The sequence below is a fragment of the Engystomops pustulosus genome, chromosome 5 (genome assembly GCF_040894005.1).
Source record: "Engystomops pustulosus chromosome 5, aEngPut4.maternal, whole genome shotgun sequence".
NCBI classification, from domain to species: Eukaryota; Metazoa; Chordata; class Amphibia; order Anura; family Leptodactylidae; genus Engystomops; species Engystomops pustulosus.
In genome coordinates this window covers 147606353-147870157 of record NC_092415.1, presented here as the reverse complement: position 1 = coordinate 147870157, position 263805 = coordinate 147606353, and the positions used below count along the sequence as shown (strand labels likewise).

The window sequence follows — 263805 nt, the reverse complement described above, 5'->3', positions numbered from 1 at the left end:
CCCCCCATGGACCCATATAATACCCCCTAATGCAGCTCAGCAACATATAATATCCCACTTCTATGGGACTGTCTAAGAGAACCTTCCTCTCCATTATACCAAGTGTGTAGTCTTTTATATCACTGAAATCACATTGTGAAGGAAACAGTTGGGGTATTTTTCTCACAATACATATAATGCAGAGTATCAGTGTTTATATACATTACCATACATTAGAGCAGTGTTCATCAACCAAAGGGTCATGTGTCATTTAGTCCTGGGCTGCAGAAGGAAAATATTGCATACAAAGGAGGGGCGAGTATGTGATGGTTGAGAGCCACTTGGTTGTAGGTGTTACAACACAATAAATTAAATTATGGAATTCCTAGATATTCTTATTTGAGGTTTCATCTGGTTAGTGGTATTAGTAGCTACAAGGTGCAGAACATCTATCTCCTTACACTGCAACAAAGAGAAGAGCACACGTAGGGTACAGTCACACGTGGTGCTGCAGATAACAGAAGAAACTGTTGCAATTGTACTACACATTGTACTTGAAGTTCTGATTTTCATAGGGGACACAATACACCAGGGGTGGCGAACCTATGGCACAGGTGCCAGAGGCGGCACTCTGAGCCCTATCTGTGGGCACCCAGGCCATCACCCCAGAATAAAGTTCACCAGACCGCCTGCAGAATCTTCCTACAATGATGGGTGAATTTGCCCTCCTCCTTTCAACTGCGTTGGTGTCCTTGGGAGGCTGAACGATTGAAAGTTGTCAATGAACAAGGAGAAATATATTACTGCTTAAATTGCTGTGCTGGCACTTTGCAATAAATAAGTAGCTTTTGGTTGAAGTTGGGGCACTGAGGCTCTAAAAGGTTCGCCATCACTGCAATACACTATCACTTTACTTGTATATCCACTATCACATAGCAGGGGTCCAATTTCCTAGCTCCGATCCCAGCGCTTTCTCTTTGTGAGATCCAGAGACTAACCCAAATCTGTTTATTTGGCTTTGAAAGGTGATGATGTCCAATATGTGGAATGGATAGCAAGCACTTGCTACACTCGATGTTGGGGTATGGAATCCTGTTGCCCTTCTAGAAGGAAATCTTGTTAGATCTTATGAGGTAGATCTTTGGGAATGTTCTGTAAGCCAAGCCTGGGCATTTTAAAGGAAACCTACCATTTGATTTGATGCATTATGAAGCAAACATACCTTATTATATACATTATTGCTGAAGCTACAGTAATGCCGGATCATATCTTGGTTAATCCCTGTGCTGAGTGGTTTTGCTGATTATAACTATAAAATTATGATAATGAAGCTGTCTCGCTTCTGTGGCTGGCTCAGCGCATTTCCTAGCGCATTAGTTAATCACTGCTTCACAGGATGATGTAATCCCCGGGTTGTGCCTGAAGGCAGAATAATCAGTTGCTGCACCGTCCCCAAGCTGCTGTGCATGAGTGATCCAGCTCAGGTTGATTAGACATGTCTTGACTAAGCTCCATGTGTAATGACAAGCTCTGTGTGTAATACGTTTATGTAGGCAGCCAGCCTCACCCAGTTTTGCTTGTTTCAGCAAAACCATTATGTTTGGTCCATAATGCATCAAATCAAATGGAAGGTTTCCTTTAAGGTTAAAGGACTCACATGACAGAGGGTTTTTGGCAAAAATGCTTTGGGGGTATTGATATCTGTATTTGTTTTTCAATAACAAAAGTTTAATTAAAAAAAGTCATGAATCCAAAAATAAATTGTAAAAAAATTAATTTATCATTAAACCAATTTGTCTTTTATTAACAAAATTACTTGAGAATACATTTCTTCATTACCAATACTACATGAAGAAACATGTTTACAGCTGGGAACAATAGTTTTTTTTCATCAGAAAATGATTAGAAATGCAAAAATATAAGTTTCTTAAAATCTTTTCTAAAGCTTTCTTTCTATCTAATCCTACTAATTACTACTTGTCTCTAAAGCTGAATATTTTCCTCTAATTTTATGCCACACATCACAGACTATCACTCTTACCCATGTTGGTCCACAGAGACAGAGACCGCAAATGGCAGCTCTCATTAGGAAAAATCCACAATATTCACAGGGATATATTTATTATGGTGCCACTAGTTTCGCTGAAAGAACCAGTGACTTACAAATCAGAACAGTCTGGAAATTTAGACCTCAGTCTTGACTAGCTGCCTAGATCTACATTCACGCTTATGCCAAGGGAATGTGTCCTTAAGCTTAGCTCAAAAATGATCTTTTAGTGCAGATGAAATTTAATGGAACCTGCCTTATATTATATACACATATAATATTATTGGGGGAGATTAATAAGAAGTGTCTGAGAGCAGAACTGTTCTACTTGCCCATGGCAACCAATCAGAGCTCAGCTTTCATTTTCCAAAAAATGTTTTTAAAATAAAAGCTGAGCTCTGCTGGGTAACTAGAACAGTTTTACCTCAGAAACTTCTGACAAATCTAGCTGCATTATAGACTATTACGGTATGTTCCATATTATGTATAATGCAAACCTAGGTCTAAAACACACGACTGTGCTTACTGTATGTGGTCAGGGGCTTAACTACAGGGGTAGCAGCCATAGCAGCAGCTATGGGGCCCACAGTGTCAGAGGGTCCAGCATCTGGGGTAACGAGTGTGTACTGGATGTGTATATGCTGTATGTCTGTTTATGCTGTATGTTTGTATATGGTATTGCAGTCTGTATATGTTATTATTTGTTGTATGTATGTGTGCATATGTGATGTAATTATGCTGTATGTCTGTATATGGTATTGTATGTCTGTATATGTTATTATTTGCTGCATGTCTGTGTATATGATGCATACGTGAGCGAAAAAGAAATTGCAAAAAGTTCCTGCTCACCTTCCGACTCCACTGATTCCCAGCGCGAGATGCATCAAGAAAGCCCCACGGACCGCAGGCACGTATTCCAAGAAGAAAGAAACGATGTCCGCGCTTCAGGGATAACCAGGTAAAAATCAATTCTTTATTTTCATATTCTTTATAAAATCCATATTAGGCAAACTTGTACACGTGTGGTGGCCCAGGTGGAAAAACCAACGCGTTTCGCCCTCTCTCAGGGCTTAGTCATGGTCTCAATAGTTCAAAAAACATAATGGCAATTTAAAGATCCCGCTGCGGTGATGGCGTGTGACGTCACGGTCACGTGCATACGTGTATATAGTACTGTATGTATGTGTGTATATGATTTATATATGGTATGTATATATTGCATAGGGGCCCCTGAAATTATTTTGAAGGGGATACATGGTAACACAATCCCTGGAGATATTGTTTTTTACTTGATATGTTCATGAAATGGTTAATGTGTTTCTGTCAGAGTTGAATTTTGCTGCTCTTTTTTGTGTGATGTTTATTGTAATTCTCCTCATGAAATTAATGCCACCTGATTGTGACTGGTAATCAGCTGGGTCAATGGAATTCCTGTCTCCAGGTGAAATATAGTAGGCAGTCAGCTGATTGGCAGCTGGCCGCCCTTACTTATGAATATAAGGAGCTGTCACCTGGGTTTCTGGGCCAGTTCTTCAAGACCTTCAGAGAGCAGCGGCCTGCCCAACCCGCCCTTAATTGATTCACTTAATCTTGTCGCGATTGTTTGTTAGTGGGGGTTTGGTCTCCCAGCTCATGCTGGGGAGACTCCGTTTAATATATATTTATTATATGAATGAATGTTTTAATGTTTTAAAGTAACAGTTTTTAATTATTTAATATTCACTAATATTATTATTATTATTTTAGTGTTGGAAATTATTTATTAATATTTATTCTTGGTTACCCAATAATAAAACATCATGGCCATTTTTCTCCATTAAAAAACATTGTCTTGTGTCTTTTATTTATGCTATTTTTATATAAAGTTAATGAAATATGGGATTTGTGTTACCATGTGCGTGATTGTAATTCACATTCATGACTGTACATATAATATAATAATTATATATTTTTAAGTGGGAAGGGGGACCCCGTTCAGAAGTCTGTTATGGGGCCCTGACTCTCCTAGTTACACCCCTGTATGTGGTATCTGGATTTCAGAGGCCAAATCTTGTGCCAGAGATAGTACTCCAAGCATCATAGCTATATACCTTATATACTCGAGTATAAGCCTAGTTTTTCAGCACAAAAAAAATGTGCTGAAAAGCCAAACTCGGCTTATACTCGAGTAAAAAATATATAGGTTTTACCAGGTTTTTGTGGTAAAATTAGGGGCCTCGGCTTATACTTGGGTCGGCTTATACTCGAGTATATACGGTACTGTAGTTCCTGAGGTACTGAAAGCATGATTACAGTACAGCACAGTACTGCGGTGGGGAAGCCTTGTTTCATATATCGCTATGATGCTTTGTGTCCCATTCCCAGCATGGTGTTTGCTCTGTGATATCCAGCCATCACATTCATGGACTGTTTGTGAGATTTAGCTACTATATACACTCACCGGCCACTTTATTAGGTACACCATGCTAGTAACGGGTTGGACCCCCTTTTGCCTTCAGAACTGCCTCAATTCTTCGTGGCATAGATTCAACAAGGTGCTGGAAGCATTCCTCAGAGATTTTGGTCCATATTGACATGATGGTATCACACAGTTGCCGCAGATTTGTCGGCTGCACATCCATGATGCAAATCTCCCGTTCCACCACATCCCAAAGATGCTCTATTGGATTGAGATCTGGTGACTGTGGAGGTCATTTGAGTACAGTGAACTCATTGTCATGTTCACGAAACCAGTCTGAGATGATTCCAACTTTATGACATGGCGCATTATCCTGCTGAAAGTAGCCATCAGATGTTGGGTACATTGTGGTCATAAAGGGATGGACATGGTCAGCAACAATACTCAGGTAGGCTTTGGCGTTGCAACGATGCTCAATTGGTACCAAGAGGCCCAAAGAGTGCCAAGAAAATATTCCCCACACCATGACACCACCACCACCAGCCTGAACCGTTGATACAAGGCAGGATGGATCCATGCTTTCATGTTGTTGACGCCAAATTCTGACCCTACCATCCGAATGTCGCAGCAGAAATCGAGACTCATCAGACCAGGCAACGTTTTTCCAATCTTCTACTGTCCAATTTCGATGAGCTTGTGCAAATTGTAGCCTCGGTTTCCGGTTCTTAGCTGAAAGGAGTGGCACCCGGTGTGGTCTTCTGCTGCTGTAGCCCATCTGCCTCAAAGTTCGACGTACTGTGCGTTCAGAGATGCTCTTCTGCCTACCTTGGTTGTAACGGTTGGCGATTTGAGTCACTGTTGCCTTTCTATCAGCTCGAACCAGTCTGCCCATTCTTCTCTGACCTCTGGCATCAACAAGGCATTTCCGCTCACATAACTGCCGCTCACTGGATGTTTTTTCTTTTTGGACCATTCTCTGTAAAACCTAGAGATGGTTGTGCGTTAAAATCCCAGTAGATCAGCAGTTTCTGAAATACTCAGACCAGCCCTTCTCTCACCAACAACCATGCCACGTTCAAAGGCACTCAAATCACCTTTCTTCCCCATACTGATGCTCGGTTTGAACTGCAGGACATTGTCTTGACCATGTCTACATGCCTAAATGCACTGACTTGCCGCCATGTGATTGGCTGATTAGAAATAAGGGGTTAACGAGCAGTTGGACAGGTATACCTAATAAAGTGGCCGGTGAGTGTACAGGCAGTCCCCTACTTAAGGACACCCGACTTACAGACAACTCATAGTTACAGACAGACCCGTCTGACCTCTGGTGAAGCTCTCTGGATGCTTTACTATAGTCCCAGACTGCAATGATCAGCTGTACGGTGTCTGTAATGAAGCTTTATTGATAATCCTTGGTCCCATTACAGCAAAAAATGTTTACACTCCAATTGTCACTGGGGCCAAAATTTACAATTATAAAATATACAGTTTCGACTTACATACAAATTCAACTTAAGAACAAACCTCCGGACCCTATCTTGTACGTAACCCGGGGACTGCCTGTAGCCGGAATCCAGCGCTGCCATTGTCCGGCACTGTCACCAATCAGTGCTGTGCCCCTGTTTACAGAGGCAGAGAAGCCCTATTATTAGATTCAATGTTGTATCAGGCGAGGGGAAGTAGCTGGACGTGATTGAATCAACAGGGGCATGGCACTGACGGGCAACAGAAACACTGGAGGAGATAAGTATACGTTTTTTATTGTTTTTTTAAAGCATTGACACATTTAACCCCTTCCAGACGCGCGCCATACTATTACGGGTGCAGGTGCATGGAGAGGGCTCCAGGGCTGAGCCATCTTCATAGCCATATTGCAGCAAAGACTTACTGGTAACACCAGTACCAGTAACATCGGTGCTAGCAATGATCGCGGGTGTTATCCCGTTCATCACAGCCAGCAAAGCTGCCGGCGTCTTCCAAAAGATGGCGGCGCATGGGCGCCTCCATCCTGGTGACGATCGTTTCTCAATGTCATCGGTGAGCAGCTATCGGTCACCATGACAGCCTCGGGTCTTCCAAAGATTCAAGACTGTCTTGTTTTAACCCATTCATACATTGTGCGATTTGCACTTTTTAATGAATGAGGAGTAAAATCCCCATGTACTGCCATACTGTATTATGGCAGTATATGGTAGGATCGATAAGACAACCATAGGGTTAAAGTACCCTAGGGGGTCTGAAAAATAGTAAAAATAAAACAAGCTTAAAAAAAAATTATGATAAAAAAACCTAAAAATTAAAATCACCCACCTTTCCCTAGACCTGATATACATATAAAAAGTAAAAATCAAAAACACATTAGGTATCCCTGCGTCCGAAAATGCCTGATCTATCAAAATATAATAACGTTTTTTCACTGCGTTTAACCCATAACGGAAAATTGCAAAAATTACACTTTTTTTGATTTTGAAAAATATTAAAAATTCAATAAAAAGTGATCAAAAGGTCATATGGTCCAAAAAATGGTAGCAATGAAAATGTCATCAAAAGTCGCACAAAATGACACATACAGCTCTGTACACTGGAGTATGAAAAAGTTATTAGCACCAGAAGATTGCCAAAATAATTTTTGTACAGGAGTTTTTTTTGTACATGTATGAAAACATTATAAAACCTCTACAAATTTGTTATCCCAGTGATCGCACAGACCCAAAGAATATATAGACATGTCATTTGGGGCACACAGTGAAAGTCGTAAAATCCAAGCCCCCAAGAAAACGGTGCAAATGCGTTTTTCACCATTTTCACCGCATTCAGAATTTTTTTCCTTCTTCCCAGTACACACCATTGAATATTAAATACCATCACTATGAAATACAATATGATACGCAGAAAACAGCTCTTTACCTGTAAAAACTAAAAAGTTATAGATCTTTGAAGGTGGGGAGTGAAAAATGGAAATTAAAAAACAAAAACGGTCCAGGTCCTTAAGGTGTTAAGCCTGGTTAAGAAAATAAGTTTACCATACCTTTTTATTAAATTCTCAGTCTACCACTTCCCCGTGTGGTAGATGAACTATCCTAGCAGCTATCCTAGTAGATCCTAGCAGCGTTAATAGAAATAGATGTTTATTAGAAGCATTGCTCCTTTAGGTGACTATTATTTTTATGCCAATAAATCTCAGGGGTTCACCAAAGCCTCTCTGGGCTGCCAGGACTCTGGCAACGACACCCGAGCCCTTCTCCCCTGCCTTCCTGCTCTTTCCACAATTCACTGTCAGCCAAACAATAGCTTGACTGGCAGCTATTCCTCCGGACTCTTTCATACACATACACATTCAGTTTGGCTGTATTATTGGTATGTATTTAATATGGAGTGAGTAGAATAATCTGCTTCTTGTGGTGACTTACCTGCAGGGTAAACAAAAGGACTGAGCGCTGAAATTTTTATTTCTTTCCCCAGCATCATTAATTGGGGAAAATTACACATAAGATAATTTAGTGAGACATAATGAGACAATAGTATTTTACTATACAACCCCAGGAGCCCTCTACTAAAAACTAAAAAAAGACCTCTACTAAAAACAATATATAATAGTATGGGGCATTAAACAGATTTTTAATCTGGGTCCTTCAGCTCCAATTGATGTCTATGGCAACCCCCATGCAATGAAAAGCCATTCAAGGTATATAAAGTAACATATTAGTATATTGATTAGAAGCCTTCAAAGCTTAAAGATGTATTGATGGCTTATAATTCAATATATTGAATAAGTCCCTGACTGCATTACACTGACATTAGATGTTGTATATTGCTTATACGTCTGCAGTATCCTGAGTTAATGAATCTGTCTGTTCAATTCATTATTTATCTGCAGTATTGACATTCTATATGTCACTGTCAGCCAAGTTGATTTACAATTAGCTTTAAAATAACATGTGAAGTCATCCAAAGACATTCACATCTAAACATAATGTTAAAACTGTGTAATAAACTCAATAGGACCTTGAGTAATATGTAGTTTATAAAAGTATCCAGCTCTATTACAGTTTTACCATGAAACCAGTGTGACCACACTACTCTGAGAAATTATCAGCTAAAAAATATAATAGTTTTAGATAGTTCTATGACAGCTAAGGGAGCCTGAAAGTAAAATGAAATAACCCCCCATTAAAAATCATAAGAATGAAATATAAGAGGCAAACTACTATGGAAAAAATAAACAGTAACAACCATAAACATATGTTATGGTATTGCAGCTTCCCAAAATGTCCAATTTATCAAAATGTAATAATGGTTATTTACAGTGTTTACCCCCGTAATGGAAAATAGAGCTCAAATGTCCTAAACACAGCTTTTTTGCAATTTTGCAACATATGATAAATGTTATAAAAAGTTATCAAAAGGTTGCACAGTCCTCAAAATAGTTCTACTCCTTCATTGGAGTCAAGCTGTGTTTAATTAAACTGATTGGACTTGAGTAGGAAAGGCACACAACTGTCTATATAAGACCTTATATCTCACAGTGCATATCAGAGCACATGAGAATCATGAAGTCTAAGGAACTGTCCAAGGAGCTGAGACAAAATTGTGGCAGGCACAGATATGGCCAAGGTTACAAAAGAATTTCTGAAGAACTCAATGTTCCTATGAGCATGGTGGCCTCGAAAATCTTTAAATGGAGGAAGTTTGGGATGACCACAACTCTTCCTCGATCTGGACGTCCAGCCAAACTATCATGGAAGAAGAGCCTTGGTGAGAAATGTAAAGAAGAACCCCAAGATTACTGTGGCTGAGCTCCAGAGATGCAGTAGGGAGATGAGAGAAAGTCCTATAAAAACATATATCAAATTTTTTTAGTACATGACAGACAATTCACAACATTGGTTAAAAGCATTAAAACTCATAATATACAGACCAAAACATTGTACAGTGACCTGGTATTGGTACACCGTAACCACCCACTGTCAATCACTAAGTAGTGATATTAAACCTCCCGGATGATTCTCAGCCTGGTCATAGCAATAAGTGAAAAAAAGTGCCAAAAATGCTAAATGCATAAGAGAAAGTCCACAGATCTATGTGTACACAAGGCTGAAAATTTCCCACTCATATAGTAATTCTGGGTCTAGAAGGTACTAATCCAATGGTAAACGTGAAAAAATGTCAAAGAAAGCGAATAAGAAGGGAATGACAAGTTACCACAGAAGAACCAGCATACAGTGGGAGGAGGTTGATCAAGACAGAGGCGCTTTCTTTGACATTTTGTCACGTCTACCATTGGATTAGTACCCTCTAGACCCAGAATTACTATATGTTCACCATCCAACCCGAGGGAACTGGAGAGGACCTGCAAGGAAGAATGGCAGAGGATCCCCAAATCTAAGTGTGAAAAACTTGTTGCATCATTCCTAAGAAGACTCATGGCTGTGCTGGTTCAATAGGAGCTTCTACTCAATACTGAGCAAAGGGTCTGAATATTTATGACCATGTGATATTTCAGCTTGTCTTGTTTGTTTGTCTTGGAGAAAATAGTTTTTTTCTGTTAAGATGCATCACAGAATGTACATTAATGAGCAAAAAAAGAACTTAAACCCCTTTGAGTTGTAGCAGTTTTTCCTTTAAAAATCTATAACTTTTTCATTTTTTTTCAGTGATAATTGGTATTCAAGACTCGCTCTTAATCTTAAAATTGCTGCTGACGGTAGTCCAGGAGTGTCTATCCACTTCCCCCAGATTTTTTAAAACTTCAGAATGCCATTCCGCTTAGAATAGGTACTATATTCCTGTCTTACTGTATGTAGAATATCAGCTGCCTCTGTACCACATCGAGAACATTCGAAATTAGGTCTAATACCTATCTGTAACATTAATTGGGGAGATTTATATGCCCTGTACAACAAAAGTAATTGAGACATTCTTCAAGCTTCACTGGGTGAAAGGAGAGGTATCAGCTCTAGCGCCTCCTTCCATTGTTCGTCTTCTATGGGGCCTACCTCGCTGTCCCATTTGGCACAACATTTCAGTTGTGTATTCTTTGTGGAATCACTAAGCAGTGCTGTATATGAGTAGGAAATCAATCCTTTTGTTGTGTCTGCCCGTAATATCCTATTCAGCGCCCCTCTAGCCCCCACTTCCATGGATTCTTCCCTTGCCTGTGTCTCAAAGGTGTGACGGATTTGCAAATATTGGTAAAACCAGGCATGTGGTAGCTGGAATTCTTCCTGCAATTGATTAAACGCTTTACACCTACCCTCCGAGCATAGGTGCTGCAATGTTCTCACCCCTTTCAACTCCCATGGGGTAAACCCTTCCAATCGGAATATTTCCGGTAAGGCTGGATTTCGCCACAAGGGAGTATCAATAGTGAATTTGGAGATTCCCATAATACTTTTAACCTTCTGCCATACTTTGAACATGAGGGATAGTGTAGGTTTATTACTCACTTCTCCCCCAGCCAATGATGTCTCCAGAGGCTTCATGTTTTGCCCATGAACAAACCAATCCGCATGCTGATCATTCTATCCTCCCTTCTGTGTCCTCTCCCCATCCCTGAAAGTGCTGGGTTTGTGCTGCTTTTAATTCTTATTGACCTTATTTATTATTCTTTGCTGTGTATGGCAAAGCTGTAAAAAAAATTCCAAATGTGGTGAAATTGGCGAAAAAACATATTTGCATCAACTTCTTCTGGGCTCAGATTTTACGCCTTTTACTGTGTGCTCCAAATGACACATCTGTTTTATTCTTTGGTTTGGTATGATCACAGTAATACTATCTTTATATAGGTTTTATTGTGTTTTAATACATTTTCAAGAATTAAAGAATGTGTAAAAAAAAATTGTCACATCTAATGATGCTAATAACTTTTTCATACTTCAGTGTACAAAGCTGTGCAAAACTTTACTTTTGCAAGATGAGCTGACATTTTCATTGCTACCATTTTGAGTACTGTGCGACCACGTTTTATTACATTTTTACGTGAACGAAAATGGTGTAAAAGGGGCATTTCGGACATTTGGGCGCTATTTTTCGTTATGTGGTTCACTGCCAGGAATAACCATTTTTATATTTTGATAAATCGGGCATTTTGCGACGCGGCGATACCTATCATGTTTATGATTTTTACTGTTTATTTAGTTTTATATCAGTTCTAGGGAAAGGGGGGTGGCTATTGAGCCCTTAGCCTGCCTGGTGAGAACGTCTCCTAATATCCATGGCTTTCGCTATGGGGGGGATTAGATGAACATATCGCATTATATGAGGATGACATGTTACTGTTTGTGAGGGATGTTGCGGGGTCACTAGCCCCAATAATGAGGTTGTTGTCTGATTTTGGTCGCTACTCTGGCTTAACCATTAATTGGCACAAATCGGTGGCGCTACCTTTATACCCTGCGGAATAATGTGGATCTGCACCAAATTCTGTAGAATTTAAGTATCTGGGCATCTGGATCTCTCCTAGGGTACAGGATTGTTTAGAAAAAGCAACTATAAAAGTAGACTCCTGGTTTAGACTTCTTATGTCAGTTATTGGCAGTACTAATCTGCATAAAATGATTCTGATGCCCCAATTTCTCTACATCATCCACAATTCCCGAGTGTGTGCAGCTTTACTAGCATTCAAAGGCTGTTCAGAAACTTAATATGGGGTAAAAAATCTGCTAGAATTTGGCTGGTGACTTTACAGAGGGTGACAGATCGGGGTGGGGTTGGGGGGGATTGTTTGAGCTGCCGATACTACCTAGCCCCTGGCTATACTATCTAAATGCTCAGTTATAGCATCTGAAATGATGGAGCCAAGACAATAGCTGTTTTTTTTTCTGAAAAACTGCTTCTGTCCCTCATTGGGGGTTGACCGCCACTTTACATTCTAGAGCTTGGGGCGCAGGGAAGGCCACCCGACTGCATTTCCACGGTAGTGCTACTTTGCAAAGTATGGCAAAAGATCTAAATATACTGAATGTAGAGGGTTTTACTAGTTTTAAGCCACTGTGGCGGAATCCAAGACTGGGAGAGGTGATGACATTGGAGGGATTTCAGAGATGGGAGGCCAAAGGCATTAATACCCTAGCCCAATTGTACACAGGAGGGCTAATCAAGACCTTTGGGGCGGGAAGGCGGGGATGGTGGGCAAAATGTGAGGTTTAAGAGTAAAATCTGAAAATGCTGAATCATACATTTTGATTTAAAAAAAAAAGAACTGGGCTCCCTAAAAGTGCAGACATAGCTTGAAAAATCGAGATACACAATGAGGGCAGCTGTGTTCATCCTTTCTAAAGGAATCGGAAAGTGTTTTCTTTTTCAAGTCCTCTGATTTTACCCCTTTACCTCATTCCCCATGATTAACTTTTTTTTTTACATTTAGAGACTGGACATTTTTTTCAGTCCTGACGTTTTGCATAGATAAAAACTAGAGATGAGCGAACATACTCGTCCGAGCTTGATGCTCGTTCGAGCACTTCGCCCGCTCGAGAAAATGGCAGCTCCCGCCGTTTTGCTTTTTGGCGGCCAGAAACAGAGCCAATCACAAGCCAGGAGACTCTGCACTCCACCCAGCATGACGTGGTACCCTTACACGTCGATAGCAGTGGTTGGCTGGCCAGATCAGGTGACCCTGGGATAGACTAGCCGCTGCCCGCGCTGCTCGGATCATTCTGTATCAGGATGCCGCTAGGGAGAGAGCTGCTGCTGGTCAGGGAAAGCGTTAGGCTGTTCTATTAGAATAGTGTTAGGCAGGAGTGATTCAACAAGAACCCAACAGTCCTTCTTAGAGCTACAATAACGTTATACTTTTTTTTTTTTGTTGGCTTGTGGCTGGGCTTGCTGGCACTAGTAGTGCAGCTAGTACCATATTGTGAGGAATTTGCAGGGGGACTTGCTACCGTTGTGTTTAGCTCTTAGTGACACACATATCCACCTCAAACACCAAAGTGGGAAAATTTATTAGGGGTTTGATTTCAATTAGGCACAGTCTGCCATTTACTTTTTATTTTACGTTTATTTTTTCATAACTCAGCGTCATCTCATCAGTGTGCTTTCATACTTGGCTAGAAAATAGCCAAAGGAGAATCCAAACAGCTTACTTACGCCTACAATAGCGTTATATATATTTTATTTCTGGTTGATCTGCTGGTGGCTGTCCTTGCTGCAGTGCATCTACTAGCCAATTGTGAGGAATTTGGAGTGAGACTTGCGACCGCTGTGTTTAGCGCTTAGTGACGCACATATCCATCGCAAAGAGCAAAGTGGGAAAATTTATTAGGGGTTGGATTTCAATTAGGCACAGTCTGGCAGTTTCTTTTTATTTTACGTTTATTTTTTCATAACTCAGCGTCATCTCATCAGTGTGCTTTCATACTTGGCTAGAAAATAGCCAAAGGAGAATCCAAACGGCTTACTTACGCCTACAATAGCGTTATATATATTTTATTTCTGGTTGATCTGCTGGTGGCTGTCCTTGCTGCAGTGCATCTACTAGCCAATTGTGAGGAATTTGGAGTGAGACTTGCGACCGCTGTGTTTAGCGCTTAGTGACGCACATATCCATCGCAAAGACCGAAGTGGGAAAATTTATTAGGGGTTGGATTTCAATTAGGCACAGTCTGGCAGTTTCTTTTTATTTTACGTTTATTTTTTCATAACTCAGCGTCATCTCATCAGTGTGCTTTCATACTTGGCTAGAAAATAGCCAAAGGAGAATCCAAACGGCTTACTTACGCCTACAATAGCGTTATATATATTTTATTTCTGGTTGATCTGCTGGTGGCTGTCCTTGCTGCAGTGCATCTACTAGCCAATTGTGAGGAATTTGGAGTGAGACTTGCGACCGCTGTGCTTAGCGCTTAGTGACGCACATATCCATCGCAAAGACCGAAGTGGGAAAATTTATTAGGGGTTGGATTTCAATTAGGCACAGTCTGCCATTTCCTTTTTATTTTACGTTTATTTTTTCATAACTCAGCGTCATCTCATCTGGCATAGCAGTGTGCTTTCATACTTGGCTAGAAAATAGCCATAGCAATAGGATAGCATCGTTTGGTTTTAAAAACTAAAAAACACAAAAAAAAACGAAAAAACACAAAAAAACACAAAAAAAGTTAAAAAAAAATTAAAGTTATAACTTTCATTTTCAAAATGTTTAACCCGAGGGCTAGGGGTAGAGGACGAGGGCGGGGACGTGGGCGTCCAACTACTGCAGGGGTCAGAGGCCGTGGTCCTGGGCGGGGTGAGACACCACCTGCTTATGAGGGAGCAGGGGAATGCCGCAGAGCTACACTCCCTAGGTTCATGTCTGAAGTTACTGGGACTCGTGGTAGAGCACTGTTGAGGCCAGAACAGTGCGAACAGGTGATGTCGTGGATTGCCGACAATGCTTCGAGCAATTTGTCCACCAGTCAGTCTTCCACGCAGTCCACCCATGTCACCGAAATCGGCACTCCTCCAGCTCCTGCACCTCAGCCTCCTCCCCCCCAGTCTGCCCCCTCCCATGAAAATTTGGCATTTGAACCGGCATACTCTGAGGAACTTTTTTCTGGACCCTTCCCACAGTCACAAACCACTTGTCCGGTTGCTGCTGAGCAATTTTCCGATGCCCAGGTTTTCCACCAGTCGCAGTCTGTGGGTGATGATGACCTTCTTGACGTAGTGGAAGAAATGTGTAAAGAGGTGTCCGACGATGAGGAGACACGGTTGTCAGACAGTGGTGAAGTTGTTGTCAGGGCAGGAAGTCCGAGGGGGGAGCAGACTGAGGGATCGGAGGATGATGAGGTGACAGACCCAAGCTGGGTTGAGAGGCCGGGTGAACACAGCGCTTCTGAGACTGAGGAGAGTCCTCAACCAGAACAGGTTGGAAGAGGCAGTGGTGGGGCCAGAAGGAGAGGCAGGGCCAGAGCAGGTGCATCAGCGCCAAATGTGTCACGTAGTGAAGCTCCTGTGGCGATGGCTCCCGCGGCGAGGGCTAGATTTTCAGAAGTCTGGAGGTTCTTTAAGGAAACACCGGATGACCGACGGACTGTGGTGTGCAACCTTTGCCAAACCAGGATCAGCAGGGGTTCCACCACTACTAGCTTAACTACCACCAGTATGCGCAGGCATATGAATGCTAAACACCCCACTCAGTGGCACCAAGCCCGTTCACCTCCGGCCGTGCACACCACTGCTCCTTCCCCTGTGTCAGCTGATAGTCAGCCCCCTGCCCAGGACCCTGGCACAAAAACCCCATCGTCGCCTCCACGATCCTCCACAGCATCCACCAGCGTTCAGCTCTCCATACCCCAGACGCTGGAGCGGAAACGGAAATATAGTGCAACCCACCCGCACGCCCAAGCCCTTAATGTCCACATCTCCAGATTGCTTTGCCTGGAGATGCTGCCCTATAGGCTAGTAGAGACCGAGGCCTTTCGCAACCTCATGGCGGCGGCCTCCCCTCGGTATTCGGTCCCCAGCCGCCACTACTTTTCCCGATGTGCCGTCCCAGCCCTGCACCAGCACGTGTCAGACAACATCATCCGTGCCCTGACCAACGCCGTTTCTGACAAGGTCCACCTGACCACGGACACATGGACGAGTGCTGCCGGGCAGGGCCACTATATATCGCTGACAGCACATTGGGTTAACTTGGTGGAGGCTGGGACCGAGTCTGACCCTGCGGCTGGTCATATACTGCCGACGCCGAGGATTGCGGGGCCTACCTCGGTCCAGGTCTACTATGCCTCCTCCTCCTCCCACCCCTCCTCCACCTCCTCCTCCGAACTACCATCCGTGGGCATGGCGCCATCAGTCGCTAGCTCTAGGCACAGCAGCAGTGCCGTCGCTAAGCGACAGCAGGCGGTGCTCAAACTGCTGAGCCTAGGCGATAAAAGGCACACCGCCCAAGAGCTATTACAGGGCATCACGGCGCAGACTGATCTGTGGCTGGCACCGCTGAACCTGAAGCCAGGCATGGTTGTGTGTGACAACGGCCGTAACCTGGTGGCGGCTCTGCAACTCGGCAGACTGACACATGTGCCATGCCTGGCCCATGTGTTAAATCTGATAGTTCAGCGTTTCCTCAAGACATACCCCAATCTGTCTGATTTGCTCACGAAGGTGCGCCGCATCTGTGCGCATTTCAGGAAGTCCAGCACAGATGCTGCCACTCTCAGGGCAGCGCAGCGCCGCCTCCAACTGCCCGCTCACCGACTGTTGTGCGACGTGCCCACGAGGTGGAATTCAACATTAACCATGTTATCCAGAGTTTACCAGCAGCGCAGAGCGATTGTAGACTGCCAGATGTCAACTTCCACCAGAACTGGTAGTCAGGTCAGTCAGCTTCCTCAAGTCTACAATGAGGAGTGGACGTGGATGTCTGATATCTGTCAGGTGCTGAGTAACTTCGAGGAGTCAACACAGATGGTCAGTGGCGATGCCGCCATCATCAGCCTCACCATCCCGCTGCTTGGCCTGTTGAAAAACTCTCTGATCAGCATGAAGTCGGAAGCTTTGCGCTCGTCACAAGAGACGGGGGAAGAAGATTCCCTTGTTGATAGCCAAAGCACCCTTAGGTCTGTTTCTCAGCGCATATCGGAGGAGGTGGAGGTGGAGGAGGATGAGGAGGAAGAGGAGGAGAATGTTGGCGAGGGGACCAAGAGGGGACCATTGTTGAGTCCTTCACTGTTCAGCGTGTATGGGCAGAAGAAGAGGAGTTGGAGGAGTTGGAGGAGGAGGAAATGGACAGTCAGGCCAGTGAGGGGAGTGAATTCTTACGCGTTGGTACTCTGGTGCATATGGCAGATTTCATGCTAGGCTGCCTATCCTGTGACCCTCGTGTTCAAAGAATTTATTCCAGCACCGATTACTGGGTATTCACTCTCCTGGACCCACGGTACAAGCAAAATCTTTCCACTCTCATCCCTGGAGAGGAAAGGAGTGTGAGAATGCATGAATACCAGCAGGCCCTGGTGCACAAGCTGAAACACTATTTCCCTTCTGACAGCGCTAGCGGCAGAGTGCGTAGTTCTGCGGGACAAGTAGCGAGGGAGAGTAGGCGAGCAGGCAGCTTGTCCAGCACTGGCAAGGGTACGCTTTACAAGGCTTTTGCCAGCTTTATGTCACCCCAGCAAGACACTGTCACCTGTCCCCAGTCTCGGCAGAGTAGGGCTGATCTTTACAGAAAGATGGTGAGGGAGTACGTAGCTGACCATACCATCGTCCTAAATGATCACACAGCTCCCTACAACTACTGGGTTTCAAAGCTGGACATGTGGCACGAACTGGCGCTGTACGCCTTGGAGGTTCTTGCCTGCCCTGCCGCTAGCGTGTTGTCCGAGCGGGTTTTCAGTGCAGCTGGTGGCATCATCACCGATAAGCGTACACGCCTGTCGACTGACAGCGCTGACAGGCTGACGCTTATTAAGATGAATAAAGCCTGGATTTCTCATAATTTCCAATCTCCACCAGGTGAAGGAAGCTCAACCTGAATAATTTATCCACTCCTCCTCCTCCTCCTCATTTTCCTCCTTCTCCTCCTCTTTGTACACTAAAGCAGAGGAAACTGGCTATTTTTTGACAGGGCCCACTGGCTCTAGCTATAGTACTTTATGCATTTAATTTTTCTGGAGGGCCACCTACCCGGTCCTCTGTTTTAAACAATTTTTGGGAGTGCCACATACAGGCACTCAATCTATTCAATTTTTCTGGAGGGCCACCTACCTGCTCCTCTGGTTTGAAAACTTTTTTGGACTGCCACATACAGGCACTCAATCTATTTCATTTTTCTGGAGGGCCACCTACCTGCTCCTCTGGTTTGAAAACTTTTTTGGACTGCCACATACAGGCACTATCCAAATTAAATTGTCTCCATAGCAGCCTCCACACGTTGTCTCCATTGCTACCTCCAAAAATCGTCCATATAGCTGCCTCCATACATCGTCCCCTTATCAAACGAGGTGTGTCAGGCAGAAATTTGGGTTGTTTTCATGGATTCCACATCAAAGTTGTTAACTTTGTCGCCACCCTGCTGTGTTATCCACAAAATATACTGGCAAAATTTTACCATTTAGGGATATTATTTCAGCGCTTCTTGCGCATCTGTTTACATTCCCCTCACCCGCCATATCCCAAACTTATAAGAACGCTACTACACTTAACTTGGTGCACGCTGGGACCGAGTCTGACCCTGGGGCTGGTCATATACTGCCGACGCCGAGGATTGCGGGGCCTACCTCGGTCCAGGTCTTTCAGGCCTACTATGCCTCCTCCTCCTCCCACCCCTCCTCCACCTCCTCCTCCGAACTACCATCCGTGGCCTTGGCGCCATCAGTCGGTAGCTCTAGGCACAGCAGCAGTGCCGTCGCTAAGCGACAGCAAGTGGTGCTCAAACTGCTCAGCCTAGGCGATAAAAGGCACACCGCCCAAGAGCTATTACAGGGCATTCCACATCAAACTTGTTAACTTTGTCGCCACCCTGCTGTGTAATCCACAAAATATACTGGCAAACTTTTATCATTTACCGATATTATTTCAGCGCTTCTTGCGCATCTGTTTACATTCCCCTCACTCGCCATATCCCAAACTTATAAGAACGCTACTACACTTGATCTTATACAAAAGGTTCTTAGAAGTGCTGTTTGGGGAGTAGCCTAGAGACAGGGGCTTGGATTGGCAAAAGCTCGCCTGGAAGCGGAGCGCCAGCTCCATCCCAAGATCCAACTAACATAGTTTTAAGCACCTTTAATCTACTACTAGTTCACTGCCTCCATAATAATAATAATAATAATCTTTATTTATATAGCGCCATCATATTCCGTAGCGCTTTACAAATCATAGGAAACAAATACAAATGTAATGTAACAGAGCACAACATTTGTATGGAACAACAGGAGTGAGGTCCCTGCTCGCCAGAGCTTACGGTTTATGAAGATGATGGGGTAACACGAGGTAAAAGAATTTTTAATGGTCAAGCCATTCTTCTTAGGGAATAGAACAAAATATAATAAATGGAATTGCTGTCGCTTGAACCACTCAGCCGTCATCTTATATACCAGGTCCAGGGTGAATGGGACTGCAGAGAAGTCTGGTGCCTGTTGGTTGCTGGATAACAGATGGGAGGACGACACAGGACGGGTTAGTAGAAGAGTTAAAACTTCATGCAGTTAATGAGTGTTATAGGCTTGCCTAAAGAAATGGGTTTTAAGAGCACGTTTGAAACTTTGGAGGTTAGGTATTAGTCTGATAGTCCGGGGCAGAGCATTCCATAGAATTGGTGCAGCTCTAGAGAAGTCTTGGAGACGCGAGTGGGAGGTCCGCACTAGGGTAGAGGTTGATCTAAGATCACTGGCGGATCTAAGAGCACGGGTTGGGCGATAGACTGAGATAAGAGAGGAGAGGTAGGGGGGTGCAGCATTATACAGAGCTTTATGGATGAGGGTTATTATTTTAAACTGTATTCGAAAGGAGACTGGCAGCCAGTGCAGCGACTGGCATGAATTGTAGGCATACATGGTCCCCTTATCAAACGAGCTGTGTCAGGCAGAATTTTGGGTTGTTTTCATGGCTTCCACAACAAACTTGTTAACTTTGTCGCCACCCTGCTGTGTAATCCACAAAATATACTGGCAAACTTTTATCATTTACCAATATTATTTCAGCGCTTCTTGCGCATCTGTTTACATTCCCCTCACCCGCCATATCCTAAACTTATAAGAACGCTACTACACTTGATCTTATACAAAAGGTTCTTAGAAGTGCTGTTTGGGGAGTAGCCTAGAGACAGGGGCTTGGATTGGCGAAAGCTCGCCTGGCAGCGGAGCGCCAGCTCCATGCCAAGATCCAACTAACATAGTTTTAACTGCAGCACCTTTAATCTACTACTAGTTCACTGCCATACATGGTCCCCTTATCAAACGAGCTGTGTCAGGCAGAATTTTGGGTTGTTTTCATGGCTTCCATGTTAACTTTGTCGCCACCCTGCTGTGTAATCCACAAAATATACTGGCAAACTTTTATCATGTACCGATATTATTTGAGCGCTTCTTGCTCACCTCCTTTGGTTCCTCTCTGCCACCCATTGGTTTGAAGCCTGAGTCCATTTAGGGTATGTCGCCATGCCACTCTCTAGCCTGCCGCTGCTGCCGCTGCCTCTGCATGCCGTCCCCTATAGTGTCAGGGTCAATTATTGGATGTTTTAGATGCTATCTAGCTTCATTCTGTCACTCTGTCATGGCCATGCCGTTGCCCATAATTTTGGCATAATGGTGCGATTAAGCAGCCTCAGAAGCATCCATGCATGCTGCCCCTGCTGTTTCCTGTCCATTTCCGTGGTGTTTCCATCCTTTTCTGAGGTTCCCGGGTGTTTGGCCAAGCTTCCCTGTGCAGAGCCTTGGTCCCCTTGAAAAATGCTCGAGTCTCCCATTGACTTCAATGGGGCTCGTTATTCGAGACGAGCACTCGAGCATCGGGAAAAGTTCGTCTCGAATAACGAGTACCCGAGCATTTTAGTGCTCGCTCATCTCTAATAAAAACCTTTTTAATTTATTTAAATATATGAATGGTCCATACAAAAAATATGGTGGTAAGTTGTTTCAGATTAGATCAAATCAAAAGACGAGGGGGCACTGTCTCCGTTTGGAGAAATCAAGGTTTAATCACCGGAGGCGACAGGGCTTTTTTACTGTGAGAACTGTCAATCTGTGGAATAGCCTGCCTAAGGCGCTGGTCACAGCAGGGACAGCAGAGAGCTTTAAGAAGGGTCTAGATGCCTTTTTACAGCTAAATAACATTGAATGTTATGCTATATAGGATTGTTTCCCCTAAATCCCTTCCTCATCCAATCCCTTCCCTTCCTTGGTTGAACTTGATGGACAAGTGTCTTTTTTCAACTGTAGAAACTATGAAACTATGAAACAGTTTCTTTCTTGCAGTAAGCAGAAGTATGCTATACATAACTATGGCTTCCTTTGTGGCAAATATACTTCTAAGACTGAATGTGAACTGAAGTCAATAAACCCTTCTTGTTAGGGTCCTCTACTTCCTTAATGCACACAGAGCATACATCCTGCCCGCTATGCATAGTGTGAACTGATACTACTATACTATACTACTACTATGCACATGCAGCCAAGTGAAACTAGTACTGTAAAAGTTAGATAGTTCTTACCTACTGCATGTGCCATAAACTAGTGGATCAAAAGTTATTGTCTTGGCAAGCAGATTTATGCAGGTAGACAAAAAGCATGCTTTAGTCATAAATATGAATACGTGCATAATTGTGAGTAGTCATCTGGTCACAAGTATTGTAACACACATAAAGCATGCAAAATCAGGTACATTTGAGACAGGGAAGCTTAGTCATTGAGGGCAATACTGGGACCTGCACTGCTTAAAGGGGTGGTCCGTGCTTTTAAAAAAATGTATATAAAGCTTAGCGAGGCTAGAAAAACAATAAACATATTATACTCACATCTTCCTTCACTCCTGTTCACCCATGGTGCCGTCCGGCACTGTAGGCCTCTGTTTGTAAGTAGAGGCCAGGGGTCCGTTCCAGACTACTGCTGTGCACCTGCTGTTGGCTGTCATGTAAGTTGGTATGGCTTATCCTTTAGTAACTCTGCTGCAGCTAACCTGCAGTGATTTAGTCACGTGTGTTCCTGGCCTTATGCGTGTTGTAGTCGGGACACCCTTTAAGTTCTAATTGTAGGTTTTGGATTTAGAGCACTGGATAAACATGAAATTTTGACACATATAGTAATATATCAAGAAAGAAATCAGCACAAAATGTGACATCTGCAAAAAACTACTTAAAACTGTCTATCCAGTAAAGTTGTCACTGAGTCTCAGCAAACCAGCGGTGACGGGAGGAGTCACGCCACCAGAACATACGTATGATTAGTTCTTTTGTTCTTTTACAGAAGCTGAGGCCAATGAATTCCCGGACAACCCCTTTACATTTCCAAGTGGCTGTACTGCTTGATAGTTGGTTCTCCAGCATTACTTCAGTGTTTATGCTTTTTAGTACATTGTTCTGTGTTAGTCGGGACACAATGCACTGGTATTACAAATATTATGTCTCTGTCTGCTCCATAGAAACATAAAGCTCTGTGTTATCATGCAAATAATAATGACCTTCAAACAATATTGCGTGCCATAAACTTTCAATGACTTATCACAAGACCAACAGGTTCCTGACTTATGCAGTGGCAGATTTAAGACAAACGCTTTCTTTGATAAGGCCAAGTTTATTTTAGCAACAGAAATACTTTTACAGTAGATACATACCTTCCAAGTGTTCCTGTTTTGGAGAAAAGTCCCCTGTTCTACCAAGTCCCCATGTCCCTCATTGTTGCCTAAAGAAATGGATCTTTATTTGCAGCATTTCCAATTGCCTTCATCTCCATTTCTGTGCAGAATGCACAGAATCACAAGAGTTCTGGAAGATGATTCTTATCTTTAAACTGACACCAAAAGCATGGTTATAGGTACTATAGAACAGAAAAAGGGGTGTCTTATTTGCCACTCCCCCAGCAGCCTAAAACATTTGACTTTCGGGGCTTATTTTCATGTGACTTTACAGGAAATTTTATAGGTAAACAGACAAGATTTGAGTTTAACGTAAAATTTGGTGACAGTGGGGGTCATTTACTAAGGGGCCGATTCGCGTTTTCCCGATGTGTTACCCGAATATTTCCGATTTGCGACGATTTGCCCTGAATTGCCCCGGGATTTTGGCGCACGCGATCAGATTGTGGCGCATCGGCGCTGGCATGTATGCGACGGAAATCGGGGGCGTGGCCAAACGAAACCCGACGGATTCGGAAAAACATTTAAACGCATTTTAAAAAAAAAATCTGTTGCGGAGCTTGCACTTACCTTCAGCCTGGCACAGTGTATTCCAGTGCGTGTCGGGGAACTTCAGTGCAGCAGCGCCACCTGGTGGACGTCAGAGGAACTGCCTTAATAAATCCTGGCCGGACCCGAATCCAGCGCAGAGAACGCGCCGCTGGATCTCGAATGGACCGGGTAAGTAAATCTGCCCCAGTGTGTCCGTTTAAATGACCCTCATTTTTATGATTCTATTTGTATTATTACACTTACTATAATGATCCAGAGACTGTTGTTCTTGTCCCTATCTTCAGCCGCAGGATTGGAGCACAAGTGGTATTAAGAACAGCGATCAGCTACTGTCCTTGTGGTCTCCACATGTACAATTTATAGGATCGCCCATATTGTCATTACTTTTGTATTGGCCTGTAATGGGCCAATGCAAATGTATGTAATGGGACATGCTAGCATCTGCTTATGAGACTTCCAGTGGTGCCTTGTGCCCTACAGTACTTCAGGTCAGTCAGGGGGTCAGGGCCGGATCAAGGTTGGTGGGGGCCCCTGGGCGCAAAATATGGTGGGGGCCCTCATCGGATGTAGTCCAGACAAGGAACAGCAATCGCTACATACCACTCCCCAGCAACCGTTGTATCCAGCTCCCCCAGCAACCGCTGTATCCAGCTCCCCCAGCAATCACTATATACAGCTCCCCAGCAATCACTATATACAGCTCCCCCAGTAATCACTATATACAGCTCCCCCAGCAATCACTATATACAGCTCCCCCAGCAATCACTATATACAGCTCCCCAGCAATCACTATATACAGCTCCCCCAGTAATCACTATATACAGCTCCCCCAGCAATCACTATATACAGCTCCCCAGAAATCACTGTATACAGCTCCCCAGTAATCACTATATACAGCTCCCCCAGCAATCACTATATACAGCTCCCCAGCAATCACTATATACAGCTCCCCCAGCAATCACAATATACAGCTCCCCCAGCAATCACTGTATACAGCTCCCCCAGCAATCACTGTATACAGCTCCCCCAGCAATCACTGTATACAGCTCCCCCAGCAATCACTATATGCAGCTCCCCCAGCAATCACTATATACAGCTCCCCCAGCAATCACTATATACAGCTCCCCCAGCAATCACTATATGCAGCTCCCCCAGCAATCACTATACACAGCTCCCCCAGCAATCACTATATACAGCTCCTCCAGCAACCACTGTATACAGCTCCCCCAGCAACCACTGTATACAGCTCCCCCAGCAATCACTATATACAGCTCCCCCAGCAATCACTATACAGTCCCCCAGCAATAACTATATACAGCTCCCCCAGCAATCACTATATACGGCTGCCCCAGCAATCACTATATACAGCTCCCCCAGCAATCACTATATACAGCTCCCCCAGCAATCACTGTATACAGCTCCCCCAGCAATCACTATATACAGCTCCCCCAGCAATCACTATATACAGCTCCCCCAGCAATCACTATATACAGCTCCCCCAGCAACCACTATATACAGCTCCCCCAGCAATCACTGTATACAGCTCCCCCAGCAATCACTATATACAGCTCCCCCAGCAACCACTGTATACAGCTCCCCCAGCAATCACTATATACAGCTCCCCCAGCAACCACTATATACAGCTCCCAGCAACCACTATATACAGCCCCCCAGCAATCACTATATACAGCTCCCCCAGCAATCACTATATACAGCTCCCCCAGCAATCACTATATGCAGCTCCCCCAGCAATCACTATATACAGCTCCCCCAGCAACCACTATATACAGCTCCCCCAGCAACCACTATATACAGCTCCCAGCAACCACTATATACAGCTCCCCCAGCAATCACTATATACAGCCCCCCAGCAATCAGTATATACAGCTCCCCCAGTAATCACTATATACAGCTCCCCCAGCAATCACTATATACAGCTCCCCCAGTAATCACTGTATACAGCTCCCCCAGCAATCACTATATACAGCTCCCCCAGAAATCACTGTATACAGCTCTCCCAGCAATCACTATATACAGCTCCCCCAGTAATCACTATATACAGCTCCCCCAGTAATCACTATATACAGCTCCCCCAGCAATCACTGTATACAGCTCTCCCAGCAATCACTATATACAGCTCCCCCAGCAATCACTATATACAGCTCCCCCAGTAATCACTATATACAGCTCCCCCAGTAATCACTATATACAGCTCCCCCAGCAATCACTATATACAGCTCCCCCAGCAATCACTGTATACAGCTCCCCCAGCAATCACTGTATACAGCTCCCCCAGCAATCACTATATACAGCTCCCCCAGCAATCAATATATACAGCTCCCCCAGTAATCACTGTATACAGCTCTCCCAGCAATCACTATATACAGCTCCCCCAGTAATCACTGTATATAGCTCCCCCAGCAATCACTATATACAGCTCCCCAGCAATCACTATATACAGCTCCCCAGCAATCACTGTATACAGCTCCCCCAGCAATCACTATATACAGCTCCCACAGCAACCACTATATACAGCTCCCAGCAACCACTATATACAGCCCCCCAGCAATCACTATATACAGCTCCCCCAGCAATCACTATATACAGCTCCCCCAGCAATCACTATATGCAGCTCCCCCAGCAATCACTATATACAGCTCCCCCAGCAACCACTATATACAGCTCCCCCAGCAACCACTATATACAGCTCCCAGCAACCACTATATACAGCTCCCCCAGCAATCACTATATACAGCCCCCCAGCAATCACTATATACAGCTCCCCCAGTAATCACTATATACAGCTCCCCCAGCAATCACTATATACAGCTCCCCCAGTAATCACTGTATACAGCTCCCCCAGCAATCACTATATACAGCTCCCCCAGAAATCACTGTATACAGCTCTCCCAGCAATCACTATATACAGCCCCCCCAGTAATCACTATATACAGCTCCCCCAGTAATCACTATATACAGCTCCCCCAGTAATCACTATATACAGCTCCCCAGCAATCACTGTATACAGCTCCCCCAGTAATCACTATATACAGCTCCCCCAGCAATCACTATATACAGCTCCCCCAGCAATCACTATATACAGCTCCCCCAGCAATCACTGTATACAGCTCCCCCAGCAATCACTGTATACAGCTCCCCCAGCAATCACTATATACAGCTCCCCCAGCAATCACTATATACAGCTCCCCCAGTAATCACTGTATACAGCTCTCCCAGCAATCACTATATACAGCTCCCCCAGTAATCACTGTATACAGCTCCCCCAGCAATCACTATATACAGCTCCCCAGCAATCACTATATACAGCTCCCCAGCAATCACTGTATACAGCTCCCCCAGCAATCACTATATACAGCTCCCCCAGCAATCACTATATACAGCTCCCCCAGCAATCACTGTATACAGCTCCCCCAGCAATCACTATATACAGCTCCCCCAGCAATCACTGTATACAGCTCCCCCAGCAATCATTATATACAGCTCCCCCAGCAATCACTATATACAGCTCCCCCAGCAATCACTATATACAGCTCCCCCAGCAATCACTGTATACAGCTCCCCCAGCAATCACTGTATACAGCTCCCCCCAGCAATCACTATATACAGCTCCCCCAGCAATCACTGTATACAGTTCCCCCAGCAATCACTGTATACAGCTCCCCCCAGCAATCACTATATACAGCTCCCCCAGCAATCACTATACACAGCTCCCCCAGCAATCACTATATACAGCTCCCCAGCAATCATTATATACAGCTCCCCCAGCAATCACTATTTACAGCTCCCCCAGTAATCACTGTATACAGCCCCCAGTAATCACTATATACAGCTCCCCCAGCAATCACTATATACAGCTCCCCCAGCAACCACTATATACAGCTCCCCCAGCAATCACTATATACAGCTCCACCAGCAACCACTATATACAGCTCCCCCAGCAACCACTATATACAGCTCCCAGCAATCACTATATACAGCTCCCCCAGCAACCACTATATACAGCTCCCCCAGCAATCACTGTATACAGCTCCCCCAGCAATCACTATATACAGCTCCCCCAGCAATCACTGTATACAGCTCCCCCAGTAATCACTATATACAGCTCTCCCAGCAATCACTATATACAGCTCCCCCAGCAATCACTGTATACAGCTCCCCCAGCAATCACTATATACAGCTCCCCCAGCAATCACTATATACAGCTCCCCAGCAATCACTATATACAGCTCCCCCAGCAATCACTGTATACAGCTCCCCCAGCAATCACTGTATACAGCTCCCCCAGCAATCACTGTATACAGCTCCCCCAGCAATCACTGTATACAGCTCCCCCCAGCAATCACTATATACAGCTCCCCCAGCAATCACTGTATACAGTTCCCCCAGCAATCACTGTATACAGCTCCCCCCAGCAATCACTATATACAGCTCCCCCAGCAATCACTATACACAGCTCCCCCAGCAATCACTATATACAGCTCCCCAGCAATCATTATATACAGCTCCCCCAGCAATCACTATTTACAGCTCCCCCAGTAATCACTGTATACAGCCCCCAGTAATCACTATATACAGCTCCCCCAGCAATCACTATATACAGCTCCCCCAGCAATCACTATATACAGCTCCCCCAGCAACCACTATATACAGCTCCCCCAGCAATCACTATATACAGCTCCACCAGCAACCACTATATACAGCTCCCCCAGCAACCACTATATACAGCTCCCAGCAATCACTATATACAGCTCCCCCAGCAACCACTATATACAGCTCCCAGCAATCACTATATACAGCTCCCCCAGCAATCACTATATACAGCTCCCCCAGCAATCACTGTATACAGCTCCCCCAGTAATCACTATATACAGCTCTCCCAGCAATCACTATATACAGCTCCCCCAGCAATCACTGTATACAGCTCCCCCAGCAATCACTATATACAGCTCCCCCAGCAATCACTATATACAGCTCCCCAGCAATCACTATATACAGCTCCCCCAGCAATCACTATTTACAGCTCCCCCAGTAATCACTGTATACAGCCCCCAGTAATCACTATATACAGCTCCCCCAGCAATCACTATATACAGCTCCCCCAGCAATCACTATATACAGCTCCCCCAGCAACCACTATATACAGCTCCCCCAGCAATCACTATATACAGCTCCACCAGCAACCACTATATACAGCTCCCCCAGCAACCACTATATACAGCTCCCAGCAATCACTATATACAGCTCCCCCAGCAACCACTATATACAGCTCCCAGCAATCACTATATACAGCTCCCCCAGCAATCACTATATACAGCTCCCCCAGCAATCACTGTATACAGCTCCCCCAGTAATCACTATATACAGCTCTCCCAGCAATCACTATATACAGCTCCCCCAGCAATCACTGTATACAGCTCCCCCAGCAATCACTGTATACAGCTCCCCCAGCAATCACTATATGCAGCTCCCCCAGCAATCACTGTATACAGCTCCACCAGCAATCACTATATATAGCTCCCCCAGCAATCACTATATACAGCTCCCCCAGCAATCACTATATACAGCTCCCCAATAATCACTGTATACAGCTCCCCCAGCAATCACTATATACAGCTCCTCCAGCAATCACTATATACAGCTCCCCCAGCAATCACTATATACAGCTCCCCAGCAATCACTATATACAGCTCCCCCAGCAATCACTATTTACAGCTCCCCCAGTAATCACTGTATACAGCCCCCAGTAATCACTATATACAGCTCCCCCAGCAATCACTATATACAGCTCCCCCAGCAATCACTATATACAGCTCCCCCAGCAACCACTATATACAGCTCCCCCAGCAATCACTATATACAGCTCCACCAGCAACCACTATATACAGCTCCCCCAGCAACCACTATATACAGCTCCCAGCAATCACTATATACAGCTCCCCCAGCAACCACTATATACAGCTCCCAGCAATCACTATATACAGCTCCCCCAGCAATCACTATATACAGCTCCCCCAGCAATCACTGTATACAGCTCCCCCAGTAATCACTATATACAGCTCTCCCAGCAATCACTATATACAGCTCCCCCAGCAATCACTGTATACAGCTCCCCCAGCAATCACTGTATACAGCTCCCCCAGCAATCACTATATGCAGCTCCCCCAGCAATCACTGTATACAGCTCCACCAGCAATCACTATATATAGCTCCACCAGCAATCACTATATACAGCTCCCCCAGCAATCACTATATACAGCTCCCCAATAATCACTGTATACAGCTCCCCCAGCAATCACTATATACAGCTCCCCCAGTAATCACTATATACAGCTCCTCCAGCAATCACTATATACAGCTCCCCCAGCAATCACTATATACAGCTCCCCCAGCAATCACTATATACAGCTCCCCCAGCAATCACTATATACAGCTCCCCCAGCAATCACTGTATACAGCTCCCCCAGCAATCACTGTATACAGCTCCCCCAGCAATCACTGTATACAGCTCCACCAGCAATCACTATATACAGCTCCCCCAGCAATCACTGTATATAGCTCCCCAGCAATCACTATATACAGCCCCCCAGCAATCACTATATACAGCTCCCCCAGCAATCACTATATACAGCTCCCCCAGCAATCACTATATACAGCTCCCCAATAATCACTGTATACAGCTCCCCCAGCAATCACTGTATACAGCTCCCCCTATATACTGTCCCCCTATAATAACTATATACAGTCCCCCTAAAATAACTATACACCCCTATAATAACTATATACTGTCCCCCTATAACTATATACAGTCCCCTATAATAACTATAGACCCCTATAACTATATACAGCCCCCTATAGTAACTATATACCCCTATAACTATATACTGTCCCCCTATAACAATATACAGTCTCCCTATAATAACTATACACTCCTATAACTGTATACAGTCATCCTATAATAACTATATACCCCCCTTAAACTATATACAACCCCTATAACTAAATACAGACCCCCCTATAATAACGAACTACATACAATCCCCCATAACAACTATATACAACACCCTCCCCACATAATAAATATATACAGACAATCCCCCTATAATTAACTATATACAGTCACAATAAAATTGTTCTCACCTTCCAGCGTTCCCCCGATGCGCGCCGTCATCATCTTCCTTCTCGCTGTCGGATGTAAACAAAGATGGCGGCGCCCTGCTACAGGCAGCGCGGCGCGGCGCCGTGACGTCACACGCTGAGACGTCACGCACTGCGCCGCTATCGGCAGGGGGCCGCCATCTTTGTTTATATGCGATCGTCTATGGCAGAGCAGGGAACTTATTGTTCCCTCGCTCTGCCATAGATGAAAGTGAGGAACATCGCGCGAATCGGCCGGGGAGCCCGAAGCCAACTACACTGTTGGCGATTCGGGCGGTCGTGTGACCGCCCGAATCGCCCACATTTGGTGGCGGCCCCTTTAAAGGGCTAAGTGGTGGGGGCCCCGGGGATCGCGCCCCGGGAGCCCCGCCTATGATCCGGCCCTGCAGGGGGTAGAGACAGAAGTTTAGCAGGGTAAGGCCTCACACACTTTGGGCTGTGTACTAACCATTGCTTTAACAGCTAGAACCCATCCCCATTTACTTCTATGGGCTCATAGCCTTGGCACATGCTGGAATAAACTAGTACGCTTTTTTCACACTGAATGTCGGAGTGGTGCCACTTTCTTTTTCTTGGTATTTATATACAAGAGTACTACTACAATTTTTTACGAATATATATATATATATATATATATATATATATATATATATATATACATTAAAGGCAATTTACAGATACAAATTGAGGAACTGTGTATTGGGGCCACTGTATCTGTGTATGAACAGATTTTGGTTCTGTTGCTGTATTTCTGTCCTAAGTTTGGAAGTTTGGTTCTGGTGATGTTAAGTCAATTTCCTAGAATATGCCCTTTACTTGATCACCACACATTAGCTTCTGTAAATGAACCTAAAGATACCTGTTTATGCCTATATCAGCTAAGGCTGACTATGTCCCAGAACACCACTAGTTGGTCTCCATAACCAATATTTCTCACTATGACATTCACTAAACCGTACAAAATATATTTCATTGATTTTTAGATCATTGATCTTTTTGAAGTATTATGCCCATATTTTGACTTATACTCCTTTTACTCTTTATATTTGGGATATTAAAATTCTATAGAACTGAGTAAAAACCCAGGTTAAATATTGCCTTTAAATTAGGTCTTAAAGTAATCAATTTTTAATCCATGTTAATGAGTAAATTGTATCAGTAACATTTTTAAACCCTTTGCTTCCTCAATAAATCACTTTCATGTACAGGTGCTTTTTCACCTTAATTTTATATCATATCCCTTGTATACAATAAACAAGGCATGCTGAGACAAAGGGCAAAGGTACGATGTTGTCACCTGAACTTAGAACATTCAGAGTGAACGTGATAAATGTCAAATCATTGAAGAAATATTCAGTATTGTAGATTTCCATATAACTTCCACTGTAGCGGTACATGAGTGCACATAGAGGATGTACAGGGGCAGCCCAAAATTAAAGTGACAATGCCATTGAGGGATTATCTGCAAAATACAAACACATTTTAGTAACTTGTTCAGTAACTGAATGCAAGAATTTGGTGAGAGACTTAAAGGGAGCCTTTCATGAGGATTTAGACCTACAAGATGTCATCCAGGACAGTGACAATAATAACCCTCTTTATGCTGAGAGATTCAGAATTTATATTATGGGAGATTCACATTTAAAGGAAACCTACCACTTCTGAAGGTAGGTATGAGATACAAACACCGGGCACCAGCTCAGGGTGAGCTGGTGCCGGTGCTTAGTCTCGTTAGTGTTAAAACCGCGGTATCGCGGTTTTAACACTTTTGAAACTTTCTAGCAGAAACTGCTTCGGCGCTGCGCGCGACCGTGCGCGCGCAATGCCTGCGGCGTTTCCAATGTAGGCGCGCGCACGATCGTGTGCACGAAGCGCCGAAGCAGTTTCTGCTAGAAAGTTTCAAAAGTGTTAAAACCGCGATACCGCGGTTTTAACACTAACGAGACTAAGCACCGGCACCAGCTCACCCTGAGCTGGTGCCCGGTGTTTGTATCTCATACCTACCTTCAGAAGTGGTAGGTTTCCTTTAAGACATTTGGTTAATATGGAAATGTGTACACCTATGGATGTGGATAATTCTCTCATGTCCCTATAACTTGTAAGACCTTACTGAATGCCCCCATGATCAAGTGTTATGCTTCTTTCATCTATGTCTCTTCATCCTACCAGACCATCCAACAGGTTCAAGGTCTAAGTTGAGTTGCAAATAGGCAAAGCAGAAAGCTGTAAGATACTGCAGTATACATTATGGGGACATAGGTACTAAGAATACTAGAGAGTTTCTACATTTGTTACTGACCCTGATCATGAGGATTAAGATTACAATAGGCCCTGGGCTGCATGAATATTACAGCCCCTACAAGTCTGTAATTCACTTCCTACATATGGTACTAGAATCATACATCCCTTTTTCCTGCTTTCAATCTGCTGTTTTAAAGATCCCAAAATGGCTCTTGAGTACATTTTATTGGGAACAGGAACAGATGTACGAGGATTTCATGGGTGAAGGTCCTTCTGAGTTTTAAATTTGGTGGGTACTTTGAGTGTCCATGAGCCTCCTAAAAGGCTTGGGCCCCTGCCTCCGCCCAAACCGCATATATTATAATCCATTATTGGTCATAGAGACATTACCATGCATAACCCCCAGTGTACTTTTGTCTAGTCAAAATACTTATTTACTGCTTATATACCGCAGCTTGACCATCCGTTTATTTCTTTGTTGAATCCGAATAAGTACATTGAATATTCCCATTAGAAAGAGGGCAGCATAATGCTTCTAAAATTCTTTGTTACAATCAAAGGAAATTCCAGAAAGGTTGAGAAAATATTACTAAATATATAAGCGTTCAAAGAGTTTCTTAGAATGACTTTGCTCCATCAATCACAGTAAAAGCCATTGGGGCACATTTACTTACCCGGTCCAGTCGCGATCCAGCGGCGCGTTCTCTGCACTGGATTCGGGTCCGGCCGGGATTTAATAAGGTAGTTCCTCCGCCGTCCACCAGGTGGCGCTGCTGCGCTGAAAAGCATTTTAACGCGCCGGAATTCACCGAGGCCGTCTGAGTGAAGGTAAGCGGGTCCCGAGCGACACATTTTCGGTTCTTAAATGCGGCGGTTTTTCCGAATACGTCGGGTTTTCGTTCGGCCACGCCCCCCGATTTCCGTCGCGCGCATGCCGGCGCCGATGCGCCACAATCCGATCGCGTGCGCCAAAATCCCGGGGCAATTCAGGTACAATCGGCGCAAATCGGAAATATTCGGGTAACACGTCGGGAAAACGCGAATCGGGCCCTTAGTAAATGACCCCCATTATGTTTAAATGTGAAACATCAGAAACAATAAGGAATTGCTCTAGGAATGGCGAGCTGGTCCCAATGTCTCCAAAGAGGTCATTACTAAATAAATACATTATATTGCAAAAAATAGATATGCTAACATAATACAATGGTGCTAACCGGCCAGGCACCACACACTTTTACCTTCCTTTCATTGGTCATCTTAAGACCAGACACCAGCAAATGAATAGCATGTTATGGAGTGGGTATACTTGACGTCCTGATGGTGACCCTTTTTCTTACCTAGAGAATATTTCACTTGTTGATTCAGATCTCTAATTAGATCAGACTATTCAGTGACTGTCTGTAAGAGTTAAAAGTTATTAGACACTTTATCACCTTCTTTTATCTTTGAGATGTCAGTGGATACAGGACTGAAAGCTGATTTAGACAATCTGATGGAATAAAAAAGCAAGGCAGAGGGTGACACAGAAACACATTGAGGCACATTTACTTACCCGGTCCACAGAAGATCCCGAAAGTGCATTGTCCGACGACAATGCACTGTGCCGCGATTCACTTATATTGTGCGCCCGACTTGCTGAATATGTCACTTCCCCGATCAGGTGCGCCGGAGTTCACCATCTTCCTTCTGGTGCATGTAGGTGCAAGGTAAATGTAAGTGCAAGTAAATGTAAGCTAAAGTCTGCGGTTTGTCCGAATCCGTTGGATTGTCTGACGGACGCCCCCCCCCCCCCATTTGTGTCGCATGAAATCCGATCGCGTGCGACACAATATATTTTTAAATGCGGCGCAAATCCGAAATCATCGGAATATCCGAGGTTTGTATGGTCCGCGGACCCTTAGTAAAAGTATATTACAAAGTTTCCTTTTATAATCTGCACTATTGATTTATGCAAGTTTGTTAAAAGTTGAGTTACGCTTTAATATATTCATTTTGGGTGTAATCTGGACCATAAGAGGCAGAAAAGTGACTGTTTACAAGGAAAACTGTACCTATAAAACTGAATACAAATATTCCTAAATAAATGGAAGTTTTGAAAATGTTAAGATGTGGAAACAGAGAATACTATAAATGTCATCATTCACCGCTGATACTGTATGTATTTATTTTTGTATTATAAAGAATTTGCACTTGCTGGCTTCATTTGTACACTTCTGCATATGTGTTTCATATCTATATATTTAGAATTGTAGCCATATGTTTCCCTTTAATTATTCACATAACTATGATTCATTCCTAACTTGAAAATACATTTGTATGGCTAATGTCAGCCAAATGTGATTGGAGGTAAATATAATAGGAAAAAACTTACAATGACGTCTTTTACCATTTCAACACAACTCATGCTATGAACACTGTGACCTGTGACAAAGTGCCTATTGTAAAGAACATTAAGTGCGTGTACACAGTATACTGTAAGATAGCATGTGCTTCTCAATAAATCTGTGATCTAATTAATGTTCCCTTACTCCCTCTCTATATTTTAGTGTGGTCTTCTTGGTTGCAAAGCATATGTTGTTCAGTCCATTCCAGGGGAAACCAGCTATGCAAGGAGGTACTTGTCACAGGTGCTCCCCTGCTCCGGGTGCACACGCGTCGGCTGTAAGATTTAAAGGGCCAGAGTGCCAATAATTGATGCTGGCCAGTCTCCTGTCCTGATAAATTGGCAGCCCCTTCCTGTGTTCTCTGTGCCTTTTGCGTTTGAGAAAGCTTTCCTATTGTTACCCTGTGCGTTTATAGTACTTTCCCGTTGTGACCTCATTTCCGTTCCTGACCTCGCTCCTGTGACACCTGTCCTGACCTCCTGCCTGACCTCAACTCCATCTATACCTTACAATTCTGTACCTCACCTTGTCGACCACCGTTAGCAAAGTTGCGCCTGTGGAGTGACCTGGTGGTACTGTGCCACAGCAAGTCCAACCTGCTTTGTGGTGGGCCCTGGTGAAAACCGGGTGCTGCTTAGCGTCGGCTTACATCATTGCTTGCGGTGGTTCAGTGGGTCCACTACCCCTGATCCTGACAGTATTAAGGGCCAAACTGACACATGCTCACCACTGCATCTCCATCGCTAAACAGGATATTATTGATAAGTGGGATAAGTGGGAAATCAACATCCTCCCTCCATTCAATAGTGTTTTCTCTGAACCTGATCAATTCAGGGGAACCTCCAGTGTCTTGAAATGGTAAAGCAGCTGGTAAATATTTGACTGAGAAGGAATGCCTACTTATGTAACCAATGAGATGCATTGTTATTATTAAAATGTAAAAAGAGTGCTGGTTAGATAATGAGCTCACCATCTCACAAGGGGAGTTTACAAAACACATAGGAGGTCATTTACTAAGGGCCCGAATCGCGTTTTTACGGCGGGTTACCCTAATTTTTCCGTTTTGCGCCGATTTTCCCTGAATTGCCCCGGGTTTTTGGCGCACGCAATTGGATTGTGGCGCATCGGCGCTGGCATGCATGTGACGGAAATCGGGGGGCTTGGCCGAACAAAAACCCGACGGATTCGGAAAAACCGCAGCATTTAAAAAAAAAAAGTGTTGCTGGACACGCGCTTACCTTCACCCGGCAATGGATGGTGAACTCTGACGAACCTCGGTGGACTTCAGCGCAGCAGCGACACCTGGTGGACGTATAAGGAACTACCTTAGTGAATCCGAATCCAAAGCAGAGAACGCGCTGCTGGATCTTGAATGGACCGGGTAAGTAAATCTGCCCCATTGTGGCTGGAAAGTTCCAAGTCGGTCAGTCCAGGAGTCTATTATAGAGTGAGCTTCATGGAAGCACAAGTGTCTGTGGCACACTGCCCTGACACACTTGGCCTGTGTGGACCAGGCCACAAAGAAGACATGTTACTGCTGTTGTGGCCGTTGCCGAGTTCCAAATAAACGTACTGTAAATTGAATGATTTACATTCTCTGCCTCCGAATGATTCCTGTGTAAGGCTATTACCACCAAGTGCACCCCATTCACCAGCACCTGGGATCCAGACATCTACCTTGGGTTGCCTCAGGGAGAAACGTTATTCATCTGCAGCCTCTCCCTTTATTTCTTGTACTTCCACCTGCCAGAGACCTGCAAGGCTGTGGACATAGCCACTGTTCCCAGGTACCCAAGCGCAAAGCCACGCTCAGCCAGCCACTCAGGTACTCAGGGCTCAGGCTGCCCCAAAGCCAAAAAAAGGCTAGACCCGAGTGTTGTATGTTGCATATGCAATGAAACAATTTTTCAGTGGGAGATCTTCTCGAGAATATACCAGAAAGGTCTCCAGGGTATGCGCTATGTATGCATAGACATATGCTGACAGCGGCAACCATCCTTTTTGCTTCCGTCTGAACAGTATATGTGCATCCTGTGGGAAACACAGGATTGAAAGATATAGCAAGCTGCATCTTTCCATCCTCCTCCCTCCTGCTGAGCTATGCATATACTCCGGACCACATCTGCCATGAGGCAGGATGAAGTCCCTGCCTCAGGCAGCAGATTGCTGACCCTGTTTGGGGGCGGCAAATCGCTGGTAGTACGGACTTGCTAAATACCTGGAAGATCAATTACATCAGTGCAACGATTAGGACGATGAGAAGTGGAGAAGAAGACGATGAGCTACGGGGAGTGCTGGGGCTGGAGGTGAGTACAAGGTTTTTTTGTTTTTTTTGCGTTGCATCCATCCCTGGTCTCCATTGAGCATACACGTGTGCATACAGTGGGATTTATCCAAGCCCTCCATTGTAAGGACATATAAGGAATCCACCCAACCTATTCTTATAATGGAAAGCTAAAATCTGGTGGGAATCTAGATATTCAGTACAGAACACAACTTCTTGAAAAAAAAGGGACATAAAAGCATCTTTAAATAAAGGCAACAATTTGGATACATTGGTACATTGGATAAAGCAGGTTACTGAAATGTTCCTTCACTGTAAAGCAGAGTTGCTGGGGTATTGCGGGATAGAGTCTTAATGCACAGAGTCTTAAGCTTCCAGCTCTGTCCTTTGTATTGGATCTGATGGTGATAGTTTTGATCATTTTGAGGTTTAGATCATTTTGAGGTATGTATGTTCACAAAAGAAAACCGGATAAATGAGCACCAGTATATACTATTTTCAACCTAAGTACACTGATATGTAATGTGTGGCTGCTGAAATTGGTGCTTATCTTCATTTGTTGATATGTCGTGTAATTAAAGTTTTAAACATATGCAAATTAGGCTGAGGGGCTACTGTGTATGTCAAAAAAACCCATTGTTGCTCTTTCTGCCTTTTGGAGGTGTTTACTTCCTCCTCCTACCCGCCCTTCCCTTTTGTCACCAGTTTTTGGGCAGGAGAAGGGAAGGGAAGATGAGGGAATAAGCACCTGCAAGAGGTGGGCATAGTTAGAGGCAGATGGAGCAGGAAGAAGCTACTGTGAGTTGTTATGCAGCCCATGAGCCTAATTTGCATATTTTAAAACTCTACACAACATACTGATGATTTAAAGTTAAACATAGTAATTACTGGTGGTAGATTTCCTTTAAACAGACATATAGGTAGTTCTTTTATTAGTTCAAACATGTATTTTATCATAAAATTTGGGAAACTAGCTATTTTACTGAACAGTTAACATTACAGCAGTTAGGGCAGCCTTCTAGGTGTTTTCTACATGTATTTCCTATAATATGACAAAGGTAGAGTCTAATCATGTTGCAAGTGATATTGCATTTTACTTATTTGTACATAATTATGATGCAATGGTTTTTCATTATACGGATGTGCGTTGCTAGGAAGTAACACTGCATCCTGTGTCACCACCTTACTGTATCATAACGTCATTTAGAACTGCACATGAAATTAGATAAGAAAAAAACTATAATTTCGGTCACGAATATTGATGTGTTTAGAAACTAAGAAAAGCACTTGATATAACCTGATATATATGGACCATTTTTAGTCAAAAACATATTTGAGGAGGTAGAAAACTTGGTAAAGAAAGGATGGTGTGAATTCATGATAGCCACCTATAGGGGACATTTTAAAAATCTTTTTAAGTTAAAATGGTTACGTTTCCTGTTTTAGGATAGGTCATATGCTGCAAAAAATGGAGCCAAAGATACAGTTCCCACCCAAGAACTCTAGCTTGGCTCCCATTCCAATGAATGTAGTTCTGGCTCTATTATCAGCGCTGGAGGCAGACAAGTCAGATTATTTCCATGGGTCCTGAGTGTAGGACTCCCATAGATATGATATTGATGACCTATCTATGGGTCAGGTTTTTGATTGCTTTGACCTGGCAATGAGCAAAACCCAATAGGTACAATTGATAGCCATTGTTCAGCTTCAATTGTAAATAGAAACCAAGCTGCAGATATCACCAGGTTTTACCTGTATATGCCGCATGAGGGTATTTGCAATGCAGATTACCTCAATGGGACAAACCATCTAACTCCATGGCTGTCCTCTTAAAGTTCCTGTTTGTAAGAAACAAAAATAACCCCCAAAAGGCTGATGCCAATTGGCCCATATTGGAGGACATTTTACGTTTATGTCTTTCATTCCTCACCTTCAAAAATCTAGAACTTTTTTATTTTTCCATGTTCCGAACTGTTTTTTGAGCAACAAACTGTACTTTCTAATGATATTTTATGCCGTGTACTGGGAAGTTGGAAGAAAATTCAGAATGCCGTGAAATTGACAACAAACTGCATTTGTACCATATGGTACCGAAGGCAATAGAACTATTTAACCATATGGTGGCGAGAGCAAAGGACGTCACACCCTGTTAGGATCAGTGGATCCTCTGGACCACCGCGGGAGATGTAACTAGCCAACACCCGGAACCGGAGCCTAGCGGCACCTGGTTTTCACCAGAGCCCGCCGCAAAGCGGGTTGGACTTGCTGCGGCAGGATACCACTAGGTCGTTTCCAGGTGTGACTAGCCCACGGTGGCAGCCGAGGTCGAGGTACCTTAGCGGATGACAACTCGTAGTCGGGTCCAGGCACAGGGTCAGGGCAGGCGGCAGAGATGCAACGTCAGGTCCAAGTCCGGGGTCAGCAACGGGAGGTCCAGGCAGGTGGGAACGGGAACACAGGCACACGGAACACAGCAACACGGAGGAACTCAGGTAACACAGGACTCAGGAGCGGGAACACACAGGAATACACAGGAACGCAGGGATACACAGGAACGCAGGAATACACAGGAACGCAGGAATACTCGCTTGGAAGCTTTCTCTAAGGCTATGAGGCACAAAGATCCGGCAAGGAACACAGGAAGAGGCAGATTCTTAAAGGTGAGGAGTTCAGCCAGTGCACCAATTAGCGGTGCGCTGGCCCTTTAAATTTTCGGCCGGAGCCGCGCGCGCGCCCTAGGAGGCGGGGACGCGCGCGCACGGCAGTCCGAGGGAGAGCAGGAGCCGGGAGAGGTAAGAGACACCGGGCAGCAGCGGGGGCACGTGAAGGAGCACGGATGCGCCCGCGATCCGTGACAGGGATCGCGGGAGCACCCGTGACAGTACCCCCCCCCTTCCGCCTCCCTCTCTTCTTGGGCCTGAGGAAACGTTGGAGCAGGCTCTTGTCCAGGATGTTATCCTCTGGTTCCCAGGATCTCTCCTCAGGACCAAATTCTTTCCAGTCTACCAGAAACAACCGTCTACCTCTCACAGTCTTAGTATCCAGGATCTCTTTCACCTCGAAGACATCGGTGGAATCAGCTTGTGGTACCGGAGGAGGAGTAATTTGTCGGTTGAAGCGGTTGAAGATGACTGGCTTAAGGAGAGAAACATGGAAAGAATTAGGAATGCGCATGCTGGGAGGCAGACGCAACTTGTAAGCCACCGGATTGATGCGGCCGAGAATTTCGAATGGGCCCAAGAACCGAGGTCCCAATTTATAGCTCGGGATCTTCAGCCGAACATACTTGGCGGACAGCCAAACCTTGTCACCAGGAGCTAAAACAGGGAATGGTCGGCGTCTTTTGTCTGCTTGACGCTTGGTCTGGGCTGTAGCTCGGAGCAATGAGGTGTGGACTTGCTCCCAGATGGCTTTCAGATCACGTACCAGGTCCTCCACAGCAGGAACATCTGCAGACGTAGGTAACGGAAGAGGAGGCCGAGGATGCAGTCCATAGTTAATAAAAAAGGGAGCAGAACCGGCAGAAGTGGAGTCCAGGGAATTGTAAGAGAACTCCGCCCATGGTAGAAGAGATGCCCAGTCGTCCTGACGGGCAGAGACAAAATGGCGGAGATAGCAACCTAAAGTCTGATTCACCCTCTCCACTTGGCCGTTAGTCTGTGGGTGATAGGCAGAAGAGAAGTCCAAGTTCACCTGCAACTGGTTGCACAAAGATCTCCAGAATTTGGACACAAACTGAACTCCTCGATCCGAGACGATGTGCTGAGGGAGACCATGAAGCCGGAAAATATGCTGGAAGAAGAGGCTGGCGAGACGTGGAGCAGAAGGCAAACCTGGTAGAGGGACAAAGTGAGACATCTTCGAAAAGCGGTCAGTCACCACCCAGATAACGGTGTTGCCAGAAGATGGCGGTAAATCCGTAACAAAGTCCATAGCCACATGAGACCATGGGCTGGTAGGCACGGGTAACGGCAACAGAAGACCAGCAGGCTTAAGTCGTGAAGGCTTGTTGCGGGCACAAGAGGCACAGGAACCCACAAAATCCCGGACGTCCTTGACCAAATCAGGCCACCAGTAGAATCGGGAAATTAAGGCCACAGAGCGCTGCACCCCAGGGTGCCCAGCCACACGAGAAGAATGTCCCCAGGTCAGAATCCTCTTTCGGAGACCAGGTCGCACATAAGTCTTGCCGGGAGGCAGCTGCCGGAGGTCCACCGGCGCGGCAAGCACAAGTCTCTCTGGAGGAACAACATGCCTCGGAGCAGAGTCCTCCCCCATAACATCAGAAGCACGGGACAAGGCGTCAGCCTTGATGTTTTTCTCTGCAGGGCGAAAATGGATTCGGAAGTCAAAGCGAGAAAAGAAGAGGGACCACCGGGCTTGACGTGGATTCAAACGCTGAGCCGTCTGAAGGTACTGAAGGTTTTTGTGGTCCGTGAAAATGCTGACTGGAAATCGGGCTCCCTCCAGCAGATGACGCCACTCTTCCAAAGCCAGCTTGATGGCTAGAAGCTCCCGATCTCCAATGGAATAATTTCTCTCCGCGGAGGAGAAGGTTTTGGAGAAGAAACCACAAGTGAGTGTTCGTCCCCTGGGACCCTTCTGGGTAAGGACTGCCCCAGCACCCACGGAGGAGGCATCAACCTCCACCAGGAACGGCTTTTCAGTATCCGGTCGGGTAAGGACTGAAGCGGAGGAAAAAGCAGTTTTTAATTTCGTGAAGGCTTCTTCTGCTGCTGGTGGCCAGACACGGGGATTAGCACCCTTTTTCGTAAGCGCCACCATCGGCGCGACCAAAGATGAGAAGTGTGGGATGAATTGCCTATAATAATTAGCAAAGCCCAGAAATCTTTGTATAGCTCGCAGTCCCACTGGGCGTGGCCACTGAAGGACCGCAGATAACTTGGCAGGATCCATCTGCAAACCCCTATCAGAAATTATGTAGCCGAGGAATGGAAGGCTCCTCTGATGAAAGTGGCACTTCTCCAGCTTGGCATAGAGGTGGTTTGTCCTGAGGCGGCTGAGAACCTCCCGTACATGAGACTCCAGATTGGCAGAATACACAAGGATGTCGTTCAGGTACACCACGACACAACTGTACAATAAGTCCCGAAAAATATCATTTACAAACTCCTGGAAAACGGCTGGCGCATTACAAAGTCCGAAGGGCATAACTAGATATTCAAAATGCCCATCACGGGTGTTAAAGGCGGTCTTCCACTCGTCACCCTTCCTGATGCGGATGAGGTTGTAGGCCCCTCGAAGATCCAATTTGGAAAAAATTCTTGCACCCCGCAGACGATCAAATAGCTCCGTGATAAGCGGCAGAGGATAGCGGTTCTTAACGGTGACCTTGTTAAGACCGCGATAGTCTATACAGGGGCGGAGAGAGCCATCCTTTTTAGTGACAAAAAAGAAACCAGCGCCAGCTGGCGAGGAGGATTTGCGGATGAAACCTCTTTGGAGATTTTCCTTAACATATTCCGACATAGCGGCAGTCTCAGGAACAGAGAGCGGATACACCCGACCCCGTGGCGGAGAAGATCCAGGCAGCAGATCAATGGGGCAATCATAGGGACGATGTGGAGGAAGGATCTCGGCTTGTTTTTTAGAAAACACGTCTGCAAAGTCCCGGTACGGAGCTGGAAGTCCCTCCAGAGGCTTGGGAGACAAGGTAGCAGTCCTGACAGGAAGCGGATGTGGAACCGTCATGCAGCGTGAGGGGCAATCCGGACCCCAACGGAGAATCTCCCCAGAAGACCAGTCCAGAACAGGGGCATGATGCTGCAACCAGGGGAGACCCAGCAGGAGAGTGGAAGTGCACTGTGGCAGCACAAAAAAGGAGAGTCTCTCTTTATGCAATGCACCAACTTGAAGGAGCAGGGGTTCAGTACGAAACCAGATAGGCACGGAGAGAATCTGGCCACTGACTGAGGCAATGGACAAGGGCTTCTCAAGACGAACCACCGGGAAGTGATGCAGGGCGACCAGTGCAGCATCTACAAAGTTCGCTGTGGAGCCCGAATCCAGGAAAGCGGAAACCTGGACCGGAGTACCGGTGCCAATGCTGAGGAGTACAGGGAGAATCAAGCGTGGAGAAGCTTTATTCACACCTAGGGACGCTTCTCCGGAGAAGCCTAGGTGCTGGCGTTTCCCGGGCGCTGGGGACGTACAGGGCTAGTCCCGACGAAGTGCTGTGGGCTGGCACAATACGCTCTTGTAGAGTGAGCCGGGTTCGGTCAACCTGCATGGGTTCCTCAACAGGAGATTCAGGCGGGACCTGGAGCGGCCTTTGGAAGACTGGCGCCAGGCGAGGAATGCGTCTAACACGGCCTTGGGGATACTCGGAGCGCAGTTCCTCAGCTCGCTCCTTAAACCGAACATCAATTCGAGTGGCCAAGATGATGAGGTCACTCAGAGTAGATGGAAGATCCCGAGCTGCCAGTGCGTCCTTGACCTGCGCAGAGAGCCCTTTCTTAAATGTAGCGATGAGGGCTGCATCGTTCCAAGCAAGTTCAGAAGCCAGGGTGCGGAATTGAACTGCGTACTCTCCCACCGATGAGTTGCCCTGACGCAAGTTCAACAATGCAGACTCCGCAGAAGAGGCTCGTGCTGGTTCCTCGAAGACTGACCGGAACTCTGACAGAAACGCAGTGAGGCTAGACACAACCGGGTCATCTCTGTCCCAAAGCGGAGTAGCCCAGGCCAGGGCTTTCCCGGAAAGCAGGCTGAGGACAAATGCCACCTTGGACCGCTCTGTGGCAAATTGCGACGGCATGAGTTCTATGTGCAAGGAGCACTGGGTTATGAAGCCCCTGCACATCTTTGGATCTCCATCATACTTGCCGGGCAAAGAGAGGCGTAGCCTGGGTTCAGCAGCAGGAAGATAAGCCGGGGTAGCAGGGGTCGCAGCGGCCGCTTCAGGAGACTGTTGCTGATGTTGGGTAGCAAGTAGTTGTTGTAGCATGGCGGTGACTTGCTCTAGCTGATTCCGCTGTGCTGCAATCTGCCGGGACTGGTGGATCACGATGGTGGCGAGATCAGGCTGACTGGGAGAAGGAGCCTCGGCGGGATCCATGGCCGGATCTTACTGTTAGGATCAGTGGATCCTCTGGACCACCGCGGGAGATGTAACTAGCCAACACCCGGAACCGGAGCCTAGCGGCACCTGGTTTTCACCAGAGCCCGCCGCAAAGCGGGTTGGACTTGCTGCGGCAGGATACCACTAGGTCGTTCCCAGGTGTGACTAGCCCACGGTGGCAGCCGAGGTCGAGGTACCTTAGCGGATGACAACTCGTAGTCGGGTCCAGGCACAGGGTCAGGGCAGGCGGCAGAGATGCAACGTCAGGTCCAAGTCCGGGGTCAGCAACGGGAGGTCCAGGCAGGTGGGAACGGGAACACAGGCACACGGAACACAGCAACACGGAGGAACTCAGGTAACACAGGACTCAGGAGCAGGAACACACAGGAATACACAGGAACGCAGGGATACACAGGAACGCAGGAATACACAGGAACGCAGGAATACTCGCTTGGAAGCTTTCTCTAAGGCTATGAGGCACAAAGATCCGGCAAGGAACACAGGAAGAGGCAGATTCTTAAAGGTGAGGTGTTCAGCCAGTGCACCAATTAGCGGTGCGCTGGCCCTTTAAATTTTCGGCCGGAGCCGCGCGCGCCCTAGGAGGCGGGGACGCGCGTGCACGGCAGTCCGAGGGAGAGCAGGAGCCGGGAGAGGTAAGAGACACCGGGCAGCAGCGGGGGCACGTGAAGGAGCACGGATGCGCCCGCGATCCGTGACAGGGATCGCGGGAGCACCCGTGACACACCCTCATTCCAACTCCCCCCAAACCCTCTCCCCACTCCCCAAAATTAAAGTAGTAACTGAAATGTTATTTGTGTTGTTTATTATGTGAAACGCTGGTGATGCCTTGCCTGGAATAATGTACAAAACAATTTCCCAACTGGATTAATATTCTTATAGTCCCTAATTTTACATTGGCCTTCTGCATTCTGACCCCCTTTTCTTTCCTTACACAGGAATACTGACACTCCTTGTCTGCTTTAAAGGAAACCTACCATTTGGGATAGGACTTATAAGCTGGACATGCCGTGCACCAGCTCAGGGTGAGCTGGTGCCGGCGCTTATCTCCGTTATGTTTTTCAACAGTTTTAAAGTGTTTTAACAGTTTATTAATGTTTATATCCTTACTGGCTTTCCCGCACTGGGGTCCGCGCTCGGCGCACCATGCGCGCGACCGTGCGTGCATCTGAATAGGAAGTGGTAGCGCGCATGGTGCGTCGAGCGCGGACCCCGGTGCGGGAAAGCTAGTAAGGATATAAACATTAATAAACTGTTAAAACACTTTAAAACTATTTAAAAACATAACGGAGATAAGTGCCGGCACCAGCTCACCCTGAGCTGGTGCACGGCATGTCCAGCTTATAAGCCCTATCCCAAGTGGTAGGTTTCCTTTAAATTAAAGGGGTATTCCAGGAATCAGTATAATTCATAAACAAATGGGTCCTTAAAATAAAATCTAATATGTAATTAGTTGTTATTTAAAATGTTGCTCCCCTTAGCAGAAAATGGCGTAAACTATAATGAAGAATTAAAATGCTACTGGCCCTTTAATCAGTCTGTTGATTTCCTCCACGCAGAGCAGACAAAAAAAGAAGATGGCCGCTAGTCACATGTCCACATCAAATGTCCTGCGCACTATGTTTGGCTGTAGTTGGTTGGTTGCACTGCATATGGTTGCACCGGGATATGGGTCGCAGAGGCACCCGTGACATACAGTGATGGCAGTTACACATCATTACTATGGTAACAGAGCAGGACAGTCTGTTACATCATCACTGGAAGCAGAGCATAAAACGGAGGAGGGGTTACTAAGAACTAAAGGATTATGGGACTTGTAGTTTCCAGTGGCGGCCATCTTAGTGATAACTCTGCCTATTTTACAGACTTCACAAAATTTTGTGAATCATAAAATCATACTATTTGAGCTTCATTTTGTGACTAATGACTTGAGTTTTGTTATATTCATTCATTTACAGCATTACCGTATTTTTCGGACTATAAGACCATAAGACGCACCTAGGTTGTAGAGGTGGAAAAATAAGAAAAAATGTTTTTTCCCCAAATGGTGTGCTATAATATTTAATAAAGTAACAGTAAAGTAGCGGCGCCGTACGGGGTGGTGCAGCCATGTTTCTCTTTGGAGAGGGGTAGGGGGCGAGCAGCGCTCATCCCCTCCCAGGCATCGTGTGCCCGCTGTGCTATGGTACGGCGCGCACACATTTATGTGAATGTAGCCTAAGGGGACTGTGTAGGGAATACTTTTATTAGGGGTCATTGTGTGACATTTGGTGAAGTTTTAATAGTGTACTGTGTTCGGGGAGAATTAATAGGGAAACTTTATTAAGAGACATTTTATGGGACACTGTTACCTGGTGCTGAAGGATGACTCCCATGCCGACACTACAAGTGTTCTGTCAGATTCAGCTCTATACAGAACACTTGGTGGTCGGGGGAGTGTTGTTCCTTTGACCCAACACTGGCTAGGGCTTGGCTAGTAACAAGCTCAGCCAACCCGTGTTGTGGGCAGAATTAGTGATGGGAATTATGTCTCTTTAGATAGGATTATGCTGACAGGGGGTCTCAAGAGTTACCAGGGCTGTATGAGTATATGTGACAATAGTCACAAGAGCTTACAATCTATGAGGAGGAGCGGACAGGAGGTGACAATGCTTGTACAATGGTCACAAGAGCTTACAATCTATGAGGAGGAGGGGACAGGAGGTGACAATGCTTGTACAGTGGCCACAGGAGCTTACAATCTATAAGGAGGAGGACACAGGGTTACAGCGCTTGTACAAAGGCCACAAGAACTTACAATCTATGAGGAGGAGGGGGGGGGGCACTGGCGGTGACAATGCTTGGACAAAGGCCACAAGAACTGACAATCTATGAGGAGGAGGAGGACACAGGGTGAGAGTGCTTGTACAATGGCCACAAGAGCTTACAATCTATGAAGAGGAGCGGGGCACAGGAGGTGACAGAGCTTGTACAATGGCCACAAGAGCTTACAATCTATGAGGAGAAGGACACAGGAGGTGACAGCGCTTGTACAATGGCCACAAGCACTTACAATCTATGAGGAGGAGGAGGACACAAGAGGTGACATAGACTGTAAGCTCCTGTGACCTTGTACAAGCACTGTTTGGGAATTGTTCAGTTTCACACACCTGTGAGCACAGCACAGCAGGCACAGGAGCAGAGACTCCAGCACTGGTCACAGGTCCTGTCCCCTCTTTAGTGTTATCTGATGCCCCTGCAGCAGGAGAAGCTGGGACTCTGGGAGAAGACACTGACCTGTCCGGCATCAGTCACAGTGAGAGCTGAGGGGGCGTGGCTTCTGCTTCCCTTCCTCAGATAACCTGGAAGTGGCACTGTGTGGAGTCGAGCTCAGCACTGCCCCTGCGCTTACTGCCATGTGCCGTCCTCCATTCCCTCCTGCAGTGGAGAGCTGAGATGCCGGCACATTCGGACTATAAGGCGCACCGCAGTTTTTTTCCCATATTCTGGGTAAGAAAATTGTGTCTTTTAGTCCAAAACATACGGTATGTGTTTTTGTATTAAACGTTCTTATTTCCGTAATACCCTTTAATTCCCTTTAAAGAAACAGTCCTATATGTCTTTAGTTACAGCATTTTTAATATTGACGCGTGAGTTCACCTCAAAGGGGGACCTCTGAGGCTCTAATGCCCAGGGGCCTACTTAAAGGACACCTGTCATCAGGTCTGTGTCACTTGTCCTGTCACTACTACCTGTTGGAGCAGCTCACAAGGTTCCCATCCCAGCCTTTATCTAGTTATTTCATACATTAATCATTGTAAAATCATCTATTCTTTATCATATAAATGAGGCTGGTCACATGGTCAGAGGCAGTGATGTCACCCCTGTTCCCCCTCCCCTCTCCTCCCACTGCTCATGTCTGTGTGTAATGTATAGTAAAGCATTGCTAGTGTGCTGACATGCTGCATCCTCCTAATACACATGTGGCATCAGCTCCACATGAATCTGACATGTTCTGCTGTAACATGGCTGCCTGGAGCTGCTGTATCTCTCCTAAACACACACATACACACACAAGCTGCAGGGGGCGTGGCCACCAGCACCAGGAAGCACATCATTATACAGCCTCACACCATTATACAGGCTGTCAGTCAAGCACTGGGGGTGTGGCTGTACCTCCCACTCATGAATAGAGTGGACAGCTTGAATATGCTAATGCTTCATTGGACATTTCACAGGTCATTTGCATACAGCTTTAGGACCTCATTGCTTAGGTTTACAGGCATGTAGAGGGACAATGAAGGGATAGAGGCAATGCTCTCTAATGGCAGTTTATGAAAATATATTTAGTTTAGGGGGTTATTTTGCATGACGGGTTCTCTTTAAACCTGGAGCCAACCCTGCCCAATGTTGTTTTTGGTGTGAATGCAGCCTGTAGCCGTTTTGGTTGCTCAATCTAGCTGTGGATGAGAGGAGAGATTAGATAGAGGAGCAGATGGTACATTAAATTCATATAGTGACAAGTTTCCTTTTAGCCTATTTCATTTGAAGTAAAAAAATTCTTAAAGGAAACCTACCAGTTAGAATGGCAGGGGTAAGCAGTAAGTACCGAGCACCAGCTCAGGGTGAGCTGGTGCTGGTGCTTAGTTTCGTTAGTGTTAATAACCGCTGTATCGCGGTTTTAACACTGTTTAAACTTTAGAGCAGAAGGGGCTTCGGCGCTGCGCGCACTGTGCGCGCGCAACGTCTCCGGCATTTCCTATGTAGGCGCTCGCACGATCGTGCCGAAGGCAGCGCCGAAGCCTCTTCTGCTCTAAAGTTTAAAAAGTGTTAAAACCGCGATACCGCGGTTTATAACACTAACGAAAGTAAGTACCGGCACCAGCTCACCCTGAGCTGGTGCTCGGTACTTACTGCTTACCCCTGCCATTCTAACTGGTAGGTTTCCTTTAAGTGATCTAATCTGCCTGTTACTTGTTATTTTTCTATACAATCAATAAAAAGAAAGACCCACAAAAAATTCTTAAGTGATAAATCATAAATATAAACAAGTTACACCAAATTACTTTAAGTCTCATGATACCTGTTATATGGTAATTGAGTCTATAAATCAATTACAAGTCCGTAGCTTTTTATTTTTTTGCAAAACAGGAACCACCAAATCATTTCCTGTATACCGTGTATGAGAAAGACTTTCTGGTTTCCCACAAAATCTTTTAGCTTATTACAGTTAAACTATTGAGCATCATCTCCTTTTTTTGAGCTTTGTGGTTATCCGGAGTAGTAATCAGCTATTACATACCAGTGCTTAGCAGTAAGTATATCCAGGTATGTTTGACATTTCTTATTATTTCCCATGAAATAAAAGCCAAAATGGTGCTATAATTATTAAAGACATTATTTTGTTTTTATAGGCATCCATGATTTGTAAAGTGCTGCAGAATATTTGAGGGTCATTAGTACTTTATGTGTATGGAAATAATATAACCTTGAATAACCATAAAGAAAATCTACCATCAAAATGAAGCATGATTATATTCTTTATCTATGGCCTTCTTCCAACTTATAAAATTATGCTAATGAGCCTGAAGAACTCTGGGGAATGTTTCCATAGCCTCTCAGTGCTGCAGATTCACAGGCTGTTACAATTATCAGAACATGTCTCCACCATGTCTCCACCAACCACCTGCTCTCTCCCGTTTTCTTCTGCCTGTGCAATCTAACAGCAGCAGGAAGTGCAGGGAGAGGGGAGACCTGATCTACTCAATGTAACAGCCTGTGAAGCTACAGCACTGATGGACTCATTAGCATAATTAGAAAAGTTGATTTTAGAAGGAAGGAGACCATCGATGACAAATATAAGAAGATTACCACAGTCACGGTGCCTGGATCTATGATTAAGTGTCCCTGGTTTATCATGATGGATTTTGAAGGTAGATTTCCTTTAACCGGTTCGCGACCGCCCGCCGTGTATTCATGGCGGCGGTCGCGTCGCGCTGCATGGAGAGGGCTCACGGGCTGAGCCCTCTCCATAGCCGGTAAGTCTTTGCTGCATATTGCAGCAGAGGCTTACCGGTAACACCCGCGATCGGTGCTAGCACCGATCGCGGGTGTTTTCACAGCGTGGGCTGCCGGCAAAGCTGCCGGCAGCCTCAAACAGATAGCGGCGCATGGGCGCCGCCATCTTACCTGGGATCGCCGCTCCCCGTGACGTCATCGGGGGGCGGCGATCCGCCTCCATAGTAGCCTCGGGTCTTCTGATAGCACATTGTAATGAATGAGGAAGAAAATCCCCATATACTGCCATACTGTAGTATGGCAGTATATGATAAGATCGATCAGACAACCTAGGGTTAAAGTACCCTAGGGAGTCTGAAAAATAGTATAAATAAAAATAAAAAAAAGTTAAAAAAAAAATTATAATAAAAAAACCTAAAATTTCAAATCACCCCTCTTTCCCTAGAACTGACATAAATATAAATAAACAGTAAAAATCATAAACACATCAGGTATCGACACGTCCGAAAATGCCCGATCTATCAAAATATGATAACGGTTTTTCAATCCGTTTAGCCCCGTAACGGAAAATAGCGCCCAAAGTCGAAAATGGCACTTTTTTGCCATTTTGAAAAATCTAAAAAAATCTATAAAAAGTGATCAAAAGGTCGTTTAGTCCTAAAAATGATATCAATGAACATATTATCAAATTTTGCAAAAAATGACACCACCCACAGCTCCGTACACCAAAGTATAAAAAAGTTATTAGCGCCAGAAGTTGGCAAAATCAAAAAAATTTTTTTTGTACAGGAGGTTTTAATTTTTGTAAATGTATGAAAACATTATAAAACCTATACAAATTTGGTATCACCTTAATCGTACCGACCCAAAGAATAAAGTAGACATGTCATTTGGGGCGCTCAATGAAAGACGTAATATCCAAGCCCACAAGTATATGGCGCAAATGCCTTTTTTCACCATTTTCATTGCATTTGGAATTTTTTTCCCGCTTCCGAGTACATGGCATGGAATATTTAATACCATCATTATGAAGTGCAATTTGTTACGCAGAAAACAAGCCGTCACACAGCTCTTTACGTGTAAAAATAAAAAAGTTATAGATTTTTGAAGGTGGGGAGTGAAAAATGGACATGAAAAAACTAAAACAGGGCCTGGTCCTTAACCGGTTAAGTACCAAAAACAGAAACATGTGTCAGGTAGCTAAGAAATAATGAATCCTTTATTTATAAATACAAACATAGGAAAATCAAATGGCCATTTGATTTTCCTATGTTTGTATTTATAAATAAAGGATTCATTATTTCTTAGCTACCTGACACATGTTTCTGTTTTTGGTTCTTATGTGCTATCTTTTCATGTGTGTAGCACCATTTGATATGGTTACCTCATTGGGATTTGATTCCGTTCTGGACAGATTTCCTTTAAGTAACAACTATCGAGAATGGCACCCATTTGTGTAAGTTGTGCTACTGTAAACACTCAGTATTTGATTGTTTTGACCCAATATGGGACACCAGAAGGGTACAGCAGCAGCCAAGAAACCAATGTCTATTACAGTTATAAGCAACAATTGGAGATGGGTCTCAACTTACACAACATTATTTGGTGTTTGGGAGCGGGAAGTATCATTTAGCTGCGATATCTCACAGGTGGCATAGAGGCATGGGGTTTAGACACATAAGCACAGGGCAGAGAGGACATAATCTTCCTATCTGGAAGTCTGTTCTATGCAGAGATTTAGGATTGACTCCTGCATCTTTTTGTATATGGAAAAAAAATACCGTAATTGGGAAGAAATCCTAGGGCCTTAAAAATCAGGGAGCAAAGTAATTTAAAGAAAAACTACCAATTAAGGTAAATCCGATGGTCGGTTCCCCTTTATACTTTTACATACCCTATCCTAATCTAACCTTTATCTTACTAATATGCAAAAGTTTGGAAGGGGCTACTGGGGCGTAATGCATGCACAGAGCTCAGCACAAGCATCAGCGTGAATACAGATTGTGCACAATCAAAAATGTATTAGGTGCTCGCTGAGGATCATCATCATCATAGTATATAAGGCTGGAAAAAGACGCAAGTCCATCTAGTCCAACCTTTAAGAATTAAATAAATGTTTTATCCCCATAACCCGTGATATTTTTGCTCTCCAGAAAGGCATCCAGGCCTCTCTTGAACATGTACATAGAGTCCGCCATAACAACCTCCTGCGGCAAGCAGGCAAGGACAGGCAAGCAAGGATGTGCAAGCAGGCAGGACAGCAGATGCTACTGGGGCATGGAGTAGCCTTTGGTCCCACAGCCCCCGCAGATTCTGCAGCCTGTGCCAAAAATTTGCATATTAGTAAGATAAAGTTTAGATCTCTTAAGGCTATATAAAAGGATTAAAGAAATATAGTTTTGGGGTTAGGACATTAATGGGAACCAACCATTGGATCTACCCTGAGAGGTAGAGAGTGATGAAGCCACCCTCCTGGTTGAGTGTATCACTACGTCTAAGGCATAGGGTTGCTGCTCACTACATCCACCGGAATTCTCAACAATTACCAAGTTACAACAGTTTATTCAGAGGACGACATAGACAGATGTATTCACACCTGTAATGCTGAAGAGGTATAGGTGGTTTTTTGTCAGTAAAACATTTGCAACACATTTCTGGACTGGATCGATCCATCCCTCGCATTCTATTGCAGAAACACAATTGTCACTGAGCAGTTGCAGTTCAATGAAATGACAAGGACTTTTGTAGGTAAAAACACAAGTGAAAATGTTGAATAATTGGAGCTTTCTGCTTGGCTTTTCCACCAACTTCCACCGGCTTTTTAATATCTCACAATATCTCTTTTAATATGTTTAGATATCAATATCTCAGTGACAGTATTTATCATATTACAATATGAAGCACTCTCTAATAAAGTATTATAACTGTAGTAATAACTATTTATAAGCAGATGCATTTCCCGTGTAAGATCTACAAGGCCACAGCACAGGAAACTCTATATTCTCTCCTGCAGTAGTTCTATTTATGCCTTTGTATTTTAGAACAGTCCACAGTGCAAGGATGGGGCTATTCCAGGCATTAATCAAAAGAACTTGATATTGTCCCTTCACAATTAAAAGTGAGGGGTAAATAGAGGCTGTATTCTGTCTAAAGGGAACCTGTCACCAAATTTTTCACAAATACAGCTAGTGGCAGGTTCCTTTAGAGACCTTGTAACTTTCTGACACCCTTCTAGGTAAATTTGTTTCCCTTAGATCCCCTTAAAATCAGTGTTTTAAACTTGCCTGGTATCTAGGGACCCAAAGAGAGAGTTGAGGCGGCGTGGCCTAATATCATTTGACCAGGGTGACATCATCACAGGTCCTTTAGCCTCTTAACATTAGCAAACTGTACCCCATCCACTTATTTGACCACATAAAAAATCACAGCATGCTTGCATAGACTTCTACTCCACTCCATGCAGGCTGCTGTGATATCATGAGATATATACTTGGTGTACTGTTTGCTAATGTTAAGAGGCTAAAGGACATGTGATGATGTCACCCTGATCACATGACATTACATGACATGCTTCAAGCAGAGATAGGATGCCCATCTCAATGCTACAGACATCCTTGAATACCCAGTAAAATTATGAAGTTGAATATATGGGAATCTGAGGGGAACAATATTTAGCTACAAGAAGGGTCTCAGTTAGTTACTAGGGCCCTATAGGAAATTACCACTAGCTGTATTTGTGATAAATGTGGTGACAGCTTCCCTTTAAGGTTCTAACAGAGCAGTAGCAGCCATAATAATGGTGTATAAATTGGAGTTGGATCATAGATGTTAAACATATGTCTTAGATGCTAGATGCCAGTATGGGTATGTAAAGAGGTAGGACAGTAAATACAGTTCCCATATAAAGAACAGCTATGAATTACTACATCTTTATTAAAGAAAAAGGGAGGATAAAATAACATTCATTTATATTAAATAGGTTATATTTAAGGATGTTTTCTTAAAGGAAACCTACCACTTGAAGTGGCAGGTATAAGGGGGAACTACCGAGCACCAGCTCAGGGTGAGCTGGTGCCGGAGCTTAGTTTTGTTAGTGTTTTAAACCGCAGTATCGCGGTTTAAACTTGCCCGGCTCTCCTTCACTTCCTATGTAGCCGAGGGCACGGTCGCGCGCATGGTGCCCCGAGCGCGTACCTCCCTGCGCCGAAGCAGCTTCCGCCATAAAGTTTAAAAAGTGTTTTAAACCGCGATATTGCGGCTTAAAACACTAACAAAACTAAGCTCCGACACCAGCTCACCCTGAGCTGGTGCTCGGTAGTTCCCCCTTATACCTGCCACTTCAAGTGGTAGGTTTCCTTTAAAGACATATTGCATGGACATCCCTGTACCTTGCTTTGACCTGCAGTATCCTAGTGAAAATGGATCACCTTATAAAATGGTAAAGACCCTTTAAATTAGTTGCAATCTAAAGCTTGTCTTGAAATCTACTGCAAATAATAACATACTATACATTTTCACAGTTGGTGTCCCCATAAATATTTCACTTCCTCAAATTTTCAAAATGCAGATGTTCTGAGACTATTTTTTATGTACATCTAAAAGTACTATAATCCTATAGTGTAGACTGGAAAGATGTGGAATGACATGACCATATAATACAGACAAATCCATCATGACCAAAAACGCAACCAAATATTAGGTCACAGAATTGCTATATGCAGCTGTGTTTTAACTTTATTTTGAAGGTATGCACAGATATACAGAGCCTTGAGTCCAGTTGTTTTTGTATTTTTTTTATATTGCATACGGCTTTGTAGATTGCTGAAAATGGAGAAGGAAAGCACAAAGATAAGATCTTGGAGGGAACCAGTTCCCCATGCACGTTTATAAGTAGCTCCTTTTGTAACAAGAACGCCAAAGGAAAATAAATAATTAAATAAATAAATAATAAATTAAAAATGCAAATGTGAAAACAAGACCACAACGACAACCTGTGCCTGTGGAATAGGAAGGTGAAGTCAGGTAAATAGGAGAAGTTCTTGCATCTGCTCATTCAAGTCCAAAGGTGCTCGTCTCCTCCACTGCTATCAACAACTTTTCATGTAACATGGAGTAGGATGGGTATGGTGGAAGGTCCAGGCGGTTGAAGCATGTGTGCGCCCTGTAGATAGAGAATGAAGGGGTTATGGAGGATAACATTGTGCTAAAGTAGCTAAATATTTTTCCAAATTGGAAAGTTGATATTGTTTTCTACATGTTTTATTTCTAAAGTGGGAGGCATAACACAGCTGAGGTTATGTAAAATCAATCAAACAGGGACTATTAGTCATGAGAGCCATTAGCCAGAATGCAGAGAGGTAAGTATTACAATATTTTTCCCTACATTCACTGCTATTCCCTAGAAGGAAAGGGTGGTCTAAAGTTTGGCTACAGACAATACTTAGGCTAGAAACACATGGACCTCTTGTGGCACAGCAATATTATATATGCAACCATGGTTTGATTTTCTGTTGCCTTTCTGTGTTATCTTTCACTAGGTTTAGGTGCAATGTAGTAGAACAATACTAGGTAAGTCACCATATAGTCCTAGACCTATATATCCATTCTACTAGTAGTAGAAATGGTAAGTTCACATCTGTAGCTCCCATACAGGGTACATTGGTTAAATGAAGCAAGGCATGATAGACTACCAACACAGTTACTATAATGATGTCCTTTTGGCTTCCATTATAGGGTAATTGAATCTTCTGGGTTGGGCCCAAGTGTAGGTTCAAGCTCTACACCTCCTATAAGTTTTACTTGGAACCCTCTCAGAGAAAACATTTGTCTACCACTGGAAAGCATCTGGGCAGGACAGAGACTACTTTAAATTGGTTCTCTCCACGAATGATCAAGGCACAGGACATCACAATCCCAGGATGCATCAGCTAGGCTCTGCAATGGAGCAAACTACTGCACTCTCAGTCCAAGGAGAACATTTTTCTTTTTCTTTCTATAAACCCATAGCAGCCTTGGCAAAAAAGAGTCCATAAAATGACAAGATTTTTAAAAAAAATAACTTTATTTAAATAAATTTAATCAAATCATAATCAAGTCAATTACCTTGGAAGAGATGTTATCTTTCCCCATTTTTCTATACAAAAGCGCCTGAGTCCATTGCTACCTCGCAGGGCTGCGAACCCCTCATACGGCACACTAGATGTCCCAGTAACGAACTGTAAAAGCCGTAACCGCTGCTCGTTGTTAAATCTTTCCACAGCTGCCCAAAACCATCGGATGACAATGTGGCCATCGTGATATCCTAGAAAACCCAATATGACAGATTGTAATAGCAGACAGAGAAACATATGTTTACTAACTGGAAAATTCACCTGTGGACAGATGGTTTTGTAAATAAAAAAAACCACCAGCATTGTCTCAGTTCCGTTTGCTACCAGTCCTGTATATGATCTAGAAAAAACTACCCGTGACTGTGAATTAATTATATCTGTAAGTTACTTTTATGAAAGGAAAATGCCATCTGGTGTAACTGAATATAAAACTATTGTAAACCATTTTGGGATGTGGCCTAGTGTCATTGCTTTCATTATAAAGACACAATGAAGATGTGAGAAGAGCCCTAGATGAATTTTGCTGTGGATCCAATTTACATGTTATAAAGTAGATTATGCAGAACGTGTCATTATACTGTAAATAGGCACTAAACATGGTGATGCAGACTGGATGACAGTGCACAGAAGTAGTAGCACCCTTGTGCAAAACCACAGAACCTCTGTGTCTGGGAAACTTTTAAAATTTGCAAAAAATATGAGTGTCAAAAATATAGAAAATAGTGTACGTTACCTCCTCTGTATTCTGTATTATTGCGCCAATCATTCAGGTCAATTTCTGCTGTACCCGCAATGACAAGCTCTAGTTCTCTAGCATCAAATACAGAGACAAGTCTGGAATCTACAACCTGAAATATAAGCAAAAACATTGCCATAACCATAAAATCATTTTTATTGTTTTGTCCTTTCTTCTGATACTATGGTTACATTGGTTCTCATTATGCCAACCTTGGCTATAAAAGTAAGCAGCCCAGTAATATACTTTATTCAGTTACTTAAACATTGTGACTATTTCAGCAAATTTTAATGTGACTTTTTAAATGGTTTTTGTATCGGTTAGTGCCAATTTAACTTTCACTACAGCTGTATGTGGCTTATGTTAAAAGCCCAAGGCATACAGCTGTCTGGCTTTTTAGTCATACTGTTGAGCATGTTTATACTGAAAATCAGTAAAAGCTACCTGTTCTCTGTTGTTTTTTTGAATGAGAGCAAAGCTGCAGTACCCTGGCACAACTGCTACACAGTATAAAGCGCTGTCTGCTTCCACAATGTAGCTCTGGAGATGGTGTCTGCTGAGAATAGCAGGACAGTGGTGCTGCTAGATGTCAACTCTCAAAATCTATCATTGTTTACCTATCATTAGGACAGGTTGTCATTTTCTACATTCCCCTTCAGTAATTAGTTACCTTTACAATTGTCTATGACAGAACAGTGTTGAAAAACTAAAATGATGAAGTGCATCTGTGAACTGGACCTTAGATTTATAGTTCCACCAAAAATATGATGAAACACTTGCTATAATCATGCTAGAAAATAATTTGAAGTGAAAAAGGAAACTGGGTCAATTTGAAATGCAGTGATTCAATTGTTTTTGGGTAATTTTTCAGAACGGCACATCCAGTTCACAGCCAATTGATAACAATCTATTGTGTAACATTGTAAAGTCTTGGGAACATATCAGTTATATTGTTGAAGGACTGAAAAAATGGATGCTCCTAGTCAATGGAAATTGCTTCTGGAATTTATAAATTTCAAGGCGACATTTAGCAATATTGGGGCACATTTACTGAGGTGTTTGCGCCAGTTTTCTGTCAGGGTTTGCACATTCTTTCTAGTGTATTTAAGAAGTGTTTGCACCACATTTGTGTCGCACACAACCGTTTAGTGTTGCGGCATCACTAGTCATCATGCGTGCGCAGAGGGCTTCAGTTGCATAAAGAACGTGCGCCAGAAATCCTGAATCTGATGCCCTCTGCACACTATACAGGCAAACTACACATAGGGCAGTGTGCACTAGTCTTAGTAAATGTGCCCCATTGTGTTAAAAGAACCACATGTAAGCTCTTATAAGCAGGGTCTTCATTCCTATTGTTGTACCCGACCATTTTAATTATCTCTAATCTATCATAGATTGTAAGCTCTTGCGAGCATTTGACCTCATTCCTGTTGTCTGAAGGAATAAAAGTACTTTTCTTGGACATTCTGCAGCATTAAAAAGATAGAAAAATACCTCCTGTAGACTTACAGACAGAGAAACAAGGTGCTCTTTGTGGGATTAAGGGGTTTAATGTAGAGACTGGTTTCCTTTAAACTTTGGGAAATTCTTTATTACATGTTCTGTTACAATTTTCTCAGGCTATGTTCATATTACCATGGAGATCCACCAGAGGATCAGAAAGACAATATATACAGGCAGTCCCCTACTTAAGAACACCCGACTTAGTTACAAACGGACCTCTGATAATTGATAATTTAATGTTCTTTAGCCCTAGGCTACAATAAACAGCTGTAACAATTATTAAAGATGTCTGCAATGAAGATTTATTGTTAATCGTGGGTCTGATGACAATCCAACACTTGTAAAATCCAATTGTCACAGAGACCAAAAAAATTTGGCTGGGGTTACAATTATAAAGTATACGGTTTCGACTTACATACAAATTCAACTTAAGAACAAACCTACAGAACCTATCTTGTATGTAACCCGGGGACTGTCTGTATTTCTTTTACAAAGAATAAAAACTAAAATCTTTCTGTTTGTATATTTAACAAACTAGATATAGGTTTCTTATGGTTTGCATTCATTGAATTCAATGAAAATATATTGTAAGAATCTTCATATCTTGAGGAACAGAGGCAAATTGAAGACACATATAGCCCGTTTCTGTTGTTTTACAAAAACAAATATTTGTAGCTCCATCTTGTGGTGCAAATATAGATTGTTGGTCTATTTGTGAAAAAATTATATAAAAATACATGTTCTAACTTGAATATAAAATAATGACTTGAGCTAGAAATTGGATGGCTTTGGTTACAGTTGGCCGGATCACAACATTGAAGCATACTTGCTTGTAGAGATGGTGCATTATTGAGCAATCTGGAATAGAGTTACATTCTTAAGGGGATATATACAAGGACTTGTATGCCAGTTTTCTGGTGTACAAGCCCTTTTATAATTGCGATTAACTGTGCAAACCCAGTAATTGCAATTGTTTCCTTCTTTACACCATCTCCACTCCAAGTGGGTGTGCGTGAAGGGGACAAGACCAGTGTTGTGAGCCGTGCAAACTTTCATAAGTCAAAGTTCGCAGCCTGCTTAGTAATTCTACGCCAGCCAGGGATTGGCCTAGAATTGTACCCCAAGGCAACTGCCCCACAAAATACAGGAGGCTGCAGCTGTTCACCATTGGACCAGGGTTATCATTGTGGAGCCCTATTCTTCACTCACCTCATAGAAGCCCCGTACAAGGGCTTCAGTCTGTTGGACCACTCCACGCTCCACACGCCACTTCACCATTTTCTCTATATATTCTTTCTTATTTTTCTCTGTCACCTGAACATTTGCACCACCGGATTTCAATTCTCTTTCTGTGACCTGTTACATGTAGAAAAATTTGTCGTATTATACACAATTAAATGGCAAGTATTTTAGCTTCAATGTTTTAATTCATCTCTGTAATATATTTTTTAACAATTTTTGCGCCATGCTGGTGAACACAAAAATACATTTATTAACCTAATCAACCAATTACAGGGCAAATGTTCCTAAGGCCACTTTCACACGGTCCCTATTTGTTCAGTATTTTGTATCAGTATTTGTAAGCCAAAGGCAGAAGTGGGTTCAAAGCATGGAAGAAATAAATATTTTTCAATTATACTTTTCTCTGTGTAGGTTCCACGTCTTATTTCAGATACTGTTGTGAAATACTAATCAAATACTGATAGTATGCAAGTGGTCTAAAATAGGTTAAGATCTCCTGTTCTAAGGTATGATTATGTGGAAACACAGAATAATTATAAACCTGTCATACTGGCCAATTTATTTGTAGGTCTTTCTATACAGGCTTTGGGTGAAGATTACGTTTGCATTTATTATCTAGATTTAAATATGAAGCTCACTGATGGGAATTGTGTCACTCTAATATGAACTATGGGTTGTTGTTATAAACATAGATGTAGGGGGATACTTATCAGGACCTCTGCGCACCGCCAGTGGCGCAGAGGCCCTGAAATAATCACAAATGCTAGCTTATTGCTAGCTTTTGCGATTATTTGCCCCGATCCGAAGGGGGGGGCATGAAGGGGGGAGGGGCGGGGCCGGCCGAGCGCAGGAGCGCCAGCATATGATAAATATCCCCCGTAGCTTCAATCTGCTGGGCTCTAATGAAAAATGTGTACCAGGCCTTTCAATTATAATGAATGCCTTGAGGGACAGATTACTTATGGACACCTTGGACTCACACCCTCTGCCCCCTTTAAGTTACGCCCCTGGCTCTGAAATTTAACCTTAAATTTTGCTACCGTGATTGAGGCTGCAGAAATGTGAATTTTTTCTTTGGGAACCCTAATATCCTAAAACTTCTACACGTCATAAGTTAATCATTAAGAATTTTCCATACTTTAACTTGAAAAATGCAATGTAAGATCAATGATTTGCTTCTTCAAAACCTGTTTTATTGGCTTCTCAAAGAGACTGTTAAAACAGAATAAAAATATTTCCAGTAAAGTGTTAAAAGGCAGCAAGAATACCAAGGAACTTTTGGCCCTTAAAACCATGTGTGGAAAAGCAGGCAGATGTTTCTGCAGGAACCCTGCCAATGCATATGGCAGGTAGGTGTTGCAAAAGTGTTCCTCTCCATGTCAGGAGCTGTCTGGTGAGCCTGTGCAACTCATCCAGGGGCTCTAACATGGTAAACATGGTTAACTGTACTATCCAATTGTATGCTCTGTGATTACTATGAAGGAAGGAGTGTGCTGGTTGGACAAGTGCTTACCACCTCATAAGGGGGAGTTTATAAAACCCCTTGTGAGTGGGAACACATGGTCATAGGGGCATATTCATCATCGTCAGTGGCGTAGAAGCCCTAAAATAATCGCAAATTCTAGCTTATTGCACTTTTAGCCCAATCCATGACCTTCACGTGTGATAAGTCGGCGGCTGCCTGGGGTAGAAATACACCCTGCCAGGGCTATGATATGCTGGAGCACGAGCGCCAGCATATGATAAATATCCTCCATATAGTTTATAGTCAGTCCTGAAGCAGAAGTCAGAAGTGTGCTGCAGAGCCAGTGTTCCAGATCAGGAAGCAGAGGTTTCTCAGGCCTGCTGCCTGACACCTTAGCCAGTTCCAATAGACTAGGCCTGAGGACAGAGATCCACCATCAGGACTCAGTCCCATCTTTACCAGCCCAGCCTGAAACCATTATGCAGGCTGTGAACGGCCACCTTCCTGAGGACCTGCACTCCGACCAGCAACCTCGTTCCAGCTGAAGTTCTGCTGATGTTTAACGCCGTTACCTGCTGTTTGCTGTTCCAATAAAGAACTGTAAGTTATTCTGCCCCATCGTGCCTCTGACTGATCCCTGGATTAGGCTGTTCACCATCATGGGCTACCCATCCTTCATCATCAAGGATCCCTATCTATACATCAGGGTTGCCCCAGGGAGAAACCTACTCTGTTAGCCTTTCCCTCCATTTTCTTGCACACTTCGCCTGCTGGAGACCTGCCAGGCTCTGGACAAGGCCTCCATTCCCGTATACAAAGCACTGTGACCATCATGTCCCTAAGGCTGCAACAGTCACTCCGGTATTCCGGGCCCCAGCTTCAAGCAGGCCAATAGAAAAGGCTAGGCGCCGGTGGGGCATGTTGCATTTCTCCAAAAGAATGTGAAGCTGGGAGAATTTGTAAAATGGAAGGTATAATGATGTCAAGGCATCTTATATGAAATATATTTGCAAACAGTATTGTAGTAGGTTTTATCCACATTAATATAAGAAAATTATGTCAGTAGTTTCAAACTTGGTTAGGTAATTGTCTCTCCCATTGGAAATTTTATTTTTAATCACATGGGAGTATAACTATCAGAATCCTGATGACCCATATCTATGAGACATTGAGGGTAATTTACTAAAGGATTGTGTTGCACGTGATCTGATTTTGGCACAGCGGCGCCGGCTTTCATGCGACACAAATCGGGGGGCGGGCCATCGGACGATCTGACAGATTCGCACTAAGCGTGGGAATTAACTGTTAAATTGTGTTGCACTTATATGCACCGGGAAGAAGAAGGTGAACTCTGGCGGACCTGTGCGGGAGCGACACATGCAGGATATCGGCGCACAATCTAAGTGAATTGCCGGACAATGCATGATCGTTGGACATTCCGGATCGGGGATCGCGACATGGACGGGTAAGTAAATGTGCCCCATTTTTTTTTACATATATAGTAAATAAACCACATATATCTTTTGTGAAAATACCCCAATAAATGGGTTTCCCGACTCCCAGAAGGAGTACAAACACAGAGACCACCTCCAACTATGGATGCAATACCACCTGGATCTATAATGTAGCTGTGTGCATGATGCCTTAGAAGAATATGATAGAATAAGATAGAAGAAGTCCCCGACTTAAGAACATACAAATTACAAATGGGCACCACTGGACCTTTCTGCCCACTGTGATTGCTGGTGTAGCTCCCTGGATGATGGTTATTTACTGTGCTTTACTGTGCTGTATTGTGGGGTGTGACTCAATAAAGTCACACCCGGCATAGATTTTATGCTGGGGCCGAAATATCATTGCTGTCCGTAGAGATTTGTAACTAGGGTCCCCTTCTCCTTAAAAAAACATATTTGTGCACTTACACATGTTAACACAATTACACACATTTATATACACACACACATACATACATTTATACACTCACAAACACACATTTAAGCACACTATATACATTTATACATACACAGTACACAGTATTTATACATCTTATACATATATAGTATAAACACATTTTATGCACACATACACACATATAGGGGCAGATTTATCAAGCTGTCTGAAAGTCAGAATATTTCTAGTTGCCCATGGCAACCAATCACAGCTCCCCTTTAAAATATTCATGAGCACTGAAAAATGAAATGAAAGCTGAGCTGTGATTGGTTGCCATGGGCAACTGGAAATATTCTGACTTTCAGACAGCTTGATAAATCTGCCCCATAGTATATACACAAACACTCAAACAAATAGTACATATACATCATATTATTACTACACATATAGTATATACACATCATAAGGGATATTTATCATACGCTGGAGATAGCCCTGATAGTCTCTGGCCTCTTAATGTATCAGTCAGAGGTCTGCATAGCACTTACCTCTAGAAAAATTCTCATGAAAATTTGCCAGCTGCAGAGAGTGCGAAGGTGCACATATACTAATATATATATATATATATATATATATATATATATATATATATATATATATACACATACATACACATACATACAGTACTATATACAGATATATAGCATATATACAAATATGCACATAGAGGCAATTGAATAAGTTGAATTCATATGTAAGTCAGAACTGTATATGGGACCTGTAATGGGAACAAGGATTATAAATAAAATTTCATTACAGACACCTTACAGCAGAGCATTGCAGCCTGGAACTAAAGTAATAGCATCCAGAGAGCATCACCAGAGGTCACAGTAGGCAGAGGGGTCGGGCTGTAACTAGGCGTTGTTTGTAAGTCGGGTGCCCTTAAGTAGTGGACCGTCTGTACGCGCATACACACATATAGATAATATACATACCACATATACACACACCACATACATCATATCTACATATACAGCATATAAAAACCATATACACACGTATATAGATTATATACACATGACATATAAACACACATAGAGCATATACACATCTATAGATTTATATACTCATACAGACATATGTATATATTCACTAACAGACAGTCTTATTATCCCCGAGCCCAGTAGCTTCTGATCACATGGTGGAACTAGAAGGCAAGAAGGAGAGAGATTCCCAGTCCCACCCCCTGACCCTTCCTCAATATTTCTTAGCTGTGTTCTGTGGAAGATGTGCACTGTTATATTTAGATAAGGAGGAGGTGAGCGCTGCTCAACCCCGGCCCTCTCCATAGGAACATTTGGCGCACGGCCCCGTAACACAGGAAAAGATAGGACATGTCCTATCTTTTCCCGGGCTATGGAGCGGTATGGTGCCGCATGTGGGCTGGACCGTACCGCTCCCGTAATGTGTCGTGAGCCCATGGAGGTGTATGGGGGACGTATATCGGCCGTATATATGTCGTCTGTATATATGTCCCCCATACATGTGTGTGAATGTAGTCTAGCAATGTACAATGTGTAACATAATATGCATAGAATGGTACACACCCTCCATTCTTCAGTGTGGCAGGTCAGGAGGCTGCTACACTATAGTTAGCCCATGGGCCTAAAATGAATTAAGAGAGCTTCACTGGGAAGTGAAAAATGTAAGAGTTAATTAGAGTCATTAAATGCAATGAATACACTTAATAAGTTATGTTTCATACAAATTCAACTAAAGAACAAATCTACAGAACTTATCTTGCTTGGAAAGCAGAGACGGATTGTAATTTGGCTTTAAATAATCATAGCTGTAGATGTCAGTAAACAAGTGAAAAATTAATGTGATGTGCTTAGAAAGCATTTAGAAGAAAGCACTTAAAGTAAATACATTATTAAATTTTCTGAATATGTTATAAATAAAGTACATTGCATACTACGACACTTGGCGTATGCAATATTAACTTTGAATGTTCCCCTCATAAAAAAGCAACAAGATAAAAAGAATTTAAATTCATTGTTTATTTTGGTTTATTGAGCAAAAAGCTGTTAAACCTGAATGATATAAGTGTAAGGCTACATTCACACAACAGCACGGGGGAAGTATGTACGGCCGTCATATACATGTCGTATACAACATGTCCTATCTTTCCCAATGTTACGGACCGTGCGCAATGGATCACTATGGAGTGTGCATGTAGCCTCAGGTGGTATGACCCCTCCCCCCTCCATTTAAAACAGCGGCGCATGGCCACAAACACAGGAAAAGATCTTTTCCCGGTGTATGGCGGATCTTTGCCACACATGAGGCACTGTACCGCCGACGGGCCGCCATTGCCGTCTATGGGGTCGTGTATGTGGCTACAAATTTGTGGCCGCATATACATCTCCACAGATGGGCGTGTGAATGCACCCTTACTGTAAGGCTATAAGCGGTACACACGTTGAGGAATGGCAGCAGGATTTACCCAAGGATTAATCCTGCAACATTCTGCATGCATCATAAACCAGCTAAAGTCGGATGGTTCCTGATGAGGATCTTGCCGCAGTTCTGCCGAGACTGGTGGGAGGCGGTGAACCTTTGCATTGGAAAGTGTGATTTCTGCACAACGATCCACAGCAATAAGTGCAGGGCACTTATTTGGAGCAGATGAAAGGGGTTTCTGCTGCAGATTTTTACCGCAGAGTGTTTATGGGATTCCCTTCACATGTCAATTTCCCACTAGTCTTCTACTAACCTGACCAAACACTTCTTCATTTACTGTGAAGGTCAGATCCAAAATGTCTGTGATGTCGTTGTCCTTCATCCACTGTAAACTTTGGTGGAATTCTTCATCCAAGTATTCAAGATCACTAAGATCACATGGGCTAGAAAGATATTGGTACAAGTAATGAATGGACTCTAGTTCTCTTTTAATAAAATGAAATACACAGAATTTTACAGAAATGACAAAGAGATTGTCTGTACTTACAGTCTTAATAGAGCTTTGTAGAATGGTCGTGTGAAAAAGGCATCTAGAAGATACTGGTGGATGAGGGCAAGGCCAAGGATGCGACCACTGAACCTAAACCTGGACAAAAGAAAACCTATATGTAAACTACACAAGTACTACTCGCCTTAGGACACATACAAACAGTTAAGTATCTTACAGTTCTTCTTCAACACACAAGGATAAGTTTAATGATTCATTGTCTCGTTGCGAGACCTATGCAGCTGGACCCTCTCCAATGGGAGGATCTGGAATTCCCACAGTAGATCTTCTGGTAGCCAAGACCTTTACAGACCACTACATCTTTCATCCACAAATAGGAAATTAAGCTGTATTAAGCTGTTCATACACAGCTCTATAATCTGTTTGGCTTCGTTAGGGGTCATATTGGGAAATTTTACTCAAGTTACTACACAATATTTCAATCATATACAAATCAAATATTTTTGCACAATTTATTTCCAACTTTTTTTTACTGTTTTATAGTGCATTTGCCACTTCCCTTAATAAATGGATGTACAGTAGGAAAGGCGAATTGGGTGCACTGTCCGTGTTCAGAGATATGTGCTCTGGAGCGTGGGCGTGCGTGCTGACGGCTCCCTGATGGGGATGGGCATGTGTCCTGACAATGGAGACCGATTTGCTATTTTGATATTTTTTATGCGTCTCATTCTTTGAATCGATCCGCAGATAAATACTTGCGATAATGTAATTCCTGCTGTATATATGCCCCGGTATGAGTGACTGATGTAATTGTTGAGGATCTATCCCATGTGAATTTAGGCATGCCCCGGAAATGGGGAAGCGTGGGATTGGGTTAGGGAGCCATGCCTCCTTGGTGATGCACACACCCCAGAAGTGGGGCAAGTAGGGACGGCTTGATCCGTTGGCGGAATCAGATGCTGGTAGGAGGAGTCAGCAGTAGTAGTTAGATAAATAGTTTTATGCCCCCTGAGGTAGCGGAGGTGAAAAGCGCATTGGGGAAATTGACCACGACTGGGATCTAGGAGCTTTGAATGGGTATGTGCAATAAGCAGATTTTTTGGAAACTGGGAGCAACTAAAATATGGACACTGTTCCTCTCTTACCATCTTTATGATATAATGATATTGTTATCCCTAGAAATACCCATACATTAAGTTTACATGCACTGTGCACTTATATATTCAGAGGTATGCTTCCTGGATGTATCCTTAGTCTGATGGCAATACAGTCACTTGGAGTTCTATTCTTCACCTGTCTTTTATATAATGTTTGTGATCTGTTTTTAATGGAATTATCTAAATAAAAAATTGAACTCAGGCAGACCTGAGCGGGGAGCGACACATGCAGGATATCGGGCGCATGCTCGTAGTGAATCGCGGCACAATCCATGATTGTCATACTTTCCGGATCAGGGATCGCTACGTGGACAGGTAAGTAAATGTGCCCAATGTGTTTTTGAATAATTGGTAGCAGTGCTGCCCAACAAATTTTGTGCAAAATGCTTTAAGGGGTTTTCCTGTTTACCAAACTAAACACAGACCACTTAATTGGACAGGGCTTCGATTATTGTGCTGCGACACCAAAGAGCAGCATACGTGTGTGACCTCACAGGATCATAGACAGATCATTGATTTTTATCCACTGGAAGAAAACAATGAAGCTTTTGAATGACAGCAAGCAGAGATCTAGATAACCATGAAGTGTTTTTACAGAAAGTATATTGAAAAATTGTCTACCTTTTCATATTACAATAAGATTTATTTGATGAACCTAGCCTTTCCCTTCTCCTAAGAGTCTCTGTCTTATGACAATATAGAGAAACATTCATCAACTACATTACACACAAAAAAATGTATATGGAACATTTTATTGTGGCAGGAATAGATAAAATAACTTAAAATTTGTAGCATGTGCGAAGCTTATAAGAACAGATGTGCTGCCAATGGGAATGTCAGAGTGTAGGGCAGCGCACTGTATAAAGCAAACTACCTAAAAACGCTACAATAACATGTGGGGGAACAGCAGCCAACATTTCTGGAAAGTCTTAAAAGGAACATAAAGTGCTAATTATGTGCTTTTGTGAATTAATGAGACAGTCTGGATTTCCATATGTTACAAAAAGAAAGATTTATGACTTTCAGGTCAGCGTGTTAACTGTCAAGCAATTCTCCCGACCCCCAGCATATAAACTGTGTACTGTAGACCCTGCCATGCCAGGTAATGATGACATATGAGCTTTGGGGCAATTAAATCTCTGATGTTTGCTTTGACAAATGATCACAAATGGACACACTGACTTAATTATTGGACATAAGAATGTCAGGTGAACAGAGCGATACTGGGAACACAAGGTCTATGGAGAGTGGTGTCTCTGGGAACACTGGCAGGATTGTGTTGCCCTCACAGCGGCTTCTTAGTTTGCATGGCTGGAAATGTAAGTCATGCATCTTTAAAGGAAAAACTAGGGTGTAGGAATGTTTTCAATCACAAAATGACATACAAATGTCACATTGTGTGCTTATAGATACACACGTACTTGCTGGTAGTATACTAAAGGGAAACTCCACTTATATGGAGTGTGTGGAGTGTGTTAACTTCATTATGAAGGTAATGTCAGCAACAACGAGTGCAGTATAAAGATACATACCCACCTGTGTGAACGGACGGCTTTTTACATTAGCCGCATGGGATATGGCAGTCCATCATTTAGGGATACCAGTTCTCCCTTTTGGATATTTTTATAAGATTTTTCTAACTGTTGATTACTATAATGTAATCTATAACTAAGAGTGGAGGAATCGACTGACGATACTGGTTACCCCACAGTTGTGTATTGCTTGGATGAGCATACTTTCTATGGAATTTGGTGTCATTTTTATTCGCTGTGTGTGGCAATTGCAATTGATAATAAATAGTAAGTTTTAAACTGCATTATACTATAGTTCAAATGATGCAGCGACCCATTGAGGTCTATCTTGTATATTTTGCTCTAATAGCATTATGAAGCTAACACCCACGGCTGACACCAGAATGTCGTGGGTGTAAACCCGTCACGTGCTGCCACCCAACACAATGCTGCAATTAAATGACACATGAGCACCGCCATCTTGGATCTGGCCATCGCACCAACTGACGTCATTGGTAGGTGTCGGCCAGTTGCTATCACAGCCAAGACTCTAATGCAGGGGGGCTGCATATAATCCATAGGGGAGGCTTGCATATAATTCAAGGGGGTGAGGAAGCCACAAGCCGCATATAATTAATCCATGGGGGAAATGGGGTTGCATATAACTCATTGGGGTGAGGAACTCCATGTAATCCATGGGGGTGAGGGTCTGCATAAATTTAATCAATGGGGAGTAAGGAGGCTGCAATTAATAAATAGCAGGGAGGTAAGCTTCATACTATCCATAATGGGGAGGGTGCTGCATATGATTTATGTGGAGAAGGGGGACTGCATATAATCCATTGAGGTGAGGATTGCATATAATCCATGGGAGAGCTTGGTCTGTATATAATTTATCCATGGGGGTGAGGAGGCTGTATATAATGAATCTATGTGGGTGAGGGGGCTGCATATAAGGAATCTATGAGGGGTGATTGGGGGTGCATATAATTAATCCATGCCGCTATGTGAGTTTACTGCAAAGGGGCCCACTGAGGCTGTGTCGTCCAAGGGTCTACTGAAACCTGGTGCCAGCCCTGGTCCCCATATTTTCCCCCGGAAAATATAGGTGAGGTGACATTTGGAGCCATAAAAACAGAATGACTCAAAACATTTTTCTTAAGTTCACTGCATTTAGAATTGTTTTCCCGCTCTCCAGTTCTTCACATGAAAACTTAAATACTGCCAGTAGGAAGTACAATTGGTTACGTTGCAAACAAGCCATTATAAGGCTCTGTGCACTGAAAAATTAAAAAAAACATTTTTAAAGAAGGGAAGGAAGAAACAGAATCGCAATAAATTGCATTGGCAGGGAAGGGTTAAAGTTTGTAGTGCAAAACTGTACAGTCAGGGGCATTTTAGAGATTTTCTATAAGAAGTGAACAATGCAAAAAGGAATGCTTGAAAAAAAGGCCATTAATAAAGTTTCATGGTGTTTAACCTCTTCATATCAACTAACTGTAGAGCCAAATAAAATGGCAATATGAATACAAATAGGGTCTTTTGTTCTAATATATAGATCCAACTTTTAGTGATTTTAGTGTTCATAAATTTTCATAGATAATAAATTATGGCTTGCCTAAATGGAATGGCCATATTCTCAGACCAGATGTAGGAAACGTTATGAAACATGGCTGATGAATTATGCATGCATTCTTACATATGGTTCTTAATATGTATATTAATAGTTTAATAAAAGTTTCTGTTTTTATCATCCTCTGTCCCTGGTCTGATGCACCCGGTAATATTCAGAATCTCAAGTATGTAGTCCCTGGAAATTTGTGGCCCCAGAACTACATCCTTGCATTTCCATTTTGTGGCAAGCTTCAGCCACATAATCACTTTGGAGTCACATAGAAGCAACACTAAAACAGTTAGATACAATGGGTCCCTATTAAACATGTACTGCAGACTCTGCCTAAGGGATCTAAGGATCTCCGCAGGCAAGAATGTTCTGTACATAAGACTGGCTGATATTGGCTAGATGTACCCCTACATTTCCTCAGGGTGCCCCCTAGTGGAAAACTGTTCTGCCTTTGGGACAGACAGCTGGATACTGTCTGTATTGCCGGATATATGTTTCTGTTCATTAAGTGATTCCCTTAGTTAATAAATGTTGGTTCATCATATTATTCTGCACATCAGGAATTGCATTAGGGCATTTTAAAATGTCTGCCCTGAGCACTGATGCATGGAAATCACATGAAAATTCTGGAAATTTTAGATATATGTGTTTTAGTGAGTTACAAAACTTATTTTCTTAGCTCTATGCTGAAAAATGCATATGAGCCTTTATTTTGGGCTGATGTAAAGGGAAGAGAAAGGGGTACAGGCCCTGGACTCACCCACAACCCCAATTCCCTACCCAATAGCCTCGCAAATCCTAGTGGCACTACTGGTCAACAATCCCTACTCTTCTGTGCTCAGAACAGAAGTAAGATGAACAGAGAGATATATTAATATACAGACACAGGAGAATCATGGAACAGGGTTGAAGGTTCAGGGTAGATTCAGGCTCATATATGGATTTAGGGTTTCAGACTAGATTCAGACTCCGGTACGGGTACGGGGTTCTGGATCGAGTTGGGGTTCAAGGTTTTGGATCAGTTAGGATACAGGCTCAGTTACAGTTTGGGGTCCGGGGTTCCTGATCAGGCAGGATTAAGGGTTCCTGATCAGGCTGGGGTTCAATGTTTTGGATCAGGCAGGATCCAGACTCAGGTACAGGTTTCAGGTGTGACAGTCATACTACAATAGTACTACAAATCACAGGAGAAAGTATAACCAACTTTGAATAAAGTGAGGATTAGAAATTTAAGTCAGTTCTGGACACCACCCTCACAGCAGATTGGTCAGGTCTCCATCACTCAACCCACAACTGCAAACCCCCAGCTCAGAAACCACCCAGTTTTCCACAAAGCACACACCTAGCCAAGGGAATCAGAGGGTTCTGACTGCATTCTGAAATAGGTAACCTTTCACACAAAGTTAGGTAAACTTTCTAGAAAATCTTTGATAGCTTATAATCTTTCAGGACCCTTTATTAATAGACTGAAGAAGCACAGATTGATTTGCATGAGCAGAGGAATAACTGGGAGTCAACCACAAGGTTTTATCATAAATAATACTATTTGTAGGATAGTGAAGGGGAAGGGATAAGCTTTTATCACATGCCTTTAGTTATCCCTTGACAATACATTAATATTTATTTACTCTATATATTTATTGCTAAAGAGCTGATAGGTGCCCGAGCCTACTAATGCACTGGCTTTTACTATTCTGCAGCCTTCCAAAGTACCGTATCCAACAATCCCCCAACCCCCAGCCCACCCCAAGCTTAATCTTCTATTCAGCAAGCAGAGCTGACATCATAACAGAGTGAACTATAAACTATGTGAGCCATTTGAGCAATATAACGGTGCAGGTGCCTAAATAGTAACAGATGCTGCTGGATTTCAGCTGCCAGACTTTAGGCACAGTGGCCCACATTTATTAAAGTGTTGTTGCCAGTATTCTGTGTGACTTTGCAATGAAAAGAACGTGCAAAGTGCTTACACATGTATTTATAAAGTGTTTGCACCAGCTTTGTGTCGCGGCTGCACAGTATCTACCACTCCACAAAATTCTGCACCTAAAGGGGCATTCTGGTGTCGATTCGGACAGTGTGCGACATTTATTGCAGCGACTCAACAGAATTGTGTTGCAGAATTATGTTAAAGGTGGACCAAAAAGAGTTGGGTGCATTGCAGAGTGCACCAGATTAATGAAGACTGTGCGCCAATATTCAATAATCTGCTACACTCTGCACTTTAGTAAGGCAAATCGCCAGTGGGGTAATTTGAAGCTGATGGGCCCTGGTGCGAAGTCTGTGCCAGGCCCCTGACTATAATGTATGGTTTATAGTACAAGTCTTCTCATATGGGAAAGTGACACCGTATGGGTCCCCTAAGCCTCTTGGGCCCGGTTACGACCGCATCCTCTGCACCCCCTCAAGTGATGCCCCTGCAAATCGCACAGTATAGTTTGCACTACTTTTGATAAATGGGGCCCGGTGTGGGTATTGAGTACTGCACCTGCTTTTCATAGTGTGCACACAGATGGGTGCACTCATATTCATAAGCGTATGGAATGTTATCGACAACAACACACACACATCTTCTAGAGGTAAATCATGTATCAAAAGTTTATTCCTTACCCTTCACTACACTGCTTAAAATTTTATATAATTTTAAGTTTGGAGGTGGGCTCTCTTTAAGAATAAACTCACCATTCAAGATGGTTTTCCACAAATGCAGACATCGGGCTGATCTGCACTGTGTATGTGTCGTTTGCTGAATACTCAAATAGCCCATAATAGGGATTGAAGAGCTCTTGGGAAAGGAGGAAGAAGAATTCTCTGGATGGTCCACTATAATCCAACCTGGAATAAAAGAAACATAATTATTTTGTATTAACTACCTAACGATTTTCAGTACCTAATTTAAAATGTTTGCAGTTTTAATAGAAAACAAACGTTTCTGTTAAAAGGTGTAAATTGCCCACTGCCCCAAACAACCATTTAATAGTGGAGGGCATGAGGTGGGTCCCCTGCAAACACAGGATTTGAGGCCACTTGGCCTAGATTTGGGAGAACACCATTGAACGTTTTCCAGGAGACTCCAACCATTCAATTTTAACAGAGAAGATGCAGCCAGTCACACCCCACAATAAAAATCTCATACAATCTCCAGATTAATATTTTCAATAAGTATATAAATACAATGAAATAAAATATCTCATGAAATCTCCAGATATTTCCAATAAGTATTGTATATAAATAAGGTAGGGTATTGCTTATTTTTGTAGGCTCTTAATTCTGTGCTTTTCTAAGCACTGTCTCTTGTATTTTAAACTTACCCTTCTTCCCCAACAAATGTGATATATAGTTTGTTTCTTTGCAGTTCTTTGCGTGAGTATGCCATAACTTGATTAAATGTGCCTTCCAAAAGATGATCACGGCGTATAATAAGTCTAAAAAAGTGGAAGAAAGTAACCAGTCAATCACTTTACTCAACAATCTGCGAATTGCAGGGAACAACAATGACCATCCTGAATACAATACAAACAACTTACAAAAGCTCATGAATATTAGATGAAAAATAATACTAATAACACAGGGGAGTACTAGAAGATTAGAAATGAAAACTCTCTTCTCAGACCCGGAGGAACATACATTTCCTGGAATCCATCTGACAATGTGTAAAAAATGTTGTTATGCAGCAAATTACTCTTGCACACATTCACCTATGTGAAATATATATATTCTCCTATTGCACTTATTTCTATCTGCTGATTAGACAGCTTCATAGATCTAGAGAAATAAGAGAAAAGTCAGACTTTTCACTGCAACTTTTGCTGTCGTTTGGTACACCTTGGTCTGCACTCTGCAGTGCGCCTTATGTATCTTTATTTTCCAGATGTACCTTTACCTTATGTATAATTTTTTTCTCAGGTGCAAATCCGCACCTGGCCTATGGCAGATGCAGAGTAAGGATTGTGCCCACTATTGACCTACTGCTGTACAGCTACTTGCAACACAAGGGCATTATACTGTGTATGGCAGGATATCACTTTTTTTTTCTTTAGACCAGGGGTTGGGAACCTCTTTTGATGCCCGCATCTGGCTCGCAGACAGGGCTCCTGTATGTCAATAGGATGGAAGCGTGCGCCGCGCTCCAATGGGCTGCTCGCAGTGCACGCTGGTATTGGTAGTTTACGGCTGGTCTGGTCCCCATTGGCAGCAGTGATGAGTGGCACAGTGCTCAGAGTACATTTCTCATCACTTCCTCCATAGTCCTACCTCCTGCTTCACTGACTAAGCAGCTGCCTGCAGGACACTTCAGAACCCCCTGGCTGCTCTGCAGTAGCATATAACTGCAGATATAAAGGTGATTATTATGGCAAGCATGAATCCTGGACCCACCGTTCATCTCAGGATGTGTCATTATACATAGAGTTGTGAAATCACCTCAGCAGCAGATTATAATTTCTACAATGTTTCCCCCCCCCCCCCAAAGCCCCCTGAAACATATATGATCTCCCCAAAAGTAAGGTCTAAATTCCGGGGGAGCCCTGGGTGAGGCTAATTTATAGAAAAATAACGGTAAGGCTACATTCACCCTTTAATAAAGTTAAATTGCTTGTTACCCTGGGTGTACCGGCTTGTTTGTACCACCTTAAGTGGGTGTGCTTTAGTTCCCTATGGGACTGAGCACCCTCTTTTTTGTTCTCTTTATTTAAGACCAACAGTTTTAAAGGGCCACAGACAGAAAAATTGCTCCAGTAGTCACTTACTACAGCAAGGAGTGTTCCTCCCTGCTGTACAAAGCCACCACTGGACTGAAAAAATGGTAATTTCCTGTAAAATAAAAAATAGATAATTTACATTCGAGCTTGCAATGCATGACATCTCATCCAACACTCAGGCTTCTTCCTTCTTCTACGCATGCCTGAGAACTGGCACTTTCTCATCATCAGGTGGGAAGTATGCCAGCTTCCAGTCATGCACATTAAAAAGAAGAAGCCAGAATGCTGGACGAGATGTCATGAATTGCAAGCTCCAACGTAGATTATCTATTTTTTATTTTACAGCAAATTACCATTGTTTCGGTCCAGTTGTGGCTTAGCACACAAAGTACACTCTTTGCTGTACTAATGACTGCTGTAGCTATTGTTCTGTCAGTGGCCCTTTAAACATATTGTACGGCTCGAGTTATATTTTAAAATATGTGGCACTTATGACTCTGTCAGCCAAAAAGGTTCCAGACCTCTGCTATAGACCCTGTTTTAACATGTAAATTGTTATTAGTTCACATGCTTTAAATGTTTAATATTTTGCACGTAAACCTTCTGGGCATTGAACGTTTGGGCTGCTTCTTTTTTAATTTATACATTTTTGCATTCACAGTTTATCGAAACTTATTGGTTACTTCTAAATTTAGCTGGTGCCAATCATTTGTTTTGTGGCCCAATTACGTGTGTTTATGTACAGTAATTTGTAATTTCCATGCATTTTACATTTAACATGCAATTCCCTTATTGCTGGAAGTGTAAGCATTGGTGAAAACGTTAACACGGCTGCTAACACTTTCAGCAATGAAGAAAAATGATTGCAAAACAGCCAAACACATGGTAAAATGTAAAAATGTATTGCAAACGCCACCCTCATATATTGTCATCTCCCTGGGGTGTGGGTAGAGATCTTAAAAATGCAGGCCACAGCCTCAAATGCATATGTCCAAAATTTACAGTAGTGTCCACAACTGTAAATAACCCCCCCTCACATGCCATGTAGATTTGAGACAAAAAGACTAAAAAATCCCCATAATTTACACCTGTCAGGACAGGAAAAACTAGACATGTATCAAAAGAAAAAAGTCCAAAAGTCTCGATTATACCAACAACAAAAAAAAAAACAAACAACAGAGATACGCGTCCCCCACAGATTCCCAAAATTGCAGCGCAATCCACGGTCTACACTTCATTATTTGGCACTTCCAGCTCAGGCACGTAGCTAACGCATACTCCAGATGTTTCTTTTGAAAATGAGACTGGCTAGTAAACTACAATGGCCTTTCTATAAAATTACAGAGTACATCATAGTATCACCTTTACCCTGTAGCACCTGGATTCGCTTTAATTTGGCATGAAGACAACAAATAGTTTTCTTAAAATCTCAAGACTAAATGATTTATAGAAATCTGTGCACTTGATTCTGGAGACATTTTGTCCATGTGATGTCCAAGACCCACCAATATATGTACAAAGCTCATTATGAATTCCTAACCGCAAACCTGTTTCACCATTTGGGTGGGAAGCTAATTTACCAAAGAGCCGGAGCTGAGGCTACACGATGCAGCTACTCCACGCCCCAGTAGCCTCCCTGATCCTCCTATCCGCATATCTAAAGCGCGCAGCAACGGGGAGCTGCGTTTCCTCGTCCCCGAAGCTGGCGTTATGTGCATGGTCTTGGGTCCAAAGCCAGAGCTACTGTGCATGCACAGAACGGCGGCTTCGCAGGCGAAGGCGTAGAGCTCCTCGTAGCAGTGTGCTGAAGATATCAGGGTAGGAGGATCAAGGAGGCTACTAGGGCGTGGAGTAGCTGCGGATTAGCCGTAAAAAGCGCTATCCTTACATACATTAGATGCACCTACCACTACATCTAAATTAACAGGTAGATCCGTGGTGGTAGGTTTCTTTTAAGAACAAACCTAAAGAACCTATCTTGTACATAACCAGGGACAACCTGTATGTATATAAGACTGCCCAGGGCTGTATGAATTTTATAGCCCCTTCGAGTATGGAATTCACTTCCTAGATATGCTACTAGAATAAAGCTTCTTGAGAATTGGGGGTCCCTTCTGGTTGCTTTTAATCTGCAGTTACGGTACATTTCTATATATAGTATGTACACTGACTATATATAATCATTTTGCTTCTAAAGCATTCAGAAAATAACTTCCACTATTACTTTATGTCAGTCAGGCTTTATGTCAATCAGTCAGGCATTTTATGTCAGTCTTATGTAGGTCTGCACTTAAGGTTCAAGAAGGAAACACTAAGCATAGAATAGGAACCCTCACCCAAAAAAACATCTAAACTCTTCCAGCAATCTATTTCTCAGTCTTTGCCCTTTCTTTTGATCCTATCCTTTTTTTAAATCATTAATGACAAATACATAAGTACATATTTCAATGACGCTAAGATAATGAAACGCGCGTTGGGGGCTAATAACGCCAGGTAATATGTTCCACAGGGCTATCTTCTTGCAATAGATTGACTACTAATTGATGTAATATTGCTATATACTGTTACTTGACCATCCAGCTTATTTTTGTTTACACTTGCAAGTCAATGTTTACATGCATTTTGCACTTTATGGACAGATTAAGGCATAACGCTTATGATGACATTGCTGTTTACTGAATTACCTGTTCCCTGTGGACTAAACTCCTGTGCTGTTTCACTTTTATATCTCTCCTGCGATGCTGTTTTACTTGTATTTTAACTTGTGAATTCAATAAAGGATATTCTTTTATTACGGCTATAGTGTATGTCATTCCCTCTGTTTAGGTGGATAGGTTCATAGTTGTATATTTGTGAGGGTATTTCACAACTTTGTTTCTCTGGCATACTCACCATATATGAGATAGTCTTGTCTGACTGCGTTACCCACATTTTTTGTTTCAGTTTTTGTCATGTGATTAGACTCTAAGATAATGTAGATTCTCACGTTCAATTAGAATGATCAGAAGCAGCAAAAGAGAAGATATCCATGTAAACCTATTCAGCCTCACAATCTGCAAGACAACTTGTTGTACAGGAGCTTCTTTTCTGCCCTGTCTGTTGTAGAACACAAATACAGAAATCTCCACCACTGACTAAGCCCTACCTCTTCAGCTATTCACCAGTAGTCATCTGAATGTGACTTGGGAATCTAGGTTTTATTGATAACTAAAGTAGTAGCTTTTTTATGATGGGAACTGAAAAGTTATGTTAGGTCCCATTCACACAACCGTATGGTGGCCACTGCCTTCCATAGTTGTAGATTGCTGCCGCTCACAGCTTTCAATGGAGTGGGGTGGGGTGAAGGGTGCTAACTTCCCCTCCCTTCCCCACCTTGCCCTGTTATAACTGGGTTATGGCCTGGGAGAGGACATGGTGTGTGCATAAGACCTTAGAGGGACAAACCAACTGTAACAGTGTACTGAGTGTTTCTATGTTCTTACATAGAATATAGGTGATCAATTGGGTGAGGTGACCATACTAAGAGAAAAATAATTAGAATAAGGACAGTGAAATGGTATGGAGAACAACATAATAACTTACAACCTCACTGGCTAAAAATGGTTATAAATATATAAATTAAAAAATGAACAAAGGTCTCTTTTGTGTAACTATACACTTGTGTACATTTTCCGCTAGGTGAGAAGCCGCTGAAATCCACTTTACCCAAACACAGTCTCCAATAATAATGAACGGCAGGGCAAGCACACAAAGGCCCTGTTGTGTCAAGTATGGTCTTTGTACAGAACATGAATCTTTACAAACTGCTTCACAAAAACAAGGTCGAAATATTTATAACTTGTAAGGTCTCCCGAGGATCAGTTCAGTCAAATGGCTCGGACTTAGTCATAAAAATTATTGTGCCATGGGGACTCATTCGTGGAGTTTTCCAGAATTTCTCAGAGAATTACTGTAGTGAGAGCCTTTTGACGAAAACTCTGTGAATATTATTTTAACCTCAATTGTCTGATGTAAAGGCTTCAGAGTTGCTGGAGGCTGACACAAGAGAACAAATGCGCCTCTTAAAACTAGACCAGGTCACAGGTAATCAGCAGGATATCATTTGACCAAGGTTATGAGGTTTGTACCTGGTAAATGTCAATTTTATGAAGAACAACACGTGTAATGGGACTCACCATATGAGGAAATAAGGAGGCTTTTGTACATTTAAATGAAGTAGTAATAACTGTCTAAACTTTACCTTTTCTGTGCAGTGACAGTGTGCAGCCAGAGGCCAGATGTACATCCTTGCTATGATGCCAGTTCAGCTCCTTACTGCACCTGAACTGGCATTGCCTCTTTTTTAAATGTCTTGCCACTTTTGTAGTACATCTGAGATGCCAGTACAGTGGAATTTCCTAGGACTTGACCACATTTTTGAGACTGCACTTTTAGCAGAAAGGTGATGTGTAACTTTATTTTCCAAAATTTACCGTTTTAATCTGGCAATGAAATGGTGTACTTTGGCAAAAATTGCAAGTTCAGATTTTGCATCATTCACTCTTTGCTACATTTAGGGAAGCACCACCTTGATTAATGTGGGTTTCTTTTTTGTGGGTCCATTTGTAGTTTTAGGGACTATTATTTTTTGTGTCTCTTTACTTCTACTTTTTTTCTTTTTTTTTTAGTTTTCTTTAATTTTTAACAGTTTAAACTTTTTTAGACATTTTCCATCATTCCAATATTGACTTACATCATTTATTATACTCGCCATATTATAACTTCATTTGGTTTGGGGCTGCCCTACTTTGAATGCAGAATAGCAACATAGGTAAGTAATGTACTTACCCGAGATGCTGCAGTCAGGGTTGGTGTAAGGAGGATGCAGCTCTTCCTCTTGGTGACTCATCTTCTGCTTCCTGCCCTCACTGCTAACTACTCAGCAGTCGGAAGGAAGTGAGAGAAGGAAGTCTGCAGCCATGCTGAGGCTGTGCTCTCACTAAATGAAGCTTTGGTCATTTAGACACAGCACATATAGGTCCTGCACACAATGTTTTTTTGTGTAACATATGCAAAATCTTTACACTCCCCCATGAGGAGAAGGACTGGTTGTGTGTATATTTTGTCATGTAAATAAGACCCCTGATGAGAATGTTTTTGAAACTCATAGGTTAGATTTGTTAAATCAAAAAAGTCCAGTGCATGAATATGTTCATGATCTCTTTTACACTATGTATACGAAATAACCCCAACTCCCACCCTTAGTATATCATGCTATCTCCATACACAGCAGGTGTCAGCTGATTTACAAAGCAGACACCCACTGATAATATGGTGCTAACCATGTTAGCAAAGCTGGGCACGGCACTTAAATGCGTGCTGCCATATTGGCTGGGATTGTTGCATTTCACTGCTAATCTGTAAAGGTCCGTTACAGATCCTGCAGAATGAGAGGCTATGGAGTCTCATAGAGACTCCTGGCTGTTATGGGAGTATATCGCTGTCCCTCATGACGCCACAGGGGAGGGTGACGATCCAAGCCAAGATGTGCTGCTGGCATTTAAATACCTTGAGCAGCCTTGTTTGCAGCATCTAAACAGTTAACATCCGCAATCCGCAGTCATTATTGATATTTGTTTAGTGATTTTATATTGTGTGGTCAATATGAAGTTTTATTATTTGATAAGACAGAAAACCTTCTAGAGCTATTTCTAATAAGGTTGGTATTGGGGCCAATGCTCTTTGTAAATCGACAATTTTTGCCTCCCTGAAGACCAAATCAGCAGACTTTGGCACTCTGATCAGTAACTATGTAATACAGGATTGTGCCAGAGTACCTCTGCTATGGCTTATAGAGTAAAGTACCACGCAGTGATCGCCGTTCAAAAAGCAAGGGGAAAGAGGGACACAGGCACAAACTCCTATGACTACATGATTACACAGGCTCCTGCCACAAAATAATAATGAAAGCGATCACAGTGCAGTATCCTGACTGCCTGAGTGTAGAAAGGAAGAAATATTATAAAGGGTTATCACATTGTAATATCATCAGGCAGTGATAGTACTTTATCCAACATAAATTGATGCTGAGATATCATGGGATTTATAGCAGTGAATACAGAACAGAAATCTAAATAAAATCAAAATTGTGTCTGTGCTGGAGGGCATTGAGTACGTCTTTTATGTAACTAGGGTCAGGTGTTTTTGCTGAAATTTTAAAGATTATAACAAAAAAACACATACTTAATTTTCCCTGGGCCTTGTCCATATCCTTTTGCTTCCAGTTTTCTGTAAAAGTTTCTTAACTTTGCTTCAAAATCTCTTCTGTATGGTGATGGAGCCCTTGCACTAGCACGTTGGAGACCTTTTAAAAATCATATAAAATTATCAGTATATATTGAGCTTAATCATTTTTAAGAATACATGAGCTAATGTTTGGTTATGATAACTACTACTATTACAAAAAGTCCTTTCCTTACAAGAGTAGTGGATAATAATATGCCATTTTTGGGAACAGGCAGGGGACCAGGGTTCTAGGTGGGCAATGGCCAGCCAAACAGTTATAGTTATAACATGATATGATATGAAAACATATAATATAAACTGCACATATAATTATAGTATAAATACTGGACATAACAGAATCACTCAAATGTTTCTTGTTCCATGTCGGTTTCTTAAAGGTTGTGTTAGATTTGTATTCTGGGGAGTGTAGTTTTATACCAGTCACTGTAGACTATATGTTTTATATGACCATATTTATACATAAACTAGAGCTACAAATCGGTCCATATAGGTATATTTCACTCTAGTCAGACACTAACATCATACCTGGGGAATTCTGTGGCGAGGAGCCTGGGGAACAGCGTGGGGAAAAGCTGTATCCAGGGTGGAAGGCTGCTTGGAGTGGGATGTATGACATAATGTCTTCTTCAAAAAGGCTGCAAAACAACAATAAAAATCTAAACCTATTGTAATAGGAAATACAAACGTACAAAGAAATGATTACAACTTCATGGGACAGTTAACCTACATCAGACAAACAGAAAACATTTTCATTTTCTTGGTCACTAAAGTCACATTCCCAAAATCTTTGAAAATTCCTAATCTTTTCAATCACTGGAGAGAATTGAGTGTTTCCAATGCCAAATAAAGACTCATAGCCATAAAATGCAGCAGATAGTGATATCAGTGTTTGAATAGGCGCCTATTTAAACATCTCCACCTCCGTTCTTGTCAAATGACTGTTCACATCAAAGCTTGTAAGACCTAGATAACACTTCAGAACAACTAATAGATTCATGGGGAACAGTACATTTCCTGATTAAGTACATTTCTCAAATAAACTCAAATAAATCACTGTAACTTTCATCTTCATATCCTAATTAAATAGAAATGATGTCATGCACACCTGTACAGCATTACGTAAGGCAATACATATCAAGATCCTGAGAAGATCGTATGAGGTACTGACTGAAAGAACTTCATGGGGCTTATTTACTAAGGGTCTGTGGACTGCACTATCATCGGATATTTCGACAAATTCAGTTTTGCGCCGCATTTAGCAGGGGTTTTTGGCACACGCGATAGGATTTTGGCAAATCGGCGCCAGCTTTCATGCAACAAAAATCGGGGGGGATGGAGACCGTAGAACGATCCGTCGGATTCAGACTGAGCGCGGGATTTAACATTTGAATTGTGTCGCAAGACATGCACTCATATGCACCAGGAAGAAGAAGGTGAACTCCGTCGGAACTGAGCGGGGAAGCGAAACATGCAGGAAACTGGGCTTGATCTTAGTGAATCGCCCTCCCTGGAGTCCATGATCGTCGGACGACACACAGCGGGGATCAAGACCGGACCGGGTAAGTAAATTTCCCCCCAAATCTCTAAAAGCTTTTTATTATACTAATGTATTTTTAGAGCTAATAGCTTAATATGTAACTTATAGCTGAAGACCAGCAAGACTGAGAAGCTGCTTTTATGCTTCCATTGTCTCTGCCGCTAGAATCAATGACAGAGGAGGCCAAAAGGGGGTGCTGTGTGCAAAGGCAGCAGCACTGTAGAAGCAACACGGCACTGCTGCCCTATGAAGAATTGCAGTATGAGCAGTGGATGCTACTCCTGAACAGGGAAGAGGAAAGTGTTTCCAGTGAGATCAGATGTGAGCTCTGTGGCTGGCATGTACTGTACGGTATGTAAAATGTGCACACTGATAGAGTCTCTGCGGCTGACACAAAGATGTATCATTATAAAGACACCGTAGATGCCAGTATTATGCTTGATCTAGGGCAGTGGTGGCAAAACTTATGGAACAGGTGCCAGAGGTGGCACTCGGAGCCCTCTCTTTGGGCACCCAGGCCATCACCCAGCACAAAGGTCACCATTCAGGACTCAAGACCTGAATCAAGGAGGTGTGGACAGAGTTTGATTATCATTGTAGCCCCTTCTCCGGACCTGTGATTCATCCTGTTAAGGGGACTTTAGAGGGAAACTACAATAATAATCCAATTACTCCTTCTTTATCCTGTATTGGTGTCCTCAGGGCGCCAATACGTTTGAAACCTGTTACTTTAAATTGGCATCTGGCCATTTGTGAAAATATATGGCTTTTGCTTGTAGTTTCAGCACTCGGTCCTTAAAAGGTTCGCCATCACTAATCTAGGGCAACATTGAAACATCAGAATTCCAATTTAGCTCTGCAACATTGCTTATAACGATTATAAATGGGGTTTAATTGTAACCCCCAAACTCACTGGGGGTAATATATTATTAGGCCGACCATTTCCAACAGTTCTATGTTACCATCAGATTTATTAAAGTGGTTTTTGGCCCTTGATAAATCTGTTGGCAGTGCTCTTATTCTATGGGGGTGGCTTGCGATAGGCACATAAAAAAGTCTCAAAAAACAATTTGAAAAGTCACAGCACATACACCAGTGGGGCGACTGGAGTCAATTTGCACCAAAACTTGCACCAAAACGGAAAGTTGCAAAACATGAACTCAGTCCTAATGTAAAAACTTGGCTATGCAAGACTAATGAATTTAGTGCACTTTAGTGCAAGCAGGGTCTATGTCAAAGTGACTTTACATTTTTCTAAGTTTATGTGGCACAATGGAAAGTCACAAAACAGCAATTGCACCAAAACTGCGCCAAAATAACGCCAAACATAGACAAAAAAGAAAATGATACATCCCCCCCATTGTGATTTCAATATTGGGTAAATTCAAAAATGATTGGATGGTTGGTGGAAGCCACATGCAAGTTGTTAGTATTCATAGACTGCAGTGAAATTACTGTGTGGCTTGTGATTCCCATGCAACATGCTTATGAGATGGATGTGTATTACAGTTCTACAGTTCTATAGGAGATTTTATAGGAGACTTAAATTTGTGTTAAACATCTTGAATATGGGAAATTTGGCAGGCATTGGTATACTAGAGTGCTTAACTGTAGCCAGTCAGTCAATCATAGTCACATCAAATCAAATTTCATTCACATTTACAATAAATATCATGGCTTTTCTATACCTTAAAAGAATAACTAGGTCAGCATCACAAGACAATTTCTCAAGGCCATGTGTACCCTCTGTTCTAATGTAGTGAATCTTCTCCCTGTAACATGAAAACATAAATCTTATCTAAATAAATATACACAATACTCAATATATAGTATAATACTGTAAAAATACAAGCACATATAGTAAAAGAGGTTAGAAAAAGACATCAGGCCATAAAGTCCAACCTATACATTATATTGCAATGACCCAGGCAAAAAACCTGCAAGGCTGATGCCATTTGACCCAAAGCAGGGAAAAATTCCTTCCCGACCCTAATATGGCGGTCAGAATAACTCCCTGGATCAACAAAAACTACTAACAAAAAGTTTTATCCCCATACAATGTTATATTATTCCTCTCCAGAAAGGCATCCAGGCCCCTCTTGAACAGGTACAAAGAGTATACAAAGTCGTCTTTTTTTCTAAACTGAATAATCCCAAATGTGTTTGAGCATACAAATATGGGGGATGGGGGAACATTGGACTCACATCTACAGATCCTGCGCCGATGGCTCTTCTTGTGTTCAGGAAGTTCAGCCGGGACAGTATCCCCGCTTCACTGAGTGTAAATAGGAGAGTATATCTGGCGGGCACAGTCCCAATGTTATCGCTGACAGTTAAATCTGCAACTTCAGATAGTGTGCTAGGGCAAATGTGATCACGGTAGGACCTTCCGACGGTGCTCTGTCAGTGTGTGAGAGAGAGAGTCCATATACGATAATAGAAGAAGATGATGGCACTCACCGGTTCCAAAAGTAGAAATAGCGTCCTTTATTGGTGGATAAGCATGCAGGGGGGTATACAGGCAGACTTCGTCAACGAGGCCGTTTCGCACGCTACGGCGCTTTCTCAAGCCGATGAGAAAGCACCGCTATTTCTACTTTTGGAACCGGTGAGTGCCGTCAACAGCTTCACTGAGCATGCACCATATCTTTGACGCAGTGAAGCTGTAGTGTAATACCTTCTCTTGCACAGGGATCGAGAGAACAAGGGACGATGTGAGTATAGAGTTTTTTTTCAGAGTGCTAATGCAACACGCCTGCCAATGCATGGGATAGTAGGTAGGTGTTGCGAAAGTGTCAGTCTCCATGTCAGTAGCTACCTGGTGAGACTGTGCAACTCACTAAGAGGTCTCTGGAGAGGTGCTTGCAACCTCACAAGAGGAGGTTATAAAACCCCTTTGGGTTGGAGCACATGGTCAGAAGACAGGGTCAGTCTATGAAGTCAGCCCAGGAAGAAGCAGTGTCTGAGGCAAGATACCCTGACACCAGGACAGAACTGAGGTCCACATCAGGACTGTTCCTACACAACCAGCCCCGCCTGAAGATACTTTACTAGACTGTGTGCACATCTTCCTGAGGACCTGCTCCAATCAGCTACCTCTAACCAGCTGAAGTGTTGATGTTGATAAAGCTGTTGCCTGTTTGCTTTATATAGAACTGTAAGTTATTCTTCACTAACGTGCCTCTAAGTCAGTGGTTCTCAACCTGTGGGTCGCGACCCCGGCGGGGGTCGAACGACCAAAACACAGGGGTCGCCTAAAATCATGGGAGCCACGATTTGATTGCATTTTTTGGCACAAATACAATATTCTTGTACATGGTTTGGGGTCACCGCAACATGGGAAACTGTATTGCGGGGTCGCAGCATTAGAAAGGTTGAGAACCACTGCTCTAAGTGATCCCTGGATCAGGCTGTGTACCATTAAGGGCGCTCCATCCTCCATTACCAGGCATTCCTCCTATACATTGGGGTTGCCCCAGGGAGAAACCTACTCTGTCAGCCCCTCCATTTTCATGCACACAACACCTGCTGGAGACCAGGCTGTGGACGTGACCTCCACTCCTGATATTAAGCCCAATGATCATCGCTGGCCACAAGGCAGCATTGCCACCCACTGTGGTAGTCAGGACCTCGGCTTCCTGTAGCCACTCGAAAATGGTCAGGCCCCGATGGGGGATGTTGCACTTAAAAATCATACAGGGCAATATGGGACACTAAACCACCAGTCCACCGTGTCACCATGACATGTTCCCTTTAAGGACACCCAAATAACTCATAACTCCTAGTAACAGGCAAACCTCTGGATGCTGACAACTTACTGAACTTTGGCCCCAAAATGCAGCTGTTCCAACTTACACACAAATTCAACTTAAGAACAAACCTAGAGAAGTTGTCTAGTGTAAAACCTGGGGCCTGCTTGTACTTATAAAACCTTCAGTACATAAAAATAGTTAATCTTGTGTGGTACATATCAGGACACATACCTGAGTGCATGATTTCTTGCTAAACTTGGCTGACGTTCTTGAAGCATCTCAAAAATATTTGGCTGTCTCAGAAATGCAACAATCTTGTCATTATATGCTGAAAATAAAAAATACATTTTTATAATTGGTGCCTACATCTATTATTGTACGATATGTTTACTTGTCTGATAAATTACTTACAAAGGCTAAAGCTTGTCTTCAACCTTTTTGAGGGTAGCTTTATATGAGACAAGGTAGGGACTATACAGTAACCTTGACCATGTGATAACATGGCAAGCTTATGGTAATGAAAAATCTGTTATTTCTTGTTGGATAAGAAAAAAAATAACTAGTGCTGTAGTTTTGCCCACATTACAATGTGCAAACCGTCTAAACAACACTTCATAGCTCATTTCTGTGGACCTTTGTGTAAATTGGATGTGAATTAAGATGGATGACTTCTGCACAACCTGTCTCTCTTTTGGACTGGGATTGTTTCCTCTCTGCATCTATAAGCTAAAACAATAAATTGGTAATGCGTGACAGATCGTTCTCTCCTAATAGGCATATCTGCTTACCTAAAGGTACGGATTCCTGTTGATGTTGACTCCTTATTGCAGAAACCAAGCTGTTACCCGGTCTTGCTAAAAGCGATGCCCCTCTGTTTCTGGAAACCTCTGATGCCTAGCAGAATGCATACGTTCAAGTCTTAGAATGCAAGTTTTTCTTTTGAAAAAGTTACTGCATTTATCAAAACTTTGTGTGTGTGTATGTAGCTGTATCAGTGCTGTGCTAGTGTGGATGTAGCAGGATTGTGTATGTAACAGGACTGTGTGTGTGTGTGTGTCTGAAACAGTTTTGTGTGTGACAACCAGGAAAATTTTTAGCTGGTGTCAAATATATTTTCCTATTTTTTTTATGTGTATTGTGGGGTCTGTCTTATCGTGCAAAAACACTACATATTTGGCTATTATGATACTTTATTACTGTCTTATGTAGAATTCTAAAAATACCTCTCCAGCGCTGTAACTCCTAAGCCTCTGAAGATGCTGCCTGTGAGTCAAATGATTTGGAAGTCGCCCATTTTGAAGAGGGATTCTTGGATCGATAAATGTTGTTGCTCGACTGTTGTGATCTACAAAGAATGACTAGAAAACAGAACAGAAAACAGGGCTGAATGGTAAAGGAACAAGGGGAATGTTAGGAAACAGTGTGGGAAGGACAAACAAGAGAGACATTGATGGAGAAAGAAAGATCTGAGTATTGAAAGAGAAAGGGGTGGTGATGGCTAGGTGGGGGGTATAGTAATAACAGCAAAAGCAAAAGATAAGACTTATTAGCGGCTTATCCCAGTTAGAGAGACTTCCATGATTTTACACATAATTGGTAACGATGGATATTACAAGACATTCCTTTTAGTTTGGGAAAAGGTGTCAAATATTTTGAAATTTGTATTGCTGATAAAGAGCTCCAATTCTTTTAGCTCTCTTTCATAAAGAAAATGAAGAATCCAAGTAAGCATCACTCTAATAAAATGTGATTGAGACATTTTTAAGCCATATAGCAATACAGCCCTATAGCAAAGAGTGCTCTCTGGTGGCGGAAGAAAGAATGATATAATTTAACCCAATCAATTTAATGACCTGAAAAGAATCTTAAAGGCAATCTGTCATCAAAATCCATCACGATAAATCAGGGACACATTCTCATAAATCCAAACACTGTGACTGTGGTAATCTTCTTATATTTGTTATCCATGACCTCCTTTCTTCCAAAAGCAACTTTATGCTAATGCTACTGAAGGGTTCCCTGGGGTGTTACCAGAGCCCCTCCATGCTGCAGCACATACCACGGATTGTCACAGTGCGTGTAACTATGAGTAAATGTCCCTTATTTATCCATGCTTGACTTTGATGGTAGATTTACTTTAAAGGGGTTGGTCACTTTACCTCATGTTTTTTGTAATGTGTGTATATGTGTGGGGGGGGGGCAGGATATTAAGTAATTTATCATTATACATCTAGGTCATGCACCTCCACCTATCTAATCCTATCTCCAACATCACTAATGAACATCTGGCAGGTTAGCCACAAATGGAAGAGCGCATGTTCATCGTTATTCTGTAACCATGGCGAAGCAAACATCTGTGTAATGATAGGATATTGTCATTGTCATTTAATTTTTACATTTTATATACTGGAGTTATTAGATTTATATATTGTATTGTTGTTAGTTATGTCATACCTTTCCTTGTTGGTCAGTTTTAATTTCCCAGCCACGAGGTAACTCCAGCCTAGTGTCAGCAAACATGTTAATGAAGTTCACCAAGTCTCTGTTGTGCTGATAGCGTTCAAAATTCCTGGCATCCCTGCGGATTTTCAGTATCATGTGCTTCAAGCAGGTGCTGTTCGTGAAGACTCTGTAGGCACTCTGATATAGGAGAAACATACAGTACAGTGTAATCATGAAATATTTAGAGCATATCAGAAGCAAGTAAAAAACATATTGAAATGATCTATGTTATGTGGATGAAATGTACTGAATTACACAGCCAGCTAGATGAAGGTATCCTAGGTATCCTTTTTTTTAACTGCAGGTCATCAATATTATAGTGTTAGGGGTCTTATCTCTAGCAACCCCATTATTGTGTGAGACAGTCACAGTACTGAGCGCTACCTCCACTTGTCTCATCCATCAGACTGTTTGTGTAAGTTGGCTTTGTCCCAGTGAATGGTAGTAAACATATTAACCATATAAGAGATTTATTAACCATATCTTATTTTCGGAAAAGCAAAATGAAAATTATTGCTGAAATGTGACATGGACAAAATCTTAATGTATGAGAGAAAAGAGCAAACACTTTAATGATGGAAAATGTTAAACAATTTTATAAAATTCAGGTGCACTAATGAAAAGTGGCATGTTGAAATTTTCAATCTGTTCACTATGAATATGCAATATTTCTGAAAAACTGGGAAACCTTTTATTTCATAGTGAAACCTTACTGAAAGCAATGGAATAGTAATCAGTTGCAATGGATATGTTGATGTACATCAGAATAAAAATTCAGAAATTGTTTGGACAATCTAAGAAAATAATTACCATTATTTATCATTACAAAATGAAATTAAACCATTCAATAACTGTTGTATTCCGATCCAAATTGGAGCACCGGCTGTTGCAGTACTGCCTGCGATCCAACTCCCCTCTCTTCAGTCTGCAGCAGCAGTGAGAAGAAAGCGCAGGGGGCAGAGCATAGCACGTTAGCCCACATTTACTAAGAACAGTGCCGTGCCGTACAGTTTGCCTGTGAATAGTGCAGGATGTGCCAGATTCAGGATTTCTTGTGCCCGTTCCTATGAATCTGCTGCTCCCTGCACTGCCCAGACAGAGTGCACCACTTTTTTTGGTGCACCTTTAACATGGGGTTTGCAACACATTTCTGTCAGACTTTGCATGATAAATATGGCGCACGGTCCAACAGAACACCGGAACACCCATTTCAGTGTAGAAATTTGTGTCGCATGAAGAAAAGCGAAGCCGTGACACAAAACGGTTGCATGAAACACAAATGTGACGCAGGTACTTCTAAAATACCCTTGCAAGCAGTTTGCAATGGAAAAGAACGTGCAAAGTCTGACAGAAAACTGGCGCACGTCCCGTAAATGAGCCGCCATGTGTTCCTCTCGGCATTTGGCATTAATACCAAACGGGGTCCACACCAACAGCAGCGAAATGGAGGAATTCACAGGATTACTATGCAATGCATCCTCCTAAGATTTCCCCAAGGAGGAAGGTTAGGTTAAACAGAACAAGGAAAAATGAAGACGACTCACAGTTGAAGGCTGGGTAAGTTATAAACTTTCTCTTCACCACAGTCATAGACACAGCATAGCCTCAGCTGCTTAGTAATGGGGTTTGCTTTCAGTGTCCCCTTATGAACTGTTTTGAGCTGCAGCCACAAAACTTAAAGTCCAACTGTAAAAAACTTTTGCCTAAATCTGCACTAAAAATAGTGCTGTAGCCCATGTCTTTTTTCCTTTATAAGTAACAGAAGAAGGACAAAATGGGGAATGGAGGGTGAATGGAGCATTACGCAGCATTATTAAGGGTGAAATCTAAGACAAATTTAAAACTAAGATGTGTATGAGTATTGTGATTTTCTATGGCAGCAGAGCTTTGTTTTGTGATTTTCTGTGATGTTGTGTCACTTCTGACATGCTTTGCCATGCTAACAGAAACATTTATGGCACATAATGTCATTGTAAAGTGCCAAGTGAAAAGGTAAGGAAGTACATTCATTTATCAAACCATTCAATTGTTAACAGTAGAACTGGTCTTGTCCATCATACACACACTGAGATATGCAAACTGCTATGCAAAAGTAAACTATAGTTTGATATTTTAATCACATACTCACATAGTTTGCATGCAGCACAGTAAAAAACTCTGGATTGGTTATAAACTTGACAGCTGGAGACTGTAATAACAGGGTTATTTTCTGAGAGTTTATGGGGGTTGACGTTGCGTCTCTTCTCAACTCTGAAAAATAAAAGTTGTAGAAAACTGCTATTAGAGTTACAATTATGTCAGAATATGTTGTACCTAAACTGAATGAGAAGTTCAGAAAATAAGAGCTGGACTCTGAAAAGTGCAATTTATCCTGTAGAAAACAAGCCCTCATACTGCTCTGTAAAGGAACAAAAGTAAAAAAAAGTTTGGTTTTTGGAAGGTTGAGATAAAAGAAACAGCTGGGTTAAGGAAGAGGTTGAAAGAAGCAATTGACAGCTAATCTTCTGATTATTGCAAATTCTTACAGATATGTTACTGTCTAAAAAATCAAACTCAAGTTTCTTTTTGATAACTGCTGATCAAAATCAAATTTTTTATATTACTGGGTGAAATTTAAGTGAGCACTGTTACGTCACATCATTCACGCAGTAAAACATCCCCCAGTCTGTCAGTATCCATCCATTGCGGCCTCTTGCTTCCTCCTCCTGCACTATATCCTGCAAGAAGTTCGACACATGTGCAACGACCCTGCCAATGTGTAGGCAAGAGGGTAGTTGCGAATAAGGCCCTCTACCTGTCAGGATCCATCTAGTGAGTCTGATAAACTCACCTAAGGGATAATGATGGGAGATCTCAGGTAATAGCAGCTGTAGATATTGCCTGGAAAGGCAATAGTTAAATGGGTGTAAGGTATTGACCAATGAGTTGGCTGTATTGTAAACTGGAGTGTGATTGGAGAGGTGCTACCACGTGACCAGGAGAATAAAACACCTGGGCAGGGAGAAGCACATGGTCTGATTCCAGTCCTAGCTGGTTTTAGCAACACCTGGCTTTAGTACACCTTCAGTGCTGACAAAGAACCTAATCCCAGGACCAGAGTCAGGAGACTCTGAGCTGCAGCTTACACAGTTTGGACACAGCTCCATCCAAATTCTCCCAGCCTGCATCTACTACCAGGCTGGTGCACTATTCCTCATGACCCTTTCCACAACCACTCCTTTACCAGAATCTGCTGTTAACCATTTAGGCCCGTTACTTGCAACCTGTTGTTCAATAAAGAACCGTGAGTTAATTTGCACAATGCTGCCTCTGTCTAATCCCTGGATACGGCTGTCTATCATCATGGGCTCCCCATTCATTACCCAGGGACCTATCTTACAGACACTGATGGGTTGTCCCACGGAGAACCAGTACATCAGCCTCTCCCTCCATAATTCTTGCACACACCACCTGCTGGAGACCTGCCAGGCTGTAGGACAGCCCTCCGGTCCCCATACAAAGCACCGTGACATCAGTGCGCCCTAGGCCGCAACCGCCAACCACTCTGGCATTCTGGGCCCCGGCTGCATCCAGGTCCCAAGAAAAGGTTAGGCCCTGGTGGGGGATGTTGCACATGCACACTGCAAACCATCAGCAACACTATCTATGAGACGCTACATGGGAATTAAATTACCCCAATGGTGGTGCTGCGCCTGTATTCACTAAAAGGCTCCAGTCTTTCAGTAGCTACAAACTCCACCAGTTTGATTCTGTAGACCAGATCTATTTTGGCGGATCTTATTGCTATAGTCTCCACAGTTTTCGCACTCTGCCTGCCCCCCTTCCTGCCCCAACATGCCCATAGTGCCGTGCAGGTTGGAGAAAGCCAGAAACTGACGGGGAGGGAAAAATGTAAAAGATTTTTTTCATTAACCCCTTAAGGACCAGGCCCTTTTTCGTTTTTGCTACTTTATTTTAAACTCCCCACCTTCAAAAATCTATAACTTTTTAATTTTTCCATGGAGAGAGCTGTGTGATGGCTTGTTTACTGTGTAACAAATTGCACTTCATAGTGATGGTATTCAATATTCTATGCCATATACTGGGATGCGGGAAAAAAATTCTGAATGCAGTGAAAATTATGAAAAAACACATTTGCGCCATTTCTTGTGGGATTGGATTTTACGTCTTTCACTGTGCGCCCCAAATGACATGTCTACTTCATTCATTGGGTCAATACGATCACATGGATATCAAATTTGTATAGGTTTTATAATGGTTTCATACATTTACAAAAATTAAAACCTCCTGTATGAAAAAAATTCTTCTTTTGCCTTCTTCTTGCGCTAATTTTTTCATACTTTGGTGTACAGAGCTGTGGGTGGTGTCATCTTTTGCGACTTTTGATGATGATTTGTGAATTTGAGCGCTATTTTAAGTTATGGGGTTAAACGCAGTGAAAAAACGTTATTATATTTTGATAGACCGGGCATTTTCGGACGTGGCAATACCTAATGTGTTTATGATTTTTACTATTTATTTATATTTATATGACTTCTAGGGAAAGGGAGGTGATTTGAAGCAGGCACCTGGTGAGTATGAAGAGGGCTCAGCTCGTGTGCCCTTTTCATACTCCCCCATGCGCAATAAAATGTACAGGTACATCTTATTGTGCTATGGGGTTAATGTAGACTCTGCAACCCATCTTGACAGAAATGTTGATATTTTTTGCTAATTTATTAACCCCTTAATGCATTAGGACAATCCTGTATGTCCTTATACCATTAAGGATGCATGAAGAAGGCTTACGGTCTCAAACTTCCTCCATTTAAGGATTATGGAGGCCATTGTGCCTTTAGGAACCTTGAGTGCTGCAGAAAGTCTTTTGTAACCTTGGTCAGTTCTGTCTCTGAGCTCCTTGGGCAGTTCCTTAGACCTCATGATTCTCATGTGCTCTGACATGCATTGTGAGCTTTTACTAAGCCTTTACTAATCAAGTCCAATCAGTTTAAACAGCTGGACTCCAATGAAGGAGAAAAACTTCTCAAGGAGGATCAGAAGGAAATGGACAGCATATGAGCCAATTATAAGTGTCACGGCAAAGGGTCTGAATACTTATGACCATGTGTTTATCTTGTTAAATGAATTAGTAAAAATATCTACATTTCAGTTTTTTCTGTCAAGATGGGTACAGAATATACAAAAAAAACAACTTTTTTGATCTTACCAATTAACTGTAATAAAACAAAGAGTGAAAATTTTAAAGGATTTTAACCGGTTCGCGACCGCCCGCCGTGTATTCACGGCGGCGGTCGGGTCGCGCTGCATGGAGAGGGCTCACGGGCCGAGCCCTCTCCATAGCCGGTAAGTCTTTGCTGCATATTGCAGCAAAGGCTTACCGGTAACACCCGCGATCGGTGCTGGGGGGGGTTTGCGCTATTCTGGGCAACGATCGCAATATGGGTAAGCTCGCCATAACAATCCATGCGCATTGATTTTTAGGTTACCAAATTTATTTTCTTTTATGCTTCCCATTATGATTAACTCCATACCTGCATTTGGCCACTGATGCCCTTACATATCACTTATCTAGGTGTATTGATCGGTTGCCTGTGATGCAACTCTTGCTTGTGTCCCCCTCATAGTGGGTTCACTTTTAAACCATTTTGTTGTTATTTGACCCAATAAAATTTACATTTTTTACTACTGATTACGTTGTTCTGCTGTTTATGTTGGTTTTTTCACCCCTCCTCTTTGAGGGTTGAAAGATAGGTACTGATTCATGTTTTCCAACAAGCCCCATGAGTACAATTTTTACAGGGAAGGTTAATTATACTATTACAGATATTTTGCACTTGCAATTATTATTATTTTTCCCTTCCCTACAGTGTGGGGCAGATTTATCAAGCAGTCTGAAAGTCAGAATATTTCCAATTGCCCATGGCAACCAATCACAGCTCCCCTTTAAAATATTCATGAGCATTGGTGAAATGAAAGCTGAGCTGTGATTGGTTGCCATGGGCAACTGGAAATATTCTGACTTTCAGACTGCTTGATAAATCTGCCCCTGTGTGTTCAATTTTAGTTAATATGGCAGTATATGATAGGATCGATCAGACAAGCTAGGGTTAAAGTACCCTAGGGAGTCGGAGAAATAGTATAAATAAAAATAAAAAAAAGTAAAAAAAAAAATTATAATAAAAAAACCTAAAATTTCAAATCACCCCCCTTTCCCTAGAACTGACATAAATTTAAATAAACAGTAAAAATCATAAACACATCAGGTATCGATGCGTCCGAAAAATATCATATCAAAATATGATTACGGTTTTTGAATGTGTTTAACCCCGTAACGGAAAATAGCGCCCAAAGTCGAAAATGGCACTTTTTTGCCATTTTGAAAAATATAAAAAAAATCTATAAAAAGTGATCAAAAGGTCGTACAGTCCTAAAAATGATATCATTGAAAATATTATCAAATTTCGCAAAAAATGACATTACCCACAGCTCCGTACACCAAAGTATAAAAAAGTTATTAGCGCCAGAAGTTGGCAAAATCAAAAAAAAAATTTTTGTACAGGAGGTTTTAATTTTTGTAAATGTATGAAAACATTATAAAACCTATACAAATTTGGTATCCCCTTAATCGTACCGACCCAAAGAATAAAGTAGACGTGTCATTTGGGGTGCTCAGTGAAAGACGTAATATCCAAGCCCACAATAAATGGAGCAAATGCGTTTTTTCACCATTTTCATTGCATTTGGAATTTTTTTCCCGCTTCCGAGTACATGGCATGGAATATTTAATACCATCACTATGAAGTGCAATTTATTATGCAGAAAACAAGCTGTCACACAGCTCTTTACGTGTAAAAATAAAAAAGTTATAGATTTTTGAAGGTGGGGAGTGAAAAATGGACATGAAAAAACAGGAAAGGGCCCTTAACCGGTTAATACATTCCATACCCACTTTAATATAAGTTGTCCAAAACTATTTAGACATGAATGTCTCTACCTGAATTTGGCTGTGACAGGTCAGTCTCTGAATCACCAACCCCTGGGAGTCTATCACTTCGACCAACAGCTTCCTCTTCTGGCCTTTCTGTTGCAATCGTCCTCTGGATATTTTGATACCTTAATTTTTGATTGCATGAAAAATTTTACAATTAGTGAATACTGTATGTGTCAAGATTGCATATAATAGAATGTTATTACACAGAGTGATACATATTTGCTTTCCATATATTTTTATACCAACCTGCGGTTTAATTGCTCCATCTGTTGGATGGACCCAGACCTACTGATTCCATCTGGTGTTGCAGCCGTTGTAGGTCTCTGCCATGTTGTAGTGCGGTTCACATGATCCACGTAAAACACCCTGCCGTGGCTATCAATTCGAGCCTCCCAATCTAAATAATATAGAAACAGATAAGGTATTACATTATATAGTGTTCTAGCAATAATTATTTGTAAACTGGTGGTCATAGGTTAAGGTACCCCTTTAAGGTAACAAACTTTGTCTATTTCACAGGGTCAAATCTCTTACAGCATAGACAAGAAACCATCTACTGGGATTCAAAGCAGCAGATGGGAATAAATATTTCAAATAAGTTAGCAAAAATGTTAAGGAACTTATCATGGTATACCATGATCAAGCCTATGCTTTACTTACTACCTCTTATCGATCAAGTTTTATTTAATAATCAGTATAATGCTGCATACTGCACTATTCTATCTGGTCAAAGAAACCTAAACTTGACAAACCCATTATTATGGGTCATGAGGTACCATAGTGGTACAGTTAATGAATGCTGTACATAAAGGTCCAAAAAATTCTCTGACAAGCATATCACTCAGGTAAACCAGTACACTGTACTGAAGAGATTTAAACACATCTTGTTGTCAAGTGTTTGCATATTTCCCAGAATCCCCCAGTGTAACATCAATGGCTTATGCTGTGCTGATTTAAAAAAATGCCTATGTTAGCATTCAGAATTATTTCAGTTTCTATTAGTTTAATTCACATTACATGGCACCCTGCCAGCAGCGTTTGGTGAGTCCCAGGGAAGGGCAGCTGCACCCTGTGTGTGCTTGTGTCAGTCTACTCCAAACTCATGCAGCTCCTTCACCCTCACCAATTCCTGTCACATTCATTGAGCAGGCAGGGAACAGAGGAGGGGGATGGTGAGCAGGAGAGGAAGGAAGCATGAGGAGACACAGGCACACACAGACTGCAGCCGCCATCCCCCGGGACTCACCAAATGCACAGCATAGGCCAGTGATGGCAAACCTTTTGGAGACAGAGTGCCCAAACTACAGGCAAAATCCACTTTTTTGCCGTGAAGTGCAAACATGGCTTTTTAAGCTGTAACTTCTTGCTACCTGTTCTTCCACATCTTTCAATCGTATCAGCCCCCTGAGGCCACCAATACAGTTGAAAGAAGGAGGACAAATTCATACACATTATAGATTCTCTCTAGGCCCTCTCTGTAGAGGATGAATGGTGGTTCCAGCAGGAATACCTCCAAAGATATTGCAGTTCTGTCAACACCTTCTCACTTTTCCTGCATTTCCTAACAGCCAATTAAATGTGACTTTAAAATAGCACTGAGAGCAGAAACTCTTAAGTTGCCTGGGACTGCAGGAACATTTGGTGGATTTGGTCATACTTGGTGAACCTTGCCCTGGGCAATGGTCTGAGTGCCCACAGAATTGGCTCAGAGTGCCACTTCTGGCACCCGTGCCATAGGTTCGCCATCACTGGCATAGGCTATTGCAACCTCACACCAGCTAAAAATCACATTCCTGGTGACAGGTTCGCTTTAACTCTCCACACGCAGTGGCCTTAGCTGGCAGAGCCTTCTTAAGGAGAACTCCCAAACCTAATCTCAAGCCCCACACTCAGCTAACCCAGTCCCCTATACTCTACTGATTGACATTGCAAATGTGCTGTCTGCAGTTGGGGATCTGTTCTTCTGGAATAGATACATACTGGTTTGGCTTTTATCCTGCATCATGTCAGTAGACTTTCTGCTTCAAGTCATGCTTCATGTTAAGGGGCCAACTAACAAGGTAGTCAAGAGGCAATGTTTTCCTTTAACCCCCTTGGAAATGTGTGCATACTAATGTACATAAAGGAATCACTGAAATCAATGTGAACAGAGAAAAACTATTGAGATTTCTTTACTTGGAGGAAGAGGCTCGTCAATTGTAGGATAATGATGATGGTCGGCTCTCAGGGAGGGGAGCTGACTCACAGGTGGGGTGCTGTGTGGTAAAGGACAGTCACCTAGAAAAAAAAAGCAAGGAGAAGTGTGGTACAGAGATACAGTAAGTCATTTTCTATAAAACATTCTATTTTAATATTAAAATGACATGTATGTAAAATGGTAGAAGTATATTCCCTTCCCCTGGCCAGTCTTATACTGATCTCATACATTTAGGGTAATTGATTAGAAAAATCCTGTAACACATGTTTAATGAAGATGGGTTCTAGAAGGTCTGCACATCTGCAACATGTAGCCACCACCAGCATAGCTAATGGTGGAGCACAACATCAAGGTACTGTAATACTGCATAAAGAATTGGCACCAATATCCCATTACATTACAAAAGTCAAGACCGATAGATGAATTCAAGTAAACTGGAGTCATGGTTTTGTAGTTTAACACTACATCCTCAATCCCATTGTGTGAATATATTTTAACAGAGTTATACAATCTTCAAATATGTTTTGTAAATAGTTTACATATAGCAAGATAAATCATGTACTAATATAATGTCTGTACATTAGGTGTCTCTGTAAACAGTCACATGACATGCTGCATCGGATTGTCTCCAGGGTGGGCCGGTGAATTCCCTGGCCCCGACTCCTGGAACTAGGGCAGGGCCTCTGTTTGTACCCATGGAAGGCCCCTGCCAGTGGCTGCAATAGTACTAGATGTGGACGGAAACCGACTGCTCGATTACTATCACTGCAGCTGACTCTCTGCTAGTGCGGCGCGTCATGACGTTGTCACACTTCCCTTCCTGTCCGGCGGTACCAGTGACAGCAGCAACAGGACGAGGTAAGTACATGATTTAATTTTTTTGCTTTCTGCTAAAGAGAGGCTGGGCCATTTGTTAAAATGTAATGGGGAGCAGGTTCAATATCAATAATGAGTGGGCCCTATTTAAAGTAAGCGGGATATGTGAAAACTTCATGGAGGGGCAGTGTGTATAATTAGGGGGATCAGTATGAATAATGAGTGGGAGGCAGTGTGTATAATGAGGGGGTGGCAGTGTGTATAATGAGGGGGTGGCAGTGTGTATAATGAGGGGGTGGCAGTGTGTATAATTAGAGGGATCCGTGTGAATCATTAGGAGGGGTCAGTGTGTATATTTAGGAGGGTCAGTATGTATATCTCGGAGGGTCATTGTGAATAATTAGGGGGGTCAGTGTAATAATTAGGGGGATCAATGTGTATAATTAGGGCGTGGTCAGTGTGTATAATGACGGGGTGGCAGTGTGTATAATGAGAGGAGGTCATTGTGTATAATGATGGGGTGGCAGTGTGTACATGAATCCCTCATGTCAAAAAAATTACACATTTCAAAATAAAAAAAACATTAGGACATGTGAGAGTCCTGCACAATAAGTGTTCCAATATGGTTTAGACCAGGAGGACAATATGGAATGTCTACATATATAAATTATGGGCAGGGCTAAAAAACATCATTTTAGTCAGTAAATGATATACATAAGCAAGTCTATTTGTAACCCTGTTGAAAATATATAATTACCTGATCCACAAGAATATGTAAAAGTGAGGGAATGAAGGTCCACTTGGCATCGCCTGTCTGCACAGGCTTCCTCAGGGGCGAGCCTGAGGAAGGGCTACAAATAGACTTGCTTTTGTATATCATTTACTGACTAGACCAGTGATGGCAAACCTTTCAGAGATCGAGTGCCCAAAATGAGACCCAAAAACCATTCGCTTTTCCCAAAGTGCCAACATGGCAATTTAGGCAGTAACAAACTTATTGCTACCAGAATCTTTGACCTCCAATCCAACACCTTTTCACTCTTCGGACAGGACAAAGCAGCACAAGATGGGTCACTTTAAAATAGTAGGGCACTACTTGGACTGCCTGAGACTGCAGGAAGAACTGTGAATCTGTAGAAGAGCCCGACTCAGGCGCTGGTCAAACTCTGTGCCTGGGAGACAGCCCGTGTGCCCACAGAGATGCCTCCGAGTGCCATCTCTGGCACCAGTGCCATAGGTTCGCCACCACTGGACTAGACTGTTGTTTTTAGCACTGCCCATAATTTATATATTCAGAAATTCCATATTGTCCTGGTCTATACCATATTGGAACACTTATTGTGCAGAACTCTCACATGTTCTAATTCTCTTATTTTCAAATGTATTATTTCTTTGAAATGAGGGATTCATTGTATTGCTTTGTGCGCAAGATTTGGTGATTTTAATTGTTTTTAACACATGCTTTGCTTGATTTAATAAAACATATTTCATAGATCTTCTGTTTTTGAACATCCTTCTTGCATTTAGTTTTTAAAGGGTAGAAGTGTGTATAATGGGGGAGGGGGTGTATAATAAGTGGTGAACATGTATCAAACTTTTGGCTCGCATTTTTCTTTTATTTTTGATATTTTCATGGTGCTTGTGCTAATTTACAATTTTTTTTGTAAAGGCCCTGATAAATATGCCCCAATGTTTTAGTGGTTCAGTATTCTTTATTCAGGGACTGTATCATAGTAATATACTTGGGGGTAACAATGTAATTTTTGATATGCTAGAAGAACAGAATAGTTTGGTTAAAGGAAACCTACCACTTCGGATAGGGCTTAAATGCAGCACATGCCGTGCTGAGCTGGTGCCGGCACTCATCTTCGTTATGTTTTTAAACTGTTTTAAAGCGTTTTAACACTTTATTAATGTTTATATCCGAACTAGCTTCCCCGCACCATGGTCTGCGCTCGGCGCACCATGTGCGTGACTGACTGTTCATGGATCTGAATAGGAAGTTGTAGCGCGCATGGTGCGCCGTGCGCGGACCACGGTGCGGGGAAGCTAGTTCGGATATAAACATTAATAAAGTGTTAAAACGCTTTAAAACAGTTTAAAAACATAACAAAGATAAGTGCCGGCACCAGTTCACCTTGAGCTGGTGAACGGCATGTGCTGCTTATAAGCCCTATGCCAAGTGGTAGGTTTCCTTTAAGTAGATTCTTTAGCAGCACAGTGTGGGAAAAATCTGTTATCCAGGTGACATTATATTGTAAGTAACTATGGTATTTTTAGGGGCTCAGTGAGGGGGGATGTGCTGCAAGAACACATCTGCCAGAAAATTCTGCAGAAAGATATTATGACAATTCTGGGTGCCAAGGAGAAGACATGTTACCTGTGAAGTACTAGATCCTACTTCTTCCTGTGCTAGATGAGTTTTTTTATTCACTGACTAACCTTCTATGTAGTCTGAGACAGCTCTTAGCTCATGTACTGCTATATCCATAGGGTCAGAGAGCCAGCTGTGGGTACGCCAGTATGTAGGGTTATTGTCATCAATTCACATCAAACACTCACATTCCTAACCCCAGCCCAGTCTGTAGCAGAAATCCCTGGAAACCAGTGGTAATTCTTATACCATGCCTAACATTAATGCCCTGAGATAACGTCACCACTGCAGCCCCTGAACACACACCAAGAGCAGTGAACTAGTGGAGAGGAAAGTAGAAAAAGGTTAGCTTAAACTTTGTTTCATTGCCCCGGCTAGTGCTTAGAAATAATCAATGGTAGGCCCTGGGTACCCCAGTCCGACCCTGTTTGTCTCCATTAATATATATTTGTGTGACAACACATACTCTCACATGGAGTTGTTACATACAAGTGGGTCAATACAATTCTTTCCTCCCCTATCATGCTCTTTCATTACTACTTACTACATTACTACTACTACGTTTTAATTTTGGTCTAAAGAGAGAGCAGCCACTAGACACATAAGAACAGAATGAGCAAATGTTTAGATTTTAAAAGATTTCATTAATTTTATCCATCAAATTATACATCGATCTGTTTATTGAGATTTACATGCTGCCTGCTGCTGATTTTTATTTTCAACATCCCTTTAAAATGCTTGATACCATTATTCTACTGTGTTTAATAAAACTTATTGACCCATAGAATGTTTGATACAAGGTTTGTATAGAAAATTCCGATATGCCACCCTTATTTTGGAAGGCGCACCTGCTTGATGTACATCACAAATATTTTGTGAACCATTTGGAAATGACAGAAAGTTAGCTTTGTTTTATGCTGCTGCCTTGTAATCATAACTTTTAATGGTGTTGTCTGTGGGGGCTGTAAAAATAATAAGCTTAGACTGTAGCAGGCGTGTGGCTGTGGTCATGGCAGCACCGCCGGTCTCTGTACACAAACAAAAACTGGCAGTAACAGACAGCGCAGTAGTTGAATAAGAGAGAGAGGCATGGATAAGAAGTTTATAATTTTTACAGCACATTTAACCGTATGTGTTTTTTTTGGGGGTCCTGGAAAACCCCTTTAAGGCTTTCATGCTGAAATCTAAAGTTGTTTTTTTGTTTTATGTGAAATAAAAATGATTTAATACAAAATTGTATTGCTGTTTGTGTCTTGTAATTTGTGTAAAAATGTCTTATTTAAGTAAGGCCCCATACATGCGACGGGTTCGGACCGCAAACTACAGGCAGTGTGCCATTGTTTGTGGTCTCATCTGAGGGCGAGTGACATTCACCCTGACACAGTCCATAGGAAATGACCAGCAGCGTAAATCCAGACAGAAATAGGACCTGCTCTATAATTTGCGCTGCGACTGGTTAGCACGTTTCCGCTTAAGCTATAACATACATTTTTTTCATGAAAGTGCTATTGTAAAAGCAGAGGAATATAACAGAATATGTATCAACACAAACAGAATGGCATTTTCTGGAGCAAAAGGGGTGATGTCTGGCTGTATGGCACATACTGTAGGCATTAACTTAGACAACCTTTTTAATACAGTTTAGCCAGCTTGTAAATGTGTCCCCCAATTTTTTGAAATCATGTACAGTGCCAAGTAAATCAAAATGTTGAAAACAAACCGTTAACACCAGCAGAGATGCAACTTAAAGCAACTAGGACCAGATGCTAAATAAGCACCCCTTTGTATTAGTAATACAGTATGGTATTAATGAGATGAGCTTAGCATTTTAAAGAGGGAGGTGACGTCAGGCATGGGAGAGGGAGGTGGAGAGGGAATGCAGAATTAGCAGCCCGGAGCGCCGGACATATTGTCACCTCACTCCGTGCTGCTAATTATAACTTTCTTTTCTTGGTGATCCCGGTGTGTCAAGACTAGCAGAGGACAGAACTAGGATCAAGATGAAGAGGAGCAAGGGTGAGTATTTCTATTTTTTTTGTTTTTCTCCGTGGTTGATTTGCTTTAAAAATGATCTGTCAACTCTTTGTTCTACTTGTCATATACAACACAAACCAATTCTATGATACGTATCACATCTTTTCTATTGATTGTCATTCTCTATTGTACTATGATCTACCACTACGAATTAGTTCTTCTTGCTACAAACAGATATATATATATAGTGACAATAAAGTTTACAGTAAAACATACATAAAATACAATGCGGAATGAAGCATCTATTGAAAAAGCTTCAATCTAACCTTCTCTCCTACTGCTCGGCCCTGCAACTGGAGAATCTGGGGCACCAGGTGTCCTTTCTGAAATAATACTTTGGCTAGAGATATCATCAGACCATTGGATTGACCCATCACCATGGTCCCTGTCTGGCTCTGGGCTTTGATTAGAATCAGGCATGGATTCAAATGCGCTGTTTTCCTCCTCCTCATCATCTTGAGAGGAGAAGACAGTACTTTCTGACATTCTGGCACTGTCCACAGAAGAGAAACGAGTGTGGCTTGAAAAACGATTGTGGCTATCATAACAGGAAGGGCTATAGCAAGAGGTACTGTAGCATGAAGTGCTATAACAAGAAGTGCTATAGCATGAGGTGTCGCATGTGTCACAGTCATGATCCCCATGAACCCTGGGACTAGAGTCACTCTCACTTTCAGTCCTAGGGTGCTCTCCGTCCACACAGAGATGGTTACAAACAAGTGGGTGATCACTGGAGCTATCATGGGCCAACGTACTTCTACTGTTTTCTAGTTCATCGGCTTCAGATGCTACATTTTCGAGAGAAGGATCAGCCGCCATGGTTTCACTTTCACTCACAATGTCCTTCTCAGACATTTCCTTGACTGTTGATTCTTCATCAATGTCTGCACTGTTCGGCTCATCCTCCTCTTCTCCATCTCCATCCATCTGAGCTGATGGCAAACTGTGCAGTAAGTTGTGAATCCTTATGTAGTGTGTGCGAGGTGTTTCAGGCTCTCCACAAGCAGATGCTATAACTGTTTCCAACTCAGACACCGGCAGAGAGCACGGCCTAGTTTTTCTCTTTACAGCGTTTCTAAGTTTTGGTTCATTATTCTCCTGTTGACTCAATTCTTCTGGCTCGTCAATAATTTTGTCTTGCTCCTTATCTGCTTCTGCTGGCAAGCTTGCCTCCTCAGTACTTATAACATCTGTGCCAAGTTCTTCAAAGGTAGGATCTAAAATAGTCTCTACTTTGGTATCAGCTTCAGAGGGAACAGTCTCTTGCTCAGAATCTGGAACTGTTAGTGGTAATGGGACTTCAGATGGACTACTTTCTAGGTCTTCCAGTGCACTGGCTAATAGAGAATCATGACCTGTACTTACTACTGTTGTCTTATGTAAACTGTTTTGACTTATTGATCTACTGTCTATTGCTGGTTGTTTATCATGGCTGGCTCTAGAAATGCATCCGTTTGGTAACTCTGATGTTGGAATTTCAGTGGCCACTGAAGTTCTCCTCTGGGGCTCATTGGAGAGAACTTCAACTGGGTGGTGCAAAGGACTTTCATGATGCACTGGTTCAGGGTCTGTAGAGGCAGAGATGTCCTCGTCATCTGAAAAAAATTAATTACACATTTAGTAAACATTTTTGTATCGCCTACTTTTCGGCAAACAAATAAGAAATTCACAGTAGACTTTAGATTTTGAGAGAATTTTTACTGAATAGTTTTTATACCCAAACAGTTTAGATGTATGATTTTCTTTGGGTGAACCTTATTTGTCTGATGGAAGTTGAAGCTGTTTTGTTTGCATCCTTTGTGCCATTTGAATAACAAAGGATAGATTAAAAGCCATTTTCTAACAAGTGTAAATATAATTAATAATAATAATAATTATTTATTTATATAGCGCATACAGATTACGCAGTGCTGCACAAAGCATTTCACATTGGTCACTGGAATCATATGGAAGGCTTCCGTTTGCATCAGTCAAGGACAGATTTGTCAAAAGATCTGATCTGGCAAGAATACTGATCAACCACTCAATGATAAGCTTGGAAAAACTTTAATGACCAAACATTTTAGCGTTGCAAACATAGTAGGCATGCTACCTTTGTAATTTTTGAGTAGGGTGTTAGTTAATAATTTAAAAAATGAAAAAAATGAAAATATCCATTTCATTGCAATGTATTGTGCTTAAAAAAAAAAGAGCATTTTCTAATATTTTCCAGTTATTTTTATGCATAGGATGTATGGTCTCAGGCAAATTGAGTAGCTATGATTGTGGTTATGGTAGCTATGTGGTGTGGAAAGTGGGATTTTTTTCCTTTTTACTGTATTTGGATATTCAAATTTTTTTGTTATGTGTGTGTGTTTTCTTGGGGGACATGAAGCTGAGAAGTTTTAGACTGTGACTAAGGCATCTATAACAGCTCCAGAGACAGAGAAAAGAACCCATTTAGGAGCAGAGGTCTCCACTGGAGGTATATTGGGTCTTCCGACATCTCTTGTGGCTTGGTGCGCATGTCCCCGCTTCCTAGGGCGCCTGCATGTGCCAGCTCTGTAAAATTTAAAGGGCCAGTGTGCCACTAATTGGCGCTGGTCAGCTGCTGACCTATTAAATAGCCGGCCTCTTCCTGTGACCTGTGCCAGATCTTTGTGCCTCGTGTCTTAGAGAAAGCTTGTTTCCTTATGTCCTGCACTTGCATTGTGATCTCCTGTTGTGACCCTAGTTCCGTTCCTGACTCCGCTTCTCTGCTGCCAGCCCTGACCTTCTGCTCTGCCATTGACTTTGATCCCATGCTGAGTGTCCTGACCTCCTGCCTGTCCCTTACCACAATTCTGCCTTACGATTCTGTACCTTGCCTTCGCCACCTCTGCGAGCAAAGTCGCTCCTGTGGAGCGACCTGGCGGTATCCCACTGCAGCAAATCCAACCCGCTTTGCGGCTGGCTCAGGTGCCATTTAGACTCCGCTCCCAGGTGTTGGCTTACGTCATCGCTCGTGGTGGTATAGTGGGTCCACTACCCCTGAATCCTGACAGACAGTGGCACTTAAATGATGAACAAGTTGGAGCTGATTGGGTTGGTGAAAGGTCCTCTTTTTGCATACATGCAGGATAAAGCCCCCAGTTAATATGCTGAGCATATCCAGGGAGCTCTGTTATTCCAAAAGATGCCAAGTGTTCATGTGGCCTCCGTTGGGCAAGCAATAATAATTTAAATGTTCCATACAATATTATACTAATGATAGAAAAAGGGGATTTATGACAATATGTGCCCCACAAATGTTGAATATTTCTTGGAAAGGGTTTTCATTGTTTGCGCACATACAACTTTTTGGTCAGCTGAGGACAAGTTCATCTCAGTTATTTCATTAGTTTTGTGACGTTTCTGCAACAAGGTCAAAACATCACAGAAGGCAGCGAAATCCTTGAGTGTTGTCTTATTTTTTGAACCTCATCTCAGTTATCAGAATCAGCCTTCAACCACTCTTGGTTTGGGTTCTTAATAAGTGATTCACTATATCTTCATGAACTACATGTGGCAAATTGTTACACAGGTAAAAATGCTTTTGCAGAACTGTGATGACTTCATAAAATGATAAATATTTAATAAATAAATAAAATACAAACATATGGAAATCTGGATAATGGTGCCACGTACAGATACAACTTATCTCACAATTAGAAATTGGAGACTTTGGGGAGTATTTATCAGGGCTGCAGTAGTGTAGAAGCCCTGAAATAATCGCAAATGCTAGCGATTAGCTAACACTTGCGATTTTTCCCCCTTTCCACCACTTCCACAACGGTGTAGACGGCGCAGGGCATTTCTGTTCCTGCACCTGCACACTTGCTGCAGGCGGCAAATTTTCATATGTGAAAATTATTAGCCGGCTGTATTTATTTCTACACCAGGTAAGGCCTGGCATAGAAATAAATGCTGTGCGGTATCCTGCTGGATACATCAAGATCTTGTCGGCTGCGCCAGTGCAACGGTGGGGCTACCTTCCGCCGGCGTGCAAGCGCCGGTAAATGATAAATGACCCCGATTGCGAGTGTGTAGCATAACCTGTTGTCGTTAAGTAGTTTTCCTAAAGGGAAAGTCAAGTCTTAATGAGGTGATACATGACAGATTATCCTTTTTATTATATCATGCTCCCTCCAATGTAACTTGTGTTCCAATCACTGCACAGATTTCATTTTTTGAGAACAAAACAAGAGATGAAAGTTAAATTATGATTGGTTGCTATAAGCAGCATAGCTTTTTTTTAGACAATTCGATGTGTTTCCCCAATAATGCCCTGTGAAGTTTGAAGATTTCTGGTTTAAAAGACATCTACTATCAGGATGAAGGATTGTTCAAGCACACATTCATGCTGGTGTGTGCCACCGCCGTCAGGTTCTGCTCTTCTTTTAGCTTTTTAGGACCTTGTTTTTACAAAAAAAATATTTTATATATATTTGTACATGTCCTCTATGATATGTAAAGCGCTGCAGAATTTGATGCCGCTATTATGCAAATGAGCCTGGGCTCCATAGGTGCCAATGGAGTCTAGAGCCCCTCAGACTCAATAATTTTTAAAACCTTTATTTCTTAAAAACAAGGGCATAAGAAGAGCAGATTATGCCAGAGGGGAAACAAACCAGTATGTCAGTGTGCTTGGTTTACAATCCTTCATCCTGGTGGTAGATGTCCTTTAACCCCTTCCCGACGCGCGCCGTACTAGTACGGCGCGCGCCGGGTCCCGGTGCATGGAGAGGGCTCGCGGGCCGAGCCCTCTCCATAGCCGGTAAGTCTTTGCTGCATATTGCAGCAAAGGCTTACCGGTAACACCCGCGATCGGTGCTAGCACCGATCGCGGGTGCTTTCACCGCGATCACCTCCGGCAATGCTGCCGGAGGCTTCAAAAAGATGGCGCCGCATGGGCGCCGCCATCTTGGCGCGGATCTTCGCTCCCCGATGACGTCACGGGGAGCGGTGATCCGTTGCCATGACAGCATCGGGCCTCACGAAGGCCCGAAGCTGTCTCGTTTTAACCTATTCATTACAATGTGCTATCAACACATTGTAATGAATGAGGAGTAAAATCCCCATATACTGCCATATTGCAGTATGGCAGTATATGGTAGGATCGATCAGACAACCTAGGGTTAAAGTACCCTAGGGAGTCTGAAAAATAGTTAAAGTAAAAGTAAAAAAAAGTTTAAAAAAAAAAAATTATATTAAAAAAACCTAAAAATTCAAATCACCCCCCTTTCCCTAGAACTGATATTAATATTAATAAACAGTAAAAATCATAAACACATTAGGTATCACCGCGTCCGAAAATGTCCGATCTATCAAAATATAATAACGGTTTTTCACTGCGTTTAACCCCGTAACGGAAAATAGCGTCCAAAGTCAAAAATGACATTTTTTTGCCATTTTGGAAAATATAAAAAAATTTATAAAAAGTGATCAAAAGGTAGCACAGTCCTAACAATGATAGCAATGAAAACGCCATCAAAAGTCGCAAAAAATGACACCACCCACAGCTTCGTACACAAAAGTATGAAAAAGTTATTAGCGCCAGAAGATGACAAAATAAAAAAAAAAATTTTTGTACAGGAGGTTTTAATTTTTTTAAATGTATGAAAACATTATAAAACCTGTACAAATGTGGTATCCCTGTGATCGTAGCAACCCAAAGAATAAAGTAGACCTGTCATTTGGGGCACACAGTGAAAGCTGTAAAATCCAAGCCCACAAGAAAACGTCGCAAATGTATTTTTTCACCATTTTCACTGCATTTGGAATTTTTTTCCCGCTTCCCAGTACGCGCCATGGAACATTAAATACCGTCACTACGAAGTGCAATTTGTTACGCAGAAAATAAGCCATAACAGAGCTCTTTATGTGGAAAAATAAAAAAGTTATAGATTTTTGAAGGTGGGGTGTGAAAAATGGAAGTGAAAAAACTAAAAAAGGCCAAGTCGTTAAGGGGTTAAGCACTGTGACCCTCAGTGATCAGCAGAACAAGGGACTGAAATTGAGCACTGGTCACTTCTATGGGGCTGTCAGATGACCATCTAATGCAGACCCATAACTTTCAGTTTCCTGTTATTCCAGTCACTGGTGGCCCCAGCTTTTGAATTCCCAGCGACCTCCAACAAATCTTATGGAACTCCTTTAAAAATTTGCCTGCAAGTCCAGTATATAAAACTAATTTGAAAATGTGTGCCCATGGAAGGAAAAATACTTTACCGGGGTGAATAGATGATGTTATTTCAAATCGGAACTGCAGTTGTCCACTGACATGATCTGTAGGCAGTCGACGGGCAAGGGTATAGCTGACAACGCGATCCCTAGACATAAAATATGACAGTAGTGTCATACAATCTGACTTTAAGGTATTATATAGATACACAAGGAAACATAACCCAATAAGTGTGACTCAATTATAAATTATACTACCAGTCAAGGTCTTAATCAAGGAGGTTTGACAAAGAGCTAGTAGCGCGAAACAGCCTGTTACCTTTTGGAATTCGGCATCCTCACATGTTTGCTTGTCCTTACGCTAAATAAAGTTTGTGGATTGTATCAGCGAGTGCCGTCCTATCCTTGGATTTGAACTATAAGGTCTTAATCAAGTACAGCAATGCATCACCAAAGTATCGCTAGTCACTAGCTCAGAATAGGAAATCCTCTCCATCAATATCCTAGTATGAACATTTAATGGGCAGCAATTCTATAATAACAAAATAACTGAATTGTCAAAAAATAGTCTGTACATAGAGAAAATGAAATGATTTCACCAGCTATATATATCTATTAAATTAATGTATGTTTGATTTGTATTTAGTTACCACACCTGCCTTTCTCATGACAGATGAAATGAAGTACCTACCCAATGGCATGTCGCTCCAAAAGCCTCTGAACTGGCATAGACAGCTTCCCCAAAAATCGTTTGATGATTGGACGACTCTTTGCAAACTTATCCTTTACTTCAATTTCTAGCACATCAGTTGGAAGGGAAACGAAGCTGAACAGCTGTGACAAAATTATATATACAGATCTTAAAGACAATAATAGTTCTTACCTCTATACATTTTGTAACATTATTTGGTTAGATCGCAGAATTAAGCATGCACGACATGTGATGCCACTGCACATCATAAGCAGTTATTTTTCATTTACAATAGTTTCTTGCCTCTGAATCGCACATTTGTTTTAGTGGCTTATTAGGCTTGAAATGGATTGTATTGCCATGTAAATGACAACAGTGCCCATAATTGATCTCCATTCTCAATGCCTCTATCTACAGCTGTTGTCTTGGTCTTCTATTGTAAGATGTAAGGTAAAAATGCAGCCATTGATTACATTATTTTGGTGTATAGTGTTATCATACAACAAAAGCCATTGAAATTGAGGAAAAGTTAGGATTGGCTGCAGCTGTGGTTATACTTGATTGCATCAATCATGCTGAAATTACTCATGGTCCTAAAGAGGACCTATCACACCCGAAAACCCCCCCACCAAATTAGCTCCCCCCTCATCCTGTCCCCAGCCCCTTTATATTTATTGAATTTTTATTAAAATTGTGTTTGCATACTTCGTTTTAAACGATCTGACCTCTTATCAAATAAGAGGTCGGATCGTCGTACAAGTCCACCTAGCAGTCGGCCGTATTCATTAGGGGGGCGGCCGACACACCCCCTCCACGCCCCTGTCAGTCAGGGACCTGTAAGAATCGCCTGCAGCAGCGCATGTCGTCTCTATGTGCAGACAGCGTACCGCTATGTGCTGACAGCGGCCGCAGAGGGGCTTATTCACATTCAACCAGCACTGTGAATAAGCCCTTCTGTGGCCGCTGTCAGCACAGCTCTGCATCACATAGAGCCGGCAGCGATTGCGCAATACATGCGCTGCTGCCGGCGATTCTTACGGGTCCCTGACTGACAGGGGCGTGGAGGGGGTGTGTCGTCCGGCCCCCTTATGAATGAGGTCGCATATTTTAAAACGAAGTATACAAACACAATTTTAATAAAAATGCAATAAATATAAAGGGGCTGGGGACAGGATGAGGGGGGAGCTAATTTGGTGAGGGGGTTTTTGGGTGTGACAGGTCCTCTTTAAAGGAAATCTACCACTTAGAGCACATTGTAAACTAAGGACACTCATATTTAGCTAATTGCGCAGTGATGCAGGGACTTCCCTCCTTTAACCATAAAACTATGTCAAATGTGCAGAAATCGGTTTTCTAATTCATGCAAGTTAGTGCCGGGCGCTGCTGTGCACTTCACCCAGGGCACCCAGTGCTTTTCTTCTCATAATTTATTTATGCCTCCTGCTACTTGCCAGTGACATCACCCAGCTCTCGGGTAACTCTCATCTCCCTCCCAGAGGAGCAGACAACTGCCCTTTAAAGGAAACCTACCACCACGGATCTTCCTATTAAGGTAGATCAGGTTGCAGCTTCCTCTAATGTAGAGTAGTATAGCCCTTTTCAGGGCTAATTCATTTGTGGGCCAGAAATTCTATACATTTTAATTCCCCTAATAACCAAATTTTGTAAAGAGGCCACTGGGGCGTGGAGTAGCATTTTCAGCAAGCAGCTACGAGCTGCACGCACTCTATTGCTAAGCTGGTTCTGCGCATACGCAGAGAGCAGGCCACTAGCTGCGTGGTCTCGGTTCCAAAGACGTGGCTACTGCTCATGCGCAGATCCCAGCCACGCAGACGAGTGCACACAGCTACCGTGAGCTGCACGCTGAAGATGTATTGGTAGGCGGAACGCAAGAGGCTACTGGGGCGTGGAGTAGCCCGCCATGTAGCCTCAGCTCCAGCTACTCCACGCCCCAGTAGCCTCTTTAGAAAATTTGCATACTAGAGAAATTAAAATGCAAATTCGTTCTGGGCCACAAACGAATTAACCCTAAAAAGGGCTATACTACTCTGCATTAGAGAAACCTGCCATAATAAGTAGATACGTGGTGGTAGGTTTCCTTTAAGAGAGCTAGGGCCACCCAGCTATTGGAAACAATCACGCATGTGAGATCGGCTCTCCTTCCCTTCCACAACAGGCATCTGTTTAGCACTGTGGGAGTAAGTGCAGTGAGGAAGCCGACCGCGCATTTGTGAGCATTCGGGAGAGCCGGGTGACGTCACTGGCTCTTCGGAACTGCTGAATCTGAGTAAGGAGGCGTGATATACAAGTAGCAGGAGGGATGAATAAATTATAAGAAGAAAAGAGCTGGGTGCCCTGTGTGACATGCACAGTAGCACCGGAGCTAATTTGCATGTTTTGAAAAGATGATTTCTGCAGAACTGACATTGTTTTATGGCTTTAGAAAAGAAGTCCCTGCATCACTGTGTACTCAGCTACATGTGTGGGTGCTTGGTTTACAATGCGCTTTTTAAAGTGGTAGATTTCCTTTAAATTCACGGGATTACAATGAAGAGCGGGGGGGGGGGGGGGTCATTATATAATTCACAGGAGGTGCAGACTCATTTTAATATCATAATGCAGAGTAACCCCCTACAGTAAATGAGTTATGACCTTCGGTTTGGGGGGATAGATGTGACTGACAGGTTCCCTTTAAATGGTATAAGCATTACTCTGTCACAGACTTATTCCTTACTGATGTTTTACTATGGGGGATCTGTTGCAGGTTGCTTATTTGAAAGGAACATTGACACTAAATTCTTAATGGATGCAGTGTGATTGGCTAATAGTATTTCTGTGGTTGGTAATGTCCAGTCATGCCAGATTCAGGAAATAGCAGTAGTGCTGGCACTGACAAAGCACGGGGTGCACATACTGCCTTAAATATAAATGTTGTCTATTGCAATTAACATCTCAACTGGAAACAATATGAAATATTTAATAGCTGCTCTTTTAATTATCCTCTAAAAGCATGTAGCCCAGGATGCCAGGGGACAGAAAATAGTCAGACTCACCAATTAATGTGCACTCACTGGAAGACATTGTAAGAGAATGATTACTTAAAATTTCATAGAAACAATGCAAACTGACATTTGTGTTTGGTAAATCCCCAAATTACTGCTCAACTGTTGCTATCTGTAATGCGTCTGTTTACTGCGGACCCAAGGCATCATGGTTTTTGTCCACTTACCTGTTGGCAACTGAGGGTACAGTTGTACAGCACACAGACATACCATTAATAGTGACAATGTGGTGGACTTCTATTACAAAATAAACTTAGTGAAACCTAACGCTACAGTCATCACTGCAGAACTGGTCACTGAATGAGAAAATCTGCCAACTAACAAGTTACATGGCACTAAAATACTTACACATTTTCCTCTAGGCAGAAGGACCTTTAACCACCTGACTATCTCCAACTCCAGGAATCTGTGACCCTCACCATTCCCAAGCAATCCATTATAACAAATTATATAACCAATGTCTAATTAACATATTGAGTGCCGAACCTAATGGAAATGATTTTTTGGGAACAGGATGCCTAGAAATTAACTACATATAATAATGGATGCCAAAGTCTGGGTTGGTGGAGTTTAAGTGTTTCGGAAAGCCTCCTTACTTTGTTCAGTGGGGATAATGTATTTTTAATATATTTCACTTAAACTATATGTGAACTATGTGAACATCTTCTGGAGCTGGGTTAAGAGTGTTTGCTTCCGCTATTTGTACATAGGGTGTCTGATCTCTAATACAATATACAGCAGTACTATCCACTGCCCACAGCACCTAAATAATTAACATATGCAATCAGCATCAGAACCGATTGTGAGTGTTAGTGGCGGGGTATTCGCTGTTCAAACACATATTTAGAGAATATTGGTGTGAGCAATCGGCACGATTTTGCATAAATATAAAGTGTAGCATGCTGCCATCTAGTGCACAGAGGCAGTGTCTACCTCTATAGCCATGTATGTACTTTGTGTGTCTTTTATGGGGAAGGTGGTGGGCATGTGTCTCGGAGAGACGAATGAGCTCAGAACATAATTACCCATGTACAAACTACCTGAAATAAATAAGAAGGCCTACTTAAAGGGGTTATCCAGGTACCTCAGTGATGAAATATGCCCTGTATGTAGAGGTCACCACTGAGTCCACCAACAGCATGTAATCCAACAGTAGTCAGACACTGGTCAGATAGGTTTAATAAAGCAGAATAGTGCTTGTATTGGAAAAGCCCTTTAATTAAAAACCAAAATGATTGAGCAGTAAGTAATCTTGGTGACAATAAACGCTAGTAACAAATATTTTGTCAATCATTTGGGGTAAGAATTCTTGGACCACCGCTGTTCTTCTCTTTTGTTATACCTATAATGACATGTGAGAAGATAACTTGTGCTAGGTTTCTCATGCATAAACCCTAGAGACATACCTCTCTTTTCCAGACAGGATTGACGGTATTGCATATGATCTTTGATCTTTTCTCCTGCCCATGGTGAGGGAGTGCAGGGAAGATGCTGTGTTTTCCTGGCTGGATGGAGATTTTTATATACGGGTCTGGATTGAAGAACATCCCTTTTTTTAAACCCAGAGCTTGGAAGTCTTACCATGCAATACAAGTGAAAGTAATGTAAAAGTCACTAAACATATAAGAAACATAGCACGGATATTAACATTACTGTTCTGCACATGGTTTGGTTTTACATAGTAACCTTTAACATGCATCAAAGTGGTGTATTCTTCTTAGGTGTGTTGGCTATGCTGGGTTTTCTCTACAGCCTGACCTGCACTGCAAGAGCATAGAGGGAACGGGAAGGAGAAACTCACTACACACAGCCTTCTGTAGAAGGTTTCATGAGAAATATAATCTCAGCATGTAGACAAACCAATGTAGCAAATAAACTGTGTGCTGGGATCATAGGAACTGATAAATAAGTTTTAAATATGATGCTATGATAATTGGATGTGATTACCACTCTTTTATTTAAAGTGGTGACTCATAAAACCCCTTTAAAATAGACATGGGCTCTGTTGTTTTTAACTAGACCACAGAGATGGAGTCATATTTACTTTTCTTAAGTACTGCTTGCATTATCTATACAAACTTCTACCTAAATGTTTTACACATGGGGACTTGTTTAAATTCCTAATAGTAACAGCAAATCTGTGATATGGATATATTGATTGGACTTTCTCTTCCCTGTTACCTTGTTCAAATTTCTTGGGATATTGATTGAAACCTTTCTTATGCAAGGAACTTTCTCTCAGTGGAAAAAACAGGCTGAATATGACTCAGAACCCAATGACGCAGACTGGCGTAAATGAACTGAACACTACAAGGTAGATACTGAAACTGCATTTTTATGTACATAGTCAACATTTGTCTGTTTTAACTGTAAGTAATGAATAGGATTTATCTGGTTTATTCTTATTAGAATTATAGACACAAACTTGACAAATAAAATTTTACTATTTAAAAAATGTCTGTATTCATCGCAAATAACTTTAGGTTGTATCCACATAGAAATGCAATACTGCAATAGTGATAACAGTGTCTTCACTGTATTCATTTAGCCAATATGAGTCTTCCATAGGGGAATAAATTAAGGGGGTGAAAAGAGTGTGGCCGCTACCAGGTGCAGGAGGTTTAGGGTGCCCATTAGGTGTTACTTTCCTATTTGAAAAGACTAGTACTATAAACCATTATAGTTGGGGGCCTGGCATAGATTTAGCACTAGGGCCCATCAGCTTCAAGTTACACAACTTATCTTTCATATTGGAGGAAATATTATGGAGGAAATAAACTGAAATACAGGTCTCTGCCCTTTTCTCCAACCTGTGAATGCTGGGAGCCCGGAGCCCCTCCGGTTCATTTGCATAATTCCCACTACCCTAACCCGTGCGCAGGCGTCTGCCAAGTATCCCTGCCAGTCCCAACCAATCTGCTGTATCTTCCGCTGCAAAGGCAGGCATGCCTCTTATAATGCCCTATTACCTGGGGGCTCCTTAGGTACCCCAATATGAAGGAACCTAACATCCTCCTTGATTTTAGGGAAACGATGCTAGCCATCTTCACCTTGTATCCTGTTAGTGAAGAGCAGCAGATAACCATCTTGATTGGCCAGTTGCAGGGAGCAGCTCTTCGTGAGGTCAAATCCTGGCCTCCAGAAGAATGTCGGACTGTACTTCTAATACACTGTATGTGAACTAAAACAGTGGTTCTTTGGGAGGAGACAACAGCCCCAAGAGTCCCTCAGAGACTTTTTCCTCTCTTTGCAAGAAGCTTTGGAGGCTATTACACATGTAGAGCCCAGAGAGGCAGTGAATCAGGACCAAACCCTGAGAGAGCAATTCCTTCATGGTGTTTCTAACCACCACAAATGTCAGCTGAAAATGTTAGCTCTTCATCATTCTAACGCTTCCTTCCTAGAATTTAAAGAGATGGCCATTAATGTACTAGAGGAACGACTTCCATCAGAAACACAAGAGGAATCAGCACCCCTGACTGACAAAGAATCTGCCTCAACAGTCTGTTCAGCACAACAGGCCTCCCAATCTCTGATGTCTAAGGAAGTTGCCACCCTAGCGGATCAAGTGTCCTGCTTGACTTACACATTATATCAACTCCTAGAACGTCTTCAACAGTTAGAGGTGTTATCCTGGCAACAGGAACCAGAACTTCCAGCCCACATACCATCTCTACCACCACCTGTGGAACGAGATCAAGAGTGTCATACACCCCCAAGATCTTCAGATTCCGTCTATAGTAGCCCTAGAAGGTCCAGATGTGGATACTGTTACTGGTTCAGGCATCAGGAACATACTTGTCAGCAGCTGAGATGCCAGAAATTGAGAACTGAAGAACCCTCCTCAAATAAAGAATCACCAAATCCCAGAAACTCCACCTGGATGCTCAGGTTTGTAGGTGCTTGCCCCATGGTTCAGGTCACCATCAATGGGGTGACCCTACAAGCTTTAGTTGACACTGGCTCTCAGGTGACCACTATATAAAGCTCGACCTTCGATAGATGCAGAAGAAGAGTCTCGCTATTACAGCCTCCAAAAGCTTACTTACTTATCATTGCTACTAATCGGTTAACTGTACCCATACGCGCTACTGGGAGCCCACCATAACCATTGGAGATACTGAATTATCCAGACTTCTCCCTGTAACTTCTCCCTGGTGTTGGGTACCAATGTCCTCTGCCACTGCTGCCCAGAATTGCTCAAGACTCTCCAGGACTCCTTACCATCCCTGCCCAGTGACTTCAGGAAGGCGATTCAAGAGAGAATGCAAGTCCTAGCAGCGCAGCAGTTTTTTGGCCCTGACGAAAAAATCTGCAGGGTCTGGATCAAAGATCCCCAGACAGTTTACCTGCAACCTGGAACAGAGACATTGGTATGGTGCCAAACCTGTATGGGTGTCCAAAGTCAAGACTTCCAGGCCTTGATTGATCCCTTACGATGGAGATATACCTATTTTGGTGGCCAGAAGCCTGGTGACCGTATCCCGGGGACAAGTCCCTACCCGGCTACTAAACGTGGGAGACTCCCCAGTGGATATAAGATGATATCAAGCTGTGGTCACTCTCTTCAGCATCCACCCCGAAGACTTGGTGGAAACCTCCGTGTCTGCCTCCCAACAGTTGGAGATCAACCGAAGTGCTGAAGGCGAGCCTGCCGAGCAATCCTGGTGGCTGTAGCTCAATATTGGAGATGACGATATCACTTTTGTGGACCAAGTGCAAGGTGTACTCGTCATGTACCACCACCAGGCCTTCAGCAAACACCCGCTGGATTTTGGACAGACTACCCTGATCCAGCAAACCATCTCTACTGGCTCTCATCCTCAAGGAGAGGTATAGGTCAATTCCTCCAGCCTGCTATCAAGAGGTGAACAAGCTGGTAAAAGAGATGAAGATAGCCAATGTCATCCGGGAAAGCCACAGCCCATTGGCTGCCCCTTTGGTCCTTGTGAAAAAGAAAGATGGAACCCTTTGCTTCCGTGTTGACTATAGAAGGATCAACAATTTCACCCACAAAGACGCTTATCCACTGCATTGAATCGAAGAATCCCTTGCGGCCTTAGGTTCAGATGCCTTCTCCACTCTTGATCTGACCAGTGGCTACTGGGAAGTGGCCATGGTGCCTAAAGATAGGGAGAAGATGGCCTTCACTACCCCAATGGGACTATTTAAGTTCAACAACATGCCCTTTGGCTTGTGCAATGTCCCAGGCACGTTTCAGGGGTTAATGGAGAGATGTTTGGGACACAGAAACTCCTAAACCATCCTACTATACTTGGATGACATCATCATTTACTCCACCTGTGAAAGAGAAGTTGAAAGATTATCTGGTGGCCTCCTTCTTCACCGTCTTCACTGACAACAACCCTTTGGCACATCTGAACACTGCCCGTCTTGGGGTACTGAAGCAGCGGTGGGCCTCCAAGCTGGCCAATTTCAATTTCACAATCAAGTATCTGGTTGGAAAAATGAATGACAATGCCGATGCTTTCTCCCATCTCCCTGACTATGATTATGCCACCTAGGTAATGTGTTCTTGGACAAATTTCAGGCCTTGGTGCAAGGAGTGGTAAACAGGACATGACAACACACCATTTCTCATGGTTTAAGGGCAATAGCTACCAACAGTAGTGTACTCATGTATGTATTTAGTCCGACACAAACCCCAGTTCCAATAGCCAAGACCGTGGGCAGCTTGTCCTTAACACACTATATTTGCTGCCCATAGCCTTAGCCCAAAGTGAATTGTATTTTTACCCCATACAAGTCTGTAGTGTGCATGGACCATCCGAAGGCTGTGTACTACGTCCGGCCCCAGCCCTTAAATCCTTCAGGGCTATAGCCGAGCCTTAGACGGCTTCTTCAATTACTAAGAGGGTATGCAACACCCCTGCAGATGCAAAGGGTTAAGTAGGTGTTGTGAAAGGGTCACTCTCCATGTAAGAAGCTGTAACATTGGAAACTTAGTAATTGAAGCTTGAAGCCACTGCCTGGTAAGGCAAGAGTTAACAATGTGAAATGTTAACAACCAATAATATCCTCTGTAAAGCAAGCTGGAAACTGATTGGAGAGTGCTACCACCTGACCAAGGAAGTATATAAACCCCTGGTGGGCGGGACCTCAGGAGGAGAGTGAGAAACTCCATCTTGGAGCAGATGTCAGCTCCAGTGAGCAGCACATGTCAGTGCTGCAACAGCCAGTGTCCTAATACCAGGAACCACCGGTGCCTCAGGCCCCTGCCTAGCACCCAGGACAAGTCAGGAGACTTAAGACCCAGAGCTGAGATCCACCACCCCGACTCAGCTCCATCTCTACCAGCCCAGCCTGAAGCTACCACCAGACTACGTGCAACCTCTCTGTGTACTAGCTCTCCATGACTCTTCCAGCTTTCTAAATCTGCTGCTATCGTTTGGCTGTTGAATAAAGAACTGTAAATTTAATTGCAAGACATTGCCTCCGTCTAATCCCTGGATAAGGCTGCTTACCATCACAGGACTCCCATCCATCACCCAGGGATTCATACTACATACACCTCAGGGGTTGCTCCAGGGAGGAACCATTGCATCAGCCTCTCCCTCAAATTTCTTGCAAACACCACCTTCTGGAGACCTGGCAGGCTGTAGTTCAGCCCTCCGGTCCCCATACCAAGCAGCTTGACCACACCATGCCAAAGGCTGCACTCGCCGGCCACATCATGGAGCAGGGACTATAGCATACTCATGATGCGTACTCTCACTCTTCTCCTTATCAGCTGAGGAGTATAGCAGTAAAATACACGCTACAGTGTAATATACTAGTAGCCCCAAAGTATGCACCTAGCCTTGATCAAGACATTTGATACATTTATAAGGACGAGGGACAGTAATCAAGACAGATTCATACGTAACCCACATCTAACGCCACATTTTGAATTGACTGATGAAAACAGTGCAGCATCCACACTGGCACCTCGAAGCAGAAGATTAACACTACTATGGGCTCTGGGCTGTATGAAAATTGTAGAACCACTCCAGTCTCATTTGTTTACAGATTTGATATTCCCTACATACATACTGATAATATCCTAAATGAAGTAAGGTCATTCATGTATAATTCGTTAGGGGACTATGCACTATGCTCAATGGGGCAAAGGTATGAGCATTATCTAAAATGAAAATTGTGTGTGTTGCCAACAGCAACCAATTAAAGTGCAACTTTCATGACTGTATTGTGATAATAAGACTGTGCCATGACTGCTTGATTTGGGCGTAATAGTCAGTTTTTGTTATTGCCGGTTGTAAAAATTTCACATTACAAATTTAGCAATTTATAGATTAAAATCTGTGACTCAGGATGTACCCAACAAGTTTTTTCTCTAGTTCTACCTTCCCCTAGCAATAGTATTTACACTTTCTACTGTCAGGGGTTTGGTGCTTAAAGCAAGTATCATTGCTCAGGAACATTATGAGCTACAGGATTCCAGCTGAGTAAATGGTGCCATTAAAGAGGCAAGGAGAGGGCTCACCCGCTCAGTCATCTCCATATATGGTGGTTGTTTGCTGCATTATGCAACAAAAACCTGACATTTACACCCACAAATAACTGTGGCAATAATCATGGGTTAACAATTTAAAGGAAATCTACCATTAGGAATCTAATATCAGGAGTAGACCTGATGGTAGATTCCTCTTGCCTGCCTATGTCCTAATCAGAAAACATAGCCTAACTTGTTAAAAACCATTATTTTAGAAATATGTAAATTAACTGCGGGGGCTACTAGGGTGTGGAGAAGCCTTAGCTTCCAGTGTCCGGCCAGGCAAGTACACGACCCAGTAGCCTCTGCAGTTAATTTACATATTACTAAAATAGTTTTTAACAAGTTAGGTTAGGTTCCCGGATTAGCAAATTACAGATTAGGGCAGAGCCAGGTAGGAGGAATCTAACATAAGATCTACTTCTGATAATAGATTACTCATGGTTGATTTCCATCAAATACTGGCATAAATTGGGGGTAGAAATACATTGTTATGATAACTGGGAATCTCTATGAGAGTCCCAGGCCTATCATACATCGCTCTTAATCAGACCCTGTTGGAGGCAGTAGCATTTAAGCATATTTTATGAGCAACACGTCCTTCCATGCTGCTGGTTGCTCATAGACAGGGCAGGGCTCTGTGTCTGTATTTAGCAGAGCTGTTGTGTGTGAATGGATTTATGTACCAGACATGTGTTAAAAAAAGGCCAAAACATTTTCATATGTTATATGTCCCAAAATGCTCATTGTATAAAAAAATAAAAGTAATTATTCCATGCAGTAACCCCCATAAAGGAAAATAAAGAAAAATAATGTCCAAATGTCAGAAACACCAGTTTTTCACCATTCCGACACACATAAGAATTGAAATAAAAAATTATCAGATGGTTGTACAGTCCCCAAAATACTACCATTGAAAATGTCAGCCCATTGTGCAAAAGATGACACCTTGATGCCCCATGTCTTATGAGGATATTCACACACATTTACTGAAATGAGATTGCAACTGTATAAAGTAATTGCCAGACAAAGTTGCAGCTAAGCCAAAGGAACTAACCCCATCATGTATGGTACTGCTTTCAATAACCATGCAATATTATATTCCCTATTCTATAGTCTATTATTCAGTGATAATTGGATTTTTCTATATATCCTGTTATAAATTCAAGTGGCTCTGCACTGATTACACTAAGCAAATGGTCTTGGGATGTAAATAGAGGAACTAATTGAATCTGGAATTTATATATATACATTGGGGAAAAAAGTGCAAGAGTTCTGTAATCGACATCATAGTCAGACCTCAACTATAAGAGACAAAATGAAAAACAAGTATTTGGTCAATAACAAAAGTTAGTCTCAATAATCTGCTATTTATCCTTTGTTGGCAATGAAAGAGGTCAAATATTTTCTGTAAGGTATTCTATGGGGTCGAGATCTGGAGACTGGCGACCCCACTCCAGGACCTTGAAGTGCTTCTTACACAGTCTTTCCTTTGTTTCCCTAGCGGTATGCTTGGGATCATTCTCATGCTGAAAAACCAACCATGTTTCGGCTTCAATGCTCTTCCTGGTGGAAGAAGGTTCTTACTTAAAATCGCACAATACATGGCCCCATTCATTCTTTCATGTACATGGATTCACTCTCCTCCAAATATGACGAGTTTTGTTTTTACCAACAGTTCTACTTTGGTTTCATCTGATCATATGACGTTCTCCCAATGCTCTTCTGCAACATCCAAATGCTCTCTAGCAAACTTCAGTTGGGTTGAAATATGTACGTCTGGCACTGCAAGATCTGAGTCCCTGGTGGTGTAGTGTGTTGCAGACTGTAGCCTTTGTTACATTGGTCCCAGCTTTTTGCAGGTCATTCACTAGGTGCCCCCATGTGGAGTTTTGCTCATCGTTCTTGTTATCATTTTGACCCCATGGGTGAGATCTTGCATGGAGCCCTATTCAAGGGAGATTATCAGTGGTCCTGTGTCTTCCATTTTCAATTATTGCTCAGGTCTGTGAGTGCCAGATATTTCCCACCATAAGTTTCAAATCAATTCTTCACAAATCAAAGTGATTTTCTGGATTTGTTTACACATTTTATCTCTCACAGTTAAGGTCTACCTATGATGTCAATTACAGACCTCTCTCATCTTTTTAAGTGCCAGAACTTGCACAATTGGTGGCTGATTAAATTCATTCCCACACCACTATGTTCAACCACTTTGTTGAATTTTTTTCAATAAATGACCCACTTGAAAAAAAATTCATGATTATCTTCATTTTATCGGAAGTTTAACACTGCTACATCTGGGGTAGGGCTTTATAAAAGTAAAAGAATGAGTAAGTCCAGAATTAAGAGATAAATGACAGGTTATACTGATTAATTCCCCACAAATAATCTTACTCAGCCCCTCCCTTCTCTAGAATATACTGCTCACAGATTAAACAACATTTCTACATTACAGGTTTTCTCTAAATATGGGTAGGCTAATGTTTGCATTGTTTTCGGTCTTTGCCAAAAAATCTTCACCATTTGTCTACTACAGCCTGCACATTTTCACCACCATGACTAGCTGCTTTGTTCACAGAGAAATCTATCAGAGTATGCTATTGGCCTTCACTCTGGTCTCCAGCACTCATAAATGCCCTTTAAAGGCATAACTAAATTTTTGACCAAATTGCTAAATCAATTCTAGAGATGATGATAGTAAACTACGTAATATACTTTATTACAAAATGTTCAGATGCACTTCTTTTTCCCTTGCCTTTCTTCCTTAACCGGGCACTGTGTACTACAAAGTGTACACGTATTACCACGTGTTCTATTCATTATTGAAATAAAAAGTTTCAGTTATGCTAAAGTTATATTCTTATCAATTTTATATGCTCCGTTATTTATTTCAGATGGCTGTATATGTCTATAGTCATAAGTGTCATTATAGACACAGTAACCCAGATTTATCAATAGTGATGCAAACTGCACTAGATGACGAAAATAACTGATGCACTCAGTTTAAGCGTGTTTGGCGCATACAAGGTGCACCAGATTACAGACAGTCCCCGGGTTACATACAAGATAGGGTCTGTAGGTTTGTTCTTAAGTTGAATTTGTATGTAAGTCAGAACTGTATATTTTATCATTGTAGCTCCAGCCCAAACCTTTTTGGTCTCTGTGAAAATTGGATTTTAAAAATGTTGGGTTGTCATAAGAACCAGGATTAACACTAAAGTTTCATTACAGACACCTGTGATAACTGTTATGGCTGATCATTGTAGCCTAGGACTAAAGGACAATAAATTACCAATATCCAGAGGTCCGTTTGTAACCAGGGGTCGTATGTAAGTCGAGTGTTCTTAAGTAGGGGACCACCTGTATTGAAGATCGTGCGCTGGCATGAAGTGTTCATTTCAGAACAAATTTCTGCACATAAAGGGGCAATCTGGTGCCAATTTGGGCTGCGTTCCGCATTTACTACCGCAACTCGTCCATTAAAATAAATATACCAAAAAAAAAACAAAGTATTCAGTTTAAGCACAATCGGTGTGTGCAGGGTGCGCCAGATTATTAAAGACCTCGCACCAGTCATCAATAGTATGGTACACTGCAGTTTTCATAACTATTCATAAATCTGTCCCAATATATTGTATATGTGTTGTTTTAGCCTTGCAGGTCTAGAAGGAAGGAACCTGATACCTTGCGATCAACTGGAATTGTAAGTAATAGTAGTAATAGTATGAGCCTGATCGTGCAAGAGGAAGATGTATGCTGTGACAAAATACCAAGAACTTATTAATAGATTTGCACAATAACATACTATTATAACCATAGCACTTAATAAATTGACAATTTGCACAATATATTTAATATTTACCTGATAAAGTAAAACTGATGAGTCTGCGGCTGCCTTGCCCATGTGATGCATCTTCAGTGTTAATGCTTTTAAAAATCTATAAAAAAAAGATGTGGCAGATTGGTGTCAATAACATATTAGTTTCCATTAGTGCTATTCTTCTAGACTAAATCAATATGGGTCAATAGCACTGTACCATACCCTGCCATTAGTAGACGCAAAGCATGAGTGTTCTAATGCTTCTACATTCTACAGAGACAGAGTTTCTTTTTTATTTCTTATACATCTACTTCTAGACTAAGCAATATGTTAAATGCAATCATATATCCATAGACATGGTCCTCTAAGGTGTGCTCATTATATGACCAATTTCTCCTACTTTGTTATCAGTAGTATTATTTCTTGAAAATATTTGATTCAGGATAACAAGGGCTATCTCTGATCATAGAACTCTAGATCAAATATGTACTAAACAGCAATGACAATAAATGCTGATTGAATAGTATTAGAGAACCTAAACCAAAAAATATGTTTATATCTGGGCCAATCATTGTGGGTTCAGGCCCCTATAACCCCAACATGGACTTCAGCTCACCCAAAAGCCCATTACCCTGTCATTTAACAACAGTGATTGCTGTTTTGATCGCAGCATTTGAGGAGTTTGGGTTCGGCCCAAAAATCAATGGATCCACTCATCATTAATACTGATACATCCATGAAACATCTTAAGAAATACTACTGAGAACAACACCAACACACATGCATGTTGTCTATTAATAAGGGGGAGATGCTACTACAGTATGGAGCTTATTCAACTACACAACATAAGGATTGTGTATTCGGCTAGGCTACCTTACACATCATGCTGGTTGACATGAGAATTATTAAACACATTTATAAAGTACATGTTACCTATAGAGTAATGGATACCATAAAGTGGTTATACAGCTTTAGGTTACATGCACATGTATGTGTGCAATATCCAGGCTGAAAACTACAGTCCGTGTGCACCCTGCCCATGTCCATTCAACTGTCCGGCTCAGTCAAGCTGCAGTGAGACAATGGGGAATGAGACCCAGCAGCAATTTGTCCATCTAGTAAACAGTCCAACACACTTTTGTGTTCATGAGACCTTAATGTGCTTAAATAATAACAATAACATATATATTCTACTATTAACTGTATAGCCAGCATCTGATTGGATGCCATAGTTTAGTGAAAATTTCTATCTTTTGGCAACAGAGATAAATACATTTTCTCCAAAGCCACTGAAAATATGACCACCATAGAGGGTTATAAATGAAGAGGTGTTTGGCCCTTGTATTTGCCTTATTTACAACAGCAAAAATCGTTAAAATTTAAAACATACCGTTTAACTGATATGAGCTAAAAATAGATCCAAAACAAATGTGTCAAAAAAATATAACACCCATAACCACACAACAGGGATATTCTTTGCCTTATTTACAACAGCAAAAATCATTAAAAGTGAAAACATAATGTTTAACTGATAGGTACTAAAAATAAAAAATAATATAACACCCATAACCAAACAATAGGGATAGTGTTTCCCTTAAAACAATATGCAGATATAGTGAAAATTGAGATTTATACTGACAACATTCACATGAATGTCTGGCCTCTTGATTTGTGTTGACTGCTATGTTTGCATTTCATGCATTAGCGTGCCTTGAAGGGCTTACGCAGTGCCAGTATGCATGTCACATAAACAGATGTAAAACAAGGTCGTGCTGGGCATGATTCGGTAGCCATAGAATGCTATTTTTGTCTTTCTGTAGTTAATCTCTCTCTTGGCTGAAATCTTGCTAAGAGTATTCCCTAACAGCCGCAGTGCTGAATAGGAACATTTTTCTGCAGTACTATATAGTCAACTCCTGAAGCAGAACCAGGATTTAGCATTTTGTATACATATTAGACGCTTAAAGCCGCCTATGGACATGGATATGATGAAATGGACAAGTAAAAGGTGGTTACATAGATTTATACAACTGACCGGAAAATCCCAAGATAATCTACAGTGTTCTGATATAAAGAGACTCATGCATGGCATGGAAGGCCAAATGCTAAGAAAACAATTCTCCAATCAGTACACATTGTGGATAGATTCTGATAAGAGCAATAGTATGTATAGGTCATATCAGCCTTTCTCTATGTGCTCAGAGACAACATAGGAAGAAGACCTTGCCTGGACAGCTGTGATAGACAGTAGGAAATTTATACGATGAGAGGGGTAGCAAATTGTGCCTGTTCTCTGACATGAGCCTGGGGGACCCCTGCAACTAATGACAGATTAATTATTTCTTATATATTGCAAGGTATGGCCCTGAAATACATTTCAGGGTCACAGAGCAAAAACCATGCTAGTCTTCTGAATAGCAGAGCTTTGTACCCTGGACACATGAAGTACAGTGTATAACAATGTGCCATGAAATCAATACAGTAACTAGAAAAACCATTACTGGTTCTATGTTCTCTTATTCCATATGTCTCTTATAACCTGTTGTCTGTTAAAGAGAACCTGACAACTGAAATTGACCCAATAAACCACTACCAGTATATTGTCAAGCAGCTGAACACTTTCCAGAATGTGTTTCTTTCATGATCCAGTGTGGTGACATCGTTCAGAAAATCTACTTTTCGGGAGATGTAAATTGGTTCTATAAAGTCACAGAGGCGGGGTTGTAGTACCGAAGTCAAGCTCTCACTGTAATTGATGATCCTACATCCAGAGACATTACTAACCAGATATCCTGAAGTCAGAAGCATGGTATCAGTCACAGAGGAGGAGGCATTCAGTGTTCTACTACTTGACTTCAGTGCTAACCTCTCCGCCTTCTTTATACAACCAATTTACATCTCAATTCAAAGTTTATTTTCTGGATGAGGTCATCACACTGGGCCATGAAAGAAACAATAACTAGAAGGTTTTTCGCTGCCTGACAGTATACTAGTAGTGGTTTATTAGGCCAATTGCTGATGACAGGTTCCCTTTAACGTTGTATTCGGATCATCTGAGTAACATCATGGAAATGAGTGCTGAGTGGGTGAGTACTTTATTACTATGTCTGCTCACAGGTTATGGCACTATGCATGTTTACACAGTTGGCTGAATCCTCAGGATTGGATGTCAGCACAAATGGAGCAGAAGCAAATGTTGGTATATCTGCGATGGAGAGCAAGTGCCCTGTAAATATGATTGTAAAGCTCAAAATCTTTCCTAATTATTCTGACAGCTGCCTAGAATATCTAAAGCCCTCTGTGCCAGGATGACAATTTGTATACACGGTGCTCATCCAAGATTCACAGTGAATGTATCAATATGATTTCCACAAAAGGGATTATTTCAAATCACTCATATCTATATAAACACCAGCAGAACTCTTTAGCTGACTGCCAGAAACAAATTTCAAGGCATGAAAACATCTACTGTGCGCTGGCAAGTATGACATAAACTTTGTTATGCAATGAAAATAAAGGTCGCAAATATAGAGAGGCAGAATTACTGTCCATTGTTGTCATGTAAAAAAAGTTTTCATCCAAAAGAGTGCCGGACCTGACTGCTGGTTGTATCTGGTATTACAGGGAAGATCTATAGAAGTGAACAGCACTGTGTCAAAGTACCTCAGTTATCCTGTCATGCAAAGGCTTGACTGGGCATTTACATGCAGTTTCATTAATCTGCCATATACATACATTTCTTCAATTAGATGTTATTTAAAAAATTTACCTGTGAGAAGATAATTTCTCATAAAAAGTCATATTTAGTAGTCAAATGGTTCCTTTAGAAACAAGACTGTGTCCTTGGATACGGCCACCATCCTGTGGTAATGATCGCTGAAGCCAGGTGGTCAGGCAGGACTCAATAGTGCATGTCCGACCATCGCTGCCAAAGTATGAGGTAGTCATATCCGAGGAAGACATCTCGTATCTAAGGGGCAACATGGCTACATTTATGAGAAATTATCTTCACACAAGAACATTTTTTTAATAACATCCAATTGAAGAAATGTTTATATATGGCAAATCAATTATATAAATGTAAATGTCCAGATGGGAATACAGAGGTAGTAGCCATAGCAGCTGCTACGGGGCCTGCAGGGTCAGGTGTCCCTGGAAACTGACCTGACACACTAAAAACACTGCATATTTTCCACAGGACACACCTGAGCCAGCAGCTACGTTGAAAAATTCTAAGAATAGCAGAACACCAGAACTAGGAATCTATTATCTCTACTGCTGTCTCCTTTCCTTATATGGTCAACATCTGGTATAAGAAAATTATTAGTGACATCATCTGAGGTACTTTAGCAAATTAATAATAGCAAACTGTACCCCATGCATGTATCTAACCACATGAAGTCAAAGCAGCTTCCATAGACTTCTACTCCTCTCCATCCTCCATGGAAACTGCTGTGATTTCATGTAATCTGCCAGGATTCAGGGGTAGTGGACCCAGTGTAGCACCGCAAGCAATGACATAAGCCAACACCTGGGAGCGGTATCTAAGTGGCACACGGTTTTCACCAGAGCCCGCCGCAAAGGATAAATGCACAGGGCACAGAGCACAGCTTTTTCAATGACATTAGAGCATAAAGATCTGGCGGGGCATAAGGGAAGAGCCTGGCTATTTATTGAGCTGCCAGGGAGCCAATTAGCGGCAAGCGGGCCCTTTAAATCTCGCAGAGCCAGCACGGGTGTGCACTAGGAGGCGGAAATGCACGCTGGACCACGGGAGTCGCTGCTGGATCGTAGAGAGGTGAGTGAGACCACAGACATGGAGGGGCACACAGAGGAGCACGGATGCACCTGCGACCCGAGACATGGCTCACAGGGACACCCATGACATAATCACATGCACGGTGTACAGTTTGCTATTCTTAAAAGGCTAAAGAACCATCAATTATGTCACTAGTCAAATGTCATGAATGTAAAACAAGGCACTGTGTAAAAAAATTTACACAATATTTCCCATCCGTACATAAAGCTTCATATGTCTGTAGTAGAAAATAAGCATACGGTCTTTAAGTACAAGGAGGCAGGATTTGAAGAGACACAGAGCTGTCAGTAAGAATAATGGGGCAGGGTTCACTGGCAGAGGAGAGAGGAGAAGAGTCACAGATACCAGACATGAGTCAGAAAAGCTAATTTGCATATCTTAAAAAATAGTCTGTCGTTAAGGTACAGTGTCTCACTGGCAACTAATTTAAGGTGATATGGGAGAACTTGTAACTCTTTATCAGCAGGCATTGTTAGTCAGTGTGGTCAAAATCTAGTGACAGGTCCTCTTTAAGACAAAAACAAATGGAAGTACAAAATACAAAACTACAGTGATCAGGAGACAAGCGAAAGGATAAGATTGCATGAGAGTGAGTATATACATATATGTGGATGAGTCTATAAACGTATGATGTGTGTATTCTGTATGTGCATGTATATGTGATGTGTATATTCTCTATATGTGTGTTTATATATGATGTGTACATGCTGTATATGTATATAGTGTACAGTGTATATAAACTGTACATGTGTGTATATATGCTGAATGTCTGTATTGTACTGTATGTGTGTGTATATGTAATGTGTATATGCTGTATGCTGCACGGATGCATCTGGTTTGTGCCAATCACTGCATTGGCTGCCTGTCTCCTCCCGTATTCACTTTAAAATAATAACCCTCATCCACAAAGCATAATGGTGTACATATCTATTTCTCTTCTCTCATCTCATTCCTTCCCATGCTCTTCGATCTGCCAGTGACATTAGATTAATCTCTACCTTAATTCAAACCTCTCATGCACTTCTCCAGGACTTCTCCCGAGTTGCTCCAATTCTCTGGAATGCCCTTCCCTGGAGTACTACCCATCTCTTTTGGCAAGCCTATCACACTCGCTAACTGCATGAAATGTCAATTCTCCCTTTACTAATCCATCCTATATCCTATCTCCCATGTGTTATCCGGCAAACAGCAGATATTTACCAAGCTCCAGGCTTCTCTGTAGTCTTTTTCACCTTGGACCCTGTAAATAAGATGGCGGCTGATGGCTGGTTCAAGCAGCAGGATTTTTATTTATTAAATTATTTATTAAATTATTTTATATTGTTCCCTTTATATTTTATATTGTTCCCCATTATACAAGCTCTTGTGTCAACACCCTCATCCTCATAGTCTGTAAGCTCTTGTGAGCAGGGCCCTCACTCCCATTGTTTGATATGAATGTTTGCCAAATTGGGGTGTGCAGCTAATGCGGCCAATCCTGTCTACTAGCCATGGCGGACACTACAGGCCAATCGCAACCATAACTAGTAGGTAGGGTCATCAATTTGCTGGATTGGATGCACAGCCATAATATGTCTGCGTCTTGCAGGTCGCACTCGAACCCAGCACCCAATCTTAAAGAGAAACTTACTTATCTCTAATAGTAGCCTAACTGAACCCCTTAGGTAACTATGTAATAAATATCAAATTTCTAATATATACGTTTTAATACTATTATGCAGGTTATAAGCAGATTCCATTTTCTGGAGCATCTTCACGCATGTTGGCTATTTTTTGCAAGATTACTTGTACTACTTTTGTTTGTATTGAAATGATGGATCTTTTATAAATTTTCTTATAAATTGAAATTTTCTCATGTGTATTTGGTATGCAGGATATGTGATCTTTGATTTTTATTTTGGGGGGTCATTTAGGGTATGGCAATGCCAAACATATGTTTATTTATTTTTTTAACATACAAAATATAATCATTTTTATATTAAAAACTATTTTACTAATGTGTGTAGGGTGTATTATGATCTTTTGATTGCTTCTATAATGCACTGGTATACTCAGTATACCAATGTCTTATAAACTGTCAGTTCTAACTGACATCCTATTAGGACATGCCTCTGGCACTTCCTACCTGGCATTAATTGAAAGAAGACCTGGGGGCCTTCCTACGGTCCATGGCTGCTATGACAACCATGGGCAACCCTCAACCATGTCCCTTCCTTCTCCATACCATATAAACAGCACTGTCAGGATTGAGAGCAGCAACTTATTATGCCACAACCACAGTTTACACTGAGCATGACCATTAGAGCAGCAGCCTGGTAGACTGCCAATGCCCGTCCCCTGCAGTGTTTAGGCTTCTGTTAATGCATGAATATTGGACGTAATTATAAATCTGAATGAGGCAGCTTAAATAAAGAGAATATAGATACACAGGTGGACACAGCAGATTTACTCAAAATAAGGCAACTGGAGTAGTGTTTGGTTAAAGAGGCAGGACCCCAGGCCAAGACCATCACTAGGGTCAGCAGATAGCAGGGCCTGGGTGCTGGCATTCAGTGACAGGGCAAAGGCGGATTTGTTGATGTACCATACAGTCAGAGAAATCAATTGCATCTGAGTCTTTAATACACAGATGCAATTGACTGGCCTCTCCATGCTCTAAGGATGCAGGATGCAGGCTGGCATGATGCATGTCTCCGCACTGAAAACACTGTGGGGGATATTTATCAGGACCGCACCGCCAGTGGCGCAGAGGCCCTGAAATAATCGCAAATGCTAGCTTATTGCTAGCTTTTGCGATTATTTTTCACAATCCGCCACCTTCACGGCCGGACTGGAGTGGGCCGGTGCGGGGCGTTACTGTCCCCGCGCCTGCGCACTCGCTGCTGCCGGCGACTTTTCATACGTGAAAAGTCGCCGGTTGCGTTTTTTTCTACGCCAGGCCCTGCCAGCGTAGCACGAGCGCCAGCGTATGATAAATATCCCCCTGTGTGTCTGTGGGCAAAAGAACTGGTTGAAGAGAAGTTTGGGTGCACTGGACCTGAGGTGGGTATAACTTTTTTTTACTGGCCACATTCATTATATAAATTAGCAAGGAAAGCTATATGTGGGGAAACTGTATATGGAGAAGCTGTATATAATTAGCTAGGCTTAGTCCACTGGGAAGGTTGTATGTAATTAATCCTTGGGGGGACTGTATACAAGGAATCCAGTAGGGGATGTATATAATGAATCCTTGGGTAGCTGTTGTATAAAATTGATCCATGTGGGGACTGTATATAATGAATCCATGGGGGGGGGTGTACATAATGAATCCATGGGTAGGGGCTGTATATAATTAATATATGATTAGGCTCTATAAAACCTAACCATTAGGGGATTGTATATATTATAACCAAGAAGGGGCTGTATATAATGCCACAATGTTAGTTCACTGCCAATGGGCCCACTGAGGCTCTGTAGCCCAGCATCCTAAGGAAACCTGCAACCGGCCCTGATAGAACCCTTGCATGACAGCCTGCAAGTGCGTCTCTTCTATATTCTGTCACGTGATGCAGGAGCACATAATATAGCTTACAAATGCATTTTACAAAATCAACTCATTTTCTCAAACAGTACATATCATGTCTTGCAATATAACAGTAACATAAATATTACATATATCAGTTACACAATAGGCAACATAATAAAAGCAACAGGCTAAAAAATAATGGTTAGTACAGTTTTTAGGTGGATTTCAGCCATCAGGTTTCAACCCTCTTAAAGAGATGGCATCAGGGTAGTTATTGCAGAACAATAAGATTGGTCTCTGGGCAATGATGAAGGCCAGTAGCTCCTTTGATGCCACAGTCAATCCTGTCAGCAGCATCCTGTCAGGTTTTTTGAGAAGGGGGGGTCTTCCAGTTTCTAGACCATCAGTGATATGATACGTGATATGCTGACGATTTACTACAGAGGCTGAAAACTTCACAAAAGGTCCCTCACTAGCGATCAACCGTACACTCAGCATACTAGGTGCAGATTTATCAGAGTCAAGGAGGGGCATGAGGGACCCATGCCTGGTGGCAGAATGGGCTGCCATCAGATGCTCCTGCGCACCACCTATAGCCACAACCTTAATCGGCGCCAGGCAAACCACCAGTAATTGCAATTATTTCCGCCCTTCATGCCTTCTCTATGCCAAGGGGGTGTTGCCAGTGGTGGAGTGGACACTCTTCATAATCTGCGCACTTTCACGACAGTTTAGCTGGGCCCGGTATAGAATTGTACACTGAAGAACATCAGGCTGCATGCGCTTTATTATACACCGGCGCTCATGTAAATCCATCATTATCTCTATGTTTATGTGGTATTATAAATTGATGAGAAAAGCGTGGAGCCTAACAGCAAGGAGCTTTACTGAAGAGTAAATTTGTTATCATTGCCCTATTTTCACTGCCCGGTTTGCCCTAGTAGATCTGTAAAACATTATTTTTCCAGTATCAATTTTGTTCTTGTACCACTAAATGATAACATTTATTTCTTATTGCCAAGTTTTGATTCCAAAATTATAATCAGAATAATGTAATATGTGATTACTGTGATTACTGGTATGTGAGAATCGCATCGTGCATAACTCTGAAGATTAAAACGTGTGTTGGGATTAGTAATTTTCTTTTAGGAAAGGACCAGGAAGAAGAGGGATTAATGTTTTGAGCATGATTATTATAGAGATTTTATGGGATTAGTAATATCAGACAGGTGGCTTTCGATTTGCATATGTTCTGTTCTAGGAACATTTCGAGCATACTCCATAGACTCAAATGGGCAGCTAAACATTTTATACTTTTTCACAAAATAACAAGTGACCAGCTCTCTCCAGGACAGTTTACGTATATAATTGATTACATTATTTATCCTGCTTCACGGACTGAATTCACTCCAGGGGACAGGAGTTCCTGCTTCCCCGATATGCAGGCACTGCATTGGCACTGCTATTTAGCGGGGAAGCTTCGTATATCAATATGGTGCTGGAGTCCCATCCCCAGTAGTGGGTTCAGTCTGTGAAGCAGGACACTGCACAATCCATGGTTCACAGACTGAACTTGGTGGCTGTGAAGCTGCCCTCACTCTGTAGGTCTCCAATTCCACCTGTTCTAGTCTTACACAATGTACTAAAGCAATATTCTCCCATTCATAGGGGGATATTTATGATAAAATCCCCACCCCTCAGGCACCGCCAGATACATCAAGAGGCATAGATCTTGCCCCACACCAACCCACCCCCTCGCTGATCGCTTCCCCTTCACTCCCCTCCACACCGACCCCCCCCCCCCCCGGGTGTGAAGATGGGATAAAGAGGATAATAATCGCAACAGCTGGCGGTTTGCTAGCAATTTCGATTATTTCAGGGCTTTTATGCCAGTTTTCTGATAAATCTGATAGATCTTCCCCACAGTCTCTATGGATCCTCAGAGTCTCTATACTCTCAGTGTTCATCACCATAGGACGGCTGTGGGAGATGCAGTAATTCCTGTCCATTTCATATGTAAAAACAATTTGTTGCTTTGGGCTATCACTACAGCAGAGATGGTTGTATCCAAGGACAACTGACTTGTTTCTATGGGGCCACGGGACTACATATAGGGGGAATTATATTCACACAGGTTAATTTTTTTATAATATCCAATTGAAGAAATGTATGTTTATGGCAGATGGATTAAATTAATTGTGAATGCCCAGATGGAAATAGACCTTTAAGGATGAATCTCATTGTTTAGAATTGCGTGGCTGTAGAGAAATAAATAGATAGATATAGATACATGTACTATGTACTAAGCAAAAATAAACAATTCTCTGATTTACTCTAATTAGCTACTAGAAGAGGTTTTACCTTGTTACCCCATGTTTTCTGGTAACCACAGGAAACCACTGGGTGAAAATGGGGGACTGGGTGCGGAGAGGGGTAAACATGAGGGGCTGACTGTGAGAAGAGGGGGAAATATAGATCTGGCTGTGTGAAGGGGGAAACATGGAGGGGTTGGCTGTGTGAGGGGGCAAAATTTAAGGGGTCTGGCTGTGTGAAGGGGCTGACTGGTTGTGTGGACTGACATGGGTGGAAATGGCTGTGTGAGGATGGGAGCTGACAACTAGGAGAGACCGGCTGTGTGAGGAAAAGGGTATCAATGAAAACTCCATAGTTAACACCTCTACATACACCAAAGTAGAAAAAATGATGTGCGTCAGACTATGGTGGGATAGCATTTTTTTTGTTTTAGAAGAATTTCATCTTATTTTCAAGGTATTAAAACAAAACTAAATAATAAAAGAACCAAAGAATAAAAGAGAAGTGTAATAAGGACTGTATAGTAAATAAATTAAAAACAAATCTTGTATGAAAATGAAGCAACAGCTAAATTGACAATTTCATTTTAATCTTAGGATCCAAATACATACTTGTGTCACAAGGATCAATAATACTGCTATTTATAACATGGACTTGGGGACTTCAACATGGGATTTTGTCTACAAAGCCTTTGTGAAACATGGTCATTTGACATACATAGCTGCATGCTTTGATTTTTGGACAACACACATCAGTGCTAAAGGGAACTGTAATATGATCAGATGGCCAATTTACAAATCACTCTATGGGAGAGATTTATCACTGTTTCTATGTCAATTTTCTGGCGTAGAAACAGTGAAATAATTAAAAATTCTTGCGCAGTGCAAGAATTTGCCATTGCAATAGTGACTATGCCACCTTTGAGTGACTAAGCCCTTTGATGTATCGGGCATGACAATGGGTGGCGTGACCGCTATTGGCGGCGCTGGAGGAAATGTCCCCCTATGAGTAAATGTTGTTCATCTTTATAAAAGTCATCTTTCTACACACAACATCTAGACTACGGTCTGCAATTACAAACAGTGAAATCAGATAACCTCAATAATATTAAAAATAGCTGATGATGAATAATAGGAACAATGAAATGACACATTCCTTATACGAGAAGTGGAAAGTGACTCCGGGGTAACACCTCTGCATAATGGAACCATGGTGATATTATGCCTGCACTCAACATATGATACCATACAAAAGCTCCAGCTGAGACAGCATTCCCCTAGGTGCAGCATTCACAAGGTCTGACCTAAGGATTGGTTGCTGCAGATGAAGTAATGCCAATTACAGTAAGTGTTTCTGACTGGAATCCTCCAGAGTCAATAAAAGGACGAAACATGGGAGAGAAAGTCTAAATGCTGCAGCTATCCCAGACTGTGCAAAGCCTTCCTGTTCATTTCTGCAGACATTATTGGCCATCAAAATGTTTCTGACATGTATTACGGTAAAGTAAACCTTCTTCTGGTAGACTGTACATTTCCTAGAGAAAAATCTTTGCTATTCACATTTTCACCTACATTTACAGAGCTGTGACACATAGAGGAATGCCAAACATTGTATATGATACTCCGCAGAAATGTTTTACAAAGAAGTGTTCCATGAACAAAGTAATCACAGTATTCTTGCATATTTCTAAACTGAATGAGGGACCGAAAACCCCGTAGTCATATTTGGGGTCCACCTTCCATCAACATAAAGGAAATTTCCTTCAAATTTGGTTGTATTCTACTGGTGTCCAGAATTTGGTTGGAGCATGGGCCAACTGGAGGTACTCTGGTGGTCCAGTCTAACTACTGCAGTCAACTACTAAATTATGGAAAAAACTCCATATTTAAAGGGCATGCCCAACTAAAAGTAAAAGCTGATTCTATACTGCATCGTATTAAATGGTTTAAAATAAACTTACTGGACTCCACTCCATTTAGTCACAGATCACAGCTGAGCCCAATTAACTTAGCTGACCTCGACCAGGTATATGAACTTTTTTTTTTAGATGTGATTGTATTTATTCATGAATTAAAACAACCTTTATATGACATATATATATATATATATATATATATATATATATATATATATATATATATATATATGTATATTAACATTACACTCCACCCATCTTGTCTCAGACACCTGGCTAAATGGAAGTCTACATTCCAAACTTTGTCCACCAGTGGAGTATCCATGATGTATAGAAATGATGACAAATCACTTACAATGTATTGCAACCCATGTATTATTCTAAGGTGATAACTTACTGGAGCAGATGGGTTTTTCACAGTGATGCTGGGAGTTGTAGCACGTAGAGCTCCACTCACACCATGGTAGTACTTAAAACAGATTTTTGTTTCCGCTGGAAAAAAAGAAGCAGTTGAGATTTAATTATATAATCATTATAAATTAAATTTAATATACAATTATTAACAGAAGACTTGTCGCCAAGTACACAATGCTAAATAACAGACCTCCTTTTATTGCCATAGGCTTCCTCATTAGAGATGAGCGAGTTGATCGAAATTAGGGTTCAACGGGTTCCTCCAAATTTTGTAACAAAATTTGGTTTGGTACAAGGACTTCAAGCCCAACTTTGAGCCAAACACAAACCTTATTGAAGTCAATGGGGACCTGGATTTTAATACTTAAAAATGAGTAAAATGGGGCTAGTAAGGGCTAGAGGGCTGAAAAATGGAGGGAATAACATAAAAAAATAAGCAAAAAATATAATTAAAAGAAATTTGTAACTGTGGTTAAAGGCACTCTGGGTGTTCAGATCCATTTAGTCATTCTCATAGTGGTAAAAGTAGCAATGGGAAAACCTCAAACTCTTCCTCTCACTGTGGTTATATAGCACTGGGTATTGATTATATTCAGTCTACAATTAATAAAATCTCAATGGAATGTGATCACTATTCAAGAGTCAAATCTGTTTTCCTAATGATGGAGAAACATGCAAGCTGTGCCATTGATTTACTGAAGAGATCTAGCCCTGAACTCATTTCTCTAGCTCAGTGGTTGTTGCAGACCTGAAAAAACAAAAAGCAGGCAAATGGCTGTTTTTCTTCTGAACGCATGTGATTTTATATTCACCAACAAAGAAGAGTATATTGGCTTCAGTATATTGGCTCTTTGGCTTCAGTTGGTGTTGGATCAATTTTTCTTTCACAAACAGACTTGCGAAAGCTGTCAGACTGATAAGGGCAAACCTGCTATCAGGAACCTAACTACCGGACCTGAGAGACCCTACAAGTTGACAGGGACAACTTACTTCGTCTGACAGCTGCTAGATGGTGGAGTGGACAATAACAGGAAATCTGAAACCAGTGTTCACACTAGGACACAGTAATGCACCAATACAATTAGACTAATCAGAGACATAGAAAGCAGGGAAAGATACACGGCACTGAAAAACAAAATCAGGTCAAATCCAAAATGGCAGCAAAGGTATAGAATTGAATCACTAGAGAGAGGGCAATTAATGTAGCAGAAGTCGGATACACAGAATTGCAAAGCAATAACTATCAGCAATAGGAAAAGGTATAAGGAGACTAGTAGAACCAGCAAGGTGTTATAGGACTGGGCAGATGTATAAAGAAGTTCCTAGAGACACACCCCGAAAAGCTGCCCGGATCGGCTATCTATCACTCTAGTAACTCTCTCTGGACAAGGCTGGGCTGAGTATGGCTCAATCAATCACACCACAGCAGCAACCTAATCAACTAAGCACCTAAGAAACAGTTCAGATGCACAAAACACAAAGGAAAATGAATGACATCTAAGAGGACTTTGGCATAAATGTTCTTCTGTTCTTTTCTTCTACATCTTTGGCATAAATGTTACACTGTTCCTAAAAATAGGATCCCTGTCTATACAATTGGTAGGCAATTGCTGTTGTTTCACAAGTCCCTGCCTGCTGACTGACCCTATGAGGAGTATCAAGCTCTCCCTAGCTCTATCAGATGTGTGTAATGGTGTCTGGACATGTGCCCTTCAGAATACTTCAGAATTACATGTCCAGCCCAGCCAATCACAGGCATGCATACAAAATACATGCCTGTAGTTGCTAATGGCCTGGAATCTGCTTGATTGGCTGCTTCAGCAGTCAATCAAGCAGCTCTGCACTTTTCCTCAAACACAGACCCAGATCCCAAACAGTGATGTGTGTTCAGGTTCTGGGTCCGTGGGTGCCAAACATGTGAAATTAGGTACAGACCAGAACTCCGAAGTTCAGGTCCGCTCATCAATTTTCCTGATCAGTTTGGTGCAGAGCTGATTCTAAAAAAAAAACAGTTATATTGGAATAAACAAGTTAAAACAGCACAAAGAAAGCGGTCATGTCATTTGTGATACAAGTACAGGGATCAGATATAACAGAGGAGAACGCAGTATTCAGAACACAAAAAACCCCATGAATACATTCCCACATCCTTACATAGACCTGAGCCTTAACAAATACAAACATGGTAGTAACCTAAACAGAGAGAATAGTCTGTGTAGCATCATATACTTTTAGAAGGAATACCCGTCACAGAAACATCCTTAAAGAGGGAGACCCTACTCGTTTTATTATCACAATCCCCGCTGGGGTAAAGGTGATTTCCAACGATGTGGCAAATCAATGGATGATCCGTAGTCCTTCCATTGCGGTTCTAAACCTAAGGACCTGCTAAATCGCAAAACACATCCCAAATCAGAGTAAATTTGGCAGGATACTTTCTGTGTTTGTATATAATCTTTTCATATGGAAGGATTTGATTTATCTGGAGATTCCACATACCCAAGTAGGGGTAGGAGTGTTGGGTGCATACCACCTCCGGGCCAGAAATAATGTTTTTTGTAAGAATGTTTCGATAATGAGGCCAATAGTCTTCAGAAATCAGGCCCAAAAGGAATACCTCTGGGGAGATTGGTACTGAATTCTGTAGCAAGGAAGACAAACATTCTATCACACTTTTCCAGAAAGCCTTTATATGGGGCAGCTCCAGCTCATGTGCCAGAAGTCGGCACCTAGTTCAGTACATCACAGACACGCAGTAGTCGGTACACGACCCATCCTGCATAGCCGGGTAGGGGGCAGATAGGATTGATGGGCAGAACAGCTTTATCGTCCTATTGTTAACGCAAAGCTGATTTTTATACACATCTTTGAATTCCTGGCTGTAAATTTAACAGTGGATATCTCCAGTTCTGTATAACCTAGAAACCTAAGCCCGATATGATATAAAAAGGAAGATTGTCCTCTTTAATGGGACACAAGACATGACAGAAAGCATAAGGAGCTGCAGAAGACTATTTGCTACATGCAACCTCTGCCTATGTCTCTGTGCCTAGGAAAGGGCAATGACTAGATGCTGTACATATCTATAATATATTTTAGTAAAAATGTATACAATTTTACCTTCACTTATTAAAAAAAAAAGTAGATTGGAAAACTACAAAAATATGTTTTACATTCTTAGCTATTTGTCTACTAAATAAACAAAAAACAAATAATTAGTAAAATTATTCTGTTAAGTTAAAGTCTAACACGTCATGAAAAAGTAAACTCCCCATGTTGTTATATTTAAAACGGAACCAAATATATAAACATTTAAAGCAGAACAGAACCGAAAAAATGGACCTAAACAAGGCCCTGCCTGGAATACAAATATAAATGCAGCCGGCGAATTTTCACATGTGAGAATTCGCCGGCTTCAGCGAGTGCAAGGGTGTGGGGACAGTAACGACCCGCGCCGGCCCACTCCCGGGCAATAAGATAGCATTTGCGATTATTTCAGGGCTTATGTAAGAGAATTCAGGAAATCTGAATAAAACTTTCCAAAAATGCTTTTTCTTTTCTTTCTCCTCTTATCAGGCTCTATCATCTATCCTGCAAGCTGCTCACTTATTCTAAAATCTATTCTGAATCTGTGTTGGTCCCCCAACTGCAGACTTCTGCACGAGGCCCCCATTCCCCTTAAAAAAAGATATATATTTTTGTATACACAAATGTATACAATCACACACATTTATGCATTCATATACAAACACATTTATATACTTATATATACACACACATAAAGTTCTACACGCATATATACATGTATACACTAATTTGCAAACATTTATGCACTCATATCTACATTTATACACTCATACATACAGTATATGCACTTAATATACACAATCATACATTATATATACACAGTATATATACACACATCCACATATTTATAGACACGCTACAGTATATATACTGTATATACACATCAAATATGCACACAAACTATATAGACCGAGTGCCCAGACTACAACCAAAACCCACACATTTATCACAAAGTGCCAATATAAGCAGTAATTTATTTATTTATTTGTTGAACTGTTCTCCTAACATAACAGCCTCCTAAGGACACTGATACAATTGAAAGCAGGAGGGGAAATCCAGACTATGAGATACTTCCTTGGCGATTAATGGGTTAAAATAGCACTGAGATATTAGCAAATCTTGACGTGTGTGGAACTGCAGTAAGATTCTTAGAGTCCTGTCTGGTGAACTCTGAGCTTAAGTGCCCACAGAGAGCACTCCGAGTGCCACCTCTGGCACCCGTGCCATAGGTTCGGCACCACTGCTATATAGTATATACATATTATATCCACATTCATATAGTTTATATAATTCATATACCTAGAAATACAGTATAAACACATCATGTACACACATGCATACAGCAAAACACACCATACATAGGCATGCTGCACATACAGATAGCATATATACACACACATATTTAAAGTATGTAAGCACCATACATATATATATATATATGTTAATACACTCAGCATATAAATACCATACACATATACATTATATCTGTACACATACATCAGATACACACATACAAATTAGAAACACACATACAGCATAAACAGTAACTCAGGGATAGTGGTAGAGTGTGTGACTACCTTGCTTGTAGTCTGTTAACATGGGGAAGTATAAAAATGTATAACAGCTACCGTAACAACTCAATACCACATTTTTAATGAAGATTATTAGTAATTTTTCATTTAAGATTCACTAGAGGAATAAAAAATGATTGAAAATACAAAATAAACATAATGTTCTGCAGAACACTATTCACTTTTACTAGGAATAACGTAAAAAATGTGGATCATAGTAGATAAATCACTAAACTTGTGTACAGTATCATGAAAGACACCACAAGGTATGATAACTTAATTTTTGCCACAATGAATAGGATAGAAGCCTCTTTTTCACAAATCCTAATTAACTCTAAATTCACTCACTAATTAAAGCTACAGCTCAGCTTATTACCCGATCCTCTTATCTCACTCTGTGACCCACTGATAATTGTATAGACACAGCATGAAAACTGCCTTTTTAGAATAAGCAACTCTGATCCTACTTGACTGAGTCACTTTAATCGCATGGTCATAATCTTGCCAAAAATTAATTTGAAGGACTATAGACCATTTATAGCCCAGTAATTGCATTTATAATTTAAAAACCCTTATTTTCAAGTTAGTTAGACATGTTAGGCTATATTCACATGACATTTAGTTGCTCCTCATAAAAAGTGGGGTACTGTCACATCTTCTGTTGGCAGTGCTGGGCTGAGAGGTGGGTGATTGCTAAAACCTTGAACTGTTTTACTCAATTACCTCTCAGTCACTCAATTAGCCAGTTAGAAAGCTTCATTTGGACTGGGACTTTATGATAATTATTTGGTTTTCTGCCTGTTTGTGTTAGGCTCCAGGGGTAGTGAACCCACTGGACCACCGCAGACGATTACGTATGCCGACACCTAGGACTAGAATCTAAGTGGTACCCGGTTTTCACCAGAGCCCGCCACAAAGCGGGTTGGACTTTCTCAAGGGCATAAGCATGAAGATCCGATGGGGAATGCTGGGAGAGATTGGCTTTTATGCAACTTTCAGGGGATGGACAGCACCAATCAGCGGTGCACTGGCCTTTTAAATCTTTGTGTGCCAAAACACGCACACCCTCAGAGACGGAGACACATGCACCGGGATGCTGGAGACGGAACGAGGACAGGTAAGCGGCGCGAGCGTGGCGCAGGCGGGCTGCAAGGGCCACGGGTGAGCCTGCGACCCGCGAAATGGGTCGTGGGAGCATCTGTGACAGTTTGCTCTTCCTGACCAACCTTCTGCTTGTTTTCTGACCACCTCTGTGTGCTGAATTTGTACTGTGTCAACTTTTAGATGTGACTTTGGTTTGTACCTTTGACTCCTCTCTGTTGATTTTATCTCTAATATTCTCTCTTGGTTTGACTTGGCTCGCTGAGTTCACCTTTGGCTTTCACTTCTCCCTAGCCCTCACATTAACTAGTCTAGGAATGACACCAAGTTTGGGGATGTCTCCTTGGGCCATTAACAAGTGAGCAGGGACAGCAGAGGGTGGGTTATGTAGTGGGGATCACTGCCCCTATCCATTCTCCTTTCCCTCCCTCTATTGTATTTAAAGATTAACATTGCGCTCCATGGGAATGAGGAGAATATAGAAGAGATGGAAAGTGAGGTACAAATTCCTATAATTCCTATACCAGTTACCCCCACAGGAACTTGTATTTAAAGCTGGACTTCCTGATCAGGAGTGTACTTCCTAATAGTAAGCCAAGGTAAAGTGGTATATAACCAGTTAGTAGGTCACGCTGCTCGTATAAGAGAATCTGTGTTGTCTATTGCACATGAATTGATATACAATCAGTCTCCCTCTATTGTGTTTGTGAACTAAGGGGGTAGGTTAAGATCATGGATTAACATAAATTAGGCTTCTTTATATCCTTGATGGGACATCTTGAATGAGAGAGGTGAAATTTAGAGGGCCCTGAACGCCTGCTAGACAATACAAGGCAGATGAACATTATCTAAGGGTTATGACTTTGTAGATGTTGCAGTCTCTCTCAATGGCTTTGTGCAAACCTTTTAAAACATATTTTCATGAAGCCTAGCTTTAATCTTTTTTATGTATTTATTGTTATTAAGGGAAACAGAAATCACATGGCAGGATTACTTTAGGACTACATATATGATTCTTTAGTCTAACATATTGCTAAACATCAGTGGTATAGTCAATGTACTACTGATTTCTGCTCTCTACCTATGTACTCTCAGCTCCATCACTTTTGTCTAATAGAACTGTTTCACTCCCTGTCTTTTCCCAAAATACCATGGCTAGGCAGTGTCAAGAGATAAAATCCACTTGTTCAAAGATTTAAAAAGATTTTAAATTGTGAGACATCAAAGTACCATATATACTCGAGTATAAGACTAGTTTTTCAGCACAAAAAATGTGCTGAAAACCCAAACTCGGCTTATACTCGAGTAAAAAAATATAGGTTCTACCAGGTTTTTTTTTGTAAAATTAGGGGCCTTGGCTTATACTTGGGTCGGCTTATACTCGAGTATATATGGGTAATCTAAAAGTTGTACAAGGCTTTTTGGACCCGGTGACAAATTAAACCTTTATAGTTACTTTACTACCACACATACAGGTGTAGTTCAGCCATGTGTTCTGAAGTGAGGAGAAAAAGTCTTTTGGACAGGCTCCCCTAGATATAATTATAAATTCACCATACAAGCAGAAAGTGCCTGTAATGTTAACTACTATTTTCCCTCATTGGTTGTCGGGCTATGTATACAGAAGACAAGTGTTTCTTGTATGGTTTATAGTTTTAATTATCCACATTGCATGTTGATAATAAACCAAATCCATGATTTCAGATTATTAGCAGACACTGAAAGCAATAAATCTTGCCCTCAGCTTTTGTTTGCTTATTTTTTATATCTTTTTCTACATCAAATTATGTTGTAACACATTTATAATACTGCCCATGAAAGTTGTTTAATTTGTTCATATAAGGTCTGACTAATATTCTTCACAGTCGGGGGCTGTAATGAAAAAACTATTTAGGTGACTTAAAAGCAGCTGCTATGACATTAGTTCTCAGTTATGTCATTTGGTCTGGTTAATGCTGTGGATGCTCCTGCTTGGGACCTTACTGGTACAGTTTAACCCTTTCAGAATATATTTTGTAAAGGTATCTAATCAGGTGTAATATCAGACATGAAGTGCTATGTGAAATATATATTTATGGCCCTTATGGTAGAAAGTAGTAATAGGAGGGGATTTTTGTAGTGCATAAATTATGTAATTCTAATGTAAATGTAACAAGGGACAGAACTGAACTAGAAAACAGATTAATATGTAAACTAAAGGACATGTACTTTTCTGTATAAGTTTTCAAATACACAATACTTAATTTAAAAGCAGAAAACATTGGGGTACATTTACTTACCCGTCCCTTCGTGATCCCCGATCCAGAATGTCCGACGAGGATTCAGAGCTGCCGCGATTCACAAAGATCGTGAGTCCAATTTCCTGCATACATCGCTTCCCTGCTGAGGTCCGCCGGAGTTCACCATCTTCTTCCCGGTGCATGTAAGTGCTGATCTTGCGACACAATTTGAATTTTAAATTCCGTGCTTTGTCCGAATTAGTCGGGTTGTCCGACGGCCACGCCCCAGATTTGTGTGGCATGAAAGCCGGCGGCGATGCGCCACAATCCGATTGCGTGCGCCAAAAACCCGGGGCAATTCAGTGCAAATCCGAAATAGCCGGGAAACCTAACGGAAATGCGTCCAACGGACCCTTAGTAAATGTGCCCCAGTATTGGAATAAAGAATACAAATACAAACTTGCTAATTATTTTTTGCTTTATTTGTTTATTATTGTTGGTTGAACTTGTCTCGTCCTTTCAATAAATCCACTCAGACATTTTATGTAGTTACTGTCCTTTTACTCCAAGGCAATGTGAACCCCCAGCTTTCCACAGACTTTCTACAAATGGCTATAAATCCTGTCATATTATATTCCAAAGTACAGATATTTTTCATAAAAGCAATTCAGCGGTATTTTATATTTTTTGTGTATGATTTTAAGACATGGAAAACTCATGGAATGCCTTCAGGATATGATATGTATAAGCACATCAAATCTGTTCAACGTCTTTGATGTTTCAAATTAAAAACTGAAACATGAAGCAGTTTCCTTTGAAGATTGGGAAACAATTTATTGAAAAAATGTATTTATATAAAAAAAATGACAAACAATTGATAATTAAAACTAAAATAATACATTCCGTTTATGCCTACATTGCTTTTTTTTAGAAATCTAAAACATAGGAATTTGCATTATACTGGAAGTAAGAAATACATAAAATACAAGATCACTCAACAGGCTAATTTTTATGATAACCATTGTCACGCTTTTACATGATAACTGTGTGGAATTGCAACAATTTGTCAAATTCTTTCATGGGGCTGACATGCAATACTAGATATCTAGTATCTTGATACACTAGAATGGGGCTGTTTCTTTAGCAAAAAACAATTCTATTAATTCATTAAGTTGTTGATGTATCATATATAGAACAAGAGCTTCCATTTGCAATTGCATAAGAAAGGTTACATGCAATTAAAGGGGTTATCCGGGTTTAAAAAATGTCTTATGGTCGGGCTGGGGAGGGCTAGTTAAACATAATAAACATGTACTTACCTCCTCCGGTGCTGCCAATGTCCCGCGCCGCGGTCCCTTCGATCCGTGCCCCTGTTTGTTTACAGGGGCACGGAAGCCGCGCACAGGGAGCTTCCGGTCCGTGATGTGGACGGCTCCTCCCATCCGTCCCTATCTCTCAGCGTTGTAAGCGCTGGGAGATGGTGCGCATGGGAGCTTCCGGCCGGCCGGAAGCTCCCTGTGCGCACTTGTGATGAAACCGGCGCACAGAGAAGACCGGCCGTGGCGCGGGACATCGGCAGCACCGGAGGAGGTAAGTACATGTTTATTGTGTTTAAATAGCCCTCCCCAACCTGGCCATAAAAAATTTTTAGACCCGGATAACCCCTTTAAATGTTGCTTATCCACCATAAACTTGATGTATTATTTTTTTAAAGGAACACAACTAACTTTCCTCTGTGGCTTTGAAGATCACACTGGGATTACGGAAAGCACAAAGGGGCCCATTTACTTACATTCCCGCTGTAGTTCACCGAAAGTGGATTGTCCACCGATAATGCATTGTGCCGCGATTCACTAAAACCACGCACCCAATATCCTGCATGTGTCGCTTCCCCGATCAGGTCCGACAGAGTTCACTATCTTTTTACTGGTGCAAGTAAGTGCTTGGGCTTGCTAAACCATTTGAAAGGTAAATCTTGTGCTCAGTCTGAATCAGTCGGATATTCCAATGGCGCGCCCCTTGAAATTGTGTCGCATGGAAGCCGCCGCAGTTATGCCAAAAAAGGATCATGTGCAACACAACACCTGCGCAGACACTGGTTAAATACCTGTGCAAGCCGAGTAATCGTGCAACCCTTAATAAATGAGCCCCAAAGTCTCTTGATCTTCAGTAATAACCATTAAACAAGACCAGGATATCAATGGTTGCACTTGTGATAAATTTCTTATTTAGTAAGCTCCTGGGCCAGTCAGGAACGTTGGGGAACACAAATTTATGGATGTTCATAATTCTCTATACACAAACTTGTAAGACAGAAGATGTGTGTGTGCCAAGCAGGAGGAAGTTGTCGGAACACAGCGTGCCTGCCCCCTGTAAACAAACAGGGGCATGGCACGGACTGATGGCAGGGCTGAAGAAGGTAAATACAATTAGATTTTTTTCTACAGCCCTCCTCCCCAGGTCACCTGTGCATTTTTAACACAACCAGACCACCCTTTTGCAAGGCACCAATACACTGAATCAAGTGCTATAACTAGTATGAGCATTAGCATTATTGAGTATCTTAGTTTTTAATCCCCCTATATGTACATATTAATCCAGTAACTTCCTTACTTTTAAAAAGTTAGGCCCCTTTCACAGTTGCATTTTTCATGTGCGTGTTCTGCCTATGCTTTTGACACACAGAACTTGCATTTCACTCTGACTGGGTTTTTTCGGACTTGCATTCTTTTTCACGCACACACGCACGTTTTTTAATGCACATTTAAATCTCAACATGCTCTACTTTTGCAAGTCACGCGCGTGAAAAACGCACCATACAAGTCGATGGAGATGCATCAAAAACGCATTGCACTCTGAGACACATGCAAGTCCGATGCAAGTGCAATGCATTTTTCACGCATCAATTGCCATAGCAAAGGTAGAGCTCAGTCTTGAGTCCTTTCCACGCACGTTATCTATGCGTGAAAATTGCTTTGAAATTGCCAAAAAAACATGCATAAAAAACTGAGACACTGAACAAATTCTGACTGAAAACTGATTGAACTCTAATGCAAAATGTCAGTTTTTCACTGACCGAACCCTGATCGCACCCTGATCAGACTCTGACGTGATCTGCAACGCAAGTGTAAAAGGGGCCTAAGAGTTGGAATCATGGATTTTTTTGCTGTGAAGCATATGAGGTCAGTTGTCTATGAAGCATCATTTAAAGTAAGATGGGTATTCTGGCAATGACAACTTCATGTCTTCTCCACCATCGGGACACATTGGGGGTCATTTACTAAGGGCCCGATTCGCGTTTTCCCGACATGTTACCTGAATATTTCCAATTTGCGCCGATTTCCCCTGTATTGCCCCGGGATTTTGGCGCACGCGATCGGATTGTGGTGCATCGGCGCCGGCATGCACGCAACGGAAATCGGGGGGTGTGGCCGAGCGAAAACCCGACGGATTCGGAAAAACCGCCGCATTTATAAAAAGAAATGTGTCGCTTGGGACGCGCTCACCTTCACTTGGTCCAGCCCGGTGATCTCCAGTGCGTTCAGATGCTTTTCAGCACAGCAGCGCCACCTGGTGGACGGCGGAGGAACTACCTTGATGAATCCCGGCCGGACCCGAATCTCAGTGCAGAGAACCCGCCACTGGATCACGAACGGACCGGGTAAGTAAATCTGCCCCATTGTCTTGACTATATTAGCAAAGATTTGAGGTTCAATTTGAGAACAAAACTTTCTCTCTTTTGTCTTTGTGATCTTACATTTTCTTGTTTCTGCACCTGCCCCATCATTTACCTTTTGTGGTTGGCTCTAAAGTCATATCCACAAAAAGAAGTTTTTAAACTGCATTACTTAAACCATTTGCATACAGAAAACTTCGAGATTCCAGCTCTATATCAATGCCAATATTTTCTTGAATTTCATGAGCAGGAAAATTTCCATACTGAGGAAAGCTTGTTTACAATGACAGACGTGATCACACAGACTGCAGCAGACGACTTCACATTGAAATTCCTAGTCCTGACATGTATTGTATAAACTGTATCCAAAACAAGAATAAATACTCTGCCAAACAAGTCTCTTTTAAAATAAAATCTGGAAACAAATATGTTTAAATTCAGATTTAACTTTTATTGTACAGGAGTTTACAAAGCAAAAGTCTATTGTCCACTATAAGGCATTAACCTTGATTTTCTCTATCTGATCTGCTGTCTATAGGCATTATAATTCCCTTCACCACAACATGTCTATGGAGCGTCTATAAAATCCTATTTTCAGCTAAAAATAACGTTAGAAGCTGATTTTAGCTTCCCCTGAGGGCAGTCTCTAGACCGTTCACACTGATATTGTGATAATGTTCGCATCCTGAACCATTCAAGAGTTTATGTTACTGTTTTTTTTTAATCTTTTTGTTTTTCATCAAAGGGTTTCATCAAATTTGTAATAATCATACATTCTGGTAAAAACTAACAAGGGAGGATTATTCCATTTGGTAGTCAAATGAGGACATAATACTAAGTCGGTCTTCTTATGGAGGCAGTGTACTTACTGTATGGAAGTCAGTGATTTATTATACTGTGTAGGGCCATACAGGGTGCATTATTATATGTGATGGGTTGGCTATTGTCCTGGTTTAACATATGTACATTTTTCACAGTTTTAGCCTCTTGTTCTTGTCATGGCATAAAGTATAGGTACATCAGAAGGACAGAACAATAGCTTAAATGAGAGAGGTGGTCAGAGATCACACACAGAATATGTAGCAGAGCTAAAATGCAGGCCAGCCACTAAGAATAAAGAAAGTACCCTGGGCCCACTGGTTAGGCTTAAATAGAACCTGTCACCCTTAAAAAACTAGAGTAAGTAGCTCCTAGCGCTACCCCATTTTTTGCAGCATTAAACTGCTAGCTTTATTGGAACCCTCCGATAAAGCTAGCAGACACTGCAGCGCCATAGCCTCAGATCCTACTAGGACACAGCTCCCAGCCTGCCATTGTATCCAGGCTGGTGATCAATCCCTGTGGTTCCCTCTTCAAGTGCATCCCCAGCCTGTTACCATTGTTGTTAAGATTCGTTGGACACGTTATCCACGGTTCCTGTTGGTTCCAATAAAGAATTGTAAGTTGCTTTTAGACAACGTCTGCCTCCGTCTGATCCCTGCTACTACGGCTGTCACCATCACGGGCACCCTATCCGCTACACAGGGACTCATACTCCATACCCCAAAGGGTTTCCCCAGGGAGAACCACTATAACAGACTCTCCCTCATCATTTCTTGCCAACACCACCTGCTGGAGACATGCCAGGCTGTAGGACAGCCCTCCGGTCCCCATACCAAGCACTGTGACACTAGCGCGCCTAGGCCGCAAAAGCCAGCCACTCAGGTAATGCGGGCCCCGGCTTTCTCCAGGCCCCAAGAAAAAAAAGGCTAGGCCGCAGTGGGGATGTTGCACTAGCTTATTGCTAGCACTTATTTGCCCCAATCCGCCACCTTCACGCCAGTGGGGTGTGAAGGGGGTCGCAGATGTCCGACAAACGGCGAGGATGGCCAAGAATGGGCCTGTGTGGGGCGTTACTGTCCCCGCGCTGGCACACTTGCCCTGCCTGGTACACAATAAATGTTGCGCGGCAGCCTGCCCAATACATCAAGAGGAAACCTTTTGATATATCCCGCTGCGAAGATGCAGCGGTGGGCATATAATACGTGTATGATAAATATCTCCCTGTAAGTCTATCATTGCCAGATGACTGGCGTTATTCATGGCCAGGACACCAGTGCCAGTTTATCAGAGTTATTCACTGTATTTGCATTGTTACAGTTGCAAAAACAGTGCAATAATAAAGTGCAGTACACACAGAGGTCCACAATGGCACACAGGACATATACTGCTGAAGAGGTGTATGCTATGCTAGCCTCAGACACAATGAGTCAGCAAGTGAGAGGGGGCTCATAAATTGTTCTGTCTTCCTCTCTTTCCTCATTTCTAAGTAAGCCAGTAAGACAGTTTCACATCCACCAGCAACTAACTGCTTTCCCACAGCCTCCCATGTCCGCAAAGTTCTTGACTTGCTGCAGGTGCCCAAGTTAAAAACAGCAGGGTTATAATTTGCCATGTTAAATCATTTTTTTCAGATGTCCTGCTGGACATGATTGTTGAGTAGACCAACTTGTATGCCCAACAATTTATAGCAACCAACCCCAATTCCTTTTTTTGCCAGGCCATAAAGATGATATCCAACCACTAGAATAGAAATTCTAGAATATTGGGGATTGGTCCTGAATATGGGTCTTACAAATAAAACAGTATGGGCCTATTGGTCTACAGTTCTCTTACATTTTAGGCCAAAAATTCCTTACGGCATAAAAATTTACAAAATGTGTTAGTCTGAAACAAGCTATATTCACACATTTCATATTTATGAGGGAAAGGACAGTCAAATTCAGCCCCCTGATTGTGCTCCATCCCTCACAGTACCTGGGTAGATTGTGTAGGACCTCCTGCATCCAGTGTTTGACCAGGGGTACCACATGTACCTTGATAATTGGTACTCAAGTGTGCCATTGTTTCAGTACCTGGCTGAGAATAAAATACTGGTATGTGGAATGGTCTGTAGAAATCAGAGGCACCTTCCCAAGACCCTAAAAAACCAAACCCTGCAGGTTGGGAAGAATAGGGAACTACACAGTAACGGGTCCCTTTTTTTAAATTTAGAAACTTAAAAGATGTCTTGATGCTATCAACCACCCATGATGCTACCTGCTCCCTTGTCCCTGTCCGTGGCATGCATTCAGCATTATAATAAATTTATGGGGGGAGCGAACATGTCGGGCCAGATTCTCAAATCCTACAATGCCATGCGGAAAAAATTTAAAATCTGGTGCAAAAAGCTAACAGTATTTCATCTCTAGGGGCAATGGTCACCAGGGAACATACCTGGAATACCAGGAGAAGATACTTAAATATGTTCTCTTTGGTGAGGCTGCAGCAGGAGGAGAAAGTTCTACCTCTACGACTACCGTCTGCAGAATAGTTCCTGAGCAGACAACAGACAATCAGACAACAGTTTAAGTACCCTAGAGGGTCTGAAAAATAGTAAAAGAATAAATAAAAAAAACATAAAAAATAAAATCAGCCCCCTTTCCCTAGAAGTAATATAAATATAAATAAACAGTAAAAATCATAAACATGTTAGCTATTGCGGCATCCCAAAATGTCAGATCTATGAATATATAATACTGGTTATTCCCAGTGTTTAACCCTGAAATGGAAAATAGTGCCTAAATTCAAAATGCCCCATTTTTGCCATTTTGCAAAATATAAAAAATTCAATAAAATTTGATCAAAAGGCTGTACTGCCCTCAAAATTGTAACATTGAAAACAGCATCAAGAGTCACAAAAAATGACAATACCCACAGCTCCATACACCAAAGTATCAAAAAGTATTTAGCCAGAAGATGCCAAAATTAAAAAATAATTTTTAAGTTTTTAATTTTTGTAAATGGATGAAAACATTATAAAACCTACACAAATTTGTTTTCCCCAAGATCCTCCCGTCCCAGAAGATAAAGTAGACATGTCATTTGGGGTGCATAGTGAAAGCTATAAAATCCAAGCCCTCAAGAAAATGGTGCAAATGCATTCTTTCACGAATTTCACTGCATTTGGAATTTTTTTCCTGCTTCACAGTACACAGCATGGAATATTAAATACCGTCACTATGAAGTGCATTTTTTTCAGAAAATAAGCCCTCACAGCTCTGTACATGGAAAAATAAAGAATTTATAGTTTTTTAAAGGTGGGGGCAAAAAATGGAAACACAAAAATGTAAAAAAAAACAACCTGTTAATGGGTTAATAAATAAATGCAAAACATATCAACCAAAATATACCAATAACATGGAGTACAAGAAGTCTCAAAATCACCTGAGTAAGTTAAAGTGTTCTAACTTTATAACCTCAAATAGTGAAACATAACAGATTTTAAAAATTGTGCTTAGTCCCGAAGCTCTAAAATGGTTTAGTCCGGAAGGGGCTAAGTCTGCCATTCCAATAAGCGAGTTTCCCTCAAACTGCCCTCATATAGTATTATGTTGTTCAATGAAAATCATATCAGTTTGAGTAGGGTTTGGTCCGATTTCAGTCCTAGTGTCCTACTGCTATTCTAGTGCTCTCCACTAGCCTTGGGGCGTACTACTTGTGTCAGATTGTCAAATCCGATTTTCACATTCCTGTTCTACTTCCTTGAAAGACGTGTGTGAAAGACTCCAATGGGCGAGTTTCATGCATAAATCCGGTCAGAGTAGTGCATGCTGCTTTTTGTCTGATACAATCGGATCTCAACTACATACTTATAGGCACCTCACATCCGACCACTATCCTTGTACATCCACTTCCTTTATTGGTTTTATCACAATATATTTTATTTAAACGTTCCTTCCCAGTGTTTATCCTTTACCTGCATTCAGGTTCTTTTATGTTAGAAACTCCCATTTATTTAACCTCTCGTAGTTGTCAGAATTATACTTGAGAACTGGAAGATGATGAAAAATAGTGAAGCGCTAAAACATACAATTTCTGCAGCTGTTTTTACAAGTGGGTTTACTGTGAACTGATGGCGTGATGCTGCAGGATGGGAGTGCTACTTACTTCTTGTACAAGGGTTGTTTCAGCATTGCGTGGAGAGGCAGCTGTGATTACCTGCTTCACATTGATAGAAACATATGCAAAAACCCCATTTGATATAAGTGACACTGCAATCACTCATCGCACATAAAATAAGCCTGTCACCATTTCTGGTACACAGCATAGAAGAATGTGTGTTCCACGTAAACCATCTAGCTTTTATTGAGGCAATTTTTATCAACACCTTATGTAAATCAGTTTTATATAAGTCCCAGAGTAAAGGATTTAAACGAATTCTTGCACTACTTGACATTATTAGCATTTTAGAATGTTACATGACTGGTTATCCATCTCTTATATTCTACTGTAGCAACAATCAGGAGCCCAGGTTCTTCACTAAAGGGTTTTTGTCCCACAAGCTTAAAAGTTATAACTTATCCACAGGATAGGGTATAACAAGGTGATCAGTGAAGGCCTGACTGCTGGGACCCCCACTAATCACAGGAACAGGGACCCCATTAGGGACCCCATTAGTGAGAATGGGGTGCCCAATCCCCTGAATTTATTATCAGAGATTTAGGCCTCATTCACACACAAACAACACAGCTTGATTCAATGCACTACCTGTTAATGAACCTAGCCACTGTTTTAAAAAGACTTTATGATCAATCCATTAAAAAGTGAAGCATTTCCATTTTCGGTTAACATAACCTTATCTGATCAGCTATGCAGCTAAAGGTGGTCTCAACAACACACACAAAGGTATGGTTACATAGACTTTTAGGGCTGCTACCTAAGGCTGGGTTCATACCACGGTTTTGTGCTCCATTGTAGTTGGGCATTTCAGACATGCGCCTTAAAATGCGGGGCTGAGATGTATCTCACTGTATACATAAACTAATAGGAGGTATTATCAGGGCTTCTGTGCCAGAACAGCTTATTGCTAGAACCTGCGATTATTTTCCCCTTTCCGTCACCTCCGCACCAGTGGGGCGTGGAGGATTTTGAAGGGGCCGCAACTGGCAAGGGAGTGTGCACAGCTGGTGTGGAGCGATCATGTCCCCATGCAGGGGCAATAGCACCAGCTATGTCAGCTATGCTTATTTCGGACCTGTGATAAATACGCCCTATAGAGTGGGATACCTAACACTGTTCGCTTCCCCTCCCTCCTGAAAGTGATAATAAGGGTGTTTCTCCCAGTGATGCCATTGACCTCATAAGAACAGTGACATTAGTGATGGCATCCCTGAGCTTACACTGGGGGAGGTATGCAAAACTGTCTTGTGTCTGTCTTCCATTGCCTTCAATGGCCTCCACTGAGTGTATACATTGCTCAGCATGTACGAGTAGGTTAAAAAAATTTAGCTTGCTTTATTTTTCTATCCTGTGTTTTCCATACAATGTGAACTTGTCTATGTATAAACTCAGTGTATATGTCAGGAGCACAAATGTCTTTGTGTTTAAAAAATAGTTTTTGAAATTTCCATTTTCCATTTGCAATCAAATCTTGATTAAAATCATTTTGCCATTCTATTTTTGTCTCTCCCGCATATAGCTTCTATCTAAATGCCCACAACTATATTGGCCACAACTATTCCCCGTGACTCCCAACCCTATTAACATGGCCAATCAGCTCTGCATGAGGAAGTGGGAGGAGGGGAATATGCCAATGCCAGGCACCTTGGACAGAAGCTGATATTCCCTAGAGGAAACTGTATTCATGCGCAGAAGTTCTCACAACAGCAGTCTCCCTATATGCAAATATATGATTCCTATATACTAAAATCAGGATGTGGTGTGCTTTTCCTTGTTTGGCACAATGTACAATGCAGGGGTACATGCTCAATACAGTTATAAAAACCAATATGCAACCATATTTACTGTGTGCTGAATCTGTATATTTTCAGAGCATTATGTGGACATACTTTTAAAAATCCCTTTAAAGGTGTTAAAAATAATGTTTGCTCCCATCAACAGAGAAGCTGGAGGTGTAAAATACAATATAAATGTAGGTGCTGGTGATGTGAAAGATCGTGAACCTATCTAAGGATCAAGTTCCTATGGTTGGTAAAACAAAAATGAAAAAGGGTAAAGTATTTAATTGTAAAGAAAGCTTTCGCTTGTGCCATTGTTTTGTGTATCCCACTTCCTGCTTTGTTAGATGTAAGGTCTACACTCACCGGCCACTTTATTAGATACACCTGTCCAACTGCTCGTTAACACTTAATTTCTAATCAGCCAATCACATGGCGGCAACTCAGTGCATTTAGGCATGTAGACATGGTCAAGACAATCTCCTGCAGTTCAAACCGAGCATCAGTATGGGGAAGAAATGTGATTTGAGTGCCTTTGAACGTGGCATGGTTGTTGGTGCCAGAAGGGCTGGTCTGAGTATTTCAGAAACTGCTGATCTACTGGGATTTTCACGCACAACCATCTCTAGGGTTTACAGAGAATGGTCCGAAAAAGAAAAAACATCCATTGAGCGGCAGTTCTGTGGGCGGAAATGCCTTGTTGATGCCAGAGTTCAGAGGAGAATGGGCAGACTGGTTCAAGCTGATAGAAAGGCAACAGTCACTCAAATCGCCACCCGTTACAACCAAGGTAGGCAGAAGAGCATCTCTGAACGCACAGTACGTCGAACTTTGAGGCAGATGGGCTACAGCAGCAGAAGACCACACCGGGTGCCACTCCTTTCAGCTAAGAACAGGAAACTGAGGCTACAATTTGCACAAGCTCATCGAAATTGGACAGTAGAAGATTGGAAAACGTTGCCTGGTCTGATGAGTCTCGATTTCTGCTGCGACATTCGGATGGTAGGGTCAGAATTTGGCGTCAACAACATGAAAGCATGGATCCATCCTGCCTTGTATCAACGGTTCAGGCTGGTGGTGGTGGTGTCATGGTGTGGGGAATATTTTCGTGGCACTCTTTGGGCCCCTTGGTACCAATTGAGCATCGTTGCAATGCCACAGCCTACCTGAGTATTGTTGCTGACCATGTCCATCCCTTTATGACCACAATGTACCCAACATCTGATGGCTACTTTCAGCAGGATAATGCGCCATGTCATAAAGCTGGAATCATCTCAGACTGGTTTCTTGAACATGACAATGAGTTCACTGTACTCAAATGGCCTCCACAGTCACCAGATCTCAATCCAATAGAGCATCTTTGGGATGTGGTGGAACAGGAGATTCGCATCATGGATGTGCAGCCGACAAATCTGCGGCAACTGTGTGATGCCATCATGTCAATATGGACCAAAATCTCTGAGGAATGCTTCCAGCACCTTGTTGTATCTATGCCACGAAGAATTGAGGCAGTTCTGAAGGCAAAAGGGGGTCCAACCCGTTACTAGCATGGTGTACCTAATAAAGTGGCCGGTGAGTATAGATTTATGCTCTTGGCAACATAAAGCTCTAAAATATTTGCCAGGAAATACTTAGAGGCAAGTAATTTGCTGACCTGAATCTACAGAGAATAGACTATTTTAACACCCAGTTTCTAAGGAAATTTAAGATTAAATTAATTTCTTAAGTCTCTATGCAGATAGGAAGTCAATTTGCCCAAACAAAGACTGCTTAAAGACCTGGAGAACATTAAATGAGACAGGTCTGCTCTGTGTCCCAAGGCAACAAAGAGCCTTAACACGCTTCTCATCAGAAGACTGACAAAACTGTCAGACCCCTTATTTTTACATGTTCAACTTTAAGGTATTAGCCATTGGAAATCTAGGTCACTGATAATTTAATTGAAATTTCATAACGCAGGACTTGAGCTTGGAGATGCTGTAATATAAACCTTTAAATTGTGTCTCTATAGCCGTACTTAACTCTGACCACAGGATAAGCTGATTTCATGCTGTGCAGTTCTCAGACTTCCATTTTATTGTGTAAAAAAATTAATCATATACAGTAATTCATTAAACTGCAAGGAAGAAAAGAAAAAAAGCTAAACAATTAATTCTGTGCTCAAGTTTCTTAACTTAGGCCCAGCCTAACTCATTAGATTAGGTAAAAAAAAGATTTGTAGCTCACCAATTGGTCCTGTTCGTTTGTGCAGGAAATCCACGTTGACGCAACGTACAATCCAAGTCCTCGTAGAAAAAACGGAGATCCGCACCAAACCAGGATAAAATAATTTCTTGTCCTTTTGGACTTTATTATATAATATGTTTAAAATTTAAACATGGCATGTCCCCTAGACCATATAGAGGAAGAAACCTACGCGTTTCGAGTGCACGAGGCACTCTTAGTCATGGTTGAAATGTTTGTGGGGGTTATCGGGATATATACCTATTTCCGGAAAAAGTCCCGATCACATGATCCAGGGAGATTTTCAAAACATGGAAAATCTCCCGTATGTTTATAAAAACAGAACAGAAGAAATATATAAAAAACCACAATGTGCACTCATATTAGAGATCCATATAACATCAAATGAAATAATAATCATATCAATAACTATTATGGAAATTTCTGAAGACATGCAACATTCCAGAACATAGCGTCTTTCAATTGGACAGAGTCTAACAATTCAAATTCTGTACTGGATTGTATAGGATCAGTATATACATCAATAATAACATATTAGAAGCTGGTATGCCATTTAAGATAATACAAACTCAATAATGGAACATAATCTCATGTTTGAAATTCATGCCCACTGGGAATCTGCTATTAAGGCAGAAAATCCAGTAGGCTTCGCGGTCTCGTAGGGTTTTGCTACGGTCACCCCCCCTTTTGCCTGGGCGGATCTGTTCTATTGCACAAGCTGTAAGTGAAGCTACTCTCCCTTGGTGGTGTTCAATAAAATGTCTGGCAGCACCGGATAGATTCTTGGTATAGGTATGTTCTCTCGACAGATTTTTGTTGCTATTGGTGATGTCTCTAATATGTTCTAATAATCTTTGTTTAAACCTACGAACGGTGCTGCCAATGTATATCTTTTCACAAATAGTGCATTTTATTTGGTAGACCACATAGTCACTGTTGCAATTTAGGAAAGTTTTAATATTATATACCTCCGTGTTCGTACTATTAGAGAACGTCTTAACCGGCGACACATAACCACAAGATTTACATGGATAAGAACCGCATTTGAAGAAACCCACATGATGTAACCAAGTGTGATTGCTTTTAGTTTTTGTAGTAAACATACTAGGGGACACAAGGTTGCCAATTGTTGTATTTTTACGTGCTACAATCTTGCAGCCATCGCTTAATATTTGAGATAAAACCTCATCCTCATATAAAATAGGGATGTGTTTATGGATGAGATTTTTTATATTGTAAAATTGATCTGAGAACTGCAACATTAAAAATGGAGCTTTGTTGTCATTTTTGATATGTGTTTTATTTCTATCCAACATGTAGTGACGATCTTTTTTGTCAACTATTTTCTCAGCTCGATCAAGCATCCAGTGTGGGTATTTTTGTTTTTTGAGTCGATTCTGTATTTGTGTGGTTTCTTTTTTGTAATCTGTGTCTAATGTACAATTCCTCCTGGCCCGTGTAAACTCCCCCACAGGGATTGCCCTAGCCACATGTTTGGGGTGTGAGCTATCTGCATGCAATATGGTGTTCCCCGCAGTTTTTTTGCGGTGTGTGGTGGTGACAATTTTTGTCATCTCAACAACATTTAGTTCCAAATCCAAAAACACCGCATGACATGGGTCCATACACACAGTGAACTGTAAGTTGAAAGGGTTGGATTGGATGTAAAACACATGACTAAAAATCTGGAAGATTTAGTAACACAGGAATGCATCATATGGTGGGACCGGACGACTTTGGACAATTATGTCAGTAAAGACATGATCCCTAGAGGACTTCGTTTAAAAAAAATACCGACTTATGTGTACTCGGAAGATTTTGTTACCTCATGGAACAATATTTTGTCAAATTGTTCTAGCGAATTGATGAAACTAATTATTTTACATGAGGACAAAAAGTTACAAGAAATATCCAATAACATCACAACTGTTAAACAAAATTTAAAAATGGAAATCGATGATAACAGCTTTCAGGAAATTGAAAATAAACTTAAGACCTTAACAGATAATCTGGAAAAAACCATCATGGAAACCAAGAAAAAAAAGTTCAAGAGAGACTCATTTGATTATACCTACAACCAGGTGTATGAATGGGGTAGAAGAGATCAGCCGTGGGATACTCCCCGTTCCATCTTAAAAAAACATCCAAATAAAACGTCTAAACAACCAAAAGTGAATTTCAATTCATCAGAGGCATCCAATATTGACACAGAAGTCTCAGAAACAGAAACACAACAACGTAAAAATAATGAGAGACAAACAACCTCATATTATAAAAAAGAAAAAAACGTCAAAAAACGCATCAGACGAGGAGGACGCAACCGTAAAAAAGAAAAATTCACCTCCGCAGAGAAAACTGAGACACCAACCTGTGAAATAAGTCAAAAGACAAATAACACGGAAATGTCTATACAAAAGCCAGATGTACATACCAATGATGTTCTTGATGTTTTGAATCTCTCAGATACTCCTCTGACTGTGGAACAAATTGAAGTTTTGTCCCTCGGATTAAACTTTTCTATTTCCTCAAACTTTGATCTTTTTGCTACGCTCAAGGACATTAATAATTTTGTTCGCAGATTGACCATACGCAAACATTTTTTTGCCCAGGAGGGATTATGCCCTATAAAGAATGACATACCATTCACTAACAAATATTGTGATTTGAATTTTTCGGATCAAAATATAATTTTTATGTTGTCAAAATTGAATGAACATAGTGAAGATAAAGGCTATATTAATGAGAGCAACTGTAATTTTAGGGTGCCAAATCCGGACTTCTACCCTATACAGACTAGAGTGGAGGCAATGGATAAATTTCAGGATACTATAGAGAGGGAATTACTCAAATTATATAACAATAAATCCCCCAACAAACCTAATCTAAGCAATAAACATAGAAAAGCTCTTAAAGAATTACAATACGATGACCAGAGAGTTATCAAAATGGCAGACAAGGGGGGTACAGTGGTAGTTCTGAGTAAAGATATGTATAGGGCACAAATACTGACACTATTACAAGACATCGTTACTTATAGACCACTTCCTTCCAATCCTACCAATTCCTTTTCAAAAATATTATTTCAGCATATAGATAAGGGTTTGGCTCTGGGTGTCCTGACTGAAAAACAGGGTGAATATATTAAAATCAAACACCCCATTACCCCTATATTACACGCACTTCCGAAAATACACAAGGATGCTACTTTACCCCCAATGAGACCAATAATTGCGGGCATTGGATCACTTAATGAACGCTTGTGCCAGTGGCTTGATGTGCACCTACAGCCACTGGTCAAACGTATACCTGGATACTTACAAGACACTACAGATGTTTTACGAGGTATACAAAATATCATATGGACACCCGATTCACACTGGGTCACATGCGATGTAGTGTCGTTGTACACCTCTATACCCCACCAAGTTGCCATGGATGCACTTTCATACCATTTAAATAAATACAGCGATTATAGCGAAAACTGTAAATTGTTCATCAAGGAGACCACATGGTATCTCATAACACACAATTTTTTCACATTCGATGGTGTTTTTTATCTCCAAACACGAGGAGTATCTATGGGGGCGAAATTTTCGCCCTCATTAGCAAATATTGTTATGGCGTATTGGGAAGAGCGTTTTATTTACTCAGATGACAACCCGTTTTCTTCGTTGGTACATTGGTACGGCAGATACATCGATGATATACTCATTATTTGGAGGGGCGATGTGTCTGCCGTGCCAATGTTTGACGAGTATATCAACGACAACCCTTTCAACTTACAGTTCACTGTGTGTATGGACCCATGTCATGCGTGTTTTTGGATTTGGAACTAAATGTTGTTGAGATGACAAAAATTGTCACCACCACACACCGCAAAAAAACTGCGGGGAACACCATATTGCATGCAGATAGCTCACACCCCAAACATGTGGCTAGGGCAATCCCTGTGGGGGAGTTTACACGGGCCAGGAGGAATTGTACATTAGACACAGATTACAAAAAAGAAACCACACAAATACAGAATCGACTCAAAAAACGAAAATACCCACACTGGATGCTTGATCGAGCTGAGAAAATAGTTGACAAAAAAGATCGTCACTACATGTTGGATAGAAATAAAACACATATCAAAAATGACAACAAAGCTCCATTTTTAATGTTGCAGTTCTCAGATCAATTTTACAATATAAAAAATCTCATCCATAAACACATCCCTATTTTATATGAGGATGAGGTTTTATCTCAAATATTAAGCGATGGCTGCAAGATTGTAGCACGTAAAAATACAACAATTGGCAACCTTGTGTCCCCTAGTATGTTTACTACAAAAACTAAAAGCAATCACACTTGGTTACATCATGTGGGTTTCTTCAAATGCGGTTCTTATCCATGTAAATCTTGTGGTTATGTGTCGCCGGTTAAGACGTTCTCTAATAGTACGAACACGGAGGTATATAATATTAAAACTTTCCTAAATTGCAACAGTGACTATGTGGTCTACCAAATAAAATGCACTATTTGTGAAAAGATATACATTGGCAGCACCGTTCGTAGGTTTAAACAAAGATTATTAGAACATATTAGAGACATCACCAATAGCAACAAAAATCTGTCGAGAGAACATACCTATACCAAGAATCTATCCGGTGCTGCCAGACATTTTATTGAACACCACCAAGGGAGAGTAGCTTCACTTACAGCTTGTGCAATAGAACAGATCCGCCCAGGCAAAAGGGGGGGTGACCGTAGCAAAACCCTACGAGACCGCGAAGCCTACTGGATTTTCTGCCTTAATAGCAGATTCCCAGTGGGCATGAATTTCAAACATGAGATTATGTTCCATTATTGAGTTTGTATTATCTTAAATGGCATACCAGCTTCTAATATGTTATTATTGATGTATATACTGATCCTATACAATCCAGTACAGAATTTGAATTGTTAGACTCTGTCCAATTGAAAGACGCTATGTTCTGGAATGTTGCATGTCTTCAGAAATTTCCATAATAGTTATTGATATGATTATTATTTCATTTGATGTTATATGGATCTCTAATATGAGTGCACATTGTGGTTTTTTATATATTTCTTCTGTTCTGTTTTTATAAACATACGGGAGATTTTCCATGTTTTGAAAATCTCCCTGGATCATGTGATCGGGACTTTTTCCGGAAATAGGTATATATCCCGATAACCCCCACAAACATTTCAACCATGACTAAGAGTGCCTCGTGCACTCGAAACGCGTAGGTTTCTTCCTCTATATGGTCTAGGGGACATGCCATGTTTAAATTTTAAACATATTATATAATAAAGTCCAAAAGGACAAGAAATTATTTTATCCTGGTTTGGTGCGGATCTCCGTTTTTTCTACGAGGACTAACTCATTAGATACCTGGTGGCCAAATGCTTGATCTGTAGATACTATATTCTCTGACTTTTCTTTACCCATATACATTTGTTATAGGGCAGCTACTGCCAGACACATCTGGATGTGTCTTATGTCCTGGAAACTGAGGAATCACATTCACAATCACAATCTAAGGCACATTCATCATCCCTTTTTTACAATCTTCTGGCATCTACTATAGAAGGAGAAGGTAAAGTTACTATGCATGTACAATGGTCAGTGAGTTGAGGGGACAGTAGTTTGCTGCAAGGATCATCTTAAGTTGTACTGCTATACGACTCACAATGATCTTTTTTCCTTTAGTAAAATAAATACTTGCATCGTTATATAACTTCCCAGAAAATGTTTCAATGCAAGTTTTTATGTGTAACATAGCTTTAAGAATTCATCATCATCATTTAAAAAATCACTACTAATCTAAAAAAAAAAATCTCACTCCTTTAGAACACTCTATCATTGCATCAACTAGCGACAATAAGTGATATCACAGCTCATCCACCCCCCTCATCTGTACAGACTATGTTTCCATAGACCTCAATGAGTCACTTCCAGTCAGTTGCTGTCTATCTTTATAAAGCAGCTGTAAGATGAAGCAGCTTAGGCAAGATGACAGCTCTCATAAGCACATAAAGACAACAGATTAACAAAATATACAACCACAGAATGAAACAGATTTGTGATATGGTTCACTATCTGATTTTAAGAAGCGAAAAATTAAATTGATGATACATTCCCCTTCAACTGTAAAAACCTTGACCAGTTTCCATTTGTGGCTAGACGTTTCCAATTGACAGAGCCAACATTTGCGCTATTCATGAAGGCTGTCATTAGAACCAAAATAAAAAGTGCATGACACTTGGTAAGTTAACTCCATTATGACATCTAGGCTTTATTTAAACACCTTAAATAATCTTTTATATACTGTATATTTTAAAATGTTATTACATTTTGATGCAAAATACTAAAAAATATAAGTTATCCAAGCAAAATGTAGATTTATATTATACTATAACATTGGTATCATAAATTGTACCAGTAGACAGTACAAATAGCATACACTACCTCCCTTTCCCACCAACAAAGAGGGAAAAAAAAGAAAAAAATCCTCATTCTGCTTACTGAAACTCTGCCATAATTGGAAGATCCAACTTTTCCTCTCACTCCTGAATCATGGGAGGCATTACTTCCTTCCAATTTAACATAATGGGGCATTTTTACTAATAAAAGTGCAAACTGCACTATATGCAGTTTGCCTGTGTAGTGTGCAGGGGTGCCAGATTCAGGATGGGGCGTGCAAAACAATTCTGTTGGACTTTGCATGTTAAATCTTGCGCAAGGTGCGGAACGCCCCCTTAAGCGCAGACATTTGTGTTGCATGAAGTAAATCATCATTGAGGATAACGCCAAAAGAATACTTGAGCTGAACATAATAATAGCCTAATCCAATAATGGAAATCTACTACCAAAATAAGCATGATAAACCAGAGACAATTTCTCATGTTGGTTACCCTTTTAAAATCAACTTTTAAAATGATGCTAATGGTCCTGAGGGGTTACCCTTGCCCCCTGTGATCCATGTTTACAGACTGTTACACTGTCTCACCCTTCCCTTGTACACCCTGCTCATTGCACAAGAGAGACTGATAACAGCCTGTAAAGCCATATCACTGGGGGGCTAGGGTAGCCCCCCAAGCTCATAGGAAATTGTTTAAAGTTGATTTAAGAAAGAAGGGGGTGATGGTTAAAAAATATAAGAAGATCTTATTTTTGCATATTATTTTATTCATTTCCCCATTTCTGCTGTAAAAACAATTTACCCTTATCCCACCAAATGTTTGAGTGTCCTAAAGGACCTAATCTCAGCTTACCATACCTCCATAGTTTTGTCTAGAGTCTTTTATATCTTATATGCATAAAGAAATTGGTACAAAAATTCTTGACTTTATACCACTGATTTTGGAAAAACACACAATACTATACTTAATAAAGTACTTTTTATTCCAAAATGGCACATCCTCAACATAAATTCCGATCTTCCTAGTTAAAAGAAAGTCATACAAAACATTGATGAGCAACAGAAATATTTTGAATGATTCAGTTGAATTCAGTTTACCCAAACTCTGTACACATGAGTAACGCAACCTACATTATTTGTAGTCCTATAAAAACCCACACAATAAAATCTGACACATGGAGAAACCTACATTTAAAAAAGCAAGAAATAAAATAACAAACTAAAATAAGTAAAAAAAAGTGCAATTAGCATTACAAAATAACTGCATTATTACATTGTCATTGCAATAAAATATTAAGGCAAGTTGTTAAACCAAAGTAAAGTAATATGTAATTTACGTACGTTCCACAAAGTATGAGCTGGCATCAATTTTCCAGACAATTTGTCCTCGGTGAGATCCATTAACTCCTCGGTTTTTATAATCCAGAAAGTTTTCTGACAGTACTTCATCTGCAAATATTTAGAAAGTGAAGTAAGATACAGAAAAAAATAAACTTACCAAGTTTATCAAGTGTCCTTAGCTGTCCCTTTCAATAAATTTTAAATGTTTTAGGACGGATAAGGAATTATGTAATCTCATTTTAGCAGTAAGTAAGACACACAATGAAAAGGTACCTTAAAGTGCCCATAAATATCTTTCAGCAGACAAGCTATCATTTGTGTATGGGGTTTGTCAATTGTTTTAGGAAGATGGTATGATAAATTCCAACATGCCTGATCCTTTGTTCTCAGAGGGGATAAACTGCCACCAGAGGTGCTTGACAGTGGCTTTCCCTCCTCAACCACATGAAACCCCAGGCACACTGGGGAGGCCAGTTTTACACCAAAGAACTTTACTCTTACATGGTCGCAAGGCAGAAATAATGTTAATTTCAGAAAACATTCTGAAAAAAATCTGTCCATATACCTCCCTATTGAACCATCGAAAAATTTAAAAGGTAGCTCGCATTTTAAATATTTCACTTCTTAAAGCATAACTAAACTTTTGCTTTACTATAGTCCCAGATAACAATGATCAACTGTAAGGTATCTATAATGAAGCTTTATTGATAATCATTGGTCCCATTACACCAAAAAATGTTTACTTTAATTGTCACTGGGGCAAAATTTATTTTGGTCTGGATCTACAATTATAAAATATACAGTTTCGGCTTACATACAAATTCAACTTAAGAACAAACCTCCGGACCCTATCTTGTATGTAACCCGGGGACTGCCTGTAATAGTTATTAGTTCAGATAATTATAGTAAACATTATATATATATATATATATATATATATATATATATATATATATATATATTCAATCAATGAAGATGGCAGCACTGCAAATTAGTGAAAAAAACTTCGTGTGGAGGTGGAATAAACACGAAGTTTTTTTCACTAATTTGGAGTGCTGCCATCTTCATTGATTGAATGTCTATGGGACTCTGACTGGTTGGAGTCAAGGATAGCACCCATTACAACCTCTCACCAGGACTGTGCTGCTGCTTTTTCGATTTTGTATATATATATATATATATATATATATATATATATATTTATATATATACATACACCAGAGAGATAAAGGACCTTAATGACTTAAAGTGTAACCATCATTTTTAATAATGTGTGTTGGAAGGGTGTTGTGAACATTTTTCTGATATACTTCATTAATAAATTTTTCTTAGTTTGTAAAAAAAAAACAGGCTCCAGAGCTCCCTCTTGCAGAGATCCATTTTGCAGCCTGTATAGTATGTCTATGGAGGTTGACTATGACCTTGTGTTAATTTACGCAGCTTTAGGCAATGAGGATTAACCCTTCACTTTTAGCTTCATGTTTGAAAATAATGCACAAAGCATACTACAGCCAGGGAATAAGCAGAAAGGGTTAACACTCTCCGAGGAGAAGAGAGTGCAGTCTTCAACATGGTAGATGGAACTGCCTTGACAATGGAGAAGTAACACTGTTACTAAGGGGCACTTTACAGCCTGTTTCTTTAAAAGCCAAGCAGAATTTGTTAATGAAGTATATAAGAAATATGTTCACAACACTACACCTACACAATAATAACAATTTTTTTAAAAATAACAGTTACTCTTTAACTCTTCTCAAAGAGCTTAATAATCAAGGGACCAATTCTCTAGGTATGAAAAGTGTTAAAGATCTTAGGGGAGGGCTGGCCCGGGAAAGCCACGCCGCCCTCCACCACGGCAGATACATCATGAAACTTTGACCTCCTGAATTATCCGTTGGCCACTCTGGCTGGTGAACAAAATTACGCCAGGCATGGAAGTGGTGTAGTCACTAGAATAATCACAATTTCTTGCAGCCGCCAGAGAACTGCCATAGAGCACTAATAGATCGTCCTCTTGTCCCAATCTGCCTGAAGTGGAGGGACCTCTGAATTCTTTCACTGTTCACTGAAGGATGAGGAAGGAGCAGAAAGAAGTCACAGTAAAGTAAATTTACTACTATTTACTAATTAACTATTATCCTGTGCTCTATTCATTTCTCTGCTCTATTCATTTCTGAGATAAAAAATTGCTTCAAAGTTTTATTTATTCTTTAATTATTTTAGGATTACTGACAACAAGAATAATGATGCATTATGGTGTGAAATCGAACCTAAAGTCCACTACTGTCTGACTCTTTCCATTCTCTGGAACATGAATCCATTGTTTTGTCTTGAGTAAAGGTACAAAATGTGGATGTTCTTCCATGGCTCATTAGGACTCCACAAATGCAAATCCAACACTCGATTCACTCCTATTCCACTGCCAAAGAGGTCAAATAGGAGGAAAAGTATGGGGGTCACTTTGGCACATTTATGACACTTGTTGATCCTTATTTGGGTGTTCCAATAGTCATCACACATTGATCAAACATTTATATATCCTCCTGTCTGCATATGGGGGATGCATGCCAGTAGTGAAGACCCCTTTAACTAGTAATAAGTAGTTACTTCTGAGGCCTCAATCTGAAGACAAATGCAAAATATATCTACACTTAATAGGCAGGTCACATATAAAAGTCAACAACCTGTCATTTAATTGACATTGTGACACTTCTCATGGTACTGGTGATGCTTTTTGGCTGGCAGACATGGTGCATACTTAAGTATGATGCAAGGACTCCTGCCCTGTGCAATGTGTTCAATCCATGGCATTGGCCAGAACACAAGTCAGTTTCCAGGGGCTTAACACATTCATGTGCAGCCAGCATTAAACCTCATTCACACAGCTGTCTTCTCACCCGGATCAGATCCTAGGCGTAACTTGCAGCCAGATTAAGCAGGCAGGAGAAGTGAGCACTCCTCATCCTTCCCCTCTCTACTGAAAGTCGAGCTGCCACATCAGAAAATAGGACACGTCATAAAAGACCCCTTGACCAGGTCATGTGCTACAAATTTATATTGTGGGCAAGATGTGATCGTGGCCATAATTGCCGCCCGTGTGACTGGAGCCTTAGATTGAGGACAGGAGCTTCTTCAGGTCAGCACAATATAGACAATGTACTAAGGAAATTAATGTGAATATACCCTCACCGAGTTTCAATGGCCCTGAAAAGATCACTGTAATATTATTACCTGCAGTCATGAGAGGCCATTGTACATGCAATTGTATTTGCCTGTTACTGTAAACACTAACAATTATATCATCAGGATTTATTATTCATACATAATTTAATAAATGTATTAGAAAAGCAGAAACCTCATTCTTCACTACTAGTTATGAGTATTTTTCAGATGAAGCTGTTCACATTTATATAATTTACTATCATATCACCATAATAAAACCAATTGAATGCATATCAGGCTTAAGACTGTGGTGAAAAGTCATGTTTTATGTCCTTGGCTGAACTCATAGTCTTGAAATTACTTTCAACTCTGTCAAAAGACCTCTAGAAATACAGCTGTAGCTGCAAACTCTGTTTGGTACCCACAATTATATGTTCCAAGAGGCACAGCTGAAAAAGCAACCTAATTTTCCCATAAAATGTTATTCGTTATTACTGTGATTAATGCAAATGATAGTATTTTAGCATCTACATATATGGTTCCTATAATTAAAACCCCATTAATTAACCAACACATTACTTGTTAGGGTTCTATGATAGCACTATTGAGAAAACAATATGGAATGAAAGGGAAATCTATACAACCACAAATATACAGGTAAATTCTAGCTACGTTACCATATCAAGGTTTATATTACGTTACAAATAAGCCAAAGGGGTTACCAAAATGTCAGGGTTTAAGATAAATATGAGACATATGAGTATCAGGGACAGGCAGAGGATCAAGATACAAGCTCAGGAACAGGGTACAGGCTCTGAAACAGGGTTCTGAGCATAGGTTTGTGGTCCCACACCAGGCAGGCCACAAGGATTGGTGTTCCAGATTGGGTCGGGTTCCAGGGTTTCCAGATCAGGGAGGATACAAGCATCAGGTCTCCAGATTAGGCAGTATACAAGGTTCAGGTCAGAGAAGATACAGGATTCCAGGTCAGAGATGATGCAGGATTCCAGATCAGACAAGATACAGGATTCTAGGTCATACAGGATACATGATTCCAGGTCATGGTTCCAGATAACATTGGGGTTCCAGGGTTCGATAGCAGGCCGGAACCAGGGTTCCGAATCAGGAAGGATACAGGATCATATAAGATAACAGTTCACATTGGGGTTCAGGGCACAAGGTTCACAAGGTTACAGAAGAAACAATAACCAGCCATAAGTGAACAGAGCCCTAGAAATGTATCTAATCCCTGGATGCTTCCCCTATCAGATAACTGGATAGCTCCTGCATCACTTTACCCAGAGCAAACATGATGCCCCATTCTCTGCATGCCAGAGTTTGTTGATGGCTGGCTATTTTGTCAGGGTTTCACATAAATATGCAAACATATAATTATCAGGGAACAGACATGGTACAGAGTAAAGCTTCTGAAAAAGGATTCAGAGTATGGGTTCAGGGTTCCAGATCAGGTAGAGGTTCAAGGTTTCTAGATCAGGCAGGATACAAGGTTTGAGTTTCCAGATCTGGTGGGATACAGGGTTTGGGATTCTGGAACAGGTTGGAGTTCAGGTAGGATACAAGGTTCAAGTACAAGTTCAGGACTCAGGATCACACAGTATACAGGTTTCCAGATCTGGCAGTACCACAAGTCACAATAGTACTGAATCAGGCTGATTTACAATAAATAAGTCGGGTTACAGAAGAAACAATAAATAGCCCTGAGTGAACTGAGCCATGGGATTTTATCCATCCCCTGCATGCTGCCCCGAGCATCGAAGTTGGCACTCACCACTTCTGTAAAACTTCTCTCTTTATTAGTTCATCTTAAAAATGGCATACAAAGCAGGGGAGAGTGGCTACAGAGGATACGTTCTTGTGCAGGGAAAAATCGTTTTGCGCTTATCCTAGCGCTTCATCTTGCCTGTCTCCCTGGGCAGGCAAGGGTGAGTTCATAAGGTTAGTTTTTCAAATGCAGTTTTGAATGTCCAAATCAGGAGTGTAAAAAGAGGCGGAGTAGCTTCTTTCAGTGATATGTTCTCACCTGTTATGATCCACACCTTTTGGATTTGAAAACTGCATCTGAAAAGCTGAATGTTTGAATGAACCCTCATCAGTTTACAATATAAATATAATACTTAGTGAAAACCAGCACGCCTCTTCAGGAAATGCACACACATGCTCATATATTTACTAAAATCAATAAAAACTTTAGGCCTTACCTAATGCCCATATGCAAGAGAAGTAACAGAGAGATGACACAACATGAATAATTCAAATTCAATACAATATAAAATGTAAACACTTACCAATTAAATACATTCCAATCCAATCTCCAGCATCCACCTCCTCTTTTATATCCCAATAGATTACCAGATCCTGTGAGTGTCCTATTGTATAGTAGGAGCTGCTGACCATCAGAGTTGACCGACTATCAGAAGTGACGAGATCAGTGTCACTTGTTGATCGTGGTATAGTAACTCCTTCATGTGGACTGTTCCTGATATCCATATTATGAAACTGATCCGGATTATAACTGTACCTTAGCGGCTCTTTACATCGCCGTCTGTTTTGAGAGTTCCTCGACGGAGAAGCCATGGCAGCCAGGCCGAGGAACCTGTTTTGGTACAAATTCTGTAAAACAAAATTGTTAAATAAATTGAAAATTCTTGCAAATTTTTAAAAAGTTAAATTTACTGATATATCAAGTCATCCATTGATGTAATAATGAATATATTTATGCAGAATCTGGCTGAAATTCTCATTATTCTAAAGTAAATCTAAAGTAGACATCTTATTTTTCTTATAAGGATTTTCCAGCTTTATGACCTAATTGGAGGATCAGTTATTATTTTCAGACTAGTATATGTAATTTTAGTGCCTATGGAGGTGGAATCAACACAAAAAACACACACATATGTTAGGTTTGACTATGTTGCCTATACAGCATGATCCCTGCCATATTGCTGCCAATATTACAGCATATTGTATATATGATCTTATCCCCCAGGTGCATAGAGTCATATACCATAATAATCAGTAAAAAAAAAAAAAAAAAAATTAAGAATTCAAGTCACACCACTTTCCCTACAACATATGTAAAAAAATAAATACATCTTTGTCCCAAAATATCAGATCTATCAAAATATAAAAACAATTATCATATACCAAGAATGCTGCAGTGGAAAAAAAAAGGTCCAAATATTCAAATTGTAACATGGCAGCTTAAGGGACTCCACTGTACTAAACATGGTATTCGTCAAAAAGGATCAGATTCTACATAAATGTTTATTTTTAAGGGATGGTAAAAACGACAATAAAAAAAAACAATACCACCAGTGGTTTGAAAATAGGCATCTCTTTATGTGTGAGTTACAAGCCTGCTGATAAATTATGGCTCAACATGAGAACAAAAGTCTTTCACTTGAAAGAATATTTTCCATGCAGTGTATGTGGTCAGAAATCAGAAGCCTGGTCTTTGGTCACACAGGGCTTCCTTACTAGATTAATTACAGCACTTAAGCTGAGTAGAATCTTATTGTAGGTTTTCTGTTTGGCATATCACAGTTAAAGGGTATACAGAATATTTGTAATAGTCACAATATGAATAATACAGATTAGTAATACAAATGAATCTAATGTAATGAAATCGAAAGAAGTATAATAGAATATTTTAGGTTTAATAACAACAAAGAAGTAACAGATGAGTTACTTTGGTCAACTCATAAAATGTATATAAGAGAGGTCCTGAAACAAATAGCTTCAAGGATTAGAAAAAATATAACTGTATAATATCTTTTTTGTTTAGTTTACATCTCCCAAATGTCTGCTTTATGTTAGCATGGATTTTTAAGATTTTTTTGAACAATACATTCATTTTGGGCGGCAAAAATTAACCCCTTAACACCAAGGCCCTTTTTCCTCGGCGACATTTTTAGGGCTTTTATTTATTTTTTATTTATTTTAACTTTTTAAACTTATTTTTTAAAACTGGTTTTACTTTACCAACTTGGACCAGCTATTCTCTGATCGCTGGTTTAAACCCCTTCACGCTCCGTGGCGGATATATCCACCATGGAGCTATGAAGGGTGTATGAAGAGGGCTCAAGGGCTGAGCTCTCTTCATACAGTTTACAGTCAGACCTGGAAGGGGTCTGAACTCAGGAGACCTCGTGGATGCCCAGAAGAGGATAGGACCCACCTCCCGGTAAGCGGCATGGAGGATCCGATCCCAACAGGGAAGAACCTTACACGCCGCAGGTTTAAACACTTGTGATCGGAGCTGGCTCCAATTGAGAGTGTCAGAGCAAGGTGTGAGCTGTAATATAGAGCTAACCGCCGTTGCTTCTGGTGCTGGCTTTGTTCGAGAGAATTTAGAATAGAATAGAATTTCTTGGTGCGGTTAGTATCTTCCCGCAGGGACGTACTATTATGTCCATTTTCGAGAAGGGGTTAATATTTCCTTGCAAACAAAAATGGCTATTCCTAAGACAACAGAAAAAATCTGGGAAGAGAAAGGGATATTACATCTGGGCATTATGTTTTACCCTTCATTGTAATCATTGATTAAGAAAAATGTAATTATCTTGAACAAGGCCCTGAAAGAAGACATTAAATTCTCGGAATGCAGATCTCCCTTGGGTGGCAAGAATATAATTTAATTTTGTAAGGTGACTTTACCCCCTTAGGGTGCTGTATTTTTTGTTGTATGCCTTTAGAACTCCCTATAAGCACTATACAGGGAATTCAGCAACTTCTAATAAATTTCATGTGAAATAAGAAGTTGTGAAATAAGAAGAAAAATGAGAGTTGCTATAAAGATTCTTGATTATTCTATAAAGCAAAGGGGAATGTCTATGCCAAATAATCAGACTTATCAGCATGCGGTTATGATTGACGCATAAGGGAGTGCTGGCAACTAAGCATAAATGGCTTCAAATAGAAAAAGAAGATACTCCGAAGGGGTCTATATGCTGTATAATGGAAGCATTATAAAAAATATTCATATTTGCATACTCACATATGCCAGTTACAATCACACATTAAAACACTAATGCACACACATAAGGAGCATATACACACATACACTGCCATATACAAGCATACAATATATATACTCTCATACAGTATATACAGACAACATACACTGTATACATATACAGCATATGCACATCACAGATACAGGATATATACATCATACACAGTATATGTTATATACATATTATGCTGTACATTGTAATTGTACATTATAATGGTGCACATTCTCCATTCCTTAGTGTCAGGTTGGATGATAGGACCCAAAAAATTTACATTAGCCTTTTCAATACCACATCACTTCTGATGAAAACAATGCTTTTACAGAATAATACATTCATCCTATAGGATAAGAATAGCTCACTGTGATAAGCATGTAGTTATCCTGACTTACAAATTAAGGAATATCTCACCTAAATACTGCATTAAATGTCCTTATTGGACATTTAATGCACTTGTGCCTTAGTTTGTTAAAATAATAGAAATAAACCAAAAAATTGGCACCAGGCTATTCTCCTACTGGGTCAAGGTTGAAAACCATTTGTGTACACTTTGTAAAATATGACTTTGATAAAAATACAAATGACTGGGTTTGTAACTTTTATTAACTGGATGGATTTCTACAAGCTAATTGTGGAAATTATATGGTAATTTTTTGCCATATTTGATGCCATATTCATTTAATTGGAAGAGAAACTGTCATAAGGATTAACACCCATAAACCGCCGCTGAGTCTGTTACTCAAGACTATGAGAGGATGACAAAGATTTCTTTCTATATTCTGGGAGATTCAGGATTGTGCAAAGAAGGATCTTTCCTTCATGGGGGTGCAGTTATTGAATATTGCAATCAGTCCTAAACAGGTGGGTTTTCGGATTACATTTAAATGATCGAAAGGAGGGGGACAGTCTGACACACTTTGGTAGAGAGTATGGGGGATGATAGGGAGAAGTCCTGGATACGGTTGTGAGGAGAGCGGATCTATGTTCTCTTTTGCCATACTGGATAGCAGGTTGGTGGCGGCTTTTAGGCCTTTATATTGATGACAGATTCCCTTTGACATTGCCCAATTGTCAGTGATACATGTTAACTCTCTGCGATTTTTAATAGGTTGTATATTTTTAAAAAAAGGCAAATTCTGGTTGGCAACCAATGTTGGGTTGTATCCAAAATTAGATACTATAAAAACCATCAGCTGGTGCTCATATATAGCCTGCCAGATAAGATGCTCTCTAAATCAAAACAGGACAGCAGGGAGAAGCAATATGGTCAGATATGAAGAAGGTAAGACTGTGGAGCAAATATAAGAGGTGATCTGCGGGCGCTATCATTACTACAGTATGTGGGCCCCAGGCCATATGAGGGAAAAGGTACGCAACATTCTTTATGTTAGACAAAGTTAACATCGACCACTGGTGTCCAGAACAAGGGTGTTATTCATGTATATGTCCCTGGTTGTTTGGTAGAAAATACACCGTAAAAATGATATATGATCAATATACATACATGTTCTGACATAGATGCTACTTGCTGAAACTGGTGTCTATGTCAGATGTATACATCTGTATTTAAACCAAATGAAATTAGCTTAATGAACATATTATTCGTGAAAACCTGAAACACTATATTTATTCGTCTGTGAAGACAAGGAACATTTGCTTTGTTACTCGAAGACTATGCAGTACCAGTCGTGCCAGTAGAATCTCTAATTAAATCAGATGACTGCGTGCCACACTAATTAAGTAGCAGAGTTTAATTTGATCTCTATTCAGCAGACCTCGAAGCACTTTTTACTCTACATAGCTAGACATAGAGAAGGCTAAAATGGAAAATGTGCCCGTGCAATTATACAAGATGAAGTGAGAAGGAGAACAAAATACTAATTATGAGTTTCATCAGGGAATGTGCTGACAGGTGTGCGGAGATTTAATCCTATGGAGCTATCCATGTCCCTTAAGGCTATTGTAGACATTGAGCTAATTTGCATTCTGTATCCACTGCTGCAACACATCTTTTCATCATATCTATTACTTCTTTTTGCAGTGATAAAACTCTTTTAATAGTTTGCTGAACATGACCTCCCCATGATTCAAGGTCGTAGTAAGCTCCTTTATTTGACTCCTCCAATGGATTAATTGTAAAAGCTAATTATTGTAATTCACATATATTACAAAGTGTGAAATATAAACTTACCCAAATATTAAAATGGGCTAACAGAAAATTGGATTGGATCATAAAACAAAAGACATCAACATTAAATTTGAGTTGTAAATATTCTTTAAAAGTTGAAAAATTCTTTAGAAGGCTGGTAACATGATACATAACTTTCCTGGCTCTCCCACCACTCTGGTAGAACTCTAGTCCCTATTGTACTGCACTTCATATGTGTTGCCTGATGCAACAGGAAACAATGGAGATGGATACTCAGCCAATCAGGAACTGAATCAGGAACCACTGATTGACTGGGCAAACTATCGTAAACTTCAGTGACAGAGTCCATGCCCTGTAGAAAAGCAGGAATGCTGCCAGTGAGCCTAATGAAATAGTAATGGTATAAACAATTTTCTTATATTACTATCCCCCTACAGTAACAATTTTACATGGCTGGTAATGCCCTTTGAAGATCCCCATATTAGAACCATTCTAATATGATCAAGACATAATACATAAAATACATAAAAAGCATACATTTGTCAGGCTATTTTAATAGAGACTTTTGTCCAGAACCATCATTAAATGTCTCCATCCCTTTTGTGTATTTAAAGGACAAACCCATTCATTTCATTGGCAATTGTGTAATACTACTATGGGAACTGAACACTGTTTAATCATCCAAATCCTTGAAAATTGCTCTGGTCATGTCATAATGACATGATTTTATCACTAAACATGCTTTTATCACTAAAATGAACTTCTCCTCTGTCCACACAACCTCAGAAAAAGTGAGTCTAGAATTAGCAAAGGTTAGTCTTTGCTAATGAGAAGTTTGGTCACTGCAGAGTGGGCTTTCAGTCCAAATGCTCTTAAACACCAGGACACTGGCTATGCGCACTTTGTGTCACTAATGCGCAGAGTGCACCAGATTATTGAATACTGGCGCACCCTGCACTAACTGGGAAGTGTGCTCCAACTTTTTTTGGTGCGCTTTTAACATACAGAGTGCAAGTCTGTGGAGTCGCTATAATAAATGTGGCTCGCGGTCTGAATTGGCACCAGAACACCCCTTTAGGTGCAGAATTTTGTGGTACGGCAACACAATACTTGCAAAAATACTTAAAAAATACATGTGCAAACAGTATGTTCTTTTCAGTGCAAAGTCCGACAGAATACTGGAACAAACACTTTAATAAATGTGCGCTACTGTATGATAAAACAGATCCTTACCCTGTTTAGTGCTGAACTGGTGAGAAATTCCAGCTGCAGTGTTGAAACAATTACCAAAGAAGATTCTCTGCATTATCCTGTCCTCTATTGTTTTTAATTTTCGAGGGCAAACAGTCTTCTTTAGGGACGTGAAAAACTTTGTGATGTTGTAAAGATGCAATACAGGCAGTCCCCGGGTTACGTACAAGATAGGTTCTGTAGGTTTGTTCTTAAGTTGAATTTGTATGTAAGTCGGAATTGTATATTTTATAATTGTAGCTCCAGACAAATTTTTTTTTTTTGCCCAAGTGACAATTGGAGTTAAAAATTTTTTGATGTAATTGGACCAAGGATTATCAATAAAGCTTCATTACAAACACCTTACAGCTGGACATTGCAGTCTGGGATTATAGTAACATCCAGAGAGCTTCATCAGAGGTCACAGTGGGCAGAGGGGTCCGTCTGTAACTATGAGTTGTCTGTAAGTCGGGTGTCCTTAAGTAGGGGACCGCCTGTATTCTAGAAATCACAGACTTGTAAAAACTATGTTCGCTTGCTATGACTGATGGACAACCTGCTGCCGAAGGGTTTTATTCACCATGCAAAATTCAGGACAAACTGAACAAAAAGTTAGGTTGCCAGTTGAATAGGATTTGTCAGATACTTAAGGAAACTAGCACTAGGTGCCAGAATAACACCAACAGCCTGCAGGTATCTATATGCTATTTTACCTATATCACAGAATGACCTTGATATTTAGAAAATTCAGTGTTGTTCTCTAATTTTGATCTCCAGTGTACATGTGAACATTGTTTTTACTGTATATACATGTCTTTGTGTACTGTATGTTGTGTGTGTACATTGTATGTGCTGTCTGTTGTGTGTGCTACACATACATGTGTACATTGTGTGATATATATATATATATATATATATATATATATATATATATATATATATATATATAGAACATTGGGGCACATTTAATAACAACAGCTCAAACTGCACTATATGCAGTTTGCCTGTTTAGTGTGCAGAGAGTGCCAGATTCAGGATTTCACCCCCTTATTTGTGTCGTATGATGACTAGAGCAGCCGTGCAACAAATGGGTCGCGTTCAACACAAGTGTGGCGGAGGCAGCTCTTAAATACTTGTGCAAGCAGTTTGCACAAGAAAGAACGTGCAAAGTCCGACAGAAAACTGGCACACGGCCCTTAGTAAATGTGCCCCATTGTGTTTGCTGTCTGCTGTGTGTGTACATTGCCTGTGCTGCATAAACATATGTATGTTGTGTATGATGTAGATTATTTCTGCAATCCCTCTATAGGATTGTCATAAATCCCATAAACTATACTTCTACTGTAATACATTGAAAATTTATCACATGGAAATGCTGTATTGCAAATCAGCAGGTAATATGCAAAGTGTACAAGTACCCTAGTAGTTTGGGGAGAGGAAAACTGTTTGATGAAGAGCAATTTTGCTTTGAGACCACCCTTTCCTAGTTACACACCTGATTTTGACCAAAATCAGCCCTTATTCTGTTGGGGTGTTCTTTGCAGACAAAATAAATGTCACCTTATTTACATCACATACAGGTTGACAATAAAAGATAACAAAGTCATTGCATCCCCCACCATCCATTACAGTTTGGCCCCCTCCTTCCTGACACAAAGCATTACTAAAAAACTCTTCCATAGACCTCAAGGAGATGAATCCAGTATTTTGCAGCTTATGGTAGCCATGACCATGACTGCTGTAAAGCATAATGGTGTTTCACCTTTCATTTTAATTAACAGAAAAAGCAGCAGCCCACATTATTAATAATGGAAGCATAAGGAAAAGTAACCCTCGGTACATTCAAGTCAAAGGGGAACGGAACGTTAATTGAAGGCATTCCAATCACATTATGATTTTAGTTTCAGTTAATCTCTCCTAAAATGGAGAGTGTAACAGAATAACTCAATATACATGTGAACTGAGCCTTATCTGTGTTCACCTGGATTTTTAAAAATACGTAGAATTCTCAAAAGTCCAATGATCTGACATCAGTAACATCTTTAACTGTCTGTAAACCATTAAGGACAACTGTCATCAGGTCTGTGTCACTTGTCCTGTCACTACTACCTGTTGGAGCAGCTCACAAGGATCCCATCCCAGCCTTTATCTAGTTATTTCATACATTATTCATTGTAAAATCATCTATTCTTTATTATGTAAATGAGGCTGGTCACATGGCCAGAGGCAGTGATGTCACCCCTGTTCCCCCTCCCCTCTCCTCCCCCTGCTCATGTCTGTGTGTAATGTATAGTAAAGCATGGCTAGTGTGTGTATGTCATCTGCTGACATGCTGCATCCTCCTAATATACAGGTGAGAGACACAGACATCAGCTACACATGAATCTGACATGTTCTGCTGTAACATGGCTGCCTGGAGCTGCTGTATCTCTCCTATATACACACACACACACATGCACACACAGGCTGCAGGGGGTGCGGCCACCAGCATCAGGAAGCACATCATTATACAGCCTCACACCATTATACAGGCTGTCAGTCATGCACTGGGGGTGTGGCTGTGCCTCCCACTCATGAATAGAGTGGACAGCTTGAATATGCTAATGCTTCATTGGACATTTCACAGGTCATTTGCATACAGCTTTAGGACCTCATTGCTTAGGTTTACAGGCATGTAGAGGGACAATGAAGGGATAGAGGCAATGCTCTCTAATGGCAGTTTATGAAAATATATTTAGTTTAGGGGGGTTATTTTGCATGACGGGTTCTCTTTAAGGACTTGCCTTGTCAGTTTTAATGTATAATATACAAGAAGTGAGTCTAGGTAGACCATCAAAACACGACAGTTCGGCACAGTTCACCCCTCCGTTCCCCCGGTTCTGTTCCCCCTCTGTTATGAAATAGTAGAAAAATAGCAAAGCAGCCAGAGATTTTTTTCAGCTGTCATAACAGAATTGTGACAGAACGCAACCAACATTGAAGTTCATGGAGAGTGTAATGCATACGTGAACAGAGCTTTACTCCAACAATTCTAGGAGAACAGACCATAGATAACAATCATAGCTTTAAATTCTTAAATAAAATCGACCTCCATAAATACAATGGTTACTAATCTTACAAGATTCACAAATGGGAATCCGGATACATTACTAGTCTAAACATAGGGTCAGAAGCTAAGAGTACTCCTTATGAAAGTTTTCCAATTATGGCCACCTTATAGGCTTGTGGGGACTTAAAGCCATAGATGCTCCACTAGGGAATTCTGGGAAGTATGTAAATATATTTTCCAAGGTGTTAAATGGAAACAATGGGGCAGATTTACTTACCCAGTCCATTCGCGAACCAGCGGCATGTTCTCTGTGATGGATTCGGGTCTTCGGCGATTCACTAAGGCAGTTCCTCCGACGTCCACCAGGTGTCGCTGCTGTGTTGAAGTCTGCCGAGGTCCGCCAGAGTTCACGATTCTATTCATGATGAAGGTAAGCGCATGTCCAGTGATGCTTTTCTTTTTTTTTTAAATGCAGCGGTTTCTCCGAATCCGTCGGGTTTTCGTTCAGCCTCGCCCCCCGATTTGCGTCGCGTGCATGCTGGCGCCGATGCCCACAATCCGATCGCCTGCGCCAAAAACCCGGGGCAATTCAGTAAAAATCGGTGCCCTTAGTAAATGACCCCCAATGTCTCCTTTTGATACCTTGAAAGGCAGCCCCCTTAACACCAAGTATGACCTACAAGAAGTCTAAAATCATGATGTGGGATTAAGCCAAAGCAGTATATCTATCCCAGAAGGAACAGACTCCCAACTGTAGACAGCGCTGTTTCAACCTGTTTGGGTCTCCTTGTAAAACGTATTTGCATACTTTCCAGAATTCCTTAGTGGAGCATCTATGGCTTTAAGTCTCCATTCGCCTATAAGTTGGCCTTAATTGGCAAAGTGTCCATAAGGAGAACTCTTACCTTCTGACCCTAGTCAATAGCCAAACCAGTTCCCTACGCTGTACTGAGCAAACCCAACCAGGTCGAAACAGTGCTGTCTACAGTTAAGAGTCTGTTCCTTTGGTTTGACTTTATCCCACATCATGTTTTTAGACTTTTTTTAGGTCATACTTGGTGTTTATGGGGGCCTTTCAAGGTAGCATAAGGAGGCATTGTTTTCCATTAGTCTAAACATAGTTTGATAAACAGAGTGATATACAGACATGTAAATGGTCATGGTTGGAGCCAGGACACATCCTCCTTATAGGCTGCTACACTGCACAAGGCTGAGGGAGCAGGGGTAAGGTGAGACAGTGTAACAATCTCTTAAGCCAGATCACAAAGGGGCTAGGGTAGTACCTCTGTTTCATTAGCATAATTTGAAAAGTTGAGTTTAGAAGGACAAGGGCTAAGAATAACCAATATAAGAAGATCACAACAGCCACAGTGCCTGGATATTATGACTAAGTGTCCCTGGTTTATCATGCTTGATTTTGATGGTAGATTTCCTTTAACTAACTGAATAATAACCAAGCCTGCCTGCCTAGCTATTCTTTAAGTTCTCATAGAAGTAAATGGAGACCCCTCTCTTCTCACAGCATATTTGAGGAAGGAGTTATGGGTATAGGATTTGCCAAAATGGAAAGATTCTGCTCGCAATAATGATCAGCAGTGCACAGGAAAATAAATAACAGTGACATTCACCCTCACAAATCCTCCACCAGTCCCTTGTGATGTTACAAAGGTTTTTTTGTTCATTTTGCAGCTAGGTTTAGCCTGGAAATGCTGTGACCAGTGAGTGGTTAAGCATGCATTTCCAGGCATTACCTTCCGGCAAAAGCAAGGCCAGGAAGCAGTAAGCAACAGAGACCCATGGGGGCTACTTACCTGGGCAAAGATGATCATTATTGCAGGCCATATTTTCCACCTTTAAGTAATATAGAGCAATGTCATTTGTATATGTAGTGTAGCTGTGAAGAAAAACATGAATATGTACCAAAAAAATCTTTTGATATATTTATATATAATATAATATTTATATTTATTGTGAATGTGTGCAATACATTAACTAAGCTGAAAGTAACTATTTAACCCCTTAAAGAGAACCTGCCATCAGCATCCCTATGTCCCCACATTTCTAATTGAAATTGATGCATGACTGAGCCCGTTTCCCAATGGTGGGGGGGGGGGGCACTCCTCACTGGCCAATCCCATGGACTAGGGACACAGCTCTGCATACAGAAAGGTAAACTTTCATCTAAGTTATCTTTTTTTTTCAGAAATGTGTACACTATTCTCTATGGTGACATGGGTGAGTCAGAAAACTGGCATCTGATGACTGTCTCTCTTTAAGGCCATCCCTATTTTATTCCCTTAATGACCAAGATTTTTTTTTCACTGCCCATTGAATGGGATTGATGCAATTCTGGGCATGTTTTTTGTGTTATAAATGTTGTGGCATTGTGCAACATAAGTAGAATGTTACCTTTATTCCATGTTTTGTATATATAATGATACCTAATATGCAGTGGGTTTTTATGGTTCATGACATTTGGTCAGTAAAATTATTTTTATAAATGAACAATGTTTCTTTTCATCGCACTATTATGTGACATTTTATTTTTGGCATCTTTGCAGTACCAAACATGTGTATGTTTATTTACTTGTTATACTTTTACTATAGCAAAGGGAGGGTGCTGATTTAAAAGGAGATGCAGGAATCTCTTTCCCCTTCCCCTTTGTACACCTCTGCTCCCGTCATAACTGTCCCTCGAATGGGTCAATTCATTACACCTTTGGACATACAGTTACTTCATAATGTGGCAAGGAACATGGACTCCTCCGGGCCAGTACAAGGCAGAACATAGTGTGCCAATTTGATACCCTTGGTATTATATTAAAATGGAGACTACTAGCTACCAAGTAATCCTACTGATAAAACCAGAATTGTGCAGGACACATTATTTTCAGAGAAACCTTTCCCTGTCATTTCTCATTTCAGAGATAATTTAGTTTTTTTCTATATGAGAATTAAATTCTCAATTATCTGGTGAGATCTACTATTGCACCATTTTCTTCTTACTACACTTTATTTCAAAGACATATGTTAATCACTGTATAATGTAGAAGTTCTGGGTACCAATGGGCAGCATGGAAAGAAGAAAATTAGTGCACCTGCATATATGGCCTCTCCTCCAGTGAATCAGGAATATAGTTGGTATGAATATAAATATGGCACTTTCTCTAAAATTTCAGCAAAACCAAAAAGGCACAGAATGTCTAGAAAACCCAGTCTTTTACAATTATGTTTTTACATGTGCGGTGACTTAGAAGTTAGTAGAGTCCCTTTAATAAACAACTCAAAAACATATGTATGCACTATGTTCCTAAAGGTTAACCCCCAGACAATAATTCCCTTTGGTCTATTTCCACAGAGGGGAGAGTGGTAAAATTATCCTTACTGTCTTCTTTTAAAAACTGGCTCCATACAAGTTAATATGGCATCATTCAGGATCACTGGTTGTTTCGAGTGGGTAGAAGCAGGGAAAAACCTTTGAGACCATCCCAACATAAGGGAACATTTCTATTTTGGTACAGTGTAGAGACATCTATGCTCCAGATATCAAAGGAGCCATCTATAAGAGTAACATATCCATATCTACAGCCATATGCATATTAGTGGAGGACATATGTCATTTGGAAAGGTTTACATAATAAAATTAATTAATGAAATTTTTTTTAACATAGCTAAATTTTTATGTATATTTTATTAATAATTAGCCTGTATTTTGACATGAGCCAAGGACACATTACTTTTGCACTTGGAGTTTCATGCAGTTATAAATGGATGCCAGTATTAGAAATGTGATGGTATTGTTGGTTTGATTAATACAAAGGCCAGTTGTTGGCTATAGGGCATTCCATTATGAATGATTAGTGGATTTATAATGGAATGACATGGATGGGATTTATAATCATAAAAACACACTGACCTTAACACTACACAGGTGCAGCAGCATAATGACCCGCCAACTGCAAGCACATCAATTCCTAGAGAAAAGTCCAATGAGATTAACTCAGCAACAGTCCCAATACATCAAACATATTACATAGTACTTTAGAATAAAAAAGAGTCATATTACATACATTACATAAATTTATATGATTTGTTTCAAACATTTCTGAATATATTCTATCTAGACTATGTGGTTGCTTAGGGGTTACTTAAAGAGAATCTACCATCCACCCCAAGTATTAATATCTGCTGGGAGCTTATTATAGAGAAATTCGACATGATTTCCAACATACTTTTATTATTCGTGCCTATTATGCAGTTCCAGAAATATTGCCGTTTTCATTCATATTCTAACAAGACATCTAATGGAAAGGGATCCAGGCAGGAATAGTATTGAGGACACCCTGGGTGCACCAACTACCTCAGCATATGGATTATGATGGAAATGTCTAGGAAATTGTATAATAGACACAAATAATAAATGTATGTCAGGAATCACAGTGCATTTCTACAGCATGCTGCTTGAAGGAGGTCACAGATCCCCTTTAATTGTAAGTGTATACAAGAAATGTTGTCATTTATCCTATCAGAGAAAAGTGCTTCTTTCAAATCATACTTATTGCTCTTATCCACAACCCCAATTTTCTTTTTTTTTCAATCTGAAATCTCTACTGGATGCAGAAGATCACTAAAGAGGCAGAAAAGCCAAATAGTGGAGGGAGAGGAGCAGTGATTCACAGCTTTGCCATTTAAAGCCATCTATGTAGGAGTGGAGATTTACAGCTACTTATGCTCCACTGGGGGATTCTAGGAACAGGGCCGGTTCTAGACAAAGAGGGGCCCTGGGCAAAACTAAAAGTGGGGCCCCAAAATAAAATTTTATGACCAGTCTCAGTCAGCAAGAGGCTCCCTTTAGTATGGTAAAAGAAACTGTGATATGGGAGAATTTTATAGGAGATAGATGATAGGGAGATTGATGGGCGGCATGGTGCCTCAGTGGTTAGCACTACAGCCTTGCAGCCCTAGTCGACATCTGCAAAGAGTTTGTATGTTCTCTCTGTGTTTGCGTGGGTTTCCTCCGGGTCCTCCGGTTTCCTCCCACACTTCAAAAAACTACTGGTAGGTTGAATAGATTGTGAGCCCCATGGGGACAGGGACTGATCTGGCAAGCACAGTGCGGTGCTGCGTAATCTGTGTGCGCTATATAAGTTAAGGAATTATTATTTATAATTATTATGATAGAAGATAAATATGAAAGATGATAGAGATTTCTAGATGCAGAATTATAAAGTAGATGATATATACAGTAGATAGATATGAGAGATAAATACAGTAGAAGAGAGAGAGAAGATTAATTGAAAAATAGATAGAGAAAGATATATAAATGGTCAGATTATAGGAGATGGATAACTAGACAGATAGATGATAGAATCTTCACCCGGGAATTCAACCAAGGGGGTTTAACTAGAGATGAGCGAGCACTAAAATGCTCGGGTGCTCGTTATTCGAGACGAACTTTTCCAGATGCTCGGGTGCTCGTCTCGAATAACGAGCCCCATTGAAGTCAATGGGAGACCCGAGCATTTTTTTAATAAAACTGAACAGTAAAAGAACAGTGCAAAAAAAAATTTTCAGATGTTTGCAGATGTTTTACTTGTAAGAACACATTGAAATAACACTATTCTTCACTTTGCAGGTGTTCGCGCGTGTCTCCCGCTAAGTTAGGAGATGTGCATGAACATCTGGAATGTGAAGAATATTGTTCTTTCAATGTGTTCTGCACTTAAATGGTCCTGTATTCACTGTTTTTAATGTTTTAATTCTATTCTTCACATTGCAGGTGTGCGCGCGTGTCTCCCAATAGGTTCGGAGATACGCGCGCACAGCTGCAAAGTGAAGAATAGAATTAAAACATTAAAAACAGTGAATACAGGACCATTTAAGTGCAGAACACATTGAAAGAACAATATTCTTCACATTCCAGATGTTCCGAACATCTCCGAACCTAGCGGGAGACACGCGCGAACACCTGGAAAGTGAAGAATAGTGTTATTTCAATGTGTTCTTACAAGTAAAACATCTGCAAACGTGTAATATTTTTTTTTTACAATAAAAATACTTTTATTCAATTTATTTTATTAATTTACTGCTCGAGCTGGAGCCGGCGAGATACTCGTCCGAGTAACGAGCCGGTCCGAGTATGCTAATACTCGACCGAGCAGTATACTCGGACGAGTATACTCGCTCATCTCTAGTATTAACCCTTTCACCGCCCGGCATTTCTGGATATTTTGTCGTGAAAATACAGAAAAAAGAATTAAAATAAACCACAGCAAACCATATATTTTCTGGAAGCAGACAATTGCCCCATTTTCAAAATTGCATTAAAGAGTTTATAGACATAGGCGCCTTCACGCAATTTTAATTCAAGCTGAAACATTTTGTAAAAAAAATACTAAAAATTTGACTTTGATGGCAAAAAATGTGCTTAAAACAGAAAATATTTACCTTCACATGTCCTAAATGTAATAGATGAACATGTGTACAGTTCACAAATGCCTCATATTGATATGTTCACATAAATAAATCCACATACTATCACTAAAACTGTAATAACTAGATATCTGCTTTTCAGCTAGAAAGTAAAGGCACCCGTAAAACCTATATAATTCTGAAAGCAGACAACCAGGTGATGCATTTGGCAATTAACATTCAAAATTTCCTCTAAAATATGTACAGATATCTATTATTGTATGCTTCATTACTATTAGTTGATATTATCCCTTCTCAAAATGTAGTAACATATAAAGTGTACATTTCCATTATCTGTGAGGAGCAGGAGCTCCTGTGTGCAGCAAATTCTCCCTGTAGCCTGAGGGCTGAGAATCTGGAGGGGGGTGCACTTCAGAGGGCTATATATTTGGCTCTAGAACTAGACATTTTCTGACTTAACCCTCCCTCCAGAAACAACCATCATTTGCAAACCAAAATAATGTAACCACCTGTAACTCTGTAGGCACAGAGTGCTGGAGATGGCACAGCTGGAAAACTCCCGCAATTTAGGTTATTTTGCTGTTCATATGTGACAGAAATAAAACAGAGCTGTAGTTTGTTGCTAAGTAACATAAAGCTTTTTTCTTCTTTTTTCACTTTTTCAAGTGCAGGTTAAATGACTGCTTGGAATATTTGGCATTTTTAGCTCCGGGGAATAGTATTGAATGTACAAGCACCCTGGCAAAACATGGCCTTATGTGTTAGATTTGCACCCTACATATTTAGAATTATGGTCACCAATGGACACCATTGGGCTTTAATTCAGCTTTACTTTATTCTGCTGGACCAAAACATTTTGGATATAGGACTTTTTCATCTGCAAGTGTTAGAGGCTCCTTACTGTGACTCTCGCTTGGATGTGAAGTTTCCCTAACTAACACAGACAATTTGTATTACATTAGCCTACTCTAGAAACCAAGTGGTGAGATTTGGTGGGAGCTTTATAAAGCTAGTGATCATTTCACCATCCATGTTAGATTGCTATATTTGATTTACCATTATAAACTGTGAATGACATTAATGAATGAAGGTCCAAAGTTTCTTAGATTCAGATTCCAGGTTGAAGATACAAACTTTGGAGAATGCAGAGTTCTGTTGATTCTGTATTTCTTCTGGGGTCTAATCTGGGGATTGCACTGATTTTGAGGTAGAAATAATAAATAATTAATTGTTTCTTTATATAGCGCACACAAAATACGCAGCGCTACACAGAGCTTGCCTAACCAGTCACTGTCCCCAATGGGGCTCACAATCTAAGCAACCTACCAGTATGTTTTGGAGTGTGGGAGGAAACTGGAAGACCTGGAGGAAACCCATGCAAACACTGATAGTACATACAAACTCTTTGTAGATGTTGACCTGGATTGGACTTATGAACTCGAGGTCTATTCATTTTGGACCCATCACATGCTTGCTGTGATACTCATGTTGTATGCCGCCACCATTCACTGCTGGAAATGAGTATGCATTGGAATGTCCAACTTTCCCCTCAAAGACAAATGCCTGATACTTATTTTCTTACGTTTTTACTAGTCAGTAGGCACAATACAAATTATCACTTATAATAACCTACGACAAATTCTTATACAGTTTTCATTGATATACAGTACTGGAAAAGTAGGTTTGCTACAATACTTCCTTGGGGAAGGGAATAGATACTTATGTATAAATCCCAGTTTCTTTTGATCTAATTTTCAAGCTGTAATAATCAAAGGAAAAAAAAACATAAAAATAGGAAAACCCATCAGAATATATTGTGTCATGTACCACAACAATAATGTGTCACCTTGAAGGACTAACTTCTCATTTTATAACACAATTAAGAACCTCTGGTGATTGTGGTAATTGATGAATAACCTTTATTTCATTTTTATGGACACTTTTTGAAGCACTTCCTGAATGATTTAATAATGGGATATATATCGAAATTTCAATGCTAAAGTTGTTCTTGTTTAATAATAAATCTAAAACTCAGCATACATTACGGGTGAAGGTTAGGCTACCTGTATCAGTTTGACTTGGCTCTGATGTCATACATTTCTCCCAGGAGGGTTGTATGGTTCAGCGTTCCTTCCAAGTCTCCTGATCTGAATGCTCCTATGGGAGTTGCACTGGAAGTTAGGATTTAGGAGCTATAGACAATAGCTGCCCTTATCCAATTCCTGATTTGTATTCCCAGCACTGACTACAGCAGTACGACAGTACATGATAGGAACGATTACACCCACTCGGCTTAAAGTACCCTAGGGGGTCTGTAAATACTATAAAACATTTTTTTTAACGTTAAAAACCTATACATTTCAATCCCTTTCATTAGAACTGATATAAAATAAACAAATTAAATCATTTTGCAACACACAAAATTTGGAATTTAAAGTCATCAGAAGGTTGTAAAGACCCCAAAATGGTAGCAATGAAAATGTCATCTCGCCCAGCAGAAAATGAGACCTTACAGGTCTGTACAATGAAGTATGATAAAGTTATTAGCGCCAGAATATAGAAAAACAATGAAAGTTTTATCTTTAAAAATATATTAAAACTTGCTCTGATTTATATCTTACCTCTTCCTAGCTGCAAAAATTGCAATAGCTACTTCTTGGAAGAAGGCAACTATTCCTTTACAGTTGGTTAAGACAAAAATGAACTGGATCATGATCAATGATAGATTGCACTCTATGTTATCTGATAAGGAGAAGCTATTTACTAAAGTATGGCAAGATTGGGTTACATATATCTCTATAACCTCTTCATATTGTAACTGTCTGACTTTCTCTCCAGCTTTCCCTTCCCTTCCCTTCCCCAGACCATGGGATCATTTCCCTTTCTTTCCTTGTGTCTGTTGCTTCCTTCCTTTTTTTTCCAGATTTCCAGTACACTGCACTAGGAAGTACAATTTGTCAATCTGGAAACAAGCCGTCATAAAGCTCTGCATACTAAAAAATAGAAAGTTATGGATTTTTGAAGGTAGGAGCAAAACATGAAAAGTAAAAAAGTAAAAAAGGGGTGTGTCCTTAAGGCTTTAAAGACATGTTCTTGGGGATTTTTGGGAAAAAAGTACCTAACATATTTAATATATATATATGTACTTTATATATACATTCTAAAGAAAGTGGTAAATTAGATACCACTTTCTAACTAGTATTTCTGTCCCACTAGGAGATATGTTTAGTGATGGTACCTGAAGTTCGTTTCAGGTACCCAGACCTGAACCAAAACACTCACTGGTAACACCTGCGATAGGTGCTGCCACCCTTTGAATTCCCCCTGCGTGCGTGCCGGCATGCCACCGGCATTTAAAAGCATTTAAATACTGCAATATAGGCCTTTGCATGGATGATTAGATGAGCAGAGATTAACCATGTAGTTTTCCTAAATCCTGGTGGGTTAAATTATGCATTTAAATATATTTAAAGGGTTAACAACCACGATTGGTGCCAGCACCAATCTCCGGTGTTACTCAGAGGGGTGAGCTTGAACTCCGAACCTGGACTTCTGGTTGAAGTCTGGCTCCGGTATGTTTATCCCTTTGTCTGATCTCTTATACAAAATACTATTATTACACTGCTTTTCTACTACAACCTTCCTATACAGCTTTTAATAGAAAGTACCAAACTTGTGGGAGCAGGCCCCTAGCTCTCATGGCAACTGATCAGTGCCCACAGTTGACTCAGGGCACTGTGATCAGCAACATAAATGTGATTATATCTGGGCCCACAGGAACTATTTACCGTAGCTATTCCAGCCATTATAAGGACTGATATTACAGATTAATGTTAACTTATTAGAAACAAAATTGTAAAAGTTAAAAAATCCTAGTTTGTTTGACATTAATAAAATACCACAGTATACCAAAAAATAATAATTGAAAGCATGGAAATTAAGTTCCTACATGTACTTAAAATAAAAATAAATCCAGCTCTTTTTTTTTGTTTTATTTAAACAGAAATCTAATAGTATAGAAAATATTGCTTTAAAGTATCTTTCCACTTGGGATGGTTGCAGAACCTTTATATCGTTAAGTATAGTCATTATAGCTACTGTACTCCCTGCTGGTTACAATTACTCAGAAAGAGTGGTCAGAGAAGTTGCCAAAAAACCATCCACTCCACAGTTACATATGTTCAATTCTAGAAAACATGATACAGATTGAAGAATGGCTGTTCAATTTTTGGTATCGCTTCTCAAATACAATCTGCTCATTTCTCTTTCCATTATATCTTTTTTCTTTTTGCTATAAATGTATGCAACAGAAATTTAGATGATTAAAATAAAAAAGAGAAAAAAGAAGGAATACATGTAAAAAAATAAACCCACCAAAAATACTTCATACATCTCAGCATAAAAAAGGCAAACAAAACCAAAATAAACAAAAACTAAATAGAAAAGAATAGATTTTTTTTCTGGGGCTCTAGGTGATTAGTCATTAATTTGTTTTCCTTTATTTAATATCATATTGCAAAATGAGGGCATAGGCCAGTGGTGGCGAACCTATGGCACGGGTGCCAGAGGTGGCACTCGGAGCCCTTTCTGTGGGCACCCAGGCCTTCACCTCAACATAGAGTTTGCCAGCGAGGACTAAAGGCTTTCTCCTGTGATCCAATACAGCCGAGGACATGCCATGCTCAGCTCTATTTGGCTGCCAGGACTAAAGGAAGAACAAGAAGGTGTGGATAGAGATGGATTGTTATTGGACCTCCTGCTCTGGGTCCCCTGATCCTTACTCCTCAGGGACCCTGGTGGGAAGCTACAATCCAAATTTCTCTATCATCTTTCTATTGTATTGGTGAACTCAGCACGCCAATACGATTAAAACCTGTGATACAGCAAGGATCAATCAGTTACTGCTTTAATTGTCATGTTGGCACTTTGCGACATATAAGTGAGTTTTGGTTGCAGCTTGGGCACTCTGTCTCCAAAAGGTTCGCCATCACTGGCATAGGCAATAGAATTTTTGACTACTATAATAAGCATACACTGCAGTACAAACACAACACACATGGAATGAATCTAGTTGTAAGGACCATAAGGGCATCATGGAAACTACAACAGACTGCACTCTTTAGGCACACCATAGAACATGAACAACAACTGCATTCTCAAGCCCATTCTCAGGCCTGGCTTCCTCTCACGACCCCATGTCAAGAAGATTAGCCTATATCAACAATTCACCACCCAAAAAGGAGTCAATACTACCATACGTTAAGAATAAAATGTCAATTTTATTTGAAGATATTTTGTTTAAAAAGATAACCTTCATTGAAATATAGTACACAGATGGAGGTTCCACAAGTGTAGATGAAACTAACAGTAATGCATGACTAAACCCCTGTTCTAAGTATTAAGAACACTTCTTCTATAGGTCATCTGTAAAAGTATCTTATAGCTATTGACTGGATTGGAACCAAAATACCAATGGAAAAAGGCAGTACAGGTACAGTGACCTGCTAATTATCCTAGCAAAGATGCCGCAGAGTTATATATATATATATATATATATATATATATATATATATATATATATAATTTTATATTCCCTTACCCATTGTTTCAGCAAGTACAAGTACTGTAGGTGCCATGACGCAGGTTTCACCATTGTTGCTTCCTCAGGGGAACCATTTTGCACATGAAGGTTTAGGGAATCCCTGGCCGCAGCCACTAAATGTGTATGAATGATATATGAAAACTGAGTTCAGCAATTTGCACAAAAGGAATAAACACGATTGTGTGCAGCCCGTGAAAACGAACTCATATGACCGCCCAATCCCATGGCCTGTACAGAAGGGGTGTCCATGAATTAAATCAAAATATAATGCAAGCACTTTCTGTTTGCTGGATAGACTATTTTGGTATAATCATATATGGGACTTCATTTGTGTGCATTTGGTCTAATAGCAAGTATATCTTCTCCAAATCAGTAAAACCCCTATTATGTAGAATACTTAAAAAGCTTCACAGGCCTACCTTCCTTTTCCCAGCAATTTGTCATTTTAGAGAAAACTCTAAACTTTTATGTAAATGAGCATCTCACTGCAGCAGAGGCATGGCTGAAACTGTTGCTGCACCCAATTTTCCGTTTTACACCCTCTAATACAGCGCATCTCTGTGGGTTGCACATTCACTTATATCACAAGTGAATGCACTCACACACTTGCAATAGCAGAGAGCATGCGCAGTGTGCCGTGAGCTAGCAAGAAGGTGCAACAAATGATGGGATTTTAAGTCCCAAGGAGTGAGGAAATAAGGAGGATTAGGGACAGATATGTGGTGTATATATAATAATAATTTATTCTAAACATTGGACCTATTGTCACGGCAGGGATTTAGAAACATCTTTTTACACACATACAACCGCCTTAGGCGCCGCAGAATTACCCATATCCGGACAACTATCGTGATTCTAAAACGTCACTTTTATTAGTATAATAAATTAAAATTGATAGTAGTATAACTACTGGCTGCTCAGTCTGAGAAACGGAAAATTATTAAATACACAGGTGCCTAAGGTAAGATAGCTGTGAAATGGAACCACTAGTGTTGGAGGTATCCAAGGCAGTAGCTATGAACCCTTACTGGGACGGCCAATGAGTCTGGACTGCAAAGTATGAGACCTAGTGGCTATCTGGTAGGGGGTATTCCCAGACAAATTAAGTGGCCTCAAAAATACAGAGTCAGGGAGCAGGGATATAAGCCTATGCAAGCAGAGTGACTGAATATATATCAACAGTATTTAATGCAGAGAGTTATTATCTTCTAAACCTAATGCATTGGGTGCTGTGATCTGAGATCAAACACGATCCCGATTGTGCACAGACCCTGTCACTCTGCTTACAGTATAGGTATACTTTCACACATTGCCATACAAGTAAATGCCCCTGTGCTCCCTGACAATATCTAGCACTACCCATCACTCGGCTACTTGTAGCACCAGAGAATGATAAGGTCCCTAGCCAGCCCAGTCACACTGCGCCAGCCAAAGGTACACTACAGCTAAAGAATGATATCCAAGTAGCCTTTTGCACACTGCATATTAAAAAATTACTATACAATTAGCCCCCCCGCAGCCAGTAGTTTAATTTATTATACTAATAAAAGTGAAGTTTTAGAATCACGATAGTTGTCCGGATATGGGTAATTCTGCGGCGCCTAAGGCGGTTGTATGTGTGTAAAAAGTTTCAGTACGCAGTGGGAGGGGGGAAGTACTTTGCACAGTGCAACAGCCTGTGAAGTTGCAACACAAGGGGCTTTTGGCTTAATTTTAAACATTAATTTAAGAAGGAAGAAGGCCATCTATAACAAATAGAAGAAGATTACCATAGTCACAATGTCTGGATCTGTCAGTAAGTGTCTCTGGTTTATCATGCTTGATTTTAATGGTAGATTTTCTTATAGTATAGGAATCGATAAGAAAAAATTACATAGAACTATACTAATGCTTGGGTGATGCTGAACTGTGAATTTAAAATCAGATTACAGAATTTTGCACTGTACACTAGTTATGTTTTAGTTCATTCAAAATGAAGGCTATTTTAATCTCTTTTAAAATTGGTATTTTTGACCCTGTGTGTGTCATCAGTGTACCAATGACAGTAGAAAAGTCACCTCATACATAGGGCATTGGAAACCATGGGCAAGTGTATGAGCCCAAAGACATTAATGGGGATGTGTGCTAGCTTTGAATCAACAGAAACCACACTGACATATTCTACGCAAGTGTGCATGTAACCTAAAGGACGGACAGAAATATTTAAATGATGAACCTATCAAAGTAATGACCTAATTGTTTATTTTGAGTAAAAGAGCTTAAATGGAAGTACACAAAATATGTTTGTAGCAAATCTATTATAGCAAATTCCAAGGCTTTGTCACTATCAGAAGTCAAGAAAGATAAACTATGATCCTTCCAAGCATAATCACTGGGCCACATTTATCAAAAGTAGTGCAGTCTGTACTACGAGCAGTTTGCCTGTGGAGTGTTCAGTGTGCGCCAGATTCATCAAAACTGTCTTTTGGTCTTCATTAATCTGGCGCCCCCTGCACTGATCGAGAAGTGTGCAGCAACTTTTTTTTGGTGCACCTTTAACATAAAGCGTGTGACACAATTCTGTCGAGTTGCAATAATGAATGTGGTGCGCAGGCCGCTCTGCACCAGAAAGCCCCTTCAGGGGCAGAATTTTGTGGCGCAGCAAACACAGTGCAGTTGTGAGGCAAAACTGGCGCAGACACTTTATAAATACATGTGCAGCAGTTTGCACGTTCTTTTCAGCGCAAAGTCAGACATAAAACTGGTGCAACCGATTTAATAAATGTGGGCCGTTATGTGATAGTGATATATCCAAAAATCCATTTGCTTAATGCTATAAAATTCATTTTTAATTTATTACTGCTGATGTATTTCTATAAATTATGTATAATTTGGTTATTAAAATGTTCTAGAAATCTTGGAGGTAAAAACTGCCTTAATGTTTGTGGATCTTGTAGACTGAATGGCAATGTAGAAAAGCAAATCTTGTAGTACAGTGGCAACATATGTTAAATTAGCTTAAATTACCTATCTTGCTCATTTATATGGTAAATTTAAGCATGTCCAGGGGTACAGCTAAAGACTCAAATGTCCTGATGAAAAGGTTCAGCTTGCGTCCTGAGCAACTTCTTCTTACACTTTCTAGCCATGGCCTATCTGTACTTTTCCACAGCTCCACTGGACCCCACTGCACCGCTGTGATCCCAATGGCTTTCATAAATTAGATGCAGGATAATTTATTGACTTTGTCAAAGCCCTGAAGCATAAAGATGATTGATACAGAGAGAATAACCTAAGTATCGGTAGGTATAGTAGGAACCCTCTGCCTTAGGCTGGCGCCACACGCACCACAGACAAAGCCGCACCCACCTGCGATCGGGAATGAGCCACTGGTGTTTTGCGTTAATTTCCATAGAAACACTGATGCGATCAGGCCGCGGCCCGCCTCGGTGGGTGCGGCTTTGTCTGCGTTTGCGTTTTCAAACGCAGACAAAGCGGTGCGTGTGGCACCAGCCTTAGGGTGAAGACACACAGGGCGTTTTTAGGCCATATTTGGGCCATTTTTAGTAGAGCGTTTTTTAACGCATGCGTTTTTTACAATCTGAAAATGCACTAACTAAAATCGGCCCAAAAACTGCCTAAAAACGTCATGTGTGTCTTCACCATTAGGGTGAAGACACACAAGGCGTTTTTAGTCCGTTTTTGGGACGTTTTTACTAAGTGCGTTTTCAGATCGTAAAAAACACATGCGTTAAAAAACGCATCCGGTTTCTAAAAACGCATCCGGTTTCTAAAAACGCATGCGGTTTTTGAAACCGCATGCGTTTTTATCCGGTTTTCCGAATATGCGCAATTAACACCGGACAAAAACGCATGCGTTTTCAAAAACCGCATGCGGTTTAAAAACCCGCATGCATTTTTTTAAAAAAACGGATGCGGTTTTTAGCGCATGCGTTTTTTATGATCTGAAAGCGCACTTAGTAAAAGCGGCCCAAAAACGGCCTAAAACCGTTTTTGTCCATTTTTAATTGCGCAAATTCGAAAAACCAGACAAAAACGCATGCGTTTTCAAAAAACGGATGCATTTTTTAAAGCATGCGTTTTTAACGATCTGAAAACGCACTAACTTAAAACGGCCCAAAAACGGCATAAAAACGCAACGTGTGTCTTCACCCTTAGGCCAGCGCCACACGTGGCGCTTTTGTCTGCGCTTGCAAACGCAAACAAAGTCGCGCCCACCGGGGCGGGCCTCGGCCCGATCGCATCGGCGTTTCTATGGAAACGCCAGCGATCGGGAACGAGCCGCCGGTGTTTAGCGTTAATTTAACGTGAAACACCGGCGGCTCATTCCCGATCGCAGGCGTTTCCATAGAAACGCCGATGCGATCGGGCCGAGGCCCGCCCCGGTGGGCGCGACTTTGTCTGCGTTTGCATTTGCAAGCGCAGACAAAAGCGCCACGTGTGGCGCCGGCCTTAGGGTGCAGCCACTCGTTCAGTTTTTAAGATGCAGTTTTAAACCCAAAAGCAGGTGTGGATGATAATGGGTGAGGAATTATCATTACGAAGTTCTACTCCTCCTCTATTTTCACTCCACTCGTTGTTTGGGCATCAAAACTGCATCTGATAAACTGAACATGTGACTGCACCCTTAGACTCCATGAACTATATGAATATTCCAAACCTAATGGACACCTTAGGACAAGGCACTGCTGCAGATCAGACATGGTTTTATCCTTATGCTTTTTCTGATTTAGTACCTCCATAGGATGGATATCAGCCTCCTATAATATAAGTGTTTATAATGTTGTCTACAAACAATATTCTACAAAGTTAAAAATGTTGTTTTGTGAGATGTAACACTATTGATAGTTTCCCAAGAAAACTGATAAATGGAAATGCAAATACGCACTTAAAACACTAACAAGCTAAAGCCCAGAAGATGAATCATTTTTACAGGCTCGCAGCAAGTCTTGAATGTCACTTGAAAGTTAGTGAGTGGGGAGATTAGTCCCTCACACTGCTCTTGATAAAACACAATTTCGCTAATTAGCTCTGCCAAAAAATTGTAAGATCATATTTTATTTATGGATTCAGATTTTTTTCATAGTAAATCATTTATTAATATTTCCACTTTCTTCGCAGTGGTTCTGCATTGCTTACTCACACAAAATAGACTGGCTTCTAAAATGTATTCGATTAAAGCAGGTGGTCTATGCTACTGCAGATACAAGAAACAATTATAAACACTGGAAGGGTCACGAACAGAAACAATGATGTTAAAGGCTTGTCCAGTTCCAACAAATACATTTTATAGTTTGTATGATGTCAACTTCTACAGTTTTGCAATATATTTTCTGTATCATTTGCTCGTGGTTTTCTAGATCTCTTCTTGCTGTCATTCTATAGGAACTTTCATTCTTTCCTTCCATTGGATACATATTTTATCAGAGCCATGCACCTGTGTGACATCACAGATTTCTACCTGCGGTAAGTAAGCATGTTCTGTGATTTGGACCATTTCTGAATTTTTTTCCAAACACAGTTGCAAAATATTGCCATGTTAAATAGGCAAAATTTGTAAGTGGAAAACAAAAGGTCCACCTTTATAAGTCTGATCAAACCATTTAATCTATTTTTGGTAATTCTACAGCATACTGGGTCTGAAAGTTTCAAAATTATGACATTAAGTCTACTCACATACAAACATTGCTGTAATCTTCTGTAAAAATGTACTTTAACAGAGTTTTTCACAACTGATTTGTATCAGTCTGCCATAAATCTTCCCTTTATGAACTATATGAGTGATCCGTGAAAAGCGGTTCTGACTAGGACATGTTCTACTATCTATACCGGATTGGTGCCACAGTGCATCAAAATAAGGTTCTTTCACCCTCCTATCCAGAGTTATAGCATTTAATAACAACTCACCTAAAAAAAAATTTCACAAAGGGGGACGCAGAATATAATTAGCATGTGAACATCCCATTTTCAGTGATGTCATAAGCTGGGAGGTCTATAAATCATGGAACTATGCTATAGGCCATTGTCATTCATATTGAGACTCCAAATAACACCTGGAATGCTGCCCAAAAGAATTCTTAGCTGAGCTTTCCCAGCACGGATATCTGCTACTATTCATTAGTAAGGCTTTGTTTTTATCCCTTTTTTATAACTGTTTTATGTACAGTATGTATTGTATGTATGTTGTTTTAACCTATTTATCTAACAATTGTTTGTTTATATGTATGCACTGTACTTTCGTATATAACATTTTTAAAACTTAATAAGTCTCTGCTTGTAGCTGTAAAGAATCTAGGTTTCTGAAGAGCTAACGTTACCAGTATCCATTCTTTAGTAATAGTATAGATAATTGCATAGTTGTGAAACTGTAAATCGGGTTACTAAATTGATGAGGGACTTAAGTAGACAGGCGCTTATTTAACTTATTAATATTAATTAAAGGCGTCATCTTGTGTAGGTGGGTGGGCTTTGTGTGTTAATTTTGTTTTTCATTCTAGCATAGGTTTACCCCATGATGTAACTCGAGAGTGGAAGGTTCATCACAGTCACCATATATAACTATTGCACCATTATTCTCCTACACAATCATTCTGTACACAAGAATTTCTTTTACACTGGTCTGAAGCATCTCAGAAGCTCTGTGTTATAGATCATCTCAGTGCGTAGTCAGCATTTACAATATGCTGTAGTAGCAGTGTGGGCCACTCATATAACATGGCTGCAACACTTTCTTGAAATGCTACACTTAGCTGAATTAGGGGAATGTATACATCCTAGCATTTGCACACAAGGCAGAATTTTGTTTAAGTTAAAGATGCTTTAAACCATGTTCCTAGATTTGTCCACAGTGATTCACATGGGCAATAAATGTTAATGATTCCCTTATAAAGAATGGCTGGACCATTATACAAGATCTTATACCTCTTATGTCACCCCCTTCATCCTCATAGACTCTAAGCTCTACAAAACCGGGGCCCTCATTCCAAATTGTTACATATGACTGTATACGTCCCCTATGATTTGTAAAGCACTACGGAATTTAATGTCACTATTTAAATAAAGATTATTATTTATAATAATCACTAATATTTATATTAGTGATACACATGGGCTATATCTTTTCTGGGCCTCATTACAATAATTATCACAACTGTCACAAATAAAAAGCTCTCATAATTTGGAAAGTATCAGAACTTCAGCACCTTCCACTATATGAAATTAGAAAATCATTTATTTAGTAATAAAGAATTTGAAGACTTATGCTGCACTTTACGTTTTAACCTGTATTTTCCCGTCATCAGGATGAATCCATCCAGTGCTCCGGTATATCAGTCACAGAGAGAATAGTTATATAATTCTAACAATATGCAGGCATATGGATAAGACACAGGTATACTAGTTTCCATAAATGAATACAATTATAAACAAGGGTAACAATATCTGATCAGGTCTATACTACGCTGTAAAAGTCATAGGGGGCGATTTATCATTAGTCCTATGTAGCTTCTTAGCATTTAAATGTTGCAAATTTTTTGTGCAAACATCATTTTTGCAGGTTTTTTTATCGTGAAAAAAACGCAACTCTAAAGTCACACAATTGCAGAAAAAATACACCACAGAGTGTGCAACACCGTACAACACCACATTTATCGACTGAGAATTTTCAAAAGAACGCAAATTTAATCGCAAAACTATACCACATAGGAGGTGGTGTATGTGGGTTCATTGTTACTACAGGGGGGAGATTTTGCTCAATTTTGAAGTTTTCACTCAATTTTAAAGTTTTTGCTAAATTTTATGTTTGAGGTATCTGAGAATTTCCTGTGCAAAAACATTGCAAAAAGGCAGAAATTGAGCAGATGTGAAACATGTGTGAATGGTGCAGTCTATTTCCATAGAGCACACAGAGCTGATAGTCACGTCAGTAGGCATTTAACACTACACATACACCGGATTATAAATCCGACTGTTGGTAACCTGCCAGTCTAACCTGCTCAAAATCCTGCCTAATGATAAATCTCCCCCTTAGAGCTAGTCGTGACTGGGAATATGCAAACTTTGTGATCAGTCCGCAGTTTCTATTTCAATAACCGGGATGGATGTCTCCTCCCTGTGGGAGTCCTCATCATTTCTGTATGTAGGTAATTTGCTTCCAGCCAGCAAACATTAGCTGATACTGAAGAACTACTAAAGAGTCAGTCTGCAAATGTACTGATCTGGAGGTAAAACACACCACTTACACAAATGGCTTCAGTATTTTCACATTGAAAGCCTGCATGAAAAGCATTATAGATAATAGTCTCTTTATGTTGTGTATTCCTATAAATCAGAGATATATACTTATATACACAGGACAAATATTGAGCTTTCTACAACCCCTTACCTTTGCATTACAATCCAATGGATACCACTATTGTCTATTGCAATCAGGTGGGGAAATGCTTCACTGGTGGAGATTTCCTCCCCTCTACAGACACATGTGTTAATATAACATTAATATTGCGTTTTGTTAACACAATGTAAAGGGGCAAATCTCCTCTCCTTAGCTGTTGTATTGCGTTTCAAAACACAATGTAAACACTGGACTGTAAAGAATGTAAAAACTGGACTAACTCTACCATGACCTTTAGATTCTTACTATTCTGGGTTGTGCACCTATATGTGAGCACTACTCTTATGTGAGGTGGAGCTTTCCCACTGAATATATAGGCTTTGGCCCATGGAATAGCTGCATAATGGGTTTTCTCTATGGGTTTTTCTGGCAGAATGATATGTATTGCATTGGCCAGTATAACTAAGTGAACATTTATACAGTATAGAGCCAACATATTCTCAGTGACATGCTCCATAGCAGCAGTTTATGGATGTATGGGGGAGGGCACTGACCGTTCTCATCTGGTTTCAACCCTCTTATAAGCTCCAACTATTCACAAGCAAAAAATTTCACTGATGTTATACAAACAATTTACATTCTCAATCTTTAATCTCTATAGACTAAATATGAAATTTCCAAACATCAATATTATCACATTATAATATATTTTCTAAAAAAGATGGCCCCAAGGGAAACACCATCACTACTCGCTCTGATTTGGAAGCTCATCCTGTCTCTCTTATCTGAGTAAGATGTAGTCACCTTGTCTCCTGTTACAAACTGTAACCACACTGGATGCCAGGAGCTGTAAATATTTAATATGATATCTTGTAATAGTTGCCAAGTTTTCCTTTAGTACAATCTTCAATTCATATTCTTTATTAAATATGTATCCTGCTTTTAGAATATGTTTAGCACATCATTGATGGGCTCATGCAAGAACCTGCACTCATATATGATATGAATGTGATGTTACTCTGTTTAGGGATACAATAGATCCTTGTAAATCTGTTTATGGGGTGATGCACATTAAGCTCTAGTAACGTGATATCAGAGGCTACTATTTTTTTCACTAAATGTTCTTTATAACATGCAATTTATAATACTAAAATAATAAATCTAATACTGAATAATGATAAAAATCTGCTATTCTCGTTTTGCCCCCTAGAGCTGTTCCTTGCTGCTTGGTAAGGTTCACACCAATTATTTGGACAACCATGGGTAATTTGTGTGATGGCTGCATTTCTCAGGCTGAGCACAAATCATCTGAACTGAACTCACTAAATCATTGTGACATAAGATGGTTCAATGTGGAACCATAGAAAAATGGCAATAATAACCAATTTCAACAAATAAAAGACATTTCTCAAGCTGCTTATGGCCCTCTAAATTGACCATTACAGCTATAAATGTTAATGCTAGTCCAATGGGCTAATGGTGATAGACACGTTTAAAGGAAACCTACCACTTCTGAAGATAGGTATGAGATGCAAACATCGGGCACCAGCTCAGGGTGAGCTGGTGCCGGTGCTTAGTCTCGTTAGTGTTAAAACCGCGGTATCGCAGCGCCGAAGCAGTTTCTGCTAGAAAGTTTAAAAAGTGTTAAAACCGCGATACCGCGGTTTTAACACTAACGAGACTAAGCACCGGCACGAGCTCACCCTGAGCTGGTGCCCGGTGTTTGCATCTCATACCTACCTTCAGAAGTGGTAGGTTTCCTTTAAATGGAGCCTGTCATCAGAAATTAGCCTTATAAATCACTACCAGTACTGTATACAAACACAAAGTAAGATCTTATACCATTCACCTAATGTGATCTATGGTGATGTCCCCATATTATTACATATAATAATGTGATTTTATGTTCAATTTTATGATACGCAAAACAATTGTTAGTGATGTGCAATTTTATGCAATAAACACATGTTGAGTAAAAACAGCAAGTAGTGCATGGTATACATTTGAATTTTATCCAATTTTGTATATATTCCGAGGGGCACACGGTATTACCAGAGCACACTTCCCACTAGGGTTTTGTCCAATACGTTGAAAGTGCGGTCTATAGATTCAAAGCTTCTACCACATGTTTCTTTCATGGCTCAGCTTAGTGGCATCAATCATAAATCAACATTGACGTGAGATCTAAGGTGCATGTATTAAGTCAGGGAGGAGGAGAGTTTAACACTGAAGTCAAGCTCTTGCTGCCCCTGAACACCTCATTCCATGTGATTGACATCATGCAACGGACTTCAGGAGATCTGATCATTGATGTACCTGGAAGCATGACCATCAATTACAGTGAAAAGGGCATGCAAAAGCTCTACGCCTCCTTGACTTCATAACCCCAAAATACATCTCATTTCAACATTGATTTTCTAGATGATGCCACCAAACCATGCCATAAATGAAACATCATGTAGAAGTTATTCAACTTCTTGACAACATACTGGTAGTGGTTTATTAGGCCACTTTCTGATGACAAGTTCCCTTTAACAGCTTTATGCCAAACAGCTTTTCTTCCTGGACCCTCAGATACTCTCCTGCGGAATTCCACTGTCCATTGTCATTGAAGAGAGCGGAGTAAGGCACTGCCATAAAAGTTTGTTTGTAGCTAATTTGGCACATCTTCTGGAAATCATCTTTCAGGGAATTTGGATAACCACTAACACTGTAAAATCATTACATAATACAGCATTTTTTTTAAAAGACAACTTCTGCGCCTTATTTAGTAAGTGTAGGCACCCCTATTTTGGTGGTTTTCCAAAACTCACGACTTGTTCTTTTTTTGGGCTGCAAAATTGTGGTGCCGCTTGTGAATTTGTTTCTTTTCTGGTGCTTCTAGCTTTATTACTCCTTTTTAAAAGCTGGTCTAGGGAGTTCTATTTCACCTTCATGAGTGGGGAGACTTTTTGTCCGTGCGCCAAATCATTACTTACAAACTTACATCCTACCGAAAATTATAGCACACTTCCAGTGCCACCCTGCGCCCAAATTAATAAATGCCCCCCACTGTCCATAAAACATTTGCAAGATAATGGTGTGTTTTTATAGACAAACCAACTGCATGCAGAAGAATTTAGAAGAATAACTAACTAATAGCTTTATCCAGCATGTTTATGGAAGTGAAATATTGGAGTCTTATTGTTCTTCAGCTGCGATAAAGGTCACGTAGATCTAATTTGAAACTTAACATTCAGAAACTGATTTGTGCAATGAGTATAATTGATAATCCTGTTATGAAGTCTAGCTAATGAGACTTTTAAGTGTTTGTACAGACTGTTTTCTACTGCAGTTTATAGTTTTAATGAGAGTGATGTGTAATCTTATCCTTCTTTATGGATGTAAGGAAATACAACTCTATTCTCAGTGTCAAGTTATTGGTGATGAAGAATGCAGCGTGTGGTAAACAGCAGCGCAGTACAGCAACCTCAAGAAAGACCCGCTCGGTGTGTCCAAAGCATTGCAGATCCTCTTCCCCTTGTTTATGGGGTGCATCATCGACAGATGGTACTGTGCAATGGTTCCATGACACAGAGGACTCAGCTCTTATTTGCTCCTTTCTGCATGCAGCATGAGCATATGTGTCCCCCTTTCAAACTCCAGTCAAACAAAGACCATGGATGTAAGATCACAATGATCCTGTGGAGGAGTGTGAATCTCTGGTCTGGTCACAAACTCCAGAAGGAGAGCAGTATGCGCTATCCTTTTTGCCTGTTACTACCAGGGTAATGACAGAGGCCTTGATGAAAGGCATGCTTTTGAGCCTTATGATGCTTTTTCCAGTGGGACATTGGATCTTTATTAAAGCCAATCCAAGCTGAACTTAATGCAGTGGGAGACAAGAGTGGATCACATAGAATGGAAATTTGGAGAGTTTGCATTGTTGCATAATGCACTTATTGATGCCCACTATCAGTTAGAGACAGAGGTTCACTTCTTGCTGTCTAAAGTAGTGGATTTAGAAGACTGGTTGTGCTGGAATAATATTAAATTCTGGGGTATTCCAGAGATTGTGCCTTCTGCTGATCTGCAGCAATATCTGATGGACTTAATGAAATCTCTGCTCCCTGACTGCACAAACCATGATCTGGAGATTGATAGGGCTCGTCCCATACCAAAGCCTAGGCACTTAGATGAAGAGATACCCAGAGATGTGCTGACCTGTATCCATTTTTTCAGAACCAAAGAAAAATTATTATTTGCCACTAGCAAAGTAGGACACTCCAGGAGCCTTACAAAGATATCACTTTGTATACAGACTTTTCAGATGCGACACTCAGCGTTCGTAAGCAGCTCACACCGATTATAGCAGTGCTTAGAGAACACCAAGTGCAATACAAGTGGGCCTTCCCTACTTCCCTACTTCCCTTGTAGTGTCCCGTAATGGAAGCAATGTTACTATCAAAACACTGGAGGAAGGATATGCTATACTACAGAAATGGGGTCCTGAAATCCTGGATACTTCTGCTAAAAAGCGGCTAGAACATCCTGGTCAAGTGGAATAGAAATGGCATGAAATCCCTGCTAGAGGCCCATACGTCAAATGAGGGTTGTGTACCCGTCTGGCCCTAACGTCCAAGCATGTACATGACTTTATATCTGTGATCAAGTAATTCAGATGAACTGAGATATTTTCCTATTACCCCTAAACAACTTAACAGCTGATGGCTGAAGATGTTGATACAACGTCTACAGTTTTTAGTTTGTGTCCTCACATGGTAACTGTCCTCATTCAGATAACAGAGTATTGAATATAATATGTATGGTGTGTGTTTCAAAAAATATTCAGAAGATCCCTAGTGTGTAAAGTGTGTTATATGTATGGTAATTATGGGTTTTGAGGTTGTCTCGATTAATGTAAAAGAACCTAATAGCCACTTTAAGAGAGCTCACTTATGGTCCGAAGTGAGACAGCTGCAGCGAGATGTAATTCTAGCCCAGGAAACTTACATTGTATCCAAGGATGCACACAGAGTACGCCACCCTGCATTTCCACACATTTATCAATCTCATTCCACAAAAAAGGGTAGAAGTTCATTCATTGTTCAGTGGCATTTCAGGAATTGACAGGGGTAAGAGATGGGACAGTATGCTATAGTAGTATGTATGATCAACAACTAGCCTATACTATAGTGCTGTGATGGCAAACCTTTGAGAGACCAAGTGCCCAAACTGCAAACCAAAGCCAACGTTTCTATCGCGAGGTGCCAACACAGAAATTTAGCCCAATGGTGCTTCAATACCACCTAACAATAAGACAAATAATACTGCCATATGATGATGCCACCTTCACAACCACATAAATAGCATCATTCTGGTAATAAAGACTATAGAAAGGCCAATGTTACCAATAGTATTGCTATACTATGCTATACAAATATAGCGATGAATATCATATTACTGCCATTCAGTGAGGAATATTACCGCCATATACTGATTATCATTACCCCCATACAGTGACAGCAGTCCTGAGTACATGCAGGGACTGGGGGTCTGTGATAAGTTAGCTTGTTCATGGACCAAATATTGCCATCTTTACCCCCTTTTTGTTTTTGCGTTTCCATTTTTTACTCCCCACCGTGAAAGAGCTCTGCGTAAAAAATTGCACTTCATGGTGATGGTATTTAGTATCCAATTCCCTGTACTGGGAAGTGATAAAAAATTCCAAATGCACTAAAATTGGTTAAAAATTGCCTTTGTGACATATGGGCTTGGATTTTATAGCTTCCACTGTGCACCCCAAACGACATGTCTACTTTTTTCAGTGGGTCAGTACGATCACAGGGATAATATATTTACATAGGTTTAATAATGTTTGTATTCATTTACAAAAATTAAAACCTTCTGTACTAAAAAAAAAGTCATTTTGCCATCTTCAGGTGCAAATTTTTTGGGCGCTTTTTCATACTTTGGTGTACGGAGCTGTGTGTGGTGTAATTTTTTGTGATATGAGATGCGCTTTCAGTGCTACCATTTTGAGGACTGTACACTCATTTGACCACTTTTCATAACATTTTATTACATGTTGCAAAATGGCAGAAAAGTGGCATTGTGGTTGTTGTGGGGTGGATGCACAGGTGGATTTGGGATCACCCATATGACAGCTGTCCATGGCCACGTATACACTTGCCTCTGTCCACAGCGCTCATCACTGCACGATGCAGTCAGTGATGCAGCATAACACCCGGTTACATTGTACATAGGGTGCTTACTGTGGGGTTGTCCTGGCTTCACTGGCTGCCTTGTACAAGTGATGAGCACTTCAGATACAGGCAATGTGGCCACAGACAGCTGTCATACAGAGGGATTTGGGACACAAGTATGTATAGTTGGTTTAGTGTCACCTGCCAGGACCTCTGTAAGTGTGCACATCATGTCTGTGAGCAGCCCCCACAGCTCCTGACCTCTCATCTCTGTGTGTGAGCAGCCCCAGCAGCTCCTGACCTCTTATCTCTGTGTGTGAGCAGCCCCAGCAGCTCCTAACCTCTCATCTCTGTGTGTGAGTAGCCCCAGCAGCTCCTGACCTCTTATCTCTGCTCTGCTGCTGTCACTCTGTTCTGTGAGCTGCCTCACTCCGTTATCTTCACACTGTTTCCTGGGCTGAAGAGGAGGAGGGGGCACTGATCGGCTGCTCTTGTCTCACTAAGGTATAACTAGTGAGAGCAGAGCCAATCAGCTTCATCCTGCAATGGACAGAGCCGGAGCTCCGACTTTAATGAGACTGGGGAGATGGTACGCGTGCCTGCAGAGAGGGCTCTGCGTGCCCTCTCTGGCACGCGTGCCATAGGTTCGCCACCGCTGCTATAGTGTCTATTTATGCTCCTAATGCGCATTAGATTATTCTTCCATAAAATACTCTGCAATGTGCAAAAATATAAACAGGGAGAATTACTGATTGTAGGGGATATTAACGCTACAGTTGACACTGCAATCGATTGCTCCTCGAATAAGGCGAGTCAAGTGACAGGGTCTGGACACAGTTTGGAGGGCGCAGCATGGTTTTGAGAGGGACTATACATTTCTTTTTCAACAGTGCATAATTCTTATTCTAGAATAGACATGTTTGCAATTGATAAAAATCTTCTTGCAAGAGCTACTAATACCATGATTCACCTGATTAAATGGTCAGATCACACAGCTATAACATTGTCCCTCACGGAGTCATATGAGTGCCGACCTGCTTATGTGTGGAGGTGTAATGCCTACATTCTAGCTCACTATAGTTATAGAGCTCAGGCGAAAAAAGGAATATTTGAGGAATATTTTTTACATAATGGCCCACATTACTAAAGGCCGTGCGCCAGTTTTCTGGCGGACTTTGCACATTCTTTTCAGTGCAAACTGCTTGCACATGTATTTAAGAGTTGCACATGTATTTGTGAGTTGCTCACAGTTTGAGTGCTCTCTTTGTGAAACCCCAATTATACGATAAGGAATTGATGGATAGGCTGAGAATAAAAGGCAAAGGTTTTCACAAGGCCTACTCTTTTAGTTTATGGGAGAAAGTGTTACAATGCTCTTTTGATGATATACAATGGAAGAATGCTATACCTCTCACGTATAAGTCTAATAACTTTTTCATACTTTGTTGTAAGGAGCTGTGTGAAGTGTAGTTTTTTGAAAGATGAGCTGACATTTTCATTGCTACTATTTTGAGGACTATCACTTTTTATAAAAGTTATTATGTTATGTAAAATGGTGTAAAAGTCATTTGGGCACTATTTTCCGTTACGGGGTTCATCACTGGGAATAACCGTTTATATATTTTATAGATCAGGCATTTTGGGACGTGGGGATACCTAATGTGTTTGTGATTTTTACCATTTATTTAGTTTTATATACATTATGGGGAAAGGGGGTGATTTTAATTTTTAATATTTTATTTATCATGCAGTTCAGCATCAATTCAGAGCTCAGTCTGAAAAAAAATCTGCTTAGATGTTAGATAATGCAGGAGTTCAATGGGGCGCAATTGTACTTTTTTGTATGTGTGTTTACAATGGGAATTTATGAATCTACTTTGTTCGGACTTCTGGCATAATTTGTATAAAAGCCTTACTTTTAGACCTTTTTTTAATACTTTTCTGACATGTCTGAGTAAGGGAGAACGGTCTCTGGGAAAGGGGATGTAGCTTGATGAAAAATAGTCTGTGTGAAGAAAAAAAAAAGATGAAGAGGTTGTGCCACATAGCAGATCAACTAAAAGTACATCTAAAGTAGAACTCGACTGTGATACATCTGGCAGAGCAAAAAATTGGTAAATTCTCATTAGCTTACTAATATACATAAAGAAAGCCAAACAAGGTTCCATAAGGAGAATCCTAGGTATCAAGTATAAGCAGATGAAGAAAATGTATTTGACCTTTAAATGGTACTAGTCCCACAACGGATGAATAATGGATAAAGGAAATCTGTCAGTTTTAGACCATTAAACCAGTAGCATGACTAGGTGGGGTTTGGGGACTGCTATATCAATGACAAATCGTGTGTAACGTTAACATGGGTCTGGTGAGATGGGTTTCTATCAGCCTCTGGTACCTGCGCAATGCACCTAGTGAAACCAAGGACTGTATACCTCACATCAATACACAGTCACACTGTATCCAGAGAATGAGCAGTGTAGCAAGATGTACCCTCGTCTTCGCCAGATGTGCCGCATATATGCCAGAGATCTCTCGGATGTGGCAACAGGCAAGGGAATATAATATGTTAAGGAAAGTTTGCCTCTGCATCAGTACATCTCAAACACTTGTTATCTCCTCGCTAATATGTTAGGGACTTTAAGTTAGTAGTCCTAAACTACCTAACAGATATATATTTGTGAGCATAGTCTCACTCAATCAAAACGGTGTGCCTTTATTTAGGGGTGACTCATGGGATCAGAGTTCAGATTAAGACTTGGAGTGATCCAATTTTTTTCTTTTATAGATGTATAGCTAGACTTTACATCTATACATCTATTATATTTCTAAGGTCTTGAACCTATTAAGCATTGATATTTCTTGCATATGCTGCTGTTTATATATATGAGTATGCTGTATATATGTATGCATAAATTACAACAAACTGGTGCTTCAGCTATCACGTACAAATAAAATACTCTACTAATCTATTTACAGTATGTGATCATTCTAGAAATTTCTATAATGCAGCTTGCAAAGAAAGAATAACAATAACTTTATAATGCTTTTATCCAGAAATCTACTATCTGGCATGATCCTGTGTATAAATGAAAATATTCAATTTTGTTGAGAATTCCTGGTATGAAGATATTCAATAATCTCCATTAAAGTAAATGTAAAGCTAATTTTAACCATCATTTGACCAACCCCCCAGGAGAAAGATTCTTTCTGTTACCTAGAAACAAAAATAGTACAGATATAGCTCTGCCACAGATCATATCTGCCTGATAAATCTAAAGGATATTTTTAGCCTTTCATCCCATATTTATATAATTATCTGAAACATGTTTTATTCCCATTATTATACAGAATTCTCCCTTTGTTAACGTTACACTGTCCCTGAATAGAATGTCTAAAGTGTAATTTACTTTGAATGTTGATTTGTTTAAGATCCTTCACATGCAATATGTATTTACGCAAAGAATACAATCTTTATAGATACAATCTAAGCATCCCCACCAACCAACTTATTGAAGGGGGTGTTGTTGCAAGTGATTTGCAGCTATATCTGCATGCAAGAAGACTATCTATCTACCCATTAAGCAATCAGTCTATCCTGTATATATCTCTTCATCTGCTCCTTCTCTATGGCACACACTCGGGACAGACTTACCGTTAAAGAAACCAAAGCTCCAGAGATTGTAGGTTCTCCAAGTAAAGCCAATACAGTTTAAAGCTATGTGAACCCAGTGAGCAATATACCGTTCGTAGTTCAGCTACATGTCAGGTGTATCCCCAGAAATAGCTTTGTGTGTGCCCCCAGAAATACCAAATATGCATCTGAAGGCACTTCAATAACTATAATTACTATTTTTGGATATATCTTGTAAAGAAAATAGTTTTATCTATCTTTCCCTACACACACAGTGCATTGATGATCCAGAAAAAGCCATACAGTCCCGAATATGTCCAGAATAAGATCCTGAATGTTTCTGGGCTTAGTAGTTTAGTTATCAGTTCTTCTCAGTGATTAATAGTCTTACTTGTATGAGGTTCCACAGGAAGATGGGGTGAATGACAGAGAAGAAAGACCATCTGTGCTCTAAATGATAAAAACACCAGGTATACTTATCTATTCCCATAAATACTACATTTATCAATCTACTCATTTCATCCACTAAATATTAATACTAAATTATATGAAATATAATTAGATTGGATTATCTATTGCATCTAGAACATTAATTTACCCCTTGACCTTATAAAGCCACTAATAACTATTGGATAATAGCATGCACATAGACACTACTTTATGATTTAATATAAACAACATTAAGAAATATTTTTGTCCAGGCATGGTTAAAACGTCATTCAGTTATCAAAGATCGACACGCAAACAGTTCAGTTCTGTTTGTTTCGTTTTATAAGTAGTTCTGTTCTGTGAGTTGTTGTTTCAAGGACTCAATATGATGATTACAAAGAGGCCACATCCTAGTCCTATCTCATCCCTAACCCCATCCCCAACCCCCAGCATGTTTATTCTAGCATTACCAATAAACAGATTTCAGACCTGGATACCCCTACACTTCACACAGCAACCCATCCTCTCTGCCCATCCCTCCCCACCAGCGCCCTACCCTCCCAAGCTGGAATATATTTTATCTAGAGGGACATCAGCAGAATCTTGTTTGTTTACTGATGATACACAGTGTATAGTACTGTGTACCGGATATGTCAGAATGTATTATTTACATTCATAACCCATCCCTATTTTCCCTTCTGTACCCCCGAGAAACAATAAAAAGATTTATATGAAAAATAGTATAATAGTATACTGTATAGTAATTATATACAAAATAATCCAAAAAAGAGGTCACAGACACTTACTGTGCATGAAATGGTAAACTAAAATCTACAAACAGAAATGTTATTGTAATTCCCATTTATGTACAGTCCCCTTCTCTGTATCCATTGGGCCATACAGGGTTCAGCAAAACAGATCATGACTTTGCACGCTACCAAAATCAGATGAGTTCTGAAGAATCTCCTTATTCCAGTTATTATCTTATGAATTAAACAATGTGCAGAATAAGCAGTGTGGCATGCAACGCTGTGTGTGACCTATGTATTATTCACATACACACAACAACCCCTATTCCCAGCAATCAAATGAGAACTCCAAATCAAGGATGACATTCTGAATTCCTTTAAATGATATTTCTATTTTTGCCTATAACCTTTTAACCTTGAGTGAATTACAACAACAAACTGTCAAGCTGCCTCGCTGCAAATATAATCCTCTTTGCATTAAATATAGAATTTGCTCATTTTGGGTAAATATAGCTTTACTGGAAAGTAACTGTGAAATCAACTGTGAGAAGCAAACTAACAATCTATTCAGCTGAAGTATAATGATTTACGTAAATATTTTATGCTATCCACAGGCATAGAAATCTGTATTCCTGTGAAGTTTTTATTTATTTTTGGTGCCATATTCTGGACCCTCTAGAAAGTGTCAAACATTCTCATATGATAACAGTCCATCATCCTATTGTGTGGCTCAGCCACATGTAAAGGCAGTTTTGCAGGACTAACCATGTAGGTCACATGCATGACCACCGCTGCCAGAGTGTGAGGGCGGTCATATCCAAGGACAGCTATCTTGTTTCTAAGGCATCATAAGACTGCATAATTTTCACACAGGTACATTTTTTTAATATCATGCTATTGAAAAAATGTATGTATATACAGGCAGTCCCTGGGTTACTTACAAGATAGGTTCCATATGTTTATTCTTAAGTTGAATCTGTATGTAAGTCCAAACTGTATATTTTATAATTGTAGTTCCAGACAAAAACATTTTTTGCCCCAGTGACAATTGGAGTTTCAACATTTTTTGCTGTAATGGGACCAAGGATTATCAATAAAACTTCATTACAGACACTTAACAGCTGATCATTGCAGCTTGGGACTAAAGTACAGCATCCAGAGAGCTTCACCAGAAGTCACAGTGGGAGAGGGGCCTGTCTTTAACTAAGGGTCGTCTGTAAGTCGGGTGTCCTTAAGTAGGGGACCATCTGTATTTACAAAATATGGTAAACACTCAGTAATGATAAGTGCCCTACTGTGATTCAGGCAATATTAGTAAATATTTGCAGATGAAATAGTAAAGTAGGACAAAGGACTCATAGATAATACATCGAGGTACACAGTCTAAGCTGCCCCTTAATCCAACCCCAATGAAAAAGACTCCCACCCTTACAAGGGCAGTCACAACACTGACCATAAACTCAAAGATCGTACCCTCCTCCCATATCACTTCCCTTAAGTGTTTCTTCTGAAAAAACAGACTCCTCAGAGGGAATTAGTGTTTCCTATGTGATATACTCCTATGGGGTTCATAGAGGCTGTCCACTTGTATAAAAGTTCCCACAGTGGTGGACACTACGAGCTTAGTGTGTTGCTTGCCGCCTGGGAGTCTGAAGACAAGCCCTTGTAAGGGTGGGTGTCTTTTGTATTGGGGTTGGATTAAGGGGCAGTTTAGCCTGTGTACCTCGATGTACTCACTTTGAGACCGGCGTCCTACTCTATCATTTCATTGGCAACTATTTACTAATTTCGCCTGAATCACAGTAGGACACATCATTACTGCGTTTACCATTTTTTGTAAATATATATCGCTTGGTGACATTATCTTGGTTTTAAAGGAATTATATACTCAGAGGAGACAGAGGCTTGTTTTTAAGGACAAATAATTAAAAGTTATATTTCATCCAGCATTCACATTTATTGTTACGTATCACTTGTTTATTTCTTATTGTAAAATCCAAAGCAGCACAGCAGTAATTAGGTGCAAGTCCGTAGACCCTTGGCAGGGGTCATATGCATATAAACCAAGTAGGCAGCACTCCAAATTGTGGTACAAGCAGGTCTTCTTTATTCCATAGTGCATGCTTGAAAAAAGTTGTTCATTCACTGAAACGGTGCATTATGAATTAAGGAAACCCTGCTTTTGCCACAATATGGAGTTCTCTATTTATATTGCTCTATACACAATAGATAGATTGATAGCAGATCCTAATCAAAATGACTGATCCTGCTGTGAAAAATCTAAATTCTTTGGCCAGCTTCAAATAAACACTTAGAACTTTCCTAGTCAATTTTCTATACATATGGCACTGAACATGCTGAACAAACTACTAGGTCAGTGTCATGTACCAAAAACCAATCACTAATAAAGATAAAACATAGAAATATTTATTGCTATACTCTAAAAACACCTAAAAGGCACTCCCAAAATGTGCCATCCTATGCCTTTTAGGTGTTTTTAGAGTATACCAATAAATATTTCTATGTTTTATCTTTATTAGTGATTGGTTTTTGGTACATGACACTGACCTAGTAGTTTGTTCAGCATGTTGTGCAATTTCAGTGTTTCTTCCACTTATATTACATACTAGTGGAGAGGCTATCAGCTTTACACACATGGCACTGAACATGCAACATGAAATTAGAAAGTGAAAATGTCCTGCAACCGCCCCCAAAAATACATTAGAACAAGCAGTGAAACTGCCCCCAGGATAGTAGTGCTGAAGCTATTCCTCAATTAGCCTCCTTACTGCCCACTGCAAGTACCAACAGAACAGCAGTGAGTGCAGTGAATGTTGCAATTGTCAGGATTGAAGGGTTGATAAACAAGGTGTGCCATCTATATATACATCAAAGACACTGACAAATGTATTATGTTGCTTTAAGTTTACAATCAATGGGGTTGCAAAACATCTGTAGAGCCTAATCCCCTTTACCATATGGATGTGGTTTGTACAGTGATATTTTTAACAAAGAAATTCCTAGGATTAATTTAATTACTTATGAAATAGAAAAACATTCGGGAATTGTAAGAGAAATTAACAAATGGAGACGAACACAAAACAACCATTGCCTCCTAAAAGGAGAAAGGCCCTACATGGTCAAAAATTGTGAACGGCTGAATGTGGCTCTACACTCTTTCAGTAACCCCCTTCGAGGTAAACAGCTGGGCAAAATGAGCTCTCCTTTTTCATCGCCTGATGTTTTATGGTAATAGCAAACCACAACTCCCAACCTGGTGTACAGGAATTACAGTTATGGAATCCCATAGTAATACCCCTGTAAACTATTAGAACCAGTTACCTGAGATGAGAATAACCATGTGAACTCCAGACAAACCAGAGACACCTATAAACAGTGTTTTGGGGGTTTTTCTTCCTTATCAGTATAGGCTCACAGAATGGCCAGGTGAGAGGCCTTAAATGAAGCTGTGGAGGTACTGATACTCAATGATTGTGAAGAAAGACAATGCTGCGTGTGAAGGAGAATATGACCATTAACTCATCATTTGACAAGTGTGTAAAGGTTCTTAAACCCCTCTTTTTCATTGAATAAAGTGGTTGGTCAGCTAACCATGGATGGACATGGCATGGTTACAATGTAGAAGAAAGGAATTATATTCTTGTTGGTAGTGGAGTGAATTGACATGCCCTATGTATTACTTTATAGTAAAATAGTAGAGGTACAACTTGATGCAACCTATGCAATTTAGCCCCTGAATAAGACCCCCTCCTTTTTTATTATAATGGTTACGCTCCTGTAATGGAACAACAGAAGTACTTACAGCCTTACATTTGTTGATGAAGACCTGGGTGTTTTGTGGATGGCATGTTTGTGGTATTTATAAATACTGGTGAAGATATTCTCTAACTTTCTAATATATTCCCTGTTGCATTTTAATCCCTTAATACCTATCTTTTATTGTTAAAATTGGAGCACATCATCTAGTGCTCAGTTATAAGGCACCTACCATACATCGTCAACAGTAGATTACCGGTTATAACATTCAGAAGCAGCTCAGAATTGGAAAAGGAACAATATATTCCAAAACTGAACTAGAAAACCATTTACTAAATCCTTAAATTCCTACAGTAAACACGAAGTCACTGCAGCTCTGCCACAATAACAAAGCTAATAACCTGATCTGAATAACACATAGAGAACAGGGCTGAGATTCTGACTGGTCAGGGGTGGTGTTAGACCCTCCCCAGTACCATACTCATGGCCTATCTTAAGGTCCTGTCTGGTTAGGATGAACTATCCACCTGCAAAATGAATTATAGTACTGCATTATAAACTGCATTTATAAATTACATGTTAAATGCAACCATTTGAATAACCTCATAGATTAGCAACAGTTCTCTATTGTTAAATTTTTCTAATGAAAAATATCTGTGTAAAAGCAGCTTAAAAACTAGTGGCTAGGAAGTCTACAAAATGACATAAATAAAAGATTGGATGTTGCATTATTTTCAGTCTATTTCACATGAGATTAACAATAAACCTGTATCAATTCTTGCTGTGCATTCCAGAAGGAAAACCTTTCCAAAAACATATCAGATTTCTCCATTGTGAAGATGAGAATGTTCTTAGCTTTTTTTTCAAAAACCTCTAGAGCCTCGTGAGATTTCTCCCATTGCTGTCTTTACTTCTGCAGCTGACGAAAGGCTCTTTCACATCATACATTATTCATATGTGCTATTTTCCATCTTTAACATTGCTGGTGCTACCCAAACAAGTATTGGATTTTTCTGTGTCTCATTTTCTCTCAGTATCTGAGACTGATTACACAGAGGAAGAATAAGCTGTTATTACTATCAATTATATGCAGCGTAAAAATAATGTTTTTAATGATAGAATCAACTATATCTGGTAAGGAGATTTTGCCATTATTACTAATGACTGAAATACGTGGAAGCTGATAGACTCCCTCTGACAAGGAAATGTCTCCAAAGCAAAAGGCCCATTTAAGCAATTTGCATGCAGTTGAACTGAATGAGAGCTGTGCCGGCCTCCACAATCACCTTTTAAAGGACTATTCTATGGATAGGTCTTTAATAGTTTTGGGACAGCAGCCCAGCCCTTTTTCCCTTTTGCATTTCCATTTATTAACGTTTTCGTGGCTTTTTGCAGTCCAAATGACACATCCCCTTTTGTTTTTAAGTCAGAAAGATAACATAGACAACCAAAATTATATACAGGCAGTCCCCGGGATACGTACAAGATAGGTTCTGTAGGTTTGTTCTTAAGTTGAATTTGCATGTTAGTCGGAACTGTATATTTTATAATTGTAACCCCAGCAAAAAAATTTTTGGTCTCTGTGACAATTGGATTTTAAAAATGTTGATGATTGTCATAAGAACCAATATTAACAATAAAGCTTCATTGCAGACAGCTGTGATTACTGTTATAGCTGCTTATTGTAGCCTAAAGCTAAAGTACAGTAAATTACTTTTTACCAGAGGTCAGTTTGTAACTAGGAATCGTATGTAAGTCGGGTGTTCTTAAGTAGGGGACTGCCTGTATTTCCTTTCCTTTAAAACCATTTGCCGTACATACTTGAATATAAGCCAACCCAAATATAAGCCAAGGTGCCCAATTTTACCACAAAAAACTGGGAAAACCTACTGCTTCGAATATAAGCCTGGGGTGGGAAATGCATTGGTCACAGCCTCCACCCAGTATATAGCTATTCAGCAACCTGCCCCCAGTATATAGCTAGCCAGCCCCCAGCCCTGCAGTTTATAGCCAGCCCCTGCCCCCCAGTATATAGCCAGCCAGTGCCCTGTATATAGCTAGCCAGCCCCTTGCCCCAGTATATAGCCACCCCATGCCCCCAGTATATAGGCAGCACCTGCCCCCTGTATATAGCCAGCGCGTGCCCCCTGTATGTAGCCCACCACCCCGCCCCTAGTATACAGCCAAGAAGCTAACAACCGCAAAATACACTTGGGGCGTCAGCAGTGTGATATCCAACATGGGTAAGGAGTAAATAAGTTTCTTTTTATGTAAAAGAACTTTTTGTATATGAAATTTTGGTATATGGATTTTATAACAATGGTTCTAAGAAATGAGTATACGCATGACTCCAATTGTTGTTTGTATACTACATTCATACATAGTTACATAGTAACTATGAATGGATTCTGGCTACAGAATTCTGAGCTTGTTAACTACAGTCAGGGCTTCTCTGCTGGAGCCGTTATTGACTGCTGCCTTGTTGGGTTGATTCCCTGGCTGAGCTGGGTATGTGTTTTGGAGAAAACTGGGTAGTTTCATTTTGATTATGAGATAGGCGTTTTTAGTGGGTTGATTGAAGGAGTCAGTCAGGTTTGAGTCCCGGAATACTTAAATATCCAATCATCAGTTCACTCAGGGCTGTTCATACTTTCTTCTGTGTTTTGTAGTACTTGTTTCTGTTTGTGTTTTGCTGAACCTGTCCCATAATACCAAAACCTTTTCCTGAGCCTAAATCCTGTCTTTTCCAGAAACCCGAACCTGTACCTCAGTATCCAGAAGGCCAAACCTGTACCTGAGCCTGAACATGGCCTATACCTGATCCTGATCCTCTCTTGTGTCTATATAATTATCTATCTGTTTGTCTGTTCATTTTTCTTCTCTTCTGAGCAGATACTCACAGCAGGAATAGTCTTCAGATTCTCCCTTACTGTTAGGGTAAGCAAGGTAATTAGGCAGGGAATTGGGATTGTGGGTGATCTTGGTCTGGAAAGGTTGAAAAAAGATGCTAGCTCATTAACTTCAACCTATATTTCTACAGTGTTCGTCCAAAGGAAGCCAAAATTCCATGCAGGGCAGACACAAAATTTCCAACATTAGGGGGAAAATTCTTTCCCATCCCCAAATCAGAATAATCCCTGGAAATCCCATAGTTTGTCGCAAGAAGCTCAACAGACCTTTTGTGACCATTCTTACATTACTTATAACTAACAATACCATTTGCCATTAAAAAGTAATTTGGCCATATTTTCTGCCATTGCTAGCTCTTGGGACAGGGCATTCCATAAATTAACTTCTTGACTGAAAAAATGTCTAAATCTCTTTTCCTCCCTCCACAATGTATGTTCCCTGGTCCCAGGCACAGTCTTGGAAAGAATAAACCATGTGCTAAACCTCTGTACTAACCAAACATGTATTTGTAAATGTATATGAGATTCCACCTAGAATACCCAAGTCTTGTTCTAGAGCCTCCAATACAATAACATTTTGTACACATGCAGCAATCACAATTTTGGCAGCCTAGTTGCATTATTTTACATTAATCAATGAAGAATAAACATAGGAAAATCTCAATAATAGAAGTGGTAGGCACCCCACCCTGGACCAAGATGCTGGGGCAATAAAGCCTGCATCCACTTCTAAGATTCTATTGTAAAATAATGGCATGCCATACGATTGGATGGATACGATTCCCTCTACATCCATTCATAAGGTTAGCAAAAGGTAGCGGCCTCTGTCATATTTCAGCCATATTCCTTTCCCTACTAACTCCAGTCACAACTCTGCTGTTACTGTGCCGAAGGCAAACAAATGGACCCTTAGCAACAGGGAGCAATTAAATAATTCCCCAAATATTAATATTGATACCGTAATGATTAGTATGCATTTGGGTGGAACATCATGAGGGAAAAGATGGAAGTAAGAAGACCAAGATTATAGGATACCCGCATGGCAAGATACTAGCATATAGAGATTCTGAGGCACATAGGCATACCAGTCATATACTAAGCCTTCTTTGTGTCATCACAGACAGGGGGATGCTGGGGGGATGTTAGATACAAGCTTGGGTAGAACTTTGCAGATAAGAATCATTCTTTGGGTATCCCTTGCGGATACATTGATCATGTATTTCTGCTTCCCCAGACACCAGACTTATACCACCATGTAATGTATTAAGTCCTGTTTTTATCTCTTTTTATTTCCTCAAACTGTTATTTTTGCATTGTATGTATTTGTCTGTTTAATTGGTCACCCTTTTTGTTTGATAACCACTTTTTGTTTGTAGGCACTGTCCTTTTGGATATTAAAACTTCAATTTAATAAGAGGATTGTGTTCTAACAATTCTGACCTAAATTAATGGATTTATTAGCTAGTATAATACTGCAGTTGGGCATAGTCTCGCACGGTGTCTCATCAGCCTGATATATGAGAAGTGGTGGCAGCTAAAATAACTCAGGTTCTGGAGGGCAGAGAACTGTCAAAGGGCAGTCCAGCTTGACCCGATAGTCTCCCTTCCTGAACATTCCTGACAATCAATGTTACATTTCATCTGCTATGCACCAAACTTACCAAAGTCTTTCTGTAAGTTTTGTGTGGACTTCAGAAATAGATACTTTTTTTCTCTATTCCATCCACAAGGTGACCTATGTATGTTGGCGTGGCAATTATGAGCAATGGTAAGTATTGGACAGAATAGAAAATATTTGCACTTTTCTAAAAAAACATATATTAATAGCAATGACAAGAGATTTGGCTATAATCTTTTCATCATCACTTTCAAAGCAAAATACATTTTTAAAATTCATAATTATAGAAAATAAGAAACTTATTTGCATCTCTTTAAAGAGAACCCGTCATGCAAAATAACCCCCTAAACTAAATATATTTTCATAAACTGCAATTAGAGAGCATTGCCTCTATCCCTTCATTGTCCCTCTACATGCCTGTAAACCTAAGCAATGAGGTCCTAAAGCTGTATGCAAATGACCTGTGAAATGTCCAATGAAGCATTAGCATATTCAAGCTGTCCACTCTATTCATGAGTGGGAGGTACAGCCACACCCCCAGTGCTTGACTGACAGCCTGTATAATGATGTGAGGCTGTATAATGATGTGCTTCCTGGTGCTGGTGGCCACGCCCCCTGCAGCCTGTGTGTGCATATGTGTGTGTATAGGAGAGATACAACAGCTCCAGGCAGCTATGTTACAGCAGAATATGTCAGATTCATGTGTAGCTGATGTCTGTGTCTCTGTGTATTAGGAGGATGCAGCATGTCAGCAGGTACAGCACTCACACTAGCCATGCATTACTATACATTACACACAGACATGAGCAGGGGGAGGAGAGGGGAGGGGGAACAGGGGTGACATCACTGCCTCTGACCATGTGACCAGCCTCATTTACACAATAAAGAATAGATGATTTTACAATGATTAATGTATGAAATAACTAGATAAAGGCAGGGATGGGATCCTTGTGAGCTGCTCCAACAGGTAGTAGTGACAGGACTAGTGACACAGACCTGATGACAGGTGTCCTTTAATGTATCTCTGCTTGCCAGTATACAATTTAATCTTTACTATGGTCTAAAAGACATCAGGGAGCCTGCAGAGCTGATCCTTATAATGACACCCTCTGACTGTCACCAATCATTCACATTTCGCATCCATGCAGACAAAGTAACATTTCTATTGAGAAGTAAGTGAAAGAGCTGATTTATAAGAACTGCCAGATCATCTGTCTCCTTCTATTCCAGCAGGTTTACAGCCTCTATAACTAATGTGTATTGTTTCATCTCTACACTATCTGTATTGTCTCTTCATTCAGTAGTATAATGATGGATACATTTTTATGCAAAAGGCTCAGTTCCATGTTCTTTTCATGGTCTTTGTACTAATATAAAGGGACACTAAGTGGATTCACACTACAAAAGCATAGCTAGCACAGCACAGAGCAATAAAATGGATATAAACCCATTGCACCATAATTCCATATTTTGCCATTCATCCATATTAAAAAGTCTTCTTTTCAGTGTACTGGATCTTCCTTATAGAAAACTTTAACAGGGTCGCCCCTATTATAATTACCCTGATAAAGTTTGTCATTAGCCATCAGGAGCCATGGACTGCACCGTCCTATCTATTTTCTGTAAGCCAACAAAACACATAACGAGACAAGAAGTACCGAGTCCTGCTTCCCAAGGTTCACGTGACCCACGGCTACCAGCTGTTGGTGTAAAACTTTCACTGGGTAGCTATAATATGGCTGACCTTATTAGCGTCTTATTCTTACCCTCTTAATGTTTTGTATAATGGCCAAACCCTTTAACAAATGTCTGCATTGGAACTATAGCAGCGATTAACTTGATATTATCTAGCAAATCCATCAGAAGTTTATGGTATCCCTAACTCTGAGACACTGAAACAATGACATTAGAATAATTTATAACCCTTGTGTCTTCTGATAAAATGAATATGCATCATTATACAAAACCTGCAACATCTTTTGAGGTTTTACATCTTTCCTTGATGAATTTATACATGATTATGTCATCTCACTTTTAAGGATTTTTCTATTGCCTGTAAGATGTTAAAGGGACTTTCCATACAAAACGGATGCACTTCTTGAGGCTTCTCAATGACTTTAGGTCAACAGCATGGTCAAGCTACCAACAGAGGCTGGTGATGGTAGAAGGCGCTATATTGAAGCGAAAATAATCAAAAAGAAAATACTGTTTGCTGAAGGGCCCCCTACGACAGTGCACAAAAAATAACACGGTGTTTAAGTAATATTTAGTATTCTAATGTTTAGTCAGTTGTATATTTTCCTGTATTGCAGTATTTAGACATTTATGATTTTATTCCTGTCAATATGTATGCAATTCCAAGAAGGTGACTCAAGCACTAAATTTACTTAGGGCCATCTCCAGTACACAGGAAAACAACTTTAATTACCTAAACAGGATGCGCAAAATGTGTCCACATCCTAAATAACTTCTAAATCAGATATTTCCTGCTCCTGATGTAGCTGAACACGTAATAATTAGTTTGATACATGAGCTGAGGACAGGACAATGACAAACTACACTGATGGTCTCTAATGTAAGTCTCTGTCACCAATTCATAGATGTGCAAGCGAGTTTTCATTACAAAATTACAGATGTAGATATTGGGGCTTATAAACTAAAGGTCTGCGGATCGCATTTCCATTGGAGTTCCCGACATTTTCGGGATTTGCGCCACTATGACAGATACTTAGCAGGGAATTGTTTCGCACGCGATCGGATTTTGGCACAGTGGCGCCAACTTTCATGCGACAGAAATTGGGGGGCGGGACTGATTCGGACTTGAGATTCAATTTGTGTAGCAAGACAATGCTCTTATATATACCAGAAAGAAGAAGGTGAACTCCAGCAGACCTGAACAGGGAAGCGACAGATGCAGGATATCGGGCGCACAATATTCATAAATCGCGACAGGTGTGCATTCTGGTCGGACAATGCACTCTTGGTGATCGCGCTGCTCGGGTAAGTAAATGTGCCACATAATGTTTAATAGAAAAATTATAACTCACTGGTGATAGCCCGATGGTTTAACTCGTAATTATGACAAAAATTATTACAAACCAGTTAAAAACTGTGGCAATTTTAACCTCTCTTAACAGGATGCCAAACATAGATTACTTATACTAGGACACACATGGTTATCGTTCACTGACAGGGATGGAAAGGTTGCTCCTTCACAGATGTCTGGCTACTTTTTCTATGGAAAGGTCAATTATTTCCTGTATAGCATTACATGGTATTCATTAAAATCACTGGATGTTAAGGTTTGCACCAGAGCAAGAGGATATCTTTGTAGGGCATCTCATAAGAGGGAGGAGGGTTTTGTATGTTAACTTGGTTAAACTAGCCAAACAAATTAGATGCTGACTGAACTCAACAATTTTGATGGGACCAGCTAACGATCTAATATTTATGGGGTACTTCCAATGCCTTCCTAAGTTATAAGATTTGGGTAGTTGCATCATCTAGAACAGTGGTGGCTAACCTATGGCACTGGTGCCAGAGGTGGCACTCAGAGCCCTTTCTGTGGACACTCAGGCCATCATCAGAGGTGACTCCAGGCATCTTCCTGCAGTCCCAGACAGCCCAGGACTTGCTGTGCACAGAGGTAAAGTGCTACCTGGGACTACTGGAGGAGTGGGAAGGTGATACAGGTAGTGCCCTAACCTTCTACTCCATTCAGCATTCTTGCACTTGCACTGCTCAGCCAAGCCAAGCCAAGCATGCAGCTGTGTGGATCGGGATCAGGTAAAGATATGTTTGGTGAATATATACGACCAGAATTAGGAACTCATTGGGGCACATTCACCGAAAGTGCATTGTCCGACGATCATGCACTGTGCCCTGATTCACTAAGATCGTGCCCCCAATATCGTACATGTGTCGTTCCCCCGCTCAGGTCCGCCAGAGTTTACCTTCTTCTTCCTGGGGTATATAAGTGCATTGGATTGTGACACAATTTGAATGTTAAATCCCGTGCTTAGTCTGAATCAATCGCCGACGACACGCCCTCCGATTTCTTACGCATAAAAGCCAGTGCAGCTGCGCCAAAATCTGATCGCATGCGACACAATCCCCTGCTAAATGCCTGTCACAGCCATGCAATCCCCGAAAATGTTGAAAATTCCAAGGAAGGTGCTGCCACAGACCCTTAGTAAATAAGCCCCATTGTGTCAGACCTGTGAAGATTACTGTGCTACACTGACTTGCATCTCTAAGAACCAAGATTCTTGGGAAACAAGGAGGAACATTCTGTTGGTTTACATTTGTACAGTTTATGGAATAGTAGGTCCTCAAAGGGTTCTTGTATACATGTGTTTCAAGAGAATTTCAGGGCTTGAGGTCTCTCTTTATTATATGTTTTGTACGACGGCGACATTAATGAGTTCTTTGTCTGAACTATCAGTTGTAATTAGCAATTCTTTTTCTAATATCACTGACTATTTATTGAATAGCAAGGCACATAAACTGCATTCTGTAGAGATTTCTGGGTAAACAAGCACCCACTGTTTATACAGCGAGGTCTCTGACACCGACTGGTGTGCTGTTAGGAAAGTGTGTATGTGCAATATTCAATTCATAGTACTCAATGTATGCATATCCCAAAGCAATTTGAAACAAAAAAAAGATTGTTTCTTTTTAATACCTAATGAAATATTCCTCCTCTGCCTAACAATACATGAGCTGTGATGACAGCTACAATTTCACACTAGAGAAAGCTACGACTGTGTGAAATATTGTGATGCTCTGACTACTTCCTGTTGTAAATCTGGAATAATAGAACAATAGACCCTATTTAATAGGAAAGCCGAAGTTTGTAATGAGGTCTGTTCAGCAACAACTATAATCTTTTTACAGATTAGAGCTGGCCACCTGCTAGGGACATCTTGAAGATGAAGGACACAAACGCATCTTTTTGTTGAACCATTAGCCTGTGGTCTGTGACCCATGTAGTGTCAGATGGTAATGAATGAACACAGATGTTATCCCTTTAAGGCTCCAATTTTCAACTATAAATTAATGTATTTAAAGATCATAATCTTTACCGTTTGTGATATTATCAAATCAACACCACATCACTATGAACCAGATTGGCTCAATCATTTATTGTACTAGATTTCGATGAACAGTAGTGTAAAATGATAACGTCAGGGAACCATTTATAAGCCTTACTTACCTACAGTTTTGGTACGTGTGGATGGATGATACTTAGCTTGTTTATGTAGACCTGCTGTACAGTTGAATATACAGAATGTTACGATTATTTAGACCTCTTTATGGATGTTATAAATACATATAGATTGATCTCTGGATGCACTCACTGTCTATGTGTGTGGGCATAGAATTCTCTGTATTCTATAGATATTGTTGAGAATATATATATTGTATCTATGGGCACCTTGCATTCATTTAACATGTTCAACACTTAAGATGTGATGTGGCTGCTCTATGGATGTAATACCTTCATATAAAACACTGATGACACTATGAGGGGCATTTATTAATTTTGGCGCAGGGTGGCGCTGTAACTGTGACATATTTTTCAGCGGGATTCAAGGGATTAATGAATTGGAGCGTGTACTAAAAGGTTTAGAACTCCCTAGACAAGCTTTTAGCTGCTCTCTTCTTGTAGCACAAATTGCGCCAAAAAAGTGTCGGAAAAATAGAAGCACCAGAAAACTGGTGGTTTCACAAGCGGCACCAAAATTTTGCGCCAAAAAGTAGAACAAGTTAAGAGTGCTGGAAAACACCAATATTCTGGCACTTGGCCCACATCTCATAAATTCAGGCGCAAGAGGCGCAGAAAGGAAAGAAAAGAAAGAACACCCACCCTCCTATATGTTTATATTAACTTTATAATGGATGTCAATATTTATTTTACTCTAACCTGCTCTATAGATAAGATATATACATGTAGGCTTCTGCAAGCATACAACATGTACATATATTTTATGGATACATACAATATATGATACTTCACATAAGTATATACAGTACATATAAACTATTCTATAAAGGTAATTGCTATAGATGATTTAGGACTTGTCGATTCTGTGGAGTTAGAATACTTTACAGAGTTCTTTACATTTAGCAGTATTCTATATTATCAGCTACAGATTTTTATCTCTTTCTCATCTTAGTATTGTTTATCATCTGGTCATCTCCATTTTGACCTTGCAGGGCCCTATATGTATTTACCAGACTGAATACATTTGAGATTACAGGTCACTTATCATATCTGTGTTATATATATATATATATATATATATATATATATATATATAGTATCTGGCACCATGAGGTAAGCCGTTCACTGCAGATTTCGGTCTCATTTTCTGCATGATGCTTGTGCAGGAGAAGCTGTCTGCTGTATATTATAGGGTACAGTACACACTGCACAGCAGGCTGACTCCATGACCTGCCTCACTTTGTATGACATGTCATTGGACAATTCCATTTATTGTCAGGACCCTTTAGAGGACATGGCCTGAGAATCCCATACAGTAGAGGTAGATCTTCCAGGGTACTGTCCAGTGCTGACCAACCTGTCTATATGCAGATACAATCACCTCTGTGTATAGCCACCGCTAGCAGCACCTGCAATGGCACATTCATAGCATACAAGGCAGCAACCAAACCAGCAGCTACACATCTCTCCTACCCCTCCATGCTAGGACACAACGGCCCCCACTAAACCTACATCCAGGGGCTCTTTGTCTGCAGCCCGGGCGAGCATCATACCAGCCATATGGAAGATTTGCCGATGTATAGAGAGGCCATTCTGTGCTAATGCATACAGCAGGGGAAGGAGGGAGGCAATCCCCAGCTCCTCACACACTTCCAGTGCTCCATTCAGTCAGAGAGCCGCATTGTGCATTACATGCCTGACAGGGCAATGCATGGCAAACAGCAGGGCACCATCCACTGCCGCAAAGCACCGCAGCCACAAGACGGCCTAGCACACAGTACATGCTCACTCCATGCTACTTACCTGAATGATAAGTGTCCGGGCAGAATAAATCATAATCCACTGTGCCAGGTATAGGGCTTACATCCACCACGTGCCGGGCATGACTGCAGCAGGAGGGAAGGCTGCCAGGCTCTCCTATAGACGAGGCTATTGTATGTGTGCAGCAATCCTGTCATATACGCACCATATTCCAGCACAGACAGCAGCTGCTATACTGCCGCACACCTCCCCCTCCCCGCACCCTCCACTCTCTAGGTACCAGGGAAGCTGCAACCAACCACAAGCAGCTGACAGGTCCTCCCATCTCCCTCCTCCTCCCCTTACACCCTGCCCTCATAGAGGCTGCCCCCAAACCAACACTACCTGCCCTGCTAGATCCTCAAACATCTCTGTACCATCCCATACCCACATATACTAGTACCCACTACCTGCCCTGCTAGATCCTCACACATCTCTATACCATCCCATACCCACATATACTAGTACCCACTACCTGCCCTGCTAGATCCTCACACATCTCTATACCATCCCATACCCACATATACTAGTACCCACTACCTGCCCTGCTAGATCCTCAAACATCTCTGTACCATCCCATACCCACATATACTAGTACCCACTACCTGCCCTGCTAGATCCTCACACATCTCTATACCATCCCATACCCACATATACTAGTACCCACTACCTGCCCTGCTAGATCCTCACACATCTCTATACCATCCCATACCCACATATACTAGTACCCACTACCTGCCCTGCTAGATCCTCACACATCTCTATACCATCCCATACACACATATACTAGTACCCACTACCACTACTTGCCCAGCTGTGTGCTAGATCCTCACACATCTATATACCATCACATACCCACATATACTACTACCCACTACCTGCCCTGCTAGATCCTCACACATCTCTATACCATCCCATACCCACATATACTAGTACCCACTACCACTACCTGCCCAGCTGTGTGCTAGATCCTCACACATCTATATACCATCACATACCCACATATACTACTACCCACTACCTGCCCTGCTAGATCCTCACACATCTCTATACCATCCCATACCCACATATACTAGTACCCACTACCTGCCCTGCTAGATCCTCACACATCTCTATACCATCCCATACCCACATATACTAGTACCCACTACCTGCCCTGCTAGATCCTCACACATCTCTATACCATCCCATACACACATATACTAGTACCCACTACCACTACTTGCCCAGCTGTGTGCTAGATCCTCACACATCTATATACCATCACATACCCACATATACTACTACCCACTACCTGCCCTGCTAGATCCTCACACATCTCTATACCATCCCATACCCACATATACTAGTACCCACTACCACTACCTGCCCAGCTGTGTGCTAGATCCTCACACATCTATATACCATCACATACCCACATATACTACTACCCACTACCTGCCCTGCTAGATCCTCACACATCTCTATACCATCCCATACCCACATATACTAGTACCCACTACCACTACCTGCCCTGCTGTGTGCTAGATCCTCACACATGTCTATACCATCCCATACCCACATATACTAGTACCCACTACCTGCCCTGCTAGATCCTCACACATCTCTATACCATCCCATACCCACATATACTAGTACCCACTACCACTACCTGCCCTGCTGTGTGCTAGATCCTCACACATCTCTATACCATCCCATACCCACATATACTAGTACCCACTGCCTGCCCTGCCGCCTGCTAGATCCTCACACATCTCTATACCATCCCATACCCACATATACTAGTACCCACTACCTGCCCGGCTAGATCCTCACACATCTCTATACCATCCCATACCCACATATACTAGTACCCACTACCTGCCCTGCTAGATCCTCACACATCTCTATACCATCCCATACCCACATATACTAGTACCCACTACCTGCCCTGCTAGATCCTCACACATCTCTATACCATCCCATACCCACATATACTACTACCCACTACCTGCCCTGCTAGATCCTCACACATCTATATACCATCCCATACCCACATATACTAGTACCCACTACCACTACCTGCCCTGCTGTGTGCTAGATCCTCACACATGTCTATACCATCCCATACCCACATATACTAGTACCCACTACCTGCCCTGCTAGATCCTCACACATCTATATACCATCCCATACCCACATATACTACTACCCACTACCTGCCCTGCTAGATCCTCACACATGTCTATACCATCCCATACCCACATATACTACTACCCCCTACCTGCCCTGCTAGATCCTCACACATCTATATACCATCCCATACCCACATATACTACTACCCACTACCTGCCCTGCTAGATCCTCACACATCTCTATACCATCCCATACCCACATATACTAGTACCCACTACCACTACCTGCCCTGCTGTGTGCTAGATCCTCACACATGTCTATACCATCCCATACCCACATATACTAGTACCCACTACCACTACCTGCCCTGCTGTGTGCTAGATCCTCACACATCTCTATACCATCCCATACCCACATATACTAGTACCCACTGCCTGCCCTGCCGCCTGCTAGATCCTCACACATCTCTATACCATCCCATACCCACATATACTAGTACCCACTACCTGCCCTGCTAGATCCTCAAACATCTCTGTACCATCCCATACCCACATATACTAGTACCCACTACCTGCCCGGCTAGATCCTCACACATCTCTATACCATCCCATACCCACATATACTAGTACCCACTACCTGCCCTGCTAGATCCTCACACATCTCTATACCATCCCATACCCACATATACTACTACCCACTACCTGCCCTGCTAGATCCTCACACATCTATATACCATCCCATACCCACATATACTACTACCCACTACCTGCCCTGCTAGATCCTCACACATCTCTATACCATCCCATACCCACATATACTAGTACCCACTACCACTACCTGCCCTGCTGTGTGCTAGATCCTCACACATGTCTATACCATCCCATACCCACATATACTAGTACCCACTACCTGCCCTGCTAGATCCTCACACATCTATATACCATCCCATACCCACATATACTACTACCCACTACCTGCCCTGCTAGATCCTCACACATGTCTATACCATCCCATACCCACATATACTACTACCCACTACCTGCCCTGCTAGATCCTCACACATCTATATACCATCCCATACCCACATATACTACTACCCACTACCTGCCCTGCTAGATCCTCACACATCTCTATACCATCCCATACCCACATATACTAGTACCCACTACCACTACCTGCCCTGCTGTGTGCTAGATCCTCACACATCTCTATACCATCCCATACCCACATATACTAGTACCCACTGCCTGCCCTGCCGCCTGCTAGATCCTCACACATCTCTATACCATCCCATACCCACATATACTAGTACCCACTACCTGCCCTGCTAGATCCTCACACATCTCTATACCATCCCATACCCACATATACTAGTACCCACTACCTGCCCTGCTAGATCCTCACACATCTCTATACCATCCTATACCCACATATACTAGTACCCACTACCACTAACTGCCTTGCTGCTTGCTAGATTATCACAGATCTCTATACCATCTTATACCCACATATACTATATACTAGTACCCACTACCACTAACTGCCCTGCTGCCTGCTAGATCCTCATAGATCTCTAGAGCATCTCATACCCACATATACAGGCAGTCCCCGGGTTACATACAAGATAGGGTCTGTAGGTTTGTTCTTAAGTTGCAATTGTATGTAAGTCGGAACTGTATATTTTATCATTGTAATCCCAGCCAGAACTTTTTTGGTCTCTGTGACAATTGGATTTTAAAAATGTTGGGTTGTCATAAGAACCAGGATTAACAATAAAGCTTCATTACAGAAACCTGTGATAACTGTTACAGCTGTTTATTGTAGCCTAGGACTAAAGTACAATAAATTACCAATATCCAGTGGTCCGATTGTAACTATGGGTCATATGTAAGTCGAGTGTTCTTAAGTAGGGGACCGCCTGTACTAGCACCCACCACCAGCGTGAGGTCTTAGAGATATAATATAATTTAGGAACCAACAAAACTCTTAAAGGAAACCTACCACCACAAATCTACCTATAAAGGTAGATCGGGTGGTAGGTGAATCAATGGGACGTGAGGATAGCCCTTTTAAGGGCTAATCCTCACGTCCCCGCACTTTTTTGTAAACTTTTATTACCCTAATATGTTAATTTTGTTATGCGGCTACTTGGGCGTGGAGTAGCCGCATCTGAGGTTACAAGAGGCGGCTACTCCACGCCCCGGTAGCCACTTTACCCCTCCTACTCACCATGTTCGGCGCGCAGCTGCTCGTAGCTGCGCGCCCTCGTCCGCCGATCCTGCCGTCTGCGCATGCCCAGAACAGCAGGCCCGCGCCTGCGCGGTCACTGCTCCGAAGCCGGGGCTGCACAGGCGCGGGCCTGCTGTTCTGCGCATGCGCAGAAGGCAGGATTGGCGGACGAGGGCGCGCAGCTACGAGCAGCTGCGCGCCGAACATGGTGAGTAGGAGGGGTAAAGTGGCTACCGGGGCGTGGAGTAGCCGCCTCGTGTAACCTCAGATGCGGCTACTCCACGCCCTAGTAGCCGCATAACAAAATTAACATATTAGGGTAATAAAAGTTTACAAAAAAGTGCGGGGACGTGAGGATTAGCCCTTAAAAGGGCTATCCTCACGTCCCATTGATTCACCTACCACCCGATCTACCTTTATAGGTAGATTTGTGGTGGTAGGTGCCCTTTAAGGGATAATAATTGCACTTCACCTAGTGACTATGGGTAGCTATGTACAGATGCTCACTATAATTGTCTCCCCTTGCTTCTATTCATTAACGGACATATCAGTGGCGTAACAACAGCCGTAACAGCCATAGATGAAGAAGGGGGTGGCCGAGATGGATGGGCATAGCATTATTTATTAGTGTGCTCCCAGGCCTAGCCCTATGTACTGGCAGGCAGGAGCTTAACAAAATCTGGATTATAATTAATTAAGTTAATGATGTTCCCCCGTGCCCATCCACTACCTCTTCCTGGCTACAGGTTCCATATGAGGTGGGCAGGATGGACGAGGCTTGACATCTTCCGTCAGGAAAGGTAATAGGGGCACATAATTAACAAATTATAATTCGGCTGTCCCTCCTAGTCCATCCCACTACATCTTCTGACTGCAGCTGACCATCCTGTCCTGACACGCCCACCTCATATGCGGCGTGCCCGTGTTCTTCTCTTCTACATAACCTTCCCCTGGTCAGGTGATTTTATTTGACCCCCTCCACCACGTCCCGTTCCAGGCCTGTGCAAGACACGAGAGGCTCCATCACTGGAGGTGAGTATATACTCAATGGGCCACATTTACTAAGGGACTTGCGACAGTTTTCTGGCAGAATTTGCACATTCTTTTCAGTGTAAACTGCTTGCACAGGTATTTAAGAAGTGTCTGAGACACGTTTGCACTATACCTGATGCAACAGAAATTTCTGCACTGTAGGGGGCGTACGGTGCTCACTCGGACCATGTACCACGTTTATCATGCAAAGTCTGAGAGAAATGTGTCGCACGCCCCATGTTAAAAGTGCACAAGAAAAAAAATGTTGTAAAAAATAGAAAGAAAAAATAGAGCTGGCACTCACCAGTTAAAATACATTTCTTTATTCCGGCACTTTAAAAGACATCGTTGCGGGAGGGAGCAAGACTGCGCAACGATGTCTTTTAAAGTGCCGGAATAAAGAAATGTATTTTAACTGGTGAATGCCAGCTCTATTTTTTCTTTCTATTTTTTACAACTATTTGCACCTTCTTGGACTTACCACTCGAGCTAGAGCACCACACGTACCCACACTATTGGCTGGCCAGCATCACAAGACAGCATTGTCTTTCTTTCGTCGGAAATCTGACGCATGGATCCACGTGAATATTATTGTGCAGTGCCCCTCATCACATTCTTCTTTCTGTATTAGTGAAAAAAAATGTTGCACTGTGTTGGAGCAGTGCAGGAGGTGCCAGATTCATGAAGAATGTCAGACACAAATCCTGAATCTGGTGCAGAGTCTCCACCGGCCTCCCCTGAGGCCGCTCCGGTGTGCCTAGAGCCAACCCAGCCTGCGGCTCACCAAGTCTTCCCGGTGCCTTCTCTCCTCCTAAGAAGAATTGGAGGATCCCCTGCCGGATCTTCAGGTCATTCTACTGGAGAGAAAGCCTTCCTGAGCGTTTCCAGATGCCTCTGTGTTTCCGTGTACCTATGGTGATTCCTGTGTTCTGTGTTGTTCCCGTGTTCTGTGGTGCTACGTGGTGTTCCTGTGTTCCTGTTGTCCTGTGGCGGTCCTGGTGTCCTGTGGCGGTCCTGACAGCCATCCGAGGTCCTGCCTGCCATCCCGAGGTCCTGCCTGCCATCCCGAGGTCCTGCCTGCCATCCCAAGGTCCTGCCTGCCTTCCCGTGGTGCTGCCTGCCTTCCCGTGGTCCTGCTTTCCCGTGGTCCCCGTGTCCCTACCTTGGCTGCCACCGTGGGCCTAGTCGCACCCGCAGAGCGACCTGGTGACTCCCCGCCGCAGCAAGACCATCCCGCTTTGCGGCGGGCTCTGGCGAAGATCAGGAGTTCACTTAGACTCCACTCCCGGGTTGCGGCTAAGGTTGTTATCCCCCGCGGTGGCCCAGGGAGTCCAGAAGACTTTAGTCCTAAGGGACTATTCCCTGAGATTGTGACAGTATGTGTGTATGTGTATATATGCTGTATATTTGTGTATATGTGTTGTATATACTGGATGCGTGTATGTATATGCTGTATCTGTGTGTATGTGATATTTACTAAATGTATGCGAAAATATGCTGTATATCTGTATTTATGTGGGGTGCCAGATTTATGAGGCACTTGCACCATAATTCATGTATCTGGCGCACCCTGCACACTTCACTGGTAAATTGCACATAGTGCAGTTTACACAGTTTTTCATAAATGAGGGCCATTTTCTTTTTTCTTGGCTATAATCATTAACATAACATAAACATATCATAAACATTAACACTTGAAAAGGTCACTATGTTTGTTAAGACTCCATATAATATAGGAGTTTCAGTTTTTGAATTGAATTACTAATGTAAAAATACATTTTTGCTGCTATTCCAATTTATTGAGAAGCACTTGTATATCTACATAATAATAATAATAAATAATATATCATTCATTTATTTATATAGCGCACACATATTATGCAGCACTACACAGATCCATCTTCACAACTGTTCTAATGTATTCACATTAAAAAAACTTTGCAAGATAATCTTCATTTGAAACTTTCAGAATTTAGATATTTTGTGAGACTCATTGGAAGTCATAAATAGCAAAATCTATTTTACACAGTCTACAGAGACGGATATGTCTGCTGTGCCACTTCGAGTCTAGCCACTGTACAGTGTATGGAGTTGCCACCCTCTGGCTGCGCCAGAGCCAGAACTACAGTTCCTTCACCTTAAACAACACATATAGATGAAATGAGAAGCATTTATGCCTATTTTTTTTCACCCACATCCTCATACACTGTAAGCTCTTGTGAGTAGGACCCTCACTCCTATTATTTCATATGACTGTTTGTACTCTTTAATGTAGTATTTTATTTGTATATTTCCCCTATGATTTGTAAAGTGCTATGGAATATGATTGTGCTATATAAATAAAGATTATTATTATTATTATTAAAGGGAACCTGTCATCAGAAATTGGCCCAATAAACCAAAACCGGTATGTTGCCAAGCCATGATATAAACATGATCAAGAAGCGGCCCAGCTGCTTGACAACAGACTGGTAGTGGTTTATGCGCGCACGCACCGGCACTCAGAGATTTAAAGGGCCAGCACACAGGTGATTGGAGCTAGCCACTTCCGGGTCTGCTATATGATCTGGCAGCTCCCATCATTCCCTGCCGGATCTTCAAGTCATATCCTGTGAAGTGAAAGCCCTTCTGTGTTCCTGCGTTCCCGTACTTGCTCCAGTGTTCTGTGTTTCTGTTCCCGTATTCCACTCTCTTACTGTTCCGTGTTCCTGCTCTCGTGTTCCTGCTGTGAGTTCCAGTGTTCCTTCCAGTGCTGTTCTCCCGCTGTCATCCCAGGCTCAGACTGTGTTATGCATTTCAACCTTGGCTGCCAGCGCAGACTAGTTTCACCTGTGGAACAACCTGGTGTAATTCCACCGCAGCAAGACCATCCTGCTTTGCGGTGGGCTCTGGTGAAGACCAGGTGCCACTTAGACTCCAGTCCCAGGTGTCGGTGGTGCACAGGGTCCACAGACCCAGAACCCTGACAGTAAGATCCGGCCATGGACCCCGCCAAGGAGCCACGTAAGTTACTGGTTGATCTTTCCTGCGTTGCCGCCCGGCAGTCTCAACAGATTGCTTCTCAAGGAGAACTAATAGGTGAAGTTGCCGTCGCCCTTCAACAGCTGCTTGACTCCCATCATCAGGCTCCTGTAACTACTCCTTTGGCAGTTCCTGTGACTACCCCTGTGACTTCTCCAGTCATCCCGGCGTGTCCACTGGCATCAGAACCAAGGCTCAGACTTTCTATGCCTGATAAAAATGGTGGCAACCTTAAACTGTGCAGGGGCTTCATTACACAGTGCTCGCTGCATATAAAGCTGATGCCATCTCAGTTTGTCACCGAATGCTCCAGGGTGGCATTCATCCTCAGCCCCCTGGCCTCGGCTTCCCCTCTATGGGACAGAAACAATCCAGTCACGGCTACCCATACTACCTTTCTGGCTGAATTGTGCCCCATGTTTGAGGAACCCGCGCAGCCTCCTCAGCTGAAACGGCACTGCTGATCCTGCTCCAAGAAGACTCATCTGTGGGTGAATATGCTGTCTGGTTCTGCACCCTGGCTTCCGAGCTCTCCTGGAACACTGTGACCTTGTCAGCAACCTTCAAAAAGGGACTGTCTTTACGGGTCAAAGACACACTGGCTGCCCGTGACCTGCCGGCTCCTCTGAGTGGCTCATCACCCTGGGCACTTGGATAAACATCCGGTTCATGAAAAGTGCTGAAGAGTTGTGTCACGAGCAACCACAAGTCTGGCTTCCACGTCTGCCTCGCTTGGCTCCGGTTTCCCAAAAGCCGCTCCAGCCTCCATCCACACAGTCTGCAGTGGAGCCAATGCAGGTTGATAGAGCCCGACTCACGGCTAGGGAACGTTCCAGACGTTGTCTAGAAAATCTCTGCCTGTACTGTGCCAGTCCCAAGCACCTCGTCAGGACCTGTCCTGTTTGTCCCCAACATCCAGGAATTGCCAGCACCTAGGGCTTCTGGGGGAAACGTCCCTACGTGTGAATTCAGCTTCTCCACTCCTGACTGTTCCAGTGTTCCATACGGCCACAATAGTGCCGATAGCGCCGGCAAATGTACATGTGATTTTAAAGCACGCATTTGTCTTATCCTATAGATCTGAGTTCTATGCCTCTGATGACCCACTTCCCTTGAATGGGGGGTGTAGAAAAGCGTCAGGCAGAGGAGGGATATAGGATGTGTATGAGTGTATGAATGCCAATGTGAACAGCACTCTATCTATATGGGTGCATGAATATCGCTAATAGCACTCATTTTTTAGATGTGTTATGAGACACATTGCAGCGATCTATAATTGAGCAATAAGGCATTGTTGTGACACATCTTCTTTTCAGTAGTCTGCATTAGGGGTGATACATAAATTTGGGACTACCTAACGGTTAGTTTCCCGATTCCCCGGCACACACTGAATTGCCTGAATGATGATTTTCGTGGCTGAAGAGTGGCCTTATTTTTTAAGATGTTAAATAAACTATCGTGATTTTAAGTGTTCAATTTTTCAGGCAGTCAAGTTTAATACACACTGAACACATATTTATTTATCGCTTTTTTGTTTAGCAAGTCTCAGCATTCTTGGTTCCACGGGGAACTTTGTGGATGCCTCTCCTGTCGCCCGGCATCACATTTTGGTGGTTCCTCTCAAGCAACCCCTTGTCTCCTCAGTAAGCGGACAGCTTCTCTTTGATCTGGTACCACACTGAGCCTATCCATCTTCCAATTGGAGCACTACACAAAGAAAGAATGGTCTTCTTTGTCCTGCCTTACTCCACATCATCTCTTCTCCTGGGTCTTTCATGGCTGTAACTTCATGCTCCGGTCCTCAATTGGAAAATTGGTGAGATCCTGCATAGTGGCACCACTTCCGGACCTGACTTCTTCTGTGTCTCCCAAGTCTCTAGAGGGTCTGTCAGCTTGTTACCGGAACTTTGCGGATGTTTTTTCCAAAAAACAAGCAGAGACTTTGCCCCCTTATCGTCCCTATGATTGCCCTGTGGATCTCCTACCAGGGGCCTTTCCTCCCAGAGGTCGTGTCGTATCCTCTTTCTGTTCCTGAGATGACTGCTATGTCCGAGTACATCAAGGAGAACCTGCAAAGGGGTTTAATATGGAAGTCCTCCTCTCCAGCTAGTGCAGGGTTCTTCCCTGAAGGACTGCTCCTTTTGTCCCTCCATAAACCATTGTGTGCTGAACAAGGTCACGGTTAAAAACCGCTACCTCCTGCCATTGATTACAGAACTCTTTGATCGCCTATGCGGTTCCATGGTGTTCTCCAAGATGGGTCTCCATAGTGCTTATTATCTCATCTGGATCCACAAAGGTGATGAGTGGAAGACAGCGTTTAACACCCGTGATGGCCACTTTGAATATGTGGTAATGCCTTTTGGACTTTGTAATGCCCCTGCTGTCTTTCAGGAGTTTGTGAATGACATTTTCCAGGACCTTTTCTATACATGTGTTGTGGTCTACCTAGATGACATCTTGGTGTATTCTCCAGACCTTCTCCGTGCCAAACGTCTCTACGCCAAGCTGGAAAAGTGTCAGTTTCACCAACGCAGCCTTCCATTCCTCGGCTACATAATTTCCGACAGAGGTCTCCAGATGGATCCTGTGAAACTGTCTACAGTTCTACAGTGGCCAGGCCCAGAAGGTCTACGTGTCATACAGAGGTTCCTGGGTTTTGCAAACGATTATCTGGAGTTTATTCCGCATTTCTCCACTCCGTGTCTCCAATCGTGGCACTCACCAAGAACAGTGCCAATCCATGCGCTTGGCCTCCTGCAGCTGAAGAGGCATTCTCCAGTTTGAAGTCCGCTTTTGCCTCGGCTCCCGTGCACACTAGGCCTGACACGAACAAACCCTTTCACCTTGAGGTGGATGCATCCTCTGTAGGAGCTGGAGCCGTGCTCATCCATAAAGGGCCTAAGGGCCAAACTCTCACATGTGGCTTCTTTTCAAAGACTTTTTCTCCCGCAGAGAGGAATTATTCGATTGGTGACAGAGAACTGTTAGACATCAAACTTGCTCTGGAAGAATGGCGGTATCTACTGGAAGGTGCTCTCCATCCTGTTTGTGTGTACACCACAAGAACTTAATCTACCTCCAGACAGCCCAGCGCCTGAATCCCAGGCAAGCCCATTGGTCATTGCTTTTCTCTCGCTTCAACCTACTGATTCATTTCTGTCCTGCAGACAAAAATGTCAAGGCTGATGTCTGTGTTGGAGACATTCTACATGTATGATTGGGCACACAGGGGTGCAACGTTCCATGGCCCTCATCTCCTGTTACTACTGGTGGCCATCCTGTGGCGATCCTGCTCGACCTGTGCCCGCAACAAAGCCTCTTGTCTCAAACCAGCTGGTCTGTGGCAATGGACTTTATCACTTTGTCTCAGCCCGTCAGGATAACTGGGCTGATCTGCTATCATGGGCTGAGTTCTCCTACAATTCCCTGTACTCTGGGTCTACCAGCTTGGCTCCGTTCTGTGTGGTCTACAGACGAATTCCTCGTCCTCCTCTTCTGCTGTCTACTTCCCCTGATGTCCCTGGAGTAGAGGATCTGGTGCAGGACCTCAAATCAATTATGGACCAGACCCACCAGTCTCTTCTCTGAGCCACGGACCGCACCAAAACCCAGGCTGATAAAAATCGTCGAGCTCCTCCTGTCTTCTCTCTGTCTGACAAGGTGTGATTATTCTCGAAGATATATCTGGCTGAAGATACTGTCACGGGTGCACCAATGCTCGGCTGCCTGCCGGTCCCCATCCCCCTGCCCTCACTTACCTCTCCTGGCCTTAAGGGGCCAGCGTCCTCCTGATTGGCTCCTGCTAATCCGGCTCGCCCTTAGAATCCGGCACCTCCCTTCACTTCCCGACGGATCTTCTCCTAGGATCTCCTATGGCAGTGATGGCTAACCTATGGCACTGGTGCCAGAGGTGGCACTCGGAGTCCTTTCTGCGGGCACTCAGGCCATCACCAGAGATGACTCAGGCATCTTCCTGCAGTCCCAGACAGCCCAGGACTTGCTGTGCACACAGGTATTTTAAAGTGACAGCTCTACCTGGGACTATCTTCTGCTTTATTGGTGTCCTCAGAGTGCTGGTATCAATAAAAACTGTGACAGAGAAGGGAGTATAAATCACAAATTAAATTTCTGTGTTGGCACTTTGCGATATATAAGTGGGTCTTTGTTGTAGTTTGGGCACTCGGTCTCTAAAAGGTTTGCCATCACTGTCCTATGGTTTCCATGCCAGGCTTCCCTAAGCCGTTCCTGTGGAAGAGAAAGCCCATTAGCGTTTCCAGATGCTTTCCTGTGTTCTTATGTGTCTCCAGCGTTCCCATACGCTCCTGGTGTTCCTTTCTCCAGTGTTACCAGGGTACCTCCGTGTGCTCCTACCATCCTGTGTCAGGTCTTCAGTTTGCCTCCGTGCTTCCTGCTGTGCCTTCCAGGGTTCCAATCCAGCGGTGTCTCCAGTCCGTGCCAGCGTTACCAGTGTTCCTCTGTGTTGTTGCTGTCATCCCAAGCTTGGACTGTTTCCTGCACATCCCTGTACCTTGGCTGCCACCGCGGGCCTCATATCATCTCCCGCGGTGATCCAGAGGGTCCACTGGTCCACAGACTCCTCCCTCCGGACTCTTCCAAAAGAGACTTTCAGTTCTGTTGTTTGTGTGACCCGCTACAGATACCTAGTTACAAACTTGGTCCCCGGTTCCTTGGTCCATTTGAGGTAAACAAGCGCAGCAAACAAGTGGCCTACAAGCTCCTCAAGCCAGTCATCTTCAACCGCTTCTCTCAGCAATCTACCCCTCCTGCTCTTGAGGCTGACTCTCATTATGTCTATGGAGGTCGTGAACATGAGGACCGTGAGGGGTAAGCGGTTCTTCCTTGTAGACTGGAAGGGGTTCAGGCCTGAGGAAAGATCCTGGGAGCCCAAAGAGAACATTTTGGATCGGACTCTCCTCCAGAGGTTTCTTGGGACCAAAAAGAAGAGGGGGAAGCTGAAGAGGGGGGGTACTGTCACAAGTGCCCCCGCGATCCGGCTCCGAACTTACCTCTCCATGCTTCCGCTCCCTCCAGCCTAGGCTCCATGTGCGTCCCCACTCCCTAGTTTGCGCACACCGGCACTCAGAGATTTAAAGGGCCAGCACACAGGTGAATGACGCTGGCCGCTTCCTGGTCTGCTATATAATCCGGCGGCTCCCAACATTTCCCGCCGGATCTTCAATCCATATCCTGTGAAGTGAAAGCCCTTCTGTGTCCCTGTTTTCCCGTACGTTCTACAGTGTTCCGTGTTCCTGTTCCCGTGTTCCAGTCTGTTCCTGTTCCGTGTTCCTGCTGTGAGTTCCAGTGTTCCTTCCAGTGCTGTTCTCCAGCTGTCATCCCGGGCTCGAACTGTGTCTCTACCTTGGCTGCCAGGGCGTGCTAGTCCACAGACACAGAACCCTGACATTTTCACTTGAAGTTTTGGACAGCTAAGGGATTGTGAGGCCCCAGTTGACAACGCAGGACAGACCAATGAGGACCTGCCATTGCCCATGGCCATTAAACAGAGCACACAGCCATTTACCTTTGGCCAAATGTTTTTATTTTATGCGCTGGCTTAAAGGAAACCTAGCATTTGATTTGATGCATTATGAAGCAAACATATCTTGAGAATGCTGTAGCTACACTGATGCAGGATCATATCTTGGTTAATCACTGAACTGAATGGTTTTGCTGAAAAAACTCAGGACCTTGGGAAACCTGGGTCAGGTTTGTCATTACACACGGAACTTAGTCATAAGTTAGCGAAGACATGACTAATTAACCTGAGGTGGATCACTCATAGACAGCAGCTGGAGGATGTTGCAGCAATTGATTATTCCGCCTTCAGGTACAACCCAGTGATTACATCATCCTTTGGTTCAATGAATAATTAATGTGCTAGGACAGTGATGGCGAACCTTTTAGAGACCGAGTGCCCAAACTACAACAAAGACCCACTTATTTATCGCAAAGTGCCTACATAGAAATTTAATTTGTGATTTATACTCCCTTCTCTGTCACAGTTTTCATTGATACCAGCACCTGAGGACACCAATAAAGCAGAAAATAGTCCCAGGTACAGCTGTCACTTTAAAATAGCTCTGTGCACAGCAAGTCCTGGGCTGTCTGGGACTGCAGGAAGGTACCTAGAGTCATCTCTCGTGATGGCCTGAGTGCCCACAGACAGGGCTCTGAGTGCCACCTCTGGCACCAGTGCCATAGGTTCGCCATCACTGTGCCAGGAGAAGCACTGGAGCAGCCACAGAAGCGAGACAGCTTCATTATCATAATTGTATAATTCTTTTATCAGCAAAACCACTCAGCACAGGGATTTACCAAGATATGGTCCTGCCTCAGTATAGCTACATTCCAGGTTCCCCCCATTCCAGTGTACATTACAATTTACAATCATGCATAATATATTTCATACAAGCAGGTTAGTGAGTGACTGCAGTAATGATCAGATACATGGAGAAGTGACTATTGTGCTACTTTGGGTATAGAACTTCATGACAACTTCTCCAAGCTGTAGCTTATAGCTGCTGAATTTACCATCCAGATGTGCTGCAAAGAGCCAAAGACATCTCCACACTGTGCCCCTGAAATTCCCAAACTAGTTTGCCCTGGATAACAACACTGTGCTTCAAAATACTATGTACATTAGGCCTCATAACACAACTCACCAGAAATAAAATATAATCAATGTTTCTTGAATAAATTATATAGTAACCCTTGAATAAAAAAAATATACTGTGGCCACTAAATTAGAAAGTATGTATACATAACTCCCCTTTATTCAGTATCATATAAACAGCTCAATCAGAATAAACACATACCCCCAACTGTTTATGTTACATATAAAAATCCTAACAAAAAAATGAACGCATTTGGTTTAGATCCTGTATGACTAGGTGGTAGATTTCTTTTAATGTGGATGCACAAATCTTTATTGAATGTTAATTAGGTACATGGTAATTACCTAAAAATCATTCTAAAAACCTGCAATGGTGATGGTCATGATAAGAGAATAATAGCATAGATCACAGCTATAAATAAGCAACAGAATGCCATATAATGTGCGGTAAATAGTAATAGTAAATATACTGTATTATTCCCCCAGTAAAGTAAAATAAAAATAATGCCTCTGTTACGAGACACAATATATAGTTTTCCTTAAATCTATATATATATATATATATATATATATATATATATTGCTTCTATTAAATGTTATGCCTTGACAATGCAAATTATATATATTGCCCACCATAATTATTATTATTTGGAGACTTGCAGGTATGTATGTTTGCATGTTGAAAATCTAAGTAGCATACTGAAATATATATAGTATAATACGTCATTATTATTATTCTAATTTTATGCATATTCTGATAACAAAAATCAGGGATCTCCTTTTTATCGACAGCAGCACACAGATTAATTTTCAAAACCTCTCTCCCCCTCCCCTTTGATCACTCCTTTACCACATAAAGTCAGAAAACCAGCAGGGAAGGTGTAACTGCTTTGCTCCCTCTCCTGGGGCACTCGCATCTGCACCTAAAACCGTCCTCCGTAATTGGAATCTTTTTCTCTAGTCAATTTCATAATACAAAAAAACACCTCTGCAAAAAGAGAAGGAGGAATCCAGCGGTGATAGTGAGCAGGGCAGCCATCAGGAAATTCGGGGCCCCATACAGCAAAAGTGTCTGGGCCCCAACACACCCCAAAACCGAACAAGCCTCCTGCCCCCCGCAGTGACCTTTCACAAACAGGGTTTGAGGCCTGTTGCTACGACAAGGCACACTCTTCTGGTAGATTGCCAATAGGAGTCATACTATTGAACGTCACGTGCAATTTTTCACATTTTCATAAAAAAAGCTAAATCCTGCTATTGAGGGACCTGCTCAGGTTTCAAGTCACTTTGAGAGGCCTAAATAAAGTAAAACCCCATAAATTACTCCATTATAGAAACTACACCCCTCAACGTACGTAAAACAACTTTTATGAAGTTTGTTAACCCTTTAATTGGTTTACAGGGGTTAAAACAAAATCGGATGCAATTTCGAAATTACATTTTATTTGGCTAAATTAATGTGTTTTTCATAAAATGTACAAATTCTCAGTGGATAAAATTCCAAAACGCTCCTCAAAATTTGATCCCCCATCTCTCCCGCGTATAACAATACCCCATATGTGGTGGTAACCTGCTGTATGGGCACACGCCAGGGCATTGAGGGGGAGCTGCGCCATTCAGAGCAGATTATGCATTGTCACTTTTTATTGGCTATACAATCTTTATTTTTTTGGCAATTTGGACATTTAAGGGCTTATTTTTTGCGACATGAGATGCACTTTACAAATACTTCATTTAAGTGGGTCTATAGCTTTTCGATGAGATTTTATTAACTCTTTAATGTATGGAGGAAAAGAAAATTGTCAATTTGGGGTTTCTTTTTTTTGTATATTTTGGGGGTCGTACACCATACACTAAAAATACTATAATATTTTCATTCTATAGATCACTACGATTACGGTGATACCTCATTTATATAGTTTTTCATTTATTTTTACAATTTTACTGGAGAAAAACTAATACAGAGGAAATCTTATTTGTTTCTGCATCGCCATCTTTTCGGGAACTTAACCTTAATATTTTTTGGTTGACAGAGCTAGTTTAGGGCTTATTTTTTACGTGTTGAGTTGTTCTTTCAATTGGTACCATTTTGGGGCACATAACTTTTTTTGATCACTTTTTAGAACATTTTTGTAAAGGGATTTTATGAGAATTTATATTTTTGGCGAGTTTTTCGGGTTTTGTTTTTACGGCGTTCACCGTACGGGTCCAATAATGTTTCTGACTTATTGTACAGATTGTTACGGACGCGGTGATACCAAATATGTGGGGGGTTTTGGTGATTTTCAGGTATTTTTACTTTATTAGATGTGTATAGGGAATGTTTGTGTTTAGGGGACTTTAACTCTATTTAATTAATTATTTTTATTAAAAATTGTGTTTATTCAGTGTTTTTAACTTTTTTTTCTTTACTTTTACAGGTTAGCTTGAACAAGTGATCCACTGATCACTTGTTCAAGCTATTCTTCACCTAATACAGTGTAATACAGATGTATTACACTGTATTATGTGAAACACTGAGCATGCTGCGCATGCTCAGTGTGTCACAGCCGGGTCCTGCCAGGAGGCACGGACCCGGCACCCGGAAGAAGATCGCGCAGCCCCGGGCACCGGCAGTCCCGGGGCTGCGATCAGAGCAGCGGGACCCCCCCGGTAAGCGCCGCGGGGGGGTCCGAATCCTGTTAAATGCCCCTAGCACGCCGCGGTCAGCGCGACCGCGGCGTGTTAGGGGTTAACACCCGCGATCGGAGAAATCTCCGATCGCGGGTGTTAGAGGAGGGTGTCGGCTATAATATATAGCCGACACCCGCAGCTTCTGGCCCCGGCTCCATTCAGGAGCCGGGGCCAGAAGTTTGACGTAATCTTACCCCACCGGCCGGGCCCCATAGGGCCCCTTAGAGTCCGGGCCCCATAGGGCAGTACCAGTTGTACTGCCCTATCGGCGGCCCTGATAGTGAGTATATATGAGATTACTAACAGCCCATGCTCATCTCAGCAAACACTTAGAATGTTACACTCTTTGTCAAAAGAGGAAGATTTCTTAGAATTTCTCTATAAATTATCATAATATTTATAATCGTGTAAATCGTGGGAAAAGCAACAAAATAGTTTTTCAATAGAGTGTTATCTATGTCACGGGTGGTCCCGCGACCCATATCGCGGGTCGCAGGCTCACCTGCGCTGCCCAGCCCCCGCCAGCGCGCCGCCAGCGCGTCTCACCTGGCCCGGCTCTCGCTCGCTCTCCTCCGCGGTCCGTGGCTCCTTCTCAAGATTTAAAGGGCCAGCGCGCCATTAATTGGCGCTGGGCATGTTGCCCAAATCTATATAAGCCTGCCTCTTCCTGCAAGCCCTGCCAGATCTTTGTGTCTGAGAGAAAGCTTTACTGCGATTAGCCTGCGTTCCTTTGTCTCCTGTGTTCCTGTGTCCCTCCGTGTTCCTGTGTTACCTGAGCTCCTCCGTTTTTCCGTGTACCAGTGATCCTCCATGCTGCTGTCCTGTGTACTGTGTTCCTGTACCCCTCTGCTTGGAACTCCCGTTGCTGACCCCGGATTGAACCCTAACGTTGCATCTCTGCCGCCTGCCCTGACCCTGTGCCTGGACTTTGACCACGAGATTGATTGCCGTTCTTGTACCTCAACATTAGCCGCCACTGCAGACAAGTCACGCCTGAGGAACGACCTGGTGGTACCACGCCGCAGCTTGTCTAACCCGCTTTGCGGCGGGCTCTGGTGAAAACCGAGTACCACTTAGACTCCGGTCCCAGGTAGTGGCTTGAGTCATCGTCTGCAGTGGTCCAGTGGATCCACAACCCGCAAGCCTGACAGTAAGATCCGGCCATGGATCCCGCTGAGGTTCCGTCTCCCAGTCGGCCTGATCTTGCTACGATTGTGATGCATCAATCCCGGCAGATTGCCGCACAGCGCGAGCAGCTGGAGCTAGTCACCGCCATGCAGCAACAGTTGCTAACGACCCAGCATCAGCAACAGGTCCCTGAAGCTGTTCCTGCAACTCCTGATACTCCGGCTGTCCTTCCTGCTACCGAACCCAGGCTACGTCTTTCTATGCCCGGCAAGTATGACGGGGATCCCAAGCTATGCAGGGGCTTCATCACCCAGTGTACTCTACACATAGAGCTCATGCCGTCCCAATTCGTCACGGAGCGTTCCAAGGTGGCATTTATACTCAGCCTCCTCACCGGGAAAGCCCTGGCCTGGGCTACTCCGCTTTGGGACAGAGACGACCTGGTCACTGCTACACTCTCGGCATTTCTGGCAGAATTCCAGTCTGTTTTCGAAGAACCAGCACGGGCCTTCTCTGCTGAGACTGTATTGTTGAATCTGCGTCAGGGCAATTCATCTGTTGGAGAGTATGCCGTGCAGTTCCGTACCCTGGCCTCGGAGCTCTCTTGGAACGACACGGCCCTGTCCGCAGCTTTCAAAAAGGGGCTCTCCTCCCATGTTAAAGACGCTCCGGCCGCTCTTGATCTGCCGTCCACTCTGAGTGGTCTAATCTCTCTGGCCACCCGGATAGACGTGCGATTTAGAGAGTGTGCCGAAGAGTCTCTCCTCGAGCAGCCTCAAGCTCGTCCAAGACATCTTCCTCGCCTGGCTCCTGTCTTCCAGAGGCCGCTCCAGTCACCGGTTGTACCGTCTGCCGAAGAGCCTATGCAGGTGGACAGAGCCAGACTCTCTTCCCAGGAACGCAACAGAAGACGACAGGGAGACCTCTGCCTCTATTGTGCGAGTCCTGAACATTTCATCAGGACGTGTCCTATCCATCCCCAACGTTGTGGAAATGCCACCACCTAGGGTTCTTGGGAGAAGCGTCTCTAGGTGTGTGCAAAGCTTCTCCACGTTTGACCATTCCTGTGCTCCTCAGCGTTGGTACGAGCAGCCAGTTCCAAGTGCGTGCCTTCTTGGACTCCGGGTCTGCAGGAAATTTTGTGGATGCTGCACTGGTCTTGCAGCATCACATTCCAGTGATCCGCCTCGACAAGTTCCTGGTCATCTCTTCGGTCAGTGGTCAGATTCTCTCCAGTCCAGTATCGCACTGAACCACTGTGTCTGCAAGTTGGTGCCCTGCATATGGAGAGACTGTCTTTCTACATACTTCCATGCTCCACTTCCTCCGTCCTATTGGGACTTCCGTGGCTGCAGAGACATGCACCTGTTCTTAACTGGCAGACTGGGGAGGTTCTTCACTGGGGTCCTGGATGCCAGTCCCGCTGTCTCAGGGCTCTTATTCCAGCCGCTACTATACCTTCCTCCTTGTCTCTCAAGTCTCTGAAGGGTTTTCCCGCTGCTTACTTGGACTATGCTGATGTCTTCTCTGAAAAGCAAGCGGAGACCTTGCCACCGCATCGTCCATACGATTGCCCTATTGAACTGCTGCCAGGAACATCCCCGCCACGAGGTCGAGTTTACCCGCTGTCCGTGCCTGAAACTGCGGCCATGTCGGCCTTCATCAAGGAGAATCTACAGAAGGGGTTCATCCGCAAATCCTCTTCTCCTGCCGTTGCCGGCTTGTTCTTTGTGGCCAAGAAAGATGGTTATCTTCGTCCCTGCATTGACTATCGGGGCCTCAATAAGCTGACAATAAAGAACCGATATCCATTGCCGTTAATCACGGAACTCTTTGACCGCCTCCGTGGAGCTAAAGTCTTCTCTAAATTGGCCCTTAGAGGGGCCTATAATCTTAACCACATCCGGGGGGTGATGAATGGAAGACCGCCTTTAACACCCGAGACGGGCACTTTGAGTACCTGGTCATGCCCTTTGGACTGTGTAATGCACCTGCAGTGTTTCAGGAATTCGTGAACGAAATATTCAGAGACCTGCTATACACCTGTGTTGTTGTCTACTTAGATGACATCTTGGTCTTCTCTCCTGATCTGGAGTCTCATCAAGTGCATGTACGGCAAGTTCTTAGGTGCCTAAGAGCCAATCGCCTCTATGCTAAACTGGAGAAGTGCCAATTCCATCAGAAGAGCCTTCCATTTCTAGGATACATAATCTCTGATAAATGCCTACAGATGGATCCAACCAAGTTGTCTGCGGTACTTCAGTGGCCTCGCCATACAGAGATTCCTTGGTTTTGCAAATTATTACCGCCAATTCATTCCTCACTTCTCTTCCCTCGTATCTCCCATTGTGGCCCTAACTAAAAAAGGTGCTGATCCCAGACACTGGTCTCCAGTTGCGGAGGAAGCATTCTCAAGACTGAAGTCTGCCATCGCCTCTGCTCCTGTTCTGACGCGACCAGATTTAGAGAAACCCTTCCAACTTGAGGTTGACGCCTCCTCCGTGGGTGCTGGAGCTGTGCTCACTCAGGAAGGGCCTAAAGGCCGAACACTTACCTGTGGTTTCTTTTCCAGAACCTTCTCTGCGGCTGAGAGGAATTACTCCATAGGAGATCGGGAACTCCTGGCTATTAAACTCGCCTTGGAAGAGTGGTGCTATCTTCTGAAAGGAGCTCGTCACCCGGTCAGTGTATATTCTGACCACAAGAATCTCCTGTACCTCCAAACTGCTCAACGTCTCAATCCAAGACAAGCCTGCTGGTCCCTTTTCTTTTCACGTTTTAATTTTTTGATCCATTTTCGTCCAGCAGAGAAGAACATAAAGGCAGATGCCCTCTCACGTGCCTCTGATCTTATTGGGGAAGAACCGGCTCCTTGGCATATCATCCCTCCGGAACGGCTGGTTGTGGCTGCTCCAGTAGACCTCCGGCAGCTCCCTCCTGGCAAGACTTATGTCCGACCTGCTCTTCGGAAGAAGATTTTGACTTGGGGACATTGTTCTCGTGTGGCCGGGCATCCGGGGGTGCAGCGCTCCTTAGCCCTCATTTCTCGTTGTTATTGGTGGCTGAATCTGGTCCAAGACGTACAGGATTTTGTGGCTTCCTGCATCTCTGGCTTCCTGCATCTCTGCGGCTGAGAGGAATTACTCCATAGGAGATCGGGAACTCCTGGCTATTAAACTCGCCTTGGAAGAGTGGTGCTATCTTCTGAAAGGAGCTCGTCACCCGGTCAGTGTATATTCTGACCACAAGAATCTCCTGTACCTCCAAACTGCTCAACGTCTCAATCCAAGACAAGCCTGCTGGTCCCTTTTCTTTTCACGTTTTAATTTTTTGATCCATTTTCGTCCAGCAGAGAAGAACATAAAGGCAGATGCCCTCTCACGTGCCTCTGATCTTATTGGGGAAGAACCGGCTCCTTGGCATATCATCCCTCCGGAACGGCTGGTTGTGGCTGCTCCAGTAGACCTCCGGCAGCTCCCTCCTGGCAAGACTTATGTCCGACCTGCTCTTCGGAAGAAGATTTTGACTTGGGGACATTGTTCTCGTGTGGCCGGGCATCCGGGGTGCAGCGCTCCTTAGCCCTCATTTCTCGTTGTTATTGGTGGCTGAATCTGGTCCAAGACGTACAGGATTTTGTGGCTTCCTGCATCTCTGGCTTCCTGCATCTCTGCGGCTGAGAGGAATTACTCCATAGGAGATCGGGAACTCCTGGCTATTAAACTCGCCTTGGAAGAGTGGTGCTATCTTCTGAAAGGAGCTCGTCACCCGGTCAGTGTATATTCTGACCACAAGAATCTCCTGTACCTCCAAACTGCTCAACGTCTCAATCCAAGACAAGCCTGCTGGTCCCTTTTCTTTTCACGTTTTAATTTTTTGATCCATTTTCGTCCAGCAGAGAAGAACATAAAAGCAGATGCCCTCTCACGTGCCTCTGATCTTATTGGGGAAGAACCGGCCGGGCATCCGGGGGTGCAGCGCTCCTTAGCCCTCATTTCTCGTTGTTATTGGTGGCTGAATCTGGTCCAAGACGTACGGGATTTTGTGGCTTCCTGCATCTCTTGTGCTCGCAATAAACCATCACGCCTCAAACCTGCCGGTCTCCTGATGCCGTTGCCGTGGCCATGTCTCCAGGTGACAAAGTGTGGCTGTCATCCAAGTATATCTGCTTGCAGATTCCCAGTTACAAGCTGGGCCCACGTTTTCTGGGACCGTTCAAGGTGTGACAGTGCATTAATCCAGTGGCGTATAAACTCTGCCTTCCTCCTACTATGCGCATCCCAAATTCTTTCCACGTATCTCTGCTGAAACCTGTCATTCTGAATCGCTTCTCCCGTCACGTTCCTCCCCCCACTCCAGTGGCGGACTCCACCAACACTATAAGGTAAAAGAGATCCTGGACATGAAGATGGTAAGGGGGAAGCAGTTCTTCTTGGTTGACTGGAAGGGATTCGGGCCAGAAGAGAGGTTGTGGGAGCCTGAGGACAATATTTTGGATCGTGTTCTCCTGCAGAAATTTCTCCAGCCCAGGAGGAGGGGGAGGCCGAAGGGGATGGGGGGGGTTACTGTCACGGGTGGTCCCATATCGCGGGTCGCGGGCTCAACCGTGCTGCCCAGCGCGGCATTAATTGGCGCTGGCCATATTGCCCAAATCTATATAAGCCTGCCTCTTCCTGCAAGCCCTGCCAGATCTTTGTGCCTCACAGTCTGAGAGAAAGCTTTACTGCGATTAGCCTGCGTTCCTGTGTCTCCTGCGTTCCTGTGTCTCCTGCGTTCCTGTGTCTCCTGCGTTCATGTGTCTCCTGCGTTCCTGTGTCCCTCCGTGTTCCTGTGTTACCTGAGCTCCTCCGTGTTTCCATGTACCAGTGATCCTCCGTGCTGCTGTCCTGTGTGCTGTGTTTCCGTACCCTTCTGCTTGGACCTCCCGTTGCTGACCCCGGATTGAAGCCTGACGTTGCATCTCTGCCGCCTGCCCTGACCCTGTGCCTGAACTTTGACCACGAGATTGATTTCCGTTCTTGTACCTCAACCTTGGCCGCCACTGCACCCGCTTTGCGGCGTGCTCTGGTTAAAAACCGGGTACCACTTAGACTCCGGTCCCAGGTAGTGGCTTGAGTCATCGTCTGCAGTGGTCCAGTGGATCCACAACCCGCAAACCTGACAATCTACTTAATAAATGGTTTCAAAGAGTTACTGATTTGACAAAGGAAACCTCTGCCCCGCCACCTGTCTCTTTGTCCCCACAGGAGGCCCCTGCAATTTCTAGTAATAGTATACAATGTGGCCGGCATTGGCCGCTTGTGTACGATTACAGCCCCTTCCTTATGTGATCAATGACATCGGCATCTGTAAGATGTCGATGCCATTGACAGTCAAGTGCAACACGGGCGGGACACTTCCCAAGCGCACGTCGCACTTTCACCAGGGTGTGCGGCCTCTTGATGATAACATCACACAGCCGCGCATTCTGTCCTAGAGTGTCCCAGCCCCTGATGTCCTTGCAGAAGCAGTAAGTAGAGGATTGAGGGCCTGGAACAGGACAGTGGGGATTGAATGGGGGGCAGAGGGGACTGAAGGGAGTACAACGGGGCCTGATGGGAGTGCACAGGAGAAGGGAAGACAGGGGGTCCTGAAAGGAGGACAGAGGAACCTGAAGGGAAGACAGGGGGCCTTGAGGAGGACAGAGGGGTCTGAATGGAAGACAAGGGGGCCTGGAGGATGACAGGGGGGCTTGAAGGGAAGACATGGGGGCCTGCAGGAGAACAAAGGGGTCTGAAAGGAAGACAGGGGGGGCTGGAGGAGGACAGAGGGGCCTGAAGGGAAGACAGGGGTCCTGTAGTAGGACAGAGGGGCCTGAAGGGAAGACAGGGGGGGGCTGGAGGAGGACAGAGGGGCCTGAAGGAAAGACAGAGAACCTAAAGGAACAACAGGGAGGCTGAAGGGAGGACTGGGAGGCTGAAGGGAGGACAGGGAGGCTGAAGGGAGGACAGAAAGGCCTAAATGATGACAGAGGAGTCTGGAGAAGGAGGAGTACAGAGGGGTCTAGAGGTAGCAGACAGAGAGGTCTGGAAGAGGAGTGTGGCGGAGGAGGACAGAGGAGTCTAACGGAGAAGGACAGAGGAGTCTGTCAGAGGAGGACAGAGGAGTCTGGAGGAGGGGGAGAGAGGAATTTGAAGGAGGGGGACAGAATATGTCACTCACAAAATAGAGTAGTTCACACTCCTCCAACACTCCTCCTGAATCCTCCGATAAGAATAAACCGCTATTCAGACCAACACTCCTGCGTTTCTCCTGTGATCTTCTCTGTTTGCAACATATGTTGCGGTGGATTGCTGGAAGAAATTCACCCGCAGATAGCTCTGTACAGTTTACACTCAGGATTTATTTAGATTAAAAACATATTCACAAAAGAGCGATAAAAATGGGCATGTAAAACTCCAAAATGGGACGCCAGCTACACGTTCTCACCCGACCCTGGGTTTCGCCATATAGGCAGTATAATAGTAGTTATATTCCTGTATATAGGGGCAGTATTATAGTAGTTCTATTCTTGTACATAGGGGGCAGTATTATAGTAGTTATATTTTTGTACATAGGGGACAGTATTATAGTTGTCATATTCTTGTACATAGGGGACAGTATTATAGTAGTTATATTCCTGTATATAGGGGACAGTATTATAGTAGTTATATTCCTGTATATAGGGGCAGTATTATAGTAGTTGCATTCTTGTACATAGGGGGCAGTATTATAGTAGTTATATTCTTGTACATAGGGGGCTGTATTATAGTTGTTATATTCTGGTACATAGGGGGCAGTATTATAGTAGTTATATTCTTGTAAATAAGGGGCAGTATTATAGTAGTTATATCCCTGTACAAAGGGGGCTGTATTATAATAGTTATATTCTTGTACATAGGGGGCAGTATTATAGTTGTCATATTCTTGTACATAGGGGACAGTATTATAGTAGTTATATTCCTGTATATAGGGAACAATATTATAGTAGTTATATTCCTGTATACAGGGGCAGTATTATAGTAGTTATATTCTTGTACATAGGGGGCAGTATTATAGTAGTTATATTCTTGTACATAGGGGGCTGTATTATAGTTGTTATATTCTGGTACATAGGGGGCAGTATTATAGTAGCTATATTCTTGTAAATAAGGGGCCGTATTATAGTAGCAGATATCCCTGTACAAAGGGGGCTGTATTATAATACAGGCAGTCCCCGGGTTACATACAAGATAGGGTCTGGAGGTTTGTTGAATTTGTATGTAAGTCGAAACTGTATATTTTATAATGGAAGTTCTAGACAATTTTTTTTCTTTTGCCCCAGTGACAATTGGAGTTTCAAAATTTTTGGTGTAATTGGACCAAGAATTATCAATAAAGCTTCATTACAGACATCTTACAGCTGATCATTGCAGTCTGGGACTATAGTAAAGCATCCAGAGAGCTTCACCAGAGGTCACAGTGGGCAGAGGGGTCCGTCTGTAACTATGGGTTGTCTGTAAGTCGGGTGTCCTTAAGTAGGGGACCGCCTGTAGTTATATTCTTGTACATAGGGGGCAGTATTATAGTAGTTATATTCTTGTACTTAGGGGACAGTATTATAGTAGTTATATTCTTGTACATAAAATGCAGTATTATAATATATTTTATTTAGAGGCAGTGTAATAGTAGTTACATTCTTGTTTATCGGAGAAGGTATTGTAGTAGTTTTTTTTGTGTATATATCAGGCAGTACAAAGTTGTGTTCTTTTTAAAAAGAAGCTTTATTCCTGTACAAGGGAGGTATATATGAGAGTTTCTTTCGCTGTGCTGTACATGTTGATTTATAACATCTATAAACAGTTAGTGTGGAGTTTAGCAGCTCCACCCACATCACATGGCCACCCCTACTTGTTTTGACCCGCCCACCGAATAGAGCCACTTTTACTGTATTTTCCAGGGCCATTTTAAATTCCCAGTCTGCCCCTGGCTAGCACTGTGATAATTTTGCGATCTCAGCCTCTTGATGTATCCTGCTGCGAAAATGCAGCAGCGGGCATATCATATGTTCTATGTAGCAGTAGTGTGGGCCCCAGGCACCTGTTTATACAATACTTAAAGGGGTATTCCGGGAATATGAACGTCTGACACAAAAATCCATGATGATATAACTAAATGAATATAACAATACTCAATGTCATTAGTCACAAAACGGAGCTTAAATAGTTTGATTTTATGATTTACAAAGTTTATGGCCTGTCTAAAGTAGGTGGAGTTATCATTAAGATGGCGGCCACTGGAAACTTCAAGTCCCAAGATCCTTTAGTTCTCAGTAACTCCTCCTCCCTCTTATGCTCTGCTCCCAGTGATGATATAACAGACTTTCTTGCTCTGTTACCATAGTAATGATGTGTAACTGCCATCACCACAACACTGGTCATACTGGATGCACTGCAACCAACCGACTACAGCCAAACATAGTGGTGATCACATGACCTGCCCAGGCAGGTACAGGACATGTGATGTGGACATGTGACCAGCAGCCATCTTCTGTCCTGCAACGGACCGCGCGGAGGAAATTAACGGACTGATTAAAGGGCCAGTAGCATTTTAATTCTTCATTACAGTCTATGTCACCAGCATTTTCTGCTAAGGGGAGCAAACTTTTAAATAACAACTAATTACATATTAGCTTATATTTTGAGTGCCCATTTGTATATGAATTATGCTGATTCCTGGAATACCCCTTTAAGACAAATTCACACTCTATTTATTCTACATGACATTGCTGTTCCTCCTATGCTCAGTTGTCATCTGCTTTTTCTCCACTAGAGGTGTCCACCACTTCTTATCTGATTCGCTCAGGCTGTTGTCATGGTTGAGGTAAACCTGCCTTTCCATTCAATTCTCGAGACAGCCTTTACGTGAAAAAAGGATCTAGACTTCCGAATTCTATCAATGATCTGTGCAGTGTTAACAGTCCTGAATTCAGCTAGGAGATCTTGAATATTCAATGCATATCTTTTAGATTTCATTATAATAAACTGCTTGATATTTTGTTTAGGAAAGGCTTGAAAAGGCTATGGGCAGAAATATTGGTGGTAGCAGCATGTAACTAGAATTATATGATTTTATTCAATGATATCTACAAAGAGTAAGGAAGAACATGGAGCTCTAGGCTCATTCTAGGTTTCGCTAAATACACTAATATTTCTGTTTGACCCTGAAATAGCGTGTATACTTCAAGTAACCAAGTACATGTGCAACATCCCCCACTGGGGCCTCGCCTTTTCTTGGGGCCTGGAGTCAGCCGGAGCCCAGGATACCAGAGTGGCTGGCGGTTGCGGCCTAGGGCACGCTGATGCCACGGTGCTTGGTATGGGGACCGGGGGCTGTCCTACAGCCTGGCAGGTCTCCAGCAGGTGGTGTCTGCAAGAAATATGGAGGGAGAGACTGAGGTACTGGTTCTCCCTGGGGCAACCCCTTAATTTCTGTAATATATGTACCTGGGTAATGGATGGGGAGCCCGTGGTAGTGATACAGCGGTAAACAGGGATCAGACGGAGGCAATGTTGTGCAAAATAACTCACGGAGAGTGTCCTCATTCACCAGCCTGGAAGTCAATGCAGGCTGGGATGCAGCTGTGTCCAGATATGGATGCTGCAGCTTGTCCTGGGATTAGCTGTGTGTCTGTGCCAGTGGAAGGAGTGTTCCGCTAACACTAGGAGTGTAACACTGCTGCATCGGAGATAGTGCTAGGAACTGCTTACTTTAATAAGCAGCTCCTAGTGCTTTTTATGGGCGACATTATCACATGACAGCTGGGGGACATGCAGAACTCCCGGACATTTCATATACAAACACCATTTGTGTCTTTGTGCAATCCCTCCAGCAGATGTGGTCGTATCCGAGGACACAGTCTTACATTTATCACAATATCACTACATTTATGAGAAATTATCTGCACACAGTAACATTTTTTTAATAACATCCAATTGAAGAAATGTATATACATGGCAGATTAATGAAACTGAATGTGAATGCCCAGACGAGAATACCCCTTTAACAAAAATCTGACCATGGTCACACAGGTGCACAGCTCATTATAAACCATCTTTGCTTATTCTTATTCTCCATCTGACCTTGGACAGATTTCTGACCACTGGAAGTAAACATAGAAGTTTTCTATAGAAGGACAGTAAGCAAAGATCCAGAAAATCATGAGGAAATGATAAAGAAAGTATATTGGAAAATTGTATAAATTATCATCATACAAATAATAACATTAATTTGCTGAAATGGGAACACCCCTTTAAGCCAAGGAGGAATGTATTAGCGTGAGCCAACTGAAATATCTATGGGCCCATAGAGCGCTCAGTCGACATCTATCTCAAGTGTACAGACAGATATGTGTCCTTATTACAAAGTAAAATTACATTCATATGGATATCGATTTTGGCCCAAATTATAGCACCTTACTGTAAGCTTAATGTATAATTTAGGGCTCATTCTTACGGCAATGTGCTTCCTTGACGGAATCCCGGGCAAGCACAGGTCCGGGAGGAGGAGTAGGAAAGTGTGATAGGCAGATGAGTGGACATGCCACAAATCTGTCTAAATACAGACGGTCCTCTACTTAAGAACACCAGACTTACAAACGACCCCTAGTTCCAAACGGGCCACTGGATGTTGGTAATTTACTGTACTTTTGCCTTAGGCTACAATGATCAGCTGTAACAGTTATCAAAGGTGTCTGCAATGAAGCTTTATTGTTAATCCTGATTCTTATGACAATTCAACATTTTTAAAATCCAATTGTCACAGAAACCCAAAAATATTGGCTGGGGCTACAATTACAAAATATACAGTTCCAACTTACATACAAATTCAACTTAAGAACAAACCTGCAGAACCCATCTCGTACATAACCCGTGGACTAACTGTATAGGACAAGAACTATATTTTGCGGCACGGTCACCTGACTTGTTGGTGATGCGGTGTCACTGCACCGTCACTGGGAGCCATAGAAGTCTATGGGAGCTGTAAATTGGTCACAAGCAGGAGCATATGCTTGTTATAGTGACATCTTGTGGCCAATACGCAAATGGAAATATTTCATCACTGATTTTTTATTATGTATGTATGATAAAAGAAGAAAAGTAATTTAAACTAATCTCAATATTTGTCGCCTTGCGACCACAGATATAATTTTCTTTGTGAGCTAAACACTATTGGTTTGATCAGCGGATGCCTGTTGTTTAAAATCCAGTGGCTGAAAAGGAAAAGCAACATTTAATGATTTATTGTTAAGTGGACCTTCGTAATGTATATGGAATAGGGTTTTTAGTTTTGTTGGCTTATTTGCACCAACGTTTTGTGAGACTTTCAATTTTTCTAATCCTCTCACCGCATGTTTAAAAATGTGCATTCTCACTGCTTTCATTTACAAATCGGATATTATTATGGATAGAAGTCTGAAGATATACCGTATATACCGGCGTATAAGACGACTTTTGAAGACTTAAAAATCTTCTGTCCAGTCTGGGGTCGTCTTATACGCCGGTAATGTTTCTGTATAATCACCTTTCCAGCGATCCACCGAAGCTCCGCTGCCAGTCAGTCAGAGGCCCGCACCTGACCCCTGCGCTGCGCTGATAACTCGGCGCAGCACAGCGGGCAGATGTTTTGAATTGTGACAGCCGCGGGCCTGCCTGTTACAGCGCACGGACTGTTCTGCATCTGGTCCATGCGCTGGATCAGGGAGGGCCCGGAGCTGTCATAATTCAAAATTAGAACGGGCCCCTGATCCGCCCCCGTCCCACCCACCTCACACTACTTACCCGCCATCGACCCCATCGCTGACGCAGGCTATGTGACGTGTCTGCCTGCGTCGGGTCTGCTGAGGTCTATGACCCAGCACCTGACCTGCAGACGCGTCATCAGCCGTCGCCTGCGCCGGATCCCCTGATGAGAGGCAGCACGAAGAGGAGCGGGATAAGGTAAGAATTATGTTTTTTATTTAGCTTAAATATATAGGGCCCTGTTTGGTGGTGGGGGACATTATTTATGGCTACTGGGGGTGCAGGACAGTAATTATAGCTACTGGGGGGCAGGACATTAATTGTAGCTACTGGGGGGGGGGGCAGGACATTAATTATAGCTACTGGGGGGGGGGTGGAGGACATTAATTATGGCTACTGGGGGGGCAGGACATTAATTATGGCTTCTGGGAGGGGGGCATAATTTAAATTTTTACCGGTGTTTTGTATGCGTTGGAAAAGGGGTAGTCTTATACGGCGAATATATCTTAAACTCTATATTTTAACAGGAAAGTAAGGGGGTCGTCTTATACACCAGGTCGTCTTATACGTCGGAATATACGGTAGATTCAACAAATCCTTATTGGGTACAATTAATGCCATATGACATATTTGTTATGAAATTGATAAGTGACTTATTCTTTGTCCTATTAAATCATACTGTCACGGGTGGTCCCGCGATCCCCGTCACGGATCGCGGGCTCACCCGTGCCGTCGGTCCCCCGCCAGCGCACCGCAAGCGCTACTCACGGGTCCCGGCTCCTGCCCCTCCGGCGTCGGCTCCGTCCGCAGCTTCCTCGTCCCCTTCGGCTGTGCGCGCGTCCCCGACAGCTAGGGCGCGCGCGCGGCAAGTTCTGTAAATTTAAAGGGCCAGCGCGCCACTAATTGGCGCTGGCCTTTTCCCTTTAATTATTTAACCCTGCCTCTTCCTGTTACCCTTGCCGGATCTTTGTGCCTTGCGCCCTAGAGAAAGCTGTATTCTGATGCCTTGTGCTGTTCTTGAGATTTCCTGTTGTGACCCCAGTTCCGTTTCTGACTACGCTCCTTTGCCGCCTGTCCTGACCTGTTGCTACGACTCTGACTACGAACCTGTGCTGCCCGTCCTGACCTTCTGCCTGACCCCGACTACGAGATTGCCTGCCGATTCTGTACCTCGACCTTGGCTGCCACTGCGGACAAGTCACGCCTGTGGAACGACCTGGTGGTACCACGCCGCAGCAAGTCCAACCCGCTTTGCGGCGGGCTCTGGTGAAAACCGGGTGCCACTTAGACTCCGGTCCCAGGTAGTGGCTTGTGCCATCGTCCGCAGTGGTTCAGAGGATCCACAACCTCTAAGCCTGACAGTAAGATCCGGCCATGGATCCCGCTGAGGTGCCGCTTCCTACTCGGCCGACTCTGGCTGCCATCGTGGGTCAACAATCCCGAGAGATTGTCGCTCAACACCAACAGCTGGAACAGGTTACCGCCATGCTGCAGCAGCTGCTGGCCACCCAGCAGCAACAACAGGTTCCTGAGGCCGCTCCAGTGGCTCCCGCTATCCCGGCTTCTCTTCCCGCTGCTGAACCGAGGCTACGGCTGTCTATGCCCGGGAAGTATGATGGTGATCCCAAGTCTTGCAGGGGCTTCATAACCCAGTGCTCCCTGCATTTTGAATTGATGCCGTCTCAATTCTCCACGGAACGATCCAAGGTGGCCTTCATCGTCAGCCTTCTCTCTGGTAAGGCCCTGGCCTGGGCTACTCCTCTCTGGGACAGAGACGACCCGGTCACAGACAATCTCACTGCATTTCTGGCGGAGTTCCGGTCCGGTTTGTGAGGAACCTGCACGGGCCTCTTCTGCCGAGACACTGCGCTGTTGAATCTCCACCAGGGGGGCTCATCCGTGGGAGAATATGCGGTCCAGTTCCGTACCTTGGCCACGGAACTTTCCTGGAACGATGCGGCCCTGTCCGCAACCTTTAAGAAGGGACTTGCCCCTCATATTAAAGACGCTCTGGCCGCTCGGGATCTGCCGTCTACCCTGGGTGGTCTTATCACCTTAGCCACCCGGATTAATGTGCGATTTAGAGAACGTGCTGAGGAATTACGCCTAGAGCAACCGCAAGTTCGCTCACGACGATTTCCTCGCCTGGCTCCAGCTTTTCAAAGACCGCTCCAGCCCCCTGATGTACCACCCGTGGAGGAGCCTATGGAGGTGGACAGGCTCAGACTCTCTCCCCAGGAGCATATCAGAAGGCGTCAGGGAAACCTCTGCTTTTACTGTGCCAGTCCTGGACACTTCCTGGGGTCTTGCCCAATCCGTCCCCAACCTTCGGGAAACGCCAGCACCTAGGGTTCTTGGGAGAAGCGTCCCTAGGTGTGAGCAAAGCTTCTCCACGTTTGATGATACCGGTGCTTCTCAGCGTGGGCACCGGCACCCAGATCCAGGTCTCTGCCTTCTTGGACTCAGGCTCCGCGGGGAACTTCGTGGATGCCGCCTTGGTCTCCCGGCATCACCTTCCTGTGGTCCGTCTTGAAAGGCCGTTGGTCATCTCCTCCGTCAGTGGACAAATCCTTTCTGACCCGGTCCACTACCGCACCAAGCCACTGTCTATGCAAGTCGGTGTGCTGCACAAGGAGAACCTGTCCTTTTATGTGCTTCCACGTTCCACATCCTCCATCCTGTTGGGTCTACCATGGTTGCAGTTCCACGCACCCGTTCTTGACTGGAAGACGGGGGAGATCCTTCGGTGGGGATCCGACTGCCAATCTCGTTGTGTGGATTTGCCTCGTCCAGTGCCAGTTCTGGTCTCTTCTGTGTCCCTTAAGGCCCTGGAGGGTCTTCCGGCATGTTATAAGGACTTTCGTGATGTCTTCTCAAAGAAGCAAGCTGAGACGTTGCCACCTCACCGTCCCTACGATTGTCCTGTGGATCTCTTGCCGGGCACTTCTCCCCCACGGGGTCGTGTGTATCCGCTTTCTGTACCAGAAACCTCAGCCATGTCGGACTATATCCGAGAAAATCTGCAGAGGGGATTTATACGCAAGTCTTCCTCCCCGGCTGGTGCAGGTTTTTTCTTTGTGACCAAAAAGGACGGGTCACTCCGACCATGCATAGACTATCGCGGTCTTAACAAAATCACGGTTAAGAACCGTTATCCGTTGCCATTGGTCACTGAGTTGTTTGAACGCCTTCGTGGAGCCAAGATCTTCTCCAAGTTGGATCTTCGTGGGGCTTACAACCTCATTCGGGATGAATGGAAGACCGCTTTTAATACCCGAGATGGACACTTCGAATATCTGGTGATGCCGTTCGGACTCTGTAATGCACCAGCCGTCTTTCAGGAGTTCGTGAATGACATCTTTAGAGACTTGCTTTATGTCTGTGTGGTGGTCTATCTGGACGATATCCTCGTGTTTTCTCCGGACCTTGAGACCCACCAAGTCCAAGTACGGCAAGTACTCAGTCGATTAAGGACCAATCGTCTCTATGCCAAGCTGGAAAAGTGTCTGTTCCATCAGCAGAGTATTCCATTTCTCGGCTATGTCATCTCGGACAAAGGCCTTCGTATGGATCCTGCCAAGCTGTCGGCGGTTCTTCAGTGGCCTCGCCCAGTGGGACTGCGCGCTATACAGCGATTTCTGGGCTTTGCGAATTATTACCGCCAGTTCATTCCACGTTTTTCCTCTCTGGTGTCTCCTATTGTGGCACTTACCAAGAAGGGTGCCAATCCCCGACTCTGGCCTTCGGCAGCTGAGGAGGCCTTTAAGAACTTAAAATCTTTGTTTGCCTCGGCTCCAGTCCTGGTGCGTCCCGACGTTGAAAAGCCTTTTCATCTGGAAGTGGATGCCTCCTCTGTAGGGGCCGGAGCAGTGCTCACGCAGAAGGGTCCCAAAGGCCGCACAGTCACCTGTGGATTCTTCTCCAAGTCTTTTTCCTCCGCGGAGAGGAATTACGGGATAGGAGATCGAGAATTATTGGCGATCAAGCTTGCCCTAGAAGAGTGGCGTTATCTCCTGGAGGGAGCTCGGTTTCCGGTCAGCATCTACACAGACCACAAAAACCTCCTCTATCTCCAGACTGCTCAGCGACTCAACCCACGCCAAGCTCGTTGGTCACTCTTCTTCGCCCGGTTCGATTTTCTCATTCATTTTCGTCCGGCCGAGAAGAACATCAAGGCAGACGCCCTTTCTCGTGCTTCGGATGTCGTTGGGGAAGAACCGGTTCCTCGTCATGTTATCTCTCCTGACCGACTTGTACTGGCCGCGCCAGTGGATCTTCGTCTATTACCTCCTGGCAAGACATACGTACGACCTGCGCTACGGAGGAGAATTCTGTCTTGGGGACATTGCTCCCGTGTGGCTGGGCATCCTGGGGTGCAGCGTTCTATCGCCCTCATTACCCGATTCTACTGGTGGCCAGACCTGGCCAGAGATGTCCGGGAGTTTGTGGGTGCCTGTACTTCCTGTGCCCGGAATAAGCCTTCACGTCTTAAGCCTGCTGGTCTTCTTCTGCCGTTGCCAATACCCAGCTGTCCATGGACTCATATTGCTATGGATTTCATCACGGATCTACCATCTTCTTCAGGCAATACTGTCATCTGGGTGGTGACTGACCGGTTCTCTAAGATGGCCCATTTTATCCCTCTACCAGGTTTGCCAGCTGCTCCATGTCTTGCCGAACAGTTCTTTCACCACATCTTCCGACTCCATGGACTTCCACGACACATAGTCTCTGACCGTGGAGTACAGTTTGTCTCGAAATTTTGGCGTTCTCTCTGTAACCAACTACAGGTGAAGTTGGACTTCTCTTCTGCCTATCATCCCCAGTCGAACGGGCAGGTGGAGAGAGTTAACCAGACTTTGGGCTGCTATCTACGCCACTTTGTTTCTGCCCGTCAGGACGATTGGTCCCAATTGTTGCCTTGGGCGGAGTTCTCCTATAACTCCTTGGACTCTGCATCAGCGGGTTCTGCTCCATTTTTTGTCAACTATGGACTCCATCCTCGCCCGCCTCTACCTCTACCCGTGGCTTCTGATGTTCCTGCAGTTGAGGAGTTGGTACAGGACTTAAAAACCATCTGGGAGCAGACCCGCCTTTCCTTATTACAGGCTTCAACGCAAACTAAGATTCAAGCCGATAAAAGACGCAGACCTTCCCCCGTCTTCTCTCCTGGTGACAAGGTTTGGCTGTCCTCCAAATACGTCCGGCTTAAAATTCCTGGCTACAAGCTCGGTCCTCGTTTCCTGGGTCCCTTCGAGGTGATGCATCGCATCAATCCAGTCTCATATAAGCTGCGCCTTCCTCCTACCATGCGCATCCCGAACTCCTTCCATGTATCCCTGCTCAAGCCTGTCATCTTGAACCGCTT

The 263805-nt window shown here is 42.0% G+C and overlaps 1 protein-coding gene across 3 annotated transcripts; it reads right to left on the bottom strand.

The window, feature by feature from the left end:
* Nucleotides 1–55128: 55128 nt before the first annotated feature.
* HECW1 (HECT, C2 and WW domain containing E3 ubiquitin protein ligase 1) lies at nt 55129–228049 on the bottom strand. Of its 3 annotated transcripts, XM_072153345.1 has the most exons (29): nt 227811–228049; nt 185033–185090; nt 171962–172286; nt 166494–166601; nt 138052–138146; nt 125142–125217; nt 115170–115339; nt 110702–110844; nt 110059–110159; nt 104097–105425; nt 98585–98686; nt 96656–96806; nt 96413–96531; nt 91547–91668; nt 89371–89556; nt 88140–88274; nt 87705–87810; nt 87148–87244; nt 84853–84936; nt 82153–82262; nt 81565–81685; nt 73954–74067; nt 73325–73477; nt 66390–66488; nt 66156–66285; nt 59992–60138; nt 57277–57391; nt 56536–56734; nt 55129–55594 (listed from the first exon to the last, which is right to left on the bottom strand). In XM_072153345.1, the coding sequence occupies exons 2-29, from the start codon at nt 185057–185059 to the stop codon at nt 55483–55485; spliced, it is 4776 nt and encodes a 1591-aa protein (XP_072009446.1). In that variant the 5' UTR covers nt 185060–185090; nt 227811–228049; the 3' UTR covers nt 55129–55482. The 3 variants fall into 3 exon arrangements, with proteins under 3 accessions (XP_072009446.1, XP_072009445.1, XP_072009447.1); XM_072153344.1 differs by lacking the exon at nt 185033–185090; XM_072153346.1 differs by lacking the exon at nt 185033–185090 and having other exon boundaries at nt 104586–105425.
* Nucleotides 228050–263805: the final 35756 nt, after the last annotated feature.

Bases quoted from the DNA above. Each gene is read 5' to 3' on its own strand.
- HECW1 (XM_072153344.1), bottom strand. From the start codon at position 227,843: ATGATTTATTCTGCCCGGACACTTATCATTCAG. The intron at 125,218-138,051 runs GTAAGTTATCAC...TTTTTTTTATAG, and splicing joins TGAAAAACCCATCTGCTCCA to ATTTTTAAAAGCATTAACAC. The intron at 91,669-96,412 runs GTAGAGACATTC...TTTATTTTTCAG, and splicing joins CCTGTCACAGCCAAATTCAG to AGTTGAGAAGAGACGCAACG.